Here is a 288,358-nt window from a genome sequence, read left to right on the forward strand (position 1 = left end):
CTCCTCATGCATTGCTCGATATTCACCTTGCAACCCAGGTGTTCGAAATTCAAGGAGGTCAGTACACACTACAGTAACTGGTGGAAAGTGCCTTACTGTTCTAATTACATATCGCAGCTGTTGTGAAAAGAACCAGCACTCACAATCAACGGTTCATAACGCAGCATATCTACTGGGGAAACTCGTCATCCCAAAACACTGCAACGGGAAAGATGGGTGGCAGCTGAGAACTACTGGAATTACAGGAACTCCTACCTGCCCTCATCCTTCCCCTTCCATCACTTGCTTCCTACATCCACCTATGGTGGGGACACAAGCCTTATCAAATGGCCAGCTGCTGATACCATGCATCACACCCTACTTTGCAGCATTGAGCCATTGCCCCAGCAGAAGAGTTTGCGGTCACTGACCACCTAGAAGTGACGATACAAGCATCGGTCCTTTGCCAACACAAAATAATCATGATTGTTTAGTGACACCAGTCAGAACATGCACCTTTCTTTCTAAGCCTGTCAGCCAAGATCACTTTTGTTATTATGTGAATTCATATTTTACAAATATGATTAATAACAGAGACGACAGATGATGTAAGGTGTACTATAAAATGATATTGGTTAGGTGACACTTTAAAAATGAATATAAGAATACCTAATTTATTGGTCTCACTGTGGCATTGTTACATTATAAAGACGGCGCCGACCCTCTTCGTTTAAATATTAAATAGGAGGGAATTTTAATCTATGGTTATCTACAGTTATCAGCCTGCAAGATCTGGGCAATCGCAGAGGGTGGGACTATTGGTAGTTGGAAGCTCCAACGTTAGGCGCAATATGGGGCCCCTTAGGGACTTGGCTGACAAGGAGGGTAAGAAAACCAATGTGCACTCCGTGGGCAAACCGGGTGGAGTCATTCCAGTTGTGGAAAGGGTCCTTCCGGATGCCATGAAGAGCACAGGTTGCTGCCAACTGCAGGTGGCAATGATACCAATGATGTGGCTTTGTACCAATGATGTGTGTTGCTTTGGATCAGAAGAGATTCTCTCTGGTTTCGAGCGGCTAACAGAAGTCGTAAAGGCTGCCAGTTTTGCTTGCAAGATGAAAGCATAGCTGACCATTTGCAGCATAGTCGACAGGACCGATTCGGGACCTCTGGTACAGAGCCGAGTGGAGGGTCTGAATCAGAGGCTCAGACCGTTCTGCGACCATGTAGGCTGCAGATTCCTCGACTTGCGCCAAAGGATGGCTGGGTTTTGGTTTCCGCTGAATACGTCAGGTGTTCACTATATGCAGGAAGCGGCTACATGGGTAGCAGGGGCTGTGTGGCGTGGACTGGGCGGTTTTTTAGGTTAGAGGGTCTTCGGAAAACACAAGAAGGGCTTCAGTCACAAAGGGTGCAGGCTGAACACAGGAAGAACGTAGATACAGGAACCATTGGTATAACAGTTGCAAATTGTCGTAGCTGTGTTGGGAAAGTACCAGAGCTCCAGGCGCTAATAGAAAGCACTGATACTCAAATCGTTATAGGCACTGAAGGCTGGCTAAAGCCGGATATCAGCTCAGCCGAAATTTTTGCGAAGAACCTAACGGTGTTCCGAAAGGATAGGATAAACACAGTTGGCGGTAGCGTGTTTTTTGCTGTTAGAAGTAGTTGTCGCGAAATTGAAGTAGATACTTCCTGTGAGTTACTACGGGCAGAGGACATTGTTGGCAACCAGAATAAAATAATAATTTGATCATGTTACCGACCTCCCAATTCAGATAGTACAGTTGCTGAAAGGTTTAAAGAAAATGTGAGTTTCATTTCAAACGCGTACTCAACTCATACGATTATAGTTGGTGTGACTTTAATTTCCCCTCGATATGTTGGCGACAATACATGTTTAATTCCGGAGGTACGTATAAAATATCATCCGAAATTGTGCTAAACGCATTCTCTGAAAATTATTTCGAGCAGTTAGTTCATGAGTCCACGCGAATAGTAAAAGGGTGTGAAAACACACTTGACCACTTAGCAACAAATTATCCTGAGTTAAAAACCAGCATCAAAACCGATACAGAGATTAGTGAACACAGGGTTGTCGTAGCGAGATTGAATATTATAATATCCAAATCAACGAAAAATAAACGAGAAATATACCTATTCAAAAAAGCAGATAAAAATTCACTTGACGCCTTCCTGAGAGACAATCTACACTCATTCCAAATTAATAATATACGTCTAGACCAGAGTAGTGGGGCAACCTTCATATCACGAAATGCTGCATTGTTGCCAAATTTATTCAAGATGGCGGCGCTGACGTCAACCAAGATGGCGGCATGTAGACTCTGCAACAGCATATGACGTCATCTATGATGGCGGCTTTTGGTGGGAAAATAGGTCAATTGGGCTAAGTCCACTAACATAAGCCTCCAGAAAAAGTGGCGGAAAGTTTGGATTTTGGCGGGAAAATAGGCCAATTGCGCTATGTCCACTAACCTGAGCCTCCAGAAGAAATTGGCTCCAAATTCAAACTCCAACAAGATAATGCATGCAAAACCGTACTTTTCTTTATTATTCATTATCACTTATTATTATTTATTACAATTATTATTATTATTATTTATTATTATTGGCCGACCTCCACTAGGAAAATCGCTCCAAGTTCAAATTCCAGCACGATAATGGCTTCAAAACCGTAATTGTCTTCATTATCATTTATTATTATTCATTATCATTCATCATTTATTAATATTTATTATTATTATTATTGGCCTACCTCCACTAGAAAATTGCGCCAAATTCAAATTCAAACACGATAATGTCTCCAAAACTGTACTTCTGTTTATTGTTATCATTTATTATTTATTCAAGGTGTCCGATTTCGGTCGGAAGAAAGCCATTTGCGTTACATCCATGACAAAACATCTGTCACAAGTTCAAATTCCAACACCATAATCTATCACATGTACGAAATAGCCCACATCCTTCGAACTTTCGCGCTCATTTATCCTTTCACTGCGAAGCTATGAAGATCGCGTCAAATAATAAAGTGCACTTATAGTAACCTACTTGACATCCTTTGATTTTGTGCGTGAAAAGAAGCGCTTATGTCTTTATTTCAAGCAGTACGGTCATCACTTGTTCTCCAACACAATCAGTACACATCTTCGAGATCCTAGTTCAGTCGCCACGACGTCTACGCTACAACTGAATTAGTTGAAATCGTCGCCGCACCTGGCCCCGTCTCCCAGGCGCCAAGGTCGCCGAGCCAGCGGCCGCATAGCCCCGCGCGCCACAGGTAAGGGAGCGGCCGCATCGCCCTACGTCACGGCCGGTCCAGCGCTCTTGTGATCAACATGGTTTCGTGGACAGGGGAGTCTGCCCCCATCGACCAGTTGGCGCCAAAACTGTTCGCTGGACACGTTCAAACGTGTCGATGCCGACCGTTCACCATCCACCACGTGTCTTCGTGCAACTGAGAACGCCATGCTACACTTTTAGCGCCAAAGTTTGCTCGACAGTGGAATCCGCCATGACTGTATAACAGCACGTTTGGTCGCCACGAGAACGCTCGCTAATTTGACTCTCTCTCGCGCGCCTGTTATAACCGGACACTCGCCGCCACGCCGCCCCGCTGACGTCCGACAGCTTACGTCTCGCACTCTCGATCGCCCCCTCTGTACACGCGATGGACATAGTCTTCTGTAAATATGCTAACTTCCTCGTAGCTCATCTAACCTATCAATTAATTAAGTAATTAATTCCATTGCATTTTTAACCATATTAAAAAATTCAATTTACGATTTCATATACGTATGCAAAGGTGTTCAACTACCTACTTTCAACTACTTTTCGAGGACCAGACCGCCACCTCTTCCTAGGAACCCTCGCCGAGTTTGAATTCTGTCACTAGAGAAATGTCACTCGCGCTTTCGCTACCAACCTAAGAAAATTGCACGTAAGGAAAGGGCACTTGTACTAACCTCATCCACCCGACCACCACTGCCTCCTAGGATCAGGCGCCAAGTGTGAAATCTGCCAGTCAACAAAGCTCACTTCCGTCTTCGCTACCAATGTAAGAAAATTGCTGAAAATGAAGTCTACCACCACCACCACTTTCTAGTGGGCGGTTGGTAAAAGGACTCAGCCCGCACTAGGGTGATGGAAGGAGGAAGGAGTGTACTTTATTTATTTGGGAGCAATTTATTTAGGGACGGCGTATATGTATCACAGAACACACGCTCTCACATGCCCCCCACAGCATACAGATATGCAAACTACTCCTACATAACTCACGTATAACGCTCTACACACACGCTTGCTAATTGTAAACCGTCAAAAAGTCACTGTACAGCCTACAGACATGTGAAGCACACCTAAATAATTCAACACATTCACACCCATAGAACCGGACATTCTCAATTTCTCTAAATAATTTTAAACCGTCAAAAAAGTCACTGCACAGCATACAGACAAGTGAAGCACACCTAAATAATTCAAAACATTCACGCTCATAGAACCGAACAAATCTAAATTTCTCTAAATAATAATCCATCTAAAATACCCTGCTCCCTAATTGTCAACTTTTCAAAATCATACACATGTCTTTATTTAAAAAACTAGAGATAGACAGCACCACCACCCTATGTAGTCGCCACTCAGTCCACGGTTCAGCTGACTTAATACACAGGACACCCCCCCCCCCCCCCCCCCGACATCAGAATATGTCAATAGTTCGCATATCTTTTTGAAAGTTTTGCTTCTCGTGGGTTTCGATATGTAAGGCTGACCTAAGGCAGGTTCTGAACTCCAGTAGTTCACTACGCTTGGAAACACAACCACACCCATCAAGATATTCATTCCAATCCAGGCCTCTAACTCCTCTACAGATAAATTTGTCCAATTTATTGTTGACTCACTCACTGTCTGACCAGATTACCGTTTTTGCGCAAAAACCGCTCAGACTGCACTGTGCTGCTGGGGGAAGTAAGGAAGGACTGCACGCTATTTATTTCGAGCCCCTTTATTTAGTCATAAAGTACATTTATCAGAAAACACCCACACTGATCTGACTGTGGACATCTGACACAGGCCACAAACACGTATACAATTCCTAATTTCACCACACAATAGCAAACTGCTCTTAAATAATGCAGTACACAATATCTGCAGAGGAGCGCTGTACTCTTAAACTCTCCAAATAACGCACAGGACAGTGCACAGACTTACTCGCAAAATAGTGCAACAGACGCGACCAAACACCCTTACCCAATACCCTGCCCCTCAGCTGCCAAACCGACCAAAAGTCTCTGCTCGGCCTACCCCAAACATGACCTCCTCACAGTCGCATTCGCGCCTAACACCGGAGAAATATCACCTATGCGCCTTAGATTACGCTCCAAGGCAGGTCGCGCGCGCGTGCGGTCTGCGGGAGGTGGGGTTCCAGATCCTCCACCCAAGTTCAGCTAACGCGCGCTCGTGACGGCCGACCAGAAAGGGCGCTCTCCTCTGACAATGTGAAAGCTGCTGTGTTCTTCTCATGTATACCGCCAGCGTCTCAAGTCTGGACCTGCCTTCACATCTATTGTCAGAATAGCCCATAGCTCGTTTACACACACGATTAACGCCGCCGCGGAAACACTTACTACTCGCCTGCAACCGAGATGGTGACGGAAAACCAATCACTCTGATCTGCGCTGCAGGGTCGTGTAATGATTGACAGCACTCTATTTATTTTTTCAAACAATTCATTTAACCACATACTCTATCTATCACACTATCACAAAACACCCACCCAGATGTGCCCTGGACCATGTTGTACTGCCTACAGACATGCACCCAACTCATAATTTCAGTACACGCAATAACATACTGCTACTAAATAATTCTTCACACTCATGTGTAGATACTGTCAGTACTCGTAAACTTCCCAAATAATGCATAGCAGAGCCTGCAGATCCGCTCGCAAAATAACTCAGCAGACGTGTGCGGGTTGGTTGGTTGGTTTTGGGGAAGGAGAGCAGACAGCGTGGTCATCGGTCTCATAGGATTAGGGAAGTTTGGGGAAGGAAGTCGGCCGTGCCCTTTCAGAGGAACCATCCCGGCATTTGCCTGGAGTGATTTAGGGAAAATCACGGAAAACCTAAATCAGGATGGCCGGACGCGGGATTCAACCGTCGTCCTCCCGAATGCGAGTCCAGTGTCTAACCACTGCGCCACCTCTCTCGGTCCGTGTGCAGGTACTCCGTACCGCAACCTGTTCACAGGATTGTGAAGTCACGCATCCGTCTGATTACAGACCGCCCACAGCCCCTGCTCGGCTTCTGCAAGCGTGAGTTGGCGCGTTCGATGCGCTGTCAAAGCATCCACAGACGTATGTCCAGGACTGCAATCCGTCACAAGCCCGAGCCGCGACCACCGAACACAGGTGAAAGTCAACTTTATGTCAACGTAGCATAATTCCAAAGAACAGCCTCCATACGCTAATCATAGCAGCAGCACATGTCTTTACCTCCTATGACACACTGCACCTTGTTTCTGACACGACATTTCACGGCCCTTTAACTAAACATAACTACACATCCCTGCTCTCGCCTTGTCGCGTGACCAGCCAACTAAATCTTCTCAATATTATTCTTACTTTACAACATTTTTTTAAAAATAAGATCTAATTTACTCCTCCCACCGCACCTAACATCAGACCCATCCCACCGTCAACATACGCAAACGTCCTCAACCCGATCTTGACGCTTATATATCACCCCACAAACCACGTCCATTAATTAATTTACCATTCTCATCCCCTCTTTTCGAATTACAAACTTAGCCTCTATCTAAACACCGATCAACTAATCTTTCTCGCACTTTCAACAGTAAAAGTAACTTTACACACACCCCGAAATACCAAACGCAATTAAAGAGTCAAACGTTTATACAGACCATCAAGCACACACCACACTCACACCAATATTGAAAGCCTGGTCCATATTTACCACCTCCAACTTGAATTAAATTTTATTACCATTAGCCCAACATTCTGCCAGGTGTGCATGTACACAAACATACAGAAAACAGAGCAAGCGGTCTTCGATTGTGGAGGTGGCTGGATACGCCTGGGGTACATTTACACGCAATTTTAGAACACAGAACGATAGGTTACGTCGCGGTCGCATGGATGGATCTGACATAAAATCGAAAGAAATGCGAAAACTGATTAGTGCATATGTATAAACTAACCTAATATACACCGAAATGCAATGACAATGAGGATGTACTTGCTTATCTTCTGGGTCGCAGGAAGCAATTTGTACAGGGTGTTTCAAAAATGACCGGTATATTCGAAACGGCAATAAAAACTAAACGAGCAGCGATAGAAATACACCGTTTGTTGCAATATGCTTGGGACAACAGTACATTTTCAGGCGGACAAACTTTCGAAATTACAGTAGTTACAATTTTCAACAACAGATGGCGCTGCAAGTGATGTGAACTATATAGACGACAACGCAGTCTGTGGGTGCGCCATTCTGTACGTCGTCTTTCTGCTGTAAGCGTGTGCTGTTCACAACGTGCAAGTGTGCTGTGGACAACATGGTTTATTCCTTAGAACAGAGGATTTTTCTGGTGTTGGAATTCCACCGCCTAGAACACAGTGTTGTTGCAACAAGACGAAGTTTTCAACGGAGGTTTAATGTAACCAAAGGACCGAAGAGCGATACAATAAAGGATCTGTTTGAAAAATTTCAACGGACTGGGAACGTGACGGATGAACGTGCTGGAAAGGTAGGGCGACCGCGTACGGCAACCACAGAGGGCAACGCGCAGCTAGTGCAGCAGGTGATCCAACAGCGGCCTCGGGTTTCCGTTCGCCGTGTTGCAGCTGCGGTCCAAATGACGCCAACGTCCACGTATCGTCTCATGCGCCAGAGTTTACACCTCTATCCATACAAAATTCAAACGCGGCAACACCTCAGTGCCGCTACCATTGCTGCACGAGAGACATTCACTAACGATATAGTGCACAGGATTGATGACGGCGATATGCATGTGGGCAGCATTTGGTTTACTGACGAAGCTTATTTTTACCTGGACGGCTTCGTCAATAAACAGAACTGGCACATATGGGGAACCGAAAAGCCCCATGTTGCAGTCCCATCGTCCCTGCATCCTCAAAAAGTACTGGTCTGGGCCGCCATTTCTTCCAAAGGAATCATTGGCCTATTTTTCAGATCCGAAACGATTACTGCATCACGCTATCTGGACATTCTTCGTGAATTTGTGGCGGTACAAACTGCCTTAGACGACACGGCGAACACCTCGTGGTTTATGCAAGATGGTGCCCGGCCACATCGCACGGCCGACGTCTTTAGTTTCCTGAATGAATATTTCGATGATCGTGTGATTGCTTTGGGCTATCCGAAACATACAGGAGGCGGCGTGGATTGGCCTCCCTATTCGCCAGACATGAACCCCTGTGACTTTTTTCTGTGGGGACACTTGAAAGACCAGGTGTACCGCCAGAATCCAGAAACAATTGAACAGCTGAAGCAGTACATCTCATCTGCATGTGAAGCCATTCCGCCAGACACGTTGTCAAAGGTTTCGGGTAATTTCATTCAGAGACTACGCCATATTATTGCTACGCATGGTGGCTATGTGGAAAATATCGTACTATAGAGTTTCCCAGACCGCAGCGCCATCTGTTGTTGACAATTGTAACTACTGTAATTTCGAAAGTTTGTCTGCCTGAAAATGTACTGTTGTCCCAAGCATATTGCAACAAACGGTGTATTTCTATCGCTGCTCGTTTAGTTTGTATTGCCGTTTCAAATATACCGGTCATTTTTGAAACACCCTGTACATGGTGTCAAGTAAGCGGTAACAAGAGAAGTGTAAGAAAACTATGACATGGAGGCGAGTGGAACAGGGAAGGTAGTCCATTTTTTCTCCTTGAGTTCGTATTGCAGTGTATGTCTACTGAGGTAGCAGCGATACACGCGAGTTGATTACTGTATTGGATGCTTTTCAGGAGGACAGAGAAACATTCACGTCTAAACTTACTCCCATCTGTGTTAAAGGATAACAGAGAGTGTATGGGATGATCGATTCAGATAGAGCTGTAACTAGGTACGATTTAAACGTTGACTCATTTATTCTAGAGAAAGACAAGTTGTTGAAGGTCAATTTTTTTCCATTGTTCTATTTGGATGCTTTAGTCACGTGATACGGCCTGAGTTCTATTCATATGCAGCTACAATACTTTACACATGATAAATTGAATGATTTACGTAAAAATGTGTCGAACTAAGTTGCGTATAAATATCACTCCGTTCTTGTTCTTCTTAACTGTATGCTATTAAATTAAGGCACTTTGAGATCTGTTACTATAGATCGATATGGTGTGCTAAGCTACAAGTTTACATCTCGAGAAATGTGGTGCACTTGGACGGGCTAGGACTAGGAAATCTCTATTCAGTCAAGAGAGGTGGAGTGTAGCTGTATTCGTCTGCTCGGTTGAGGGTTAATTGGGTAGCGATGTTGCTGAGTAGGCTGGTCATTGCTGAGGTGAGGATGGTCTTTTAAAGTCAGAGGGCGAGATTGCTCTGTGACTGCCATACGCAGAGAGATTGATCGAGTACTATACGCGAGGTCTTAGAAATATGTATAGCATTGTCTGTTATAGTTTGATCGTTTTTATGTGTTCGAGAATTAAGTTCAAATGGTTCAAATGGCTCTGAGCACTATGGGACCTAACATCTGAGGTCATCAGTCCCCTAAAACTTAGAACTACTTAAACCTAACTAACCTAAGGACATCACACACATCCATGCCCGAGGCAGGATTCGAACCTGCGACCGTAGCGGTCGCGCGGTTCCAAACTGTAGCGCCTAGAACCGCTCGGCAACTCCGGCCGGCCGAGAATTAAGTATGAATGGACATACTGAGCAGTCATCTATGAATTTTCGCAATGATACTTGCAAAGTAGAGGAGGTATGGTTTAGCTATGATACTGAAATTAGGAAAACATGCTGTCACATGATTGGCCAGTTTTGGACTTACTGTAAAATTTTTCGCGATATCAGCTGTGATGGATAATATTACAGTAGATGGATGGTGTCTTATCCATCACACCCGTGCATTGGGTATGACATAATAATTGACTGACAATGCTTGAGTTGGGGAACAAATTTTGGTTGATGAACCGCAACTTCCGGGGTTGCTAGCACCGAATACGGTGATCCCATACTTGTGTGCAAAATGAACAATCACTAGAAATGGAATACAGAGTTATCAACTATTCGGTCACTTCGACATATGAGTTTAAATGTAGAGGCGGTCAATCACTTGCGGGGGGTTGTTTGGAAAGTCGTCACAACGCCACCAGGCTCTTCTAGTTTCCTTGTGTTGTGGCTGTCCTTTATTTAAAATGATTCAATGTTATGCTATCGACTGTAAGAATATGATTTATAAGGTGCAGGGTATAGTTTCCTGTGAGAGGCCGTGCATCAGTCCGTGTCAATGTCTGTTTAGAATAAGACACGGACTTCGTAGTTGCAGCAGAAAGACGAAATGTTCAGCAGCGTGCAAAAGCGTGTTAGAAAACACTGTTTGAACAAGGGTCAAAGGTAGCTTCTCATTCGCTTAGAGTATGGGAGATCTAACTTTAAAGTGGTCTCTGCAGCGTCTGTATATTTAATATGATCTTGTTCATATAGGCAGCTGCAGTTTGAGGTATCGGTGAGCTGTTAGGAATTCTGGGATGGTCGCACTCTGAGTTATTCGGGGAGAGTATTGTGAATTCCGTTTGTCCGTGCTGGAGGTGGATCGCATTGGTGCCTTTGTGATTTGTAAATATGATGAAATTTTATAGCTGGTAATTTTTTTTCATTGTTTGATGGTAGACAATAAAGATGATAGGGTGTTGAGGATCTGTTGTACTTGTATATAGTTTGGCACGTAAAACATTGCGCGCATTTCCGGCGAATGGTCAAAACAAGCTCCTGTTGCAGGAACCGAGACCGAGCGAGGTGGCGCAGTGGTTAGCACACTGGACTCGCATTCGGGAGGACGACGGTTCAATCCCGTCTCCAGCCATCCTGATTTAGGTTTTCCGTGATTTCCCTAAATCGTTTCAGGCAAATGCCGGGATGGTTCCTTTTAAAGGGCACGGCCGATTTCCTTCCCAATCCTTCCCTAACCCGAGCTTGCGCTCCGTCTCTAATGACCTCGTTGTCGACGGGACGTTAAACACTAACCACCACCACCACCACCACCAGTAACTGATGTCCTTCTGTTTCTAGACAGGCTGCAGAAAGTAATGGATATGTCTTTCTCTGACTTAAATTGCAGAGATCAGATGGGCGAAGATAAATGCATACTCATCTATGCTTAGAAAGGGAGAATGCTTTTTTATTATTAAGTGAGTTTTGGCACAAGTGAATATGCTTTTATATATGCGAGTGTTTAAGATTTGTGAGTGAAAATTGTCAGTGAAGGGTGAATGACGTTGACTGCGCTGGCGGGGGGGGGGGGGGGGGGGGAGACACTGTTTACTGTTTACATGTACAGTTGGAGATGCAGGGGGGGATAGAGATCTGCGCTATTCAGGAATCCATTTGTGCACTGTATGTCGTTAGACAATAGCTGGAGAGCAGGTATAGAGAGAGCCCACTTCAGCATGCTGGTCCTGGGGCTGCATGGATGGCTGTTTAGATGGACAGATATGTGGCTTTGACATGCCGCCAGCGGTGCTTGGACGCTTGCATTGTAAGGTGCAATGGGGTTAGTCTGAGCATTTAGTACTTGTTTTGGTGGTTATTTTGATTAAAGAATTATAATATTGAAGGTCATGTCCTCAGCGGGAACACTGTGTAATTGAGTAAGAGTGTTTACGTATTTGAAGATATGTTTCGCGATTGGTGATGTTAAGTTGATGGCGCAATTTAGCTACCACTGTAAAAAATAGCTGTCTCCTGCTGAAAGAAAGAAAGAAAGGGGTGACCTTGCCGCCAGACCTGATGGATGAGTTATTAGATAAGAGCAAGTGATAGTTGTTGAATGATGCTATGTGTTTGGATATAGGAGACTCTAAACGGCGGCGCGAATGAATGTGTACGTTGAATGGATGAAGTGTAATTCATGATGGAAGGAGTGAGACATTAGAACATCGAGGACGAGCGAATTCGCGTTTTTCATTGTTGTTCAATGAAATGTGATTATGATAACAGTACACAAACCTGCGTCGGCGATGTCTTCACAGGCCTTACGCTCGCTGGTCGGGTATTCATTATCAGGGATAGCGACTGAGGCGTGTCGCTGATAAAAGTTGTATAATGACTAGAGAAGATGAGTTTGTAAGCTATTGTGAGAGGGTGCAGCTTGGGGACATAGATAATTGGACGAGATTTCTTTTATATGGAAATTTATGCAATCTATAGATAGTGATATTCGACAGGTAGTGACAACAGTTAAGAGAGGAGAAATAGGTCCAAATCGAGCGCTGGCAGAATGTTGCGGCAATGGTAATAACATTTAATTCAAGTCGGAGGTGGTAAATATGGACCAGGCTTTGAATATTGGTGTGAGTGTGGTGTGTGCTTGATGGTCTGTATAAACGTTTGACTCTTTAATTGCGTTTGGTATTTCTGGGTGTGTGTAAAATTAATTTTACTGTTGAAAGTGCGAGAAAAATTAGTTGATCGGTGTTTAGATAGAGGCTAAGTTTGTAATTCGAAAAGAGGGGATGAGAATGGTAAATTGATTGATGGACATGGTTTGTGGGGTGATATATAAGCGTCAAGATCAGGTTGAGGACGTTTGCGTATGTTGACGGTGGGACAGGGCTGATGTTAGGTGCGGTGGGAGGAGTAAATTAGATCTTATTTTAAAAAATGTTGTAAAGTAAGAATAATATTGAGAAGGTTTTAGATGGCTGGTCACGCGACAAGGCGAGAGCAGGGATGTGTAGTTATGTTTAGTTAAAGGGCCGTGAAATGTTGTGTCAGGAACAATGTGCAGTGTGTCATAGGAGGTAAAGACATGTGCTGCTGCTATGATTAGCGTATGGAGGCTGTTCTTTGGAATTATGCTACGTTGATACAAAGTTGACTTTCACCTGTGTTCGGTGGTCGCGGCTCGGGCTTGTGACGGATTGCAGTCCTGGACATACGTCTGTGGATGCTTTGACAGCGCGTCGAACGCACCAACTCACGCTTGCAGAAGCCGAGCAGGGGCTGTGGGCGGTCTGTAAACATACGGATGAGTGACTTCACAATCCTGTGAACAGGTTGCGGTGGGGAGTACCTGCACACGTCTGCTGAGTTATTTTGCGAGCGGATATGCAGGCTCTGCTATGCATTATTTGGGAAGTTTACGAGTACTGACAGTGTCTACACATCAGTTTGAAGAATTATTTAGTAGCAGTTTGTTATTGGGTGTACTGAAATTATGAGTTGGGTGCGTGTCTGTAGACTCTGCAACATGGTCCAAGGCACATCTGGGTGGGTGATTTGTGATAGTGTGATAGATAAGGTATGTGGTTAAATAAATTGTTTGAAAAAATAAATAGAGTGCTGTCAATCATTACACGACCCTGCAGCGCAGATCAGAGTGATTGGTTTCCCGTCACCATCTCGGTTGCAGGCGATTAGTAAGTGTTTTTGTGGTGGCGTTAATCGCGTGTGTAAACGAGCTATGGGCTATTCTGACAACAGACGTGAAGGCAAGTCCAGACCTGAGACGCTGGCGGTATACATGAGAAGAACAAAGCAGCTTTCACATTGTCAGAGGAGAGCGCCCTTTCTGGTCGGCCGTCACGAGCGCGCGTTAGCTGAACTTGGGTGGAGGATCTGGAACCCCCCCCTCCCGCAGACCGCACGCGCGCGCGACCTGCCTTGGAGCGTAATCTAAGGCGCATAGGTGATACGAATTTCTCCGGTGTTAGGCGCGAATGCGACTGTGAGGAGGTCATGTTTGGGGTAGGCCGAGCAGAGACTTTTGGTCGGTTTGGCAGCTGAGGGGCAGGGTATTGGGTAAGGGTGTTTGGTCGCGTCTGTTGCACTATTTTGCGAGTAAGTCTGTGCACTGTCCTGTGCGTTATTTGGAGAGTTTAAGAGTACAGCGCTCCTCTGCAGATATTGTGTACTGCATTATTTAAGAGCAGTTTGCTATTGTGTGGTGAAATTAGGAATTGTATACGTGTTTGTGGCCTGTGTCAGATGTCCACAGTCAGATCAGTGTGGGTGTTTTCTGATAAATATACTTCATGACTAAATAAAGGGGCTCGAAATAAATAGCGTGCAGTCCTTCCTTACTTCCCCCAGCAGCACAGCGCAGTCTGAGCGGTTTTTGCGCAAAAACGGTAATCTGGTCAGACTGTGAGTGAGTCAACAATAAAATGGACAAATTAATCTGTAGAGGAGTTAGAGGCCTGGATTGTAATGAATATCCTCATGGGTGTGGTTGTGTTGCCAAGTGTAGTGCACTGCTGGAGTTCAGAACCTGCCTTACGTCAGCCTTACATATCGAAACCCATAAGAAACATAAGTCTCAAAAAGATAAGTGAAACTATTGACATATTCTGATGTCAGGAGGGGTGTCCTGTGTACTAAGTCAGCTGGACCGTGGACTGAGTGGCGAATACTTAGGGTGGCGGTGCTGTCTGTCTCTAGCTGTTTAAATAAAGACAGGTGTATGATTTTGAAAAGTTGACAATTACGGAGCAGGGTATTTTAGATGGATTATTATTTAGAGAAATTAAGAGTTGTTCGGTTCTATGGGCGTGAATGTTTTGAATTGGCTCAAATGGTTCAAATGGCTCTGAGCACTATGGGACTCAACATCTTAGGTCGTAAGTCCCCTAGAACTTAGAACTACTTAAACCTAACTAACCTAAGGACATCACACACACCCATGCCCGAGGCAGGATTCGAACCTGCGACCGTAGCGGTCCCGCGGTTCCGGACTGCAGCGCCAGAACCGCACGGCCACCGCGGCCGGCCTGTTTTGAATTATTTAGGTGTGCTTCACATGTCTGTAGGCTGTGCAGTGACTTTTTTTGACGATTTACAATTAGCAAGCGTGAGTGTAGAGCGTTATACATGAGTTATGTAGGAGTAGTTTGCAGATCTGTATGCTGTGGGGGTCATGTGCAAGCGTGTGTTCTGTGATACATATACGCCATCCCTAAATAAATTGCTCCCATATAAATAAAGTACACTCCTTCCTCCTTCCATCACCCTAGTGCGGGCTGAGTCGTTTTACCAACCGCCCACTAGGAAGTGGTGGTGGTGGTAGACTTCGTTTTCAGCAATTTTCTTACATTGGTAGCGAAGACGGAAGTAAGCTTTGTTGACTTTGTTGACATTTCTTTACTGACAGAATTCAAACCCGGCGAGGGTTCCTAGGCGGTCTGGTCCTCGAAAAGTAGTTAAAAGTAGGTAGTTGAACATCTTTGCATACGTATATCAAATTGTAATTTGAATTATTTAATGTGATTAAAACTGAAATGAAATTAAGTACTTAATTAATTGATAGCTTAGATGAGCTACGTGGGAGTTAGCATATTTACAGAAGACTATGTTCATCGCGTGTACAGAGGGGGCGATCGAGAGTGCGAGACGTAAGCTGTCGGACGTCAGCGGGGCGGCGTGGCGGCGAGTGTCCGGTTATAACAGGCGCGCGAGAGAGAGTCAAATTAGCGAGCGTTCTCGTGGCGACCAAACGTGCTGTTATACAGTCATGGCGGATTCCACTGTCGAGCAAACTTTGGCGCTAAAAGTGTAGCATGGCGTTCTCAGTTGCACGAAGACACGTGGTGGATGGTGAACGGTCGGCATCGACACGTTTGAACGTGTCCAGCGAACAGTTTTGGCGCCAACTGGTCGATGGGGGCAGACTCCCCTGTCCACGAAACCATGTTGATCACAAGAGCGCTGGACCGGCCGTGACGTAGGGCGATGCGGCCGCTCCCTTACCTGTGGCGCGCGGGGCTATGCGGCCGCTGGCTCGGCGACCTTGGCGCCTGGGAGACGGGGCCAGGTGCGGCGACGATTTCAACTAATTCAGTTGTAGCGTAGACGTCGTGGCGACTGAACTAGGATCTCGAAGATGTGTACTGATTGTGTTGGAGAACAAGTGATGACCGTACTGCTTGAAATAAAGACATAAGCGCTTCTTTTCACGCACAAAATCAAAGGATGTCAATTAGGTTACTGTAAGTGCACTTTATTATTTGACGCGATTTTCATAGCTTAGCAGAGGAAGGATAAATAAGCGCGTAAGTTCGTAGGATGTGGGCTATTTCGTACATGTGATAGATTATGGTGTTGGAATTTGAACTTGTGACAGATTTTTTGTCATGGATGTAATGCAAATGGCTTTCTTCCGACCGAAATCGGACATCTTGAATAAATAATAAATTATAACAATAAATAGAAGTACACTTTTCGAGACATTATCGTATTTGAATTTGGCGCAATTTTCAAGTGGAGGTAGGCCAATAATAATAATAATTAATAATAATAAATGATGAATGCTAATGAATAATAATAAATAATAATAACCCTCCGCTACAAGCTCGATTTTTTTTACCTCCGCTACATGCGCGTGGACTGAGAGTCTGCATTGCGTTTCATACCATTTTCATGAACAATTCTGACATTACAGTTGGCAAATATAATAAATTCGAGTCTGGATAACATAAATAAAACAAGGAATTCGTAAACACAATGTATTTCAGCATCAGTAGTGTACATAAAATATTTTAACTCATAATTTACCTGTAAACCAATAAGAACATTTATTGTACTCGCTGAATTTACGTTCATTCTGTTTTTTCACTGTTTTTCCAATTGAATATTAACCAACACTTACCTTAAGTAAATTAGTTCAGAACCGTTTTCAGAAAACTATAGTTTACAGCCTCACCGTCAATTCGAGTAAATCACTTGTGGTAGTTGCCAATTTGACTGCACTCATTGCACGGATATGCACCGACATACAAATTTATTGCACACATTGCAGGAAAATCTCGTCGGTCTGTTTTTTTTTCCTATCACAGAAGTTGCATCTTCCTCAAGCTGTTGTTTGTGGAGGTCTAGGAAGAGATTCAGCTGCAGGTAATCCCAAAATTTCCTTGATACGATTGTTGATGTTCACCAGTGTACTTAGATGATTGACCTTCATTGTCATATAATCATGGAACAGTTCTTTGACAAGAACTTTTAGATAGTCTTTTCTGGGAATTGTTGAATCGGAATTGCTCTTGTAAATTATGTATCCATTCATTTGGGCAATATTTAGAAGAGAGGAAAAAATTATAAATGGCCATCTTCTGGTAATTCTTGTCACAGACTATGTACGTTTCATCTCATCAACTTTATCCACACCAGATTTAGTCTCACTGTAAAATGTTATTATTTCTGGCTTGCACTTTTCCGAATCACTATCAAGACTGTCATCATCATGTAAAGTAGACAGTACCAGAACAACCTTGTCTTTCTTAGGTTTATATGAAACCAGTGTCATATTCTTCCTAAATGCAAACATGCTGGATTCCACAGGACGATCTTTTGCTACTGTCATAAATGGAAGAATTTCACGTTTATTTTTTCGAATTTTTCCAACCATTGTCAGCTTGTCATTTTCCAACAAGTCAGCCGCAAGTGGAATTGATGTGAACCAGTTATCACATGTTACATTTCTGCCAGATTTGGATATGCATTTCACCATTCTTTTGACAATAGCATGAGGTGTGTTATCACAGAGATAAGGCCCATCCACTTGCTTTCCACAATATATTTATAAATGGCTGGTATAGGACATCCTTGCATCTGTAAGTGCAAACATTTGTACACCATATTTTGCCGGTTTTGATGGAATGTATTGTATAAATCCACATCTGCCCCTGAATGCATTCAGCATTTCATCTACTGTAACTAGTTCTGATAAACTATAATGTTTCTTGCAGTTTTCATTGAACTGATCTATCAAGAATCGGACAGCAGCTAATTTGTCTGTTTCCTTCCAATGAGCTCTTTTTCTGACATCATCAAATCTCAGACATGTCAGCAAGAAACAGAAACGGTTTATGCCCATTGAAAGTCTGAAGTACTCCACCTCAGTACCATCTGCTGCTCAGAGATCTAATAAATTTGTATGTGATGTTCGCAGCACACCCGCCAAGAAAAGGAGTCCTAAACAAGCTTTGATTTCTGTAATAAATAAATAAAAAAGTTTCTAAATGTAACTGTCTATGTTATTATAAAGGAAGAAACCTCCTTTCCTGAAATATATCGTAAAAGAACTGATGATAGAACCACACCACACGAATGCACACACGCGGACTGACACTCCGCACCTAATGAGACTGCTGCTTCTGGCAATAATGACTAACTTAAATTGTTGCCAATAATTCGTTACAGTAGGAGCGGAAAGTAAAAAAAGCCGGTAATGGAAATCTTGAATTTATAAATGATTGTTGATGGAAAGATAAAACTGCAGACTCACAGTCTGCAGTGCGTGTAATGGAGGGATAAAGACTAGTATGGTTTTGCAGCCGTTATCGTGCTGGGAATTGAATTTAGAGCGCATTTTCTAGTAGTGGTAGGCCAATAATAATAAATAATAATAATAAATAATAATAAATGATAATGAATGATAATGAATAATAATAAAGAAAAGTAAGGTTTTGTATGCATTATCTTGTTGGAATTTGAATTTGGAGCCGATTTCTTCTGGAGGCTTAGGTTAGTGGACATAGCACAATTGACCTATTTTCCCGCAAAAATTCAAACTTCCCGCCATTTTTTCTGGAGGCTTAGGTTAGTGGACGTAGCCCAATTGACCTAGTTTCCCGTCAAAAGCCGCCATCTTGGATGAGGTCATTCGCTGTTGCCAAATCTACATGCCGCCATCTTGGATGACGTCAGCGCCGCCATCTTGAATAAATTTGGCAACAATGCAGTGTGTCGTAACACGTAGGTTGTCTCACTACTGACCAGATGTGGCTTAAATTTAAAGAAATAATATCGTCGGCAACTGAGAGGTTTATACCAAATAAACTAACAAACGACGGAGCTAATCCTCCTTGGTACACAAAATGGGTTAGAATACTATTGCAGAAACAACAAAACAAACATGCCAAATTTAAACAGACGCCAAATCCCCAAGTTGGTGATCCTTTACAGAAGCTCGAAACTTAATGCGGAGTTCCATGCGAGATGCCTATAACAGTTTCCACAACGAAACTTTGTCTCGAAACCTGGCAGAAAATCCAAAGATATTCTGGTCGTATGTGAAGTACGTTAGCGGCAAGAAACAATCAATGCCTTCTCTGCGCGATAACAATGGAGATACTATCGAAGACAGTGCTGCCAAAGCAGATTTACTTAACACAGTCTTCAGAAATGCCTTCACAAAAGAAAACGAAGTAAATATTCTAGAATTCGAATCGAGAACAGCTGCCAACATGAGTAACATAGAAGTAAATAACCTCGGAGTAGTGAAGCAACTCAAATCATTTCATAAAAGCAAGTCTTCTGGTCCAGACTGTATACCAATTAGGTTCCTTTCAGAGTATGCTGATGCGTTAGCTCCATACTTAACTATGATATAAAACCGTTCGCTCGACGAAAGATCCGTACCCAAAGACTAGAAAGTTGCATTGGCGACACCAATATTCAAGAAAGGTGGTAGGAGTAATCTACTAAATTACAGGCCCATATCGTTAACGTCGATATGCAGCAGTATTTTAGAACATATATTGTGTTCAAACATTATGAATTACGTAGAAGGAAACGGTCTATTGAGACACAGTCAACAAGGGTTTAGAAAACATCGTTCCTGTTAAACACAACTAGCTCTTTATTCACATGAAGTGCTGAGTGCTATTGACTAGGGATTTCAGATCGATTCCTTATTCCTGGATTTCCGGAAGACTTTTGACACTGTACCACACAAGCGGCTAGTAGTAAAATTGCGTGCTTATGGAATATCGTCTCAGTTATGTGACTGCATTTGCTATTTCCTGTCAGAGAGGTCACAGCTCGTAGTAACTTATGGGAAGTCATCGAGTAAAACAGAAGTGATTTCAGGCGTACCCCAAGGTAGTATTATAGGCCCTTTGCTGTTCCTTATCTATATAAACGAGATGGGAGACAATCTGAGCAGCCGTCTTCAGTTGTTTGCAGATGACGCTGTCGTTTATCGACTAATAAAGTAATCAGAAGATCAAAACAAACTGCAAAACGATTTATAAAAGATATCTGAATGGCGCGAAAAGTGGCAGTTGATCTTAAATAACGAAAAGTGTGAGGTCATCCACATGAGTACTAAAAAGAAACTTACACGATAAATCAGTCTAATTTAAAAGCCACAAATTCAACTAAATACCTAGCTATTACTATTACGAACGACTTAAATGGGAAAGAACATATAGAAAATGTTGTGGGGAAGGCTAACCAAAGGCTGCGTTTTATTAGCAGTACACATAGAAAATTTAACAGACCTACTAAGGTTTTGGCTCCAACTGGTCGATGGGGGCAGACTCCCCTGTCCACGAAACCATGTTGATCACAAGAGCGCTGGACCGGCCGTGACGTAGGGCGATGCGGCCGCTCCCTTACCTGTGGCGCGCGGGGCTATGCGGCCGCTGGCTCGGCGACCTTGGCGCCTGGGAGACGGGGCCAGGTGCGGCGACGATTTCAACTAATTCAGTTGTAGCGTAGACGTCGTGGCGACTGATCTAGGATCTCGAAGATGTGTACTGATTGTGTTGGAGAACAAGTGATGACCGTACTGCTTGAAATAAAGACATAAGCGCTTCTTTTCACGCACAAAATCAAAGGATGTCAATTAGGTTACTGTAAGTGCACTTTATTATTTGACGCGATTTTCATAGCTTAGCAGAGGAAGGATAAATAAGCGCGAAAGTTCGTAGGATGTGGGCTATTTCGTACATGTGATAGATTATGGTGTTGGAATTTGAACTTGTGACAGATTTTTTGTCATGGATGTAATGCAAATGGCTTTCTTCCGACCGAAATCGGACATCTTGAATAAATAATAAATTATAACAATAAATAGAAGTACACTTTTCGAGACATTATCGTATTTGAATTTGGCGCAATTTTCAAGTGGAGGTAGGCCAATAATAATAATAATTAATAATAATAAATGATGAATGCTAATGAATAATAATAAATAATAATAACCCTCCGCTACAAGCTCGATTTTTTTTACCTCCGCTACATGCGCGTGGACTGAGAGTCTGCATTGCGTTTCATACCATTTTCATGAACAATTCTGACATTACAGTTGGCAAATATAATAAATTCGAGTCTGGATAACATAAATAAAACAAGGAATTCGTAAACACAATGTATTTCAGCATCAGTAGTGTACATAAAATATTTTAACTCATAATTTACCTGTAAACCAATAAGAACATTTATTGTACTCGCTGAATTTACGTTCATTCTGTTTTTTCACTGTTTTTCCAATTGAATATTAACCAACACTTACCTTAAGTAAATTAGTTCAGAACCGTTTTCAGAAAACTATAGTTTACAGCCTCACCGTCAATTCGAGTAAATCACTTGTGGTAGTTGCCAATTTGACTGCACTCATTGCACGGATATGCACCGACATACAAATTTATTGCACACATTGCAGGAAAATCTCGTCGGTCTGTTTTTTTTCCTATCACAGAAGTTGCATCTTCCTCAAGCTGTTGTTTGTGGAGGTCTAGGAAGAGATTCAGCTGCAGGTAATCCCAAAACTTCCTTGATACGATTGTTGATGTTCACCAGTGTACTTAGATGATTGACCTTCATTGTCATATAATCATGGAACAGTTCTTTGACAAGAACTTTTAGATAGTCTTTTCTGGGAATTGTTGAATCCGAATTGCTCTTGTAAATTATGTATCCATTCATTTGGGCAATATTTAGAAGAGAGGAAAAAATTATAAATGGCCATCTTCTGGTAATTCTTGTCACAGACTATGTACGTTTCATCTCATCAACTTTATCCACACCAGATTTAGTCTCACTGTAAAATGTTATTATTTCTGGCTTGCACTTTTCCGAATCACTATCAAGACTGTCATCATCATGTAAAGTAGACAGTACCAGAACAACCTTGTCTTTCTTAGGTTTATATGAAACCAGTGTCATATTCTTCCTAAATGCAAACATGCTGGATTCCACAGGACGATCTTTTGCTACTGTCATAAATGGAAGAATTTCACGTTTATTTTTTCGAATTTTTCCAACCATTGTCAGCTTGTCATTTTCCAACAAGTCAGCCGCAAGTGGAATTGATGTGAACCAGTTATCACATGTTACATTTCTGCCAGATTTGGATATGCATTTCACCATTCTTTTGACAATAGCATGAGGTGTGTTATCACAGAGATAAGGCCCATCCACTTGCTTTCCACAATATATTTATAAATGGCTGGTATAGGACATCCTTGCATCTGTAAGTGCAAACATTTGTACACCATATTTTGCCGGTTTTGATGGAATGTATTGTATAAATCCACATCTGCCCCTGAATGCATTCAGCATTTCATCTACTGTAACTAGTTCTGATAAACTATAATGTTTCTTGCAGTTTTCATTGAACTGATCTATCAAGAATCGGACAGCAGCTAATTTGTCTGTTTCCTTCCAATGAGCTCTTTTTCTGACATCATCAAATCTCAGACATGTCAGCAAGAAACAGAAACGGTTTATGCCCATTGAAAGTCTGAAGTACTCCACCTCAGTACCATCTGCTGCTCAGAGATCTAATAAATTTGTATGTGATGTTCGCAGCACACCCGCCAAGAAAAGGAGTCCTAAACAAGCTTTGATTTCTGTAATAAATAAATAAAAAAGTTTCTAAATGTAACTGTCTATGTTATTATAAAGGAAGAAACCTCCTTTCCTGAAATATATCGTAAAAGAACTGATGATAGAACCACACCACACGAATGCACACACGCGGACTGACACTCCGCACCTAATGAGACTGCTGCTTCTGGCAATAATGACTAACTTAAATTGTTGCCAATAATTCGTTACAGTAGGAGCGGAAAGTAAAAAAAGCCGGTAATGGAAATCTTGAATTTATAAATGATTGTTGATGGAAAGATAAAACTGCAGACTCACAGTCTGCAGTGCGTGTAATGGAGGGATAAAGACTAGTACGGTTTTGCAGCCGTTATCGTGCTGGGAATTGAATTTAGAGCGCATTTTCTAGTAGTGGTAGGCCAATAATAATAAATAATAATAATAAATAATAATAAATGATAATGAATGATAATGAATAATAATAAAGAAAAGTAAGGTTTTGTATGCATTATCTTGTTGGAATTTGAATTTGGAGCCGATTTCTTCTGGAGGCTTAGGTTAGTGGACATAGCACAATTGACCTATTTTCCCGCAAAAATTCAAACTTCCCGCCATTTTTTCTGGAGGCTTAGGTTAGTGGACGTAGCCCAATTGACCTATTTTCCCGTCAAAAGCCGCCATCTTGGATGAGGTCATTCGCTGTTGCCAAATCTACATGCCGCCATCTTGGATGACGTCAGCGCCGCCATCTTGAATAAATTTGGCAACAATGCAGTGTGTCGTAACACGTAGGTTGTCTCACTACTGACCAGATGTGGCTTAAATTTAAAGAAATAATATCGGCGGCAACTGAGAGGTTTATACCAAATAAACTAACAAACGACGGAGCTAATCCTCCTTGGTACACAAAATGGGTTAGAATACTATTGCAGAAACAACAAAACAAACATGCCAAATTTAAACAGACGCCAAATCCCCAAGTTGGTGATCCTTTACAGAAGCTCGAAACTTAATGCGGAGTTCCATGCGAGATGCCTATAACAGTTTCCACAACGAAACTTTGTCTCGAAACCTGGCAGAAAATCCAAAGATATTCTGGTCGTATGTGAAGTACGTTAGCGGCAAGAAACAATCAATGCCTTCTCTGCGCGATAACAATGGAGATACTATCGAAGACAGTGCTGCCAAAGCAGATTTACTTAACACAGTCTTCAGAAATGCCTTCACAAAAGAAAACGAAGTAAACATTCTAGAATTCGAATCGAGAACAGCTGCCAACATGAGTAACATAGAAGTAAATAACCTCGGAGTAGTGAAGCAACTCAAATCATTTCATAAAAGCAAGTCTTCTGGTCCAGACTGTATACCAATTAGGTTCCTTTCAGAGTATGCTGATGCGTTAGCTCCATACTTAACTATGATATAAAACCGTTCGCTCGACGAAAGATCCGTACCCAAAGACTAGAAAGTTGCATTGGCGACACCAATATTCAAGAAAGGTGGTAGGAGTAATCTACTAAATTACAGGCCCATATCGTTAACGTCGATATGCAGCAGTATTTTAGAACATATATTGTGTTCAAACATTATGAATTACGTAGAAGGAAACGGTCTATTGAGACACAGTCAACAAGGGTTTAGAAAACATCGTTCCTGTTAAACACAACTAGCTCTTTATTCACATGAAGTGCTGAGTGCTATTGACTAGGGATTTCAGATCGATTCCTTATTCCTGGATTTCCGGAAGACTTTTGACACTGTACCACACAAGCGGCTAGTAGTAAAATTGCGTGCTTATGGAATATCGTCTCAGTTATGTGACTGCATTTGCTATTTCCTGTCAGAGAGGTCACAGCTCGTAGTAACTTATGGGAAGTCATCGAGTAAAACAGAAGTGATTTCAGGCGTACCCCAAGGTAGTATTATAGGCCCTTTGCTGTTCCTTATCTATATAAACGAGATGGGAGACAATCTGAGCAGCCGTCTTCAGTTGTTTGCAGATGACGCTGTCGTTTATCGACTAATAAAGTAATCAGAAGATCAAAACAAACTGCAAAACGATTTTTAAAAGATATCTGAATGGTGCGAAAAGTGGCAGTTGATCTTAAATAACGAAAAGTGTGAGGTCATCCACATGAGTACTAAAAAGAAACTTACACGATAAATCAGTCTAATTTAAAAGCCACAAATTCAACTAAATACCTAGCTATTACTATTACGAACGACTTAAATGGGAAAGAACATATAGAAAATGTTGTGGGGAAGGCTAACCAAAGGCTGCGTTTTATTAGCAGTACACATAGAAAATTTAACAGACCTACTAAGGAGACTGCCTACACTACGCTTGTTCATCCTCTTTTAGAATACTGCTGGGCGGTGTGCGATCCTTACCAGATAGGACTGATGGAGCACATTCAAAAAGTTCAAGGAAAGGCAGCACGTTTTGTATTATCGCGAAATATGGGTCAGAGTGTCACAGAAATGATACGGTGTTTGGGCTGGAAATTATTAAAAGAAAGGCGTTTTTCGTTGCGACGGAATCTTCTCACGAATTTCCAATCACCAACTTTCTCCTCCGAATGCAAAAATATTTTGTTGACACCGACCTACATCGGGCAGAACGATCACCACGATAAAATAAGGGAAATCAGACCTCGTACGGAAAGATGTAGTGTTCATTCTTTCCACTCGCTATACTAGATTGGAATAATAGAGAATTGTGAAGGTGGTTCAATGAACCCTCTGCCAGGCACTTAAATGTGATTTGCAGAGTATCCATGTAGATGTAGATGTAGCTTACATTTACGAGCACTACACTGAGCTCTTCAGAGAGAGATGTAAGTAACATAGGCAAGACAGGTTATGTTCAACCCTACTCAATCACTGTTATGCTGTATATCGTGACAGATGTGTTGTGTGTGAAGCAGGAAGTTTCTCTCCATGTCCTTCTGTTTTCTACTGCTATCTTCATTTCCACATAGTTTGTACTTTAGCTTACAGGTGTTGTGTACTTCTGGTATAGCCTACCAAGAGCTTCAGTAAGTAGCAGTAGATGGATCTGCTCTTGTTCTGCTTCTGTTTATTCAGTGGTGTAAGTTTTGAGTCGTTTGTTTGTGTATGAGAATAGTTAGTGTTATGGCAAAAATGGCTTTTGCCTTCATCTACAAAAATAAAAACTTTGTGAGGTGGCAAAATGTTCATACACATTGTGATAGGTATCTTATTCCAGGCTGCAGTAATTCCTTTTAATCACTGACTAACGTTAAAGTAACACATTACTATTTACAGTAATGCAACATGTTTAAAATGTGTTGTAATTGACAGGATGCACTTGCTGAGGTGCACAGGGTGATGTTCCAGGGCACCATGCTTGCCATTATAGAGGAGGGTTGTATGCACCTGTGAGCCAAATTTCATACTTCCCTGTCGCACTAGGGGACTGAAAATATTGCAGAGGTATTTTGATTTCAGTATAATGTTACTATAGTTTTAGTTTAGTCACTGAGTGTAAGTATGACAATGAACTGGGAATATTTGCATATACCTTCATTCCCATGTAAATGCAACAGTACATTTATTAACACAATCGTATTGGTGACTGATTCTTTATGTTAATACAAATTTTGATTACAAAACTGAGTAGTGTAACCTAAAAAAATGTTATGCAATGAATTGTGGAAGGTCATGGTCGCAAATTAATTCACTGATGCATTTTGATATATAATCATAAGACATAGAATGAAAATCAAACCACATCAAACTAAGCTGTCTTATGTATCCAGTTTCATGTGGTTTGTTTTTGTATTTCATTCTGTGTCTGATATTGTATCGAAGCACATCAATATTTCAATTGCCAAGCAAGATCTTCCACAATACATTGTGTGCTAACCCTGAATGGTTGCCTTCATTGTAAATAGAAGCGCTTCTCTATCAGGTGAAGAAAAATATAACTATTCTTAGAGTTTTTAAAGTTAATTTTAAAAATGACTGTGTCAAACTACAACAATTGATCAATTTGTTCTCGTGTTTTAATATACCAGCAAAAGTACATGAAGACATTATAGCTTTATAAATGGGTCTGAAGCAATAATTCGAAGTAATTGTTAGCAGGCACAAATTTGAATATGTCAATGAAATCAAAGTTATATTGATCTTAAATATTTAATCTGAGAAGGATCTATTGGTCAATGATAAACACACACAGAGAGAAAAGGCTAATTAATGCTGACAGCAGAAGGATTCATAATAACATTGCAAAAAAGGATTAAGGAGTCACTTTTTCAAAATCTCACTATTTTCCCCTAGCACAACAGGGAAGTATGAAATTTGGCTCACAGATATATTGAACCCTCCTCTATAATAGCAAGCATGGTGCCCTGCAACATCACCCTGCAACTCGACCAAGTTTCAAACAGCAAGACAAACTAAAGAAAAGCCAGAGTTCAGAAGATCAAATGAGGTGTAAGGTGTAATAATGACGTCACATCGGCATGAAATTTCACCACACTTCTACCCAATGCCAGCGTCGACATGTCACTTGATGGATAGAGGCCGTCATACCTCCTCTTACCCATGTCTCACCCTTCCTCTTGAGACCTCTGCGATGGAGGTCAGACCTGCAAAGCTCAGCATTAAAACCCCACCATATTCTTAGGGGTTGTCAAACACATGAGTAATCCAGGGAACAGATAAGTAACAGACATCCAAGGGAGGTAACTAAGTCTGCCAGGGAAACTGAAGCATTGAACAATATGTAAAAATTTACAACAGTTAAAGCAGAAGAAAATTATTATACTACATACAAAGTATGATAATCACTCATACATTAAGAAATATAGTTACAAAATGAAATCATCTTGAGAAGTAATAAAAAGGAAAAGAAATGTCAACTTTATTGTGAAAAGTGAAGGCAAGACTGCTAAAGACCCACTGCTGATAGTCAGGATATCCCACAAACACTTGATTCAAACTAAATCTCATTGTAATTTGAGAGTTAATACCCTACGAATGACAATACGATGTTTCTCCATCCCATAAGTATATTAAATGTATGAAACTTATAGATATATTTAAAAAGTAATTTAGGAATGATGGTATTCCAGACAACCTAATAAAATACAGTGAAAGACACATACCTTCCAACTGTCTCATATCATTAATGCATCATTTAGCACAGGAGCCTTCCAAAAAAACTAAAAAATCAATAATGTCAAGCCAATTTAGAAGAAAGATAACTAATCTGACGATAGTAATAACCGACTATATCAGAGATCCTTGTTTTTAAGAACAAATAGGAAGGTTTATGTATTAAATGATCTCATTTTAAAAAAAAAAACGAATGGTGATTAATGGAAAAGAGGTTTTAAATAGGTCAATTCACACAGTTGTCTATAACTTTTTTAATTTGGTTATTAATTCTTCTTCTTCTTCTTTTGTTTCACCCTCTTTGAGGTACGCTGGATCAATCATTTCTTTGTGCGTTGTTCTTTTCTTAGGACCCAGTATTTCTTCATTCTTTCTGTTCTTCTTTTCCTCTCTTCTTCTGAGATGAAGGGTTTGGACTTTTGTGTAGATTTGTCTTGTAGATTTGTTATTAATTCAGTATACAACAATGAATTAAATTGTGGCCTGTGTCAGATCTGTTGAAGGAGTTTGATGTCACCAACCATAATTAACTGCTCAGAAAGGATATTGCTGTGGGATTCGTGGAGTAGCAGATGACTCATTCACGTACCATCTGTACTGGTACAGCATACACATAGAGTTTCGTTATCAGCATGCTGGAGAGTCTCTAGCTTCATTTTTCCACACATAAGCTATATGTTGTAACATAAATATCCTACAACAGTAATCAATGTAATATATCTTAAGAGATAATAGAGAGCAAAGCACATGTAACTAAACCACAACAAATGATATTTGTTATTGGTCTATAAAAACCGACAGCATTGTTAATGTTGAGCTCTGTCTCACTGACTGCGAAGCCGATTACACTCTTATATTTTCTTGGGTCTCATTCTTTATGTAAGTGATTAATATTATTGAAATAATAATGGAGTTGGTTTAAAAATGTGTCTTGTTACTGAATTAATGTTACTCTTGCTGTCAGTACATTGATTTTTGAATAAATGTAATTGATGTCATCCCTTATAATCGGCATCGATTCGTAATTTTAAACAAGTCATTGCTGACCGCCATTTTGTTAACTTTTCTTAGTACTTCTAAGATACAGCTTGCAAAATTTTGTGAAAGAAAAGTGTGACTGCTTTTCAGGTTCAAATGGCTCTGAGCACTATGCGACCTAACTTCGGAGGTCATCAGTCGCCTAGAACTTAGAACTAATTGAACCTAACTAACCTAAGGACATCACACACATCCATGCTTGAGGCAGGATTCGAACCTGTGACCGAAGCGGTCGCCCGGCTCCAGACTGTAACTCCCAGAACCGCACGGCCACTCCGGCCGGCCTGCTTTACAGGTTAAATTCATTTCTGCAGTTTATCATTTTGCAATTGTATGTTTACACAATTTCAAAACGAATAGATACCACTCAGATGATGACGCTAGCTATGAATATGAATATCACTAAAAGAGAATTTCAAGTAAATAAAGACTTTATTAAAATAATTAATATCATATACAAGCCATTGCACATTGCATTCTAGCAAAAGCTGAATGGAACATTAATTTTTATCTATTTTTGGCTAACTACCTCAACGAGAATAGCATTTAGAAAAGGGTGGGAACTACAGACGTTGTAGCATAGAAGACAAACAACAGAAGTCGTATAGAAGCACATGTAACTAAACCACAACAAATGATATTTGTTATTGGTCTATAAAAACCGACAGCATCAGTCTGTTTGTTAAAGAAATGAACAAAAGTGACTAACAGGAAAGACTCACAGTGGAAACAGCTGACATGAACAGATGATCTTGGAATAAAAGAATGATTATGAACAGTAAAAAACAGTTTTAATAGACTTCAGTCATAAAACGAACTAACTAGGAACCAACCTAATAGTAGAACTTCAACAGCATAAGGTAGAACTAACACCCATACTAACTTTTTAGAAATACAACTGAATTAACGTTTAAGATCGAAGAATCATACAAAATTGTTAAACAAAAAATAAGTCTGTATTGTTATCTTGTAAGTACATTTATAAATTCATGTGATATTGAATCAATGTTATGTGTCTACTTTCGATTCATTCATAGCATATGAAAATATATCAGTGTTTTGGGTGAGACTAGTCTGGCTAAGCTTCCATATATATTTCAAAAGAGAGCAACTAGAATAATGAAAGGGGCGAAACATAGAGAATCATGTAACCATTTTTTCAAACAATTTGGAATAATGACCATTTGCCTGTATTTATGAAAGTACTTTTTCCTGAATGCACACAAGGAATTCTCTGAGTTTAACAGTCAAGTCTACAGATACAAACAGAGACTATTTTTATAGAAAAACAAACACAAAATCCATGAGTAAAAATGTGCTTATTTTCAGGTAAAAATTCTGTTTGATGCATTATTTGATTAAGTAAATAGAATATCGGAACTCCAGATACTTAAAAACGAAGTAAAATTGTTCATTCATATATGATTCTATGGTATTCACGAGTACACATATCATCAGCATCAAATGTGTCTTGTTTCCATCGTTAAAGTGAAATGAAGTGCTTATGTTAAAAAATAAATGTATTTGCACAAACATAATAAAACATAATTTTGTGTGCTTCATGTTATGCACAAGAATAATTTACATATAACTGTGAATTTTTTTATATGTTGTTATCTATAGCAAATGATATATATTTTGGAAGCCTTAATAAATTGGAGTAAACTAATCCTGTAGACTATGATTCCAAAGTTGTTAGCAACTTAATAATTAAAAGTGATAATGTAAACTTTTAATGAAACGTATCCTACACATTACAAGAATGATTGCAAGCAGAAATCCCCTACTAAAACTAAAGATCTATGGAATTGATATAAAGCCCAAATAAATAAGTATCTTGTGCAATGATAGATCATGCAACTGTAGTGCTTATAATGAAATGTACACAACATTAAGAATGCATCGTGAATGGGAAATCAATTTAGCTAACTGGAAAGCAGATTATTAACACATTCTTAATTGACCAAACATATGTAATGCAGTATGAGAGGTCATTAAAACAAAGATAAACTGTCAAAAGAAAACCAGTTCTATTTTGATGCCACAGGATGTATTAAACAGACATTTTTCCATCATCTTCTAAGAAATCAACAGAAGAAGATTTGAACAAATCTGAAGCACAACTGCCAAATATGGACACTTACACAAATGGTAGTTTTAGATGGACTAATGTAAGTCATGGACAAGTCAATGACTCGATAGACAAATAAGTGGTATATAGTTTAAGGCAAATGAACTACAGGTAAATGACACAAAAGTTGAAGACATGTTGTTCAGTCCAATTAAATGTGTTGAAACTGGAAGACAATTCAGTAAAACTTATTGGTTTTCATACTGAGGATACTCATACAAACTATACAACACTCTCTTCGGTAGCATACCTGTTGCACAGATGTAGAGGTCATATTAGTAAAATGCTCTGCTATATACATACATTGTATTTGTCCATTCACTTATGACCCTTGTAATTTTTCTGTAGGGAACTTCCACTGGTGCAAAAATAATATTTAAATTCCAAAAAAATCTGTTACACTTACTACAGGACTTGCACCCAAAGAAAATTGCATGAATTAGTGTAAGGAAATTAATATTATGGCAGTACGAAGTTTACATTTCTACACATCAGCCACCCATCCCAGGTATAGACATGTGGCACTATATCTATGGCTTGATGACTTGTCTCGCATAATGGTCATGAATCATATACTTAAAATTTCCTTGTTAATCAGTCTACCTATTAGTGAAAATTATATCAGGGTATCTTTAGTAATTTTTGAGATTAGCCTTCACATATGGACAGAAAAATGCTGTATGGGGCTTTCATCTGTAAGATTTATTGATACAGTTGTTTGGTCTATTCCAAGAAAAATATCAATTTAATCTCAGGTGGTAGTACGTCAACATGGCACAAGACATGCACACAGAATTGTTGTTGTGAACCACTGGCACGGACCACACACGTCTGAATGTTGAGTTCATGAAGATAAGCAATTAAATTAATATTACACCATAAGGAAGTTAATTATAGCCTATTTCATATTATCTATTGAAGGTTCCCTCGTTTCAAAGTATTTCTCGAAAAAAAAAAACAGGAGAGTAACTTAAGGTCTTGTTTCTGCGTGCTTCAGATGTAGGTTTACATACCAATTTAAGACGTTTGCGTAAATATAAAGTGAAGAATTTAGGTTGTTTTCGTTACACATATATTTATTTGTGCCACATCTACTCAGGGAATTAAAGGCTCTATCTTTTTTTCTTTTCAAAACCTGTGAAGTCCAAGTCGTGCATACACAATGTTAGGCCTAATTTTTTGGGTATACAAGTTTTGTGTATTAACGTTATTTTAAGGATATTAAGTTACTTTAGTAATAGTATATACATACATTAGTGTTCCACAGAACTTTAGTGACTCTTATGATCTGTAGTTAATAGAATATTACTGTTATTGTCTAGCTAATTTTGTAAAAATGTTGTAAACAACCACAAGTGAGAAGTGTTTGAGCTGCCGTAGAGAAGTTAGTTCTGGTGTTCTCTGCAGCTGTTATGACAGATGGTTACACTGGGGGGACAGGTGAACGTAGTGCCATGGGAATTGGGGAAGTAAATGAGTCTCTTCCATGGTACTGCAGAGTATGTTAAGGGATAGGATAACAGCTGAAGAGGACAGGAAGATTAACGCTCTTAATGCTGAACTCGATAGTGCTAGGGAGGAATTGATGAGATTAAGAGGGGAGAAGGATGAAGAAAGAAGAGACGTGGTAGCAAGGAACAGATTTACCTTGCTACTTCAGTTAACTAAGGAAGATGCTCAGGTAAATGTAAGTGTAGTTAACTCTCAACATACAAAAGTAGGAGGACAGTTCTGTTGTTAGGTAGTAACCATGAAAGAGATCTTGCAGAAAAAATTAGGTGAAATGTACCATGTCACAAGTTTTTTCAGGCCCAGTGCCGAATGATAGAGGATGTAGGATTATTGTGCAAAGCAGGGTCATGTTGTTAAAGTGGGTGGAGCAGGAAACAGTATTGATATGGATCAGAGCTACAATATTGAGTGTGACCTGGTAAAATTAGCATCTGCAACGAACATTACAAATATTGGCTTGGTTCCATCTTTCATGCAGTATGATTGGCTCCAATTGAACAGCTCTTTCAGGAGGGTCATAAAAAACCAGTGAAAAATAATTTTAATTGTAGTGGACTGACAAGGCAGCCAGTCCACAGTGACGGGTAGCCGAAAGGGCACACATACACACACGCCGACTGGCGCGAAGTCTGGAACAGGATTCGTAATGAATGTGATAAAGAAAAGGACGTAGCTACTAGAACACTTAACTTTTATATCGTCCTTTGGTATACAGCATTCTTGATGATACAAGTGAGACTCTTAAGATTCATGAAGTAACTAATGGCGCCTTGCTAGGTCGTAGCCATGGACTTAGCTGAAGGCTATTCTAACTGTCTCTCGGCAAATGAGAGAAAGGCTTCGTCAGTGTAGTCGCTAGCAAAGTCGTCGTACAACTGGGGCGAGTGCTAGTACGTCTCTCGAGACCTGCCTTGTGGTGGCACTCGGTCTGCGATCCTGACAGTGGCGACACGCGGGTCCGACATGTACTAATGGACCGCGGCCGATTTAAGCTACGCAAGTGTGGTGTCTGGCGGTGCCACCACATTCCTCCCCCGCAAATCGGCGAACGGTCGTGTGATAAGGCTTCCGCCCGCCGTGGGGAGGTCCCCATGTTGACGTATGCGATGGGGTGGGGAGCCTAACAACAGGCGAGGCTGTGCCACCCGCACCCTGCCATTCGGTCCGAGGGGAGCTAGGAAACGCCTGAAAACCTAGTCCAGGGTGCACGTCAACATGCGGTGTATGCGCCCGTAATGAGACAGGAGGGGCCGAAGGGTCGACTTCCATTGCGTCGGGGGATCCGAATCGCGAGGACGACATCTGGGCCGGAGCTGGCAAGAGTTCCATGGCGGAGGACAGCTGGTCACGGGAAGCGATCGGCGGCGCGTGACCCAGGGAGGCGCTGGGCGGCTGCATCGAAGCGTCCACTGCGGGCGGCGCCGGCGGGAGAACAGGCGGCGGCGGCGGCGGCGGCGGCGGCGGCATGTCGCCATGAGGCAATAGGGAAGGCAGCGTCGGTAACACCTGGGGATGAGGCGAGCCAGTAGATGGGTCCCCAGGGCGCTGACCGGACGGCACCGTCGCTGAAAGCAGACGGGGAGTGGCAGAACCCAGGCGACGACAGAGGCGCAGCTGATTGAGATGCCGACGCACCTCACCAGAGGCCCCCAAAACCAAATACATCGCGCGGCCGAGGCAGCGAAGAATGCGCCCTGCGAGCCAACGCCGTGAACCTCAATAGGTGCGATAGAAGACAACGTCGCCAGGAGCAAAAGCAGGAGTCTGCCGCTGCACAGGAACCTGACGCGGCGGATGCAGCAAAGACATCAAGGTTCGATGAGGACGACCATGGAGCAACTCAGCCGGCGAGCGACCATCGCGGGGCTGAGAGCGATACGAGGACAAAAAGAGCAATAACGCGTCCTCCCGAGAATGCGACTCTTTCAATTTCAACATCTGTGACTTGAAAGTCTGGACCAATCGTTCAGCAGCACCGTTTGACTGTGGCGAAAACGGCGCGGATGTCAGATGTTGAATACCATTGGCCTTGCCGAATGACTGAAATTCGGCAGACATGAATTGTGGGCCATTGTCGGAAACAATAGTCTGTGGAAGACCTTCAATGCAAAAAATAGCAGATAACGCCTGGATGGTGGCAGAAGACGTCGTGGAAGACATCCGGACAACAAAAGGAAAATTACTGAAAGAATCGACCACAACCAACCATCGAGCATACCAGAATGGGCCAGCAAAATCTATGTGTAAGCGTTGCCAAGGGGAAGTGGCTTGTGGCCATGCAAAGAATTTCCGCGGCGGTGTGGATTGGTGTTCGGCACACGCCATGCAACAAGAGCACATATTCGTAATCGCAGCATCGATTCCGAACCAAGTACAGTGCTGACGAGCAAGTTGTTTCGTTCGCACTATACCCCAATGTCCTTGGTGAAGAAGCCGTAAGACAGAGGACTGTAACGAACGTGGGACCACGACTCTGGACTGATCATTATCAGAACGCAACAACAAAACACCACGTCGAACAAAAAGTCTCTCCTTATGAGCAAAAAATCGGCGAACCAACGGATCCTCGATCTGCGACTTTGACAAGGGCCATTGTGTAGCAACAAAACGCAAAACAGTAGCAAGGACAGGGTCAGCAGCTGTGGCTGCAGCTACACGACGAAAATCAATCGGAAACGATTCGACCACGTCATCGGTTTCCGAATCAAGGAACATGCAAGCAAGTTCGGAAGAATCGAATGCTTTATCCTCAGCAACAGGCAAACGGGACAACGCATCAGCGTTGCCGTGCTTAGCAGTGGACCGATACAAGATACCGCAGCGATTGGCGACCTCATAACGCAATGCTTGGGGAACATTGCGCGCTCTGAAAAATTTCGGTTGCGCGTTCACTTTCAGATCCAAAGGTGCGTTATAGTTCGTAGCGCAACCAAGGCGCGGTGCAAAAATGTCTGCAAATTGCTCACATAGACGAGAAACACTGGCGGAAGGCATAGTCTCGTTCACTGATAGGACCTGATTTACGATTGACAAGTTAAACAATTGAAATAAATCTAAACCAAACAAGTTCACTGCCGAAGAAGAACGAAGAACATAAAAAGACACAAGTTTTGTTTGTCCCTTGTATGTTGCAAGAAGGCTGCACTGTCCTAACACAGAGATAGCTTGTCCGGAATAACTAGTGAGCTGAACATTTGCGGCACGCAACGGAGGTTTGCCCAGTTGTTTGTACGTGTCGTGATTGATCAATGAAACCGCAGCTACGGTATCGAGCTGGAATGGTATTACTTTGCCGTCAAAGTCCAAGTCTACAAAAAGTTTATTGTCCTGCTGACGACAAGAGCGACTGTTTTGTGCAACATGAACAGACACTGGTACAGAATCACGTGCGACGTGACGGGAGTTGCGTCGACGGCGACGCACACTTTTTGTGGGACGAACACAGTCACTGTTAGCGAGAGGAACACTGGGCGGAGTGGCACTAACTACATGAATGTCCATGGGCGAAGGGTCCCGAGCCTGTGTGTCCTGGATTCGATTCCGGCGCGAAGCAAAGGGCCTGGAATGGTTGTGATTGTCCGATCTGAGCTTTTTCTGGCAAACACTTTGAACATGCCCTTTCTTATTACAGAAAAAGCAAATAGCTTGGCGTGACGGGCAATTCTCACGCGAATGTCTAGTTGCACACCGCGGGCATGATTTCACTGCATTTGCTTGCTTGCGCGGGACACGTGGCTGTGCGGACGTGCACGAGGGCAGGTTAGCGTTCCGTGCAGCGGGCCTGGCGGGCCGGTTAATGTGACACACGGCTGGCGAAGTTGCAAATGAGTCCTGAGCAAAGTCAAGTGTGTCTTGCCTATCTAAAATGTCTATCACTTGTTGAAGGGAGGGATTGACGAGTTTCAAAATCTGTTCCCGTATGCGAACATCAGAAACGTTCTGTGCTATTGCATCACGCACCATAGTATCTGAATAAGGGAGTCCACAGTCACATTCAAATGCACAATCCCTAGTAAGTCCTTGCAAAGTTGCAACCCACTCCCGATTAGTCTGACCGGCCGTACGTTTTGTACGAAAGAACGTATACCTTTTTGCAACGACATTTACTGTTTCCTTGAAATAGGCATCTAAAGCAGACAAAATTTCTTCGTATGACAGAGTTGCTACGTCGCGCCGGGGAAACAATTTCACTATCACACGGTAGGTGGACACACCTACACACGAAAGCAAAAACGGCTGCCGCTCATTACCTTGAATTCTGTAGGCGGCGAGATGAAATCCAAATTGTCGTGACCATTCCGTCCAAGACTCCATGGCTGCATCAAAACTACGAAACGGGGGTGCAACTGCATGTTGTGGCTGCGGTAGCGGTGAAGCGGCGGCGGCCACATCGGTTGGCAGTGCACGTTGACCCTGGACGAGCTGACCAAGGGCATCCAATAAAGCCTGCGTCTGCTGATTCTGCAAGCGATAAAATTCGGACAGTACATCTGGAAAATGTGGCGAAGCCATGACACAAGCAAATTAGTGCAATACGAACGCTAAGGTCCCTTTTTAGACTCGTCGCCAATGTAGTGGACTGACAAGGCAGCCAGTCCACAGTGACGGGTAGCCGAAAGGGCACACGTACACACACGCCGACTGGCGCGAAGTCTGGAACATGATTCGTAATGAATGTGATAAAGAAAAGGACGTAGCTACTAGAACACTTAACTTTGGTATACAGCATTCTTGATGATACAAGTGAGACTCTTAAGATTTATGAAGTAACTAATGGCGCCTTGCTAGGTCGTAGCCATGGACTTAGCTGAAGGCTATTCTAACTGTCTCTCGGCAAATGAGAGAAAGGCTTCGTCAGTGTAGTCGCTAGCAAAGTCGTCGTACAACTGGGGCGAGTGCTAGTACGTCTCTCGAGACCTGCCTTGTGGTGGCGCTCGGTCTGCGATCCTGACAGTGGCGACACGCGGGTCCGACATGTACTAATGGACCGCGGCCGATTTAAGCTACCACCTAGCAAGTGTGGTGTCTGGCGGTGACACCACATTAATATCTCACAAGATTCTCATAAAAGCACAGCGAAATGTAATGTTACTATATTGCATAAGTATGTCAGGGGATTAAAAAGCAAAGTATATGAGCTTGTTTGTTTAGAAGATTTAGAAACTGAGAGTGGAATGTATGTACACGCCTGTCTGAACATCATGTAGTCACAGATATGGAAAAGGTAAAAATGTAGGTGGATATAAACTTTCAGAACATGAAAGTAGAGACACTACAGACAGAGTAGGAGTTGCCATAATGTTAAAATTTATCATAGTGTGAAAAATTTTAAAACTAAAAAATTTTGTGTAGAGCAACATACAGAAACATGCATGTGAACTTAAACTAAATAATGGTACTTCTACAATTGTAGCTGTGTATATATAGACAGAGGGAAGCAAATTATTGTTTTTGGGGATTTCAATGTGGATTTTCAGAAAGTGTCCGATGGAAAGCTTGACCTTGAAGTATTAATTGGTTCTTTCAATTCTATGTGAGCTATTCATTATCCTACTTTTGCTGTACAGGAAAGCAGCACATTGGTAGATAATGTTTTTATACATCAAGGTAAATATAATCAAATAAAAACTTTTTCTTTTAAGAATGGTCCATCTAGTCATGATGCACAGCTAATTACAGTATATGGCATACAGTAATGCAAAACAGTCCCCCAAAATAATGCATTCAATTAATGATTTAACAATTGCAAATTTTAGGAAAACCTTTCAATAGAAACTTGATGCTGATTTAAAATTTAACCTATTTCATGATATCCCTAAGAAAACAGTGAAACATAGTTGTAAGAAACCATCTAAAACACCATGGCTCACTAAAGGGATAAAAATATCTTGTAAACAAAAAAGGGAAATGTATCTTATAGCTAGAAGAAGCATTGCTGCAGAAACAGTCAAACATTAGAGAAACTACTGCACTATATTAATAAAAGTTATTAAAAAGTCCAGAAGTATGTGCATTATATCTAAGATTAACAGCACTGATAATAAAAAGAAAACAATTCAGAATATTGTTACAAGGGAAACAGGCCTACGAAGAGCACAGGAAGACTGTATTTCTATCAAACCCAATGAAAAGTTAGTTAACGAAAAATTCAGAAGTAGAAAATATTTTTAATAATCATTTTAAGTGTTGTAGAAAAAATAGAATCCAGCTATTCATTAGAAACTGTAAGTCTTTATATGGGAGATGCTATAGCTATACAATTTGACAAAACTGAAATTCAACACACCTCTCTTACTGAAATTAGGAAAATAATAAATTCACTCAAAAGTAAAAGCTTGCATGGAATTGATGGCATCTCCAACAGAGCAGTAAAACTTGTTCCCAATAGATAAGTAGGATTCTCAGCTAATATGTAGTAGGTCACTGAAACAGGGCATTATTCCATGTAGACTGAAATGTACTGCAGTTCAACCATCACATAAAAAAGGGGGTAGGTCTGATGCTAATAACTACAGACCATTCTCGCTTCTGACAGCTTTATCCAAAACTCTTGAAAAAGTGATGTATTCAAGAGTAGCTTCACATTTTTGTAACAATGAAGTACTAACAAAATGTCAAATTGGTTCTCAGAAAGGGTACTCAATAGAAAATTCTACATATGCTATCAATGATCAAATATTAAATACTATGAATAACCGAACATCGCCCATTAACTTATGAAATTTGTTATTAATAACCCAGCCCAATTAAAAAATAATAGCGAAATGCTAGTTACAACACTAGAAGAAATGGCGAATTATACTGCCACAGAAATCTTTCGTCTTTTGCCAAATAGCATTAAAAGTCTAACAGATAGCCAACCAACATTTAAAAACAAACTAAAAGAATTTCTGAATGACAACTCCTACTCAATAGATGAATTTTTAGATATGAAGTAGTAAGTGATTTTATATATATACAATTTAATGAATGCTTATGTTAAACTGACAGGTTCCACATCCTTACGAAATGTTGTATTCATGATCTACGGAACAAGTATTAATACAATGTAATGGCATACACCTGACCAGACTAGCAAAGATCCACCACCCCTATAAACCTCTCGACCTTATATTTTTAAATAAATTGTCACAAAGTGCTTATGCTGTATGTATTAATAAACTGAAAATTAAAAGTAAAGAATAAAAAACTGAAGGCAGCAGAATGGAAGATCTACTTTTATGATAATAAGTACTACAAATATTTAAATGCAGTATTGTATAATATACAATATTACACAATTGAATATGTATTGTAAATCAATGTTTAAAGTCTAGTAAAGAAATATAAAATGTTACTGTAATTGCATTATGCTCGGTTTACACTAGCAAGTTATAGCAGCAACTTACTTGCGCGGAGGAAATTGCCCCGCGATTTGCGAGTGTAAACATATCGCCAAGTCGACTTGCGACCATAGCAATTTATTGCACGTTTTCTGCTACCAGTGTGAACACCTCGCAAGAAGTATCTGCAAGTAACTTACAGCTTTTAGGATGTATTTCTATTTCCTGCAAGTAGGAAGCGCAAGTTATAGTGAGTATGTCGTCTGCATAACACTCATATTTAACATTTTACTTAATGTGGTGACTTAATTTTATACAAACATCTTAAGCTGGGTTTACACTAGCAAGTCGCTTGCAAAAGTTATTGCTGCAAGTTATTGCTAGCCGCTTGCAGCTGTGTTTACACAGCAGTGCAAGAATTAAGCAAGATTCTTCTGCAAGTTCTTTAGCAAGAAACTTGCGTCAACAACTTGCTGATACTGTTTACATATGCTTTCAGTACCACTACGAGTGTCAGCAGAAGTGTAAAATGACAAGTAGGCGGGTGAGATAAGCTGCAGCTCTTGTAATTGTAATGCAAAACGTGAAAAAGAAACAGAAGTATTTAGGTTAGAGAGTAGATAATGAGAAGATCGCAAAATGATGCCTGTAATAACCTTTTTCAAGAACTTAGTATTGAGAGCATGGATACTTTCGAAAACTTTTGCAGAATGTCCTCAAATGATCTGGAGTATTTGTTGATGTTAATAGCGTCCATCATATCAAAACTGCTATTTCAGCAAAGGAACGTTTGCTAGTCACTCTATGATTTATAGCTACCGGTGAGCTACGAATAAAATAGACTTTTCATTTATTTATGTGAAACATACAACCAAAAAAAGTTTGAATTTTGAAATCTTTTCTTTGTAGGAGACTCATACAAGTCCCTAATGCAGTTGTTTCAGCACGATTTCTCTGGTCGTACCTGATGTATGTAGAGCCATTTTTAACGTCTTTAAAAGGGAAAATTATTTGAAGGTATGTGAAAACACAAGAATGAAATTAAATTTTTATTGAAATAAACTGCATTTTACAGAATGATATGCTTATAAAAAATTTTTTTTCTAATGCTCATAAAATGGAAAGTGACAAGCTAGGTAAATAGAACATGTAATAATTACACATCGTCTTTTGCTAGACTCCTAAAACAACAAGCAAGTGGATGCAGGTGGCAAAGGGGTTGTGTCTTCAAGTTATGCTACTTTCTATGTACTTCGTTTATAGATGTGTCGAATATCGACGAGATTTCACTTAATGCGCTCATCTTCTTCACTCTATCCTTAAGGTCTCGGTTATGCACGTTCCGTATTTCTGGGTAGCTCTCCACGGCTTCAATAAGATGTTCTGTATCCTGCTTCATCCATTCCCGTTCCTCCGCCATTTCTGAAATTTGTTTGCATATAATACGTAAGATGGTTGCATAAAATAAAGTCACCACATTAAGTAAAATGTCAAATATGGGTGTTATGCAGATGACATACTTACTATAACTTGCGCTACCTACTTGCAGGAAATAGAATTAAATCCTAAAAGCTGCAAGTTACTTGCAGAAACTTCTTACGTAGTGTTCACACTGGAAGTGGAAAACGTGCACCAAGTCACTTCAGCAATAAATTGCTACTGTCGCAAGTCGACTTGGCGATATGTTTACACTCGCAAATCGCACGGCAAGTTCCTCCGCGCAAGTAAATTGCTGCAATAACTTGCCAGCTATATGCAAACAAATTTCAGAAATGGAGGAGAAACGGGAATGGATGAAGCAAGATACAGAACATTTTATTGAAGCCGTGTAGAGCTACCCCGAAATACGGAACGTGCATAAACGGGACTTCAAGAACAGAGTGAAGAAGGTGAGCGCATTAAATGAAATCTCGTCGATATTCGACACATCTGTGAAAGAATTACAGAGAAATTGCATAACTTGAAGACACAACCCCTTTGCCACCTGTACCCACCACCTTGTTGTTTTAGGAGTCTAGAAAAAGACGATGTGTAATTATTACATGTTCTATTTAATTAGCTTGTCACTTTTCATTTTATGAGCATTAGAAAAAAACATTTTTATAAGTATATCATTCTGCAAAATGCAGTTTATTTCAAAAAAAATTTAATTTCATTCTTGTGTTTTCACATACCTTCAAATAATTTTCCCTTTTCAAGACGTCAAAAGTGGCTCTAAATATCGTGCTGACGGGAATATGAAACAAGTTCATTAGGGACTTGTATGAGTCCCCTACAAAGAAAAGATTTCAAAATTCAACCTTTTCTTGGTTGTATGTTTCACATAAATAGATGAAATGCTATTTTGTTCGTAGTTCACCTGTATCTATAAATAGTAGAGTGATTAGCAAACGTTCCTTTGCTGAAATAGCAGTACGGAAGTTTGTGTCTCCTTTTGATATGATGGGCGCTATTAACGTCAACAAATACTACAGATCATTTGAGGACATTCTGCAAAAGTTTTCAAAAGTATCCATGCTCTCGATACTAAGTCCTTGCAAAAGATTATTATAGGCACAATTATGCGATCTTCTTATTATCCACTCTCTAACCCAAATACTTCTCTTTTTCACGTTTTTTATTACAATTACAATAGCTGCAGCATATATCACCCGCCTACTTGTCATTTTATACTTCGGCTGACACTCGTAGTGGTACTGAAAGCATGTGTAAACAGTATCAGCAAGTTGTTGACGCAAGTTTCTTGCCAAAGTACTTGCGGAAGAATCTTGCTTAATTCTTGCGTTGCTGTGTAAACACAGCTGCAAGCGGCTCGCAGTAACTTGCAGCAATAACTTATGCAAGCAACTTGCTAGTGTAAACCCAGCATTATTTAATTATTGAAAATATATTAATGTAGCCTGTTTAGTCTAATGTATGAACATGAATTAGTTCTATAATTATATTCGTACGTTAACTTTGATGACACCGATTGTATGTAAACGCTCAAAGCTGAATAAATCTGTTTTATTTTGTACATTTTGTAGTTGTATAGGATGAGATGTGAGTATGCTAATAAATTTGAACTGCAGGAAAGGTTATATTTAAGCAACTGATGGCTTTACGGTGTTTACATTTCCGAGTTGGTTACCACAAATTATGGTGAAAACGTGCATGTCAAGTTTTTAACGCCGATGGAAGTTTGGCGTCAGGTGTACCAAACTCTTTTGGTGTTATGGCAACGCAAGCATGTTTGGCAACACTGACTAGTCGTCACGCGTGTGTTTATTTGATTGACATTGCTGTCAGAAGCAAAAACTGTTTGGGTCATAGTACAGGACTGAAAAACATACCATTTGATACATTGTTGGTGAATTAAATATGGTAAGAGTAGTCATATAAAACAATGTCTGTACAATGTGCTGTGTTGGGTGATTGTTAACTACATACATAATAAATTACAATTGTTAAAGCATACACGGTGTTGTGGATTTTAGGAAAAAGGCGAAAAAACTAGAGAAAGTTTTAGGAAGGGGGTAAACCATTACCAAAAAATATTATTCGTCAGAAAAGACGACTTACTGTTGGGACAAACTTTGTATTTGATGTTATGTATATATTCCTTCATCCAAGAATCACCTCGCAATGATAAACTGTAAGGTTTGTCATAACAAAAAATGAAAAGAAATAGCGCCGGTGTGCGTACTCTCAGAATGTATATATATTTTTGTAAAGGACAGGTGATACGTAATGTGTCCATGCATGTATGCCACCTTAGGTAGTTGCCTGAGCTCTCCGAGTCCATTCTGTCGAGCGTGCACAGTGAGGTGCTTATAAAACATCCATTTGTTGTTAATTCCATTCGCGAAAAAAAAAAAAGAAAAAAGGAATCGCTAGTGTGATTGTGTGTGTGTGTTTCAGATAGCGCAAATGAGTGCGTTTCCGGAGGAATGGATGTAAGACTACATGTAATTTATTTGAGTTTCCGTATCATAATATGATGGTTAAACACAAAATAAACTATTCGTTTATAACTACGTGTTGCAGTTTTTATACCGTTTCAGGACCAAAATGAACATCCAAAGCCATGGGAGAAACCTTGGACGCCTGAGGATTTACGACGGAATAGTACATGCTGGTCGTTAGCAGGTGACGCAGGTCTACTCAAATATCTACAAGAATTCTCGCAGGTACTTTGAATCTGTAAATAATACAGCAAGGTACATTCCTAAATGAAAATGTTGCATAAGATTTGAGTAAAAATCTAGTGTGCTCATTGCTATTATTGTGCTTTTCCCTGTGCCTAAGGTTTGCATGTTAGCAGTACCAATAACAAAGTATGGTAGGTCTTAATATTTTTGATAATTACTTTATACGTAGAAGAATGCACAGTACAATTGTTATATGTTTACCTGTAGTGCTGTAGTTGTTTCATTTTTGTGATGTGGATATCATGAATGTATTCAAGGTTTAATTGAGCAATAGCACTTATTTACTCTGTATAAGATTACAAAGGCAATTTTTTTTCATGATGTACTGCTACTGAGCTTTCGAGTTACTGAGTAGGGTAGGGGTTTTCTCTCATTTATCATATAACCAGCAGCTATGTGGTACTGGATATGTGTCTTCTAGAGTATTTATTTCTAAGATTCTGTCGACCATCTCAATTAAAGCTACTTGGTGAACAGCTGAGTCAAACATGCATATCCCGTAATCCAAAGACTGCAGATGAACCAGGAAAAAACAGATTTTTGATAGTATATCCAGATAAATAACAAAATACAACAAAAGTAGCTGAATGAATGTGAATAACTCCTGTGTAGGTTCAGTTTGGATTTGGAACAAATGGGATTTGCGTCTCAGATTTTTCTATGTTGGTAAAGGGTTGTTGACAATGGAACATGCAGACTAGTGCACACCTTCTGTATGGGTTCAACTGGAAAGTGTTTCTTTGCTTAATGTTTGGTGCAACAGTAGACCTATTGCAGTTCCAGTTGAATGAGTGTGTTGATATTGTTAACCACTAATTCCTTGACAAAGCATAGGCCATGTGCAGAGATTTCAAGATTATGCTTCTGAACAATACCTAGCATGAAGTTGAGGAACAGATATTTCAGATAATTCTGATTGTTATTTTGTGTGCCAAGAATATTCTTTGTAATACTTAGTATTGCCTCAAAATATAATACCAGTGGACATAATATGAGAAAATGTGGAAAGTTAATCAGCTTTCCCATTTCAATGTCAGTGACAGGTGATATATTTCTGTAGTGAAGACAGCAGCATTCAGTTTCAGAATAGTTTGGTACTTCCAACAAAACTTTTCTTCGTATGCCTGAAGAATTAAAAATGTTTGAAATATCTGAGTATCTCAACCATCATCATTACCAACTTTTGAATATAGGCCTCCTCAGTGCAGAAACTCAACATGGCATTCATTCAACAAGTCATTGGAAGTCCCCTGTAGAAATATTGAGCCATGCTGCCTCTATAGCCGTCCGTAATTGTGACTGTAGCTGGTGCAGGATTTTGTGCACGAAGTGACCTCTCAATCGTCCCCCATAATTGTTTGATGGAATTCATGTTGGGAGATCTGGGTGGCCAAATCATTCACTCAAATCATCCAGAATGTTCTTGAAACCAATTCGGAATGGTTGTGGGCCAATGACATGGCACTTTGTCATTCATACCATTATGGAGCCACCACCAGCTTGCACAGTGCCGACGACTTGGTCCGTGGCTTCGTTGGTCTCTGCCACACTTGAACCATACAATCTGCTCTTACCAACTAAAATTGGGACTCATCTGTTGTCAGGAACAAATAGAGATCCTGCAGAAGCTGCACACTACAAATCTACTCAAAATTACAAAGAAAAGTTGCTAAAAATCAAGGAATATGCACATAATGTCAGAAATCACTACCTCCGACAACAGACTGAATGGCAGTATGGAAGGTAGTGAAATGAAAGACGGGGCAACTAACCACCTTACATGATAAATTGACTATCAAACTGAATGGAAGGCCTATAAATGATAAGTCACATGTAGAAAATATATTTAATAACAATTTCTTAAATACAGTGAAAAGTTATAGGGACAAACAGTTCAAGAGAAAAATGAACAGCAATCTGTTGAAAAAGCAGGTCCCTTAAAATTAAGTCATATCCATATATCACCAGTTTCTCCTTCAGAACTAAAGAAAACTATATGTTGTTGTTGTTGTGGTCTTCAGTCCTGAGACTGGTTTGATGCAACTCTCCGTGCTACTCTATCCTGTGCAAGCTTCTTCATCTCCCAGTACCTACTGCAACCTACATCCTTCTGAATCTGCTTAGTGTATTCATCTCTTGGTCTCCCTCTACGATTTTTACCCTCCATGCTGCCCTCCAATACTAAATTGGTGATCCCTTGATGCCTCAGAACATGTCCTACCAACCGATCCCGTCTTCTGGTCAAGTTGTGCCACAAACTTCTCTTCTCCCCAATCCTATTCAGTACTTCCTCATTAGTTATGTGATCTACCCATCTAATCTTCAGCATTCTTCTGTAGCACCACATTTCGAAAGCTTCTATTCTCTTCTTGTCCAAACTATTTATCGTCCATGTTTCACTTCCATACATGGCTACACTCCATACAAATACTTTCAGAAATGACTTCCTGACACTTAAATCTATACTCGATGTTAACAAATTTCTCTTCTTCAGAAACGCTTTCCTTGCCATTGCCAGTCTACATTTTATATCCTCTCTACTTCGACCATCATCAGTTATTTTGCTCCCTGAATAGCAAAACTCCTTTACTACTTTAAGTGTCTCATTTCCTAATCTAATTCCCTCAGCATCACCCGACTTAATTCGACTACATTCCATTATCCTCATTTTGCTTTTGTTGATGTTCATCTTATATCCTCCTTTCAAGACACCGTCCATTCCATTCAACTGCTCTTCCAAGTCCTTTGCTGTCTCTGACAGAATTACAATGTCATCGGCGAACCTCAAAGTTTTTACTTCTTCTCCATGAATTTTAATACCTACTCCGAATTTTTCTTTTGTTTCCTTTACTGCTTGCTCAATATACAGATTGAATAACATCGGGGAGAGGCTACAACCCTGTCTCACTCCTTTCCCAACCACTGCTTCCCTTTCATGCCCCTCGACTCTTATAACTGCCATCTGCTTTCTGTACAAATTGTAAATAGCCTTTCGCTCCCTGTATTTTACCCCCGCCACCTTCAGAATTTGAAAGAGAGTATTCCAGTTAACGTTGTCAAAAGCTTTCTCTAAGTCTACAAATGCTAGAAACGTAGGTTTGCCTTTTCTTAATCTTTCTTCTAAGATAAGTCGTAAGGTCAGTATTGCCTCACGTGTTCCAGTGTTTCTACGGAATCCAAACTGATCTTCCCCGAGGTTGGCTTCTATTAGTTTTTCCATTCGTCTGTAAAGAATTCGTGTTAGTATTTTGCAGCTGTGACTTATTAAACTGATAGTTCTGTAATTTTCACATCTGTCAACACCTGCTTTCTTTGGGATTGGAATTATTATATTCTTCTTGAAGTCTGTGGGTATTTCGCCTGTTTCATACATCTTGCTCACCAGATGGTAGAGTTTTGTCAGGACTGGCTCTCCCAAGGCCGTCAGTAGTTCCAATGGAATGTTCTCCACTCCGGGGGCCTTGTTTCGACTCAGGTCTTTCAGTGCTCAGTCAAACTCTTCACGCAGTATCATATCTCCCATTTCATCTACATCCTCTTCCATTTCCATAATATTGTCCTCAAGTACATCGCCCTTGTATAGACCGTCTATATACTCCTTCCACCTTTCTGCTTTCCCTTCCTTGCTTAGAACTGGGTTTCCATCTGAGCTCTTGATATTCATACAAGTTGTTCTCTTATCTCCAACTAGTAAACTATATATTCTCTCAAAAATAAAATCTCATTTGAATCTGGTTCAATAGAGCACTGACATTTTGTTCTCATACTATGAGCCCTTTCTTATCTGAAATATGTAATTTTTGACAAAATAATTTAATTGGATAGATAAAAAAATCTACTCACCAAGTGGCAACAGAATACACATATAAAAGAAGGTTGTAATCAGGTAAGCCTTCGAAGCCAGTGGCTCCTACTTGATGCAGGAGGATTGAAGGGGAAGGAAGAGGTGTGAAGGAAAAGGACTGGAGAGGTCTAGGAGAAGGGGTAGATTTGGGCAAAGTCACTCAGAACCGCGGTTCAGGTCAGACTTACCGCATGAGATGAGATGAGATGAGAAAGAAAGAAAGACTGGTTATTGGGGACTCCATTGGATGAGATTTGAAAACCTGAGGGTTTAAAGTTGGAAGACAAGGTAATATGCAAGACAGAGATTACTGCTTAAACATCGTGTATGACTTAATAAGAGTGAAAAGCTAAGTGCATTGTACATAACAGAGGTGGGAGGAGGGCAGTGAAAAATAGACAGGTGAAACAATGGAAGATGTAGAAAACGAAAACAGACTGAAGAGAAGAATAATTACTGCGCAAAAATGCTAATTCCTTTCTTCACTCCGTTTTGGTTTTAGACATCTTTCTTGTCTTACCCATCTATTTTTCACCACCCTACTCCTACATCTGTTATGCAAAATGCACTTAGCTTTTCACTCTTATTAACTCATCCACAATGTTTAAGCAGTGATCTCTATCTTGCATATTACTCTGTCTTCAACCTTTAAACTCTCAGGTTTTCAAATCTCGTCCAACGCAGTCCCCAACAATCTGTCTTTCCTTCGCATCCTGAGCAGTAACTCTCCCCTGACCTACAGTTCTGGGTGACTTTCCCGACATCTGCTCTTTTTACTAGACGTCTCCAGTCCTTTTCCTTCGCTCTCTTCCTTCTCCTTCACCACTTCTGACTGAAGAAAGCTTGCCTAATTATACCCCTTTTTTATGTGTGTGTTCTGCCACCACTTGGTGAGTAGATTTTTTTAATCTATCCTATTAAATTATTTTGTATGAAATATGTAATGCATCACTAAGTCGAGGCATTTTTCTTGAGAGACTGAAATATGCTGTTGTTAGTTGTTAATACCTTCTTTAAGAAAGGTGATAGGAGAGATGTCAATAACTATTAACCTGTTCCACTACTGACATCATTTTCCAAATTTTTTGAGAAGGTTGTGTATTCGAGAATAGTATCACACTTACACAGCAATAAGCGTTTGGGACTCCTACCAGATAGAACTAACGGGGGATATTGAATGTATACAGAGAAGGGCAAAATGTATGGTCACAAGTTTGTTTAATCCATGGGAGAGTTGTAACACCCTTGGGAGGTAAGGGGGTAGATACGCAGTACTAATAAAAGCTAGCCTTTAGCACTTGAGAATGCACCACACTCCCTAGACGCAGGAACGGGGCTGGATATTTAACAACAGTGTGCCTAAACCCACATTCTTGGACCTTCCCGTGGTGGTTGATCTGCTGCTCTCTGCAGTGCATGCTATGATGTGCCCTGTAATAACTATTGTCTAGCAGGGAGAGGAGCCACTCACACCAACAATACCAAGTTGATCTGTTAAACACTCGCCCAGGGTGGGGCTGCACTGTTCACAATTAACATTATTCTACAATGGACATGATCAGTATTTGTACTCCAGATATGTGTCCGTTGTGACGTATAAGGTTGCTGTCTAAATGATGGCTTCCAATGCAAAAACATGGTGCATATAACACAAAATAATCACTGTTCAGTGGACGTTTTATCAGTGAACGATTGGCACAGTTCTTCCATCAGTACTAAACAATTCAGTAGCTTGCGCGGGACCGAATCATGACACAGATGGTCCATAAAATTTTGGGTACAATACACGAACGAGAAAGTACCTGCACTCATGATAGTCAGCCAGTCAAAATGATATGGTTTCTTTCACTTAGAACTTGCAGTTGGGATCATACCAGTCCACATTATTTTCTGTAACCGTCGCATGCAGTTGATCGTTTTTCTCCCTAGTCAACACACAAAACCTACATAAAACTAAGAAACATCACCTTTTGGATAAACATTGATACTATGTCGTGAACACTGAAATTAAATGCAAAACTTTTTTGGCAAACATTTTCAATTACTTCACCACAACTTGTAAGATACACGTTGCAGCCACAGCATCAAACACAACACTCCACCCACACTCCATGGAAGCTATGCCACGACAACCTACTGTTGCTCTGCACTCGTCAGAGAGATGACTATTGAGAGTCAGTGGTACAATTCTACGATTAGACGTTTCCGCACAGTGGTATTAAATACACCCCTGACACCGTAAGGACAAGATTTTTTTTTCACGTACATGTCAGCACATGGTTGTCGACACACACAGCTCTCAGCCACAGATTACATGACCAGTGACACAGCATTATTGCACTTGAACAACCAGACATCAGATCCCCACCCTTGTGTTGCGGTAATGGTGTACATGAAACAAACGCAACAGTCCCTTTTCAGTGTTGATCAGTTCTTACCCTACGCATTGTATCTTCAGCTTATATCTACCCGTAGTAGCCCTTAAGGTTTGCTTAACTAGCTTTAACAGTAATACATAAATTAAAGTAATGTCTACAAAACTTTAAATGAGCCTGCGCACACTGCAGATACTGTGCCCACTGAAACACGTCAATATTCATGTCAATACAATCAGTAATTCTTCCCGTGCTCCATATGTGAATGGAGGAGGAAGAAACCCTGTTACAGTGGCATGTTCCCTCCACCATGTACCTCAGGGTAGTTTGCAAGTTATGGACGTAGATGTAGATGAAATAATATCCTCAGCAAATCACAGTTTGGATTTCAGAATAATTGCTCAACTGAGAATGCTGTTTACAAGTTCACTCACCAAATTTTACAAGCATTATATAACAAAATAGCACTGGTTGGTAGTTTCTGTGACCTATCTAAGGCATTTGAGGAGCCTTTTTTTAAAAGTCGACATACGCAGCAAGTACAGGTTTTCATAAAATGAGTTTTTGTTTTCACCTACATATATATGTTTGAGCATTTGAATTTTTACATGACTCCTAGATCTCATTGACATTAATAAAGCTTTGTAATGAAATATATTAAAATCTAATAGATGAAGGTGTGATTTTTCCAGTTTTTTTCAAAAGCCGATAAATGATTATAATTATTGCTGGTGTCAGTTACGTTGCCTTCGTAAATTCCATGTATTTTTTTCCACAACTAACTTTTTTATGTGATTTAGTGTTTATTATATACCTAAATTGTTGTGAAATGCATATTTTTGCATATATATTATTATATATAACATTTTTCTTTTAAAGTTTTTTACTTTATTGAGAATACAAAAAATAATAATAGAAACACAGTGGCATAATAAAATAATAGCATTGATAACTGTTTTAATGTAATTGTGTAGCTTATATTATTATTATTATTATTATTATTATTATTATTATCAGTACTTCATGAAATACGAGATGAATAATACAAAAGTTTTGTGTGTTACTATCACATTGTTATTATCAAGTTTTCCCTCCTACATCTGCACAATATTTGTCTAAGTCATCATTGTAAAACTCCTTTGCATTATCTGCAATTTCAGAATACTTTAATAAGGCAGACACATCTTTCTTCTTTTCTTTGTTTTGGTAAAAGGGTGGATGCTAATACTGTTGGATGACATGATTTCTTTCGTCTCAGGATGTCAACTTGTACTGTATCTTTGACTGTCCCCACCTTCTTGTTGCCCAAAGTTGGTTTATTAATGTTTGGAGAACGTTAGTAACTTCGGTGGCCAATCACATTTTCACAGCACTTGCACGCTGAGATAGTGACGCACTGCAGTGAATGACAAAGGCAGTTGAATTTAAATAACTAGTTCTGTTAATAATGAAAACACTTATCTTTTTTGTTGTATATTGATGGCTCCTTGTGCATTTCCTTTTGGTTTATCTTTCTACAGGGTGAGTCATAAATGAGTAAAAATATGTCGAGGACCGCATGCTGCTATGCGTAACACTTGACGCACCATTATTAATTTTGTTCTCCTCGGTGTACTGTGTACATAAAACAAAATCACCTGTTAACCATTGAACGAGATACCAACGAGCCTCACGATCACGACATGTCATTCACCCATAGATACGACACGTGACACACCAATGAGCTGATGTGTATCTGCCATCATTTGAAAGATAAGAGAAAGAACAAATCCCATCGTAATGTATGTGAAATTGTATCAGAACTTGTGAATCCCACGTTGCTCTCGGTGACGGAGTGTACAGTCCCATGTTAGGGAAAGTGTGTCCTATAAGCGGAAAGAGTGGTCATTGGTAGAAGTAAAATGACGGCGTGCATGACGTGTTTACAACACGTCTGCATTGCTCACTTGGCCTGATACTCGCCATGTCGACAGCTGCTAACGACTGTGTCGCAGTGTTACTACAGTACCATGGCAAGTTTCAGAAATGAGGAACACGCCGACATCCAACTCACCAACAGGCTTGCAGATGGAAAAGCTGAAGTTGCAAGGCAACTGAATCACGAGGTTTCCTAGCCGGCGCTTTCCATCCGCAGAAACGTTTTACTCTGTGGACAGGCGCTTGAGGTAGTATGGTGCATGTGTAGCGCCTGCAGGATTTAGTGGTCATGGCTGACGGTCAATGTACAGTGTGGATGACAAAGAAAAAGTGTTAAAAACTGTTGTGGAGGACCGAACAGTAAGCACCAGGTCTCTCGCCGCTGCATTTGGAATGCCACAATCTACTGTTATGCGAGTACTCCATAGAAACCATTACCATCCCTTTTGAATCCAAAGGTACAGGCATTATTGCCGGAAGACTACCAGGGGAGGCTGGACTTCTGCAACTTTATCCTACGGCGTCAGACCCACGACCAGTATTTTTCACGAACAATACTGTTCACCGACGAAGCCTATTTCACAAAGGAGGGTATAGTGAATTCGCATAATTGGCACGAGTGGGTGGAAGAAAACCCCCACAGCACAGTGACATGAGGGTACCCACAATGATGTGGTGTCAATATCTGGTGTGGTATTATTGATCACCATTTCATAGGGCCACATGTGCTATCACAAAGGCTTACAGGAGAGCGGTATCTGTGTTTACTGGATGCTACATTACCGGAATTGTTGGAAGACATTAATTTGGCCTCTCATATGAACCTGTGGTACATGGATAATGGTGCCCCCACTCATTTCAGCGGCACAGTGCAACGCCACCTGGACAGTGCCTTCCCTTCAAAATGGATCGGTCGTGGAGGCCCTGTAGCATGGCCAGCAATATCGCCAGACCTGAATTCACTGTATTTCTTTTCGTGGGGCCATCTGAAATCTGTGATTTATGAAGGAGAGGTTGTTGATGTCAACACCCTTCAACACAGAATACAACATGCCTGTGATATATTATGCAAAGAGATACAGACATGTTGGATCGTGTTCAGCAATCATTCCTGCGAAGAGTTAAACTTTGCCACACACATCGTGGCTGTCATTTCGAACAGTACTTATAAACTGCCACTGCAGCTTCTGGTCACGTGTTTCTATGTTAGTTTCGATTTGTACAGATGTATTGTTTGTTTTAATTAACTGCCACATATCTTTGTAGTTGTATTTTGTATTCTGCATCTATGTACTCGTATCTTAAAACAAAGTCTGGGATAAAAAAAATAAAACAAATTATAAAACATGCATGTACAGTAGTCCAGCCCCTCATCACGTTCCTTTCCCTGTGCCAACTAACCACGACCCCCCCAGGGGGTCCACAACTCTTTTGTGGATACGTGCGTAGCGAGCACGGGACCCCGAGCTAATGTGGCCCTCCTTCCTTTCCGGGCTGCATACCTTCCCTTTCCGCATCCTTCCCCGTCCCCCATCTTCGCGCCACCCCCCCCCCCCCCCCCCCCCCCACCTCTGGCTCTTTCCTTCCCTTTCTCCCCCTCTGGGAGTATGGTTTGTGACTACGTCCGGAGACGGACGCTCGAAACTGTTACAAATTCCTTGCTTTCTACACTTGCAAGTCTTTGTCCTTCCTCTTTCCTTCTCTTTTACTTCCCTCTTCTCTTTGCCCTTTTCTCCGCTGCGGCGTTTGAGACCCCTCTTCTTTCCTTTCCCTTTCTCCTTTTTCCTCCCTGTGTGTGTCTGAAGGCCGACCCACGCACTTCCATGCGTAGCCGGTGACGGGGTAACGCGTAATTCCCCGCCCCGGGTAGACAGGTAGGACAAGTACGTACCCCCTGGTGATGGCCAGGCGCAGGGAGGGGTGATTACCCGAGCTGATACCTTCCGAAAGTGCCGATTGGTCCCTCCGTCCGTTTGTCGGGAGGTGTGACCTGAGGTGTGAACAATCACCTAAGGCGGGAGTGCCCTCAGAGAGGGCCCCCACAAGGGAGGAGCGCGCCATCAGAGACGCCGGTAATAATGGGGGATTCTTCCGCAATGGTTTCCTCACCTTCCACTATGTCTGCTCACAAGCGTAAGTTCACTGAGTCTCAGCCACAGACAGTTCCTCCATCGTTGCCACAGTTCCTTGTTGTTTCTCGGTCTGACGAAGGTCACGACTTCTCCACGGTCAACCCTTTCATTATTCAGAAAGGTGTCGATGCAATTGCAGGTCCTGTAAAGTCTTGTTCCAGATTACGGAATGGCACCCTGTTGTTAGAAACAGTCAGTGCCCTCCAGGCACAAAAATTGCTGCGTACCTCACTACTACATACCTTCCCTGTCCGGGTGGAACCGCACCGTACTTTAAATTCCTCACGTGGAGTCGTTTATACACGCTCCCTCCATGGATTGTCTGACGGCGAAATTCAGCACTACCTGTCTGACCAGGGCGTAACGGCTGTTCATAGAGTTATGAAAAGGGTTGACACGAACATCATTCCAACCCACACTGTCTTCTTGACATTTGACAAAGTTCAACTCCCATCGAAAATCAAAGCAGGCTACGAGATAATTTCCGTTCGCCCTTACGTTCCAAACCCTACGCGTTGCTATCGGTGTCAGCGGTTCAATCACACCAGCCAGTCCTGTTCCAATCCGGCCAAATGTGTTATGTGTGGCAAGGATGCCCATGAGGGTGCTTGTCCACCTCCATCCCCTCGCTGCATCAACTGTATGGGTGACCACGCTGCTTCCTCTCGAGATTGCCCCGTTTTTAAGGACGGAAAGCTCATCCAGGAAATTAGAGTGAAGGAAAAGGTGTCGACCTTTGCTGCTCGAAAATTATTCGCCAGTCGACAGCCCACCGTGCCTCAGACAGGAAAATACAGCACTGTCCTTGCTTCTCCTCGGCCAACAAAGGAGGCGGCCATGCAGACTTGCGACCTCTCCTTTAGAGCCACGGTCGTCAGATCGGCCAGCGCAAAGATCGCCCGTTCAACCTCACCATTTTCGCTTGCCCACTCTCTGGCTCACCCTTCGTCGGGTTCTGCTAAATCTCGAGCCCAAAAGTCAGACACCAAGACTTCGAAAAAAGAGCATACTCGTGAAGAGTTTTTACGTACCACAACTTCCCAACTATCTGTTCCTCCTTCATCTAAACATCATACTTCCAAGAAGGCTACAAAGAAACCCAGTTCCTCTCCTTCTCCGCCAAGGCGTGTCCCATCTACAGCACCACCTGGCGGAAATCGCCCTCGGCCGTCTTCTGTGTCACCGAGGCGCACTGCTGGCGGCCGATCAACCGGCTGATCGCTGGTGGCAGGAGCTGCTCCTGAACAACCTATGGATCAGGATCTTCTGCCTTCGGCTGAATGCCATTCCATGTTGTCGGTCGCAAGCTCTGAGCAGTCGTTGAGTTGACAGCAACCTTGGTCACATTCCTCCATTTTCTGTTCACCCTATGTCCATTATCCACTGGAATATCCGCGGTATTCGAGCCAATCGGGATGAATTGTCGATCCTCTTACGTTCCTACTCGCCGGTCATCTTCTGTCTTCAGGAAACAAAGCTGCGTCCCCATGACCGCTTTGTTCTCCCTCCTTTTCAGTCCGTCCGAGATGATCTCCCCTCTGTTGCGGGCACTCCAGCCCATGGAGGACTCATGCTTCTTCTCCATGAAACTCTCCATTATCACCCAATCCACTTAAACACTTCCTTCCAAGCTGTCGCCGTCCGTCTTTCCCTTTCCGGATACACGTTCTCTCTTTGTACTGTATACATTCCATCGTCCACACCAATGGCACGAGCTGATCTCCTTCATCTTCTTGGTCAGCTTCCACCCCCCTATTTGCTGGTTGGGGACTTCAATGCCCACCACCCGCTTTGGGGATCTCCACATCCTTGTACACGTGGCTCACTATTGCTAGACGTCTTCCACCAAGCGGATCTAGTTTGCCTCAACACTGAGGTCCCTACATTTTTGTCTGCCTCCACGACATACTTCTCTCATTTGGACCTTGCGGTCGGTACTGTTCCGCTAGCTCGGCGCTTCGAATGATTCGCCCTTGATGATACACACTCAAGTGACCACTTTCCATGTGTCCTTAGACTGCAGCCTCAACTGCCATATATGCGCTCGCGACGCTGGAAGTTTGCCCAAGCTGATAGGACACTTTTTTCGTCTCTAGCGACATTCGATGACCGTCCCTTTCCCAGCGTCGACGATGAGGTCACACATATTACCGACGTTAAGGTACGTTTACACTGGGATACATGTATCGCGACATGTATGAGCGACATGTCAATTTGACATGTCGCGATACATCACCTCATACAAAAATTCACGGAACTTGTATGCGGACCCTCCAGCTCATACATGTCGCGTATACATTTTGTATATCGCTTTTTGGCCATATACGCGACATGTATGAGCGACATTTGAAGAACTCGCGCATGCGCAGTACTATCATTTCCTGTCGTCTTGTCGACTGCCGCTTATTTCGACGATTAGTGCATGCGTAGTACCAGGCTCTTTGGCGGCTGTTTGAGTTTTGAAGGTGCCGACTGTCGTTTCGACGTTAATGTATCTGCATAGAATATCAAAAAGTGCCATATGCAACATTATTCTTCGTGTTTGCGAGGCCATTGTGCAAGTTTTATCCCAAGAAGTGAAGGTAAAAGTTTTATATATATATGTAATACATTATATAATATTTTCATGCATCTGGCACGTATATCAATGTTTTGCTATTATTCCGGCGGCCTCGCGTGATAATGTTGACAACGGATGCCGACAATCGTGTGTGAGACGTTGGCATTAGCAATCGCGCGACAATGCAAATGTTTTGTCATGAAATCTTCCTTTTACGAGGAATCGCCAGTGGCTAAAAAACGAAGTGTTACTGCCAACTGATCCTCTGGTGGAATCGCTTCCCGAAAGTTTGTGTTGGTTTTGGACACAAGAGGAGCCACAAGTGATAACAAACCGCGGAAATCCTCCATACTCATCCAAACATAATTTCTAAAATATGCGCCATCCTCTAGCGTTAATTCGCGAGAAACTCTCTGTGCCACCATCTACGCTTCCTCCGCCTTTTCTTCCTATCATCTTCCAAAAGAGCAAGTGTATCAGCACATAAAAATGTGAAATCTTCCAAATCGTCGTAGGAAGCTATCGCACAGTGATACATATCAACCAGTGTAAACGCACGCTCATACATGTATGAGGTTGATACTTGTCAACTCATACAAGTCGCGATACATGTCAAAAAGTCGCATATAAATGTATCTCACACATGTGCCGATACAAATCGCAGTGTAAACGCACCTTTATTCTTACAGCTGCGGAACATTCAATACCACTCACCTCTGAATTGCCCCGGCGCCCCCCAGTTCCTTGGTGGAACGAGGCATGCCGTGCTGCAATACGTGAGCGGCGATGTGCTCTCCGCGTTTTCCGCCACCATCCTACTTCGGCCAACTGTATCCGCTGTAAGCAGTTCCGTGCGCGTTGCCATCGTGTCATCCGCGATAGCAAGAAGGCAAGCTGGAAATTCTTTATTAGCTCATTTAACACCTTCACTCCCTCCTCGGAAGTTTGGAGTCAGCTTCGACGGTTCTCAGGCGCGCCTAGTTTCTCCCCGGTCTCTGGGCTCACTGTCGCGCATGATACATTAGTGGACCCCGTCGCAATTTCTAACTTGTTGGGTCAGCACTTTGCTGAGATTTCGAGCTCTTCAAATTATCCGCCAGCGTTTCTCCCGAAGAAACGTGCAGCGGAAGTGCGGCCTCTTGCTTTCTCCTCTCAAAATCGTGAAAGCTACAATACTGTTTTCTCCATGCGGGAACTCCAACATGCACTCTCTTCTTCTCGCTCCTCCACCCCAGGACCGGATGGTATCCACGTCCAAATGTTGTTGCATTTATCAACCCATAGTCTGCGTTACCTCCTTCGCCTTTATAATTGAATTTGGACCGGCAGTACTTTTCCCAGACGATGGCGGGAAGCTATCGTCGTTCCTGTTCCGAAACCTGGAAAGGACAAACATCTCCCCTCTAGCTATCGCCCCATTTCTCTCACGAGTAGTGTCTGTAAGGTTTTGGAGCGTATGGTGAATTACCGTTTAGCGTGGTGGCTGGAATCCCGCAGTCTTTTAACACCTGCCAAATGCGGATTCCAAAAGCATCGTTCTGCAGTTGACCATCTTGTTGCTCTCTCCACTTAAATCATGAACAATTTTCTCCGGAAACGCCCAACAGTAGCAATATTTTTTGATCTGGAGAGAGCATACGATACCTGTTGGAGGACAGGCATCCTCCGCACACTGTTCTCTTGGGGCTTTCGAGGTCGGCTGCCCCTTTTTCTTCGCGAATTTATGGCAGAGCGCACATTTAGGGTGCGGGTGAACACTACTCTCTCCCGTACTTTCTCCCAAGAAAACGGGGTACCCCAGGGCTCCGTGCTGAGTGTTGTACTGTTTGCCATTGCCATAAATCCAATTATGGATTGTCTCCTTCCTGATGTCTCGGGCTCCCTCTTTGTGAACGATTTTGCGATCTACTACAGCTCTCGACGGACCAGCCTTCTTGAACGACGTCTTCAAGGATGTCTCGATCGCCTCCACTCTTGGAGCATCGAAACCGGCTTCCGTTTTTCTCCCAGTAAGACCGTTTGTGTTAATTTTTGGCGACGTAGTGAGTATCTTCTGCCCTCCTTACATCTAGGTCCTGTCAACCTTCCGTTTTCAGACGTCGCTAAATTCTTGGGTCTCATGTTTGACAGAAAACTGTGCTGGTCCTCCCACGTTTCCTATCTTTCGGCTCGCTGTCTGCGATCCCTCAACACCTTCCGTGTCCTGAATGGTACCTCCTCGGGAGCGGACCGAGTGGTCCTTCTCCGCCTCTATCGCGCCTTAGTGCGCTCGAAATTGGACTATGGAAGTATAGTCTACTGCTCTGCTCGGCCGTCTATTCTTCGGCGTCTCGACTCTGTCCACCACCGTGGATTACGTTTAGTGTCTGGAGCTTTTTACACCAGCCCTGTGGAAAGCCTTTATGCTGAGACTGCTGAACCTCCGCTGTCCAATCGGCGAGCAGTCCTCCTGAGCCGTTATGCTAGCCATCTGTCTTCCATGCCTGCTAATCCAGCCCATGACATTTTTTTCGACGCCTCCTTGGATTTAGGGTATGCAGGCCACCCCTCCTCCCTACTAACACCGGGAGACCGCTTCCGTCAACTGCTCCATTCTCTTTCCTTCCGCTTTCCTAAAACCCTCTTGACAACTTGGGGTACAGCACCGCCTTGCCTCCGTCCCGAGATCTGCTTGCTCCGTGACCTTTGTCGATTTCCCAAGGATGGTACCCCTTCACTTGTTTATCGTCGGGCATTTGCTGCTCTATGTGCACAAATGACGGACGCCACATTTATTTACACCGACAGCTCGAAAACATCGTTAGGTGTAGGGAGTGCCTATATCGTTGGCGACACCCCAAATCACTTTCGGCTTCCCGACCAGTGTTCGGTTTATACTGCGGAGCCTTACGCTGTTCTCCAGGCTGTCCACTACATCCGCCGCCATCAGCGGATACAGTTCGTTATCTGCTCAGATTCTCTCAGCTCTCTCCTCAGTCTCCAAGCTCTTTATCCTGTGCACCCTCTGGTCCACCGGATTCAGGACTGTCTGCGCTTGCTCCACCTGGGGGGCGTCTCGGTGGCGTTCCTCTGGCTCACGGGACACGTTGGTATCTGTGGAAATGAGGCGGCAGATATTGCAGCCAAGGCTGCAGTCTCTCTTCTTCGGCCAGCTATTCAATCGATTCCCTTCGCCGATCTACAGAGCGTTTTATGTCGTCGTGTTGTTCATTTATGACACGCGCATTGGTCGACACTTCCCCATAATAAATTGCGGGACGTGAAAGCTCTTCCTTGTGCTTGGACCTCTTCCTCCCGAACGCGTCGTCGGGAGGAGGTAATTTTAACTAGACTCCGGATAGGGCACTGTCTTTTTAGCCATCGACATCTTTTAAGCGGCGATCCTCCCCCACTCTGTCCCCACTGCTCTCAGCTGTGGACGGTAAGACACCTTTTAATTGAGTGCCCCTATTTTAACCCGTTACGCTCCCGTCTACAGCTATCGCCTAATATATCGTCGATTTTAGCAGATGACACGCGCTCAGCCGACCGCGTTCTCAAGTTTATTAGTGCCAGTGAAATGACGTCAGTCATTTGAAGCTTTTTTGGGGACAACCAACCCCTTTCTGTAGTGGATTTTTAAGCCTTCCTTCTGCTTTTAGTTTCTCCAATTTTATGACTTTCGTTCCCATTGCTGCTGGTTTTCAATTTCGGTTTTTTACTGTTTCCTAAGCCACGGACCGGGCGCTAATGACCATAGCAGTTTTGCGCCCTAAAAAAAAAAAAAAAAAAAAAAAATACTAGCCATGATACATAATACTGGCCAGCGTAAGTGGTACGAGACAGATGTGGGCGCTGTCATTGCTCGCAGTGTCATGCAAACCGTCGTTTGACGCCGTATACCTCGCCTTCTCGGGTGTGGCTAGACTACCTACAACACTTGCATGTTGTGCCCCACTGCAGATCTGTCCCCTTGGTCAATGTCGGTGCACAGCAACACCCAAAAGTCCACTTCATATTTCCAGATTTTTACCATTCACTAGCATTGTCATTTATTCACATAGGAACGTGCGGAAAATGAACTTGTTTGTAGATCAGTGTGTGACAATTTGCACGACATATTTTTTCTCATTTATGACTCACCATGTATAATCATCTACACGATGATTGAGTTGGTGTTTCAATAATAATGTGAATTTTGGTGGACTTTCTGCACAATTACACATATATTTTCAGTCATTTCACTTCGTAATACAAATCAATAAAACACACATAACTCATTCTCCATCCTCGCACTTCAAGCTAGCCCAACCAATTGCAAAAAGAACAAAGATTTACCTCTAACAACATGTAGCAAAGAAATTGCTATTCTATATTGATCTATTTACGCAAAATTATCTTTGGAACATAATTTCATAAATGAAATAAAGTCAATTGTCCATCTTTTGTGAGAAGTCCATAATTATCATTGTAATTAGATTAAGTATTTATAAATGTTGACATTTAAACATTTTTGCATAGCTATGTAGTAGTGGATTTTTGGTTTTTTATGTTTTTGGTGCGGTATCATTCACTTCATATGGTCCAAGATCAGTTAGCACATTTATCTCACCATTATCAGTTTTATTACAATCTCCAGAGTATCTATCACTTACTGACACATTAACAATTTTCTTTGATGACTGTTAATTTTGAATGGTAGCTTGTATTTTAGTACTTTCTGTGCACTATCGTTTAGATTTTTAACAGTCCAGTCTGTGTTTAGAACTCTGAGAGTATCATGCTCTGCTAAAGTATCGTAATATTCTTTAGGAGACAAGATGTTTTCTTTTTTTCTGTAAGACTTTGCAGTTCTACCAAACACGCAGTCTGGAGGCATGTAGCTATTGCCACGAACAGGGAAGAAGTGACTAATATTATTGAATTTTGCACTCTGTTCCAAGAACACTGTAAGTAAATGGCCATCACACAATGTTTTTATTTTGGCCGCTGCAAGAGTCTGGGTATAGATGTATAGTATTGATGCCATTGTTGTTTTTTTATATGTAATTCAGAAAGAAAGTCCAGAAAAGTTGAAGCCACTTGATTGCATCCTCTTGATGATTCTGTCTCCAACCAGGTGTAGAAAACAACACTTTCCCTTTTTTGCTGCCTAGTACGGATCATGATGCACAGATTGTATAACCGTACTTGTCTAGCATAGGAAACCTCACTGGCTAATAGTTTTGGAATAGGCTAGTTTTGCTGTATGTCAAAGCAAATGTTGATGACTGTAGGATTGTCTTCCTTCATTATATCATAAAATCTCTGTGCACCAATTTTATGTAATCTGCGTCTAGTTTGTAATTCATTCTTATTCTGCAGATGTGTTTCTGCCTTTACTTCCATTAAACCAACCTTGTAAGTGCAGCATGTATGGATATATGTTGTTATTGTGGTCTTCAGTTCTGAGACTGGTTTGATGCAGCTCTCCATGCTACTCTATCCTGTGCAAGCTTCATCATCTCCCAGTACCTACTGCAACCTACATCCTTCTGAATCTGCTTAGTGTATTGATCTCTTGGTCTCCCTCTACGATTTTTACCCTTCACGCTGCCCTCCAATGCTAAATTTGTGATCCCTTGATGCCTTAAAACATGTCCTGCCAACCGAACCCTTCTTCTAGTCAAGTTGTGCCACAAACTTCTCTTCTCCCCAATCCTATTCAATACCTCCTCATTAGTTACGTGATCTACCCACCTTATCTTCAGCATTCTTCTGTAGCACCACATTTCGAAAGCTTCTATTCTCTTCTTGTCCAAACTGGTTATCGTCCATGTTTCACTTCCATACATGGCTACACTCCATACAAATACTTTCAGAAACGACTTCCTGTCACTTAAATCTATACTCGATGTTAACAAATTTCTCTTCTTCGGAAACGATGGATATAAGGTGTCCTGAATGATAGATTGAAAAGTTTGTAAAATATATGTTTTTACTATGATAAGGAGCATTGTTTCAATCCAAATTTTTTTCTTTCTTCATGGAATCTCATGAACATTTTATTGAGTATGAGATCTAAATGCAAATAACTTCTCATATACTTCCCCCTTCCATGATGGCTCTCTCTGCCCTTATATATACATTTTTATATCATTTTTAATGGCTACAGTTACCTTCTTTTGATCCTTTTCTGTTCTCTCATTTCCTCTGTTTTCCTCTGACAACTTTTCACCTTCATGGAACCAGCTTGCTAGGTGGGTAACTTATCCTTTGACATGCCAGACATTCCTCGGAAACTGGCAGGACGAACAGGCACTGCTTCACTATTCCTTTTTCTAATGGAAACTTCATTGTCAATTTTGTTCCTTTTTGTATCCTTGGTGTCAGCTATTCTGCGCTGAGCCGAAGAAATATTAAGAAATTTTAACAGAAACTTATTTTGATCCATTTTATTTAATGAATTCACGTGATGGTGAAAGTGCAAAGTATCTTAATAGCAGAGTGCAGCAGCTTTATATTCTTTCATTCCTTTAGCTTTTGAAGTGGAAACCTCAAGTCCATGATTGCATTTAATGATAGGTTCCTCTTTACACTTTTTACTTTGCATTTCAGATCAATGTAAGCTCTTCTTGAATTGGGGTTTTCTCCCATCGGAACATGCTTTGTCGTGTATGCCATTTTCAGAATCATAAGAATCATCATCCATGCTGCTCCCACTTGCACTACTTCTTTGTAGGTGTACATGTGAGTGACAAGTGAATACTTGTCTAACAGTAAGCCGCAGATATTCCAACAACTATGAAACCTGATTGCAACACTATTCCCACCAGTAAATACTGTTACAATAATGAGTAACATCGCTTAAAGCAACCAGTACACACCATTATTGTTAATTGCTTGCTGAGGAAAGAGCACCAAGATTCAAGAGAGTAATTACATTGCATTAGTCGGCTTTTGCTCTAAGCGTAAGAATGCATAAATTGTGTTTTGCTAAAACTTTGTAATTTGGTGTGTTGATACACCCAGCAGTAGTCAGCCTTTGCAACCCCATAGTATCTTATGTTACCCTTGGTTATTTATGTATGTATTTATTTGTTTGTTTATTTGCTTGTTTCGAAAAAATTTGACAATCTGCAATTCGCACTTTAGTAAAATGGGGTCATCAAATGCAGAGTAATAGAAGAAAATAGTGTTTCAAAGGTCTTTGTAGATGAAATAGAGGTGTCATTATGTCTTATTTCAAACCTAATGATACTGTTTTTTGTTGAACAACACTTTTCAAATCTAAAATTTTTTATGAGATGAAAGTCACAAGAAAAATTCGGAACATGAAGACAGTTGAAATTGTTTTACTTTAAGTAGCTGTTGAATTTTTGGTTTGATACTAATTATAGCACATTTGAGGCCACTCTCCATGTTTTCTCCTTAGCTCTCTGCCTGCACAGCCTAAATCTGTTGCCCCTCCACTCCTCCTCCTGGTTGGGAAACACTGTCCTAGATAAAATGAAGTTTCATGGGATTGATGGGATAGCCAATCAATGGATAATTTCATATTTAACCAACATAATCTAGAAAGTAATTCAGTAAATATAATCCGGGACATAATTCTTTCTGAGAAGGAATCACACATGGCATTCCCCAAAGCTCAATCTTAGATCTGCTATTGTCCCTCATATTTTAAATGATCTTCTGTCTAATGTACAAGAAGCCGAATTACTTCTTTCTCCAGAAGACATTCATATTGTTATCAATCCAGGCATACATGTAGCAACAGAAGAAATAGTAAACAAGATTCTTTAAAGTATCATTAACTGGTTTTCTGTGAGTGGTGTAATCCACAGAAATAGGACACACAATTCATTTTTGTGCATCTAGGGAGACTACGCCAGTGATGAGTGCAACACATAGCGAGGAAATAATAAATCTTGTGGAAACTTCAAAATTCTTGTGTGTCCATATCAATGAGAAGTTAAATTGGAAAAAAGCACATGTTGGAACTCCTAAAACTATTTAGTTCAGCCTCATTTGCACTTGAAATCACTGCAGATCTTGGGAAAAGACAAATAAGTAAGCTGACATATTTTGTGTAATTTTGTTCATGATGTCATATGGAATAAAGTTCAGGGGTAGCTCATCTTTAAGTAAAAAAGTCTTCATTTCTCAAGAATGTGGTGCTCACCAATGATCATCTTGTAGATATCTGTTTAAGGAATTTGGCATCCTGACTACTTCTTCACAATATATTCATACCCTCATTTAGTTTGTTGTAAATAATCCATTGGAGTTCGAAAGGAACAATGATGTACATAATTACAATACCAGAAGAAAAAATGACATTCATTACTCCTCATTAAGGTCCTCTTTAGCATGTCAAGAGCTGCACAGTGCTGCGACTACATTTTTTAGTAACTTACTCAGTGATATAAAATGTGTGCCAGATAGCAAAGTAAAATTTGAAAACGAACTAAAACAGTATCTCCTTGACAACTCCTTCTATTGTGTAGAAGAGTTTCTGTTATGGTAATGTGTAAAAGGTGGTGGGTAGGAATAACTAACTACATCTCTGCATAAAATAATAATAGTAGTAATAATAAAATTTGTAAAAGTTTAACATGTAGCCATATTAACAAATTAATTTTCATTGTGAATGTAAAATGACTCGTTCCACACCATTACGATATATTGTGCAAATGATCCCTGGAACATGACACAAACCAACTAACATCAGAAAAGATAATAATAAATAAAATAAAATTTTGCATTAAACCTATGCAGATGATTTGCTGGTGAGTATAACATACGTATTGTTTCTCAGTGGTGTATGTTTGTCATTTCACCATATCTACCGTATTACTTAATCAAAATTAATGATTGATACATCATTTTCAAGATTTTGTCCACCACGAATGAAGAAAAGTACACAAATAGTTAAAGTTATTGGTTTTGTCAAAAAACTGTATTTCGATAACATTATGGCTTTTTGCCCTTAATGTGTATTCTGCTTTCCTGCCAGTATACCTGAGTTGTGGACAATGTGTCAGGATGCACTTTCAGAAGATTTTCAGAGACAGCACACTTCATTGAAGCCTACAACCTAGTACTGCTAGAATTGGAGAATTTTGTAAAAATATCATGGCAGATCTTGCCAACAATTCAGCCTGCTGTTGTGATTGTTGCGTACTACACAACAGAAGCCTTGAACTAGAAGAAAATACAGACATAAGACAGCTCATGGGAAGTTAAGCGAAGAGCAGAAGGCAATAGCTGAGGAAATAGTATTTTCAATAAAAAACGAGATTCCCAGTTATTACCTCAAGACTGAACCGGGAGACTACGGTGAAACGTTTGTGTACAAAACTTTGTGTCGCATTCTACGAAGTGAAAACAACATTATTTTAACAGTAGCAGAGATAGGGCATTGCTGCCAGTCTCTTACCAGGGGTATGCACATTGCATTTGATTTCTCTTTTCATTAACTCTGATCTCATCATTTGGAATGAGATTTCAGTTGCTCTCAAAAACACGCGCCAAGCATTGTTGATCAAATTTTAAGGACATCATGAAGAATATTCTCCTTATAGAGAGAAAACAATTCAGTTTGGTGGAGATTTCCATCAAGTATACCCGTCGTTAGATGTGCTAATAGAACAGCCATTGTCGAAGCTACTATTAAATGATCTCTCTTAACGGTCTCATCTTAAATTCCAGAAGTTGACTCAAAATATGAGGGGAATTTGTGATCCCATTTTCACTGAATGGTTGGGTAACAGTGTCTTAGGCCACTTCAGTGAAGTACTCAAAATTCCTAAACATTGTTATTGTACAATACTTGCAATAATTTTATTGCTGCTGTATTCAATGCCACAGAAATTAATGAACAAAATGTTTCAAAATCCTATTTAATGATGATTGTGTGTCCAAAAAAGATGATTGTATTAATGTATATGTCATTTCTAATTTGTTACCTGGAGAAGCAAAGGTTTACCTCAGTTCTGATTCTGTCCAACTTGAGTAAATAAACAACGTTCTGTTGTACCCCATAGAATTCTCGAACTCTTTAAATCTGCCTGGTTTAATGCTACATTAATTCCTTTTAAAAATGCTATTATTATGTTAATTAGAAATCTTCATGTAAATCGGAGATTAATTAGTGGTGCAAGATTAATGGTAACTCACTTATGCGAGTACACTGTCACTGCTAAATCGCTGTGGCTCTTATAAGATTGTGCTCATTCCCAGTAATACCTTCTGATCCAACCATGCCTTTCCAAATGATGATAAAACAATCCCCAGTAAAAGTAGCCTTCATTATGCCCATTAATAAACAACAAATATAGATGCTTCAGAGGGCAAGATTTCATTTGGCAGAACCTGTTATTTCGCTTAGACAGTTATATGTGACTTTTTCACGTGTTCACAAATTCAATAATTTTTATGTTTGTGCTAAGGACACATATAGCCAAAAAGCAAACTATGATCATATTATAATGGCTAACTTTATTTTCAAAGAAGTTTTGTAATATAAAGAATTTTTAAAAAATAAAATTAACATGCTTTTTATGTTTTCCTGTTAACTGCATTTTATATAATGATATTGATTTTTTTATCATGAGACTAAATTTGTTACAATTTTTTATGATGAGACTAATATTTGTTACTACTATTAAAAATATAATAGCTTTTATTAACAAATACTTTCATTTACATATTTCTCAATTACTATGCTGCTTATTGGTAACTGATCACTGATAGGGATAAGTACAAATTATTGGCATGGGTGTCCGCCCCTGGTAGCTGAGAGGCCAGCGTGATAGAATGTCATGCCTTACGGCCCGGGTTCGATTCATGTCTGGGTCGGAGATTTTCACCGCTCAGGGACTGGGTGTTGTGTTGTCCTTATCATCATCATTTCATCCCCATTGACACGCAAGTCACCAAAGTGGCATCAACTCGAAAGACTTGCACCAGGCGAATGGTCTACCCGACTGGGGGCCCTAGGCACACGGCATTTCCATTTCCAATGGCATGTTTAAACTGCTACTAGTATAATCAACAAAATAATTTAAGAATTTTCTTAAAGTTTTTCGAGGACTCCCTGGCAAAATAATAGTTGTGTGTCATGAGCAAATGAAAAGTGTGTTAAAGAAAATATAAGTTGAGAGTTCAGTATAAGAATTCCTGGAAACCTGAACAGGGGTTTACAAGAGGTCCAAGAACTTAACCCACATATTGTTCTGACTGCTTATTTCTTAATCAAAAATACTGTTTGTGAATGGGAACATTATCCTGAAATATAATGCCATGTGTTACAACTGAGTGAAAATAAGCAAAACAGACTAGTTTTCGTGTTTAACTAACACTTATTGCCGATACTGTTCTTATAACAAAGGTAGCAACATTCAGTTTGTGAACAAGATCCTGATCATGAGGCTTTTCATGACAGCTGACAATCTATTTGAACATGTAGGAATTTGGATTTTTCGGGCTCACTAATCATATGCCCATTCTGTGTGATCAAAATGTTGGTTTTAGCTGAATAATTGTGTGTTAGAAACCACAAAAACTGAGACTTACTATGATTTAGCATCAATTTGTTTTCTACAAGCCATGAACTTATAACATGTCTTGAACTGTGTGCATGCGCGTGTGTGCATGCACATGCACACGCGCACACACACATGCTTACCATGTATGTTGAGGGTTTGAGAATTTTATGACTGGTCAGGGTTTTTTAAATATATGTCTCAGGGGAATGTATTTGTGTTTTTCTCATGTGTGAAGTAATTCGTCTACACTTTTTGATCATTTTTTCTTTACTCATTTTCTCTCTTTTTGGTTACAGTGGGCAAAAAAAGTGCTGTTCAATTTTAATCTGCAATGCGAATACTATTTTTTTGAAATTGTTTAATGACAGTAACAGTGGACTCATTTATTTCACATTACATGCTGGAGAATTTTCTGCTACACATAAAGGAAAACACACATAGGAGAGCTACACATAGGAGAGCTACTGCTTCACCAAACATATGAGATTTTTTAAAACCAAAGAGGAAATTGTGATCTGGAGTGTGGTGCTAAAGAGGCTACATTTTCGTACCATACTGCTAGACACAATCTTAGGTTCAAGACATCACACCACACATCTGAACTGGTTAAAAAGTTACATGACCCAAATTTTTCATCTGCTAAACCAAAACCGAGACAATTATATTTGATAATATATTTTGTTCCTTGTAAAACATAATTTTGTAACAGTAATAATGGATACCTCAAACAGAAGTGAAGTAAACTTGTTGGGATTGTGAGATATTTAAGTCTGTAGGAGGGAATTCAAGTTACACTGTTAAATTTAGGTGAAGTGTCGAGTGAAACTGTTCAAATTTTGACGCACCATTTTTTGCAGTGTGTGAAAGAATACAAACATGATGAAAAATTAGTTTCTTGTACAGCTGCTAACACAGTAGTAATTAAGAGTGAAAAGAAAGAGGAATGAAAATGTGTTCAGAGAAGTTCAAAGTGGTTTTGAAAGACCTATTTAGGAACTTATTGTTCAGCCCATATTATGCACAAACCACCAATGAAAAAAAATTCATGTATGGTGAAAAGTGCAACTGAATGGTTGAAGTTTAATGTTTTCAGTGAACTGTTAAGACTTTTAAGTAATTTCAGAAATAAGTCCTGGGTTGGATCAAAAAAATATGGCAATATGTCCTGGGTCATGTCCAAAAAAAAAAAAAAATGGTAAGTGTGTAGTGGTTCCAGCATTGACCCCTTTGGCACCCCTACTTAGCCAAGTTCCAGTCAGATGCCACCTCGCATCTGTTTTTATTACTGTGAGGAATGTTTTATTACTGTGAGGAATGACCATTTACTGTCTGTTTTTAAAGTATGAGAGGATCCAATTGTGAGTTGCTAATCTTATTGCATAATGAAACTTCCTGGCAGATTAAAACTGTGTGCCCTTATTGCATAATGTCCCAACTTCTGCCTTTAATATTTTGTGTGTGTGTGTGTGTGTGTGTGTGTGTGTGTGTGTGTGTGATCAGTTGCCCTAGTTAAATCATAGAAGACACTTAGTGTTGCCAACTTTCTGTATAATTGTGTATAATTGGTCGTAACTTGTGCAGACACTGATGGCATAGAAATAGGTCTAGAATTGCGTACTTTATCCCTTTCTCCTTTTTTATACAGCAGTTTCACTACTGAGTGTTTTAATTGTTCGGTAAACTGATCATTCCTGAAGAAACGATTACAAATTAAATGTGGCTAAGTACAGGGCTAACATATGGAGCACAGTGCTTTGGTATCTTGCTAGATACCCCATCGTATCCATGAGAATCCTTAGTTAGTCTTCAGTGATTTAATTACTGACTTGATCTCCCCCTGTTAATACCACAGAGGTGTATTTCAGATAGCAATCTTGGAAAGCTATTTTCCAAGAGTGTTATAAGATTCCCTGTGGAAAGTAAGATTTTATTTAATTCACCTGCTCTATTCAGAAAGTGAAACATACATGTATCTGACTTGTCAATAACAAAAACATTTTACCAGATATTGACTTTATATCCTCCACGTTGTGCTGTGTGCCAGACACTTCATTTATGATCGACCATATTGTTTTAATTTTGTTCTAACAAGGGAACCTCCCCATCGCACCCCCCTCAGATTTAGTTATAAGTTGGGACAGTGGATAGGCCTTGAAAAACTGAACACAGATCAATTGAGAAAACAAGAAGAAGTTGTGTGGAACTGTGAAAAAATAAGCAAAATATACAAACTAAGTAGTTCGTGGGAAGATAGGCAACATCAAGGACACTGGAAACGCAGGAGTGCTGTGGTCTTGTGGTAACGTGAGCAGCTGCGGAATGAAAGATCCTTGGTTCAAATCTTCCATCGAGTGAAAAGTTTAATTTTTTATTTTCAATTTATGTGACAAACTCTTATGTTTTCATCACTTTTTTGGGAGTGATTGTCACATCCACAAGAAAACATAAATCGGGCAAGGTAGAAGAATCTTTTTACCCATTTGCCAAGTGTACAAGTTAGGTGGGTCGACAACATATTCCTGTCATGTGACGCACATGCCGTCACCAGTGTCGTATAGAATATATCAGATGTGTTTTCCTGTGGAGGAATCGGTTGACCTATGACCTTGCGATCAAATGTTTTCGGTTCCCATTGGAGAGGCACGGTTTTGCGATGCGGTCGCAAAACACAGACACTAAACTTATTACAGTGAACAGAGACGTCAATGAACGAACGGACAGATAATAACTATGCAAAAATAAAGAAAGTAAAATTTTCACTGGACGGAAGACTTGAACCAAGGACCTCTCGTTCTGCAGCTGCTCACTCTACCACGGGACCACGGCACTCCTGTGCTCACATAGTCCATGATGTTGCCTATGTGGCTCATGGACTACTCAGTTTGTATATTTTGCTTATTTTTTCACAGTTCCACACAACTTCTTCCTGTTTTCTCAATTGATCTGTGTTCAGTTTTTCAAGGCCTATCCACTGTGGCAACTTGTAACTAAATCTGAGGGGGGTGCGATGGGGAGGTTCCCTTGTAAGAATTATCTATTCTGTTTGCATAGTGCATGCTTTTTGCCAAAGCACCTTACATTACTGTTTGTAAAGGGCTACTGAAGCTTGATTGTGACTTGTTTCTAACAGTTCAGGAAAGCGACTTTCATAGAGCATGAATGTTGATACATCATCGCTATATACTGCATCATCATGATTAACAGAAATAAAAGAGCCATTTCAAGTCATTGCATTGACAAGTTTGTGCCAACCATAAAGACTCACTCATTTCATCAAGCAATTCATTGTTGAAGTGAGGTCAGTGCAAGACTGGTTGGGAAGTACTCCTGTCAGTGTAACCTGACCATATTACAACAACAAATATATAATTAAAGCCTACATTCCTCAGCTTATCATAGCTTTAGTTGTCAGTATCATATTGGTGTATAATGGCACCAGATATTATGGAGTTGCTACGGTCGCAGGTTCGAATCCTGCCTCGGGCATGGATGTTTGTGATGTCCTTAGGTTAGTTAGGTTTAACTAGTTCTAAGTTCTAGGGGACTAATGACCTCAGCAGTTGAGTCCCATAGTGCTCAGAGCCATTTGAACCATATTATGGAGTTTCGAACAGAGAAGCCATTTGACTGTGATTTTCATCTCTTCAAGTCTCTCTCAAATTCTAGAACAGTCGTCCAATGTGTAAAAAACACTTGCTGTTGTTCTACAAGGGAAAGTATCCAGGTGATGAAATAACATTCTGACAGGCCTTAGGCTGAAACGTGCTAAGGTTTATAGCTGACAGTGTGTACCTAGTTAGTGCAGCATCATTTTTCTAGGTCTACTGCATGTGAGAATTTAGGAAATGAGACACTCTTAGGGAACTGGCCGTTGAAGCTAAAGAAAGAGTGACTGTAGTTAAGATACAATGAGTTGTTATCAGTGAAATTTATCACTGACCTATGTCACACTTATTTGTGTGTTCCTGTTCAAGGTGATTGTGGCTTTGTTCATTGGTACTGATTTGAGGTCGTGTTCCTTCAGTCGTAACATTGGCTCTGTTTTGTGCCTTTGGCCATTGACTAAGTGTCATTCGTGGTTTCCCTTACCTTATAAATGACTGTCTGTACAGTACTTGAGAGTTATTTATTTTCCTGTCTCTTCCCCAGTGTATTCTATATCTTGACAAAATAATTATAGGTCTAAAAAGCTCGACAGCTGATACACTTTTTCCTTTAATTTTTTCTGAAGGCCCCACTTCAGTTGCTCCTATTTTGACATGTTGCAAGAAGGTCTTTCCGGTAAATTGTATACATTATGTTAGCTAAAAATTATTCCATTCCATTGTGGCAGATCACTACAGCAACCAATTTCAAATTATTCAAGAATAAAAATTATCTTGGTTGCAAAATTATTTAATATTAATGATGTGTTTAACCCTTTTGGGGCATCATCAGATTGTGTAAAAGTAGCTGGATATGTCTCGTCCATCATGAACCCATATAAAATGGAAAATGGACACAACAATAACTGGGTATGTAACCCATACACCATTGAAACATTTAAAATTCAAGTTGGCTGTGAGCACACCAGCTAACTCCACCATACCAGGACAAAATAAGACTACACTTACAAAAATGTGGTACGAGGTGCATACACTGCCTTGCATTTTATATGTTTTTATGACGTATGGGCTACATATCCAGCTACTGTTGCATCTCTTTTCCATTTTATATGGCTTCGTGACAGATAGGTTGCATATTCATCTACTTTTACACAATCTGATGACACCTGAGAAGGGTGAAATGCATCATTGATGTTAAACAGTTTTGCAACCAAGACGTTTTATTCTGGATTATTTTAAGTATTTTCTCTATCTCAGTATCACCTGCTATAAATGCAATATTATGGTCTTGCAGAACCTGGTAGCCAAAACACACACCACTCAGAAAATGCTGGATGAACTTGTTGAAGACTTAAATACGACATCATCTGCTGTTAACAATGTAACAAATTCCTTCCTTTCACTGGCAAACACGCAGTTTGTTGAGAACAGAGTAGATGATGATGATGAAGAGACACAAGTTACAGCTGACTCAACAGTTCCCTTGCAGAAGGTGAGTATTATTTTTCTTTAATTTTGGTATTGTTAACTTAAATATGATTTGTTCTTATGTATGTAGCAAAACCTTTGTAATAAGGGCTTGCAAGCTTTAAAGATACCTACACAGTGAAGCAACTGGACTGTTAAGGAGCTTTAAACTCTAGGGCTCCAAACTTAAGATCCATTTTCAACATTATCTGAGAGAGAGGGTTAGTGTACACTTTCTAAGATAGGAACAACTGAAACAGTGCTGACACAGACGTAAATGAGAGAGGAGGGGGCAAAAAAGTGGTTTTCTACCATGAAGTTTTAGCAATTTATAAGAATTTTCAGGAGAAGGAGGCAGATAGGAAGAGGTAAAGGGAATGTAAAGTTGTAGGTGACAGAAGAATTTAAGTTGAGAAGTAAAGAAAGAGAAAGCTCAGTAAATTTTATCGACAGTTCTAGTGATTATTTTTGTGAACATTTAAATGTGGTGCTGTGTTTTGTTCTTGTGAGTGTGTTCTTGAAATAGTCACTATATCTAGAATATTATTTCTTTGGTTGATTCAAATTAAAGAAACATAAGCTGATACTGTGGCTGTAGACTATGGCAACTGATCTCTCTTTGCAGTTGCCCCCTTACTCCTTCGCTACATTATGCTATGGGCTCCTTTGTTCCTTCTGCCATTCCAATTATCAGACACAGTGATGCATTGTAGTCTTGAGTGATATGTATCAATGCCATTACGGCATTTTCTGATGTCTTATACTGACCTATGTAGTCTTCATTTTGATCTTTTATTATTTATTTCATTTTCATTATGAGATAATTAATGTCCTATTCCAGTCTGTTCTCCGATCTATATGCTGATTTTAGCCTTGTCTCTTGTAGAAATTCCTGTAATGTATCTCTCTCTGTTGTTAGCTGAGTAGCTCCAGGTTTTCACAATAAAAATGAATTTTTCAGTGCTGTAAGTCAAAACTGGTAGTGCACACTGGTTGTACACTTTTGTTTCAGACATTTTTAAAGTTTAATGTGAGTTTCTCCTGGCACATAAAATGTTGAAATAACTTATGGGAATGCAGCCGGGTGGCATATTTGGCAACCGTCGATATTATGACAGGTGCACACCCTGTCATTTTCAAGGCATAAATGCTGCATTTGTGCCTTTAAAATGACAGGACATGCACCTGTTGTCATATCAGTGGTTGTCAGAGGTGTCACCTTGCTGCATTCCTGTAAGTTATTTGAACATTTGAAATTTGGTTCTGAAATAATTTAGCAAAAGATCTGAGCTCTTTTTAACATCTGTTTATTTCTATTGCTGTGTATAAAGTTGTCTTCGTCCACTGCCAAAGAAGCTTAACTCAATGCAGTGGTGGGAAATACACAGGACATACCAGAGTCTCACTGACAAACTTCCAGAGACTGTTAAGTGATACCTTCTGAGTAGTTTGGTATAAGGGATACACAGTCTCCAGCAGCTTGTTATGGAGTTAATGCTTGCTTGATCTGTTTTGCTCCAATTTCCACTGCCTCTGTATTGCACTGAAAATAGTGCACAAATGTGCAAATATCGTCAGTACATGGTGTCTATCTTGTTTGGAGACAAACTTTTTCCATTCACTCACTATGCTTCATACTGACAACAGTAATGCTCATTATACTGTTCATTCTCAAGTTTGCATTCAGTATGGCTTGGTTTGTCGCAGGTTTGTTTTTCTGGCAGTGTTGATTATATGTTAACAATGATAGACAACAGTATGGATAGAATTACTGATAAAGGGCTAGCTAGGTTCACTGAACGCAATGGAAGAGTGGCATGGTGATGCTAAACTGAGCTATTCCTGGAACAGTGGCAGCCACATCACAGTACTTTTGCATCTGAGGGTTGTTGTGTTCCTCTTTGTTTTGTGTTGTAAGCTTTGGCAATTTCATATTACCTGCTTCTTCATTTTCAAAGAAACAAAGACAACTGAGGTAACAAATCTATTGAATCATTATTACTCTGTACTGGATACCACGAATCCCTTATTACAAAGTTATCACAAGCTACTCCTGAGCAACCTCTGAATGTTTGTTGTGGATTTCTGGTTCACCCTGTACATGCTTCAGGCACATTTTCTCAGCATTTGGCCAATATTTTCAATTTCATTTTTGCAATGTGTAGCTAGAGTCAACCCAAACAAATACTGCTCATCACATCTTTCATGCGACATCCAGTGTCAATGGAAAGCATCGACCCCTTTCTACCCCTCTGTTCCAAACAGAATGTTTTTTAAACTGAAAATTTATGTTCTGCTTCAGTAGAGTGGTCCCAAATTAGTTTAGTGTGTATTCATTTTATTAATATGTATTAACAGGGATAGTAAAATACAAATAATAATCAGTACTCCAGAAGCAGCTGAGTAGTGCTGCTGCATGGTGGCAGCAGTGAGCATGGGCCAGTGCTGTGCAGTCACTGCTGGATTACTAGTTATTTTTCTTGTCTTCCTGCTTGTGTTAATCCATATCTATAAAATTAATAGGTACTGGACTAATTTGGGATCACTCTATCAAATGGGTACATCACATTTTGCTTTAAAAACAGTTTTGTTTACGACAGGAAACAGATTGACAGTTTACTTTGAAACTGGGCGAAAGATGTGATGAGCAGTCTGTCTCTGAGCTGACTCCAGCTGCACAGTACAAAAACAAGTTCTTCCGTTCATTGTTGAAGATTATTCCCACTATAAGATAAACACTGCAAATAAATCATCATAGGAACATTGGTTGAATCATTGCCTTGTTTCCAGATGGTGTTAGTACAGATTTTGTTCATACTGAGTCAAAAGGTTTGTCAGAATCATAAAGCATGATATCCTCATCAAGTTGATTGGGCAGCACACTGGCTTATCATGTAAGGGCGTGAATTGAACGAAAAATTAATTCACAAATCAGATTATCGACTGGTTGTCTGCTGCACTGGCCAGTCTTTGCCTGGTTTTTAGTTGCTTTACCACACATGCTAATATGCAAATACCATTTGATTCCCCATCTTCTCCACTTCTGAAACAAAACAGCCATGTAGTTAAAATGTGAATACATGTAGAACAAAGTTTGTGATTGACAGACCAATGGCGGAAGACTTTCTTCCCATAAAGTAAGTGACAGTCATGATGAGCAGGGTATCTGCCCACAGAAATAAAATTAAAATAATTGTTGAATCATGGTTTTGCAATTGCACATCATTTGTGTAATACCACAGGCTGGAAAAATTTTAAGAAGGTGGATGTACATCATTAGGCACATGAAGGTGATTTGAATACGTCTTCAATCTTTGTCATTTAACATTTTCCTCTTTTTTTCTGCTGTACAGACTCCATCTAAAGCTGAAGTTGAAGCTGAAACAGTTGATATGGTGCGTGAGGCACTTACTATTGGTATGAGCATCATGGATACTATGTTTGAGACCATTGAGGTCCCAGCAGTGAGTGACAGTGAAGAAGATGAGAGTTCAGCAAGGTGAACTACTTTCTTAAATGTGCAATACTTCATCAAAGGCAACAGAAACCATGAAAGCATTATTCTTAAAATTGTTTAATAATAATCGTATATACAGTCATCAAATAATTGCTACAAAAATCAGATTAGTCTTGTAGATTTATTACTTTTATGTTATCATATTGTTTTAAATATGATAAAAATGTGTAATTGCAGAGCAGCAACTTGTGTTAATCAGAAAAACAGCCAAAGTTGTAAATTTCACTTTTCTCTACTTGATGACTAGTTTTGGGTCAGGATACTTTTTCAAATCATCCTGCAGAGCAGAAAACCAAAATTGCAATGAAGTAAAACACAGCTATTGCCAAATTATTAAATGCATGTCAGTAATACGAAAATATCGTTTCAGGATATACGTACGTATGTAAGAAACATGTCATGATAACAAACATATACATATACAAAGTGCGCTGTACGTGGTGGTGATGTGCTTTACTGTTTGATGAGTTTAAGTATTTTACTGTGTTTGGTAGAAGTTTTAAAAATATTAATTTATTGATGATTTGTGTTGTTGTTATATTAATTACTGTATTTTTGGCGATTGGAGAGTGTTTTAATAAATAAAAAAGATATTTCATATATCCTGTAGGACTGTAGCTTCCTGAGGTTTTGAGGTTTCCGTACAGCAGTGAGAGAAGTAGACTGCCAGTTATTTGTATGCTCTATTACTGCTTGTTTGCAGTTTATTATATGTATATGTTTGTTATCTTGACATGGTTCTTATATTTTGGGAAATACCATTTTGAATATCTGGTACATCTGTACTGTCTGTCTTTTTGATGTGCAATTAATAATCTGATAACAGTTTTATGGTACATGATTGTAATTTTGGTTTTCTTTCCTGTCGGATGATTTTTTTTTTAATGGGACCCAACCCGAAACTAGTCGTGAAGTAAATGGAAGTGAAATTTGCAACTTTGGCCATTTTCTGTTGTGTGATAAAATTATTGGAACATTTTCTTTTCTTTTTATAATTCTTGGAGGTGATGAAATTTTGTATTGAAGTACCAAAGATTTATTAATTTCATTACCTTCTGTGAAGTATTTATTTTTTTTGATGCCATAGAGCATTACTCTGTTTGCTATTTATGCATTGTTTTCAACAAATCAGAGTGTCCTTGGATACGGACAGTCAATCAGTATAACATATTTTTGTGACTCAAATCATGTGGGCAGACATAAAGAACTAAAAATACCTAACAAAATAATTTTATCCAAAATACCTCTTTCTCAATTTACCTGAGGAAAATTAATATTATTATTGCTCTTTATTGTATTGGTAAGATTACGAAAAGTAGTAATGGTTAAAACTGCCACCGACCACATAAGGGAGGCACTGAGAAAACTGTTAATGTCAAATACTTCTGGAACCATTTCAGGTACTGTAATTTTGTTTTCTCTGAGATGAAATATAAAAATGTCCTCATTAACAACATATAGTCTCTCTTGTAACCTTGCTGGACAAGGAAATGGGAGTCCAGGAATATCGATATCCATGACATTGTCATCCACGCCCTATGAGGGAAGCCCCTGATATAGCCACTTGGCCCCATAAATTTCTGTAGTGGGCCAGTATAAGGCAGCCTGCTGGCTTGCTTTCTCTCAGTTTTTGCTTTGTTAGGTGCTATTATCTGACACTACTTCCATGAGTGGACTATGACTGCCACTGCTGTTTACCTGTAATGGATTGAACTTTGTTTGGATAGCAACTGTTGTGTGTTCCAATTTACTCTATGACTAGAGTGATGGGCCTGTTAACTGCACTTCACGAACTGGCATATTTCCATATAGTGCTTCTACTTGATGATCTCATAAGTATTACCACCGTAAAACAAAGTAGCTGTGCTTCGACTTACATAGCTTTCAATCAGGTACTATTATTGTTTGGTTTTGTTTGCTAATGGAGAGTACAATCTGTGATTACAGATTACTAATTTTGTATTCAGTAAATTGTTGTTTACCTTAAAGTGAGGGTTACCATAGTCTTGTTGTTAATTGCAGGGATATCAATGGCAGCTTTACCTTTTCAAATAGAAGTTCAGTATAGTAGTATCTGCTACTAGTAACATAGGTCTCAGAGGAAACTTCATCTGGTTGACTTCTCAGAATATAACTGGTTTAAGAAAAAGGAAATATTTATAACTTGCTGTATATGTTTTAGTACTAAACTGGCTATCTTATGTGTAAGTTCGTGTTGTCATGTGGAACTGTTACATCCAGCTGCACATGGGCCTACGTACATTGTACATCAGAGGCAACACAATGTTAGTGATTGGTGTTGGATTACTCAAGAATATATAGTAGATCCTTATTTCACGGAGCAGGTAACATGTGCACTATTTCTTACAACAGTGCTAGCGGATTTCCTAAAAAAGGAATATATATATATATATATATATATATATATATATATATATATAAAAAACACAGATGATGTGACTTACCGAACGAAAGTGCTACACACAAAATTCAAGCTTTCGCAACAAACTGTTGCCTCATCAGGAAAGAGGGAAGGAGAGGGAAAGACGAAAGGATGTGGGTTTTAAGGGAGAGGGTAAGGAGTCATTCCAATCCTGGGAGCGGAAAGACTTACCTTAGGGGGAAAAAAGGACGGGTATACACTCGCACACACACATATCCATCCACACATATACAGACACAAGCAGACATATTTAAAGACAAAGAGTTTGGGCAGAGATGTCAGTGGAGGCAGAAGTGCAGAGGCAAAGATGTTGAATGACAGGTGAGGTATGAGTGGCGGCAACTTGAAATTAGCGGAGATTGAGGCCTGGTGGATAACGGGAAGAGAGGATATATTGAAGAGCAAGTTCCCATCTCCGGAGTTCGGATAGGTTGGTGTTAGTGGGAAGTATCCAGATAACCCGGACGGTGTAGCACTGTGCCAAGATGTGCTGGCCGTGCACCAAGGCATGTTTAGCCACAGGGTGATCCTCATTACCAACAAACACTGTCTGCCTGTGTCCATTCATGCGAATGGACAGTTTGTTGCTGGTCATTCCCACATAGAATGCGTCACAGTGTAGGCAGGTCAGTTGGTAGATCACGTGGGTGCTTTCACACGTGGCTCTGCCTTTGATTGTGTACACCTTCCAGGTTACAGGACTGGAGTAGGTGGTGGTGGGAGGGTGCATGGGACAGGTTTTACACCGGGGGCGGTTACAAGGGTAGGAGCCAGAGGGTAGGGAAGGTGGTTTGGGGATTTCATAGGGATGAACTAAGAGGTTACGAAGGTTAGGTGGACGGCGGAAAGACACTCTTGGTGGAGTGAGGAGGATTTCATGAAGGATGGATCTCATTTCAGGGCAGGATTTGAGGAAGTCGTATCCCTGCTGGAGAGCCACATTCAGAGTCTGATCCAGTCCCGGAAAGTATCCTGTCACAAGTGGGGCACTTTTGTGGTTCTTCTGTGGGAGGTTCTGGGTTTGAGAGGATGATGAAGTGGCTCTGGTTATTTGCTTCTGTACCAGGTCTGGAGGGTAGTTGCGGGATGCGAAAGCTGTTGTCAGGTTGTTGGTGTAATGCTTCAGGGATTCCGGACTGGAGCAGATTCGTTTGCCACGAAGACCTAGGCTGTAGGGAAGGGACCGTTTGATGTGGAATGGGTGGCAGCTGTCGTAATGGAGGGACTGTTGTTTGTTGGTGGGTTTGATGTGGACGGATGTGTGAAGCTGGCCATTGGCAGGTGGAGGTCAACATCAAGGAAAGTGGCATGGGATTTGGAGTAGGACCAGGTGAATCTGATGGAACCAAAGAAGTTGAGGTTGGAGAGGAAATTCTGGAGTTCTTCTTCACTGTGAGTCCAGATCATGAAGATGTCATCAATAAATCTGTACCAAACTTTGGGTTGGCAGGCCTGGGTAACCAAGAAGGCTTCCTCTAAGCAACCCATGAATAGGTTGGTGTACGAGGGGGCCATCCTGGTACCCATGGCTGTTCCCTTTAATTGTAGGTATGTCTGGCCTTCAAAAGTGATGAAGTTGTGGGTCAGGATGAAGCTGGCTAAGGTAATGAGAAAAGAGGTTTTAGGTAGGGTGGCAGGTGATCGGCGTGAAAGGAAGTGCTCCATCGCAGCGAGGCCCTGGACGTGCGGAATATTTGTGTATAAGGAAGTGGCATCAATGGTTACAAGGATGGTTTCCGGGGGTAACAGATTGGGTAAGGATTCCAGGTGTTCGAGAAAGTGGTTGGTGTCTTTGATGAAGGATGGGAGACTGCATGTAATGGGTTGAAGGTGTTGATCTACGTAGGCAGAGATACGCTCTGTGGGTGCTTGGTAACCAGCTACAATGGGGCGGCCGGGATGGTTCGTTTTATGAATTTTAGGAAGAAGGTAGAAGGTAGGGGTGTGGGGTGTCGGTGGGGTCAGGAGGTTGATGGAGTCAGGTGAAAGGTTTTGTAGGGGGCCTAAGGTTCTGAGGATTCCTTGAAGCTCCGCCTGGACATCAGGAATGGGATTACCTTCAATATATCCTCTCTTCCTGTTGTCCACCAGGCCTCAATCTCTGCTAATTTCAAGTTGCCGCCACTCATACCTCACCTGTCACTCAACAACATCTTTGCCTCTGCACTTCCGCCTCGACTGACATCTCTGGCCAAACTCTTTGCGTTTCAAGATGTCTGCTTGTGTCTGTATATGTGTGGATGGGGATGTGTGTGTGTGCGAGTGTATACCCGTCCTTTTTTCCCCCTAAGGTAAGTCTCTCCGCTCCCGGGATTGGAATGACTCCTTAACCTCTCCCTTAAAACCCACATCCTTTCGTCTTTCCCTCTCCTTCCCTCTTTGCTGATGAGGCAACAGTTTGTTGCGAAAGCTTGAATTTTGTGTGTATGTTTGTGTTTGTTTGTGTGTCTATCGACGTGCCAGCGCTTTCGTTTGGTAAGGCACATCATCTTTGTTTTTAGATATATTTTTCCCACGTGGAATGTTTCCCTCTGTTAGACTACCTTCTCCACCCAGCGGTTCCTACCCCTGTAACCGACCCTGCTGCAAAACCTGCCCCATGCATCCCCCCACAACCACCTACTCCAGCCCCGCTACTGGTAAAACATACACAATTCAAGGCAGGGCCATGTGTGAAACTACACATGTCATTTATCAGCTGACATGCCTGCACTGCACAGCCTTTTACATCGCTATGACAACAACTAAACTGGCTGAGCGCATGAACGAACTCAGACGAACTGTCCGCCTAGGAGATGTCCAATACCCAGTAGTGGAGCATGCCCTCCAGCATAAATCTAGGGACCTAGGAACCTGCTGCACCGTATGTGCCATTTGGCTTCTCCCACCCAACAGCAGTCCCTCTGAACTGCGGAGATGGGAACTTGCACTCCAACACATCCTTTCATCCCGCCATCCCCCTGGACTGAACCTATGTTAAACAACCTCACTCCCATTTACTCTCCAGTCTTCTCCTCTTTCCCTTTCCTCTTTAGCCATTCACGCATCTTTTCATCCTACATAGTTTTGTTTATCTTTATACTGTATACCTCTTTACTTCTGTATGCATCCTCTTTGGTTTGAAGCTGGCACAGTACTTACAGTAGAATATCTTTGGCTTCCCTCTGACAACCATGCCTCCATCCTTGCTACCCTCCCTGTTTTCCTTTCCCTGTTGCTTCATGACCTGGATTATGAGTAACTGAATCCACTTTCCCTTCTTCCCTTTCTTTCCCCTCTCTCCTCCCTGATGAAGGAACATTTGTTCCGAAAGCTAGGAACGTAAATGTTCGGTTCTGTTTTTTTGTATCTATCGGCTGTACTGAGCTGAGGTAAGTACTGGCCAGCCCCTCTATCGCTTTGTTAGTATTTGTTTCACACACACACACACACACACACACACACACATATCCATCCACACTTATACAGACACAAGCAGACTGGTTTGATGCAGCTCTCCATGCTACTCTATCCTGTGCAAGCTTCTTCATCTCCCAGTACCTACTGCAACCTACATCCTTCTGAATCTGCTTAGTGTATTGATCTCTTGGTCTCCCTCTACGATTTTTACCCTCCACGCTGCCCTCCAATGCTAAATTTGTGATCCCTTGATGCCTCAAAACATGTCATACCAAACGATCCCTTCTTCTAGTCAAGTTGTGCCACAAACTTCTCTTCTCCCCAATCCTATTCAATACCTCCTCATTAGTTACGTGATCTACCCACCTTATCTTCAGCATTCTTCAGTAGCACCACATTTCGAAAGCTTCTATTCTCTTCTTGTCCAAACTGGTTATCATCCATGTTTCACTTCCATACATGGCTACACTCCATACAAATACTTTCAGAAACAACTTCCTGTCACTTAAATCTATACTCAATGTTAACAAATTTCTCTTCTTCAGAAACGATTTCCTTGCCATTGCCAGTCTACATTTTATATCCTCTCTACTTCGACCATCATCAGTTATTTTACTCCCTAGATAGCAAAACTCCTTTACTACTTTAAGTGTCTCATTTCCTAATCTAATCCCCTCAGCATCACCCGATTTAATTTGACTACATTCCATTATCCTCGTTTTGCTTTTGTTGATGTTCATCTTATATCCTCCTTTCAAGACACTGTCCATTCCGTTCAACTGCTCTTCCAAGTCCTTTGCTGTCTCGGACAGAATTACAATGTCATCGGCGAACCTCAAAGTTTTTACTTCTTCTCCATTAATTTTAATACCTACTACGAATTTTTCTTTTGTTTCCTTTACTGCTTGCTCAATATACAGATTGAATAACATCGGGGAGAGGCTACAACCCTGTCGCACTCCTTTCCCAACCACTGCTTCCCTTTCATGCCCCTCGACTCTTATAACTGCCATCTGGTTTCTGTACAAATTGTAAATAGCCTTTCGCTCCCTGTATTTTAGCCCTGCCACCTTCAGAATTTGAAAGAGAGTATTCCAGTTAACTTTGTCAAAAGCTTTCTCTAAGTCTACAAATGCTAGAAACGTAGGTTTGCCTTTTCTTAATCTTTCTTCTAAGATAAGTCATAGGGTTAGTATTGCCTCACGTGTTCCAACATTTCTACGGAATCCAAACTGATCTTCCCCGAGGTCGGCTTCTACCAGTTTTTCCATTCATCTGTAAAGAATTCGCGTTAGTATTTTGCAGCTGTGACTTATTAAACTGATAGTTCGGTAATTTTCACATCTGTCAACACCTGCTTTCTTTGGTATTGGAATTATTATATTCTTCTTGAAGTCTGAGGGTATTTCGCCTGTCTCATACATCTTGCTCACCAGATGGTAGAGTTTTGTCATGACTGGCTCTCCCAAGGCCATCAGTAGTTCTAATGGAATGTTGTCTACTCCCGGGGCCTTGTTTCGACTCAGGTCTTTCAGTGCTCTGTCAAACTCTTCACCCAGTATCTTATCTCCCATTTCATCTTCATCTACATCCTCTTCCATTTCCATAATATTGTCCTCAAGTACATCGCCCTTGTATAAACCCTCTATATACTCCTTCCACCTTTCTGCCTTCCCTTCTTTGCTTAGAACTGGGTTGCCATCTGAGCTCTTGATATTCATACAAGTGGTTTTCTTCTCTCCAAAGGTCTCTTTAATTTTCCTGTAGGCAGTATCTATCTTACCCCTAGTGAGACTAGCCTCTACATTCTTACATTTGTCCTCTAGCCATCCCTGCTTAGCCATTTTGCACTTTCTGTCGATCTCATTTTTGAGACGTTTGTACTCCCTTTTGCCTGTTTCATTTACTGCATTTTTATATTTTCTCCTTTCATCAATTAAATTCAATATTTCTTCTGTTACCCAAGGATTTCTATTAGCCCTCGTCTTTTTACCTACTTGATCCTCTTCTGCCTTCACTACTTCATCCCTCAGAGCTACCCATTCTTCTTCTACTGTATTTCTTTCCCCCATTCCTGTCAATTGTTCCCTTATGCTCTCCCTGAAACTCTCTACAACCTCTGGTTCTTTCAGTTTATCCAGGTCCCATCTCCCACCTTTTTGCAGTTTCTTCAGTTTCAATCTACAGTTCATAACCAATAGATTGTGGTCAGAATCCACATCTGCCCCTGGAAATGTCTTACAATTTAAAACCTGGTTCCTAAATCTCTGTCTTACCATTATATAATCTATCTCCAGGATTCTTCCAGGTATACAACCTTCTTTCATGATTCTTGAACCAACTGTTAGCTATGATTAAGTTATGCTCTGCACAAAATTCTACCAGGCGGCTTCCTCTTTCATTTCTTACCCCCAATCCATATTCACCCACTATGTTTCCTTCTCTCCCTTTTCTTACTACCGAATTCCAGTCACCCATGACTATTAAATTTTCGTCTTCCTTCACTACCTGAATAATTTCTTTTATCTCGTCATACATTTCATCAATTTCTTCATCATCTGCAGAGCTAGTTGGCATATAAACTTGTACTACTGTAGTAGGCATGGGCTTTGTGTCTATCTTGGCCACAATAATGCGTTCACTATGCTGTTTGTAGTAGCTAACCCGCACTCCTATTTTTTTATTCATTATTAAACCTACTCCTGCATTACCCCTATTTGATTTTGTATTTATAACCCTGTAATCACCTGACCAAAAGTCTTGTCCTCCTGCCACCGAACTTCACTAATTCCCACTATATCGAACTTTAACCTATCCATTTCCCTTTTTAAATTTTCTAACCTACCTGCCCAATTAAGGGATCTGACATTCCACGCTCCGATCCGTAGAATGCCAGTTTTCTTTCTCCTGATAACGACGTCCTCTTGAGTAGTTCCCGCCCGGAGATCCGAATGGGGGACTATTTTACCTCCGGAATATTTTACCCAAGAGGACGCCATCATCATTTAATCATACAGTAAAGCTGCATGTCCTCGGGAAAAATTATGGCTGTAGTTTCCCCTTGCTTTCAGCTGTTCGCAGTACCAGCACAGCAAAGCCGTTTTGGTTAATGTTACAAGGCCAGATCAGTCAATCATCCAGACTGTTGCCCCTGCAACTACTGAAAAGTCTGCTGCCCCTCTTCAGGAACCACATGTTTGTCTGGCCTCTCAACAGATACCCCTCCGTTGTGGTTGCATCTACGGTACGGCCATCTGTATCGCTGAGGCACACAAGCCTCCCCACCAACGGCAAGGTCCATGGTTCATGGGGAGGTGTATATATATATATATATATATAGAGGGAAACATTCCACATAGGAAAAATATATCTAAAAACAAAGATGATGTGACTTACCAAATGAAAGTGCTGGCAGGTCGACAGACACACAAACGAACACAAACATACACACAAAATTCAAGCTTTCGCAACAAACTGTTGCCTGATCAGGAAAGAGGGAAGGAGAGGGAAAGACGAAAGGATGTGGGTTTTAAGGGAGAGGGTAAGGAGTCATTCCAATCCCGGGAGCGGAAAGACTTACCTTAGGGGGAAAAAAGGACAGGTATACACTCGCGCGCACACACACACATATCCATCCACATATATATATATATATATATATATATATATAAAAACAAAGATGATGTGACTTACCAAATGAAAGTGCTGGCAGGTTGACAGACACACAAACAAGCACAAACATACACACAAAATTCAAGCTTTCGCAACAAACTGTTGCCTCATCAGGAAAGAGGGAAGGAGAGGGAAAGACGAAAGGATGAGGGTTTTAAGGGAGAGGGTAAGGAGTCATTCCAATCCCGGGAGCGGAAAGACTTACCTTAGGGGGAAAAAAAAGGACGGGTATACACTCGCACACACACACATATCCATCCACACATATACCATATCCACACATATATATGTGTGGATGGATATGTGTGTGTGTGTGTGTGTGTGTGTGTGTGTGTGTGTGTGTGTGTGTGTGTGTGTGTGTGTGTGTGTGTGTGCGAGTGTATACCCGTCCTTTTTTTTTCCCCCTAAGGTAAGTCTTTCCGCTCCCGGGATTGGAATGACTCCTTACCCTCTCCCTTAAAACCCTCATCCTTTCGTCTTTCCCTCTCCTTCCCTCTTTCCTGATGAGGCAACAGTTTATTGCGAAAGCTTGAATTTTGTGTGTATGTTTGTGTTTGTTTGTGTGTCTGTCGACCTGCCAGCACTTTCATTTGGTAAGTCACATCGTCATATATATATATATATATATATATATATATATATATATATAACAGAGGGAAACATTCCACGTGGAAAAAAATATATCTAAAAAGAAAGATGATGAGACTTACCAAACAAAAGCGCTGGCAGGTCGATAGACACACAAACAAACACAAATATACACACAAAATTCAAGCTTTCGCAACAAACTGTTGCCTCATCAGGAAAGAGGGAAGGAGAGGGAAAGACGAAAGGATGTGGGTTTTAAGGGAGAGGGTGAGGAGTCATTCCAATCCCGGGAGCGGAAAGACTTACCTTAGGGGGAAAAAAGGACAGGTATACACTCGCACACACACACATATCCATCCACACATACAGACACAAGCAGACATATTTAAAGACCTACAGAAGGAGGAAATAAGACGACAGAAAAGACTTCGAAATGTAACAGTGACAATAACAAACGTCATTGTTGGGTTCAAATTAATGATATGAATATAACAGAGGGAAACATTCCACGTGGAAAAAATATATGTAAAAACAAAGATGCTGTGACTTACCGAACGAAAGCGCTGGCAGGTCGATAGACACACAAACAAACACAAACACACACACAAAATTCAAGCTTTCGCAACAAACTGTTGCCTCATCAGGAAAGAGGGGAAGGAGAGGGAAAGACAAAAGGATGTGGGTTTTAAGGGAGAGGGTAAGGAGTCATTCCAATCCCGGGAGCGGAAAGACTTACCTTAGGGGGAATAAAGGACGGGTATACACTCGCGCGCACACACACACACATATCCATCCACACATATACAGACACAAGCAGACATATTTAAAGACAAAGAGTTTGGGCAGAGATGTCAGTGGAGGCAGAAGTGCAGAGGCAAAGATGTTGAATGACAGGTGAGGTATGAGTGGCGGCAACTTGAAATTAGCGGAGATTGAGGCCTGGTGGATAACGGGAAGAGAGGATATATTGAAGAGCAAGTTCCCATCTCCGGAGTTCGGATAGGTTGGTGTTAGTGGGAAGTATCCAGATAACCCGGACGGTGTAGCACTGTGCCAAGATGTGCTGGCCGTGCACCAAGGCATGTTTAGCCACAGGGTGATCCTCATTACCAACAAACACTGTCTGCCTGTGTCCATTCATGCGAATGGACAGTTTGTTGCTGGTCATTCCCACATAGAATGCGTCACAGTGTAGGCAGGTCAGTTGGTAGATCACGTGGGTGCTTTCACACGTGGCTCTGCCTTTGATCGTGTACACCTTCCAGGTTACAGGACTGGAGTAGGTGGCGGTGGGAGGGTGCATGGGACAGGTTTTACACCGGGGGCGGTTACAAGGGTAGGAGCCAGAGGGTAGGGAAGGTGGTTTGGGGATTTCATAGGGATGAACCTAAGAGGTTACGAAGGTTAGGTGGACGGCGGAAAGACACTCTTGGTGGACTGAGGAGGATTTCATGAAGGATGGATCTCATTTCAGGGCAGGATTTGAGGAAGTCGTATCCCTGCTGGAGAGCTATAATCAGAATCTGATCCAGTCCCGGAAAGTATCCTGTCACAAGTGGGGCACTTTTGTGGTTCTTCTGTGGGAGGTTCTGGGTTTGAGAGAATGAGGAAGTGGCTCTGGTTATTTGCTTCTGTACCAGGTCTGGAGGGTAGTTGCGGGATGCGAAAGCTGTTGTCAGGTTGTTGGTGTAATGCTTCAGGGATTCCGGACTGGAGCAGATTCGTTTGCCACGAAGACCTAGGCTGTAGGGAAGGGACCGTTTGATGTGGAATGGGTGGCAGCTGTCGTAATGGAGGGACTGTTGTTTGTTGGTGGGTTTGATGTGGACGGACGTGTGAAGCTGGCCATTGGCAGGTGGAGGTCAACATCAAGGAAAGTGGCATGGGATTTGGAGGACCAGGTGAATCTGATGGAACCAAAGGAGTTGAGGTTGGAGAGGAAATTCTGGAGTTCTTCTTCACTGTGAGTCCAGATCATGAAGATGTCATCAATAAATCTGTACCAAACTTTGGGTTGGCAGGCCTGGGTAACCAAGAAGGCTTCCTCTAAGCGACCCATGAATAGGTTGGCGTATGAAGGGGAAAAAAGGGCAGGTATACACTCGCACAAACACACACAAATTCTTTGTGGTGTCCAACTTGACGTTCATCTAGAAAGCAATCAGTCATGTGGATATCTAGAACCCAATTATAACCATGTTTATGTTAATACATTAGGATAGGAAATCCATCCTACCTCATAAGTACATTGAGAAATGTCTTTACACTGGTACACTCAGATATCTTTAGTAAATACACTGTATTACACAGTATACACTCGCGCACACACACACAGGATATGTGTGTGTGTGTGCGAGTGCACACCCCCTCCCCCCCTCCCCCTGTACTCTGAACATATAAATGAGTCCTAAGTTCTAAATATTGTACTTCCTCTGGAACTACTTACCAGAATTTAGAGAGTGTAATGTAGTTAAAATGGTCTTGTTGAGGTCTGTGATACTAGCAACAGAAATACTATACTTATATTTGAAAATCAAAATTGGTAAGAGTATGTCTAGTTAATGTATCTACGAAAAGAGAGAAATTGTTGTTTATTGAGGATGTCCTTACAATTCATCTACATGAAAATGGAATTGTGATAACGCAAAGTATTCTATAAATATATGAAGTGAATAACTTGGCTTGTATTATCTCAAGTCATGTTGACTCTTCTTTGGTTAAATATTATTTTGCAAAAGTTTAATGTATGTACCATGCTTACTGCTTGCATGACAGTATACTACTGATTGTTCTATCTGAGTAATATTCATGGACTCTTAATCTTTCTGTTCTTTGCAATGTATACACTGTGTTGATTGTAAACGACAGTTGAAAAATTTTTGCTGGACTATGTACTTAATTCAGAGTAGAACATTCAGATTTCAGCAACCACCCCATGGTTGTGGTAAAGCTAATCTCATGTTGTATCCATTCTTGTGGAAATGGTAGTATTACAGCATAATTTGAAAGTGTCTGTGCTGTGTGGGAGAAGACTCTAGCAAGATGAAGCTTGGTCTACGAGGCTTGCACATGTAGTGCACGTGAGCTGCACATCATCACTAGAAGAATTGTCTCCAGATTTGAATGCCAGTTCAGCATACAGTTTTAATGTGTCACGTGTAATCATCACAACTCTACAAAAAATACATTATTTCAGTTTTGATATACAGTTTTTTTTTACATTTTTGTGTGTACTAGAAACCAATTGCAGTGTATAAGCTTTCATAATCCAAAGTAGGTGATACATTTCTTCAGGTTTCAGATTTAAAACTTTCATTTAGAACATGGAAGCAGTGTAAAATAGCAAAGAATTGTATGGTAGTTTGGTCTTCTAGTGATAGAAGAAGGCCTGCCTTGTGCCCTCTGTGGAGACAAAAGTAAAACTTGTATTCCATCATGTGTTCCACAGCATGGGGCGTATTATACTGCGGCCAGTGAATCCTTATGCAAACCGCCCATTGCCATTTCTCATCGGTTCACGTGAATTTTACGAAGATGATCGAGTGGGGCTGGCTGATGTGTTCAGTGATGAAGAAGAAAGTGGTGTTCCTGGTGCTACTGAAATACCATCTAGTGAGAGTGCCAGTGATGTTGAGGCTGATTACGCCATATCTGACAGGATGAAACGACGAAGGGTATGTAAATGACTGTTACTGTCAATTATGAACAAATTAAATTAACATATTTTACCTTACTGCATGTGTTATTATGGACTTATAAATACTTGCCTTCAGATATCAATATATCCATATTAACATATGTAGGTGGTAAGGTGAAAGAGACAGGTAAAAAGGTGATCTTTCAGCGTCTTACCTTTTTGATATTTCATTTTCCCCTGTTGTGTTATGTTCTTCCCACTTCTGTTTTATGTGTACTCTTTGATATACAAGTTTAGTTTTCATTTTTGACCTACCACGCACTAGCAGCTCTTTAATATTGTGTGATGCTTATTCCAAAACGAAGGGCCATTTTAAATGTTGACAGTTCAGTATAAAGTTGCATGAATGCAATGATATTGATTGCTTGTGAAGTCACAGAAGTCATTGATTTCATGCAGTAGTTGTATGACTGTTGGCGAAAACAAATGAAAAAGGCTTCAAAAATCTTTGTGTGCTGTGATTCAGTTTTTGTGTTTGAAAGGATCCAAAGGTGCTCAAATTCATCAAGAGTTGTGCCTAGTTCATGGGCCTACACTAATGAGTAAAAGAACACTCCTGTCAACTGGTTTAGTTTTCAGGCTAAGAATTATGCAGATAGGTAGAGGCAGCTAGCGCAACATTATGAAAAGTGCTTAGACTGAACAGTGATTACGTTTGTGAATTAGATTTCTAGGAAACTAAAACTGACAAAAATTTTGTAATGAAGATTTTTTTTATAAGGAACCCTTACCTTTTAAATAAACTTTTTAATCATTTGTTAGTTCTGTCTTATATAACTATTCAAAAAAGCAGATAAAAATTCGTTTGATACCTTCCTGAGAGCAGCCTCCATTCCTTCCAAATTAACAATGTAACTATAGACCAGATGCGACTCGAATTCAAAGAAATAATAATGACAGCAATTGAAAGATTTATACCAAATAAATTAACAAATGATGGAGCTGATCCACCTTGGCACACAAAATGGGTAAGAACACTGTTGCGGAAACAACAAAAAAGCATGCCAGTTTTAAACAAATTCAAAGTCCCCAAGATTGGCGATCCTTACAGAAGCTCGAAACTTAGCACTCACTTCAATATTAGATGCTTATAATAGTTACCACAATGAAACTTTGTCTTGAAACATGGCAGAAAATCCAGAGAGACTCTGGTCATATTTAAAGTACGTTATCAGAAAGACTCATTAAATGACTTCTCTGTGCAATAGCAGTGGAAACACTATCAATGACAGTATTGCAAAAGTAGAGTTATTAAACCCAGCATTTCGAAGTTCCTTCACCAAACAAGATGAAGTAAATATTCCAGAATTTGAATCAAGAACAGCTCTCAACTTGAGCAACTTAGAAGTAGATAACCTCAGAGTAGTGAAGCAACTTAAATCACTCAATAAAAGCAAGTCTTCTAGTCCAGACTGTATTCCGGTTATGTTCCTTTCAGAGTATGCTATTGCAATAGCTCCATACTTCACAATCATATACAACCACCCGCTCGATGAAAGATCCGTGTCCAAAGACTGGAAATTTGCACAGGGCACATCAATATTCAAAATAGACAATATGAGTAATCCACTAAATTACAGTTCCATATCATTAATTGTGTTCAAACATTATGAATTACATTGAAGAGAATGGTCTATTGATACACAAACAGCATGCATTTAGAAAACCTCACTCTTATGAAATACAACTAGCTCTTCACTTACGTGAAATGTTGAATACTATTGACAAGAGATTTAAAATTTATTCTGTATTTCTAGATTTCTAGACTGCTTTTGACACTGTACCTCACAAGCATGCTTGTGGAATATCATCTCAGTTATGCAACTGGATTTTTGATTTCCTGTCAGAGGGGTCACATTTTGTAGTAATTGATGCAATGTCATTGAGTACAACAGAAGTGATTTCTGGCTTTCTCCATGGTAGTGTAATAGACCCTCTGCTGTTCGTTATTTACATAAACAATTTAGGAGACAATCTGAATAGTTGTCGTTGATTGTTTGCAGTTGATGCTTTTGTTTATAATCGAGAAAAATCAGAAGATCAAAACAAATAGCAAAATGATTTAGAAAAGATACCAGTCTTGGCAAAAATTGGCAATTAACCTTAAAAAATGAAAAGTGTGAGGTCATCCACATGAGTGCTGAAAGGAATCTGTTTAACTTTGGTTACATGATAAATCAATCATATCTAAAGGTCATAAATGCAACTAATACCTAAGAATTACAATTATTAACAATTTAAATTGGAGAAAATACACAAAAATGTCGTGTGGAAGGCAATCGAAGACTGTGATTTATTGTCAGAACGCTTAGTAGATGCAACATATCTACTGAAGAGACAGTATGCTTGTCTGTCCTCTTTTGAGTACTGCTTCACGGTAGGATTAATGGAATACATCGAGAAAGTTCAAAGAAGAGTAGTAGGTTTTGTATTGTTGAGAAACAGAGGGGAGAGTGTCATGGATATGATACAGGATTAGGGATGGACAGCTTTAAAATAAAGGTGTTTCTTGTTGCGGCGGGATCTTCTCATGAAATTTCAGTCACCAACCATTTCCTCTGAATGCAAAAATATTTTGTTGACATCGACCTACAAAGGGAGAAATGATCATAATAATAAAATAAGGGAAATCAGAGTTTGTACGGAAAGATAGAGGTATTTGTTTTTCTGCGTGCTGTTCGAGAGGGGGAGAATAGATAATCATTGTGAAGGTTTTTCGCTGAACTATCTGCCAGGCACTTAAGTAGATGTAGCTTGCACTTTCAGTCTCTCCAAAGGTTTGGGTTGACTTTCCTTGCACTGGATATTTATCCATTAGCTTTCCAATTTCCTTATGCAGGATTTTTTTTTTATATAATTGTGGGCTTTCAATTAAAATATGTTACTGTAACAGCTTTTGCTAATCCTCCTTCACTTGTTGAATGCTGAATAAACTTTAAAGACATAGTAACCTTGGACATAAAATGTGAATGAAATAATCATATTAAAAGCATAAAGCATGATGAGTAGGCACTCCTCTAATGTTGAAGTGGGAGAAAATATGAATTTAAACATTGTTTACTTCTTGTAGATTTTGTTGTGGAATTGTTTTCAGTGACTATTTTGGTTTGAATTTATTGCTGTCCCTCCTCCCACCTAACACAAATTTAAAAATTTGAATAGAATTTCTAAAGAATTGTGAAGTATTTGCAAAATTTGACCTTACATAGTGCCAAACATGAAGCAGGCATCATTGTTTGTATTATAAAAGTAGACTACTCTGTTAAATTTGAGTGTCTATAATTTATAACACCAAAAATAAATTTCAAAAATAACTTGCAATGTATGAATGATGTTCTGAATTAATTTCAAATTCTGTGGGTGCTGGTATTTTTTATTACTACTTCTACTTTTGTTGGGACAGACTGCAAAGAAACACCAAGTATCTTATGAATCACAGAAGATGCTGTATTTCTTCCCTTATATTATATTTATTCAGAATTATGGTAATCTTGCTTCGTATTTTGTGGATATTTCTAATATAGATATGTCCTGGAGACAAGTGACATTTATGTTAGCTGGTTTTTTTTATTTTTGTACTTACCATGTTTCCCTTCTTTATTGTAATGAGTCTTCTTCTGCTATAGCTTAGATTTCATAATCTTTCCGCCTGTACTTATACCACCATCAGTACCTCCCTCTTCTATTCATGCCTGGTAATGCTGGTGTGCATTTGTATCTAAAATTATATTTGTTACTCTTTTCTTGAATAATTTATTGTTATGATCTGGCTTTTTTCCTCTAGTTCGAATAGATGGGAATGATGCAGTATTACGAAGGTATAACTAGAAAAACGTAAAATATATGCCACATTTTGTAATTGTGATACAAATAATCCATTTCAATATCATACTATTAAAACAACATTACACTTAGAAAATTGACTTCATTGGCACTTTCATGCAAAGACCTTGGTTACATCTGGTAAATTTAGAATGATGTAGATATTTGTCCATAAATATTTTTAAGTACTGAAGAATTCTTTGAATAAGGGTAAAATGACTTTGAGCTTCAGTGTGTCAGTAAGGAAGAATATTGGCATGTAATTTAACATGTCTTCTCATGTGTGGCACTAAAGGGAAAAATTTGTCCTGAAGTCTTGTATGGATCGTCCTCTTGTTCTACATCATGGTTAAAAATCGAAGCTACATAGATAAAATGGAAATGAATATATTTGAGTGAAAATGAAAGGAAAAGAGAGAATTTATGTTTCAGTAGCATCTTTGTTTGTGTCTACCATCTCTGTTGCAGACTCTGAATCTCTGAGATGACATAATTAACTTCTCTATCCTCATCCCTCTGATTCCAGATACCTAGTGTCAGTGGAAGTGAAAATTCTGAGCCTGAAAGTGAACAGCTGAACCCACCTATGAGCCATCACCCAAAGCAGCAGCATGTGGCACCTCCACCATCAAACATGTTTGGAGAAGACAATTCTCATAAAGTACCAGATGAGCAGCCTCCTGCAGGTGTGGTGAGTGGAATGATTAGTGTTGAATTCAAACTGATAATATTTATTTGAAAAGCAAGCCTCAGGCCTCTACTTATCATTTTATAATGTGGACTGAAGTCCCATGAGATTTAGAGACAGAGGTGGTAATAAGGGAAAACTTAGATGTCTGACAAATGTCATAACCTTACATTATAGCAACAGTCAGGAAATGGATTTAATTGAATTGTTCGAAAAGTCTAACAAATGTCATAACCTTACAGTATAGCAACAGTCAGGAAATGGATTTAATTGAATTGTTCGAAAACACTATCACTTTAAACAAAGATGTATCTCATTGAATAAATGTAAAAGTGTTTGGTTTTTTAGTACTTTGTTTCCCTAAAAATGTAATGTAGTATCCCCTCTTTGCAGTTATATTTCTTGTTACACTCTATTGCTATTGTAACATGGAAAAATTTCAAAAGCAAAATGCCCTAGGTAGGAATATTTATTTATTTGCTAACTTTGAAATGTAATTCTGTGTGATAGAAGCTGTGAAGTTTCCTCAGAGTTGGTGTCTGCTTACAGCCTTCATAGACAGACATAAGTTGATGTATAATAGAACATTTATGTGCTTTGTACATGGCATGTTTACTGTTACTTTTTGTTTAAGGTAGATTATTGAATCTTACTCGCTCAAATTTGTGTTCCTCCTCACCGTAATCAGCACACCGTTAAGTTAATGAAATCGATTCTTTCGCAGCTGTCTGCAAAGATGTTTTCCTCTGTCGCTTTCCGGGCAACTATGTGCACTACTTTGAAATGGGACAGGTTTTCCTTATTTGAATGCCACTACTTTTTGATACCCACTGTTCAACTATTCTTCATCTTTTTCAAATCACTAGACTTTCAAGAGTGCTCCTTGCAGTACCAGATTAATTACAACAGTATGCAACTGTAAATATGCTCTTTACTTAGCATATGATCCTGTGTGTATCATCTATAAACAACAAGAAAATGACCTGTATATTACCTTTGTGTAAGTGGTGTCTGTAATTATGTTGATCATGAAAGTCTCTGTAGGTAAATCTTTAACTGGGATTCCAGTTGTATTTAGTGTGAATCAGTTATTGCGGATGTTGTTCATTATATTCTGATTTGCGTTGACCGCAGCTGAATGAAACTACGAAACATTGCTGTAAACCACATGATGGATCCATGTAGAATTGTTCCAAGTTCAGCTATAGGAACCCCATAGTCATGCCAAACCAGCATACTCACTGCTGCCCATGAAAAGCTATGTCTGTAACTCTAGCAGTTTATTTTTTATATTAATAACCTGGCTGACACACTAACCACAGACTTGTTGCAGGTGATGCAGTTATACATAATGAAGCACCAGATGAAAAAGATGTACAAATTTCTTGTCAGATATTGATAAGATTTCAGTTTGCTTTAAAAGTACAGAAATGTAGAATTGTACACATCATAAGACACTCAAAAGTCATGTCCTATGATTACAATATCAGTCACAATTGGAATTGGACGACACCTACAAATACCTGAGTGTAGCAGTTTGTATGGATATAAAATGTAATTATCACATAGGGTCAAATGTAGGTAAAAGTGTAGGTGACAAACTTCAGTTCATTAGCAGGGTACTGGAAAAATGCAGTTGATCTACAAAGGAGACTGCTTGCAAAACATTTGTACATCCCATTTTAGAACAATATTCCAGTATTGCATAACCATGTCCGCCTCCATGGCTGAGCAATCAACATGGTTCAATGCCATTTGGAGGACCCAGGTTTGATGCCTAGTACTGCCAGAGATTTTTTGTTGGTGGCAAGACTGGAATGGGGTGCACTCTAAGCTTCATGATGCCAGTTGAGAAGCTACTTGACTGAGTAGTAGTGAATCCAAGTCACAAAAACTGCTTACAGTCAGGAGAGTGGTGTGCTGACTTTACCCTCCTCCATATCACATCCATTATGCTACTGGCAGAGGGTGACATGGTTGTTGGTCAGTGCTGGTGGGCCTGCCATGGCCTGTGGATGGAGTTAATTTCAGAACCATATCTTATAGGACTAACAGGGGATACTAAATATATTGAATGAAGGGCAGCACAAATGTCGATATATTTATTTGACTCATGGAGGAGAGTCACAGAAATGCTGAAAACCTGAATTTACAGACACCAGCTCACTGTGTATTGCTCCTGTACAGACCACAGGAACAAGATTAGATTAATTACTGCCTGCACAGAGGCATTTTAACAGTCGTTCATCTTGTGCTCCATATGCGATTGGATGGAAAGAAACTGTAACATGGTAGAGTGCAAAACATCATCTGCCACGCACTTCACTGTGGTTTACAGAATATGTGTATAGATTCTCATTAGCTTAAAAATTAGTGCCAGTTGAAACTTGACACTATCCTCTGCTTAAGTTCAGTAACAGCTCCTGAGGTGCAGACCGCTACATCCTCTAGCACCTTTACAATGCCTGCATCCTATTGCAACTAGATTACAGGAATCTGGCCTGTAGTTTGGCTGTTCTGATTGACATTGCAGCTCCTGGACTGTGTGCACCATTGTGACAGGTATCTTTTGGATGAGCCCTGTGGGCAGCCTCCCGACATATGTCTCCCTTACAAATCAGATGCTACTGATTACTAATGAATTATACAGTACATGTTTGCAGCTAACCTGGACACCTGACTCACTGTATCCATTTCTGCAGCGGGAAGTTTCACCTCACTCAAAGGTGACACCACGTTTGGTGTCCTAACAGCAGTTTGTCTGTGTTGTGACTCACCGATCATTCAAAGCGCCGCTGCGCAATTACGCGCGTCCTCTACGTGCGGCACTGTTTGCCAGCCATGTAGCAGCTGCGCCACCTAAGCGGCCAGCCGAGCAGCGGCCGCTAGACTGGGACTCAGTGCTCATTCGAATGCTAACGTGTACACATGTCTTGCTTGTCAACTTACTCTGTGACTTATATGTGTTGTGTCGTTCTGAAATATATTTGTTAAACTTGACATTACAACAATTGGCGACGAGGTAGTGGATTTTTCCTTTTCACCGTTGACCCACAGGGTTCCATGGCTACTGTCAAGCAACTATTGCAAAATCTCCTTGAACAGCAAACGCTTCTAACAGTGGCGATTCGCGATTTCGTCGCAGTGTCAAAAGCGGGGCGTTTCTCGTCGTGGCTGTATCTCCTTTTCCTCCTTACGATGAGACGGCGGAAGACTGGTCTGATTATGAAAAATGTCTTCGACAGCACTTCTTGGCATTTCATGTCACGGACGAACAACCATGTAAGTCTCTGTTCCTTTCCTGGATTTCACCTCAAATGTATCGGTTGTTGTCGCAATTGGCTCCTTTGAAGGATCCTGCATCTTTGTCCTTTGCTGAAATGTGCTCACTTCTGTCTGTCTATTTTCAAAAGCAAACACATGTGGTAGCCTCTCGTGTTGCCTTTTATCGTTGTCAAAAACAGCCACATCAATCTTATCGCGCTTGGGCTGCTGAACTTCACGGCCTCAGTCGAAAGTGTCAATTTGTTGCTGACGTTCACAAAGAATCCTATGCCGATTCCATGGTACAGGATGCTATTATCCGGTCGGCGCCCGACAAAGAAGTTTGGCAACATGCCCTTCAGTTGGCGAATCCGACTCTAGATGAAGTTTTCTCCATTGCGCAGTCTTTTGAAATTTCTCGCACTGCTGGGGCCCAAATAGAGGCGTGGGGTGATGTCGGGGAAATACAACCTCTGTGCGCTGTTGACGACGCGTGCGGCGCATCCCCGCCGGCCGACGTGGTCGCAGTGTGCTCCCACGCGCAACCTCGGCCTAGCCGTAAACAACCCACTAAGAAACTGCAGCAAAACCCCCGGCAACTTCCTTCATGTCCACGGTGTTTTACGAAACATTCACGCGAGGATTGTCCCCAACGTTGGGCTGTGTGTCACAATTGCAAAAAGAAAGGTCATGTGTCTTCCGTTTGCAAATCCGAACGCATACATGATATTCATGAACGTGACGCTGATTCTGATTCAGTGTTGTCTGTCAATTGCACTTCTTCCCTTTCAGGGAAGTTATTCCTCACTGTCCAAATCCTTGGTCGAGATGTTCGCATGCAAGTGGATACCGGTTCTGCTGCCACTATAGTTAATTCTCAGACGTATCTTCAGTTGGGTTCTCCACTCCTGTCACCTGTCACTCGGCAATTACGGGCGTACAATAAACAGAAGATTTCTCTCTTGGGACAGTTTAATTCTGAAGTATCTTACAAATCCGTCGTTCTCACTGTTCCCATATTTGTGGTCGACCAGAGCAACGCAGAAAATCTTTTTGGTTTCGATACCTTTCGTGTTTTTGGGTTCTCCATAGATGACTCTGTCAATATTGTCTCTGATGCTATTCCTTATGCTCAACTGGATTCCTTGTCGATGACATTTTCGTCCCTTTTTTCTCCTGGGTTAGGCCATGCAAACGACTTTGAAGCTCATATCATGCTCAAACCCACTGCTCGGTCTAAGTTTTTTCGGGCTCGGCCCATTCCTGTGGCCCTTTGTGATCGGGTAAAATGGGAGTTGGATCGTCTCACTACTTCAGAGGTCTTGCTTCCTGTCACTTCCAGTGAGTGGTCCTCTCCTGTTGTTGTCGTTGCTAAGCCAAATGCTGATATTCATCTCTGTGGCGATTTCAAAGCCACTGTAAATGCTCAATGCCTCATCAACACTTACCCTATGCCCCGTCCTGAAGAACTGTTCACTAAACTTGCTGGAGGCCAAGTATTTTTCTAAAATTGACCTGTCAGAAGCTTATCATCAACTTCCTCTCGACGCTGCTTCCCGGCAGTTTCTGGTCCTTATCACGCCTTTCGGCTTCTATCAATACCAACGCTTGCCATTCGGGGTTGCTAGCGCCCCTGCTCTCTTTCAGCGATTCTTGGAACAATTATTGCTCCCTGTCCCTGGGTGTATCAATTACATGGACGACATTGTTGTCACTGGCTCCACCACTGAAGAACATCTTCAAAATCTCCGCACACTTTTTCATGTCTTACAGACTGCCGGTCTTAAGTGTAATCTTCAGAAATCACAATTTTTTCAGGCATCTATCACGTACTTGTGGTTTCAACTCTCTCGGGATGGTATTCGTCCGCTTCAGCAAACTGTCGCTGCGATCGATGCCCTTCCTTGCCCTCATCTGTTAAGGAACTGCAGGCCTTCTTGGGGAAAATAGCATACTATCACAAGTTTTTACCGTCTGTGGCTTCGGTGGCTCAGCCGTTGCATCGCCTTTTGCATAAAAACGTGCCTTTTCACTGGTCCGCGTCATGCGATGCGGCTTTCCAGAAATTGAAGACTATGCTGAAACAGGCCCCGTGCCTGGCTACTTATCAACCTGGTCAACATCTTGTTCTTGCCACAGACGCCTCTCAATACAGGGTCGGTGCAGCCCTGCGCACCGTTTTTCTGACGGTTCGGAGCAACCCATTGCTTATGCCTCCAAAACGCTCACGGATGCCCAACAAAAGTATTCTCAAATTGAAAAAGAAGCTTTGGCCATTATTTATGCTCTTCATAAGTTTGGTGTTTTTCTCTATGGCTCAAAATTTCATCTTGTTACGGATCACAAACCACTTGTTTCCTTGTTTCATCCATCAACGTCACTTCCCGACAAGGCTGCACACCACCTCCAGCGTTGGGCTCTTTACTTGTCTCATTTCAATTATGAGATTCATTTCCGGCCAACGGCTCAACATGCAAATGCTGATGCTCTGTCTCGCCTTCCCATGGGTCCTGATCAGGCATTCGATAGGGTCGAACTTTTGTGTTTCCACCTGGATGTTGCCGAGCAGCGGGTTGTGGACGGGTTCCCCATCACTGGAGACAGGCTGGCGGCTGCTACGTGTTCTGACCCTACCCTCTCCCGGGTTTTACACTGTATTCAGAAGGGTTGACCAGATCGCCCGTCCGCTAAGACTTCTGATCCGTTGCGGAACTACTAAGCTTTGCACTACCGCCTCACGGCTAGGGATGGTGTTATCCTCCTCTCCACTGACAATGCTTCGCCGCGTGTCGTGGTACCTGCATCTTTGCGTGCTTCGGTCTTGCGCCTCCTTCACCAAGGGCACTAGGGTGTATCTTGCACAAAATCTCTGGCGCACCGTCATGTGTACTGGCCTGGCATCGACTCTGAAATAGCACACATGGTCGCTGCCTGCAGCCCTTGTGCGTCACAGGCCGCTGCCCCGAAGTCATCTTTGTCACCGTAGCCTTTGCCTGAGAAGCCCTGGGAGCACATTCATGCTGACTTTGCGGGACCCTTTTTAGGTACTTATTGGCTCCTCGTAATTGACGCCTACTCTAACTTTCCTTTCATTGTCCGTTGCACGTCGCCTACCACCGCGGCAACCACCAGTGCTCTCGCCCGCATTTTTTCTTTGGAAGGCCTCCCCTCTACTCTTGTTACTGATAATGGTCCGCAATTTGCCTCTTCCGAATTTGTGGATTTTTGTGCTTGTTACGGCGTTATGCATGTCATGGCCCCGCCGTTCCATCCACAATCCAACGTTGTGGCTGAACGACTGGTCCGCACATTTAAAGCTCAGATGCGGAAACTTCTGACTTCTTCTGCTGATGATGCGCTTCTCCAGTTTCTGGCGTCTTACCGTTTCACCCCCATGGGCGACCACAGCCCGGCTGAGCTTTTACATGGCCGACAGCCCCGCACACTACTTCATCGTCTGCGGCCTCCCACCTCACGGCCGTGGGTGCCTTCCCTTGGCCGGTTCACCGCCGCCGACCTCGTCTGGGTACGGGGATATGGCAGGCAGCCAAAATGGAGCCCGGGCTGCATCTTAAGACACCGTGGCAGACGCCTGTATGAAATCCAGACGGACACAGGTGTTGCAGTGCGTCATTTGGACCAGCTTCGGCCTCGTGTGCCAGCAACGCCTGTTCCAAATGCCGCTACACCACTTTTGGCCCTACCTGACGCTCGGGATCTTGGCATCTCTCAATACTCACAACGCAGCCCTCTCACCGTCATCGCGATGCCAGCACAAGAACGGTCGCCACCAGGAGACATGCCCATGCAGGGACCGGATGACCATCCTCTGTCAGAGCAAATCTACTCGCCTCCTCCTCCAACAGACGCCGACACATCGCCCATGTCTCCTGTCATATCAACTGGACTTGACGCAATGGGCAGATTGGTGCAGGGGGCCCCAGCAGATTCGACCCCTACGTCTCCTGTCATCTCGACCCATTATCATCGGGGACACTTCCGTCCGTACTGGAAGCCTCCTCCTCGAGACTTTACAGCGAGTCAAACAACGCCTATGGACGTTAGCCATCTCCAGGACACCTCCATCAAGACCAGTGCAACAATTTCAAAGGGGGGAAAAGTGTTGTGACTCGCCTATCATTCAAAGTGCCGCCGCGCGATTACGCGCGTCCTCTACGTGCGGCGCTGTCTGCCAGCCATGCAGCAGCTGCGCCACCTAAGCGGCCAGCCGAGCAGCGGCCGCTAGACTGGGACTCAGTGCTCATTCGAATGCTAACGTGTACACATGTCTTGCTTGTCAACTTACTCTGTGACTTATATGTGTTGTCTATCTATCTATCTATCTATCTATATCCGAATCCCGCTCCAGCTACTGCCGGGTCTGGGTGCTGACGAGTCCTCTCCATTTGGCTCGGTCCTCCTACCGCTTTTCTTCCTCCACTTGCTGCCAGGTCACACCTCTCCTTTCAACAGATATTCTCACTCCCATTTTCCACAGTGTTCTTGGGCGCCCTCTAGGTCTTTTCCCATCCATCTTTAGTTCTTCCATAATTTTGGGGAGTCTCTGCCCATGCATCCTCTTAACATGCCCATACCATCTTAATCTCTTTCTTTCAATTTCTTCTCTCATACTTTTTTGTTTGAGGTCCTTTCTAATCTCTACATTCCTTACTCTGTCCATTCTTGTTTTTCCCTTAACTGCTCTGAGAAATTTCATTTCCCCTGCTTGCAGTCTGCTCCAGTCCTTTTCTGTCATTGTCCATGTTTCTCCACCATAGGTGACAATAGGGAAGTAATAATTCTTATACATCAGGAGTTTTGCTCTTTCTGAAACTTCATTATTCCAAATCAGATGTTTTATTGTTTGGTAGAAATTGCCTCCCTTCTGTAACCTCCTATTAATTAATAGGAGGTTATATGTGTTGTGTCGTTCTGAAATATATTTGTTAAACTTGACGTTATAACAGTCTGAAGTGTCTTCGGCCAGAAATCAACTTTCCACTATTTAATCTCTTGGCAGATCATTTTAGCAACACCCTGCCACCGCCTCCCCCTCCAATGGTTCACACCTCAACCATATCCATGTAGACCTACTATTTGGTCCAAATAAATAGTAGGTCCCTGTGCATTTCGGTATTTGTTCCTCTCCGTTCTTGATGAGTTTTCTGTTTCAAAAGTCATCTACACTGATGGTATGAGGGTAGAGGATCACACCACCAAGCCTTCACATATTCCATGGGTCAAGAACAAAATGTCATACCATAAGGATGCTCTGTTTTTATGACAGAATTACGAGCTATTCTTCAACCGCTTTGTTATATTTACAATGAAACTTGAGAGAATTTCCTAATCGGCAGTGTGTGTCTAAGTAGTCTCCAGGCTGTAAATCAATGTTATTCTTAGAGCCCGTTGGTTTTGACCATACACAATCATCTTTCTGACCTACATGATACTAAGAGCTTCATTGTATTCCTCTGGATATTGTGTCTGATTGGGATTCTGGGGAACAAACTTGTTGATGTATTAGCATAGGAAGAAACCTTGTAGGTGGGCTTACTGTGATCTGACCAGGAGTCAACATTACATCTTCAGCAGTTGTTTGGGGCCTGGAACAAAATAGCACACAGTGGCCACTGTGGACAAGCTCTGAACAATAAAAGGCTTCATGACTGCAAGGTGAAATTCCCTTCGCCCTTCCTGAGGAAAATTTACTATACTTTTCTGGACCCATATTAGCCACACCTGGCAGGCTCATAGTAACATCCTCAGGTGAAAGAATGCACTCCATTGTGATATTCCTGTATCAGTGGGTTCTCAATTAAGCAGACATATTCCCTCAGAAGTTGCTTGAAATAGAGCTATTGTGCTAGTGCAGTCAAAAGGTTTGAATTTTTTTACTTCTGTAGTGTTGTCAGTATAACTGTGTCGTTTTTTATTTGGGTGGTGAAACCCAGAGAAACAGATGAAGTTGTCGTGCCCATCTCTCAAATATTCAGAATGGAGCAAGGCTAAATGTGTAGTAAAACCAGTTACAGGTGGTGGCCCAAATGTAGGTTCCCAATGCAGGTAGCAGAATTAGGTGACAATAAAGCCGCACTCGGCATGGAACACATCTGTCACAGTCAAAGTGTTAGGAAAGTATGGCCTCATTGTCTCATTTTTTAGTTCCTTTTAACTGTTTTAATCAATCAACTCTGACTGTTACTTAACTACAGAGATAAATAGGGGATTCAGAATGTCACTTTTGACAGTTTTATGAATTATACTAACTTTGAGTTCTAAGTAACTACAGCAGCTGGAAGAGATGTCATGTGTTGTACAGAGAGTTGTGTGTATGTTTTCTACCTTTGTACATATATTCATGCATCTTCACAACTTGTGTAACTGTTCTCTTGGAACAATCATGATTGTAAATGTCATTAATCATAATACATCAAAATAATGTAACTTACTGAGTTTCAATTTTGAAAGTTACATGTGATTACTTAAGCGAAAGTATAGATAAAAAACTGGCAAAAATATCTTCAAGGAATTTTATTATTAGTTGAAGATGTTGAGCTGTTCTTCGTCCTTTTGTTCTGATAAGGCATGTAGATATAATGGTTGGCTGAATTTTGGTTTTGGCCTTGCATTATTACATTAACTGTGACTTGAAACATGGACATAAATGAGGACACTTAATAATACTTGATATCTTGTTGCAGGGTAGACTACCAAACAACTTTGCTGCAGAACTTGCAGCTAGGCTGGGTGTCGTTCCAGAGACTGAGCAGCAGACAGCACCACAAAAGGCAACTTTGATCCAAGAACAGCAGAAAGATGTTGGTTAGCATACATTACTTTTTTAGTTTTTAACATAGTTATATAAGTAGATGCTGACAACTGTTTAAGTAAACAGAATTTGGTTCATCCATAAAAGGTTTTGAAATTGTGTCAGAGTTTAATGTAATACACGTGTGATTCAAATTGGTTCACTCTAGAAAGGGCCTAATCTCACTGTCTGCATCTGTAATCTTCATAAAGTTGTGCACCCAACCCGGATTATTCAAAAGGGTCGACATAATAGAGACCTTAAAAAGCCCAGGCTGAGCACAGCTTTGGTGAACCTAGAATTCCTTAGCTGAGGGCTAATTTATTGCAGCAGTCCTCTAATACTGTGAACCCTACCGTATTTACTCGAATCTAAGCCGCACTCGAATCTAAGCCGCACCTGAAAAATGAGACTCGAAATCAAGGAAAAAAAATTTTCCCGAATCTAAGCCGCACCTGAAATTTGAGACTCGAAATTCAAGGGGAGAGAAAAGTTTTAGGTCCCACCTCCAAATCGAAACAAAGTTCGTCTAATTGTAATATGAGACACAATTTAGGTCGAATGAATGACGATACAGCTGCAGTAGTTTGGTTCGAGTCGTAAGCTTAGCAGTTAAGCTTTACCAGGTAGACATTGCTATGCGTCAGGAGCTCCGTCCGTATTTATACGGGTACCCTTCCTTTTCACGTGCTTCGTCTGGTTTGAATTGATTGCTTATTTTTCTTTGATCTGATAAGCGCCGTTTTCTTTGTTATAGGTGTTTACGTCACTCTAAGCTGAAAATGCATTACTGTACTGTGTCATGCATTGTTTGTCGCATTCTGATTGTGCGTGTTTACGGCTTGTCGCTGCTCACGGCATGGCCTGCTTTGGTGCGCGCTACCGCCGCTTACAAATAAAAAAGAGAGAGGAATCGTCTCATTAGCGAAACACTTGTTGTTACTTACACTACTGCTTTCTTTGATAATGATCAACAAGAACCAAATAATAGACTGCGTATGATAGATGATGTTCTGAACGAAATTTTAACGAAAATTTTTCTCTGTTTGAAAATCTTTGCAGGCGGCTTTTTAGTTCATTACATTCTGCACAGAAATTAGTCATCTTAGATTTAAAAATCTAGTCAATTGCCGTGCTTCATTTCTGACTGTATCACTATTAGGCATAAGAATAATACGAATATAAACATTACATGATATGTATATTCTTCCGGGTTTGCTGTTGTCTCACTCTAGTTTCGTAGTTTATTAGGCAGACAGGATTTAAATGAGGTAGTAGCAAACACTAAACAATACATGGCAAAATGTTTATATTCGTATTATTCTTATGGTGAAGAGAATACTGCATGTGATTCACAATTCATAAAAGTTCCTATTAGCAACCATCTCTTCTCACAGGTAGGAAAAAATTCAGAACGCAGAGTTGGCCATATTGACAAACATCCCAAACAGTCTTGCCAGTCGCATTTTTGTAGTACATTGAAATGCAGCTACATTCGAAGATGAACAATACGGAATTTGTATTTACTTCGTTGGATAATGTACCAAAATGCAGTGGTCGAAACTCGGGGCGGAGGAAAAAGGCTCGTCTTCAACCTTCTTTTTTTTTTTTAAATTTATTTACTGACGCAGAGGTTTTGGTGCCAGTATTTATCTTTGTGCCTACAAATCATGCCTTTGTGGCGCTACATATATTCGACGGCAGAAGTTAGTTGTGGCGGCACCCACCAACATTTTTCAGAACTCCCGCTTGCTTTGCACTCGATTCTAAGCCGCAGGCGGTATTTTGGATTACAAAAACTGGAAAAAAAGTGCGGCTTAGATTCGAGTAAATACGGTAAGTACTCTTCAGCAATGACTGTGAGTGTCGTAGTGTAATGCTTTGATTCCTGGAGAAATGGGATGACGATTTAGCTGTCTGGATTGCAAGAATGGTACAAAATTCTGTAAAAACTCATCAACATTAAAGTATACCTCTGATGCATTGAGTGGTTGTTAAAAGTTACGTCATTAGGGGGGAGTCTGTGGGGCTGCTGTTGCATCTTAATGATGATCATCCTTCTCTGTGTCTGTTCAGTGTGGGTTTATATGCTGTGTTTGATCTTTTTGTCAACAAGACATTACTCCAAAATCTCCCTTCATTTCAAAGCAAACTATAGATAACAACAAAGAAATAGAAAAAATTTCACCCTTGTACCAAAATATGTTCTTAATAATGAAAAGAGAAGCAAAATGTGAAAAGTTGACACCACTGTATGTTCAAAAAGCCTCATAGAAAATAACAAGCAAAGTGTTGCCACAAGAAAGGCTTTGAAGTGAAACGTCAGTGAAGGTCTTTTCAGTGTTGAGTAAGGTTGTAATCTTCGAAGGGTACAACAAACATAATTTCAGTAAAAGTGGTGATGTGACCTGTTGCAATTTCTTCTGTGTGATAGCTTTGGTTCATCACGATACAAAGGTGTGATAAAATACCTCACATATTTTGGGATACATTATGGAGACTGCAAATCCCCAGAAAGAGACTGAGATATGGTATATTTTTCCAGTTTATGGGTCAGGAGAATACCAATATGTCTTTTGAAACTACAGTAGGATCTTACTTGTCCAGCTCACTGTTAAAGGTATTGAATTTAGAATCTGTAATATCTTAAGAGTGCTTTGACTATATGTAACTTCACACTTATTGGACATAGACCAAGAACTGGTTTTCAGTAAAGAATCTTAATTTCCAACCCAAATTTTACACTTACCACATTGTTGGTATAGATAATTTTAGAATATTAAAAGCACACACATCACATGAAAAGCCATTCTTCCGTTGCTTTATCTGTGAATGAAAGTGAAGAAATCTTAATGTGTAATACAATAGAGTACTGCTGAATGATATGTCATTGCATTTCTTTTGTGCCTCCTTTTCCTGTTTTGCTGTGGAGTTGGCATATTATCTGGGTTTTGGCAATTTTAGTAACAGTTTGTGACCAGTGCCCTTCCTGATGCCCTCCTTCCACCCCTCCCCAGATGGAATCTGCATACCCCATCTGTGTTTAGAGAATACCTCATGTTTAAGTGTGAGAACATTTTCTAAATATTTCTGTAGTGTTTATGGGGTGGGACATGAGTACCATCTCATCAGCCCTCATTGTTAATCCCTAAGGAAGATTCAATTTTTGTCAAGCTCACTTCCCTGAATCCTGGAAGTAGCACGTTGGGTAGGCCATACATCATTGCATTTGACACGTCAATAGGGCATTAAGTACTTATGAAAAGTATTCTCTGCAACCTACTTTACAGTGATTTGCTGAGTACATGTGTAGATGCTATTACTGTTCAGCATTTTATTTTGGTGAAACTACCAACCAGTTGCCTGAATAGATGAAAAAGCACTAATGTTTGTAGCTATTTCACTGAATGGTGTAACTACTTTAAACTGTTCCTCAGCTTCTCCTACTTTCCCACAACTCTTTTGTCTCCATCCACTTGAGGTTACTGAATCTAAAATAGTATATATCTCACAGACTTTTAGAAGTACAAACCTTTTGTGCACTTGGAGCAGAGGTGCTCAATATATATTTCTGCAATCTATAGTTATGCCATTTAGACATTTAGGATCATTCATTTATTCATCTATCCATTGTGACCTGTAGATTTGATCAAAAAGGGGAACCTTCAGGAGAGTGTAAAGAATCAGGGTATACATTACAAAAGACAAGAAAACCATAGAAACTTGAGCTGCGTATGGTACTAATAATAAACCATTACTGTAATGCTTAATGCTATTCATACTTATGTCAGCTAAATTCCATGAAGGAAATTAGAAAGAAAGCTGCTACTTTAGGAAAAACGATTTGTGGCTCTTTAGGTGCACTAAGTAACTGCTGTTTACCTCCTACTGATAGCTTGATAATTACTTGATTATATTAGTATTTCTTAAAGGAAATAGTTACCTAAATCAGTAATACATTCCTACTTATGATGCAGCTTTACAATGAACACAGGTACTTTCTATGAAGCTAACAGAGCTTTTAAATTCCTGAATCTAGTTGTTAGGGATATTTGTAGAAAGAGAGCCTGCCTGCTTAGCTGAGTGGTAATGTGATTGCCTACCATGCAGTGGGTCTGAGTTTGATTCTCGGCCGTGTTGGAGATTTTCTCCACTCATGGACTGGGTGTTGTGTTGTCCTCCTCATTATCTCATCATCATTACCTACAGGCAAGTCACCAATTTGGCGTCACCTGAAATAAGACTTGCAACCCTGTGGCTGAACTCCACTGGTTGGGGCCTCCCAGCCAACAATGCCACTTGATAATTTTTTTGTAGAAAAAGAGAGAAATCAGATATGTTTTTAATTTTCGTCTGAATTGATAGGGATTCCAAAATTAAAGCTTTATCTTATATAGAAGCTTGCTGAATACATTTACAGCAGAGTATGCAATTCTATTCTTTACTGTAGACAAGGAAGCAAAACCTACCATCAAATGCCAACTCCTGTTGCCAGTTGGCAGTTGATGGTTGGAGTGCTGACACATTATCTGCATATCCAGTTATGCTGATAACTGATGTGATATATATAGGTATCATATCAACCCGTACCACATCAACAACAGCCTGGAGATGGCGCAATGAAGCATTGAAACTGGTTGCAACAAAATAAAATCAAATCATAAGGATGGCTGTAGGTGTTTTATTTTGTCACAACAGACTTGTATTGTCTGGGGCTCTTATAATCCTGCTGGATGTATCAGTGGATCACTCAATATAGTTATGCACATGTCTGGTGAGGTTGCCAGGTGCAGCAGAATATATCTGCCAGCACCAGGTCACATGGCAAAGTATACATGACAGATTAAAGGGCTGCTGCAGCCTCGCTTGTCAACCAGCCGACATTTACAGCAGGCCATCTAATTTATCTATTGAGGACAACCCGGTGCTACATGGTTTTCTCCTCAACTGTGATTTGGACTTCGTTGTTACCTAGTGACGAAACATGGCTAGTTCATGGATTTATCTGTCAGCCTAATGCAGGACTGTCTTTATGTACCATTCAACCAATCGTTGTGTTTTCAGTGAACGAACTGAATGTATATAGGTGCACTGAGAGCATGGTTTGTATCCCAGTTTTCCAGTAGAACCTGTGGGCAGTGTTCTCTAGCTCTGGTGTGTGCATTCTTCAAGAAATATTCAGAATACTGTATTGCCCACATGGTATCCATCTCCAGATTTCTTTCGTTTTGTGTATTTCCAGAAGAGTCTGGGACTATTACTTTCTGTGATTTAATTGTAAGTAAGTTGCGCTAAATAAAATTGGTGTTGTTGAAGAAGTAGACTCATAACAGCAACAAATACTGTCAAGCAGTGAATATATTGGGGAGTGATAGTTAGAATGAGTAACTATTTATTACTTGAATAGACCCTGAATTGGCAGCATGATGCTGAGTGCACCCTGTTCCAGTCCTCTCACCAAGGAATAATCCCTGGAAGTACTGGGAAATGAACCTGCATCATAGTCAGACATGCTGAACACTTTGCTACGGAGATGAGTCAGCAAATATTAGTCTTTTGATAGTCCTTTAAAGGCATTGGAACACCATTTATGTAGGTTAAGAACAAGAGTGAGCCCAATACTCATGCTTGTGGGACCCACATGCTATAGTCTCCTATCTAACATATGGCTACAGTCTGTCTGAGAGACCCTCTGCTTTCTGTTATGAAGGTAATACTCCACTCATGCAAAAGGGAGGACATTATTGCCATAAGGATGTCATACCATGATGTACCAACTCACTGATTTGTTCATACTGCTTCTCTGTGAGAAAATTAACTGTATTTTTTAAAATGAGAATGGTTTATCTTGGTCCTGACCAAATAGTTTAAAATTCTAAGACATGTGAAGTTAATATCAATTCATACCTCTTTTTAGCTAGTGGTGGTTCCCTCTCATCATGGGTCTGAGTGACCGGCCCTTCCTTCTTGATATTTCCCAACATATGCGTCTCTCCTCCTCGAGGAAGGAACTGATAGTTCTACAAGCTAGAATTCCGTTATCACTTTTATTTTTATATGTGTCTTTCAAGAGTACTAAACATTTTGTCTCCTGTAGTTAAATGATGACCAGCAATTTTGTCTCTTAATTTATTATGAGTAAATAATAAAGAGTTTTCTTCTCATAGTGGCCAATCATAGTTCACTCATGTGGACTCGTAAGGAGTGCTGCACTATCCTTGAAGTCAAGATAGATGGAGAACCCTTCAGAAGTTTCATTTCCTTCATTTTTGTCAAAAAATTGGGAAAACTTTTAGATTAATAGAATCATTCACACAGTGCTGTTTATTGGTTATTCAGTTTTTCTTTTGGTGTTGTGTGACACTGTTAATTCAGCTAAAATTGTGATCTGTACTAAAATAATATTAGTTTTACTTGCCAGGTAATATGTTCCTTCCCCCGCTTGAAGATAATGATGATGATGATGATAGTGAAAATGATGTGCTGTTTGGCAAGAATGCAAAATATTCTGCTGGGAGTGGCCTTTTTGATGATTTAGGTGACTGGAACCAAAAGAGCACTGAACCTGAATCATTATGGGATGAACCTGAAAGTAAGAAAAATCAAAAAACAAATGCAGGCAAGTACCTTATCAGTCTGTAAATTATCTAGTATCTTTTGTGACCTAATGAAAATAAGAAAAACCCAGAGCTGTTTTATTAATTTAGGCGACTGTGGAAGTACAACATAGAGCTTTGTTTAGTGGATAATAACACTGATAGTCTAGTTTTTGATTGATGGAAAAAATGGATTTACTTTGCAGTGCAGAGCTGAAATGAAGTGACTTTTGAATTTTAAAGGAAGATAAAAATACAGCGAAAGGAAGGAATAACTTCTACAGATGATACAGCATGTTTTTCCCTTCCCTTAGTCATTGGTTCTTAGCTCAGCCTGCTGAAACTTGCTTACATTACTGATTGTTTAATTTACACTCGGTAAATCATGCCAGTACCCTGTGCAGTATTTCAATATCAGTTTGTAAGGACTCTTTGGTTTGGCTATATGCCATGTTTTTAACAGTTTAAAAAAATTTGCCACTGAAAACTAACAACACTCTGTAATTCAGATACAAAATACAAGCGTGATATTCATTATTAAATCTGTTTTTCCCATGTATGCTATTAATATCATAGCTCTCTTGTAAATTGTCTGTTCTGGAGGTATATATTAAGGTGAAGACTGGGTAGTTATGTCTCATATGTACTTCCAATCCTGCAAATTGATATGGAAGTAGAGGGAAAGTAATTAAAATTGTGAGGAATACGTATAGTATGGTTGCTGTATGGGGTCATAATTTTAAGTTTTATCACATCTGCTAACAAACTGTGAGGGTTGGATGAAAAGTAATGCCTCTGAATTTAATTGAAAACTCGTAAAGCTTTTTAAATAAAACATATGTTATTAATATTTTACATCTTTATTCTTAATGTCTACATTTTTACAGCCCTCTGCCGATAGAGGGCTTCGAATTGTAGCGTCTGATGTGGAGCTGTGTAATATAACTACTTTGGTGAGTGAGAAACTGTGTGCTGTAATGGAGTTTTGAATTCGAAGAGTTTGTCCATGCATGGAGCACCCTCTCCTTCAGAATGACAATACCAGACCACACACGAGCATTGCGGCACACTGCACTCCGTCTTCAGGCCACAAGTGGCCCATTGGGACCATCCGACCGCCATGTCATCCTCAGCTGAGGATGCGGATAGGAGGGGCGTGTGGTCAGCACACCGCTCTCCCGGTCGTAATGATGGTTTTCTTTGACCGGAGCCGCTACTATTCGGTCGAGTAGCTCCTCAGTTTGCATCACGAGGCTGAGTGCACCCAGAAAAATGGCAACAGCTCATGGCGGCCCGGATGGTGACCCATCCAAGTGCCAGCCACGCCAAACAGCGCTTAACTTTGGTGATCTGATGGGAACCGGTGTATCCACTGCGGCAAGGCCGTACGAGTATTGCGACATCTGCAACAATTGCCGTGGGTTCTCTGTCATCAGTCGTCCTCCATACAGTCCCAATTTGGCCCCATCCAGTTTTCATCTGTTTTCAAAACTTAAGGAAACCTTTGAGAACTTCACTTTGATAGTGATGAAGCATTGCAAGCAGAATTGAAGGTGTGGCTCCGTCAACAAAGTCAAACATTCGAAAGTGATGGTATCAACAACCTGGTCTCTCGGGAATAATGTGTTTATCGCCAGGGTGACTATGTTGAGAAATAAATGAGTAGACACAAAGAATAAAACATGTAGAGTGTTAATAACTTTTTAAATAAGATAAAGATTTAAGAGGATATGAAATTTAATGTGGATAACCCTCCCCCCTACCCACCATTTCCGCCTAATGCACATGGATGGTTTTATACCATCACTACATGACAATGGGACAGACTTTCTCTGTAATCAGCTCGTGAGTTGTGTGCATGATTGGTGTCTGGACATGACAAATGTCAGCTTTATACTAAGATAAAGGTGTTCCAACAATGAGTAATTATGCCCATTCATAACTGAGTTTATGGGCATTCTGTACCATAAATGACCTTCTTCATTAATTCATTATTTTTTGTGTATCTACAGAATCGGATTTTAAACCGACTGCTAAAGGAGAGGAAGCTACTTTTGCACAAAGTAAAGCAGATGATTTATTTGGTAATGATTTAGAAGAAGACCTTTTCTCAACTAAACCATCACCCACAGTGAATAAGCCATCAGCGTAAGTACATAACTTTTTCTTGCACTTAAATCATTAACAATTTTATGTTGACTGGAAACATTGTGTTTGTCAGTCAATAATGAGCCATATGTTCCTTGCACATTGCTGTCATTGTTTATTTCAATTTCATTAGTTAATAACTGTGCTGTAATCAGAGTGAATTTTTCACTCTGCAGCAGAATGTACGCTGATTTGAAACTTCCTGACAGATTAAAAGTGTGTGCCATACAGGGATTCAAACATAGGAGCTATTTCAAATTCTGACAGTTGAGTCACGATCTGGAATACTTTATTAATCTGCCAGGAAGTTTCATTTATGTTGTAAGATGACTTGTTTCGTGAGAAGTGTTCTCATACGATCTTTGTGAACTCAAATTGGAGTTCCTGGAGGGAAGATAATATTCCTTTTGTGAAACACTATTGAGAAAATTTAGAGAACTGGCATTTGCAGCAGACCACAGATAGATTATACTGACACCTACATATATTTCACATAAGAACAACAAAGACAAGATGGGAGAAACTGGAGCTTATACAAAGGCATATAGACAGTCTTTTCCTGTCGCTCCATTTTCGAGTGGAACAGAAAGGAAATGACTACTAAGGCATGAAGTACCCTCCGCCATGCTCAGTATGGTGGCTTGTGGAGTATTTATGTAGACGTAGATGTAGACCCACTAGTTTTTGCAATGCCACAAGAGCATGATTAACAGCAGTGAATTTGTGTATTATAAACATTTTTCACACCAGTTACACTCGCATGAATGTGAAGTTTCTTGTTTATTCCTTTTCCAAACATTATATCAGTATTATTTATAAGCTCAACCACAATATAAATACCTGGAGGGAATAAAATACCCTCACCAGGTCCTTCTCAGTTCAACAATCCACTATCTTAGATGTCAGTCTCTGCCTCTCAGATGGCTCCATAAATACCGGGTGATCAAAAAGTCAGTATAAATTTGAAAACTGAATAAATCACAGAATAATGTAGAGAGAGAGGTACAAGTTGACACACATGCTTGGAATGACATGGGGTTTTATTAGAATAAAAAAAAAAAAAAAAAATACAAAAGTTCAAAAAATGTCCGACAGATGGCGCTTCATCTGATCAGAATAGCAATAATTAGCATAACAAAGTAAGACAAAGCAAAGATGATGATGTTTACAGGAAATGCTCAATATGTCCACCATCATTCCTCAACATTAGCTGTAGTCGAGGAATAATGTTGTGAACAGCACTGTAAAGCATGTCCGGAGTTCTGGTGAGGCATTGGTGTCGGATGTTGTCTTTCAGCATCCTTAGAGATGTTGGTCGATCATGATACACTTGCGACTTCAGGTAACCACAAAGCCAATAATCGCACGGACTAAGGTCTGGGGACCTGGGAGGCCAAGCATGACGAAAGTGGCGGCTGAGCACACGATCATCACCAAACGACGCGTCTAACAATATGGGGTGGAGTGCCATCCTGCATAAACATCGTAAGTTCCAGCAGGTGTTTATCAGCCTGGCTGTAACTTATCGGTGTACCTCTCACCCGTCACGGTAGCAGTTACAAAACCAGAATCACGCATTTTCTCGAAGAAAAAAGCCCAATAATGGTAGATGTGGTAAATCCAACCCATACCATGACTTTCTTGTTGTGCAATGTAGTTTCCACGACAGTTCTAGGATTTTGGGTAGCCCAAATTCTGCAGTTGTGGGCATTGACAGACCCTCGGAGCGTGAAATGAGCTTCATCGGTCCACAACATGTTACTCAACCAATCGTCATCTTCCGCCATCTTTTGAAACTCCCACACCGCAAATGCCCTCCGCTTCACTAAATCGCCAGGTAACAGTTCATGATGCCAATGGATTTTGTACGGATAGCATCAGAGGGTATACCTAAGTGCCAACCACACAGTAGTGTATGGAATGCCGGTGCGACGTGTGACTGTACGAGTGCTGACTTTCCCGTGCATAGACGAACCCGCTACAGTCTCCATTTCTTCCTGAACTGTCTCAGCAGCATTACGCCTTGTGCTCGGTCAGCCACTATGGGGTCTATCGTCTAAACAACCCATGGCTCCGAACTTCGAAATCATTCTCGTCATAGCTGCATTTGTCAATGGACCTGTACCTGTTCGAATCCTCTTCCTATGGCGATAGGATCGTAACGCTGAACTAGCACATTCCCCAGTCTGATAATACAGCTTCACTAAAAGCGCCTTTTCAGGTAATGTCAACATGCTGGTGCATCTGATTCTCTCTCTAATTACAGTTCCTTTTATACACAATTATCATGCGCAGTCAATGACGTTTTGCTGTCCAGCACAATCTGTCGGACATTTTGTGAACTTTGTTCTTTTTTTTTGGTTCTATTAAAACCCCATGTCATTCCAAGCGTGTGTTTCAATTTTTACCCCCCTAACCACATTATTCCGTGGTTTATTAAGTTTTCAAATTTATACTGACTTTTTGATCACCCGGTACATCTACATTGAGTATGCCAGCCAATAACAATACTTCCACTTTGACAACTGTCACCCATTCCACGTCAAAAAATGTCTTTCTTTACAGCCTCTCCAACCCTGGATGCTTTATGTGCAGTGGAAAGTAGGAGCTGTTGCAATATATCAATAATCTTCCTAAAGCCTTTATTAACATACAGTATCCTATCCAGCTCATCCATAAACAGATCTCCTGTGATGTCTCCTCCTCTGACACCAGTAAACTTGTTAACTAGCGACCAAGCAGGATTCCTTTGATCACCCAGTATCATCCTGGCCTTAAAAAGCTCACCTACATCTGTTTCCAGGGCTTTGACTACTTCTTGTTGTGCATTGAGATGAGGAATATCCTACCACAATCCTTGTGATTGACACAGGTGTAATAACAGTCCCATGCACTCGTCCACCCATCCTACCGCAGTCCAGTCACAGGCATTTCCTATCTTATAAAAGACAGGGCCATGTATGAAAGCAGCCATGTTATTATATCAGCTATGATGCGATTACTGTGCAGCATCCTATGTGGGAGTGACAAGTAACTAACTGCCTACTCGCATGAGTGGACACTGCCAAACTTGATGATGCAGTTGACGAAAATGCTGAACACCACAATAGAAATTACTTCAACAGCTGCTACCCTACAAGAGCCATTTGGATGTTTCCTTCCAGCGCTAGTTTTACCGAACTGTGCAGACAGAGATTCTCTCTCCAGCGTATCCTGTACTCTCGAAATGCCTCTTCCAAGAACGTCTCCTAATCCCTTCTCTCTTTCTCTCCCCTCTGCTCCCCTCCCCTCATCCACCCTCTCCTCCCTGCACCTACCCTCTCCTCCCCTCATCTACCCCCTACTCCCCTACCTTCCCCTCAACTCGACTCCTCCCTCCCCCTCACGTCTTCTCCCATCCCATCCCCTCATGTCTGCCCCCGCCCCCTCCCCTCATGTCTGACCCCGCCCCCTCCCTCACGCCCATGTCTGCCCCCGCCCCTTACCTCACGCCCATGTCTGTGCCCGTCCCTCTGGAATGGGGAAAGGTTAGTGCATTTCTGACCAAATCTCAAGGTGCTGTTGTTAATGACACAAACCTTTCCATTCTGGAAAGCTATAGGATCCTCTCAGAAACCTCCTAGATTTATTAAGTGTCTATTTCAACAGCAACTTTTTGTGGAAATTTCAGATGCATGTGTAAGAAATTGGAATTTAATGTCAGAATTTTTGTGAATTCTGCCAGTATTTTTCTGTAAGCTAAGTGAGAAGGTAATACATCCACCATGTCCCCAATTTGATTAATCTGTAAGGTAGAGCTGCTTGTAATGTGTTACTCATTAGTTTCTCAAAGAGGTGACTTGCTTGTGCGAATGGATGGTATCACTTTTGCCTGGACGAGCTAAACTATTAGATCTGTGTATTGCCTCAGTCTGAAATTCCATTAAAGACAACCTCATTACGTTCCTGAATTAATAGTTTTGTTGGCCTCATCCAGTCATATATTTGATTTTCAGGGCTGTGTGTTTCTTCCTTATGCAGTATATTTCTTCAGGTAAGCTGTGGGGTGTAATGGAAGCCACAGTTAGTGTGATTGATTTGCTTTTGCAGTGCAGTTCTGTGTGTCTTATATTCCAGTGCCATAACAGACTACTTTTCCCCCATGCTTGCTGTTTGTATATGACGACAGTTTTATGTTGTGACAGTCTTTCTGTTCATGATTATTGTCTCTAGTGAGCACAAATTGACTTGTCTGCAGTACAGCGGTTTTTTTTACCTGTCTCAAGTGGAACTTAATAAATGTTGTTATGGATAAATAATTTTAATGACCATGGCATTGTATCCTACTTACATCCTGTTGTTACTGACTAGCTGTTTCCTCAATACTGGCACTATGTCTACAATCTGGTGCAATGTTGTCCCATCCTATTGATGTGCTCTATATCTCAGTTTGATGGTTTACAAGTATTGCTGTTTGCAAGTGCTCACTAAACTGTACTCCCTGCTCATGGGTACAAAACAGCAATTCTTGTTCTTTTTTACTGCTTGCCTTGGATTTGAATACTTGTTGAAAGCGTGTGTAATTTTTTGATGTCCACATCATGGTTCCATGTTGCATATACTTACCATTAGTTGTATCCCAAATTGTAAATGCACTGGAAAGTGTTTTTATCCTCTAATAATATTGATGAATTACTGTAATCAGCATCTGTGTTCAGTTCCACTTGAACAGCTATTACTGCAAGTAGTTGAGTGTCCTTTACGTTCAGGATGAGAACTGCTATTTTTTCCAAAAATGTTTCTTAACTGAACCAAAGAGCAGGAAAAGACATTATGCGGGAGTGGGATCTTCCTACTTGATGTTAGAGACCCCTTCCTCACGCCATTCTCCATCTATTATGTGGTTGATGAACATATTGTAAGGCATTAGCATGAACACTATAAGGAACAGATCCAAAGGTTGAAAAATTGTAGATGTGCATAGGGGAGTAAATAAGCGAAATCCTACATACTTTCCTTGGGAATGAAAGAAGTGAAAGTTTGGGAATAATGTTGAAAAACATATTCAAGATGTACATTAAATAATGCTGGTTGATTTATCACTTGATAATGTTTAAACTATAGCAATGAATGTACCTACCTTGTTTTTTAATTATGAAGTTGCCCTCTTGCAGTGCAAATATGCCAGCTGGAGGTCAGAAATCAGTGCCAGTAGTTGACACTCGGAATGTGCAGCCTAAAGTTGAGAAAAGTGCTCCACTACTTTCTGAAACTTCAGGGCTCTTTGATGATCTGTGGGATGCATCAGGTAAAAGAAAAAAGAACTTTACTTTCAGTGTACATTAAACATATGCATTTCTCTGTTGTAACACAAATTACTTTGAAAATATGTTTTCTCAACATCATAACTGTTCTGAAAATTGTAATCAGCATAATGCAATGAAGGCTGTATGCCACCATCTGATGGAAGAATCCCATCTGAAGTCAGTTGTGCTAGTGCACGTCATTGTATCAAAGATGTCACAGTTGTTTCCATCTGTATTCAAAATTTTGTTTCAGGACTAGTCATGAATAATACAAGGACCTGAAAATGTGGCATCTATTTTTGTCAAAATTTGCATCTATTTTGTGGAAATGTGCATTTTTTATGTAAAAATTTAAAATATTGTCACAATACATTTGTACAAAGCTACAGTGCTCTGAAACTGACTCTCAGAGAGAGAGAGAGAGAGAGAGAGAGAGAGAGAGAGAGAGAGAGATGGTAGTTGGGCAGCTTTTTGACAGGAATGTTTGCTTTTGCAAAAACTTCAGCAATTTTTTTTCTCAAATGGTTTTCATTTGTTTTCATCTTTTGCCTGCGATTGTAGGTTCCTTTTGATATTTCAAGGATGGTCACTGAATTCCTTGATGAAACAGGATTACTCTCTTCACTCATTAAAAAAAAGAAGGGGAAAAAAAACAGCTGCACACAGCACAAGGCATTCAGTAACAGTGCAATTGCTTGCTTGTGGGAGTGTCGTAGTCCAGGTAATTCAGGCCTCATCTGACTGGCATTTAATGCAACCACAGTTTAAAACACCCACCACCTAAAACTAAGTGTCCGCATTTTACCAACTTTTGAACTTTATCTAACAGACAAATGTGTTTCTTTACTCAAAGATGCTAGGTCCCACGACTGACTTCTGTGTTGTGTTACACAGGATGTATCTTATACAGGTCATTCTACCTCTCACAGTTGTGATGAAGCCATAGAATCAAGTGCACTGGTAAGTTAATATGTTTGTGCAGTTTTTATTTTGCAAACATGCTCTTACACATGTTGTCCTTTCAAATTGGGCTTTGCCAGATGATGTGCAATAACTGAAAAGTGGTTACATTTTTGATGTTTCTATGAAGAAAATAAGGCTGCTTCACAGGGATAAAATTTATTGTGAAATAGCACCTGTTAGGTAATTTCACATTTTCAAATTTTGGGGCGGAAATCACATCTATATTTGCATTTATTGCAATATGTGAATTTTTCAAGTCTATAGATACAACAGTGTCTTTCTTGAAACTTCCTGGCAGGTTAAAACTGTGTGCTGGACCGAGACTCAAACTCGGGACCTTTGTCTTTCGCAGGCAAGTGCTCTACCATATGAGCTACTCAAGCATGACTCACGCTCCGTCCTCACAGCTCAGATGGTAGAGCACTGGTAGAGCACTTGCCCGCAAAAGGCAAAGGTCCTGAGTTCGAGTTTCAGTCTGGCACACAGTTTTAATCTGCCAGGAAGTTTCATATCAGCGCACACTCTGCTGCAGAGCGAAAATTTCATTCTGGAAACATCCCCCAGGCTGTGGCTAAGCTATGTCTCTACAATATCCTTTCTTCCAGGAGTGCTAGTTCTGCAAGATCTGCAGGAGAGCTTCTGTGAATTTTGGAAGGTAGGAGATGAGGTACTGGCAGAAGTAAAGCTGTGAGGATGGGTCGTGAGTCGTGCTTGGGTATCTCAGATGGCAGAGCACTTACCCACGAATGGCAAAGGTCCTGAGTTCGAGTCTCGGTCCGGCACAAAGTTTTAATATGCGAGGAAGTTTCATATCAGCGTGCACTCCAGTCCAGAGTGAAAATTTAGTTCTAGTGTCTTTCTTGTCAGAAGTGAGCCCTTAAACATTCAGTCTATTCAGTTCTCAGCAGGACTCATCAGCAGAAGCAGCATTTTCCTGAAGATGGCAAACAGTTGGATCGCCGAAATATCGAGTCAAGTTGATTTTAGGATCCGGCAGCAAACCCGAAGAGACTTTCAAGACTTATTACGCCGGGAAAGCCTACATAATCACTATTTAAGGGTAGTTAAACTTTTTTTAAGTAGGTCCATAAAGTAATTAAGTGTTCAAACCTTAAACTCCCATTGGGTTGGAAGTATTCCAAACAAAATTGAAAAATCCTTCTGTATTCACAAAATAGTTAAATGTCTTATACTGTAATGTTTTCTCTTCTACAGGTTTGGCTAGGATAGTTTTCTTGGGGACAGTTAATATTAGAGATCAATCAAGTTTGGTATTTCAGGAATGCTTTAACATCTCATTCATCAGTTCAGCAAATATCTATAAAGATGTATTGTTAAAAGCTTTTCCAAAAATTGTATACAGGGTGAAAAGTATTTAAACCGACACACTCTGGGAGGTTTTAGGGGACATCAAAACAAATATTTTTCCCTATGAGGAGTATTTAAACTGGTAGAGGAAGATTTCTCTGGCGGCAAAGTAATTAAAGCGACTAACACTTTTCCATTTTTTATGACCAAAAGACAACACATTAACACAACCCAATTTCAATTACAGTAGATTTTCAAAAATGCCTCCATTGACACATAAACAAAGGTTACACATGCGGATCATGTTCTCAGAATGAGAACATGAATTAGAGTCTCGGTCCGGCACACAGTTTTAATCTGCCAGGAAGTTTCGGATCATGTTCTGTCTGACATGGGCAAAAACCCCAGGAGTATCCTGAATTGTTCCTGCTGCTGCTGTTACTATCCGGGCAACCAGATCCTCTTCTGATGCAACAGGAGTTGCGCAAACAAAATTGTGCATCTCTCCCCACACAAAAAAGTCCAGAGGGGACATATCTGGGGATCGAGCAGGCCATGGTATGGGACCACATCTGCCAGTCCATGTTCCTGGGAACTGTCGGTCCATGAATCGATGCACACGACGCCTGAAATGTGCCGGCACTCCATCATGTTGGAACCACATGCGTTGTCTTGTAGGGAGTGGGACGTCTTCCAGCAATTCTGGCAATGCTCTGGCGAGAAAATTGTAATAGTGTCTGTCATTTAATGGCCTAGGTAGCAGATACGACCCAATTAATCAGTCCCCAACAACACCGACACACACATTAACGAAGAACCGCACTTGATGAGTGCTAGTAACTGTGGCATGTGGGTTATCCTTACACCAAACATGCGAATTGTGCATGTTGAAGACTCCATCACGCCCGAATGTTGCTTCATTGGTAAGCAACACAGAGGATGGAAATGTAGGATGTATTTCACACCGTTCCAGGTACCATAGTGAAAACTGTGCTGTGGGTGGATAATCAACTGGTTCCAGGTTGTGGACATGATGCAAGTGAAATGGACGTAAGAATTGCTCTCGAAGGACTGTTCTTACATTTGTCTGATTCTTCCCCATGTTACGTGCAATTGTATGAGTGCTGATTGAAGGATCCTGCTCCACATGCTGCAAGACAGCTTCCTCAAATTGCAGCGTTCTTACCGTGCGACGACGTCCCTGTCCAGGTAATCTGCTAAATGACCCAGTCTCACGCAGACGTTGGTACACAGCAGCAAAGGTCATATGCTGCGTGATACGGCAATTAGGATATTGTTGTTGATAAACCCACTGTGCAGCACGTCTGTTGTGGTGCACTTCATAGTACGCACCAACCATATCAGTGTACTCACTCCAGGTGTATCACTCCATTAGTAAACAGAAAAAATGGCTCTGAGCACTATGGGACGCACCAGCTGTGGTCATAAGTCCCCTAGAACTTAGAACTACTTAAACCTAACTAACCTAAGGACATCACACACATCCATGCCCGAGGCAGGATTCGAACCTGTGACCGTAGCAGTCACGTGGTTCCTGACTGAGCGCCTAGAACCGCTAGACCACCGCGGCCGGCTAGTAAACAGAGACAGTGCACTACTACACTGGTGGACAGCAGTTGCCTACAACTGAAGAGTGTAATACACCCTCTAACAACTGAAGAGCATAATACGGTCTCCACTGTTTTAAATAATCCTCATAGGAAAAAATGACATTAGGGAAAAATATTTGTTTTTATGTCCCCCTACAACCTCCCAGAGTTTGTCGGTTTAAATACTTTTCACCCTTATGTTGCTGGGGCTCTCAAACGTAGTGTCTGATATTGTCCATGTAACAATTTAATATTGTGACAGACCATAGCCTGAAGATGATGAATAAGCACCCCACTTAAATGATTATAGGTTTCAATGCAAAAACTGAAGAAATTTCTGTGACCCTTGGCAAGACATAATAAATTTTCTGTAATGTGGATTGTTGTCATTCATGCAGGTAGACAACTACTTAGTTGTTGTTATTACCACATCGAATGAAGTGACACAGTGGTTAACATACTGGACTCATATTTGGGAGGACGACTGTTTAAATCTGTTTGTGGCCATCCAGATTAAGTTGTCTGTGAGTTTCTGAAGTTGCTCAAGGCAATGCCGAGATGGTTCCTTTGAGAGATCACAGATGATTTTTTCCCCCCTCCTTCTCTAATCTGCTCTGTCTCTAATGACCTCACTGTTGAAGGGATACTGAATACTAATCTTCCTTTTGTTATTCTCACATAGAATGCTGCACAGTAATTGCAGCATAGCTGGTAAATAAAATGGTTACTTTTACACATGGACCTTACTTTTATAAGATTGAAAATGCCCATGCAGTTTGTTTTGTCAAGGTCTGTGTGACAAAATAAGAATTGGTTGGTGACTGGTCAACAGCAGTGACACATTTTTTGATGCTACTGTTAAAGGTGGTATAGGAAACGTGTTGTTGGACTAGCCCTCGGCGAACCTCGCCGCCCCCGGCTGCCTTCCCTCGTATTTTCGCTTGGTGCAAGAGTGTGGTGTTTGTGACATCACACTCAGTCTCCGTGACAATGACACATGCTTGAATAACCCCACATGTTGCTCACCAGTCTTTGGTGACTTCAAGCTTGGTTTTCATAGCCCCAGCCTCACACCACCTGTTCTTCCATTCTGCCCTCCATTGGGGAACTTGGGTGGAATGTGTTTGGGTATGTGTTCTGAATTTTCAGTAGTCTGGGGTCCAAACAGTCTCTCCACTGTTTTTTCTTCCTTCTTTTCCTCTTTCATTCTCCTATCCTCCCTTTGCATTGGTGTTTTAGGTTCTTCTGTTTCTTTTTCCTCCCTGTGTGCTCCTGAAGGCCAGTCCACATGTCTGGTGCATAACAGGTGACTGGGTAATGCATAATTTGTGGTTTAACAGGCAATGTTCACATTGTTCTGCCTGGTACAAGCCAGGCCCAGGGAAGGCTGATTGGCTGAGCTGTTACCTTCCCAAATTGTCCATTGGTCCCTCTAAGTTCGGGAGGTGTGACCTGAGGTGTCAACAATCACATAAGGGGAGTGAGCTCCTCTCTGGGGTGGCCCTCAGTTAGTAGTAGTATGCCATCGAAGGTGCTTGCAATCATGGGGCATTATCTCACAATGAGCCAGTCATATTCATCTCAGTCTACATCTACAAAATGTAAACAGCATGAGGTTAATAATTCCAACACTGTCCTGGGAGCACTCCGTTCTTTGTGGTTTCATCTACTGAAGACGGTCAGTCCTTTGCTTTGATTAATCTTTATATTATTCAGAAACGTTTGGATGCAATTGCAGGGCCTATGAAATCCTACTCTCGCTTATGCAATGGTACTTTGGTTTTGAAGACTAATTGTGATTCAGAGGCACAACTACTGCTTGTAGCTTTGCTTCTCCATGACTTTCCTGTTCGTATGGAGGCCCATCGAACACTGAATTCTCTGCATGGTTTTATGTGCACAAGGCTGCTCGATGGTATTGCTGAGAGAGAAATCTAGACTTACCTCTCTGATCAGGGCATCACTGCAGTCCATCGGGTGGTGAAAAAGGTTGATGCATCCTTAGTGCGTGCATGCACTCTCTTTTGTACATTTGGTTGAGTAGTGCTACCATAAAAGATCAAAGCAGGCTATGAAGCCATCAAGGTCCAACTGCACATTGCAAACCCAGTGCACTACTACTAATGTCAACATTTCAACCACACTCAGATGTTGTGTTGAAACCCAGCCAATGTGTTACTAGTGATAGGGATGCTCACAAGGGCGATTTCCCACCTCCTTTGCTCCACTGTATCAATTGCAGTGGCAACCATGTAGGCTCATATCGAGAAGGTCTTGTGTATCTCGATGAGTGGGCCATCCAGGAGACCTGGGTGAAGAAAAAAAGTGCCTTACCGTGTCGCTCACAAGTTGTTGGCTAATTGAAAGCCCTGCGTTCTACCATTTGGCACTTACAGTATCATTCTTGCTACACAAAGGACATGGCCACACAAACTTGCAACCTCAAATTCGACACCGTGGCTTTAAAATCACCCTGTATCACTGTAGCATCCTCATCTTCTTTTCCTCCTCCAGCCATCCAACAAGCCACCAAATTTTCACCTCTAGCTGCGAAATCACCTGCTACACAATAGGCAGGAATACTCCCGTAAAGACTTTTTAGGTCCCTCCGGCCAACAAACATCTGAGCCTTCCTCTGCCAACTGCAAAGGCTCCCAGAAATCAAACAAAAGCAAACAGTCTTCTCCTTTGCTGACTCGGCGATCCTCGTCAACAGTGCCGTTGCGTGATAGCCTCATCTGGATGACTTCCGTTTCGCTGGTGCGCACCACCAACCAATTTTTTGTTATGGAATCTGCAGACTGACTGAGGAAGAATGCCAACACCTCTGTAGATCTTATGGAGCAGGATATCCTCGGTCTCTATGCCCTGTAGCAGTGAGTCTTTGAAGGCTCTCACTCGGCAGCTGCTGAGGTGACAACCTTTCATTTTTTCCATCCTCCCTTTCGCCCATCATGACTCTCCTCGAATGGAATGTTCACAGCATTAGATCCAACAAGAAGGAATTACGGCTGCTCTTGGAATCATCCATTTGTTTTCTGCTCCCAGGAAACAAAATTGCTTCCACGTGACTGCTTTGACCTCTCGCATTTCTTTCCGGTCAGCTTTGACCTTCCCCCTAAGGATGGTGTTCAATCTCATGGGGGAGTCATGCTGCTCTTGTGGGATGATGTTCATAGTCAAATCAAATCGCTGAACATCCGGCTGCAAGCTCTTGTGGTCTGCATTTTTCTTCCTCACTTCGACTTTTCTCTTTGTACCATCTACATTCCTCTGTCATTCAGTGTCACCAGGGCAGACTTTCTCCAGCTTATTGGGCAATTCCCTTTTTGGTGCTCTGTGACTTTAATGTGCACCATCCCCTTTGGGGCTCTCACAGAACCTGTCAGAGAGGTATCCTCTCGGCTGACCTCAATCAACTCTCCTTCTCATTGGCCTTAACGCTGGAGCACCCAGACTCCATTCACACCTATTCCAATTTGGATCTCTTGTTCTGAATTGCCCAGATTGCCCATTGTCTCGAGTGGTCCGTTCTCTCTGACACATGCTTGAGCAACCATTTCCCATGTGCTGTCTTTTTGCCGACTCATACCCCACCTACTTGTAAATCCAATTGGCAACTTTCTAAGGCCAAATGGAGGCTTTACCCCTACATAGCGACCTTCATTGAAAAACATTTCTCCAGTTGTGATGACCAGGTCGAATACCTTACAAACATTATCCTTATCACTGCAGAACATTTCATTCCTCACACTTCACCATTACCGTGTGGTGTTCCTGTCCGTTGGTGGACTGAGGCGTGTGCAGAGACATGCTCTCCGCATTTTTAACTGTCATCCTATAATGGTGAACTGCATTTGTTATTAACAGTTTGTGAGTAGTGTTGTTGCATTCTTGGGGATAGCAAAAATACTAGCTACATTTCATTTAGTAGTTCTTTAAACAGTTCCATTCCTCTTTCCATCGTTTGGTCAATCTTTGAGGCTCTCTGGGACCAAGCTTCATTCCCCACTTTGCGGCTTGACTATAGCATATGATGTCATCTCCAACACCTTGGGTCAGTATTTGGCAGAGATTTCGAACTCCAACCTCTATCTCCCTGCCTTCCACCATTGGATACAAGTGGAGCAGGCTTGAGTGATAGCCTTCTCCTCTCAGAATCGTGAATGCTACAGTGCTGCCTTTACTAAGCGTGAGCTAGATCACACTCTGACGTCCTCCCGGTCTTCTGCCCCAGGGCTGAACCATGTTCACGTTCAGATGTTGCAGCCCCTTTCCCTTGTGGGCAAGCACTTTGTCCTTCCTTTGTACAATTGCACCTGGGTGGATGGCTTATTTCCCAGATGCTGGCATGAAGCCACTGTCATACCCACACCCTAAGCCTGGTAAGGACAAACACCTACCTTCTAGCTACCACCCCATTTCTCTCACAAGCTGTGTTTGCAAGGTGATGGAATGTATGAGTCATGCCCAGCTGTTATGGTGGCTCAAGTCTCACAATCTATTAACCACTGCACAACTGTTCTATAGTAGACCATCTCGTTACTTTGTCAACCCATGTCGTGAACTGTTTTCTGCAGAAATTCCAGACTGTGGCTGTGTTTTTTGATTTGGAGAAAGCCTACGACACCTGCTGGAGGACTGGTATCCTCCGTACTCTCTACATTTCCTTCAGGAATTTTGAAAAGATACGGGTTTCAAGGTATTTGTGGGTTTGCCTTGTCGGACACCTTTATCCAGGAAAACAGGATGCCTCGGGGCTCTGTCCTGAGCATCGTCTTTGCTGTTGCCATTTACCCTATTATGGCCTGTCTCCTGCCAAGCATCTCTGGCTCCCTTTTCGTTGATGATTTTGTGATCTTTTGCAGTTCACCGTAGACTTGTCTCTTTGAGCTGCGTCTTCAGCAATAGCTTGATCATCTTTACACATGAGCATTGACAAAATCCTTTGTATGATTTGCTGGTTGTGCAGTGGGTTTATTCGACGTGTTTTTACATCTTGGGCTTGTTGCTCTTCCATTCGTTGAAACTATGAAATTCCTGGGACTCATGTGTGATAGGAAACTTTCTTGGTCCCCTGACGTGTCATAAATAGCTGTCCGCTGTACATTGTCTGTCAGTGTCCTCCTCTGTTTGTACTGATCCCTTGTCTGTTCAAAACTAGACTATTAGTGTTCTGTTTATGCATCTGCACATCCATCTATCTTATGCTGTCTAAATACAATCCTCCATCATGGCATCCGTCTGGCCACTGGCACCTTTCACACTAACCTGGTTGAGAATCTCTGTGCAGAAGCTGCTGAACTACCATTGTGATACTGATGTAATGTTCTCCTCAGTGGATACCATGCCTGGCCACCCATCCTATGCCTCCTCCTTCAATGACTCCTTTGTCCGCCAGTATGGGGCACATCCCTCTTCTCTGTTGGCTCCTAGAGTGTGCTTTGAGCTATTGCTCCAGCAGATTAACTTCACACTGCTTGCCACTTTCCCGATGCGAAAAATGTTTCTTTCATTCCATGATGAGAGGTTAGTGACAATGTTGAGTACATTCTTTGGTTCTCAGGCCCAATTGATTACTGGTTATAGGAAGAAAGAGCTTGTGGATTTCCTGAAACCCACTGTTATTTTGGTACACCTGAAGTTTACAGGAGGAGTGGATGAGGCTGATGAGTACTGTGATTGCTATGGTGTTACAGTATGATCGCACAGGAGGTGGAAAACATTCTTCTTCTGACTGATTGAAGTTGCTGAAGGTAATAGTTATATTCTTCACTCAGTAGGCAAGAACTGATGTGGAGAGCAACTGCAGATCCATCTTTCCCATAGAAAAAAATCTAATCAGACAGCTAGTGTGCCAGATGAGAAATATAAATTCAAAGAAGAGAAGAAGACCATCATTGTCTGTATTCAAGGAGAGACTAAATGACAAGGTGCATTTTATAGTGCAAAATTTAAAAAAAGAAAAAAAAAATCAGCAAAGGATTTCTAACAAATGCAAGGAAAAAGGAGGAAGAAGAGAAACAATATTCTGCTGCAAAACACGCAAGAGGAATCGTGGACTTCCTCCGGGAGAATATTTTAAAAAGTACCATACAGAAAAAAGATGTAAACAGTCATAAACAAAAATACCTTATGTAGTTTCAAAAGCTAGTGTAAAAGAAAATAGTTGTCAAGTGCCCTGCTATTACATTTTATTAAAAAAAGAAAGAGAGAGAGAGAGAGAGAGAGAGAGAGAGAGAGAGAGAGAGAGAGAGGAGAGGAGAGAATGCAGTGAGTAGAAAAATTGGACTGGAAAGTTATAAGCCACCTTATAAGTCACATGAGCTTCTTAGCTCTGATCTTTTTCCTGCATATGTCAACACCTCACTGTGTGAAGCATTCCTGAGCCCGAGGGTGATGTCATAGGGCACCACGCTTTTGGACTATTACAGAGGAAATTTGTAGGCACCTTTGTACAAACTTCTATTTTGCAGTGAGAGACAGTTACAGCATTTGGAAAAAATAACTGTTTAATTTGTTTCTCAGTGTAGTTAGCCATCCCACATCTTCCACATATTATGTCTGTTTAACTTTTTGCTGCTCATAATTTTGGGTAAATGTTTGAAAGAAATTTTCATCTGTTGAAGGTGAGCTTCAATGTAATTGAGCATTATATACATATGAGAATAAATATTTAAGAGAATAAAAATGTAAGTCTTGATTAACTAATTACATTGAACTCGATGGAGATTATGGAAAGAAATAAAGGTTCCACAACTAATGAAATGTTATGGGCTATTATGCCATGGCCAAATGGCTTTCACATTAAAACGTGGGATCATAGCTTTGAGTGTTGAATTCTCACCCTGACTCGCCACTGATTGCAGCAAAATTCCATTTATGTATGCTTCTGTGGAATTTTAATGCAGTCAGTAGCAAGCCAGGGTAAGAATCGACACTCGAGAAGCTACGCTTCCCCTTGAAAATGTTCTCTGCAGATGGAGAGAAAAGTTGCGTTTTTATTTGAAATCCATTCCACCACATTGTAACAGGTCAGAACATTTTATTAATTGTGACATTTCCAACCATGAAAGTTTACAATTTACAAATAAAGGCTTTTTGTGAATAAAATTTATTTATAATTTTTAATGGAATTTATCAATCCATCTTCCTATTACAGATCTTAAATTGCAATTAGTATGTATGCCCAATAATTGTGAACACACCATTTCACTTATTGATTATACTCTTTTGTCCAATTGTTTCATTGTGTCCCACATAATGTGAGAAACAGATAAGACTACTCAAATTACTAAGCAACTTTTTGATATGGCATTGTACACCTGACTGCAACCCCCTTTCACTCTGCCTCCATTGCAGAGGCTAAGTGGATCATCTGTACATTCAAGACACAGATGCAGCAGGACCTGCAGACAATGTTTACCAATGCAGCCTTGCACATCTCCTGCACAACATATCGGCCGATACCTGTGTATGGGAATAGACTAGTCGAAATATTGCATGGGTGCCAACATCGCACCCCGTTACACCACCTGCATTCCATGCAACTTGCCCAGGTTGCATATACACCCACCTACATACAAGATGCCTGAGTCAGGACACGCAAGTTCAGCCAGCAACTGGGGAGGACACACAGTGATTTTGTCGGTCACGGACGAGGGGTGGGTGGGTTTATCAGTTGCTTGATGTCGCAGCCAGGCCCATCTATCTCATTTGTCATCACAGTCAGCTCCTGCCACGAACACAGATACAAATGGCACCACCATCCCGTTGCCATCTCCAGCACCTGTCTCAGGCACCAGACTCGCCACCAGCCATGACTCTCATCTTCACCCCGTGCCCCAGTATGACCCCTGCCCCCACTCAACAGTTCGTTGCTGACAGGAGGATGGTGTGCGATCTTGTGGAGGCAGAAATGGTTCCTCCACTCCTACCTTTGCTCATCCCTATTTTATCTGTGTTGTCTGCTGCCTCTGGCATGCCATCTGTCACTTTCATCACCCCTGCAGACCTCGGATGGTCTGCTTGGATTGTTTTAGTTTTCAGTTAAATTTTTGTAATTATGACTGGTGAGAGCCGATACTCTAACAAAGGAAATTACTGTATCTGGCTACTGCGGAATAATACTGCAGCACTAAAACATGAATGAGAGAAAAAAAAAATGAAAATAAAACTTAAATTGCAAAGGAAATGCGCCATATACAACAACAAAACGCAGTGCTTATACAGGTACAAGCATCTGCCAACAGCAAAATGTGTAATTGGCTTTAGGAAGACTATGCAATGCTACATGACAAAAAAATTGCCTCCGATGAGCACGACGTCACAACTGTTTACATTAGATTCATTTCAGCACTTACGAGTGGGCTCATGCACAGTTAAGTCGCATATGTGTAGTACCTTCTCCTGCTTCTGGCCACAGAAATGTAGCTGTTGGCTGTGTAAGCAGCCGCAGCAAGCAGCAGCTAGATGCTGCTGAGAAAATTTTTACTGACGTGCCCAAGCTACCAGATTTACGCATGCTCAGCTTCCTGGATGTAGGAAAGGGGGGGGGGGGGTGGCAAACTGAGATATCTGACCCAGCTGGCAAGCATCCAGCGCATGTTCGTCTATCAATTATTCATATGATTTTCAAACACATCCCTGTTGGTTTCTGAACATTTTTGAACACACTACAAGTTTCTTTCTGAATGAATCATAAGTTGATTTTTTGAGTGATGCATAGTGTATGTGATGTCTTTGTAAGGGGAATCCTCATTGCAGCTAGAAATAAACTTTCCTGCAGACAAAAGGGGATGGGGCTATACGAGCTGAGTGTAGTAAAGTGAATGGATGAATGCCAATTACTGTCTGATTATGTGGTTGATTGGGTTTGTGAATGATCAGCATTGTTATAATTACTATCAAAATCCATAGATTCAGACTACCAGAGTGGAAATAAATGACTAACAGGAATAACAGGTAAGGAAGATTACATATTATCTTCTTGGTGTGTCGAAGAAAATGAAATTTTGGCAGATAATTTTTGGCCATATCGCTACACTAGTAAGGGCCAGTTTTACAGTCCTGGCTAGCAGCCGCTTAAGTTCTATTCTGAAAGTAGTGCGGAAAATGCGTCGCACGAACATGTAACCGTGCCTAATTGGAGAATAATTGTGAGATAACCAAACCAGTGATTCTGGCAGGGTTAGTGAAGTTACTGGCGATTAAGTTTTAACAATGGCAAAGTAGTTACAGAATTACTGACGGCAAGATTGTTTGCTAGAACAAGGAAGGAAAAGAAGTGGGGAAATCACACAAATTATGGAAGAAAATGACAATTCCAAATTTATATAAAAATTTCGTACAACTACTTTTCGATCTCGTGCTTGAGAAACTGGAGCGTATGAATTAAATGTGAAACTATTTCCTAACATAAAGCTTTTTGCTTGTAGTTGGCCTAATAGGTATTTGATATTGGTTTTTTGTGAGTTACGTTCTGTCATGTTATAAAAACGACCATTTGTGCCAAAACAGTCTCGTTTATTTGGTGTCTGTTATAATTGCTGCAATATTAGAAAGGCCTATTTTGTTTTATCTGGTAGACAGTGACAGAATAGATGTAATCAGATCAAGAAACCATATCAGTCAGTATTCGACAGTGACATTTCCATTTTTTGTGTACCAAAACGTTTGATGAACTTTGATGAGGTTATAGACTCTTTCGCAGAAAGGAAAGCACACCATGTAAAGCTGTAGGAAGATTAGAGAGAAAAAAATTGCTAAGAGCTAAGTATTGAAGAAATGTGTATTGTCTTGCTTGTCTCCTGTCTTTACTGGTTTTATGTATCCTATATCTAATTTTGTGTCGCACAAAACAGCAAGTTATTAGCTAATAGGCAGTAAAGAGAGCAAATTTTCTTATTAACCGTAGAGACCAATATTATAAGTGAAAGCTTTGCTTTTCTTGTAGCAACACTATGTATATTAATTTAAAGCATTAACTTTTCCTGTTTGTGTGTTGGTGTATTCACGCTACTTAAGTGATGTTGCTATTGGCTGATTACATCACGTGTCCTATGCTCTAAATATCCGCTGTCATCAGTTGGCAAGATCACATGACATGTTGTATGACTGGCTTACAAAAGCCCAACACAATCTCGATTTCAATGCTTTGGAAAGTAACACGCGGTGTTTGGTGGATTCGAATTTATACTTTCGTAATATGAAAATATGCAGCGTACATGTTTCTGCACATCAGAGATTTTTCCAAAAGTGTTTTTTTCCCAAGTTTCGTTTTCCAAAGTGCCAGGAAATTCTACTCCCTTATATAAACCATAACCATTCAAAGGATTGATAAATTTTACAGTTCTGAGGGAAAATATACTGTCACTTAACATGGAAAAAGTGTGTTTTCACACGGAGGAAAATGTATTTTTAACCAGAAAATCTAGGAATTTTTTTTCCTTGTCCACATATACACCCTGTCATGACATCATCATTTATGGGCATAAGTTGACTCGATATTTGATGTGCTGCTTCAACACTGCATTCACTGGATCCCATGCCATGCTGGGATGCATGCTGCCAGCACTATTAAGGGTGTTGTTGGCTATTTTTATTTTGATGGCTTTTTTAATTACACAGTCCCAGAAGCCATTAGTGCAAGTCATGACAAACGTTTCCTCATATTTGATGTAGTAATTGTTTTGTAAAGCATGCCCATACAAATCAAATTTCTTGGCCAGCTTAGGGGATAAAACCTCTCACACTCCTTCTTGAGTTGTTCTACAGTGTGTATTGTTTATCCAATGTAAGGCTGACCAGACTCACAAGGCATCTTGTAGACCCCTAGGTGTTCTGAGATGTTCTGCATCTTTAACTGGTCTCAGTAATTGTTGGATTTGTGTCTTGAGATCTGGAGATCAAGTTTATCTTGTGTCTTTTCAGTAGGCAGATTATCGTACCCAGTACTGGGCCTCAGAACAGCACGAAAGCAAAGTTTTTTCCTGCTCCTCGTCAGTGGTCTTATTGTGAATATTGCTTGAGATCACATCATTTATTTGATGAACATTGTAGCTGTTGTTCTCAACACGATGTATAGGTGGCTCAGCTCATTGGGAAGGTTATCGGTATGTTATATTGTTCTTGCATGATGCATCAAAGGTTGTAACATAGTGTACTTCTGTGCTAGGGGATGATGGCTGATGGCATGCAAGTACAGATGGTGTGGCCAAGGCATCCACTTCCTTTGCGGAAGACGATGATGTTGAGGGTAGGCAATCCACTGTTATTTTCTACCTCCATAATGAACTGGATGTTACTATTAATGCTGTTGAGATATTTCAAGAACTCGTCAAGTTTCTCAAATTTATATGACTCACTGATGGCATGTTTGTCATTTGACCCAATGATTTCAACCTGGGCCTGAGCGCCGCCGAAACTTAGAGTGTTAGATCAACACAACCAGTTCATATACTCATCATATGACAGCAGATTCCTCAAGTTTCTAATCACTAGCATCATTTAGCAATCCGTGTTTGTATCACATGTTGTGCATTCATATGTGGTGTAGAGGGTTCCACCTCAGTTTTATTTAGAAGCAGATAATCATGTTCGCAGTAATTCACGATATCAAACATCTGTTTTTTTTTTTTTTGTTTTTTTTTTTAGAAATGTAATGTGTTTTCAATTTTTTGTGTGGGTACATGCTGACAAATTGTGACATTTTGTTAACACATTTAGTTCTAGACCCTTTGCAGCATGCATTCAACAGAATCATAGTTATCTTCGACATCTCTTTAAATATCTACCTTTTCATTCTCATAACATTATGTACAAAAATAAAAACCAATTTAGGAAGTAGAAGGGTTCTTTTTTAATTTAGTTAGAAAATAAAATAAACTTACTAAAAACTTAGCACATAAACATTATTAAGTTTAAATGCATTGTAGTGAAAGTAGAAAATTTGTCAAATACAACCTTTGTCTTGATTATACCTTTTTGCTTTATGTAGGATGAAAGCATTATTGGCTGTCATAAAAAAAGTTGGCTCCATCATATCAGATTCATTATCTAAAAATTGTGGTAGGATATGAAATGACCATTACATCTGCAGCAGTCCTGTTGAGATCTTATCCTGGAATGGTATCAGATATTATTTTTATAGTCATCCGTATTTTGCTGTGAACCTCTACGTGATGGTTCAAATCCCTGTCTGACCATCCAGATTTAGATTTTCTGTGATTTCCACAAAGTTCCTCAGGGAAATTCAGAGGTGGTTCCTTTGGAAAAGGCATGGCTGATTTCCTTCCCCATTCTTTTGTCATCTCAATTTGTGCTCCGTCTGTAATGACCAACCTACCAACAGGCCATTAAACTCTGATCTTCCTTCCTTTCCATCTCCTGGTGCACAATTTCACTCTTCAGAATAGAGAATGAAGTCACCTTCACAATACACCAGCAGATAATTAAGCACGTTTATGGATTCATAATTCTCAAGCAGTATCTATTTTATATTATAGTGAACAGACATTGAAACTCACTTCAGAGTGAATCAAGTAGAGGTTTGATTGAAGGTGACACTAACAAAGAGACATGTCGCCACCATTAAATACGATGTTGAGGTCGTTTATGATAAAATAATGCTAAAAAATCCTTTAAGAATTTATAATTTGCTTTTATTGAGTTTTTTGGCATTGACTTACAAATCACCACTTTGCTGACACTTGTTTTAGATTTTGACTATAACTCAACTGCGAACACAGTGCAAAATACTGTTCCGAAGGAGGCTGGTCTCTTTGCACCAGCTGATGAAAAGAAGAATGTCAAAGAAAATGCTATTGCTAAAGAATCCATTGCGCAGGTGGCACCTGTAAAGGTACGTTATTGGGAAAAAAGAAGACTTGGTAGCAATTTTTTTCTTTAACATTCTGAAAAAAAGGTATAAAGAGTGTTCGGTCCTGCAACATGATACTAAGTAGATGTTACAGTTAGCATTCTGATGGTTTTATTATTTTTTAAAAAGTTTTCATGTTGTATTTTTATTTTATAAGTTGAAGATAGGAACATACCATACAGAAAAATGTGCTCACCAAGAAAATATCTGGTTAACATTATATACTGTTTTTTTAAAAAAGCTGTCAAATTAAATCTCTTTTGTGTGTGGTATTGGTTTACTGTATTTTTATTATAACTTTTGACACAGTACACATTAAAAAACAGAAATTGTGCCCTGTACTCATGAACATATGATTATTAAAATGCAACTTGTAATCTGCTCCTCTTGTCAGTGTGTACTGCTAGAAAGGTGTAAAACTGAGGGATCATTCGGCAAGTGCGGATACAAATAAGCAAGTGAAAGATCTATATAGGCACATACTAGTATTTTCATTATATTTATTTATTTTTATGAAATCATCTTTTACAAAAATGAGAACTTTCATGCATCATTATCCTAACCAAAAATGTGAGTAATGTGGTAATGTGTTCCTTTGGTACTGCTATCAGTGTTGCTTCTATCTTTCATTTCTGTAGAATGCAAGAAGATAGTGATGGATCTTGTTTTAAAACATATTAATCAGGCTGAAGGCTATAGTGATTGATTGTTTTCAAAATAATTTATTGCAGCATCACACCAATTTCAAACAAAACTACCATTTTCAGCTGGCTTCGGCACTCATGAAACGCATACTGTGGTTCAATCCCATCACTGTGAAAACATGACAATGTGGTTTCCCCAGTGGTAGGATTGAACCACAGCATGTAATTTATGATATGCGGATGGCCATTGTCAGCCAAAATTGCTAATTATGTTCGGCAATAAACTAGTTTCAGTGACTGATCAGTTGCTGAGTTACTGTATGCCATTTGTGTCTAACAGTGGTGTGACTAATGAAGAGGCATGCTGAGTGATATTGGTGTATATTGTATTGTGAAGAAAGATTCAGCATTATGGGCTTTGTGTGGGAAATGTTTCTTTTTTTGGAGCATAATACTGGCAGTGTGTTGACGGAAGGCTGTGTGAGTATAAGCCTTTCTCTGTGCAGTTTTACTAAGTGATCATTGCTGTTGGAGGTATGAGCAGTGTGCAGCAGCCAGAATGAAAAGAAAGTATTCAGAACTGCCCCATCACTCATGGCTACTTTAATTCTATTATAATCCTACGGAATGTATGCTGGACATAATTATTATCATAATTGCTATCCAAGCTAAAATGGGAGCCCATCAAAAAGTGTCCTGTTGTTAATATGTTCACAACTGTGCACATTCAAATGCAAATTTATAAAATTATCTCTTATTAAACTATCAGCAAATCAGTACTCCTAATTCTACATATGACAGATGCTGTTAAGCCATGAAACATTTGGTACTGCACTTGTAATGTTCCGCTGTAATGTTAATAGTCCAAAAGATGCTGGGTTTTTAGTTCGTAAGCAGCATGCAGATGAATACCACATGTATGGAACACTGCTCAATTGTGATTGATTCAGTTCTTTACCAATTTTAAAATGTGTACCACGTTTGAGACGACATGTCTTATATGAACAATAGTGCTATCTTATGAAGATAATGCTTCATGCTGGTATATATTCTAGGATAAACATTAATGGCCATTTGACGCAGATGTTGTATTCTAAATAATGTGACATCTGTAAAAGACAAGCCTTCAGTAAAACAAAATTAGATAAAATAGAAAGTATACTGGCATTTACAAAATATTTTGATGCCTGCCTTGTTGTGTGAGTGCAGCATTTAACAAGACAACCATAAATCCCATCCACAAAGCAGCCAAAAAATCATTGTTCATCAGTGTTCCTGTTTTGAAGCTTTCCAAATTCTACAACTTTCTGAAACCAGGGACTGTTGGAAACATGGACTAAATTCCTCATTGCTTTAAAACTGCTTTGACTGTGAGTGTGTATCAGGATGCCAGATGCCACGGGGGAAGTGAAAGGGTATCCTGCTTTTTTTCTGCTCTAGATCCACTCCAGTATTGTTTTGCCTGAAATGACACTTGATGCACCCCATGTTAATTGTGCAGGGAGTATATTGGAGCCTAACAACTGATGGGAAACACAAATGGTGAATGCCCTGTCGAAATTATATTTAAAAAAAAACTGTTAGGGTGTAAAAGAATCACCAGCTAATTTGGAGGAAGTAAGAAAGTTTAATGAGCTCCAGTGGCTTCCATAACTGGCAGAATGACGTAAACTACTCAACAAAAGTTTTTCACTCTTCACAGATATGTGAAAGTATGTGGGTGTACGTTCAAGGGGAGTGGGGAATGAAAAAATAAGGCATATGAAACTAAAGAAATAATTGAACGATGCATGAAAATCAAAACAATAACAAAAATTAAAGGTGGTCTTTTCGAAAGTACTCATCTGTGAAATCAAAAGCTGCTGCTAGGTAACTTGTACCTTCCAGCTACACTGCATTGCAATGTGCTTCTATCCTTATTGACATACAGGGTGTTTCAAAAAGAACTTTACAACTTTAAATATTCAAATAAATTTATTGAAAGAAGATACAGAGCTGGGCTTAGTTTTATTTTGTAGGGAAATGCATCAAGCTTTTTTACCTTAAATTAAAGATGTTGTTTGTGGATTCCGTTGGTTATCCTGCATACATCTCATCGGAAGTCAATTTCTTGCCAAACTCACTGTAGCATTGCAGGTGTAACTTGCGCAGTGGTGGTATAAATTCTTGCTCTAAGTTCAGGTAGAAAAGCTGGCACATGAGGTACAAACATGATATCCTTGATAAATCCCCATTAAAAAAAAAAAGAGTGGTATGAAGTCTGGGGAACGTGGAGGCTACACAATTGGCGCACCACTGCCAGTCCATTGACCTGGAAAGCGGTCACTGAGAAATACTCCTCACATCAGCCAGATAATGGGGTGGTGCATCATCTTGCATGAAGCAAACATTTCGTTCTCGGTCATCTTCATCGATCTGTGATATCAAAAATTGTTGTAATATATCCAGGTACACTATGCCATTGATGGTTCTCTCAGGGGGAAATAAAAAAAAGGGGGCCATACGCTTTGTTCTTGCTCAGTGCACAAAAAATGATGAGTTTAGGGCTATCACAAACATGTTGCAATGTTTGATTTTGGTTTTCACTGCCAGAAATCCTACAGTTGTGTGTGGTAACCTTGCCACTTAACTGAAAAGTCGACTCATCAGAAAAGATGATTTGTCCAAGAAATGTTCATCCTCATGTAATTGATTTAACATATTCACACACAAGTTATTGCGAGCAATTTTATCACTGTCTTTTTATTGCTTGTATGATTGTCAGTGTGTACTGTTTCAAATGCGAACGGTTTCTCAATGCACACCAAACAATTGTATGTGGGATTTGCAGTTTGCGAGATGCGCGCTGGGTCGATTTTGTAGGGCTGTTGACAAAACGTTATCTCACTTGCTCAACAATGTAATCAGATGTGCTTGGATGACTTGATGATTTCCCACGTTTTACTGAGCACCCTGTTTCTACAAAACATTTATGCCACTCATAAATTGTAGGCCTTCTAGGAGGACCTTTAATGCACTTGGTACGGAAATTACGCTGAACTGTTGTTGCCGACTTTGATTCTTCAAGCCGAAACACAGAGCTAGCTCACTCGGGTCCTGTCCTTTAATGCAATTGCCACTAATGCTCCTTACAGTGCAGTTCAGCACTAACGAACTACACAAGTCAAAACTTGATGTATTTCCCTACAAATTGACACTACAACCACCTCTGTCGGTACTAAGAATTAATTTATATGAATTTTCAAAGTTATAAAGTCCTTTTTGAAACACCCTGTATTGTCCATAAGTTGTTAGAGATGTTATTGCTCTGTCCTGTCCCACTCTTAGACAGCTGCCCTCCAGAGGTCATGCAGAGTTTGGGGAGGGCTCCTGCAGCAATGCACTGCAAGTGTCAGGTGGTATGAAGTGCCCTTAATTGGTTTCGTGTCAGCAGGTACAACATTCCATTCTATTCATTTGTCTATAAGAAGGCATTCATGAAGAGGATATACTATGCTCCGTGCATTATTGTCTTGAAATACAAACCCATGACTAAAATGTTGTACTCTTCATATTGGTAGAGCCTATACATCTAGATATGATACCAGCCCAAAACATGTCTGAACCACCTGTGTGCTGAGTCTTTGGTATCACATGGCTGAGAAGTGCACTGGTACCTGCTACCTCCACAATCTTCTGTGAGAAAGATCCTCGTCTCATCAGTGAATATCTGTCTCCATTGATCCTGTCTCCATTGTAGGTGTTCTTGTAACCATGGTGCTGTATTGCACCACAGCTGAGATTTGATAAGGTTGTAACAATTCTTTTTGGTACCCAGTGTGCCTGACTAGCTCCATCAACAAAACTGTATTAATAGAACTAGACAATATTCATTATAATTTTAATATATTATTTACAATAAAGTTGTTAAAGGTATGTTTGACAATGAAAGTGGAATGTGATTTAACTTTTCAAAATATTCCACACAGCCAAAATAGTACTGCATCAAAGTGATATGACAAAAAAATCAATTTTTTTGTAAATTTTTCGTAATTAATATTTACAAAACTGCCAGGAAAGTGAAATCAGTTTGCAAAGGAGATTGCTTACAAAACACTTGGGCGATTGGTTCTAGAATATTACTCAAATTTATAGGATCCTTACCAAATAGCGCTAACGGGATATTGAATGAATACAGAGAAGGGAAGCATGAATGGTCACAGGTTTGTTTGATCCATAGGAAACTGTCACAGAGATACTGAAGAAACTGAATTGGCAGAATCTTGACTGAGAAAGCCTACTAACTAAAGTTTAAGGAACCGGCTTTAAATGATGACTCTAGGAGTGTACTACAACCCCCTACATATCGCTCATATAGGGATTGTGAAGATAACATTAGAATCATTACAGCATGCACAGAGGCATTTGATCATTCTTCCCACACTCCGTATGTGAATGGAATAGGAAGAAACCCTGATAACTGAGACAAAGGGATGTACCCTCTGTCATGCAGTTCACAGTGGTTTGCAGAATGTAGGTCTACATCATGTACATGTAGATGCCTTGTACTTCATCTTCTTTGGTTATGGAGGACTCCTCAGTACTTAAAGACAAAAAAATGTATAAAGTTTCAGTTACTTGTACCACTATATTAATAGAGATTAATGCATCTTTACACCTTTATTTATAATTAGAATGACAGAACAATACATTGTTTTCATTTAAGTGAAGAAAATTACCTAAGATCCATAAATTCTCTGTTTCACTTTAAACTTAGTCATCCCATTGTACAGAATTCTTTGATATTTAAAATTACCAATTCATTGTTTTTTCATTCCCATAATTCTGTCTAAATGTCCATCAGAATCCAAAGTTCAAAAACATATATATTCAGTAATAATCTAGACACAACTAATATTACAATAAATTTATTTTCTCAAACAACCGTTTCAGTATAACTTTCATGAATAAGTGGATGCTCTGCAAAGAGTTTGAATTTTCCAACTACACATCATAATTTTCACTGTTTCTGGTACTATCCATACCGTCATTTGTTTCATGATATTATTCATAGAACACGCTTCCATCGACCTGCCAATACTTCTCTTGGAACTCTTACATACAAAGAAAAGGGAAAGGAAAATTTCAGTTGACTTCCGATCCCATCCCGTACTCTTATTTAAGGTAACTTTATTTTGACATTGTCATCATCTTTATAATATTCCAGGACATTTATTCAGGACTTTTTCCCATTTGTGTCTAAATGCGCTGTAGGAAAGAAAGAAAGAATAAGTTGTACTTGCTATACTTGTCATACCATGTTAAGGAAGATGCAAATTGATTGTGTGGAGATGCTTGCATTTCTCTGGTCAACACAGCCCTCTTAGTATCTTCCAAAGAAAAAGGCAGCACATAGTTCTGCTCTCGGGATACCAATGACCCAGTGTAACTGGTGAATTGACAGAGGGTGACGACAGTGAGGCAAATCTTCAGTGTTTTGCATTGTTGCCTAACTATGCGTGACAATGATGTGGAAAGGACAGCATGCTACTCATCAGATGTGAACAGCAGTCTAATAGCTTGGGGTGGGTAATCTGTGTAAGAATTACGATTAGGCATGGATTGGGTAAGGAAGGAGAGGAATAGCAGTTTAGGCATGGTGGAAGATGCTAGTGCTGCTGGGGAAGCGTGAAGAGATGATGTAAGGAAAGGATAGGGTTGTTAGGTGCAGCGTTGGGAGGATGAATTGGTTTTGTGTGTGTGTGTGTGTGTGTGTGTGTAAGGGGGGAGGGGGGGGGGAGCACTTGATAGAAGCAGAGAGCTGCAAAGGATACACATAAGTGTATTGGTGAGGTAAAAGGTTTGTGTAGCATTTGAGAGGGAGCAGGAAGGTGGAAAGGCAGATGGTTGACAGGGCATAGTGTGCTTTGGGGCTGAGGGAGGGGGAGGGGAAAGGGAAGGAGGGCTTACAGGAATGATGTGTTGTAGGGAGAATTCTCAGAAAAACTGGTGTTGCTGGAAAGAGACTGTGAAACAGTCATTAAAGTGAAGCACATCATGTTGCGTGGAATGTTCAGCAACTGGATGGTTCATATGTATCTTGTCCACAGTTTGGCAGTGTCTGGTCCATTCATGAGAACAGACAGCTTGTTAATTGTCATGCCCATATATGGGTGACTCAACAACTTTTCTATGTTGTGAGAAGCAATCTGTCCTTTCCAGATTATTGAAGTTTCATTCTGGACTTTCCATTGTTTGATTTAGACCAACTTTGTAAGAGCTTGAAGTGCATCATAGATTTAAACAGAATTGTCTCAGTATGAGTGTAAAGCTGATTTAGAAGAAATGATTGGGGAGAATTTTGATAACTGCACTACAGTTTTTTCTGAAAATGTGAGAATGAAGTGCAGGACATAAGAAGGATTATGGCTTTTAAAATTATGGGGAATTAACTGGACATGTGCAGATTGTAAGTTACCAAACTTCCATGATTATTCTATAACATTCAAAGTTTGAATGTGTCTTTTAAAAACACTTTTGGCATAAACTGTTGTTGATATTAACTTTAATAAAAGCTTGGTATCAAAATGGGAGAACTAACAAGATCATTTTCAAAAGAAGTTTCTTCAGCCCTGGAGGATGTTGGGTAATGGAATCCTCCTTGGATGCTAGTTAAAATGTGTCAACAAAACTGATTCCTCCCTCCCTCCCAAATGTGCTTAACACTTACGTGTCTAATATGTAGTATCTTGTATGTAATGGAACAGAGTTGGCGACAGTACTATGCAAAATATAGATTACTACTCACCTTATAGAGGAGACATTGTGTTGCCCACAGACACAAGGCAAAGATTGATATATGGACAAGCTTTCGGCCAAAACTGTTCTGGAATAGAAGAAGGGAAGAAGGAGAGAACGCGCACATGCACATGCACACATGCATGCACGACCAATGTGTCTGGCCGCTGTAGCTGGAGTGCAGGTATTACAACTGCACCTGATGGGCAGTGTAGCCACAGTGGCCAGAGACATTGCTTGTGTGTGTATGTTCTAGTTGAGAAGGAGGCCTTTTCACCAAAAGCTTATGTGTAAAGCAGTCTTTAGATTCTTTGATGGAACAAAGTTGTGTTGTCTGAAACTAGTGCTGTGAATGCGCCAGTGTCGAAGCAGGTAAACTGTTGTCTCAGAGACTGTGAGTATTCCCCTAAGCAGGAATTTTTTGTGCCGCTGATGGATTAGTCTGGTCAGTCTTTCTGTATTCTTGTATGCTCATTTTATATGGGGTGTTCAAAAAGTCTCTCCGCAGTGCCGTATGATTGTTAGCCACGCATGCCATATGCCACAGTGAATATACCGAAATGAAACTCGGTGAAATACAAGTTATTAATTTATTGAATATTCATCTTTACTTACAAATTTTCACATTAAATGTTGAAAGTTCAGTTCGTCTAATCATGTTTCCAAACACAAGCTGTAACATTTCTTCAGTAACAGAAGCAGTGAAAGTGGATATTGCAGTTTTCCATTCATCGATGGATTTTGGATGGTTTTTATAGGCAGTTGCATTCGCTGCACCCCAAAAGAAGAAGTCAGGTGGTGTTAGGTCAGGCGATCGTGGAGGCCAAAGGCCCTGTGGAATTATGCAAGCAGTGACATTGAAACGTGAACTGTATAAGCGGTTGCACCATCTTGTTGAAAATAACCATTAAGCATTTCACTTAACACAAGTTCTCCTATGAATGGGTACAGAATATCACTGCAGTATCATTGTGCATTTATTGTTTTTGTTGAAAAATATGGGACCCACAATCCGATGTCTAGAAATTGCAACCCAAATTCCTATTTTCACAGAATGAAGTGGTTCCGCATGAATACACAATGGATTTGCAGTACTCCACGTACAAGAATTTTGCAAGTTCATATACCCGGATAAATGAAACCATGCCTCATCAGTGAAAAATGATCAGTATTTTTTAGTTTTTGCGCGAGTCACTTTGTACGGGAAAAGTTCTAATTTTTTCCTTACAGCTGTGTGGGCCATTCCAACACTAACATCAATTTCCTGGGCAAGTTTTCTTACTGACTTGGTTGGACTCTTGCACATTTTATCGGAAATATCGAGTAGTTTATCCTCAGACAAAACGCTAGGACGACCACCTCTCGCTACATCTGTCACTGAACCCGTACTTCGAAATTTGTTAATCAAATCTCGCACAGTATCGCGATGTGGGAGTGTTGTCTCTGGGAAAATTGAATTAAATGTTTGACGAACTGAAACTGTGTATTTACCTCCAGCTTTAAACACTTGTTCGACTAAAAACACACATTCTTCAATATTTCTGATTTTAACAGTGACAAAAACGAAACAAACGAACAAAGGAACTAAACTTAAATGTTCATGTTGACACTTAACAACACTCACCAACGATACTACTGATGCTAGCTGAGATAAATGAAACAGTGGAATGTTGGGAGAGTCCACTTGAAGGGAAGTAACCCAGGCAGGCGAACAATCATACGACACTGCGGAGAGACTTTTTGAACACCCCATATTACTTCATCGTAGTCCAGAATACATTTACTATTTTGTTTAATCTTAAATTTATATTCTGTGGATGCTGTTATCTAGATTTGTGTATTACACAGTTCAATAGTCTAGAATTATTACATGCAGTTTGTTTGGTCTCTTAGTTAGAATTTAACATAATGCTCCAATTTTGTATTCTCAGAAACCTGTTGGTGGTGTGTCAGTGCTGGGAAATATGAGTGTAACTGCCTCACAGCTTATAAGCAGATTGCCATCAAGTGTTAAAGAATCTGGGAACAATGACACAGTTGCTAAAAAAATAATGGAAAATAAACCAGAGACAAACCATATCACCCACCCAAGAGAGAGATCAGAGTGAGTATTATATAGAAATGAACCCTGTCTTTTTTGTCTATCTCTTTTTATTGTCTACACACCTATTATGTGGTATCCGATTGTCAATATGCTGTGAGAGGTGAATGAATTATAAATGAAAAAATACGTGAAAATATTGGTATACAGTGTAAAGTACTGAATGAGAAACTAATTCCAGCAAAATGATACAATTAATATTACCCAATACAGCTACTGAAAATAGATGTTTGTTATGTTTTCACCAACTATTGCAACTGGTGTTTTAATGTGTAGTTATAACTTATTACTGTTAACAAGAAATCACAACAGCTGTTGTGTTACACATTTATTATGTCCTGACTGATTTCATTCAAAAGATCATCATCTATATAGGTAACGTTACAGGTGAATTCTGGAACATAACAATCATATTAACACTCTGTCAACCACCTGGTAGAAGCACGATGTGGCCCCCTGCGGGTTTGGGGGTAAGAATAGGCCTGTGGTATTCCTGCCTGTCGTAAGAGGTGACTAAAAGGAGTCTCAAACGTTTCGGCCTTTATGTGATGGTCCCCTGTCGGGTTTGACCTCCATATCTCAAAATTCTTCTGAAGAACGAGCCAATTGGGGAAGGGCGCCTTACATGGTGCATTTTGTCCATTGTGCATTGAGACCTCTAGCCAGCTCTACCGTCGTCGCATTGCCGTCCTGCTCGTTCTCCATCTCTTGGGCGAGGATGCATTCCTGGGTGCAATTTCCACTTTGCACAGTGCAGTGTTGCTTTTTGCGGAGGCACCGACCAAGGACTTTATTGCACCTGATATCCAGCACGGTAGCCAGTCCGTTGTGGTGGGGCCGCCATGTACCTTGTTGGTTGTAGCCCCCTGATAACACAGGGATCGCTCTGCTGATGCCTGTGCCGTTAACTCCCCATGTATGCCAAGGAGTAGATGCCTATCCTCCTGGGGAATCGGGACTCCCGGCAATGGTCATTCTGCCAGGTGGCCCTTGCTGAGGCTGGATGGCGCCCGTGGGGAGGGCCCTTGGTCGGAGTAGGTGGCATCAGGGTGGATGACACGCAATGAAGCGTGGCACATCATCTCTTGCTGGTGGCCATCCACCAGCAGTCTCTAAGCGTTCGAGGGTTCATTTTAAAGCTAACGTGTATGACCCCAAATCGTTCCCCTCCCTAGCCACACCATGGGAGGAACGCAAGGCTATGAATGACAGTGAAACGTATTTGCTCCATTATCTTGTCTGTATCAGAGCTGATTGGGAATCCTTTGTATCCGTGAAGCCTCAGTTCTTTGTAGAGCATTTAGAGGACAAGTTTGCTGAGGGGGAGGGCTTGTCCAAAATGCGCTCTGGGTCAGTACTGATAAAAATGGCATCCGCTGCCCAGTCACGACGGTTACTTGCTTGTGACAAGTTGGGGGATGTTGCCGTTACGATCACATGCCATAAGAGTTTAAATATGGTCTAGGATATTATTTACCATAGGGACCTTCTTTTGCAGTCTGACGACGAATTGCGCGCCAATTTAGAGTGCCGAGGTGTACATTTCGTCTGGCACGTTCATCGTGGTCCGAAGGTTAATCAGATTGCTACCGGTGCATTCATCTTGGCCTTCAAGGGTGATACATTACCGGAGAAGGTGAAGGTGATGGTCTACCGATGTGACATCAAGCCCTATATCCCTACCCAGATGCGGTGCTTTAAGTGCTGGAAGTTTGGCCACAAGTCTTCCCGCTGCACTTCCAGCCTCATGTGTCAAGATTGCGGACACCCATCACATCCCGATACTCCATGTGCCCCACCTCCCATCTGTGTCAACTGCGGAGACCACCATTCACCTTGCTCACCAGACTGCAGGGTCTTACAGAAAGAGCGCAAAATCATGGCATATAAGACCCTGGACCGACTGAACTATATTGAGGACAAGCGGAAATATGAACGACTATATCCGGTGCGAATGACTTCCTCCTATGCTGCTGCAATGACAACCGTGTTAGCCCCATCAGTTCAGCATATTCCACCCAAATCACAGAGCCGTACAACTCTACATGCCCCCCGCCCATGGGGGGCACTATTCCCCCTGTTGCTCCTGCGCCACCTACCTCAGGAGCAACACCCCCTCCCCCACACATTGGGGACATCCGTCCCCGCTTCTAAGCCGGAGAAGTGTCCAACCTCTTTGGCTTCTCACGCTCGCAAGGGGTCCCTTGGGTCCCTCCCTTCCCAGGTTTCCACAAGCGGGAAGGCTGACGACCGACAGTGGCATAAGTGCCCACAACCAGCTGGTCATAGGGCTTCGTGATCCTCCGTTCCGGAGACTGAATCGGTGAAGCCCTCCCAGCCAGTGAAACCCAAGGAGCAGCATGAGAAATCCAAGAAGAAAGCTCTAAGCCCAAGGAACTCGTGGTGGCACCCACCCCACCGCAACCTTCCAGCTCTGCATCTGAGGACGAGGTGGAGATTCTGGCGTCCGCTGAGGACCTCGATGTCGCCGGTCCCTCAGCACTAGCACAGGTGCTCCATTAGAGGCAGCAGGTGACCCAGCCGCGTAATCTGCCTTCCCAGTCCCTTCATGCCTTTCTCAGCCATGGACAATATTATCCTCCAGTGGAACTACGGCGGTTTCTTCCACCATCTTACTGAGCTCCACCAACTTCTCAGCCTTCACCCTTTCTCCTGCATTGCTCTACAAGAAACTTGGTTTCCAGCTATGCGGAACCCCGCCCTCCATGGCTATCGGGGTTATTATAAGAACCGGACAGCTTATGAAAGGGTATCTGGTGGCGTCTGCATCTATGTCCTGCACTCTCTTCACAGCGAGTCTGTCCCTCTACAAACACCTTTAGAGGCTGTTGCTGTTCGGGTGTGGACGCCGCAGGCTGTTGCTGTCTGCAGTCTGTATCTTCCACCAGATGGTGATGTCCCACAGCATGTCCTGGCTGCGCTGATAGCCCAATTGCCACCACCTTTCCTGTTACTGGGCGACTTCAACGCCCGTAACCCTCTGTGGGGTGGGTCAGTGGTGACAGGTCGAGGCGCCACCGTTGAGCATGTATTGGCACAGCTCGACCTCTCCCTTTTAAATGATGGTGCCTTCACACATTTCAGTGTGTGCCATTGACCTTTCGATCTGCAGCCCTAGCCTCTTACCGTCTGTCCAATGGAGTTTGCATGACGACCTGTGTGGTAGTGACCACTTTCCAATCTTTCTGTCACTGCCACAGCGTCACTCTTCTGGGCACCCTTGCAGATGGGCTATGACTAAGGCTGACTGGGACTTGTTCTCCTCCATGGCCACTATTGCGCCTCTTTCTAATGAAGCCATTGATGTGGTGGTTCACTTGGTCACCACCGGCATCATTACTGCCACAGAATCTGCCATTCCCCATTCTTCTGGGTCACCTCGGCAGAGGACTGTGCCTTGGTGGTCGCCGGAGATCGCTGAGGCGATTAAAGATCGCCGGCGGGTGCTCCAGCGTCACTAGCGGCATCCATCTTTAGAACACCTTATCGCCTTTAAACGGCTCTGTGCATGGGCCCGCCGCATCATTCGCCAACACAAGCATGAGTGCTGGAAATGGTATGTCTCCACCATTGGCCTCCATAACTCTCCATCGCAGGGCTGGGCCAAGATTAGACGCCTCTGTGGCTATCGGACCCCTGTCAGCGTCCCTGCGCTGTCACTGAATGGAACAGTTTGTACTGCTCCGACATCATTGCAAACCCCTTAGCAGACCATTTTGCTCCCAGTTCTGCTTCTGTGAATTACATGCTGGCCTTCCGCTCCATTAAAGAGCGGGTGGAACGTCAGCGCCTTTCATTTCACACACGCCATCCTGAATCCTACAATGTTCCATTCAGTGAGTGGGAATTTCACAGTGCCCTAACCGCTTGCCCTGATACAGCTCCTGGGCCAGATCGCATCCACTGTCAGATGCTGAAACACCTCTCAGTGGACTGCCAGCGATGCCTCCTCAACCTTTACCACTATATTTGGGTCAAGGGTGAGTTTCTGTCGCAATGGCGGGAAAGCATTGTTATCCCTGTTTTGAAACCTGGCAAGAACCCATTGGAGGCGGACAGCTACCACCCCATTAGCCTCACCAACTTTCTTTGCAAGTTGCTCGAACGCGTGGTGAGCCGGCAGTTGAGTTGGGTACTCGAGTCTCGGGGCCTTCTGGCTCCGTCTCAGGGTGGTTTCCGTAAAGGCCGCTCTGCCGCGGACAATCTGGTGATCCTGGAGTCAGCCATCCGTACGGCCTTTGCCCGCCGTCGGCACCTCGTTGCCGTATTTTTTGACGTGCGGAAGGCGTATGATACGACATGGCGCCATCACATCCTCTCTGCGTTTCATGGTTGGGGTCTTCGGGTCCACTGCCGATTTTCTTAACGAAATATTCTGTCTCATTGTACCTTCCGCGTGCAAGTCTCGGCCTCCCATAGTTCCTCCCGAGTTCAGGAGAATGGAGTACCACAGGGATCAGTCCTAAGTGTCTTCCTGTTTTTAATTGCAGTTAATGGGCTCGCTGCGGTGATGGGAATGTCTGTCCCAGCTTCCTTATATGCTGACGACTCCTGCCTCTACTATAGCTCCATTGGCATTGCAGCTGCTGAACGTCAGCTGCAGGGCGCTATCCGCAAGGCGCAGTCTTGGGCTGTAGTGCATGGCTTCCAGTTTTCGGCTGCCAAGACCTGTGTTATGCATTTCTGCCGGCGACGAACAGTTCACCCTGAGCCGCGGCTTTACCTTGCCGGCGAACTTTTTGATGTGGTGGAGACACACCGGTTTTTGGGTGTGGTTTTTGATGCCCAGTTGTCGTGGCTCCCACATATTCGGCAGCTTAAACAGATGTGTTGGCGGCATCTTAACGCTCTGCGATGCTTGAGCCACACCAGCTGGGGCACCGACCGATCTACGCTCTTACGGCTCTACCAGGCGTTAATCCCGTCCCGTTTGGATTATGGGAGCCTGGCTTATGGTTCAGCATCCCCATCTACGTGGCGGGTGCTGGACCCAAACCTTCACAGTGGGATCCGACTTGCCACTGGTGCTTTCTGTACCAGCCCTGTGGACAGCATACTTGTGGTGGGAGGAGTCCCTCCACTGCGGTTACGGCACCAACATTTACTGGCCGCTTATGCTACGCATGTTTGTAGCTTGTCCGGGCATACTAGTTATCATCTCCTGTTCCCGCAGTCGGTCGTCTGTCTCCCGGAGCGTCAGCCCCGGTCGGGTTGTACGATCGCGGTCCGCGTCAGAGAGCTTCTCTCCGGGCCCTCTGTGTACACCCCCATGGTGTGTGCCCCGCCCTTGCCTTCGGCTCGAATTGGCACAGGGCCTGAAGGACTCAGTCCCTCCGGAGGCCTTCCACCGCCGCTTTTATTCCATCCTTGCCACGTATCAGGGCTCTGGCATTGTTTACAATGATGGTTCGATGGTTGTTGGTCATGTTGGTTATGCTCTAACTCTAGTGGACCATTACGAACAACGTTCCTTGCCGGCTGGCTGCAGCGTTTTCACTGCTGAGCTGGTCGCCATTTTTCGTGCCCTAGAGTATATCCGCTCCTGCTCAGGTGAGTCCTTTGTTATCTGTAGCGACTCCCTGAGCAGTTTACGAGCTATCGACCAGTGCTTCCCTTGCTCTCGTCTGGTGCTGGCTGTCGAGTCCCTCCATACTCTTGCCCGTTGCGGCCGCTCTGTGGTCTTTGTGTGTACTCCAGGCCATGTTGGGATACCCGGCAATGAACATGTTGACAGCCTGGCCAAACAGGCCACCAGTAAACCATCTATGGAAATTGGCCTCCCGGAGACTGATTTGCAAGCGATCTTACGCCGCCAACTTTTCCAACTTTGGGACACTGAATGGCGCAACCTGACCACGCCAAACAAACTCCGTCCTATCAAGGAGACGACTACTGTGTGGCGGTCATCCTTGCGGTGTTCTTGCAAGGAGTCTGTTGTCCTCTGCCGGCTGCGCATTGGGCACACACGGATGACACATGGCCACTTATTGCACCGTGAAGAACCGTCTCTATGTCGCTGCAGATCCGTTTTGACGGTGGTCCACATTTTGTTGGAGTGCCCCCTTTTAGCTGTGCTCAGCAGACGTTAGTTCTGCCTGACGCGCTCCCTGTCCTTTTAACAAATGACACTGCCATGGCAGGCTTAGTTTTGCGTTTTATTCGGGCAGGGTTTTTTCTATCACGTAATCTGAGTGGTTTTTTTCCCCCTTTTTTATCTCTATGGTTGGCTGACCACTGTCACACTCTGTGTGATTTTAATTCGTTTTGTCTGATCTCTGTCTAAGTCTTTCTTGTCCTGTGTCGTCTGTTGTCTTTTCCATTGTTCGTTTTTACTCTGTGTGGGTGTTTTAAAGTCTTGGAACAAGGGACCGATGACCATAGTAGTCTGGTCCCTTTAATCCCCCAAATCAACCAACCAGCCAAGCACAGTGTGCATGAATGCAGGAAACTTGGCTTCTTCGATCAAATTACTTGACTGAAATCAATTTTCATCATAGTTGTTTGAGATTGGCTCTCAAAAAAGCTTATCATTTGTGCAGCAGCCTGTAGTGTAATGTTGGCAGAGGGGACATGGATTGAATGATAGAAAGAGAAACAAAAGAGATTGTGGGTGAAACCATGAGTAGTGAGAAGAGAAGCTCGAAGCTTAGTTAGCAACAGTGCAAGGACATATAAGGACTATGAAAATTATTTCAGAATGGACCCACACTCTCTCTCTCTCTCTCTCTCTCTCTCTCTCTCTCTCACTTATCACTCTGTGCTTTATGAAAGAAGCCCCTGATATTTGAAAGCAATGTGTCCAATTAAGAAATGACAATTCTACTAAATATTGTCTCATAGTTTTGCTAAGAATTTTAGTGTCAGGTGAAAGATATTTACTGATAAAATGTGTTTATATCCCATAAAAAGCCTGTGCAAGAAAATTACTTTTCTCAGGAAATTTATAGTTGTTGTGGACCTATGCAGGAGAAACAAGAAGTATTGATGGTATCTGACATTTGTTCAGGTAAACGCTGTGCCCCAAATAAAAAGCTGCACTCTTACCTCAAAATTTGGCCTTGAAATATTAGAGTCTCTGTTAACAGTGTAACTTAACAAATGTTTCTGTTGATATGATGTCTGCAACTGTTGTTTGCATTATTCATCGTTGATAAGATCCGTTTACAGTTGCATAAATTTTATTTTCTAAAGAAATGAGAGCACAACTATGTTTCAGACCGATGACCATCGCAGTCTGGTCCCTTTAAATCCCACAACCCCCCCCCCCCCCCCCCCACAACTATGTTTCATGAAAACAGTTCAATCTTTAGTTACATCGAGAAAATTATAACTATATATGATGACTACCGTATTTACTCGAATCTAAGCCGCACTCGAATCTTAGCCGCACCTGAAAAATGAGACTCGAAATCAAGGAAAAAAAATTTTCCCGAATCTAAGCTGCACCTGAAATTTGAGCTCGAAATTCAAGGGGAGAGAGAAGTTTTAGGCCGCATCTCCAAATCGAAACAAAATTGGTCCATTGTAATATGAGACACAATTTAGGTCAAATGAATGACGATACAGCTAGAGTAGTTTGGTTCGAGTCGTAAGCTTAGCAGTTAACATTTACCAGGTAGCCATTGCTATGCGTCAGGCGCTCCGTCCGTATTTATACGGGTACCCTTCCTTTTTCACCTGCTTCATCTGGTTTGAATTGATTGCTTATTTTTCTTTGATCTGATAAGCGCCTTTTTCTTTGTTATAGGTGTTTATGTCACTCTAAGCTGAAAATGTCCTGCCCACTGTCCTTCCCAATCCTCCCACAGTGATATTCTGCCATCCACCGAATCTACACAATATACTCATCCATCCCTATACAACCACTGCTCCTAACCCCTTACCGCATGGCTCATACCCCTGTAATAGACCTCGATGCAAGACTTGTCCTATACATCTTTCCATCAATACCTACACCAGTCCCATCACAAACATCACCTATCCTATCTTTGGCAGGGCTACCTGTGAAACCAGTCATGGGATCTACAAGCTAAGCTGCAACCACTGTACTGCATTTTATGTGGGCATGACAACCAAGAAGCTGTCTGTCTGCATGAATGGTCATCGACAAACTGTGGCCAAGGAACAAGTGGACCACCCTGTTGCTGATGTTGCGTTCTCCGATGCGTTGCGTCGTTCTGCATTTAGATCACTCTAAGTCCTGGAGCGTTGGCTGCGTTGTGGAGGAGTCAGCGCCCCACGTCATCTCTGCACTCGTCGTTGAGAAGAAACGTCAGACGGTGTGACGTCCGGCATCGTTGAGTTCAGTTCTGTGAACAAACAATGTTTAGCTGTTGCCCACAGATATCACGTTGTCTTATCAAAGATTCAACTAGCGTCGTTTTCTCAATGAGGTGTCGACTGGTGTCATTAGGCGCTACGTTGTCTCCCAGATGAGGCGGCAGCTGGCGTCGTCGAGCCCCGCGTTGGGCGCCAAAATGGTGTGTGGCGTCCCCACACTCCAACCGCGTGCTGATATTGTCGACGCCATAGAGCTGCTACTGCCACAGCTCTCGCAGTGGAGTTGAGACACGATGCACGATGACGTAGGTCCCCGTTGGTGAACGGGAGACAGAAATGCGAACTCGTATGGTGGATGTTTCTCCTGATTAAAGATTGAATGATTCATTGCCTGGATATGCAGTAGTTGTTAAATCTTATCTCATCCGCATCGTACACACCACCAATTGCAAGGAAACATTGTAATTTTCAGTCTTCTCGTACGTTGTTGACTTGTTGCTATGGAGTTGTTGAACCTCTATGAAGCGAGATCCACAGCTCCTAGTTCAAAAGTTCTCTTTTCAATTAATGAAGTAGGTATTTTGATATTCAGATTAAATTTTCTCTGCTGAACAGTCGTTGGTTAACTATCATTGATTAAATCACTTAATAATGTAGTCCACGCTTGATATTTCACTCGGAACGAACAGTTTATTGTTCCTTGACCACTAAATACTTTATAACTTTTGCACCACACGCAGTTGGTTGGTAAAGTCAGTTCTATTAAAATTAAGTTTCTTGATAATTACGACAACTTGACCCTTCAGCGTAATTGTATTATCTTCTTGAAGTCGTGTAATTGTGTCCTACTTGAGACTAATTGAGTGGTCCTTTGACATACTATCCACTCTTCTTTTAGTTCCAACAATTTGAAAGTCAAGTGCAATATTCACTAGTTTCGTCAATAAATTTCAATGAACCCGTTATGCACGGTTAAACGCTTCTATCAGTTCCTGTCTCTGCTTAGAAAATGTTTCCGAAGTTCGTGAATCATGTCATGCAAGAAACACTTCTGAACGCAAAACAATCTCTCGCATTCCGTACTCTCAATAACCAAGACAAGAATTGTTCTCGCACGTCTTTACAGGACGAGAGCCAGCAAGCGACTTCTTCTGTGAAAGAGTATTGTAGGTGCATTGAATTTCTTCATTGCGCTTACAACTCTCTTCCACATAAAAGTTATCTCTGACTAACATCACCTTGGACTTAGCTTTCAAGATATTAATTGCAATTATCACTTGGATATTTGTCCGTTAATTAAATCTGAGGGTTCGTCCTCCTCTTTTCATAACAAAAACTCTCAGTGATGTATAATGTTGTTGTTATCAAAACTTCTTGGTGTTAGCTTATTGGCAAAGATGTCGTATTTGCCAAGATAACTCTTCCCTACTTCATATTATGATATTCTGTCTTAATTTACTTAAAGGGGGTCGTTGGGGTGTTATACTGAGCACGCTGCCAAACATGACATCATTCATTTAAATGAGTGCTTCACAGCCTGTGCCATATGTATCCTTCCCACCAACACCAGCTTTTCTGAATTGTGCAGGGGGGAAATTTCCCTGCAATGTATTCTACGTTCCTGTAATCCTCCTGGCCTCAACATTTGTTAGTCGTTGTCCTGTCCCATGCAGCCCATTCTCTGTTCCCATTCCAGCACTACACAGCCCTCATTCCTCCATCACACCCAGTATTTTTACTTATGTCCTTTTCCGCTGCCCTCCGTCTAACCTCTCGACTGCACATAGCTGCCCTACTCTCTTGCCACCTCGTTCCTGCATGCTCCCCGACAGCATGTCACTGTCCGCCACCCCACCCAACTATCCTTTCTTCCCCCACCCCAGCCTCCTCATTACTCCCACCCAGTCGCCACTCTCATCATGCACAGGTGCTGCTGCTCGCAATGTAGCCTCGGTTGCCTGAGACTGCAGTCATGTGTGTACGAGTTGCATTTGCATGAGTGTGTATGTGTGTGTTTGTCATCTGATTTTGACGAAGGCCTTACTGGCTGAAAGCTATATTTGTGACCATCTTTTTGTTGTGCCTATCTGTGACTCAGCATCTCCGTTTTACACCGAGTAGCAACTTTCCTTTTCACAGTATTGTAAATTGATACGTGCCCATTGAGTGACATACCAAACCCACAGTGATATTAAAATGCCAGGTGATGTGCTGTGTTGCTATCACACAAGCAAGTGCACTGCGGGCATGATCTCACGACGAAACTATCCCTGCTGTCGTCATGTCTAAAATATCATGAATTAGCACTGCTACCATCGTGCTAACTTTGTCCATGTATGAAAGACACTATCACTGTGAATAATAACTGTAGTATATGGATTGCAACATTGACAGGTGTAACCAAAATTATACCTCATAGAGAGGTATTAATTTACCAAAAGCTCAGAATGGGTACAATTTAGTGACAGTTTTTGTGTATGCCGTCAGATGGTGGTACCTGAATTTTTGAAATTAGAGTGAATGAGTTTTGAAAAATAAAAAATGTAACAGTGCATAACTGTGTTGATTGAATGTGATTGTAAGGCAAAAGCTTCCTGATTGTACAAGAGAATATATTGCTTGCACCAAATCACTATTCTTTCAAAGTGCACTGTTTTAGTTGACAACTCCAACTTATTGCATACTCTCATCTTTCTGTAAGTATTCTCTTAGTATCTTCTACATGTTAAACTACTTCTCAAAGAGTCAAGTACTAGTTAAGGTACATAGAGTAGAAAGGTAGACCACTCCAGATAGTGCACTCATTATTGGTCAGCATCATGCTTTTTATGTCCTCAGGCAGCCAGCTTGGCAGCCACCTCAGCATCAAGATGTGACAGTAACTAAATTTTCAATGTCTTCCTCCTATTTAATTCAGAGCATTCCAGTGATAGGATGAAGTAATATGTGGTGTAATCAAAAGAATAAGATCAAGCAATAATAGCAATGCTTGGAAAGCTTGTCATCATACAGAACTAACTATTGATATCAGTCATTTATCCTTGTGGTTTAAGCACATAACTCATATGAACACTTTACAATTTTGTGTACTTCCATATACCAACCACAGTCAACAAATAAAATGAGAGTAATCTGCAAACATACATTATAATACTGAAGCAGAAAAGTTCACTCCAAGTTATAGGCCCTGGTGTAGTTGAGAGCAAATTCCTTTTGAAACTTCCTAACACACGAAAATGACATGCCAGACCGGACCATGAACCTGTGACCTATGCCTTTGTTGGACAAGCACAATTGCCAACCTGCCCTCACAGCTTTATTTCCACCAGTACCTTATCTCCTACCTTCAAAATTTCTCAGAAGAGTCTTAGATAACTTGTGGGACTAGCTCTTCTGGAAGAAAGGATATTGCAGAGACCTAACTTGCGACAGCCTAGGGGATTGTTTCTAGAATGAATTTTCATTTCACTGTAGAATGTGTGCTGATTTGAAACTTTCTGGCTGATTACAACTGTGTGCAAGATTGAGACTCAAACTTGGGACATAAGCCTTTCACAGGCAAGTACTCTGCTGAATGAGCTGTCCACATACAACTCACATCCCTCTCTCACAGCTTTACTCCTGCCAGCACCTCATCTGTGTGCTAAACTAGGAATATGAACACGTGTTCTTTGGCTAAACCATGTTTCCACTGTATTCTTTCTTTCAGGAATGTTAGTCTCACAAAGATATGCAAGAAAACTTCTGAGGAGCTTAGAAGGCAAGAGGTCAGATACTGATGGAAGTAAAGCTGTGAGGGCTGTTTGTGTGTCATGTTGGATAGCTCAATTAGTGGAGTACTTCCCAATGAAAGACAGAGGTCCTAGATTCAAGTCCCAGTATGACACACAAGATATTTCAAATCGTCCCTCACTGTGGTGCAGGGTGAAAATTCATTCTGGAAATAGCCAGTGTTCTTTGTCCATAAAAACAGCACAATATGACATGCTTAGATGCACTAAACCATCTAAAATTTTGTTTATTGAAGCGATTTTGCAGCAGTTATGCAGTGTCTGCACAGAGGTGTCATGCTTTGCTCCCTCACCTCATTTTGGATACTGGAAGCCTCCCTATTGCGAAAGTCTGAATTAGATTTAAAATCAGTAACATAGTTAGAGGATAACACTTTTGTTTCATGTTGAGTGGAGAGAACATAGACAGCACTAACACATGTAGATATTTTGCTCCTTGGGCACCAGTAGCAATGTGAACAATGCTGTAGTTGTTTTAAGAGTAAAATTTTATATGTGAAAGAGATATTGTTCTCAAAAGTAGTAAAAAACTTTGTGAGGAAAGCAATTATGAAGTTCAAGGAAAAGACAGCACTGACCTATAAAATATATGCTGTTTTCTGTTTGGTTATGCTCATGTAGATTAGCCCGCTGTAGATAACAAGATAAATTTTTCAATGGCTGAAGATAATATGTAATGGAAACTGGAACTCAGTATTATGCCATGAAAGAGAATTTCCTTTGACTGCAAGTGTGGTGCATACAGAGATAAGGCAGTAGTGAAGTTACAGTAGAATCTCTGTTGGTGACTAGCTAGCATCAATCAATGTGCTAGGGTCCTTCTGCAGATCTGGTTGTAAATTTACAATGCAAATGAGGGAGATTTTGAGGTTGTAGGTAGATATTGGTTATTTTGATATTGCGTATGTCTAGTTTTAGCAGGTTTGTTTAGATGGTTATTACAAGGAACTTTATGTCAAAAAAAAACTTTCATTCAAAAAATGGAGAGAAGGCCTTACTTGTAACATATAATTCTTTGTACAGAGCATATGGCATAAAGGCTGTGCAAAAGATACAGAAGAGCTGGTATTTGGTGCAACTCTTTTCAAAAATGGCCCTCCTTCTGATGGTGTCAGATATGCTTGTTGTTTTTCACAGACTTTTATGTGAGCAGTAACACCAACTGACAGTTCGTCTGAATAAGTGTTCACTTCCAAACCGTATCCAAGATTACAGTTAACCTCCTGGTTGCAGAGCACTTGAAGTTGCTTCACAACCTATGCCACGTGCCCAGTGCAAGTGTATCTGAATTATGTAGATGGAAACTGTCCTTAAAATACATCTTTTGATCCCTTGATCCTCCTGATGTCAATCTTTGCCAGCCCATGTTTCTGTGCACCAACCACCTGTTTTACTAAATCTGCTCTCATTTCTTCCTCTCTGCAGTCTCCCACTTCCTATCATTTGTCTCTCTTTTACCTCCCCTTTACACCCCACTCCTGTACTTCAGGTGCCCCACACTCAATTCCCCTCACCTGTGCAGTGGTGCCACATTCCTATCCTATCCCCGGCTACCTTCCCCTCTTCGCCTCTTACCCACTCCAGCGACACATGATCCCATTCAAGCTACAACACAAGGACATTGTAGTTGGACAAAACAAAGTATCTCTTCTGTCTCCGTCTCCTTTCTTCCCCCTCTGACTGTAAATATTTTTTTGAGGGATCTCTTCCCAAACCTTTGCACCAATTTCAGTGAAATTTGGCACCAAAACTTTGTGAGTATCAGCATGATGGGGTATATAATTACCTGGCCCATACAGGAGCAGAGATACAAGAACATGTTTATTCAGCCTCTGCTCTATAGGATGCCTGCAGGACGGACATGTTGTGTGGAAACAGTATGGGCCTGCCTTATCTGAGGTGGTATTGACCTGTTTTATCAACATATTTTGCAGAGGCTACATTTGCAGAGAGTCACAGCTAAAGGAAGGTTGAGGAAGGCAAGAGGTGGTGGGTTGGGGGAGAGTGGATAGTAGGAGGTGGTGGGAAGGGTGAGAGGAGGGCAGGGGGGGGGGGGGCTAAAGGGAATGTACAGAGATAGGTATGCAGGAGAGTATGGATAGGGAGAAAAGTGGTAAGGAGTTAATGACTGGAGAGGGGGCAGAAGGGTATCGAAAGGGAGAGGGAGGAGGAGCAGATGGACAGTGAGGGGTGGGGAGAGGAGAAGAAGGGCAGATAGGGAGTGAAGAGGAGATGGATAGAGAGAAAAATGGGAGGAGGAGTAGATGGACAGAAAGAGGAGGGAAGATGGGGTGATCACAGGGGGGGAGGAGGTGATGGACAAGGAGAGGGTGGAGGAGGGGCTGGACAGAGAGAGGTTGGAAGAGATGATTTGGGGGAGAGGGGGAGGGAGGATACACGTGCAGGTAATATTGGCATGCCTGAGCTACAGGTGTGGGTGGGTATGGCTGAGGAGAGTGTGGGAGGAAGGTGATGTACAAAGAGAAGTGGCGGAGGAAATGGGGAATGCGGAGGGAAAGGTGGACAAATTGAAGTGGGAGGACGAGGTGAACAGAGAGACGGGAGAAGGGTTCGATGAGAGAGGGGAGGAGGAGATGTGTGCAGTATATGTGCTGAATTCATATGTGAACAAAGCTGTGGGAAAGAGGCTAGAACTGCAATATTTTTTGTTTGTTGCTAAGTTAAATTTCATTTTGATACTTACATTTTCTTTTTCAGTTCACCTTTCAATCCTCCAAGTGTGTCAAAATTAATCCAGCAGAAGAAACCACAGTCTTTATTTGATGATGATAATGATTCAGATGAAGACAATTTGCTTTTCTCTTCTGCAAGTTCAACTGGATCAAGATCTCGCCGAAGCATTGATGTCCTGTCATCTGAAAAGAAAATAGACTATTCCTCAGAAGAACCACCTAAAAAGACTAGTCTCTTTGGTAATGGTAGTAGCATACTGATTCCTCCTCCTGATGATACAAACACTGATTTATTCAGTGTGAAGAACAGTGGTTTAGCATTGGGAGCTAGTGATGGTCAAAATTCTTCAGTTTCACATGAAAATGTGCCTACTGGTGGTTTGTTTGATGACTGGGAGGATGATATCCAAAGCACTGAGTCCAGAAAAGGTGATTCTCCAGCATTAATTACTGTGGATCAGTCAGATAATAAAGGTATGGCAAAAGAAATAAATCATGTTTCCAAAAGTGACAGTCACAGCAAGGGATCCTCATTGTTTGATAAAGAATCGGATAATATCTCCATTTTCTCTGGGGATGTAACTGATAATTTTGTAATTTCTGGTAATGCTTCGAAAAATGACATATTTTCTGAAATTGGAAATGAAACGAAACCCTATGTTACTCAAAGGCAAAATAGCAAAGTGAACTTATTTTCTGGTGATGATTTTGATGAGGAAGTTGATATATTTGGTGAGAAACTGAGATCAGATAAGTCAGAGAATGTGGTAAGTGAGAAAGTAACATCATTGCCAGATAATAAAACAGACCCAGTTCTTTTCATGACAGCAGAACCACCAGTTTTCCCAGATGACTCCTCTGATAGTATATTTTCAGTTCCAGTTGGCAGAACACCAAGCAAAGAAAAATCAGTAGTAAAGGACACTACTGAAACAGAAAATACAGAAGCTGCACCAGCCACAAGCAGAAATACATATGACACTAAGAAACCAGCAGTAACTAAAAAACCTGTTGTTTCAGTGGGCAAGCCACAAACAGCAATACGTCCTGTAGATAAGGATGTAGAGGAAAGTACATCAGAAATTTCAGTACAGTCAGCTGCAGGTGTTAGTCAGCTAACACCAGATGTGAATGGAATGCATAATCTTAAAAAGCAGACAGAGATAGGGAAAGAACATGTATATAGTGAGATATATTTAAAGAAGTCTGACAAAAAAGATGAGGTAATAGCACCAGTCACCAAACCAAAACCACCGAAGACACTAGACATCAGAAAAACTACTGCTCTGCAACAAGACAGCTCAACGGGAGAAGACACCTTTGGAGAGAGTTCACCTGGTATAGGTGAGGAGTCATTTGGTGACTCCCAAAAGACAGAACGTCTCTCTTCAACAGCTTTTGGAGAGTTGTTGAAAGGTTACTCTCCACCTGATGATAAAATAGATGGATTGGTATTCAGCAGGGAGAAGCAGCTGAGTGAAACTAAAAGAGAACCAGCAGAAGAGGCTATTACATCACCCAAATCTGGTGAGATAATTGACTATGTTGAATCTACTTCTTAATAACTCTTACATAAGTGACAGTGCTTGCCATGTTGCTATTCCTTTAAACATCTTGCAGAATTATTGCTCTCTCCTGGCTTTTGTTTCTAACTGTATGGAATAATTTGTGCTGTTGTAACTTTTGTTTTCAGTTACGGAATTAGGACCCTGACAAGACATAATTAACAATTAATAATAGTGTGCATGAAGCATTGTTTGATTTATTGTTCTTCATCAGTAATGGTGGGGGAGTTTTGTTTGTAAACCACTTTCGTGATAGTCTAGTGCTTGTCAATGCATAAGGAGGAGAACCAATTTCCAGATCGGTGACATACAATGAAAAATAGTGTTCCCTTCACAGTTATATGGTTGGCATCGCCAAACTGTCACTGACAATAAATTCGTACTGATGTGCATACCCGAATAATGGACAAAAACTGTGTGCTATATTGGGATTGACACTTGTGTGCCTTACATTATTGGCTGCAGTCAGCATCTGGCATCCATACAGGTGGTCTCAGTTTGAGCACCACAGGTCTTTACTAGGTATATGCTGTTGGGGTCAGTATATCCTTGTTGTCTTTTGACGTTATCCAGGCAGCATTAGTGGTTCCACAGTTAAGCATGGGCTCAGATCCTTGGTGCAAGTTTACTGATCGCTTCATAAAGAAAAATCATTGTTAGAGATTCAAGTAATTGCTGGAAAAATTATCACAGAACTAAGATTTGAGCCCCAGACCATAGAATTTGCAGTCTCAAATTTACCTACACTACCTCTAATATAATGCAGAATTGGACCACTAGATGTCATGAGAGGCGGACCGGCCAGTATAAAAGGATGTGGGGAATATTGTGTTGTCAGTAGAAAACAGTAACAGCTGACTGGGTTGATCAGGAGAGCGCAGTGACTTTGAACGTGGACTAATTATTGGATGTCACCTGAGTAACAAATCCATAAGGGACATTTCAGCCCTTCTAAAGCTGCCCAAGTCAGCTGTTGATGATGTGATTGTTAAGTGTAAATACAAAGGAACAACCACATCTAAACCAAGACCAGGCAGACCTCATGTATGGACAGACAGGGACTGTTGTGCGTTGGGGATGGTAGTTGTAAGAAATTGCATGCAATGATTGGAAGGTTCACTTGCGAGTTCCAAAGTGCTACCAACACACCAGCTTGACTGTATACAGGGAGTTAAAAGAATGGGGTACTGTGGCCAGGCAGCTCCTCATAAGTAACATATTTCTGTACCCAATTGTAAGGGATGCTTGAGGTGATGTAAAGAGCAGTGTAACTGGATGGTGGATGACTGGAGACAAGTAATGAACCCTGTGGCAATGTAATGAAAAAGATTGGGTTTGACGGATGCCTGGAGAATTAACAAGTGCCATATACATAGGGCGAGCAGTGAAGTACGGAGGACGAGGTGGTGTTAGACCATGGGAGTGTTTTTCATGGTTATGGTGGTGGTCCTCTTATTACGCTGAAGAAAACATTAAATGTGGAAGAATATGAACACATCTTACAGCATTTTGACTTCTTACAGTAGAGGAATAGTTTGGATATAATGATTGTTTTTGTCAGCATGACAATGCACCCTTTCATGAGGCAGCATCTGTGATGCAATGGTTTGTGGACTGCTGGCCTGCCCAGAGCCCCAACCTGAGTCCAAGAAAACAACTTTGAGAGAAATTCCACTCCAGACCCCAGTGTCAAACACCACAACTTTCTCTGTTTCAGTTCCTGAGGAAGAATGGGCTGTCATTCTTCTAGACATTCAGACACTTCATTGACATTGTTCCCAGCAGAGTTCAAACTGTCATAAACTTGGAGGGTGGACTCATGCCATATTAATGACCACCAATAGGTGTTCGGATACTACACACACACACACACACACACACACACACACACACACACACGACCCCAGTCTCTGGGTGCTGAGGCAAGTCTGGCTTCAGCAGCCAGAGACTGTTGTTGTTGTTGGTGGTGTGTGTGTGTGTGTGTGTGTGTGTGTGTGTGTGATTTTTTGCCTATTTCTGATGAAGACCTTGTTGGCCAAAAGATTACTTTCTAATGGTCTTTTTGTTGTGCCTGTCTGCAACTACCGTTTTCTTAATATTGTCATATTCTATCCTGAATATTCCATTGTGTAGTAGAAAAATAGTTAAACAATATTAAATCATCTGAAAAATTGATTACCTGCATCCAATGGAGATGTAGTCCATGCTTGATAAATATTTTTGTAAGTTTAGCAGTTAGATGTTCTGGAGTTCTCTTTGAGTTACCAAGAGATGTGGTTAGCACACTGTACTCATATTCGGGAGGACAATGGCTCAAACCCGTGTTGAGCCATTCTGATTTAGGTTTTCCGTGATTTTCCTAAATTGCTTCAGGTAAATACCAAGATGGTTCCTTTGAAAGGGCACAGCTGACTTCCTTTCTCATCCTTCCCTAATCCAATGGGACTGATGACCTCGCTGTTTATCTTTGTCCCCCCCCCCCCCCCCCCACCTCCAAGTCAACCAACCACCCGTCAGCTTGAGTTACTGATAATTTAAATTAAATTCAGTTACCGGAATATGGTACTTGATTTTTTTTCTCTGCTACTTTTTAATATTCCTTGAATGTATGTGCCAATGTTTATTTGCAGGTGAGAAGCTTCCAGGAAAAATTCAGCGTCCAAACCTTAATATTGATCCACTCGCTCTGTTACCTGGAGCAAAACCACCTCGCAAAGGTTTTCAGTCTGAGGAAGGTATTGGATTTGACCAGCCTGCAGCTGACATAACTGCACCACTCCATAGTGCTGGAAAGGTAATACACAGTGCCAAATAAATTTTACTGATGTGTTATGATAAGGAAAAGTCTTGGATGGCATATAAAGAAGACTGCAAATGTGGTTAAGCTTTTAGATTATGTCCGCCTTCAGAGCTAAGTGACACACACACACACACACACACACACACACACACACACAGAGCTACATTTTCTGGGCGGCTACATTGCACCAATGCCACAGCATGTCTGCTTTCAGGGGTTGTGATGTTGTGCTGGAGGAAGTTGGTGAGAGGAGGAAAGAGGGAGGGAAGGTGTGGAGGCATGGATGAGTTATGGCTGAGAAGGAGAAGTGACAAGGAGACATGATAGCAATGTGGCATCAGTATTGGGATAGAACAGAGGGAGAGGGAAACTGTGGAAAAGAGAGAGAGAGAGAGAGAGAGAGAGAGAGAGAGAGAGAGAGAGTGTGAGTGTGTGTGTGTGTGTGTGTGTGTGTAAATGTTGTCATGGAGGTTGGTAAGGCGACAGATCTGCATATGGATATTAATGTGGAACAGTGACAGGAGGATTGTGTGCTCAGTGAATGTGTCCTTACGTTACATGCTTCCATGTCCCGGGAGTTCATGTAAGTGCTCGTGTTTTTTGTGTGTGTTCAGTCATTTCCCACAGAACGGATTTTCCACATATTGTGCAATGGCTTTTAACTGTGGCGTTGAAGGCCCATTCAGTAGGGAGTAGAATTTGCCCTTCTGACTTACATGATAGTGTGGCATTGACATCACCCTATTCACACTGTGGCTGCTCAGGGAAAACATTGTTTAGTGACACTTCTGGAGTGCTAGGTATGCTTTGTTGGTTTTTCATATGACATCTCTTCTAGTCTGTCTGTCCCACTACTACTGCTTTGCAGATCAATGACTGTTCCATCATGGCTTGGATTTTAAAGATTTGAACTTAAGAACACTGGCATTTAGGATTGCAGATACTATTTTATTTGTCCATTTTTCATCCTGCATCCAACAAAGATTCATAGAAAGCACGCTATACTGTGCTGCACGAGGTACCACTAAAACTTTTCTCTCTGTAGTTCTAGACCACTTTTCTGTTTCTGATGCAGGTGCGTGACTTCATTTTTGGAATCAGGTTCTCTAATCTTCTATTCAGATTTGAATCAAATCATTGGATCTGTATAACAGTTCAAAATGGCTCTGAGCACTATGGGACTTAACATCTCTGGTCATCAGTCCCCTAGAACTTAGAACTACTTCAACCTAACTAACCTAAGGACATCACACACATCCATGCCCGAGGCAGGATTCGAACCTGCGACCGTAGCAGCATTGCAGCTCACAATAAAGTACTATGAATGCAACCCTTAGACACTTCTTAGAAACTATTATTTCAACAGCTGGTATTCATCCATCTTATATTGTGTACCTGGCATTGATAACCAGCTAGACTCCATGTGAAAGACTAAAAATACAAAAATTAATAACATCACATGCAAATATTACATGTAAGTGTACACAACCCATATTTGTAACTGTGCAGATGTGCTTTCTGCTCTCCTCAAAATTTTGTGTTTTTATTATCTAGCCATACTCTCTGTCTGGCTGTCTGGTAACTCTTCACCCCTTGTTAAAAAGTTACTAATTTTTATTTGCCAAAAGAAATTATTTTGATGTTCTGTGAACAAAGACTGTGATTTTTTTTTTTACTTGGAAGGAGAGTGTTATTTCCACAAAACGGTGTGGCTTCAAAACCAGTTCAAAGTCCAAAACGACCCCTCCTATTTGTCCTCATTCATCACCTACAAAAGAAGATGAAATTAGACAGTTCATACATTCACTAAAGAACAACAAGGAATGAGGAGATGACTCGATCATTGCCAAAATGTGGAAGAACACCAGAAACAGTGCTATTAATAAACAGACTAAGACAGTCCTTAACATCTTGGAAACAGAGGAACTTGGATGTGGCTAGTCCCCTCCCCACCGATCCACCCACTTCTTAACCCAGGTGGCAGAGTGGACATAAACAATTAACTATGTACCGTTTCTTTTTTTTTATGGCCTAGAACATTCTCTTCAAAGCACTACAGAGTATGACAGAAAAATGATTGGACTCACAGTTGGATGAAAACCAAAGAGGCTTCATGAAGAAAAAAATTTCATGTGTCTCATGGAACATGAATTTATAATGTATTTTCTCTCATGTGGAACATATAAGTAAGAAATTTGTAGTTCAGAAAGACATAGGAATCCACTGACTGAACAATTCTTCTCAAAATTATGAAAACTTGGCTTGGATGACAAAATAAGGACTGTTACCTAACAAACTCTTACACACACACACTTTCAAACTCAAATTTATGGGAGATATTTCAGATGCTTTTGAAATTGGGATGAGTTTCAGGCAAGCAGCTGGGCTCTCATTTCTACTTTTCTACTGTATACCCATGAAAATTATCTCCTAGAGGCAAAGGTGTTTGAAATGTGATCAGGCTGGTATTAGAAACATGAATTTGAGTTAACTGCATAGCTTTTGCAGATGACCTCACATTTTTTTCTGACTCATTACACACAGTTTCAGTACAAATCAACAAACTAAAGACACAAGCATCAATGGGACTTCAGGTCTCCTTCAGGAAACATGAATGTATAACAAACGTCATGTCTATGCCTAAGAGTACTTCAGGCACAAGAAAGTTAGATCAAATGCACAGAGAAATTTATAAGTACCTATGACAGTTGACAGGATCCAACATGCATAATAGATCAAGAAAATGAAAACTGCATATCTACTAACTATAAATATCTAAAGGAAGAAATCACCCTTGCTAAAGTAGCAGCAGCCAGTTAATATTTCTCTCACCTGTGTCTAATATACTAGTTATAACTGTTCCATACCTATGTTCCATAGACTCCTTTCTCCTCTCTGCCTCCCCCCCCCCTTTTTTTTCTGGCCTGCTCATCACATTCAGCAGTTTGTCCACATAACATAGTAACCTAAAAATGGAAACCCCAGGTTGGAATATCAACAATATATAGATTGCTTCTCACTGGAAAGATGACATATTGAATTGCAGACAGGCATAACTAAAAGACTGTTACACATTACAGCTTTTGGCCAAAGCCTTCTTCACCAAAGAACGCTTGTCAGCTCTGACCAAGTTGCGGCTCACGTGAATAGCAGTCTGGAGTGAGGCAGTGTAGGAGGAGGGGTAGTAGAGACTGCCAGGTACAGCGTTGGGAGGTGGGGCGTGGGAGGGTGGGGGGTGGAAGAGGGGAGGATTGGAAAAGGAGAGGAGCTGGGGAGGAGAAGGGGTTGGCAAGTACATTGGCAGAGAGTGATACAACCTCAACACCTTCCCTTCTATCCACGTCACATGGCCCTCCTCAACCCAGTGTGCCACCTTCCGAGACATTGACCTCCTTTCCTCTGATGGCCTCATCCACACTTCTGTCCACATCAAATTCACCAACCACCAACAGGACCTACATTTTGACAGGTGCTATCCCTTCCACATCAAAAGATCCCTCCCCTACAGCCTTGCCACTTGTAAACAGTGTATCTGCAGTTCAAAGAACTCCCTTTCCCAGTATGCTGAAGATTTCACCAAGGCCTTCACGGATAGGCTTTATCCCCCGGGCCTAGCCTTCAAACAAAATTCCCGTGCCATTTCCCCCACACACGTCCAATCCTCCCATCTTCTCCAAGAGCCAGCTGCAAAAGAGTGCCCCCTTCATCACCCAATACGCCCCGGAATGGAACAACTGAACCACACCCTTTGTCAGGACTTTACCTATCATCATGTCCTGAAATGAGGGACATTTTACCCAACTTCCACAGCATTCTACTGCATCCCTATGCCACTCCCAATCCCAACCCTTTGCCATAGGTATCATATTCCTGTAGAAGACACAGGTGCAACACCTACCCAATACAGCCATCTAGCACTTCCTCTTCCATTCTTGACACAGGCATATTGTACTCAATCAAAGGCTGGGTCACCTCTGAACACAGCCATGTTCTCTGCTGCATCCATTGTACAGCTTTTTATAATGCCATGACTACCAACCAGAAGTCCACCAGGATGAACTGCCACTACCAAACAGTGACCAAGAGCAATGTACACCACACTGTGGCACAACATGCAGCTGAACACAACAAATTTGATTTCAGTGGCTGTTTAACAACCAGGGCCATTTGGATCCTCCCTTGCACTAACAGTTTTTTATGAACTGCACAGATGGGAGTTATCCTTACAAGACATTCTTTGCTCCTAAAATTATCCCAGCCTCATCCTATGATAAGCTGCTGTCCCACACCCCCACCCAACAGTTTCTGCTTCTTCATCCAGACACCATGTCCTGTTTCACATTTCCTCATCCTTTTTGTGTGCCACCTTCTGCCTATGTACATGCCTGTTCTTTCCCGTCACCTGCTCCCCTCCTTTTCTGTGCCTTTCCTTTTCCATGCCCCATTTTTTTCTCCACCCTTTCCCCCCGCCCACCCCTATGCCCTATCTCCTTACACTGCACCTGGCAGTCTCTATCCTCTGTATACCCCACCCATACACTGTTATCTATTCCTCCACCTTCTCTGCCCCACTCCAGATTGCTGTTTGCATGGCAGTTGCATTCTGATCAGAGCTGGTGGTGGTATAGCTGCCATGTATGCATGAGGTGTGCTTGCTTGTGTGAATGTATGTGTGTTTTCTTTGCTGAAGAAGATTCTGGCCAAAAGCTACCATGTGTAACAGTCTTTTCATTTTGCCTATCTGCAACTCCTCTTTATAGTGAGTAGCAATCTATCCTGTTCCTTATATTGTTGGTGTAGTAGTCTGTGCCATTACTCACTTGTAAAACATATTTGACTTATACATTGCTATACTTTTAATCTCTTTGAAATTATGATGGTACCAGGGAAAGAAGGTAAAAGGTTATATCTAACTTGTACAGAAAACAGGTAGCAGTTATTACAGTTGGGGGCCATGGAAGGAAGCAGTAGTTGAAGAGGGAGCGAGACAATGTTGTAGCATATCCCCAGTGTTATTCAGTGTGTACATTGCTTGCAATAAAGGAAACCAAAGAAAAATTTGGAGAAGGAATTAAAGTTCAGGGTGAATAAAGAGAGAGAGACTGTGAGGTTTGCTGATGACATTGTAATTCTGTCAGAGACAGCAAAGTAGTTTGAAGAGCATTTGAAGAGAATGCACGTTGACTTATAGGAGGATATAAGATGAACATTAAAAGAAGTAAAACGAGGGTAATGGAATGTCATAGAATTAAATCAGGTGGTGTGGAGGAAATTAGTAGGAAATGAAATGCTTAAAGTAGACAAGTTTTGCTATTTGAGCTGTAAAATAACTAATGATGGCCGAAGTAGAGAGGACCTAAAATGTAGACTGACAATGTAAAGAAAAGTGTTTCCAAAGAAGAGAAATTTGCTAATATCGAATCTAGATTTAAGTATTATGGAGTCTTTTTCAAAAGATATTTGTCTGGAGTGTAGCTTTGTATGGAAGTGAAACGTGGCTTATAAACAGTTCAGACAAGAAGAATGCTGAAAATTAGATGGGTAGATCATGTAACTAATGAGGAAATAATAAATAGAATTGGGCAGAGAAGAAAGTTCAGTCATAACTTGACTAAAAGAAGGGATCAGTTGGTAGGACACATTCTGAAACCTCAAGGGATCAACAATTTAGTACTGGAGGGAATTTTGGTGACAAAAATTTTAGATAGAGACCCAAGAGGTCAGTACAGTAAGCAGGTCCAAAAGATGTAGTTTGCAGTATTTATTCAGAGATGAAGAGGCTTGCACAGGATAGGGTAGTGTGGAGAGCTGCATGAAACCAGTTTTCATACTGAAGACGATGACAACAATAACAATTAAGTTTCTTTCAGGTGATGGCCTCGGAAGCTGAACGCCAGTTCATAACGAGCTATTAAATAAATATTATCGTAGAACGTTAATACTTTTTATTCAAATTTTTAATATGTCTGTGTTTCTCCAAGTACAGAAGCAATATTCCATAAATAAAATCGGTATCTATAAGTGTCAAGAAAATGGCCAGAAAATGACACAGCCGTAAATTATATGCATGTAGAAAAGACCATAAACACCACTTGTGGAAAGAAGATTGAATTCTGTGGGCATATTGCATGTATGAGTCCTGGAAGGTTGACAGGTGGGATCTTATGCTACTTTCTCAACAAGTAAATGAAAGCTGCATGCCTCATTGAGATAGGAAACGAATGGGCAAAAGATAGTAGATTTAACAATACATTCAGTGTTTTATTTAATTTTTATTTTAACACTGCTCACACAGTATCTTGGGTCCTAAGAAAACCCCAAATTAAAAATATTAAAAAGTGTACTGAAGTGAAGGAAGAAAAGCATAGAAAAAATGTGAGGATACTAGGCTGAAGTAAAAGTTGAGTTGCAATTAAAATAGAAAGTGCTGTTGAAATAGCATGTTCCACAAATGGCCAAAATGATGATGACAAGAATTTTGATTCTTGTGGTCATTTTCAAATGAGTAGCTCATCTGAAGCTAATAAGATAATCTTTTGAATACTTAAAACATCAGAGGCCACTTTTTGACATCTCCACTCCACAACGAACTGTATAGTTTTTGTTAAAATTTTCTCAAGGTACTGCTTTCATTTCCAACGATATTTGCTCCCAAATTAAGTGACATAGTAGACTCTCTTTGCTAGAAAGTTTTCAAACCAGTTGCACAACTGTTCTGATATTCCATAAGTGCAATATTTATTTATCAAAATATGGTGTGGAACCAAGTGTAACACATGGTCATGAAGCTGCTGCGTGTTTTTGTTACTTACCCTGGCAACAGCGAAATGAGCAGCGAAATAAACTGTCAAATTTGGCAGCTGGTGAACATGCAGCATACTGTTTATTTTTGCTTGTTTAATGTTTGTCACTTTTCAAAATTCTTAGGGAACCTGGAGGTCATCAGGATTGAGAAATCTAAATGAAACTTTGATAAAGAATAAACCATCATTAATATGAAGGGAAGAAAAACTGTAAATAGTTGATTAGCACTGAAGCCATGAAATCAAATTTTCTGTTCATAAAAAACAAGAATTATATGACAGTCAAACAATGGAAAATCCAGGATTGAATGTATCAATATTGGAGAAGGAAAGTTGCTACTCACTATATAGTGGAGATGCTGAGTCGCGATAGGCACAACAAAAAGATTCACACAATTAAAGCTTTCGGAAATTAAGGCCTTTGTCATCAATAAAAGCACATACACACACACACTTGCGTGCCCGCGTGCGCGCGCATACACACACACACACACACACACACACACACACACACACACATACACACGCGCAAGAATTATACGACATATTTTTAACAATATGCCCAACCAAAATATTGTTTTGGCTTGTGCAGCTAAACAGACATACCTTTGTTCCAGATGACTACTAAATATATAACAAACAAAACAGTGATTACAACGGAGCTTTTGTTATTGTGTCAATAATCTGGCGTTATTCGTTGTATATTTTTGTGTCTCAGTTCTCCTTATATCTACTGGAAGGTCATCTGGTCATGGAGCCTTTCCATTTTTCACCATTTCTCATGCTACGAATGGCAGCTTTGACTGCCTCTATTGTGATACATTAAACTGGTCCACTTGGGTTGTTGTCTTTTAGTATTGGTGGGTGAGAGAATTCATTATTGTATATTTCACTGAAATATTCTCACCATCGTCCTAGAATCATCTCGCTGAATGAGGAGGAATTGTTAAATATGTGAAGACAGATCAGAAGTTCAAAAACATTGAGCCAAGTCGGTTTTGTAGTGATCAGCATACAGAAGTGTGTGCTTGTGAATTAATACTGAAAAATAGTTCACTTTTAATTGTGTTTGTAGATCCCCACTGGGAAATTGTGAAATTTTCATGAGAAATCTGGATTCCTTACTGTGCTATCTGTCAGGCAGTAGCAAGCAGTTAATAAATAGACTGTGGTGACTTCAGTTTAGATTTTCTAGGGAATCCTGATAGAAAAATTACCTTGAAACCTTATTTGGATCCTACAATTTGATCTCACCAATTAACTTCCCAATATGGATGCGTAAAGACAGTAGCACCCTAATTGATAATGTTTCTTTGATGTAGCTCAAAGCAAGAAAATGACTATTCACCCAGTAACAAATGCTCTCTCTGATCATGCTGCACAGTTAGTTAGGATAAATAACATAGCATCTTACTGTATGGATACTCCTCAGTGGAAACCAGTCAGAATATTAATGAGTCCAGGACAAATGTTTTTAAGAACAGTTTACAGGAGATGACATGGGATGTAATTTATAATGAACCAAATGTTAACATGACATTTAATCTATTCTTTGATATATTCCCATCATTGTTTGAAAATAGCTTTCCGTGTAATCTAATCAGAAAGGAGATTAAACAGTAATGTAAAAAACTGTGGGTCACTAGAGGGAGTAAAGTAGCTTCTGAAAGGAAAAGGGAAATATATCTTTTGGCAAGAACAAGTAAGGTTCCTGCAGTAGTTGCACACAGCAAAAATTACCAAGAAGGGTTGTTAAAAATCAAGGGACAATGTCAGAAGTCAGTATTTCCAACAACAGACCTAAGGCCATATGGAATGTAGTGAAATGAGAGACAGGACAACCAGCCCCAGAACAGAACATCATCACTATTGAACTGAATGGCAGGGTTATAAATGATGAGACACAGTTAGCAAATGCATTTGATAATTATTTCTTAAATATAGTAGAAAGCACAGGCATAAACAGTTCAAGACAAAGTCACAGCAGCATATTGAAAATTTAACGTTCATAAAATTCAGTCGTTTGAATGTATCACCAACTTCTCCTTCTGAAATTAAATTATACATTCTGTCAAAAATAAAAACTCGTTTGGTTTCATTGGTGTTTCCAATAGAGTACTAAAAATTTGTTCCCATGTAATACAAGGGCTATTCAGAAAAAAAGGGAACGTTGTGGCACTGTTCCCATGTAATACAAGGGCTATTCAGAAAAAAGGGAACGTTGTGGCACTAAAAAACTAAGTACAAGAAATACATTTTATTCTATACATCTGAAAGAGCGACTGACATACTACTTTTCCACATAGTCACCAAACACATTGAGGCACTTATCATAGCAGTGGACAAGCTTTGAAAGACCTTCGTCGTAAAATTCTGACGCCTGAGACTTCAGCCAGTGAGTCACGCCCACCTGGAGTTCCATGTCGTCATCAAAGTGCTGCATTGCAAGCACACAATCTTGAGAAACAAATGGAAGTCGCTTGGTGCAAGATCGGGGCTGTAGGGCGGATGAGGGAAAATTTCCCATAAGGAGTTCTATAGTGCGGTTTGCCATGTCAGGTCAGGCAATGTCGTGCAAAAACAAAATTTTGGACATCAGATCTCCTCAGTGTTTGTTTTGAACTGCTCTTCTAAGGCTGTGAAAAATTTGACAGTACCCTGAGCATAATTTATGGTTGCTCCATGTTCGAGAAAATCAGTAAGAAGCACACCTTGCCTATCCCAAAACACTGTCACCGTCAACTTCCTTGCCGACAAGGTTTGCAATAATTTTCTTGGTTTTTGGGATGGCCTTGTGTGGCCCCACTCCATGGACTGTAATTTTGTCTTGCATTTTGTGTATTTCACCCAACTCTCATCACCAGTTACCATTCAATCCAGTAATGAATCACCATGTTTGTGGTAGGCCTCCAGAAATGTCAACATTGCCCCCATTTGCTGTTCTTTATGGTGCTCTGTAAGCATTTTCGGCACCCATCGTGCACAAAATTTGTGGTAGTCTAGCTTTTGAGTGGCAATTTCAAACAACAACGTCCGTGAAACTTGTGCGAAACAAAGTGAAAGCTCTGTTATTGTGAAGTGACGAGTTTCACGAATCGTTTCATCAGCTTTAGTGACAAGATCATAAGTCACAATGCTCGGGCATCCACTCTTCTCTTCATCGTGAACATTGGTTCAGCCATTTGTAAACCAAATGTGCCATTTCCGGACAGATCATTCACTCATTTCGTTGTTTCCGTACACTTTGCACAATTCACGATAAATTTCTATGGGTTTTAGGTTTTTTGCCAAGAAAAACTGTATCACAGACTGCATCTCACAACTGCTGGGAATTTTGATTGCAGCGCACATTTCAAATTCAAATATCGAAAAAACCAGATGCCCGGAGATGTTCCCACTGTCACGGATGGATGCCGACTGAGCTGCTGAGCAGACACATACCAAAATATATGCGATCGGCGCGCACCTAGCGGCGTCAGACGGAAACATTCCCTACTTTCTGAATAGCCCTCGTAAGCCCCATCTTATCTGGAATATGCCACTAACTTAAGGCATTTTTCCAAAGAGACAGAAAGATGCCATTGTTAAACTATTGATAAGAGAGATGTCAGTAACTACTGACATGCTTCACTGCTGATATCATTCTCCAAAATTTTTGAGATGGTAATGTATTCTAGAATAGTATCTCACCTTAGCAACAATAGTACCCTCAGCGAATCACAGTTTGGGTTTCAGAAGGATTACTCTACTGGGAATGTCATTTACTTTCCAGATTTTACAAGCATTAATTTATAAAATAGCACTGGGGGTATTCTCTGCGACCTCTCGAGGGCATTTGACTGTGTGAATTACAGTGCTCTCCTAGATAAATTGAACATTTTATAGGATTAATGGTATAGTCAACCAATGAACAATGTCATATCTAACCAGAAGAATGTACTTACTAATTCAAGCAATATAGTCCAGGGACGTCATTATAGCTGGGGAGGAATCATGTAGTGTTCCCCAAGGTTCAATCTTAGTTCCAGTAATGTTTCTCATATATATATAAACGATTTTCTATCTAGTATACAACAAGCAGCATTGGTTCTTTTGGCAGATGACACTAGTATAGTAATGAATAATCCAAGCATACATACAGAAATGGAAGAAATAGTACACAAAGTTCCTAAAAGTATCTTTGCCTGGTTTTCTGTGAATGGTTTCACCCTCAATTTCAAAAAGACACAACATATTCAGTTCTGCACATCTAGAGGTACTATTCCAATAAGTGCAACACATGATGAGGAAATAATAAATAGAGTGGATACTTCAGTTCTTCAGGATCAATGTTGATGAGAATTTAAATTGGAAAAAGTGCTTTTTGGAACTCCTAGAACAATTTAGTTCAGTCCATCTGTATTTAGAATCATTGCAACTCTTTCGGGGGGGGGGGGGGGGGGACAATTCAGTGAGTTGACATATTTTCATTCGCTAATGTCATATGGAATAACTCAACTTTAAGATGAAAGTCTTCATTACAACAAAAAAATGCTGTCTGTAATAATAATATATTGTACTCACCCATGATCATCCTGTAGATATATGTTTAAGGAGTTGGGAATTAAGACAACTGCTTCACCGTATGAAACTTCCTGACAGATTAAAACTGTGTGCCGCCCCGAGACTCAAACTTGGGACCTTTGCCTTTCGCGGGAAAGTGCTCTACCAACTGAGCTACCCAAGCACGACTAACGCCCCATCCTCACAGCTTTACTTCTGCCAGTACCTTGTCTCCTACCTTCCAAACTTAACTGGTAGAGCACATGCCCGCAAAAGGCAAAGGTCCTGAGTTCGAGTCTTGGTCCGGCACACAGTTTTAATCTGCCAGGAAGTTTCATATCAGCGCACACTCCGCTGCAGAGTGAAAATCTCATTCTGCTTCACTGTATATTTATTCTCTCATGAAGTTTGTTATAAATAATCCACTGCAGTTCGAAAGGAACTATGAGATAAATAATTATAATACCAGAAGGAAAAATGACATTCATTACTCCACATTAAGGTTGTATTTAGCACAAAATGGGGTTTCAATGCTACAACTAAAATTTTTGGTCACTTACCCAGGGATATAAAATGACAGGCAGCAAAGTAAAATTTGATAATAAACTGAGAAAGTTTCTCCTTGACAACTACTTCAATTCTGTAGAAGAATTTCTGTTACTGTAATGTGTAAAAGTTGGTGGGAGGAATTATTGACTCACTTCTGTAAACAATTAATTTGTGATGTGAATGTAAAATGACTCATTCCACATCATTACAATCTATCACGCAAAATGATCCATGGAACATGCAACTAATTAATTAACTAACTTAACTAGCTAGCTAGCTAGCGAGCTAGCTAGCTGTTGTGGAACCTCTGACCATTCTTATCTTTTATACACCTGTAATGTTTTGTATCTTGACTTGCTCTGCACTGCACTTGGATCATTTGGTCGATGATTTTGTACTCAACTTTAATTGTTAGTTGGTTATATAAGTATTCATGGTGATTTGCTTTGGCCTCTGCTGCCACTTGTCTTGGCTACTTGGTGGCTTTGTTGTTCTGAAGGTTCTTCTCGTTCTGGAAAGCTTGTAACTGTTTGAAAGCTGCTTTTTTATTTTTAGATGCACTTCTTTTTCTTTTGCTTTGTCTGACCAAAGCTGCATCTGTTTATCAATTCTACACATACCTGGCTGTGTTACACCAAACTCAGCTTGAGCTACACTCGTTAAAATGGGAGGGAATGCAGGATTCTCACTGATGGCCACTTTATGCTCTTGTAGCTTCCGCCATTTGGTTTTGACTTGACTTTTCACATAGAGCATTCTTATGTAACCTTTCATTTGGATGTCAGTAACTAGCAGTTTATGTTGAGGGGGTAGGCATTTAGATGTCTACAGAGTAATATGCATTCAGTATGAGTGTTGTGCCCACTACTTGTGTAGGTGATCAGGTGTGATGTGCTTTTCTTAAGGAATGTATTTGTGATAATTAGGTCATTTGCTTTAATGAATTCTAGGATTCTGTGCCATCTCCAGGATTTCCATGGCACATATACCTATCACTGGTATTGCCAATATGAGGTGCGACAATAAAGTAATGAGACTGATTTTCTTTGCAACCCTGCAGGCTTGCATAGGCACAATATCTTTGACCTTTGTCTATAAGCTGCTTCTAGTCCAAGCGGCACATCAATGCAACTGCTCAGTCATGAGTTATGCAGTAATAAGTTAACACGTGTTTGTGTATCCCATCACTGAAATGGAACCACGTAATATTGCGCAACGGTATGCCATTTATTTTTGTGTTAAATTGGGTCAAAATGTGACGACAACTTATGGTAAGCTTCAGAATGCTTTTGGAGATGAGGTTATGTCAAGAGCGCAAGTTTTTCGTTGGCATAAAATGTTTAGTGAAGGCAGAATGAATGTTGACGATGAAGACCACAGTGGACGACCATCGACCTCACGTACAGGTGTCAACTTGGCTAGGGTGCATGAACTCGTACGATCTGATCGCAGATTATCTAGGAAAATGATTGCAGAACAACTGTACATCAATTGAGAAATGGTTCGTATAATAATAACTGAAGATCTTGGTAGGAGAAAGATTTGTGCAAAAATGGTCTCACCACAACAGCGAGAAACACGGAAAAATGTGGCAGCCGATCTGTTAGAGCAAATGGAAATCAATCCAGAATTGTTGAACTGTGTTATCACTGGTGATGAAAGTTGGTTTTTTCAGTATGATCCAGAGACAAAACGCCAAAGTTCGCAATGGTGCTCAAAGGGACCACCCAGACAAAAAAAAAGCTTGCATGTCTAATTCAAAAGTGAAATGCATGCTTGTGTGCTTCTTTGATTCCAAGGGAATTGTTCATAAAGAGTGGATGCTTCCTGGACAAACAGTTAACCAATATTACTACAAAGAAATTTTAGAAAGCCTTCATAAAAGAGTTCTTCGTGTCCATGCCAACATTGCTGATAATTGGATTCTGCATCACGATAATGCACCATCCCATACTGCTGTGTCAGTACAGCGATTGTTAACCTCAAATTTCGGTACTACCACAGCCACCTTATTCTCCAGATATTGCTCTGTGCGACTTTTTTCTATTTCCAAGAGTCAAAACGACAGTCAAGGGACACCATTTTCAAACAACACAAGATGTCCAAAAAGCTGTGATGAGGGTATTGGAGGATATTACAGAAGATGAGTTCCAGAAATGTTACCATCAATGGCAGAAGTGCTGGAAAAAGTGTGTGCAATCAGAAGGGAACTACTTTGAAGGAGACAACATTAAACTTGGCTGAAATGGTAAGCAACATTTTTTTTTTTAACATCAGTGTCATTACTTTATTGTCACACCTCATATGACCGTTAGGAACTCGTGCCTGTGTGTGTGTGTGTGTGTGTGTGTGTGTGTGTGTCTGTCGGGGCTCACGGGCACTTAACACTGAGGTTATCAGCGCCCTGACACACATTAAAAGAAATGCATATCAGAACAGTATCTTGTAGCTCATTCCACAATATGTCTTTAGTTGTCTCATTGTAGCCTGTCTGTGGGACATCGCAGAAAACATACAAATTTGACAATGACTACTGACATTGCATCTTTTGTAGGTAGGCTAACTCAACATGATAAGATTTTAGGATTTCTACCAGTTAGTGGCTATGACCTGTCAATGTTCTATTGCTCCATGAAGCAATACGGAACGAATTACTTCGGACGTACTTCTTTAGCCAACCTTGCCCTCTTCCCTGCATTGGCCGGATGAGATCATCATGCGTCACGTATGGGGTGGTGCTCTAGCGTTTTCCGATAGTTTAACGTTTGCCACTAACTCATGAATTGTGGTGACGATTGAGTGGTGGGCCTGTTGCCAGGTCCTGTTGTTGGGAATTTTATACTTTCTGCCAGGTGCGTTAGGCTGCCCATAACATAGAATCAGGTGCCTTTTGTAGTTGGTCATCTGGAGTACAGATGCTATGGTTTTGCCTCTTCTGCCACCAATGCCATGGTGATGTCCACCTTCTGTGCTGCAGGTCCTGTTGAGGCCACTGTAACCCTGGAAAAGTGCCCTATGATAGGATGTTACCACATGGAGCCATATGAGCCCCAGTTTTTAATGAGCTTTGTACTCTGCCCATCCTCCTTGCTCCTCATTTGTGAGATGAGACCTGAGGCTTATGACTAGTGTGTCAGACTCTGTATTTTAACTAATGTATTGCAATAAAGTTTTCAAAATATTTCTGCCTTTTTTGTAATTATTTTAATAAAGGTGAAAGCTATACTATGCAGTGGGTGTCATTCACTGCTAAACACTGCCTTTTTTCCCCAATGGTTTTTAAGTGCTTTTAGGAACATTTTGTGTTGCTGAATGTGAATATGGCCTCAGATTTGCTAAATTGGCTCCTGTTTTGTGGCAATTAAAATTTATTGAAGAATATAAACATACAGCAATGTAATGTCAGAGTAGGCACATCCTGATCACGAGTCACATGATTACTGTCTCAGATAATACCAAAATGAGACATTAAGGACTGTAATTAACTAATTATGTAGCATTACTTCATGACAGACAAACTGTATGCCTATATTCAGTGCGACTGTGGAGTTACTCCATCATGAAATGATATTTTCTTCTGTATTGCTCTTCAGGACAATCATTTTGGAGGCACCAACAGTAGTCGGCCATCATAGGCATCTCCCACCTGCCTTGATATCTGCCTTCCACCATCTTAATTTCTTGGTGGAACCTCTCCCCATGCTCCTCACTGTAATTGCCTACATTATACGGATATATAGACAAGTGTCTGTGAACGAAATGCACTTTGGTACCCATATTAAAATCCAACTTCTTAAAGGCTGTCAACACGTTCTACACAGTTTCTTTGTAATTGTCTGCCTTATGATTATCTAAGAAGTTTTTCACAACTAAGATATAATTTCAACAGTCCAATGGTTCTAATCATTCGTGAAATTTGTCACTTTGGGATTATTGATGAGTTTGCGAATCTGGGACCCATCAAATATTTCTCCTTTCAATTGTTAAATACTTAATTGAGGGGAGTGGGGGGGGGGGGGCAGAATCTACGTATGTACGAGGGTAATCCCAAAAGTAAGGTTTCCTATTTTTTTTTATAAGTACAGATCTCTGTTTTTGTGGCAGTCGGTCACATTGTTATGAAGAGTGCTTCATGCGCTGTGTGTAAACATGCGCACGCCACACTGAGGTGCTCAATCTTGGCTTGGCAGCCGTTGAGAATGGAGCTCCCGTTGGATGTTACCGCCAAGTGCAAATTGCGCGCAGTTATTCGGTTTTTGAATGCAAAGGGCACTGCACCGATTGAAATCCATCGCCAGTTGATGGAAGTCTATGGCGAGTTGTGCATGGATGTCAAAAATGTTCGTAAGTGGTGTAGAGAGTTTGCAGCTGGTGGGACCGAAATTGACGACGAAGAAAGGAGTGGGAGACCATCAGTTTCTAGGAGACAATGTTGAAGGTTGAGCAAAGCATGCGTGAAGATCGGCGGATCACCCTGGATGATCTCTACATGTTGGTTCCTGAAGTTTCCTGAAGCACCGCTCACAGAATTTTAATGGAAACTTTGAACTACTGGAAGGTGTGCGCAAGATGGGTGCCACGCATGCTGAGGACCACATCCAGCAACAAGTTGCTTCCTGCACAATTCTTCACTGCCTTGCAGCCGAACAGGACAACTTTCTGGACTCAATTGTCATGGTTGATGAAAGTGGGGCATACCACTTTACACTTGAGACCAAGAAACAGTCACACCAGAGGCAGCATCCTTCTTAAAGCCGTGGAGCTGGCGGCAAGATGGTATGACATGGGCATGCAAAAACTGCCACAGCATCTACAAAAATGCATCGACAGAAATTGTTATTACGTCAAAAAATAACTAAATGTTCAAGCTGTAAACTGATGTAAACCATTGTAGAAATAAACAGGTCTATGTACTTATAAAAATGTAGGAGACCTTACTTGTGGGAGTACCCTCGTATTTGAAGCTGTTGCCTTCTTTATCTAGGACCCTAACAAACTACTTAGTCAGTCCTAGCTTTATATGGAATGGAGGCAGAATTATTTTCTCTCTCTTAAGCAATGGCTTCCGAATGATGCTGGCTACACCTACAGTAAGACTTTCCCTTAAAGACCATGCCACTTTTCTTCAATGATCTTGGTCTGCTCTGCTGTTCCATAAGCATACAAAACAAGTGTACTTCGTATACCCAGACTGCTGCCCAAGCAAGGTGTTTACCATCTTCAGATCACAACAAATAGACCATTTATGTTCATGAGACATATTTCAGTCTTCTGGTGCAGCTTCCTTTTGGTTGATGTTCCTGAATTAGTAGACTGGGAATGTTATTGCACTATACAAATTCTTCATCTTGGCTGAGTATTGCAGAGGACCTGCTTCTCTTGTACGGTATACTGAAATTTTCGCTTCTGGACTAAGACAATTGATTTCCTTTAGCCTGGATGCTAGAAGTTTCACTCCATTCTGATCTTGTACCAGGTCATTTAGTTTATCTTGAGTGAACAATTTAAGTGTAAAAATTTCTTCTTCATATTATCTTCTACTGCTGATGCTGCTTTTGCACTCCAAATCCTGTATTCCTCCAGGTTCTGACGTTACAGGTTCAGGTAATTTAGTAAACGCTGGTATAGGAACTTCTTTACTGTGTGCCACAGGTCTCCTGGCTGATTGCAAATTTGGAAGCTCTCATTTACATTTTTTGAATAAATTGAAACCTTTTACATCTGCAGCACAAAAGTAATGTTTGTCGTGGTGATTTTTTTGGCTCTCGCCAGACCATCAGTACATCAAAATTGAAACATTCTCTTTTTTCCTTTTTCCACTGTTGAAGGCACTGTACATAGTGTTTAGAAACAGTGTGAGGAATCGAAGTACTATCTTGGTCTCAAAACTGTATTCAAACATATGCAAGATATGCCTTCTTTACAAAGTCTGTGATGTTCTGTATCTGTTTCTATAGGCAGTATTCACCACAAATATAACGAATGCATCGGGATTGTTTATGCGTCCTCTTCATGAAGAACTCATATTTTTCTGAAACAGATCAAATAAAAATACAAACTAAATTTTAAAGAATTTAATAGATTGATTAATTGTAAAATATTAAAGAGTGTAAAAGTTAGATGAAAATAAAGACTGATGGAAAATCAGCATCTATGGCAACATTTAGTTAAAATAAAAAAAACATAAATATTTTCAGAAGTAGAGCCAATTTGGAAAAAGTAAAGCCATACTTGGATTCAGGACCTCTGAAATGTAATAAATGTGTTCAAGTACCTTTGACAATAAAAAAAGTAGAGTTGAAAAAACTCAGACTGAAGAAAGTAGTAGTCTGCAACTCCTTTGTCACACATGGGTGTACATTTCTTTCTTACACTTGGAGTAATAATTTTATATTCTATTGATTTCAATAGGGATACTGAAATTGCATTTAACTTTGTATTTCCTCATGAATATGTAGTAGGTTATGTCAATTTGATAATTAGTTGAAGCTCTATTTATACATATTTCAGGATCACTGATGTCTCCTTTATATAAAGTAGGCCTGATATTTATGGGGCAACAAAGTAAGATAACTATTTTGTGAATTATATAGAAAATTATATATGTAGAAGACCTCCCATGAACCATGGTCCTTGCCATTGGTGGGGAGGTTTGCGTGCCTCAGCGATGGCAATGACAACGGAGGGGTATCTGCTGAGAGGCCAGACAAATGTGTGGTTCCTGAAGAGGGGCAGCAGCCTTCTCAATAGTTGCAGGGGCAACAGTTTGGATGATTGACTGAACTGGCCTTGTAACATTAACCAAAACAGCCTTGCTGTGCTGGTACTGCGAACGGCTGAAAGCAAGGGGAAACTACAGCCATAATTTTTCCCAAGGGCATGCAGCTTTACTGTATGGTTAAATGATGATGGTATCCTTTTGGGTGAAATATTCCCGAGGTAAAATAGTCCCCCATTTGGATCTCCGGGCAGGGGATACTCAGGAGGATGTTGTTATCAGGAGGAAGAAAACTGGCGTTCTACTGATCAGAGCGTAGAAAGTCAGATCTCTTGATCACGCAGATAGGGTAGAAAATTTAAAAAGGGAAATGAATAGGTTAAAGTTACATATAGTGGGAATTAGTGAAGTTCGATGGCAGGACGAACAAGACTCCAGCCAGGTGAACAAAGGGTTATAATTACAAAATCAAGTAGGGATAATGCAGGAGGAGATTTAACAGTGAATAAAAATAGGAGCGGGGTAAGCTACTTTGAACAGCACAGTGAATCCATTATTGTAGCCAGTATAGATACGAAGCCCACATGTACCACAGTAGTAATAGTTTATATGCCAAATAGCTCGGCAGGTGATGAAGAGATTGAAGAAATCTATGATGCGATAAAAGAAATTATTCAGATAGTGAAGGAAGATGAAAATATAATAGTCATGAGGGAGTGGAATTTGATAGTAGGAAAAGGAAGAGAAGGAAAAGTAGTAGATGAATACGGAATGGGGGTAAAATTTTGCACAGAGTGTAACTTAATCATAGCTAACACTTGGTTTAAGAATCATGACAGAATGTTGTATTCGTGGAAGAGGCTTGGAGAATTTGCAAGATTTCACATGGATTATATAATGGGTAGACAGAGATTTAGGAACCAGGTTTTAAATTGTAAGACATTTCCAGGGGCAGATGTGGACTCTGACCACAATCTGTTGGTTATGAACTTTAGATTAAAACTGAAGAAACTGGAAAAAGGTAGAATTTAAGGAGATTGGACCTGGATAAACTGACTAAACCAGAGGTTGTACAGAGTTTCAGGGAGAGCATAACTGAACAATTGACAAGAATGGGGGAAAGAAATACAGTAGAAGAAGAATGGGTAGCTTTGAGGGATGAAGTAGTGAAGGCAGCAGAGGATCAAGTAGGTAAAAAGACGAGGGCTAGTAGAAATCCTTGGGTGACGGAAGAAATATTGAATTTAATTGCTCACTAGAGGAAAGATAGATACTGCCTACAGGAACATTAAAGAGACCTTAGGAGAAAAGAGAACCACTTGTATGAATATCAAGAGCTCAGATGGAAACCCAGTTCTAAACAAAGAAGAGAAAGCAGAATGGTGGAAGGAGTATATAGAGGGTCTATACAAGGGCGATGTACTTGAGGACAATATTATGGAAACTGAAGAGGATGTAGATCAAGATGAAATGGGAGATATGATACTGCGTGAGGAGTTTGACACAGCACTGAAAGACCTAAGTCGAAACAAGGCCCCGGGAGTAGACAACATTCCATTAGCACTACTGACAGCCTTGGGAGAGCCAGCTATCACAAAAATCTACCATCTGGTAAGCAAGATATATGAGACAGGCGAAATACCCCCAGACTTCAAGAAGAATATAATAATTCCAATCCCAAAGAAAGCAGGTGTTAACAGATGTGAAATTTACCAAACTATCAGTTTAATAAGTCAGGGCTGCAAAATACAGGCACGAATTCTGTACAGACGAATGGAAAAACTGGTAGAGGCCGACCTCGGGGAACATCAGTTTGGATTCCGTCGAAATGTTGGAACATGCAAGACAATATTTCCCCTATGACTTAACCCTAGAAGATAGATTAAGGAAAGGCAAACCTAAGTTTCTAGTGTTTGTAGACTTAGAGAAAGCTTTTGACATTGTTGTCTGAAATACTCTCTTTCAAATTCTGAAGAAGATGGCAGGGGTCAAATACATGGAGTGAAAGGCTATTTACAATTTGTACAGAAACCAGATGGCAGTTATAAGAGTTGAGGGGCATGAAAGGGAAGCAGTGATTGGGAAGGTAGTGAGACAGTTGTAGCCTATCCCTGGTGTTCTTCAGTCTGTATATTGAGCAAGCAATGAAGGAAACAAAAGAAAAATTCAGAGTAGGAATTAAAATTCATGGAGAAGAAATAAAAACTTTGAGGTTTGCCGATGACATTGTAATTCTGTCAGATCAGCAAAGGACCTGGAAGAGCAGTTGAACGGAATGGACAGTGTCTTGAAACGAGGATATAAGATGAACATCAACTAAAGCAAAACGAGGATAATGGAATGTAGTCAAATTAAGTCGGGTGATGTTGACGGTATTAGATTAGGAAATGAGACACTTAAAGTAGTAAAGGAGTTTTGCTATTTGGGGAGCAAAATAACTGATGATGGTCGAAGTACAGAGGATATAAAATGTAGACTGGTAATGGCAAGGAAAGTGTTTCTGAAAAAGAGAAATTTGTTAACATCAAGTATAGATTTAAGTGTCAGGAAGACATTTCTGAAAGTATTTGTATGGAGTGTAGCCATGTATGGAAGTGAAACATGGCACGATAAATAGTTTAGACAAGAAGAGAATAGAAATGTGGTGCTACAGAAGAATGCTGAAGATTAGATGGGTAGATCACATAACTAATGAGGAGGTACTGAATAGAACTGGGGAGAAGAGGAATTTGTGGCACAACTTGATTAGAAGAAGGGATCGGTTGGTAGGACATGTTCTGAGGCATCAAGGGATCACCAAATTAGTATTGGAGGGAAGCATGGAGGGTCAAAGTCGTAGAGGGAGAGCAAAGTTTTTGTTCGACATTAATAACTGCTACTTTTGATCAATCATTGACAGTTATCTCAGTGAGATTATCTTGTATTCTGAATGCGTGTGCATCAGATAGCAATAAATATGTTGCCAGCAATTATGTCCAGCCAATCTTTCTGGTATGTTTACTGAAACTTTGCACATAATAATTCTGCAGTTAACTAATACTAACTTCACATCTTTACGTGGCAAACACAGATATTTTTTTCCCCCTCCAAAGCCATCACAGATTATACATTTTTGCCCAATGGCGTACTACACGTCACTGCTTTTTGGTCCTAATGAGAAGCTTTTCCAAGATAAAATCTCTTGTATGCTTTCACATGTACTTGGCTGGCTAAATGACTGCTTCTTCAGTTTCGTAGAGGTTATCTTCAAACTTTTCCATACATTGCAGTCTTTGGCTACGTGAGTTCATATTGCCTTTCACATTTTTCAATCTTAATGTCATCTGCCCACCTTCCATGAGGTGTTGTAATCTTTCTCTTTTCTTACCTTATCTCTGGGAATCTAACAAAACTTCATTGGTCTACCTATCATTCATATGTCAGGTTTGTAAATAATGATTGTAGTTAATTGATGTGCCTTGACATTTAATCTTATGTGTCAGTTATTTGAATAAACTCTCATCTAGAAGAAATAGTGTTGCATGTGATTTCTCATGTTAATTGCAGGAACGAGTGAAGATCCAAGTTAAACGCAGACCACAGAGTCGGCATGCCAGACATGAGGCTTTACGTGCCTCAGCTGTAATAAGTCAAGATAATATGGCAGAGGAGACTGTACCGTCACCAGCATCAGCAATTCAGCAGCCAGACAAACACGGTGTGCAGGCATCATCAGAGGAACCAAAGAGCAAGAATATTGAAGCAGACCAATATGAGGCACCAACGAAAATATCTGCAATGCCAAATCCTCCAGCAGCTGGAAGCAGCCTCCTGTCTCCTTCCACGGATGAGGAAGATATGTTTGGAGTTCCCAGTGACTTGCCATCTGACTACAGCGACGGAAATGATCTGTTTAGAGCAGCACCAATACTTTCACCCACAGAAGTGCCACAATTTTCTCAAAAGGCTGATTTGCCAGTGGAGTCAGTTGTTAGTGATTCTTCTCAGTCCACAAGTGGGCTTCTGGCTGACCTTTTCATTTCCAGTTCAGTAGACAGAGAAGAAAGTTTTTTCCCAGCCTCTACTCCAAAGAGCGTTTCTGGAAAGAGCACACTTACTGAAAATCATGACACACATAGTGAAATAATACAATCCACAGTAGTTGACACTGGAGAAAATGACTTGTTTCAAGCGACTAATGCAGAAGCTCCTCCTAGGACGTTATTCCCAGATGCACAAAAGGGAACTGCTGCTGAGAAAGATGTGGGAAAGAGTATGAAAATTAATAAATTAGAAGATTTATTCAGCAGTGTGGAAGAGGATTTGTTCCCTTCAGCCAAATCAGATAACTATTCAGATGCTGCCCAAACTGATTTGTTTGGAAACAACAGTGTCCCAGTACTGTCGTCAGATGGTGGACTCTTTTCAAGTTCCTTATGGACGTCAGAGGAAACAGGAAGAATGTCATCAACAGTAAAAATTACAGAAAATGTGAGGAAAGACCGTATAGGCACACAATTAACCACAGAGGGTGATTCAATCAATGATTCACAGAGTGATCACATTGCGGTATCGAGTGAGAAGATAAGTTCAGAAAAAAGCATAGACTCGGTTCCAAAAATTCCTGCTGGGGGGTTGTCAGTGTTAAATGATGATGGAAGTGATCATTTGTTTTCTGCAAGTAGTAAAAAAGATGCTAGGACATCCCATAAACACTCTAATGGTAAAGTGAAAGAGAAAAGTATCAAAATCAGAACAGGTGAAAATTCTAGTTTATTTGGTGATGATAGTCCAGAAACTGATGACCTTTTCTCATCAATGCCTCATTCTTTGGAGAAGAAGACTGTCAGTTCAAAGACCACTGCATCTGTTACTGAGAGTAAAGGCAGTGGAACGAAGCAGGCTTTGTCTAAAGGAAGCAAGTCATTGTTTGAAGACGATGAGGAAGAAGATCTTTTTGGAAGGACAACAGCTAAACCAAGTGTTTCTTCCTCTTCAAGGGTACTGCCATCGCTAGATCCACTCGGGAGAGGTAAGTCTGTATGTTCATTGCATAGTTTTATTGTGAATGAAAACACATGCGACACTGGTGTAATATTCTACAATATTTATTATTTATTTTACAAACTGGTTTTCAGCTTTTCCAGGTACAAAGGTAAAGGTGTGGCATTGAAATGTTTGTAGGATCAGAGACTTTATAGTGGATCTACAGAGTATCTCAGTTTCTGAAGATGACAGTTGTCAATGTTTGATATAGGACTAAAACAAAAGGAATTATTTCAGTGAAAATGCAACGTAAGATTACCCTGTTCTCAACACACCACTTCAAGACTGCAATAAATAGTGCACAAATCCATGTTTAGGAAAAGTCTCTCTTAATGTTGCCAGAAAGCTTAAATCCAGGAACTTCAAAACATAATTTCTGCACACAGCACTGATGTCCAATTTTGTGCAATAGTGAAGAGTGCACTTCAGCACCAGAAAGGAGTGGAATATACAAAATCATTTGTACTTGCGACAAATTCTATACAGGTCAGTCTGCCAGGACAATGTGCACCTGCCTGAAGGAAAACTGTAGAAGTTGGAAACTGTAGAAAAAGAGACTATCTATTTTCACAAGCCACCTGCTTAAAGAAGACCATAGTAACGAGGTGCAACATGAGCTCTTATGTCACATCCATAAAGGAAGGAAGATAAACTACCTTGAAGTAATGGAAATTAATAAACATATACCCATTTGTCAAAGATTGGTACTGAATGACCAGACACAGCTCCCTTACTTGCCACCTCTAACTGCAGATACTACTTGTAATCCCATCCAGACCATGTTGTAAATGACTCTTTGTATTCACATTTCCCATTTTTGTTTCCATTATTTTAGTTACTATAATTTCACTCACCCTGCTGAATTATTTTTGTTTTATTTGTACAATCACAGCTGCTTCCCTTACCTGCAGACTAGCATATCTTATGTATTTGTGATATAGGACCTATTGTTGTTCAGTGTATGTTCTTTTCAGAAAAATTGTTTTAATTTGTTATGTATTTCAATATTTAATGTGTCACATGTTATCTAAGTTAAATAACCTTACATTTCATTTTCTCAGAATTAATTCCTCTTGTTTTAGTCCCAAACCAAACATTGACAATTGTCATCTTTTGAAACCAAGATATTCAGTTGATCCACTAGTTTAAAATCTTTGAGCTTAACAAAAATTTTAGTGTGCATGTTTATCTTTGTACCTAATGATGGTGTAACAGTAAAAAACCAGTTTGTAAAATAAATAATATATATTGTAAAATATTACACATGTCTCGTGTGTGTTTCCATTCATAATGTATAAAATATTTCACCAAGAATAGACAGAAGAAGCACAATTTCATGTTTAGACAAACATCTCATATTTATGTCCTCTTGTTTATTAGCAAATTTATGTTTTATTCTACCAAATTTATTATACCTTATTTCGTATTGTTTATGAATATATATTTCTTCAGTTATAATAAAAGGAATTGAGTTTGGTGTGCATAATAAAAGCCACCCGTCTGAATTTTGGTGTACAATGACTTCTGTTACTTTTGGCTTAGCTTTTGTCTGCCTGTAGCTCCTTATTACTCTACTATTGAAAGCTCTGTACCATATTCTTCATCTGCTGTAACATAAACCCATATTTGTGGTACAACAACATTGGCTGCGACATTATCCTTGTAAAACTTTTTTTCAATTTATATTTTTGTGAAAACTGGCATTTCCATTTATTATCAATGTTAACATCTGCACCAATCCCACAGTACTTGCAAACTGTTCAGCGGCTCACTTTGCTGAAGTGTCTGCTTGCAGTAATTATCATCCTCATTTCCTGACTTCGAAACACCTTACTGAGTGCCACCTGCTGTCTTTCCATGCACACGGCTTTCTATTATACAATGCCCCTTTTAGTGGATAAGAATTTCGCATTGCTTTGGCAGTGTGTCGAGGTATGGCTCTGGACGTGACAAATGCCACAACCAAATGCTCAAATGTCTTCTTGCAAACAGTCTGAAAAATATCCTAGAAATTGTTAATTGTATATGGCAGAAATAAGAATTTTCCTCTCATTGGTGGGAAGGTATTATTATTCCTGTCCTGCAACTGAGAAAAGACCCACATATTTTAACTAAATACTGGCCAACCTTATTGACGAAATGGCTGTATAAACCATTCAAATAAATATATGAATACGAAGATGGTTCTTTCGAATGTGTCTGAAAGAACAGTTAGCATTGGTGACCTTGCTTCTCTTGAAGATTGAAATTACAATGAAATCCAGACCATTAGCTGCTTACAGGTGTTGATAAATATCAACGGAGACAGTTGAAAATGTGTGCCCCATCCGGGACTCGAACCCGGGATTTCCTGCTTACATGGCAGACACACTATCTGACTGAGCCACTGAGGACACAGATGATAGTGCAGGGACTTATCTCTGGCACACTCCCCGTGAGACCCACATTTCCATCTTACTGTCCACACACTATGTTTGTAGTGCCCCTGCCCACTATACTCATCATTCGCTGCAGTCTATCTACCTATTCACGTAAGAGTTAGAGTAATGTGAGTGTACCTACACTGAAGAAGATCATTGGCTGGTAAGCCTTATCTGTATGAAGATGGTATCTGTTCTTTTGGACATGTCAGAAAGAACAGATACCATCTTCATATAGATTCCAGCCAGTGATCTTCTTCAGTGTAGGTACACTCATATTACTCAAACTTTTACGGGAATCGGTAGAATGACTGCTGTGAGTAATGAGTGGTGGGCAGGGGCACTACAGATGTAGTGTGTGTGGACAGTAAGTTGGAAGTGTGGTCTCATAGGAGAGCATGCCAGAGATGACCCTGCAGTCGCATTGCCATCTGTGTCCGTGGTGGCTCAGTCGGGTAGAATGCGTGCCATGTAACTAGGAGATCACAGGTTCGAGTCCCAGTCAGGGCACACATTTTCCACTGTCCATGTTGATATTTATCAATGCCTGTAATCAGCTAATGGTCTGGATTTCATTGTAATTTCATTCAAATAAATGGTCAACTGCCACCTTTGTTGCTGCCTTGAAGCTGGAGGGCATATATCACGATTCCATAGCGGATTTCGGGCTTTCTGGTCCACCACAAATCACCTGGTTCATCTGAAATCTGCATCGCACAATGTTTTCGTGCATTGCCAACAGCTGATTACTGTGTTCTTTGATCTACAGAATGCATACCACACAACATGGCAACATCACTTTCTGTCTACACTGCATGGGTGGCGTTTATGGGGCAATTTACCCATTTTTGTCCAGAATTTCCTTTCTTTCCGACTATTTTGGGTCCATATACATTCAGTTCCCAGCAACCAATATCTACAGGAATGTGGAGTACCTCTGGATCAGCTCTGAGCGTAATGCTGTTCCCTGTCACCATCAATATCGTCGTAAAAAGCAGTGAACGCCAGTCTCTTTGTCATTGTATGTGGATGATCTCTGCCTGTAATACGCCTCTGCATAACTGCACATCGCTGAGTGCCAACTTCGGTGGGCTGCCCGCAAAATCATGAGTTGTGAATTTTTGCTGACTCCAGACTGTGCATCCACATCCAGAAATTTATCTTAGTGACCAATTACTTGAAGTCACTGAAACTTTTTAAGTCATACATATTTTATTTGATAACAAGCTAACTTGGCTGCCACATATCTATTGGCTCAAGGCAACTTGCACGAAGAAGCTAAATGCTCTCAGTTTTCTTAGTAGCTCATTGTGGGGTGCGGACTGCATAGTTCTTTTGAGATTTTACAAAGTACTGGTTTTATCGTGTTTGCACTGTGGATGTGTTTGCCTATGTGTCAGCAGCACAATCCATACTGAGCTTGATCAACCCTGTTCACCACACTGGCATACTCTTGGCAACAGAGGACTTCCGTATGGTGTCCCACTGCTGTGGGCTAGATGACAGCAGCTTTTGACTAATAACACTGTCACAGTCTGTCAGATGCATACTTACCTATGTCACCCAATTCTGTTCCACAGCCAACAGTTCAGTGTGTTTGCACATCACCCTAAACTGGGTAGGACTGCTGGGATCCAAGTTGATACTCTTTTGAAGGGCCTCCAACAGCCTCCTTTAGTCTGTGTTCCTAGGGTTCCCTCTCAACCCCCCACTCCCCCCCCCACTCCCCCCCCCCCCCACTCCCCCTCCCATTGTCTGTATCCTGTCTTGTGATACAGATGGACCTCTGATCCTACCCTTCTCCAACATCTGTCTTGTTCGATCTTCCACAATTATTCTCATTCGGTATGCATCTACACAGATGGAGTGAAAATCAATGACCTGGTTGGTTACACTTTCGCACATGTAAGGGGACCTGAGAACTACTCTGTACAGATTGTTTTGCAGTCTATACACTGCAGAGTTGGTTGCGATATCTCGGGCTTTGCGGTACTTTAAATCCCTTGCCACTTTCTAGTCTGTAGTGACTTCATGAGCTGCTTAAAAGGCATATCATTGTGCTACGCCAAAAATCATGTGCTCGCCAACATCCATGACCTATTGGTTGAACTCTGAAGCTCTGGAAAGACAGTGACCTTCATCCGGACGCCAAGCCACATAGGCATTCCAGGAAATGAACTTGCCCACCATCTCTCTAAAGACGCTACTACAGGAGATCAACTTGACATCAGAATACCAGGCCCAGACTTATGATTACACTGCGATATTTTGAGGCTATGGGAATTGGAATGACAGGATACTATGACCCAAAACAAGTTAAGAGTGATTAAGGGGTCCACTAAGGCGTGGCACACATCTTTCCAGGCCTCACGGAAAGATGCCATTGTGTTGTGCCATCTATGCATTGGCCACATGAGACTCACCCATAAGTTGCTCCTCACTGCAGCTGTGTGGTAGTCTACTGGTGATACCACACGTTCTTGGTAAGTGTGCCCTGCTGGTCGATCTGTGGCACTCTCTCAGGTTGTCTACCTCACTATCCCAAGTGCTTACGGATAATTAGCCAGCCACTATCAAAGTACTGAATTTTCAGGTTTAACACTTAACTATAATACTCTACAACTTCAGTGTTAGAGTTGTTGTGGGAGGTAGAGCCCCCCTGCAGCTAGTGAAGCAACATTGGCTGCCACATCATCCACAATGTTAAACTTTTTTCAAGTTTATATTTTTGTGAAAAGTGGTATTTACATTATATTAGTGTGCTGGTTGTCCAAAGTATCACTTCACATTGAGCAAAGAAGGGAAAAAATCATAAGTTTAATTATAAATAGGCAGTTTATCTCTTACATTTCTTTTTTGACTTTTTTTATTTTAGTGTTTACCATGATTATTAAAACTGTAACAAACATACAACCGTTAATATTCACATCTAAGCTGTTGGAAGGCTCCATAGTGCTTGTATTATGTATTCACCAGTTTATGGTTTCTTCTTGGACCTCTCATATTTGGTACATAATTGTAAATATTTTGGAGATGAGCAATAGTGCCATTGTTGAAAGTAGAGTTATTCATTATTGGCAGCATGCACCATAATTCCTGTTATCACTTCCCTATGTGAATAAAATTATGGTTTTCAATATGTGGACGTATTTGGACTCTGTATTACAGGAAGGCAAATATACAGCTTCTCGGTGGTATGTTTTAATTTCCAGCCATATTCTATTTTTGCTCATAATCTTTTGGCAACTAGAAATCACCTTCAGGTGCTGCATATGGTGGTTTTCCGTGTGCTCACTGTAAGATTGTGAAGCATTGTCAATGATGTATCTATGTTGTTGTGGTCTTCAGTCCTGAGACTGGTTTGATGCAGCTCTCCATGCTACTCTATTCTGTGCAAGCTTCTTCATCTCCCAGTACCTGCTGCAGCCTACATCCTTCTGAATCTTCTTAGTGTATTCATCTCTTGGTCTCCCTCTACGATTTTTACCCTGTACGCTGCCCTCCAATACTAAACTGGTGATCCCTTGATGCCTCAGAACATGTCCTACCAAGCGATCCCTTCTTCTTGTCAAGTTGTGCCACAAACTCCCCTTCTCCCCAATTCTGTTCAATACCTCGTCATTAGTTATGTGATCTACCCATCTAATATTCAGTATTCTTCTGTAGCACCATGTTTCGAAAGCTTCTATTCTCTTCTTGTTCAAACTATTTATAGTCCATGTTTCACTTCATACATGGCTACACTCCATACAAATACTTTCAGAAACGACTTCCTTACCCTTAAATCTATACTCGATGTTAACAAATTTCTCTTCTTCAGAAACTCTTTCCTTGCCATTGCCAGTTTACATTTTATATCCTCTCTACTTCAACCATCATGTTATTTTGCTCCCCAAATAGCAAAACTCCTTTACTACTTCAAGTGTCTCATTTCCTAATCTAATTCCCTCAGCATCAGCCGACTTAATTTGACTACATTCCATTATCCTCATTTTGCTTTTGTTGATGATCATCTTATATCCTCGTTTCAAGACACTGTCCATTCCATTCAACTGCTCTTCCTAGTCTTTCTGTCTCTGACAGAATTACAATGTCATCGGCAAACCTCAAAGTTTTTAATTCTTCTCCATGGATTTTAACACCTACTCCGAATTTTTCTTTTGTTTCCTTTACTGCTTGCTCAATATACAGATTGAATAACATAGAGGAGAGGCTACAACCCTGTCTCACTCCCTTCCCAACCACTGCTTCCCTTTCATGTTCCTCGACTCTTATAACTGCCACATGGTTTCTGTACAAATTGTAAATAGCCTTTCTTTCCCTGTATTTTACCACCGCCACCTTCAGAATTTGAGAGTATTCCAGTCAACATTGTCAAGAGCTTTCTCTAAGTCTACAAACACTAGAAACGTAGGTTTGCCTTTCCTTAAGCTATCTTCTAAGGTTAAGTCAACATTTTGTCGGAATCCAAACTAATATTCCCCGAGGTTGGCTTCTACCGGTTTTTCCATATGACTGAACAGAATTCATGTCTGTATTTTGCAGCTGTGACTTATAAGCTGATAGTTCAGTAAATTTCACACCTGTTAACACCTGCTTTCTTTGGGATTGGAATTATTGTATTCTTCTTGAAGTCTGAGGGTATTTCGCCTGTCTCATATATCTTGCTTACCAGATGGTAGATTTTTGTGATAGCTGGCTCTCCCAAGGCTGTCAGTAGTTCTAATGGAATGTTGTCTGCTCCCGGGGCCTTGTTTCGACTTAGGTCTTTCAGTGCTGTGTCAAACTCTTCACGCAGTATCATATCTCCCATTTCATCTTGATCTACATCCTCTTCAATTTCCATAATATTGTCCTCAAGTACATCGCCCTTGTATAGACCCTCTATATACTCCTTCCACCATTCTGCTTTCCCTTCTTTATGTAGAACTGGGTTTCCATCTGTGTTCTTGATATTCATACAAGTGGTTCTCTTTTCTCCAAAGGTCTCTTCAATGTTCCTGTAGGCAGTATCTATCTTACCCCAATGAGATAAGCCACAACAGCCTTACATTTGTCCTCTTGCCATCCCTGCTGAGCCATTTTTCACTTCCTGTCAGTCTCATTTTTGAGACGTTTGTATTCCTTTTTGCCTGCTTCATTTACTGCATTTTTATATTTTCTCCTTTCGTCAATTAAATTCAATATTTCTTCCAGAATGAGATTTTCACTCTGCAGCAGAGTGTGCGCTGATATGAAACTTCATATCAGCGCACACTCCGCTGCAGAGTGAAAATCTCATTCTGGAAACATCCCCCAGGCTGTGGCTAAGCCATGTCTCCGCAATATCCTTTCTTTCAGGAGTGCTAGTTCTGCATGGTTCGCAGGAGAGCTTCTGTAAAGTTTGGAAGGTAGGAGACGAGGTACTGGCAGAAGTAAAGCTGTGAGTACCGGGCGTGAGTCGTGCTTCGGTAGCTCGGTTAGAGCACTTGCCCGCGAAAGGCAAAGGTCCCGAGTTCGAGTCTCGATCAGGCACACAGTTTTAATCTGCCAGGAAGTTTTAATATTTCTTCCGTCACCCAAGGATTTCTACTAGCCCTCGTCTTTTTACCTACTTGATCCTCTGCTGCCTTCACTACTACATCCCTCAAAGCTACCCATTCTTCTTCTACTGTATTTCTTTCCCCCATTCGTGTCAATTGTTCAGTTATGCTCTCCCTGAAACTCTGTACAACCTCTGGTTTAGTCAGTTTATCCAGGTCTCATCTCCTTAAATTCCCACCTTTTTGCAGCTTTTTCAGAGGCAGTTATAAGAGTTGAGGGGCATGAAAGGGAAGCAGTGGTTGGGAAGGGAGTGAGACAGGGTTGTAGCCTCTCCCCGATGTAATTCAATCAGTATATTGAGGAAGCAGTAAATAAAATAAAAGAAAAATTCGGAGTAGTTATAAAAATCCATGGAGAAGAAATAAAAACTTTGAGGTTCGCCGATGACATTGTAATTCTGTCAGAGACAGCAAAGGACTTGGAAGAGCAGTTGAACGGAATGGACAGTGTCATGAAACGAGGATATAAGATGAACATCAACAAAAGCAAAATGAGGATAATGGAATGTAGTCGAATTAAGTCGGGTAATGCTGAGGGAATTAGATTAGGAAATGAGACACTTAAAGTAGTAAATGAGTTTTGCTATTTGGGGAGCTAAATAACTGATGATGGTCGAAGTAGAGAAGATATAAAATGTAGACTGGCAATGGCAAGGGAAGTGTTTCTGAAGAAGAGAAATTTGTTAACATCGAGTATCGATTTAAGTGTCAGGAAGTCGTTTCTGAAAGTATTTGTATGGAGTGTAGCCATGTATGGAAGTGAAATGTGGACGATAAATAGTTTGGACAGGAAGAGAATAGAAGCTTTCGAAACATGGTGCTACAGAAGAATGCTGAAGATTAGATGGGTAGATTACGTAACTAATGAGGAGGTATTGAATAGAATTGGGGAGAAGTGGAGTTTGTGGCACATATCGACAAGAAGAAGGGACCAGTTGGTAGGGCATCTTCTGAGGCATCAAGGGATCACAAATTTAGCATTGGAGGGCAGCGTGGAGGGTAAAAATCGTATAGGGAGACCAAGAGATGAATACGTTAAGCAGATTCAGAAGGATGTAGGTTGCAATAGGTACTGGGAGATGAAGAAGCTTGCACAGGACAGAGTAGCATGGAGAGCTGCATCAAACCAGTCTCAGGACTGAAGACCACAACAACAACAACTGGTAATTTGAATTGCATAGAAAAGTAAAAGTATAGAAAAACAAATGCACATCATAGGGCATTTTGGATGTGATATTCAAAGTGTAAGTAAGAGTCAGACAAAACTGCACATTACAGTTTTAAATGACGTCCAGTCAATGAGTACACAAATATCGTCTCTTGCAGTACTTCAGGGACACAAATACACACATCAAAAAAAGTTTTGCATCACCCCGGTTCCCAGAACTCCTGAAGATAGGTGTTGACTATGGATATTGTATCACAGACATAGTCCTTTTGACTGTTAAGAGATGTCACTAAACCGGCCCAAAGATGTCAACAACCATGTATGAGCAGCACCTATTAGACAGAGGGGGGTCCGACAGCTGATCCGTTCCATTCATTCCATCAGGAAGGAGGTACATAGCTCCTGTTGTCTGCAGTTCAGCCATGCCTAGACTTTCAATACTGCGGTTTGATCGTGTCCACATTGTTACTGTGTGCCAGGAAGGGCTCTCAACAAAAGAAGTGTCCAGATATCTCGGACTGGACCTAAGCGATGTTGTTCAGACATGGAGGAGATACAGAGAGACAGGAACTGTCTGTGACATGCCTCGCTCAGGCTGCCCAAGGGTTACTACTGCAGTGGATGACCGCTACCTATGGATTCAATGCCATCCTCCGACCAATAGTGCAACCATATTGGTAGCATATTGGTGAGGCATTTGTCTTCATGGACGACAATTTCTGCCCCCATTGTCCACATCTTGTGATTGACTTTCTTCAGGATAACGACATCACTCGACTAGAGTGGCTAGCATGTTTTCCACACATGAACCCTTTCAAACATGCCTGGGATAGACTGAAAAGGGCTGTTTATGGATGACGTGACCCACCAACCATTCTGAGGGATCTACGCCAAATTGCCGTTGAGGAGTGGGACAATCTGGACCAACAGTGCCTTGATGAACTTGTGAATAGTATGCCACAACGAATACAGGCGTGCATCAGTGCAAGAGGACGTACTACTGGGTATTAGAGGTATCGGTGTGAACAGCAATCTGGATCACCACCTCTGAAGGTCTCGCTGTGCGGTGGTACAACATGCAATGTATGGTTTTCATAAACAATAAAAAGGGTGGATTTGACAGTTTTCTGTACAGGTTCCGGAACTCTCAGAACCGAGGTGATGCGAAACTGTTTTTGATATGTGTATATTAGTTGACAGAACACTGTTTGTGAACATCAGATTTTCATTTAGAGTGGAAACCCAAAAACATATGCTCAGTCATGCCAAAAAAACAAAAAAAAGTAAAAGTTAATGGTCCTTGTTACTTATCGTTATCGGTCACTTATGAGATTAAATATTGATATTACTGTCTGTAGCTTCAGATACTGGTGTTACTGTTATTATTATTATTATTATTATTATTATTATTATTAACATTATAATACCATATCACAGAAAACAATAGATGAGGTTAAAGATGATATTAAATGCCTTTACTTGACACTGAATAGAACTTTCAGTACTTTTGTAACTTGTTAATGAAAAAGTAGGATCTGCACCAGAAGACACAGTTCTGATGCCAAATTGTTCACTTATGTATACCTGAGGCACTAACCTAAATGCTAGATATTTTAGGAAATGGATAATCTGTGGGAGATTGGTTGTATTGCCTTAGAGTCTTTTGGTTCATTTTGGGTTTCTCTTTAATTACCTTTATTCCCTTCATTTTTTTCTCCTCAAGAAACAGTTGCAGTCTTTACTTTATTAAAGTTTGTGAAACAGGGGATGCTACATGTGTTTGCTTACAGGCAACTCTGTTCTATGATGCTGATACTCTTCTGTTGAAGGCTGTAACTTCCATTGGAAAGACAAAACTTACTTACAGCATGCAAAGGGGTAGGGTTGCTGTGCTGTTTGAATAACTTCTTCAGTATGCCCAGTGTGAAATAATCAGTAACGGTAAAATGTAATCTTAATGAGAGGTACACATTTACCTATCAAGATGCAAAACAATCACACCATCTTTAAAAAACTAAACATTGGATTAAATATATCAACAACCCCAACATATTTGGTGGAAAGATATCTCTCCATCCCACTGTGGTGTTGGGGGCTAGAATTGACCCACACTCCATCCTTGCCTACCATAAAAGATGACTAATAGGAGTATTTTTATTTGGTTGTATTTTTATCATGGTATTCTGGCCATATGTTGGACTTCCAAAGGTTTTTGCTACCTTACCTTTTTTTATAATGCTTTTTCCATCACCTTTTTCGGCTTTTTAAGTTCTGGTCCCCATTATAGGTTTGACCTTCACTTTCCCAATTTTACAGAAGTGCAGGCCATTTGGGGAAGGACATCTTAATGTGGTGCATTAACTCTCCACCATGCACTGTTATCTTTTGCACCTACCAATCAAGTGGATGAAGCAGAAGCCTGTCCGTCGTGATGGGGTTGTTATGTACCCTCCCAGTGGTAGCCCCCTAACAATACAGGGATTGCAGTGTAGTTGCCTGAGCTGTAACCTCCCTGTGACAGCGAAGGAGCAGGTGCCTATCAACTTCCCAGGGCTTCAGGCAACTGGTACGGTACCAGGTGGCCTTTGCTTTGATGGGGTGGTGTTCAGGGGAAGAGCCTGTGATCGGAATGAGTGCTATCAGGGCGGTTGATTCGCATTGAAATGGATCAAACTTAATGGTGTCTGTGCTGACATGGCTGTCTCAACACTCAGGAACAGTGATTTTAATGCAGGGGCTTACAATCCTATGGCATTTCCATCCATCGTGTGGCAAGGATGCCAATGAGGGTGCTTGTCCATCTCCATCCCCTTGTTGCATCAACTGTATGGGTGACCACACTGCTTCCTCTAGAGATTGCCCTATTTTCAAAGATGAATGGCTTATTCAGGAAATCAGAGTGAAGGAAAAGATGTGTACATTTGCTGCTCATAGGTTATTCGCCAGTCGAAAGCCCACTGTGCCTCCAGCAAGTAAATATAGCACTGTCCTTGCATCTGCTCGGCCTACTAAGGAGGCAGCCATGCAGAGTTGTGATCTCACCTTTAGTGCCATGGTCGTCAGATCGGCCAGTGCAAAGATCATCCGTTCAACCTCCCCACTATCACCTGCTCACTCTATGGCTCACCCTTCATCGGCTCCTGCTAAATCAGGAGCCCCAAAATCAGACACAACAACCATCGATTCCTCCCTCATCTCAATGTCCTGTTTCCAAGAAGGCTCATAAGAAACCAAGTTCCTCTCCTTCTCTGCCATGGCATGTCTCATCTACAGTGCCACCTGGTGGTAACCTCTCTCGACCGTCTTCTGTGTTGCCAAGGCACACTGCTGGTGGCCGATCAACTGGCTGATCACTGGTGGCAGGAGCTGCCCCTGAACAACGTATGGATCAGGATCTTCTGCCTTTTGCTGAATGCTGTTCCACACTGTCGGCCGCTGGCTCTCAGCAGTCGTTGAGTTGAGAGCAACTGTAGTAAGATTCTTCCCTTTTTCTGTCCACCCTATGTCAATTATCCATTGGAGTATCCACAGCATTAGAGCCAATTGGGATGAATTGCTGATCCTCTTACGATCCTACTCGCCAGTCATCTTCTGTCTTCAGGAAACAAAGCTGCGTCCCCATGATTGCTTTGTTTTCACTTATTTCCAGTCAGTCCGGTATGATCCCCCCTCTGTTGATGGCACTCCAGCACACGGGGGACTTATGATTCTTCTCCATGATACTGTCCATTATCATCCAATCCCCTTAAACAGTTCCTTCCAAGCTGTTGCTGTCAGTCTTTCCCTTTCTGGATACACCATCTCATTTTATTGTTCACACCGATAGCAAGAGCTGATCTGTTTCATCTCCTTGGTCAGCTCCTGCCCGCCTATTTGCTGGTTGGGGACTTCAATGCCCACTACCCACTTTGGGGATCTCCGCATCCTAGTATGCGAGGCTCACTATTGATTGACCTCTTTCACCAAGTGGATCTTGTTTGCCTCAACACTGGGGAGCCTACATTTTTGTCAGTCTCCATGACAAATTTCTCTAGCTGTTCAGCTAGCTTGGCGCTTTGAATGGTTTTCTCATGCTGATACACACTCGAGTGACCATTTTCCATGTGTCCTTCGATTGCAACCACAACTGCCATCTATGTGCCCAAGACACTATAAGTTTGCACAAGCCAATTGGACACTTTTTTTGTCTTTAGCGACATTCGATGACCGTCACTTTCCTAGCGTCGACGATCAGGTCACTCACGTTACAAAAGTTATTCTTACAGCCCCGGAACGTTCAATACCTCGCGCCTGCGATTTGGCCCGGTACCCCCCAGTTCCTTGGTGGAATGAGGCATGCTGTGATGCAATACGCGAGCAGAGACATGCCCTTCGCGTTTTCCGCCACTATCCTACTTTGGCCAACTGTATCCGCTATAAGCAGTTACGTGTGCGATGCAGTCGCTTCATCCGTGATAGCAAGAAGACAAGCTGGGACTTCTTTACTAGCTCTTTTAACACCTTCACTCCCTCCTCAGAAGTTTGGAGTCGAATTCGACAGTTATCTGGCACATCTAGTTTCTCCCCGATCTCTGTGCTCACTCTCGTGCATGATACCTTAGTGGACCCAGTCGCAATTTCTAACTCATTGGGTCAACACTTTCCTAAGATTTCGAGCTCTTCGAATTACCCACCAGCCTTTCTCCCAAAGAAATGTGCAGCAGCAGTGCGACCTCTTGCTTTCTCCTCTCAAAATAGCGAAAGCTATAATACTGTTTTCTTCGTGCGAGAACTCTAACACGCACTCTCTTCTTCTCGCTCTTCTGCCCCAGGATTGAATGGTGTCCACGTCCAAGTGTTGCTGCATTTATCATACCATAGTCTGCATTCCGTCCTTCGCCTTTATAATCGAATTTGGACCGACAGTACTTTACCCAGGAGATGGCGGGAAGCTATTGTCGTTCCTGTTCCGAAACCTGGAAAGGACCAACATCTCCCCTCTAGCTATCGTTCCATTTCTATCAGGAGTAGTGTATGTAAGGTTTTGGAGTGTATGGTGAATTGCCGTTTAGCCTGGTGGCTGGATTCCTGAAGCCTTTAACACTTGCCCAATGCAGTTCCCGAAAGCATCGTTCTGCAGTTGACCATCTTGTTGCTCTCCCCACTTATATCATGAACAATTTTCTCAGGTAACGCCAAATGGTAGCAATATTTTTTGATCTGGAGAGAGCATACGATACCTGTTGGACAGGCATCCTCCGCACACTGTTCTCCGAAGTCGGCTACGCCTTTTTATTCGTGAATTTATGACAGAGTGCACATTTAAAGTGCGGGTGAACACTACTCTCTACCGTACTTTCTCCCAAGAAAACGGGGTGCCCCAGGGCTCCGTGCGAAGTGTTGTACTGTTTGCCATCGCCATAAATCCAGTTATGGATTGTCTCCTTTCCAATGTATCGGGCTCCCTCTTTGTGGACGATTTTGTGATCTACTACAGCTCTCAGCAGACCAGCCTTCTTGAATGACGTCTTCAAGGATATCTCGATTGCCTTCACTCTTGGAGCATCAAAACCAGCTTCCGCTTTCTTTCAGTAAGACCATTTGTGTCAGTTTTTGGGTCTTATGGAGTTTCTTCTGCCTTCCCTTCATCTAGGCCCTGGCGACCTTCCGTTCGCGGATGTCACTAAATTCTTGGGACTTACGTTTGACAGAAAACTGTGCTGGTCCTCCCATGTTTCCTATCTTTCGGCTTGCTATCTGTGATCCATCAACACCCTCCATGTTCTGAATGGTACCTCCTGGGGAGCGGACCAAGTGGTCCTTCTCCACCTTTATCGCGCCTTAGTGCGCTCGACGTTGGACTATGGAAGCATAGTTTAATCCTCTGCTCGGCCGTCTATTGTTCGGTGTCTCGACTTGTCCACCACTGTGGATTGTGTTTAGTATGTGGAGCTTTTTACACCAGCCCTGTGGAAAGCCTTTATGCTGAGACTGCTGAACCTCTGTTGTCCAATCGATGAGCTGTCCTTCTGAGTCGTTATGCTATCCATCTGTCTTCCATGCCTGCTAATCCGGCCCATGACCTATTTTTAGACGCCTCCTTGTATTTAGGGTATGCAGGCTGCCTTTCCTCTCTACTGCCACTGGGAGTCCACTTCTGTCAACTGCTACGTTCTCTTTCTTTCCACTTTCCTAAAACGTTCTTGACAACTGGGGGAACAGCACTGCTTTTGGCTCCGCCCCCGGACCTGCCTGCTCAGTGACCTTTCTCAGCTTACCAAGGATGGTACTCCTTCTCTCGTTTATCTTCGGGCATTTGCTGCTCTATGCACGCAAATGAAGGATGTCACATTTATTTACACTGACGGCTCCAAAACATCGTTTGGCGTTGGGAGTGCGTATATTGTTGGCGACACCCCTGATAGGTTTCGGCTTCCCGACCAGTGTTCGGTCTTTACTGCGGAGCTTTGCGCTGTTCTTCAGGCTGTCCAATACATCAGCGGATACAGTATACTATATGCTCAGATTCTCTCAGCTCTCTCTTCAGTCTCCAAGCTCTTTACCCTGTCCACCCTCTGGTCCACCGGATTCTGGACTGCCTCCATTTGCTCAACTTGGGGGGTGTCTGTGGCGTTCCTCTGGATCCCAGGACACGTTGATATCCATGGAAACGAGGTGGCCAATATGGTGGCCAAGGCTGCAGTCTCTCTTCCTCAGCCTGCTGTTCGCATGGTTCCCTTCACCGATCTACGGAGTGTTTTATGTCATTGTGTTTCTCTTTTATGGCATGCACACTGGTATACACTTCCCAATAATAAATTGCAAGATGTGAAAGCTCTTCCCTGTGCTTGGACCTCTTCCTCCCGAACTCGCTGTTGGGAGGAGATAATTTTCACTAGACTCCAGGTAGGGCACTGTCTTTTTAGCCATCAACATCTTTTAAGTGGTGATCCTCCCCCGCTTTGTCCCCACTGCTCTAAACTGTGGACGGTGAGACACCCTTTACTCCAATGCCCCTATTTTACTCCGCTACATGCCCGTTTACAGCTGTTGCCTGATATATCTTCCCTTTCAGCAGATGACACACGCTCAGCCGATCGCATCCTCGAGTTTATCAGTGTCAGTGAGATGACGTCGGTCATTTCGCACATAATTGGCTTTTTTTAAAATCAAAAGTAGGTGCTTGACAGAAAAGGTATTCAGCCAGGTAACCTGTGAAGTGTTCAGTGCAAAGCAGTGAAATTTATAATCTGTTCATCACAAATATTCAGCTACTGCGATTTAAGCTGTGCTCTGAGGATTCTGCCTAACTACTCCTTTGAGAAAAACAGAAAAAAACTTTCTGATGATAAGTATTATATGTGAATGCTTTGATTTCTTTGTACCTATGTGTGTGCATATTAATTAAACTACTTCGCACTATAAATATTACATGTGAATGCTTTGATTTCTTTGTATCTATGTGTGTGCATATTAATTAAACTACTTCGCACTACTTAACAGTGATGTTGCTATTGGCTGACTACATCATATGTCCTGTAGCTCTGAATATTTGCTGTCATTTGCTGGTGAGATCACGTGATATGAGCTATAATTGGCTGACACAATTGCATCGCTACCTATATTTCAGAGCTTCGGAAGTTATTTGCTGTATTAGATGGAATTTGCATTATACTTCAGTAATACAAAAATATGCTTTGTAAACATTGCTGTGCATCAAAGATCTCCACAAAAAGTGTTTTTTGTTTTGTTTTTTTGTTTCCTAAAATACAGGAAGTTCTATGCGGTGTAGAATGCCTTCACTATTCAAAGGATTGATACGTTTTGCAACTCTGAGGGAAAGCATATTGTCATTTGACATAGAAAAAATTAATTTTCAGCTGGGAAAAAGCGTGTTTTTAACTGGGAATTCTGGGAATTTTTTTTCTTGCTTGCTCTTCTATCGGGACCTAACGTTATAAATCGGATAAAGAGCTGCATATGTAGAGTCCACTATGTTCGCTTGGTCCATAAAGGATCCAAAGTTAATTCAGTGGACACTGGTGTTTTTTTCCTGGCCTTCAACAGCAACATTTTGCTTGAGAAGGTTAAAGTCATGGTTTATAGGTGTGATGTCAGGTCTTATTTTCCTCCTCCAATGAGATGTTTTAGGTGCCAGAGGTTGAGACACATGTTCTTCCCTTGTTCTAATGAGGCTGTGTGTTGGGCATGTGGATGGACATCCCATGAGGGCAGGCATTGTGATCAACCCCCTCAGTGTGTCAATTGTCCAGAACTATACACTCCTCGTTCACCACAGTGTTCAGTGTTTAAGAGGGAGATGAAAATTCAAGAGTATAAAACACTTTGACAGCTTGTCTTGTCAAGATGTAAAGAAAAAGTTTGAAAGCCTTAATCTGACTGATACATACTCAAATTTTGAGACTGTTGTGTCACAGTCCACAACGCGCATGATGAGATTTTGCACTACACCCCATGGCCCTGATAGTATTTCAGGGCCAGCCCTACATTTGGGGGAGGGAATATCAGCTCCAATGCCCTCTACCCCTGCGGCACCAGTGGTTCCCACACCATCGGTGCAGCCAGAGATGCCTAGTCATGTTCTGGCGTTGTCTGGGATGAGGACACCTGTCAGGGTGCCCCACTCTCAAGACAAAGACCAGCAACAACAGGCTGTAGACTGAAGAAAAGTACAGTTCTCTTTGCTCCAGAAGATAAAATGGGGAAATCTTCACAGAAATCGGAGTCTCACAAGGGTAAGAAGGATTAGCAGAAAGACAAACTACTTTCTGAGGCTTCAGATGTTCCGCTCCTTGCCCCAGCAAAGGTTGAGTGTATGCACCTTGACAATGTATAACACGATCAGGTGGACTGCAACCTGGTAGTGAAGTAACCACATCCATCTTTTCCATTTGCTACTTTCTCAGACCTCACTTTGATGTTCCTTCAGTGGAACTGTAATGGCTATTATTGCCATCTTACCAATCTCTGTCATTTACTGACTACTTATTCTGTAATTGGCAGAGCAATTCAGGAAGCCCAATTTATGGCAGCACATTCTCTGCTCTGAAAAACTACAAACCCGAGTATACCAATCATGTTAGTGTCAAGAGGGATTCCGATGGGATTTATACCCCATACACTGATATTTTCTGTGGGCAAGTGCGCTTTAACACTGAACTAGAAGCTGTTGCTGTTAGTGTCTACCTGTCAGTACAGACGACAATCTGTAATGTTTATCTACCCCCAGACAGATCTTTCAGTTATCATGAGCTGTTAGAGTTGGTGGAACAGGTACCTCACCCCCATCCACTCTTGGGGGGACTTTAATGCCCATAATTCTCTGTGGGGGCAGTGACACTGTCTGATAGAGGCTGGGTACTAGAAAACTTTCTTTCAGAACTGGATGTCTGCCTGCTCATTTCAGTGCAGCTCATGGAACATACTCAGCTGTTGATCTCACAATTTGCAGCATGAGTTTCTTACCCATCATTCAGTTGCGTGTTCATGGCGATCACTGTGACAATGGCCATGTTTCTATCGTTCTCTCCCTCTCCACTCAAAGACATTTCGAACATCTTCATGTTGCTTGCTTCAGAAACCTGACTGGCAGGCTTTCTCTTTACAGCCACTTTTGCAGCCAGTTGTGCAGCAGATATCGATGAAGTGTTACAAGATAATGTCGGTACTCTTACTCATACTGTGGCAGGAACAATCCCCTACTCCTCTGCCTCATCCCAATGACCGCCAGTGCCATGGTGGTCTGAAGATATAGCCACAGGTATCGGGCAATGCCACAGGGTGCTTCAATGGCACAAGTGCCACCCATCAGTGGATTATTTAATAGCATTCAAGAGACTCCAGGTGAAAGAGCAATTTTTAAAGCGGGATTGTTCAGAGCAATAAGAGTCATCTATGCGAACCTAAACCCCATCTCTCCCTGCGGGTCCAGCGATTTGAATAGGCCCGAGGTATTCCTGCCTGTCATAAGAGGCAATTAAAAGGAGTCTCTCACATTTTGGCCCTATGTGATGGTCCTCTGTAGAGTTTGACTTCCATTCTTCAAAATTTTCCCGAAGAGCGAGCCAATTTGGGGAGGATGCTGTACATGGGGCATTGAGATCTTTAGCTCACTTTCTCGTCGTCGCATTGCAATCCCGCCCATTCTCCATCTCTTGGGCGAGAACACCTTCCTGGGTGCGTTTTCCACCAAGCACTATGCAGTGTCGCTTTCTGCATAGACGATGACCATGGACTTCTTTGCACCTGATATCCAGCACGGAAGCCAGTCTGTTGTGGTTGGGTAGGCCATGTACCCTGTTGGTTGTAGCCCCCTGGCCACACAAGGATCGCTCTGCTGATGCTTGCGCTGTTAACTCCCCACGTATGCCAGGGGGTAGATGCCCATCCCCCTGGGGCATCGGGACTCCTGGCAGTGGCCATCCTGCCAGGTGGCCTTTGTTGCGGCTAGGTGGTGCCCATGGGGAGGGCCCCTGGTCAGAGTGGGTGGCATCAGGGCGGATGACACATGATGAAGCGTAGTCCATCACATCTTGCTGGTGGTGATACACCAGCAGTCTCTAAGCGATCACGAGCTCAATTCAGCTCACAGAAGCACAATCCCTAATCGTTCCCCTCCCTGACCACACAATGGGAGGAATGTCAGGCTAAGGATGGCTGTGGATATTTTTTGCCCTGGTACGTTGTATGTTTGAGAGCTGATGGGGAATCTTTCATGACAACGAAGCCTCAGTTTTTTTGTTGAGCATTTAAAGTACAAGTTTGGGGAGGTGGAGGGCTTGTCCAAAATGAGATCTGGGTCAGTCTTGATCAAAACAGCATCCTCTGCCCAGTCACAGGAGTTACTCGCCTTGACAAGCTGGGGGATGTTTCTGTAACCATCATGCCCCATAAGAGCTTAAATATGGTCCAGGGTTTCATATTTGACAGGGGCCATCTTTTGCAGTCTGACGATGAGCTGTGCGCCAATTTAGAGTGGCGAGGTGTACATTTCGTCTGGTGTGTCCACCAGGGTCCAAGGGATAATCAGGTTGCCACCAGTGCCTTCATCTTGGCCTGTGAGGGTGATACATTGCCCGAGAAGGTCAATGTGATGGTCTACTGCTGTGATGTAAGCCCTATATCCCTCCCACGATGCAGTGCTTTAAGTGCTGGAAGTTCGGCCATATGTCTTCCCGCTGTACTTCCAGCATCACATGTCGAGATAATGGACGCCCATCACATCCCAATACTCGCCTCCCGTCTGTGTCAACTTCAGAGAGCACCATTCGCCTTGCCCGCCAGACTGCAGGTTTCACCAGAAAGAAAGGAAAGTCATGGAGCACAAGACCCTGAACCGACTGACGTACACTGAGGCTAAGAGAAAATTTGAACCCCTGCATCCTATGCGTATGACATCGTCTTATGCCGCCGCTACAACAGTTCTGGCACCATCAGCTCCGCCAACCCACGTCACCTCTCAGAGCTGGAAGATTACACCTGCCCCCTTGATGGTGGGGGCATTTCCCTCCCTGTTGCTCCTGCACCTCCTACTTCGGGAGCAGTCCCCCCCAACCATCGCAGATGTCAGTCCCCACTTCTATGTCGGAGGAGCGTAAGTCTTCTTTGGCTTCTCTCGCTACGAAGGGTCCTTTGGGTCACTAACTTCCCATGTAGTGGGAAAAATGACACCCGCCAGTGGCTGGAGAGCCCAAAAGCAGCTGGTCATAGGGCTTCATGCTTGTCATCAGTCCTGGAGACTGAGCCAGTGAAGTCCTCCCAGTCTAACAATGACGTCATCCTCCAGTGGAATTGCGGAGGTTTTTTCACTGCCTGACTGAGCTACGGTAACTGTTAAACTGTACATCTGCTATCTGCGTTGCCCTCCAGGAAACCTGGTTCCCGGCAGTGCGGACCCATGCCCTCCGTGGCCATAAGGGATATTACAGGAACCGTAGCGACTATAATGGAGTGTCTTGTGGAGTTTGTGTTATGTCCTAAACTTAGTCTAGACTGACACTGTGCCCCTTGAAACCCCTCTCTAAGCTGTGGCTGTCAGAACAAGGATGACACAGGAAATAACTATGTATATCTTTCTCCATATGGTGCAGTACCCCTGAATGTATTAGCTGCACCGATTGATCAACTCCCTAAAACTTTCCTACTTTTGGGAGATTTTAATGCCCATAACGCTTTGTGGGATGACACTTTGCTTACCGGCTGAGAAAGAGATGTTAAAACTTTACTGTCTTATTTCGACCTTTGCCTCTTAAATACTGGGACCGCCACGCATTTCACTGTGGCTCATGGTAGTTACTCGGCCATTGATTTATCAATTTGCAGCCTAGGACTTCTCCCATCTATCCACTGGAGAGCACATGATGACCTGTGTGGTAGTGACCACTTCCCCATATTCCTGTCACTACCCTGACGTCAGGCCCATGGACACCTGCCCAGATGGGCTTTAAACAAGACCGACTGGGAAACTTTCACCTCTGCTGTCACCGTTGAATCTCCCACACACAGTAACATCGATGTGATGGTTGAGCAGGTGACCACAACAATTGTTTCTGCGGCAGAAAACGCGACCCCTCGCTCTTTAGGGTGCCCGAGGCATAAGGCACTCCCTTGGTGGTCACCAGAAGTCGCTGAAGCAATTAAGGAACGTCAGCGAGCTCTACAATGGCATAAGCGGCACCCTTCCCTGGAGCACCTCGTAGCCTTTAAACGGCTCTGTGCCCGTGTTTGCCAACTTATCAAACGACAGAAGCAGGAGTGTTGGGAGAGATACATCTTGACTGTTATGTGTCATACGTCACCTTCCCACGTCGGGGCAAAGATCACACGTCCTTTTGGGTACCAGACCCTGACAGGTGTTCCTGGTGTTACCATAAATGGCATGTTATCTAACGATGCAAACGCGATTGCTGAGCACTTTGCTCGAGCCTCTACGTCGGAGAATTACCCCCCAGCTTTTCGCACTCTCGAACAGCACGCCACAGTGGATCCTATAACGCCCCATTTACAGAGTGGGAGCTCCTTAGTGTCCTTTCACATTGCCTCGATACAGCTCCTGGGCCTGATCGGATCCACAGCCAGATGATTAAACATCTCTCATCTGACTACAACCGACGCCTCCTTGTCGTTTTCAACCGGATCTGGTGTGATGGCGTTTTTCCATTGGAATGGCGGGAGAGCATCATCATTCTGGTGCTCAAACCTGGTAAAACCCTGCTTGATGTGGATAGTTATCAGCCCATCAGCCTCACCAATGTTCTTTGTAAGCTGCTGGAATGTAGAGTATGTTGTCGTTTGGGTTGGGTCGGATCCTGGAGTCACGTGGCCTGCTGGCTCCATGTCAGGGCGGCTTCCGCCAAGGTCGCTCTACCACTGATAATCTTGTGTCCATTGAGTCTGCCATCTGAACAGCCATTTCCAGATGGCAGCACCTGGTTGCCGTAGTTTTTGACTTGCGTAAAGCATACGACACGACCTGGTGTCATCATATCCTTGCCACATTGTATGAGTGGGGTCTCCGGGGTCTGCTCCCATTTCTTTTCGAAACTTCCTGTCGCAGCGTACTTTCTGTGTCCAAGTTGGTGCCTCCCATAGTTCCTTCCATATCCAGGAGAATGGAGACCCGCAGGGCTCTGTATTGAGCGCCTCTCTATTTTTAGTGGCCATTAATGGTCTAGCAGCAGCTGTCGGTCCCTCCGTCTCACCTTCTCTGTATGCAGACGACTTCTGCATTTCGTATTGCTGCTACAGTACTGGTGTGGCTGAGAGTCGCCTACAGGGAGCCATCCGCAATGTGCAGTCGTGGTCTCCAGCCCACGGCTTCCAGTTTTCATCTGCAAAGTCATGTGTCACGCACTTCTGTTGCATCGAACCGTTCATCCAGACCCAGATGATCCACTCATTGTAATGGAGATATATCGATTCTTAGGACACTTAGTGTTTTCGACACTCAATTGACTTGGCTTCCTCATCTCCCGCATCAGCGGCCCAGGTCGGGCCTGATGATTGATGTTTGCGTGCGGTCCCTTCTCTCCGAACTGGAGTCCTTCCCTTTATCACCTCTACTTGCAGTCCGATCAGGTATGCCTCCATGGTGTACACCACAGCCGCAGCTTCCTGATCCTTTCACGTGGCCCTAAGGACTCCATTAAGCCTGCGGCTCTCCGCTGTCACTTCATCTCTATTTTTGATGTGTTCTGGGGCTCTGAAGTGATTTACACCGATGGCTCGATGGCTGATGGTCACATAGGCTTTGTGTATGTTCGTGGAGGACATATTGAACAGCACTCCTTGCCAGATGGCTGCAGTGTTTTCACTGCAGAGCTGGCGGCCATATCTCGTGCTCTTGAGCTCATCCGCTCATGTGCTGGCACATGATTTCTGCTGTGTACTGACTCATTCTACAGCCTAAAAGCTATTGACCAGTGCTCCCCTGCCATCGTCTGGTAGCATCCGTCCAGGAGTCCATCTATGCCCTGGAATGGTCCCGTCGTTCAGTGGTGTTTGTGTGGACCCCTGGGCACGTCAAAATCACAGGCAACAAACTTGCCAACAGGCTGGCCAAACAGGCAATGCGGAAACTGCTTCTGGAGATGGGGATCTCCAAAGTTGCCCTGCGTTCTGTCTTACACCACAGGGTTTGCAGGGTTTGGAGGACAGAATGGCATAACAGTACGCACAACAAATTGCGTATCATTAAGGAGGCGATGAATGTGTGGAAGTCTTCCATGTGGTCCTCTCGCAGGGAATCTGTTGTCCTCTACTGCCTTCGCGTAGGCCATACGTGGTTAACGCATGGTCACCTACTCTGTCACGAGGACACACCTCTGTGTCGCTGTGACTCCGAAATGACAGTTGTCCACCTCTTGCTGGACTCCCCACTTTTAGCCACTCTTCGGCGGTCTTTTAACTTTCCCAGCTCCCTACCTTCAGTGTTGGGTGACAATGCCTCAACAGCAGCTTTAGTTACAGTTTTATCCGTGAGGCTGGGTTTTATATTTCTATGTAGGTTTTAGCGCATGTCCTTTGTCCCTCTGTGTCCTCCAACCTAGTGCTTTTAGGGTGGAAGTTTTAATGTGTTGCAGAGTGGCTGGCTTCTCCATTTTATTCTCGTGGTCGGCCAGCCACTATAATCTGCTTTGTTGTTTTGCTCTCTTCTGTTTCTAGCATCTCAGTTGTTTTCATGTCCTCTTTTGTTCCTTTTCGGGTTTGTTGCCTTTCCTTCGTTCTTGTGGTTTTTCCTTTCTTCCCATTTTGTGTTACATGTCTCGTCCATTTTATTCTCACACTTGTGGCATTGTTTTATTAGGAACAAGGGACCGATGACCTCGTAGTTTGGCCCCTTCCCCCCCTCTTTTAAACAAACCAATCTAAACCCCATCATCCCAAGTATAGACTAAACTCAAACACATTTGCAGCCATCCAGCACCCATGGGGTACTTGGCATACTTGTAAGCAGTAAAATCTGCACTGATCCTGCAGTACATGCCAACTGTTTTGCGGCTCACTTCGCTGAAGTGTCCACTTGTAGTAGTTACCATCCTCATTTCATGACCCAGAAACACTTTACTGAGTACCGCCTGCTATCCTTCTGTGCACATGGTTTTCTGTTATACAGTGCCCCTTTTACTGAATGGCAGCTCTGAATTGCTTTGGCAGTGTGTTGAGATACAGCCCCTGGAACCGACAAAATACATAACGAAATGCTCAAACGTCTTTGTGCCAAGAGCATGAAACATATCCTCGAAATTGTTAATCGTATATGGCAGAAAGAATAATTTCTCTCTCAATGGTGGGAAGGTATTTATTCCTGCCCTGCAACTGGGACAGGCCCCACATAATTAAACTAACTACCGGCCAATCTTTCTGACAAATGGGCTGTGTAAGCTACTCAAGTGAGCGGTCAGCTGCCATCTTTGTTGGTGCCTTGAAGTGGAGAGCATATACCATGATTCCAAAGTGGCTTTTGGGCTTTCTGGTCCACCACAGATCACCTGGTTTATCTGAAATCTGCAGTACACAAAGCTTTTGTGTACTAATTGCTGTGTTCTTTGACCGGCAGCAGTTATACGATACCACCGGACGACATCATATTCAGTCTACACTGAGTGAAAGGGGTTTCAGGGGCAGTTTACCCATTTTTATCCAGAATTTCTTATTTCTCACACTATTTCAGATCCAGATAGATTCAACTCTCAGCAACCAATATGTATAGGAAACAGGAGTACATCTGGGGTTGGTTCAGAGCGTAATGTTATTCGCTGTTGCCATCAGTGGTGTCATAAATACAGTGTCCTCTCCACAGTCTCTCTGTCACTGTATGTGGATGATCTTTGACTGTAGTATACCTCTGTATCACTGTGCACCACTGAGCGCAAGTTTCAGGGGACTGTCTCGAGAGTACATGACTGGACTTTGAATCACGGCTATCAACTTTCTCATTCAAAATCACAAGTTGTGCATTTTTGCCGACTCCAGACTGTGCATCCACATCCAGAAATTTATCTTGGTGATCAATTACTTGGAATCATTGAAACTTTTCAATTCTTATGTATTTTATTTGACAAGAAGCTAACTTGGCTTCCACGTGTCCGCCAGCTCAAGGCAGCTTGTATGAAGAAACTAAATTCTCTCCGTTTTCTTAGTAACTGTTTGTGGGAGTTTAGAATGCAGTTCTTCTGAGGTGTTACAATGGAATGGATATGTTGCCTATGTGTCGGCAGCACGATCCATACTGAACTTGCTGAACCCTGTTTACCACACTGGCATGCACTTGGCAACAGAGGACTTCTGTATGGTGTACCACCGCTGCGGGTTAGATGACAGCAGCTTTTGGCTAATTATGCTGTCACTATCTGCTAGATGAATACTCACCCACGTCACTCAATTCTGCCATAACCAACTGTTCAAACTGTTTGTGCACCACTGAAAACTGGGTAGATATGCTGGGATCTGACTTGGTACTTTATTGAAGGACCTTCAACACCTCCGCTCCCCTGGTCCTGTGATATAGATTTACTTTTTTTGTCGGCCCAAGAAGATTGCTGATCTTACCCAACACCAGTTTCGTTTGATCATCCACAATTATTCTAACTCAGTATTCATCTACACAGATGAATTGAAAGTCAACGGCAGAGTTGGTTACGCTTTTGCACATGTAAGGGGGGACAAGAAGGACTCTATACTGAGTGCCTGCAGTGTATACACTGCAGAGTTGGTTGCCATATCTCAGGGTTTGCGGTAAATCAGATCCTTTCCCATGATGAACTTTCTGGTCTAGTGACTTCAGGTGTTGCTTAAAAGGCATATCCTTGTACTGTCTCAAATATTTTGGTCACCAACATCCAGGACCTATTGGTTGACCTCTGCAGCTCCAGAAAGACGTGACCTTCATCTGGACACTGAGCCACATAGGCATTCTAGGAAATGAACTAGCTGACCATCTTGCTAAAGATGCCACTGGAGGAGATCATCTTGATGTCGGAATACTGGGGCCAGAATACCGGGCCCAGATTTAAGATTACAACTTTGACTCAATATTTTGAGGCACTGATAATTGGAATGGCAGGCTACTATGACCCAAATCAAGTTACAAGTGATTAAGGGGTCCACTAAGGTGTGGTGTACATCTCTCCAGGCCTCTAAGAAAGAAGCCATTATGTTGTCCCAACTATGCATTGGCTACATAAGACTCACCCACAAGTTTCTTCTGAGTTGGGAGGCTCTTCCTCACTGCAGTTGTGGTAGTCTACTGGTGATAGCACATGTTCTTGTGGAGTGCACCGTACTGGCCGATCTGAGGCACGCTCTCAGCTTGCGTCCCTCGCTACCTCAGATGCTTGTGGATAATGAGACAGCCACTACCAGCTACTACTACAGGAAATGTGAGGAGAAACAACTCTTATCAGTGATAAGAGCTTTGGGTATGTATCTTCAGAAGATACATTTTATAGTTTCTGCCACACCTTGGTTAATAATTCAGTCTGCTGAAAAAGGATGGCCATAGTAGTGATGGTGCTAGAAAAAGGGTCGCAAATCCTATACACAATGCATACCATCCCTTGCCTTCTTCGTCTTGCCACCAGCCAACAAGGGGTTTTATCAATGCATGTGTAATGTAACCATATGTTCCCTATATCGGTGCCCATACAGCATTGCAGCAGGATTATTGACCACTGTAGATTCTCAGTACACACCTCAGCCCTCATGTGCACTGCTTGGTGGGGAAATGGTTGGTGATTTATCCTCCAGCAACCAATTCCATTGGGAGTTTTTCTGCCAGGCAGTGGATTACCTCAAAGTAAGGAATATTCCAGATAGGTGAACACTGTCACTTCTTCCATTACTCTGTAGTACCAATTTTGATATTTAAAATGTTAGTATTCTCCTTTGTACTACTCCTCATCACCTTCATCATTGCTCTGTTTATCCTTAATCCATGTTCCATGCTAAATCTGTTACCCTTTACTTTCAACATTCAGGATACCAATTTTTCTGGTCTTTCTTTGAAATGTCCGTGGCCAATGGCTGGCATGGAGCATGGGAATTCAGGCGACATTCTCATGCTCTCTCCTGTTCTGACACCTCCCACTTGTTTGTGGCCAGTTCACTAGTGTCTTACACTGGATTCTGCAGAGAAAACTACTGAGAATGCCACCAGGGGTTCCTCTGTTTCCCTGAGTTACCAAGGAGGCTGCAGCTCAACACAGGCCTGTTTGTTCATAATGGGAAGGCCTTCAAGTCTCCCAGTTCAATCACCTCGTGTCCTTGGAACTAGGCAGCATCCCTCAGCTGCCAGTCAGTCTTCCAACAAGACACCACTTTCAGAACAAGGCACAAACCATGAAAATCATACATGTGGCTTTCAGAAAAGTCTTACGGTAACTAGATGAAACTTAACTGGAACCGTTTTGTCCCCAGGTCCCATTTTGTCCCCAGGTCCCACTGTGAAATATTACAAAACGTACAAGAAGTAGCCATACAATTTTAATTATCACCACAAAAAATAAAGTTTTTTGATTAATTTATTGTTTGTTTCCAGGTGCATGTCTGCAGCTCTGATACACATTGAAATCCCCACACCATAGTACTGTAGCATGATGCTAGAGCAGCCAAAAGAGACTTACAGTGTTTCTTCCTCTTGAACTTTCTTCCACGAGCTAGTTCAGTCAGTTTAGGGGGAAGGCAGTGAATTCGTAGATTCGTATATAAATGTGATTTCAATTCTGATCTATTCTTGAAACTGATTTGTAAAGAATACAGTCCTCTTTTTCTATTAATATGAATGTATTTTCTTCATAAAAACTACATACTGCTCAATGGAGCTAACTGAATATTTTACAGTGTATCTGAAGAGAACTGAGGACAATTAAGAGATTGTTAATGTGAATGGGGGATCTATACAGGGTGAACATTAATAAAGCCAACAAAGAGTGGGGATGAACTCCTGACTGAAAATGGTAGGAAAAAGGTCCTGTGAACATGTGGCTTGTGTGTGTGTGTGTGTGTGTGTGTGTGTGTGTGTGTGTGTGTGTGTGTGTGGGCGCGCGCGCGCAGCGACAACAACATTGCTCTCTGCCGGGCACTTGAGTGTGATTTGCAGAATGCCATGTACATTTAGATGTGGTTGCTACTCATGCCAGTGGAAAGAAGTGGACATCATGAGATTAAAAACAGGACATGGCCCACTGCCATAGTTCCTCATCTGGTGTGATTACCATTGGCCTATGAACCTAACAGAATACCACTTGTTACAGCTTATTTTAACAAGATGTGTTGTATGGAAGGCAGCATGCACCACCTCAGCTTATCTTGGGATCTATTCTTTACATCTTATGACAGTGGGATATGTGTAACATGTGTTGTAAAACTGTGTCAGGCAAAGGATATTTGAGTGTATTTACAGAATGTTTTTGCATCACGTTTTACCAACGTTCACATAGTTGTGCACATCTGTTAAAGAGCTTTGTTAAATATTTTATGAGACTACATGTGTACGCATGTAAGGTGGGTAAGGCACATAAAATTTCATATGTTTTGATAGTGAGAAAGTTTGGATAGGTGATCCATTTCGAAATTTTTTTCACAAATTTGTTTTAAATTAGCTTAGTATGGTATGATAACTATGCTGTTGGACATCCTTAATTAAAATAATAATCTTACATGTCTGAATATTTCTAATAAACGGAGTTTTATATGGCTGTTTATACTCGGAGAACAAATGAACAACACATGTACCAAAGATATGTTGATACATAATCATTGTAGAAGGTCATGTTTATTAAATGGATAGTTGCATTATGCCAGAAGCAGACTCAGTGCCAGGAAAGACACAATTAAGTCATTTTGAGATTAACTACTAAATATCAGAATTACTTATAAATTGGTCTCTGTAAAGACAGCATTTTTATTTTCATTCAAGAGGGGATTATAAACCTTAATAAATCATGTGAACAAAGGGATTGATGCCAATTTACTAAATAGAAGAGGATCTGATCAGTTGACAGCGAGTCAGTTGAAACAGGTGCTGTGGGTGTGTGTCGACACACTGATGAAGCACTTTATCCCAGAGCTAAGCATTTTCTGTTGTTTTTCCATGGCAGCACAATACCCTGCAGCTCATCTGTTTGATGAAATGTGATCTCTGCTCTTGATATGTATTACTTTTCATCCTGGAATTTCTGTTACCCGAAATTGTCCAATTTTACTTTATAGCTGCTCATTTTTCTGTTAAAAAGGATCAGTCACTTTGCTCTCTGGTTTCCTGGCATTATTACTTTAATTTAGGTAAGATAATTTGCTGTCCACAGTCAGTGCAGGAACTAGACCTGTGTTTAGAAAGTGCAAAATTCAAATTACCGTCTCAGCATCTTGATTGTAATGTCTACAGTTCCCCTGACTTGCTTCAGGTAAATAAATGAAGTGTTTTTCTGAAAGCGACAGCCAATTCCATGACCCATCCTTGTTCAATTGAGTTAAAGCTTTATTATCTAACATCCTGACTGTCCGTCAGCCATGAAACTCATATCTTCTCTGGGTTCTCTTCTTTTTTATTTTATTGTGATAAAACATATATAATGTTACATTTTTATATGCAATTAATTTGCACTTAAATGAATTTCCATGGAATTACTGTGATGTATTGTTATTTCTCAGATGAACTCTTTGGCACGACGAGTGTAGTTCCAAATAAGACGCAAGGAATGCCAGCAGAAGGACCTGGTGGAAGGAAGAAGGAGAAAACTGTAGTATTCGATGATCCACTAATGGCACTTTCTAAGTCTGGGGATACGTCACCTTAGGAAAAAGGAATGTGAGTGTACTCATACCACAGATTTATTTCAAGGCTTTTTTAAAAAATTTTTCAGCAAGCAGTCATCCACAACTGTTAAATAATCAAAGGAGTTTATGTTATAAATACAATAGGTGTTTTATTTGCAAACAGGTGTCCTCAGGCACAGAAACCATCACGTGTGTGAAAATGATAATGATATCAGAAATAATCCTACAGTGTTGAATTAGTTATTGTAAGGTCAGATATGCATAAAAATGCATACTAATGTTTGTAATCAAACACAAGTTCAGATTTTTGTTCACATCATCAATTTATGCTTTATTGCAAAAGGTAAAATGTCAGATGTTTTCGTCATTAGCAAGTAGCAGTTCTTTTCAAAATATTAATAAATGGTAGAATATGATTTATAGTAGTAAATAAGAAGCTTCAAACAAGTTACATGAAATCTGATTCAGTCCTTAATTTTATTTCTTCACCATACAGACATATTATGTTATTTTGAAATTTTGTATTTGCCCTTAATGAGCTATGGTTGAGAATGTTTACAGCATTTTACATGACAGCAGCAACAACCCTCCCCCTTTCCCCTACCCTACCCTACCATCCCCATCCCATCCCTTTTCCCCTCATGAAGTGTTAGCCTTCCTGATTTGAGGTGGCTCGTGTGCCTCATTAAAGATTGTGCACTTCCAAGATACACACAGCTGTATTGGAGATGGACATACATTGGAAGGATATGTATGGAGAAGCCAGACCAACATATGGTTCCTGTAGATGGGCAGCAGCTTTTTCATATGAATTCACTCTGCAGCAGAGTCTGCAGTTATTTGAAACTGGCAGATTAAAACTCTGTTCCAGACTGGGGATCAAACCTGGACCTTTGCATTTTGTGGATAAGTGCTCCACTGACTGAGCTATTGAAGCACAACTCACAACAAGCTTTACTTCTGCCAGTACCTCATCATTTACCTTCCCAGGTTTGTGTCATGGCCTGGCGCACAGTTTTAATCTGTCATGGAGTTATAAATCAGCCCATTCTCTGCTGCAGAGGGAATATTCATTCTGGAAGCACTCCCCCCACTGTTATCGCTAAACCTTTTCTCTGGAGTATTTGTTCTTCCAGGAATATTAGTTTCCCAAGGTATACAGGAGAACTTCCATGAAGTTTGGAAAGTATTAAATGAGGCACTGGTGGAAATTAAGCTGAGGGTGGGTCGTGAGTCATGCTCGGACAGCTCAGTCAGTGGATCCACAAAAGGCAGTCGTCCCAAGTTGGAATCCCAGTCCGGCACCCAGTTTTAATCTTCCAGGAAGTTTCTATTTTTCAATAGGTTCAGCGGTTCAGCAGTAACAGTATGAGTAATTTACTGCTCTGGCTTTGTAAAATTAGCCGACATGGTCGTGCTCTATTGGTGCTGTGACCGGCTGAAAGTTGGAACTACAGCCATTGTATTTTCCAAGGGGACATCCTGCTCTACTGTGTGGATTAATGACCCTTTTGGATTAAATTCTCCAAGGATAAAATAATCCTCACTAACAACTTTGGGTGTATTCAATCTATGAATACATGTGAGAGTTCTTCACTTTTGGGAGCTTTTGCGAGTAATACGTGTCATGTAAACAGTACAGAGTTCCAGCTTCTCAGCAGTGTCAAAGTGTGGGGCAGGATATAAGGTAGTTACGCACTGCAAATTAAGATCTCTTGTCTAAATGGCAACCTCTGTCTTTCAAGAGCTGCTCGTTGTAGTTCTCGGACAAGAAAAATATACTGGTATTCTTGGGAGAGTTGAGAGTACTCAGAGAGTGCGGAGCTGCCATTATTGTGTCCAGGATATGTGGTGTATTTCACAAATTAAATGAAAGTATCCATTGAATTGCATGTTTTGAGCAGTAATTAGTGGCCATAGTGTGTTCCTGAGTGGAGAAATCACATGTTTTACCTCCTATATGAACAGCACAATCAGTTGGTCTATTTCAAAAGTTCTAGACTTAAATAATGTGCTGCAGAAAATGACTTATAAAAACATCATAGACATGTTATATAGAATTAATATGTGACTTGGCTGCTATGCGCATTAAGATAATTCAACAGTTGTACTTGAGAATTTGTGTCCGGACTAGTACTCGGTTAAAAAAAAAATAAAATAAAATAAAAAATAAATAAATAAATAAAAAACACAAAAAAATAAAAAAGTTGTTATATTAACTTAAGTGTGTTGTTAAATTAACTTAATTATGTCATGTATTGGAAAATTTGACTCGTTCCACATCATTACGAAATATCGTATTCATGATCCATGGAACTAGTATTAATCTAATCTAATCTAATCTGGATTCTTCACTTCTCCCGAATGGTTGCCTTTACCACTTCAGCCATCTAGAGCCTCCCATCTGACTTAAATACTCAGTTCCCACTCACCACCGATGTTGTGACCCCATTCATTTTGCCATTTACTTGTAGCTCCACTGTACTCCCTCAAGCTTTTTTTAAAACACTCCAGCCTGCCTGGAGCAAGTATCAATTTTGCCTGATATGGGTGGTAGGGAAGTGGAATTTTTGTGGGTGTGGGTTGGGGTGAGAGAGAAACACAATGTGATCACAGAATATAGGGAGAGACCTCCAGGGAAGAAATGTACAGAAGGAAGGCGCATTTGGCTGTTAATTTGACCTGTATCTAGATGTATGCCACGCAGACTGCTATCAATATATGGGTGGAGAGTACTAAATACCAAGACGTTAATAACTTGCCTTACTCCATTGGTATTTGAAGCGGAGGAAAAATGACTGAGCAGTGCATCCTAATTTTTCTTTTTTTCTTCTCTCATTCTTCCTATGCTGTGTATTGGAAGCAGCAGAATTGTTGCGCAGTCATCCTCAAATATTGTATTTTGAAATTTATCTAATGGAGTTTCATACGAACAATGTTACCTTACTTCCATAGTTTCCCCATTTTGGTTCCTGAATGTCTGTTATGCTTTGTTATTACCCTATACCAACTTCTTACAATCTGAGCAGTGGATCCTTAAAGTTTTTCAATGTTTGATATCATGCTTCACAAACACTTTGCTATTGTAATATGGGTGACATTGTTGTGTTGTACACAGGTTTCTTTACAGATGGAACACACTTTTCCAGAACCCAACCAACAGATCAAAGCATACTTACATAAACCTTCCTATTGTTGCAGCTGGATTATACAGTGATCTTGGCAGTGTCTTTATTGTTCCATTTGGCCACTATTCTGAGGTTTGAATGCTGTTTACTAAATCTCACCAGAACTGATTCCCACGATGAATGGTGTCACTTCTGTATACCCACAGAGAAACAGCAGCAGTTGCAACAGAGATGGTTGGTGTTGGTCTGTAACACAAAGTGGAGGTACTACAGAGCACCAGTGGTAAAAGCTGGGAGAAGTGATGATTCACTACAGAATATGTGCTCTGCCACCAGAGTCAAAGGCCATTGTATCTTTTGATACAGGATTCCACATTCTACTTAAAGGATAGCCTTGTCTGTATTGATCTGCCACTCTAATTTAAATCTACTACTTCAAGATACAGTCCCAATAGTCAGATGCAGGAGCAACTATCTGTGTACCTCAGATAGAATGTTCTCTGCCACTGTAGATTTCTCAGGTTACAGTAGCTGTTTATGGCGATGGTACTCAACACATCTGTTGTCAGTAGTGTGAACCGCCTGGCCAGTATATGTTTCCCACAATGTTAAGGGATTGTGTGAACACGAGATTTCCTCAGCTCTAGATCATCTTGAACTGAGCCAAGGAGAACTCTAATCTCGGCTGGTGTACGAAGCACACTTTTGATATTGCAGTTTTTCCAGTCCTTCCTATCTTTGAGGATGTGCTACCAGCATACAGAAAGAAAGAAACCAATCTACATATCTGATTCTGGTGAAGGTCCTAACTTAAAATTGCAACAGCTCTGTCTGTTAGTGTAGCAATTCTATTCAGACAAAAGCTTAAGATGTTCTAGTCCATTTCTCAGTATTTTTGCTTCTGAGGTGGTGTGTACCCTCCTAACCAACATCTTCAGGACTTCCGTGAATTGATAAAGTGGATGACAACTCATTGCTTTATAAACACTGTGCCCCAGCATCCAAGCATGCTTCCAGTAGACCAGAACGCCCAGAAATGAAAGCCTTCCATTCCTTTAGACTTCTATTGCGAACATGATTTTGGTGTGAATGAATGCTATTACGATAATCTACATCTACATCCATACTCCGCAAGCCACCTGACGGTGTGTGGCGGAGGGAATCGGTTGAGAGTCTCTAGTCCATGAGGCCACACCATACTTAAATGTATCACCAGTGTTCCTCCAGAAATGGTAGGGTTTTAAAAAAACTGTCCTCAGCATCCTGTCTTCAAAATATTCCAAAATAAAATGCTGACTGTGGAGGATAATGGATTTCTCGTAGCCACTCTTGTCAGTTTGTTCAAAATACTTAGCTCTGAATAATGAATAAGTTGACACCAGCACATGATGGCAAAGTGTCATTTCTATATTTAGTTTTTCACTGATTCAGATCATGGACTCTTCAAGAGGAACCAGGGTAAAAAGAGACAATAAATGGAAGTTCACAAGCAAATGTGAGAGACCGAGTTGTAAAGGACTTCAATCTCTGGGTAAAAAACCATTTTCTGATGTGAATGTTAAGAACAGACTCTAGATACTTTGCAAATTGCAGGTGGGGCATCGAAATTACTCCCTGTAGGCAGTAGTACTATACTAATCTTTGAGAATTTTTAACTGGGTAATCTCAGCAGAATGGCAGCAAAAGGTTGAAGTTTTTGAAGCACATCTTCCATTTTATTCATTCAGTAGGCTCATTGTGCAATGTTCAGGGAAGAGATGGTTGAACTTCTATGGAAGTTGGATAAACTTCATAAGGATAAGGGGAAACTGCTGAGTGTCTTCAATTTTTTCCTGAGATGCCATAATGAAGATAATATATCTAAATGTGCAAGATTTTTTGATTATAGTAATACCAAAATGGTCAATAGTGTTATCCCATTGCACACCTTAATGCAGACACAGGGTGTGTCTGTGCACTCTTGTTTATTTCGCTGCTGCTGGGTGGCGAGCGCATCATAAAGGATTGCTCAAGTTTCTTTTTGTAAACAGTGAGGTCACTGACCAACAGTTCGGGTATACATTAAAACAAAAGTGCATTTTCTTCCAAATATATTTACATAAGCATTATAAAATGTAAAACTTTTCAATGTGTGATATTTTTTGAAGCACTCATCAGGGTGGATCATTATCATCATCATTTCATTTGAACTGTTTTCAAATAGTCACTGTCATTGCCACAAATCTTTGTCATTCTCATTTTCACTTAGTGTGTCCTCTAAAAGCTGTACAATCTCTTCCTGAGGAAGAACTGTGTACAAAGAACTAGCCATTTCACGCCTACTACCTTGAACATGATAATTACAACTTTTCTTGCAACACAGTTGCTATAGCTCGACATAGAGTTAACACAGGTTTCCCTAGCTGACAGTACTTTGCTGCATTGATCCATTTGAGAATGGAGCATGTAAGAGCTACAAAAAATCTCATTTGGCTCGACATTGAAGTGGAAAACAAAATTCTCAATGTGAAGTGCCACTCGCCATTGGAGTGGAAAGGGTTAAGAAGTGTGCTAGTTTTGCTCTATTATGGGAGCACATTTGGTTTACTTGCAGACAACTGGATGTTACAGCTGTAGGCACTTTCATGACAGATGTGTTGATCACTGCCACACTGTTACTACAACATGAGGAATCCGCAGTGACAGAGCAATGTCTAACTCAGAGACACAGATAGTTGCTGCCCTGTGTTACTACTAGGACTTTGTCTTAAAGTACTGTTGTAGACTGAAATTGGCATGGATAATATTGTAAATGGTTAAAAGGCCTATCCTAATGTAAATGTGGAATCGTGTTTTGTCTTACATCACAAAGAACAGTCTTGGACTCGGGTGGTAGAGGCACATAATCTATAAGGTTTCATTGCTTCTATCAGCTTGTACCACTTGCGTTTGTGTTACAGGCCAACACCAAAGATTCCTCTCACAGGTGTTCTTGGTTCTCTGTGATGTATAAAAGGGCCACTGTTAATGGCTGTAGTCAGTTGTGGCAAAATTTTGCGAACAGCTCTCTCACCTGTTCAGACGGAGCACTGAAACATTGTGTCAAGATGATTGTATGATCCAAGTGCAGACACTACAGGATGTTGTTATTAAAATCAAAGTGTTCCATTCATTATGGATACATGTAAGACTTCATTTTCAAAGGTCTTGTTTTCAAATGCTAGTCAGTCCTAGAAATTTTTGTATATCTTGTCAATTCTTTCACACCTGGCTATGATTTCTCTATGTGAAAAATACGGGGTTGCACCATGATGCAGAGTCCCAGTCAAACTGTGGCTGTAACTGACTGGGTGAGTCAGTTTGAAAGTCAGCAGAATGAAAGGGCATACCACAGTCTCCATTTGTAGGTGCCAAGTCTAGTAACGCCAGTCTTCAAACAAACATTTGGATTGAAGATAATTTTACCGCCTTTTTTTTTTTTAATTGAATTGCTGTTTTAGCTGAAGATATTAAACTGATGTGACAAGCTTCAGAAATTGGCCACTCAGTAATCATATAATCAGATTTATCTTGTTCTATGTTTTATGCACCTTATGTAGCATTTAGCCATATTTAGAGCAGCTACCAGTTGCAAACGCTATTTAAGTTGCTGTACATTTCCTTACAATCGTCCAGTGACAATAATTTCCTGTGAACAGTGAAAAAATCAGCAAAAATGAGAAAATACTGCTTGTAAAACATTTCTCTTGAATCCACTGTTCTTTCAAAGATGGAATCAACTGATCAGATACTCATCAAGTACTTGTTACCCAGCTGGAAGTTCTTTGTTTCTGGAAGCTAAGTTTTCACACTTCCGTGGTACACAATGTACCCTCTGCCATGTGTCATAATGTGGCTTGTGAAGAATAGATGCAGATAATGATAATAGGAAAGACTAGTTTGGAAAGCTACATCAAACCATTCTTTGAACTAAAAACAACTACTACAACAACAACAACAACTACTACTACTACTACTACTGCTACGACTATTGCTACGACTACTACTACTACTACTACTACTACTACTAGATGCGCCACCACCACCACTACCATCAGGAAGTGCTTCTCCATCACCACAGTTACCCACATCTCTTGCTTCCTTTTGAGGTTTCCTTTAATTTGGTCCAGTCACTTCTTTCTTGGGCACCCAACTAGTCTTCCTCATATCACATTCCTTTCCAAGTACTGGGTAGGAATTCACTTAGGTTGCATCCATTTCAAATGACAAAAACACTTCATTCTCAATATGATTCCAGATTCATATTTCCTAGATCAAATACTACTGGTTGATATGCCTAAGTTTAATGTTCTGTTCGGTTTTTATTTTGACAGTATTGTGGTAATTAAAAAAAAAAAAAGTTTTAGCACTTTCATCCTCATATCAACAAAGTTAAGTCAACACATCATGAAGGGGGTGTTGAGTTACAGACAGGTACAGTGAAAAGATTACGAGGTGCATTCAAGTTCTAAGGCCTCCGATTTTTTTTCTCCGGACTGGAAAGAGATAGAAACATGCGCATTGTTTTAAAATGAGGCCGCGTTCATTGTCAATACGTCCCAGAGATGGCAGCACCGTACGGCAGATGGAATTTTACCGCCAGCCGCGAGAATGAGAACTGTTTTAAATACTTAAAATGGCGACGTTTTCCTTACTTGAACAGCGTGCAATCATTCGTTTTCTGAAATTGCGTGGTGTGAAACCAATTGAAATTCATCGACAGTTGAAGGAGACATGTGGTGATGGAGTTATGGATGTGTCGAAAGTGCATTCGTGGGTGCGACAGTTTAATGAAGGCAGAACATCGTGTGACAAAAACCGAAACAACCTCGGGCTCGCACAAGCCGGTCTGATGACATGATCGAGAAAGTGGAGAGAATTGTTTTGGTGGATCGCCGAATGACTGTTGAACAGATCGCCTCCAGAGTTGGCATTTCTGTGGGTTCTGTGCACACAATCCTGCATGACGACCTGGAAATGCGAAAAGTGTCATCCAGGTGGGTGCCACGAATGCTGACGGACGACCACATGGCTGCCCGTGTGGCATGTTGCCAAGCAATGTTGACGCGCAACGACAGTATGAATGGGACTTTCTTTTCGTCGGTTGTGACAATGGATGAGACGTGGATGCCATTTTTCAATCCAGAAACAAAGCGCCAATCAGCTCAATGGAAGCACACAGATTCACCGCCACCAAAAAAATTTTGGGTAACCGCCAGTGCTGAAAAAATGATGGTGTCCATGTTCTGGGACAGCGAGGGTGTAATCCTTACCCATTGCGTTCCAAAGGGCACTACGGTAACAGGTGCATCCTACGAAAATGTTTTGAAGAACAAATTCCTTCCTGCACTGCAACAAAAACGTCCGGGAAGGGCTGCGCGTGTACTGTTTCACCAAGACAACGCACCCGCACATCGAGCTAACGTTACGCAACAGTTACTTCGTGATAACAACTTTGAAGTGATTCCTCATGCTCCCTACTCACCTGACCTGGCTCCTAGTGACTTTTGGCTTTTTCCAACAATGAAAGACACTCTCCGTGGCCGCACATTCACCAGCCTTGCTGCTATTGCCTCAGCGATTTTCCAGTGGTCAAAACAGACTCCTAAAGAAAATGTGTACGTCTGCAGGGCGATTACGTCGAGAAGTAACGCCAGTTTCATCGATTTCGGGTGAGTAGTTAATTAGAAAAAAAATCGGAGGCCTTAGAACTTGAATGCACCTCGTACTAAACATTTTAACTTTTTGACAAAAGGTCTTCTTCGGAAATAGAAAGTGCGCACACATGCACGTGCGCGCGCGCGCACACACACACACACACACACACACACACACACACACACACACACACATTCTTCACAACTTGCACACACATGAGCACTGCCTCCAGCCACTGTGACATAGTCAGTGACCGTGTGTGTGTTGTGCTTCTGTGTGCGCGTGCTTCTGTGCACGCGCCTTCTACTAACAAAGAAGGCCTTTTGGCCAAATGCTTAAATATTTAGCAGTGTTTATCACTGTGCCTGTCTGTGACTCACTGCCTCCTGCATGTGGTGAGTAGCAATCCATCCTTTCCAATATTGTTGTTATTCCATTCTGAACTTTCCAGAGCTTAATATATCATTAACTGTTTTTTTCTGTGGCTACAGAGCCAGCATTCTTCAAGAGTCTCCTGTTTCTATTATGATGCGCTGAACCATGTCGAAATATTAACATTCTGTTTAAATTAACAATGTGTATTGACATGTTGTCATTATGGCTTGTGGTTTACTTAACACTGTGACAATGACATCTTGAGCCACTGTGTTAATAGATGGTGCCTCAGCTGCAGTGTGTGGCAGAAGCACACCATATGTGGCCCACTCGACACTTGTGTAAATAACAGTGTATTTGTGTGACAGATATTACGTTCCAGACACTGTTTATTGTAATTGAGGAATAAAGAAATATTATGTAAAAGACATCATTTTTTGGGAATTGTGCTGTAGTACATTGATTCACATTTTAAAGCACTTTATTGTAGAATATCAACTACGTACTTCTACATTGCCTGTGAGGAAGTCTCCACAGTAGGAGATGAATGTCGGCCAGAAATATTTGACATCAAATGAGACAAGGAGTTCATTGTTACCAGTCACTATATATTTATCTCCATAACATGTTTCAAAGGTTTTGAACCTCCATCATCAGGTGGATTTACATTTGTTAGTATGACGTATGTGCGCGTTGTGTTACAGTTTCTGGAAGAACTTGTGGCACTGTCTTGTGGAGAAAGAAAACACATTTAGAACATGGTTTTAGGGTTCTTTTTTGACAAAAAACTAAACGTATATCTTACTACACAAATAAAATAAGTAAAATAGAATACATTTAGTGGTTACATGTTCCTTTCATTGTCATAACACATCACATGTATACTGTCGTATTTTGTAAACAAAGATAGTGTCTGGAAACTATTAGGTGCAAGTATCATGTAGCAAAAGAGAAACATTATCGCAAAGTACAAAGAATATACATCATAACCTTAATACAGAATAAGTTTTAAAGGATTTTGGAGATCTTTGTTTTCAGGTGTTGAATACATGCATTGGGATAAATATTTCAGGTTGTATATAAATATGATTCTGTCAAGTTTATATAGCTTAAGTTTCATACTTGTTTATATAATCAGTGATATGTTGCAAACATTAAGTACAATAATTATGCTGACTACAGTGGTAAAATTATACATGAATAACAATTTTGGCTGGGATTCAGTGATAGGGCTGAAAGGCTGGAGGCAGAGGGAGAGTCAGGGAAAGAGAGGAGAAGAGAATGGGAAGAGTGATTCGATGAGGAAATTTTCCAAAGCAGTGGTAATAACTAAAGGTTGGGGTAATACATTGGTTAATGCTTTAAAATATGCAGATAGAGCGACTGCTATGGTCGCAGGTTCGAATCCTGCCTCGGGCATGAATGTGTGTGATGTCCTTAGGTTAGTTAGGTTTAAGTAGTTCTAAGTTCTAGGGGACTGATGACTACAGATGTTAAGTCCCATAGTGCTCAGAGCCATTTTTTATGCAGATAGATGTACAGTTAGTGCCATTAGTTGATGTACAAAGGGTGTTCAAAAAGTTTTGCTCAGTTGTCTCTAATTTTTTTTTTAATTTTTTGCAGGAGGAGAATGAAATTTTTTGTGAACACACTTGGAACATTTAGCTATACGTTGAGCTGACTCAATGTAGCCTACATCAGCTGTGACACATTGGGCCCACTGTTCTTTCCATGATGTAAATGCCCTTTGGTAAAATTCTGGGGATTGAAGTTTACACCATCACTTGGCACAGGAAATAAGGTCTTTCTCACTATCAAATGTTTCACTGCACAGGTGGGCCTTCAGACAACCAAAGAAATAAAAATCTGACGGAGCCAAGTCTGGACTGTAGGGAGGATGAGGAACAATTTTCCAACCCATTTTCCTGATTTTCTCCTGTATCATAAGGGCTGTATGGGGTTTGGCATTGTCATGGTGTAGTCTGATGAGCTGACCCTGAAGCTTTGGGTCTTGATGGCACGTTGCAGCTTGTCCAATGACAAACAGTAACGGTCCCGGCTAATTGTGGGGCCAGGTTCCAAAAAGTCAATGAATATGACACCACTCTGATCCCAGAAGAAGGAGGCCGTCACATTTCAGCCTGCTGTTCTTCGTGGAAGTCTTCTTCCGATCGGAACCCAGATGACACCACTCCATGGATTGGGTTTTGCTCTCAGTTTCAGACAAAACCAACCATATTTCATCCTGGGTAATGATGCCATCAAAACACTGTTTACACTCCTCAGTAAAGGTCTTCATGAGACCCTCGCACACATTCTTCCTCATTGTTTTCATTTCTCTTGTCAATAATCTAGGCACCCAACTTGCACAGATTTTTCTGTACCCTAGTTACTGTACCAGTGATACCACACTACCCAATGACAAAAAGCAAGCTGTCATGTCGTCACACATCTTGTCATTTTGGTTAATTTGATCAATTGTCTCCTTTATTCAAATCATTCACTGCCGTCGATGGTCTACCGCAGGGCTTAACAACTGGCCGGTTTTGAGCGCGAGTACTCGCGTCTGCTCAGGCACGTGCTCGCGAGCAGCTGCAAGGTCGCGGAGTAGGGAGGGTGGGGAGGGAGGGGAAATGCACGCGCACGTTTGAATAGGGCCGCAGCGTGCCTATTGAATTCGCGCCGACTGTGTAACGTTTAAAGTACTACGATCAGCTCTTAACAGTCACTTCGCTGGTTAAGAATCGTGAAGTCGCCGTTGTGTAACCCCAACCATGCTTTCGCAGTTCAACCCCCATTGGGGGGAATTGTATCTGTTTACAGAAAAAGATGGTGTTGCAAAATGTTTAGTATGTCACAAAACGCTGAATTCTTTTACGAAATTTAATTTGCAGCGACATTATATGTCGTACCATGCAAAAGACTACGGACATGGAAAATGTGATTGACCAATCGTGCACAGGAAGTTATTAAACTTAAAAGGAAGCTATCCGAAGAAGATCTGGACGACGAAGAAAAATCAACCGAGGCAGCTCTCAGAGTGGGTTACAAAATTGCTTTGCTTTTAGCAAAATACCTGCGCCCCTTAACTGATGGCGATTTAATAAAGGAATGTTTGGTAGTTGCAGCGGAACATTTGTGTCCGTCTCAAGTTGAACAGTTTCGGATTGTGCCATTATCTAACATGACCATTATGCGTCGCATACAGGACATGGCAGACGACGTCCAGAGCCAGCTTGCAAATATCTGTAAAGATTTTATGGCGTATTCTCTAGCTCTGGACGAAAGTGTTGATATCACTGGAACAGCGCAGCTTGCCATATTTATTAGAGGTGTTAATAGAGATCTTCAGGTGAGGGAGGAGCTCCTCGATGTAGTAGCCATGAAGAACACTACAACCGGAGGTGATATTTTAAGTAGTGTTGAAGAAAGTGTTGAAAATATAGGATTGTCGTGGAATTCTTTAGTTTCAGTATCTGCAGATGGTAGAGGCATACACTAAGCAAATTATGTGGCACGTGTACATTCTCCTTTATTTGTTTCATTTGTCGCAGTAATAATTCGTGAGTGATATCCCTGCAGGTGGCCGCGGATTTACATCGACTGGCGGCAGCTGTTGTGTACCCCACGTGACTCTCCCCACTCTCCGCTCTTGTCCGGTAGTGGGGGTAGCGTGCTCGCGCTGCTCCGTGCCCGCGCCTTGCTACTCACAGCTTGCTCCGCGAGCACGTATGTTGTGAAGCCCTGGTCTACCGCATTGTGGATTGTCCAGTACAGAGAAATCACCTTCTTTAAACCTCTGCAACTACCGCTGGATACTGCTGCGATCCGCTGTGTCCTCCCCATAAACAGGGAGGAACTTCCTGTGAATCAACGTAACAATGTGGCATAGTCATCGCCGATCTTGAAGAGGAATGCCATCACCGAATGTTGACACAACCTGACATATACTTCCCGGTCCATTATGGCTCACCTGTAAATAAAAGAAAATACTTCTGTATACCAACTTATAGCTAAATGTTCTGAGTATGTTCACAAAATATTTCATTCTCCTACTGCAAAAAAAAAAAAAGGCGAGGGGGGGGGGGGAGAGAGAGAGAGAGAGAGAGAGAGAGAGAGAGAGATGACTGTGCAAAACTTTTTGAACACCCTTTGCACATATAGTTTCAAGCTGACAGAGATTTTTTCTATAGATAAGTCTAATTCCCAAAAAACCGATGCCACTAAGACTAAACCCTGGCCACGAAAGTCTGGCTCTGCAATGTTTTTCTTTTTAAGTTTTACATTGTAAACATAAAACAAAATTTCCTCAAAACCATGTGAGAATTAGTGGATCTGCATGTTTATATTCATGAGATCTCGTATACTTTGCAAATAAGGCATACATAGTTTGCATGCTGACCCCACCCAATACATTTTTTTGTGTGCTGGAAACATTAGCAGTCCTGTAACATTTCATTATGGCTCACTCAATGTTATTTTTGTTTCTGTTGAACATTCACCATCCAGAACAAAGTATCAGTTCTTACAGCTCAAAAATGCTTTGAGTTTGTCATATTTGTGGATGAAATCCATGTGGTTATAAGTTGGTTAACAATCAACAGTGTGATCTAGTGTCAAATGCCTTTCAGAAATTCAGGAAGATTGTTTCCCTGTTCACCTGCAACTACCATTTAAAAATGTATGAAATTAAACATGTGTATTTAATGAAAACCTTTTGCTTAGTCAGTCCATATAATAGCTTAACCCTTACAACCTCCCTGATTATGCAAATAAGTGATGTTTTTTGGCTCAGTGAACTTTGTCCTTGAATTCCACGAATACACACAGTTCATGAAGCCTAATTCGAGTTGGTCTGCCACAAATTACTTCAGAAGTTGGAGTAGGTGGAAGTTAGAATGAAATAGATCTTATGTTCCAACATTCTCAGTTTCCCGAGTATCAAAAGCACCACTTGTTACCCTTGTGAAATATGGCTTTTTATTATTATTTTTATTACTATTATTGTTAAAGTCCATACCTCATTTCAAGTATTGCAGCCACCTGGTCTTCAAAACTATTTACCAGTTCGTGTTCTTACCCTTTACAAAGACCACTAGCCTCTGTCCATGATTTTGGTTTGCTGATTAAAACAAACCTAGTACCATTTTCACATTTTTCTTCAACATTCGGCAAATGCAGCAGACAACTTAAATAGACCGGTGCCATTGGCATTTCTTCATGCCAAATATACTTCACTCTTCCTTGTTGATATACTTGTGTTTGTAGCTATTTCATGTATCTTTAATTTTTGATAATGTAATAGCATATTGTGCAATTTTCGGATGTTTTCATTTATCTCTGCAGTTCTGGGATATAATTTGTATAAATCATATCAATGAGAAGTGTCACATCTGAATTCAGCTGCCCTGTTTTAACTTGTTGAAAGTGAAGAAACATATTCCTTGTAAATGATCTGCAGCTGGAGTTATGTGCGTTTGGATATCCTTCATGGCTGTACACGAGACTGTGTATTGAGATCTATTACCTATATTTTGTTGTTTTATTTGTAGAAGACAATCCCATCATACATTCTAAAATTCAAAACTCCCATGGATTTGCTTATACTTATCGTGTGGTCAGTTTTTCCAAGGTTACAGATCCATGGTTTCATTATATGTAGGAGGGGATTTAAAATTTATAAATGTGTGATGTTTGTTTATTATGGTTCAGTGCAAAACAAAGACATATTACTCCACTTCCACTTGATTAGTTAGTGTTGCCATTATACTACACTATTTATTAGAACTGAATGATCAGAAGCACTCTGCTAATGAATGTACACAACAGCTCACCTTCGGCGAATGTAGATTCTTTATTATGATGGCTTGTGAATTAAATGAATATTTCTGCAATGCAATGGATCAAAATCGTATTCAAGAATCTTCGGAGAGTGCCACTTCTGTTTACGTGCAAATCATGTTTACAGTATATCACTGAACTTGGTTTGCATGGACATGGACATGGACAAAAATGAAAATCACTACAAAACTTTTGAAATCAAAACCAAACAGAATGCTGTTCATATGCATGTTAATAGACTGGATTTTAATCATAGATTGCAAACCTGGACTTTGATTTTTCCAAGCTATGTTATCTTGTAAGTTATTGATTTATTTGTATCACCATTTTAATCAACTATTATTAATAAATGTATTAGAATATAATGATTTGGCTCAAACAAATTACCTTTATTGAGAAATTTCCTCCTAGTATACTAACTGTGATACTACAGTTATTTCAAAAGGCTTTTCGAAGAAATTGTTGGAAAATAAGTTGTGCAGTGCCATGTTTTGCAGGATTATTTCATGGGAGTTATCCCCTGCAGAATCTATATGTCACTGTGAATAAGAGATGGTTCAGACTTCCAGTACATAATATTAATGCTGGGTGTCACTTGTAAAAGAGAAACCAAATACTAAAACTAGAAACATATGAAGAAAACTGATAAAGCAGATACAAATAAAAAGATCAATATGCAAAGAGATGTATGATTTCAATGTGCTGTATGTAGTAATGAAATTTGTTTGTTATCTTACATCAGAATAACCATTTACTACATAAAAATTTATGTGATGAAGAAAGAGCCTTCAGTCTGAAGCAGTCAATTAGGAACGGACTGAGTGGTTGCAATCGATCTTTGTTGTGAAAGAAATGGACAGTTCAGTAGTATTGCAGTATACACGGGCTAGAAAAAAAATGGTAGTTTGAAAACTAGTTAAATCTTTGTAGCATTACATGTTTCTGTAAGCCACACATCGGTCTGATATTCAGTTAACATCCTTGAACAACACATTCAAGTTTTAGAATCCTTCTTCGTAAATTGATAACTGAAAACTACAAGCAGTTGCATGCAGCCGTTCAAATTTCTTAAAATTTTGCTAACTGTTGCCTTACTTATGATCATGTTATGCTGAAAATCTTAATGTTTTTCTTCCCATAATTTAATGAATGTCCTGTTGTTTGTCTAGGTGAACATGTTGCCATCAGCAGTGGAAGCAGGTGCTGTGCAAAAGTAGTTGCCTTAAAAACAATCATTTAACTGAACAGATGTTAATGATTTGTAGCTTTTTCACAATTCTTCCATGGTCAATGATTGTGTGAACATGTTGTTGCCAAGTTGTCTGTGTTCGGTGCTAAAATTGTACTATATATTTGTGTATGCATTGAACCATTTGCTAAGCAGTTGTTGTAACCCGTGGATGATTAGTTAAGCTAGAGTGCTGAGATAATGCTGAAATACTCATGCATCCTGTTTTTTAGATTTATCTAAAAGAAAGTAAAACATAACAACATTTTTATGTTGTTCCCATAAAATTGTGCCTAAAATTTTGGTAAATTTGATCATTACATGAGATACAAAGGAAGTTAATGTCCATATTTGTATTTGCTGGACTGGTGGAAAATGGTTTATTATTATTGTTGTTCTTGTTGTTGTACTATGAGTTATAGTTGAAGTCAGTTTGTGTGTTCAAAGGGAAGTAATTAGTTGTTTATGTAACCGTATAAAGTGAGAAAAATGTGTCAAATACTTTTGAGTCAACCATTATTTGAAATTATGACTGGAATGTGAAAGAATGGTCAGTATATGATATATCTTGAAATTAGATATCTAGATATTATGGATTTAGTTAATTACTGACAGTATTGTTATTGTTAGCAACTTACTATTAATACCATTGTCATCCTGAACCATAAGTACAATATATCTTTATGTTCAGATTCGTCTGTCTTGTATATGATGAAGAACAATATTTGCTTAGTATTCAAAAGACACTATAACCATCTTTAAAAATATCTATCTATTTATAAAGTTTGAAGTGACTAAGTTATATTTAAATCTGAGCTACTGTAAGAATTGTTATTGCGGTCACACAAACAAATGTATCATAAGAATTGTTTTCCTTAGAAGTGTGAATTGGTGATTCCATATGTATTACTTTGTCAGGTTTGTTTCTTGTTGCTAACTTTTTAGATTATTTTCTTTTTGTTGATTTTTATTTGCTGCATTATTTCATAGGATTGCATTTTCAATATTATGGCCAGTTATTATTTTATGTTAGTATTTGCATGTTGAGAAACTTAATATTAGTACTACCTTCCATACAGAAGAGTTCATCTTTGTGTTTTATTTATTCCGTAACTAATACCATCTCATTTATTTTATTTTATTTTATGTAAAACTTATATTAGCTGTTGCATCAGCATCCACTATGCCTTGTGAATTGTCAGTAGATACATTGGCTCTTGTCATTTTCACCTTGTTTCTTCGATTAAATACCTGCTCAAAAACTAAATACTTGCTCAAAAACATCTTTCAATCAGTGTCACACAACTCATAGGTTCGATAATGTGGGATCTGTTTCACAAATGCAAAAACTTTGAGGGTAGCTATATGTTTATTTTTTCTGATTAATTCAGTTCAGTATCTGTTCTGTCATTTCTTATTTACATCTCACCTTTAGTTGTTGTTGTAATGGTATGTTTTCTTTCAGAATACTTGAGCATGTCCTGATCATATTTTGTGGGCATTTTTTCCTTCAGATGAATACAGATTATTCCTACAATTTCTTTTATTTTCAGTTATTTAACTACATAGGTAGGTTTGATACCAATGTTCTGATGCAACAATCCTGCTGTAGAATGTAAAGTTGTTATATCACTCTTGAAAGAATTAATCCGTCACAATCTACAAATTATCTAACATCACAGAAAAGATCTGATTGTCACTGGGAGAATATACACTTCAGGCCACCAGTGTTCGCCTAAAAACTTTGATATTTTATGAACTATGCCCACTCAGCCTTAGGTAACTGAGATATGTGAATTATCCTTTGATTTTGTTAATTGAAAGCTGCAATCTTGAATAAGTTTTAAGTTTATTTCATAGCTCTGTACTAGGGATAAACATTGTATTTTCTCCCATTGGTTTCACCAATATATAACTTGTAATTACAGGAGATCATCTTGAAAACATGTGGCATAGTCACTCAGATATGTGCTTTATCTGCAGCATATGAAGAGTTGCTTTTGTTAGATTGAGTTACAATTGTTTATTTAATTAATTATTGGATTTTTTTTGCATTTTTGTGTAATTTTTTTTACAGTTTATCAGCTCACAGACTTAGTCATGCTCTTGCATTTGTTTTTATATCTTCATAAAAAATTCTTGTGCTTTTAAGCAGTGACGATTAATATATTGGTTTTCAGATCATGATATTTTGCATTAAAAGATGTCCTGCTTTGTGTTGAAATCTCCTGCACATTGTCAAGAATAGCTTCTCTCTCTCTCTCTCTCTCTCTCTCTCTCTCTCTCTCTCTCTCTTCCTCCCTCCCTCCCTCCCCCCCTCTCTCCCCCCTCTCCCTCCCCCTCTCCCTCCCCCTCTCCCTGTCCCCCCTCTCTCCCCCCCCTCTACCCCTCTCTCCCCCCTCTCCCTCTCCCCTCCAATCCTTTTCTTCTGCACCTGCCCCCCTCCAAAACTACAAACTGAATGAGTAAGCTACACTGGACTAGCCTTGATGAGGATTGGGGTTTAAATCTCTGTCTGGCCATACAAACTTTGGCTGTTTTTATTTTCCATACATTGCCAGAGCCAAATCCCTGGATGGTTAAGTTGGGAAAAAAAAATTTCCTTCCCTAACAAGAACTCTTTCAAACTTGACATCTGACTCTAGTTTTGTCATCATCAGAAAGATATTAAACCGCAGTCTTCTTTCATTTCTTCTTTATCTAGATTACTTCTATTCTCTTAGTGCGATTGCCTTCAGTTATTGATTTGTCTGTATCTGCAGCATATTGTTACTGAATTATCATGAGGATGTGTTCTCTGTTAGCTGCATGAAAATAAAAATGAAGATCATAACTGGCCTGGTAGTTGCAGTGAAGTAAATAAAACTGAGAACCAGAAATTTTTTGATTTAGAGAGGGAGAGATAGATAGATAGAGAGAGAGAGAGAGAGAGAGAGAGAGAGAGAGAGGACGGGGACATCTATCCCCTACCCTACAACCTAATAACCTAATAGATATACCTTGCATTTGCTATGTTTTGCAGATATCTTCTGTCACAACTATGTAAAAAGTTAAAGGGGTCTATATGTGATTTCCTTTAAATTGTATTTGTAGTTCAGTGTTAATTTGCAGAATGAGAAGTGTCAGTCTGTGCTGGTAAATGAATAAGTACCTGTTCCAATTTTTATATGGAAGTTCGAGGATTGGTGTACCCCTCACAATGTTACAGACCCCTAAATAACTGCTGTATCTATGTAAATATATGTATATTGTAATAATGATGTACATAAATAATTGTGAAAATTTTTTTACGAAGTAAAGTGTTTATATCATCAGTTAGTTTATTGCAGTTGGATCTAAGGTGTTTTATGTGTTTGTAATATAAATGTTTTTGATTAGTATGTTAGACATTGTTTGACAGGAATTCATGATGGAGAGTGGATGCTTTAATAGGCACGGATGAGGTAAAATACTCTGCATACTTCCAGATAATATCTTTTCTTTCAGTATATAAAATTGAAAAACAGTGAAATGTTGCTCAGCATCCACTGGATTAATGTCCGCAAGATGTAGCCACTTATATAGGTGAAAATACTCTTGAGTGGTCTCTTGCTGGGTGTGTATGACTCCGTGAAGCAGTTCCTCAGCTTTAGAATTTTTGCAGTATGTAATGCCACTAGTTGTCCCAATTATTTTTATGCACTTTAATTATGACCTTTGCAGGATTTCTGTCAGAAGATACAACATAAATGATTAAAATCAAAACCATATTTATGATACACTCTCTACTTAAATTGTAATGTTGATCTTAGGAATTCAGTTGTGTATTTGGTTTCTACTATTACTCTTTCTTTAACTGACTTATTTCTGTTGACTAGTTCATTTCTTTCCCAAAGACTTGTTTCTGGAGATCATTTATTGTCTCAAATCTTGTTTAATATCTGTTGATGTCATTTCTGCTCCTCCCCATTACTGCTTTATTATTATATCTTGTATGGTTTTCCTGCATGTACAGCACTTACATAAATTATGGCATCAGTATCCATATCATGTTGTACTATAACATCTGCCTGCCATATTGTTTTGGCTTTACACACAAGATTCAGTCTGTAGCTCGTGGTCTAGTGGTCAGCATTGCTACCTGTGGAACACAGGGTCCCGGGTGCGATTCCTGGCCGGGTTGGAGATTTTCTCTGCCTGGGGACTGGGTGTTTGTGTTGTCCTCATCATTCCATCATTATTCATGAAAGTGGCGAGATTAAACTGTGTTCAGTCTGAGAATACGTACAGTCACTGATGACTACGCAGTTGAATGCGCCCCACGAACCAAACATCATCATCATTAACACAAGAGTCATTTTCTGTGAGCAGTTTTGTGTGTGTCCATCTTTCACAGCACCGGAAACCTCTCGGCATGTGAAGGACATTGTATGAATTTCATTGAGTCCCATAATCCTTTGTGTGGAATTTATTGCCCGGTGTACTTTGTGGATACATGTATTTTCCTGTATACATGTATTTTCCTGTATACATGTATTTTCCTAATGTGACTTAGTTGGCAGTCCTGTCAGAGGCATTTAATAGTATCTATTCTGTAGTACATATGCTGGAATTAATGGATTTTCAATGTTACTTTCTCTACAGAATGTTTTATTTCCTTCCTTCTGACCTCAGCTGGCTGAAATATATTGGGTCATGTAGAGAAATAGGAGTGTTTCAGCCTCCTGAAGTTTTAAGGTTGTGTTTTTCATATTATGAGACACTTGATATTATTTGTTCACATTTTCTGTAGCCACATCTGATAGATTATAGAAGGAGTGTCAGACTACTGTGGATGAAGAAAGCAGGAGATTTCCTATGCCCTATGCCATACTGCCACAGGGAGTAGTAAAATAGTGTAGTTAACTGATGACTTAATATGCTAGTATCAATAAACTGGAAATTACTGCCGACACTGTTGGGAATATTTCTCCTTTTGGCTGAGGCTTTTGATGATGTGAAGCGTGATATACTCAGACAAAAGTTTAAAAAACGGATGTAATAGGTGCAACAGGTATATGGCTTAAATCTTATCTTAATGAATCAATTTCATGTTGATCATATAACAATAAGCAACCAGAATTTGAAACAGTCTCGGTGCACCATGAGGTTTTAGTTTTGGTCCTCTGATTTTTCTGAAACAGTTTTAGAAGATGCAAACATTGTCCTTTTTTTGCAGATAATGCAAGCACAGGAATAAAAATTAGTACACATCCCCCTATAAAAAGGCGGGTAATGAAATATTTAAAAATGTCTAACCAGGGTTCAAGACAAATGAAAAATGAAATATTAAATTTTTGGGATTGCAGGCAGATCATTAATTTAGTTGGAAATACCATTGCCTAGAATTAACAAAGTATCGTAATTCATTTACATTTGTGGGGCACATGATCACTGTTATATGTGATTTAAAAATAAAGCAACTGGTTTGTTCCATATACTCATATTTCCATTCCCTAATGACTAATGGGCAAGCCTGTAGTAAGCAAATAAGGTGGAAGAAATATGGAGTTGGACTATACAAGGGGAATGAACTTGAAGACTAAGTTGTCAAAAGAGAAGACAAAATAGATGAAGATGAGATGGGAGATACAATACTGTGAGAAGAGTTTGACAGAACACAAAGACCTTAGTTGAAACAAGGCACCTGGAGTCGACAACACTGGGACAGCCAGGCATAACAAACTGTTTCACAGGTGAAATACCCCCAAACTTCAAGGAGAATCTAATACTTAAAAAAAAAAAAAAAAAAAAACAACAACCCACCACGTGCTGACTGATATAAATATTCCAAAGCCAATATTTTAGCAAGGTTGCTTGCAAAATACTGACAAAATGTATTTAGAAGTAAAGGGAAAAAATGGTAGATGCCAATCTTGGGGATGATCATTTTGGGTTTTGGGGAAATGCAGGAACATATGAGATCATATTGATGGTATGACTTATCCTAGAAGAAAGGTTAAACAGAAATGAATCTACATTTGTAGCATTTTTAAAGAAAGCTTTTTGACAGTGTTGATGGAAGACACTGAAATTTAGAAGGTAGCAGGGATAAAATACAGGTAGTGACACATCATTTATGTCTTGTGCAGAACTAGACTCCAGTTATGGATCAATGGACAGTACAGGGAAGCTGTGCTTGAGAAGGGAGTGAGACAGTATTGTAGCCTATCTCCAGTGTTATTCAATCTGTAAATTGGGCAAGCAGTAAAGGAAACCAAGGAGAGATTGGAGAGAGACTTGTAGTTTAGGGAGTAGTAATAAAAACTCTTAGGTTTTCCTACGACATCACAAATCTGTTGGTGACAGCACAGGACTTGGAGGAAACAGTTTAATGGAATGGATAATGTGCTGAAAAGAGATTATGAGATGAACATCAACAAAAATGAAACAAGGGTGATGGAATGCAGTCAAATTAAATCAGGATATGTCGAATGTGGTAGATTAGAAAATAGGACAATGAAAGTAATATATGAGCTTTGCTGTTTGTGCAGTAATCTAACATAAGATTGCCAAATTAGAGAGGATACTGAATACAGTGACGACAAAAGTATTTCTGAAGAAGAGAATATAAATTTAAGTGTTAGGAAGTCTTTTTCTGAAGATATTTGTGAGGAGTGTGGCATTGTACGGAAGTGAAACATGGACAGTCAGACTGAGACATGGACAATCAGCAGTTCAGACAAGAAGAGAATATGAGCTTTTGAAATACACTAAGCGAGAGTGCTGAGATTAGATGGATAGACTGCATATCTAATGAAGAGATACTGAAACAAATTGGGGAAAAAATTTATGGCACAAATTGGCTAACTGAGGAATTGGTTGATGGGACACATCCTGAGGTATCAGTTTGGTAATGAAGGGAAGTGTGAAGGGTGTAAATTGTTGAGGTAGACCAAGAGACAAATTCAGTAAGTATGTTCAAATGGATGTAGGTCGCAACAATATAGTGAAAAGGATAGTTACTACTCACCATAAAGCGGAGATGCTTAGTTCTGGAAAGGCACAATACTGTCGCATTCCATCCAGGATTTTCCATTGCTAGATGTAGGTTGCATTTGGACATGAAAGAGACTTGCACAGTCCAGTCTAGTGTGGAGAGATGCATCAAGCTAGTTTTTGGACTGAAAACTGCAACAACAACGAGTTAAGGAATAAGTTTTTGCGGAAATTCAACTTCAAGGGACAGTTTTTTCACAATATGAAAGAGTTTTACAATAATTATATCTAATGTTTTAGAACATTCTGCAGAGAACTCGTAAAAGAATTTTTTTTGGACAGCTACTTCACAGCTTCAGAGAGATCATGTATACCTACTTGTGTGTGTGTGTGTGTGTGTGTGTGTGTGTGTGTGTGTGTGCGCGTGCGTGTGCGTGCATGCACGCGTGCTTGGTTCAAAAAGGAGGCAAATACATGGGTACACATTTATATTCAACAACCTGCTAGAGGAACAGGATTTTCAGTGTTGTGTAGATAACATGGTGGATTTTAAAAACAAATAAAGAACATTGTTGTGCAGTTCCTCCCATACCATTGAAAAGTATCTTACTAAAGCTTAAAATTTTTAAGTTATTTTATAATTATCATTCGCACTATAGTACAATAGTTTTTCATCATGTTAAGTCTTTTCATCCTGTTGCACTTTCGTTAAATGTATGTGTTTGACTTCTTTCACATCCCAAAGACCCCGCCATGGGCATATGACTAATGTAATGTCTTCTTCTGTCCAGTTTCTGTGGTTACCTTTTGTGCCAGGCCTGTCAATCAGTATGTTGCAAAAATCTGGTTTAACTTAGTTAAAGATTGCCTGTGTGGCTTATTGATGAGGTTCTAGTGAAGGACCTTCACTGGTGCCTTCCTCTTGAAATGAAATTTCAAGTGTGTGTCTTAAGTGTCTGAATTACTCTGGGGAGTGGTTGTGCTGTGCATTTAGGACAGAGAATAAAATCTGTTGCTGGCACATAGCCTTCTCTCAAATAGCATACAAGGTCAGTAAATTCAGACGTTTAGCTAACAGTTGAGGTGAGGTCTATTGTGAATACTGTCATCCTTAGAACAGGAAATTTTACTTTTAACACCCATAGTCAGCTTTTGGAGTTAGTGTTGATGCGTATATTGTTCTCTGTATTTGTTCACTGCAGAAATCCTGTTGTCATTACTTCTGGCATTTCTGTATCATTTTTGCAATTCATGGAGGGTAACTTTTTTGAAATGAAAAAAAAAAAAAAATAGACACCACTTAATTGATAACTTTTTCATTTATTCAGTTCAGCTTCCTGCCCATAAAAAACTGTATCGAACAGCGTTCTTTGAGGGAATAACATTAACAGCTATCAACAGTCCTGTGGTCACTTATATAAAGCCTCAGTAACACAGTCAATTTAAGGTATTATTACAAACAGTATTTTATGTAGTTTACAATAGAGAAAACTTGCACAAAATTATTAGTACATTACAGCACATTCAATGGGAAATGTAAACACATTCTTCATATATAATTTTGTAAAATTCACAGTTTTGCAACGCTAAATTTTGTAAAATATTAACTGTGAGTAATTAGTTCTAAAGACTCTACTAAAAAACAGTTGTTTTCATCACTAACATTTACACACATTTTCGGCCAAGCATTACATTCTTTAGTTCTACAAGTTACTTTGTATGTTATGTTTATAATACTAAACAGTCTTGATATTTCTATACCAATATTTTGGAACTTTAAGAAGTATTTCACATTAAATTAACTGCATTACAATATTGGGTCAATTTTTCTTTACATTTGAAATTTTTGTTTCAGCTAATTACAAAAATCATGAAAACATTATTAGGAATTACTAAAACTTGTGGTTTTGTTGCTAACAAGGTGTGTTTAGTACCAGTAGGCATATAATATGCAATGATTTCATACATATTAAATACTGACAGATAAAATGTGAAATGTCGCCATAAGATAGTACAATATTCAATACTGCATATTGAGTAATACATAAAGCTGTGTATCATATACTCCGATATGAGATCAAGGATGCTATATTACACACAACAAGAACTCTCCATCAAACACAAAAAGGAAGAAAAAGTGTATTCAAATTGTGTTAACACAGGCTTAACTGAGCCAGCACAGGTCTTGATTTGTTACAGGCAGTCCTGTAAAACATAAATATTTACAATTTTTTACAAACAAAGCTAATTGTGTAAGTCTCTGTGTCATATGTAACACGCTGAAATGGAAACGAAAATTTTAATGAGTATTCATCTGTTTTCTTATCTCTTAGTGTGTCCATTTTCATCTTCTCCGCTTGAATTTTTGATGAAGTCCATAGAAGATATTTTTTTTCCCCTGTGAATCATACCCAGGGCACAAAAGATACAATGTGCATGACAAAACAGTAAACATCAGTTGGATAGATAATGTGATACACCTATTGGTAATCAGATATGTGCTCAGAATCAAAATTGCTATGTGTATTACTAGACATAAGCACAGTGTGAGCACAGTGAGTGGAGTGTAACAATCAAGAAATTTTATTTTTGTTAAAAAGTCTTGTCATTAGTATTAATGTAATGTAGTTACATGATTACTTAATGTAAAATTAGTCAAGTGCGAGTAGGACATGCACACTGAGGGTTCCATACAAACTGTAAATAACTTGTGCATCCCAGGAATTGAGAATCTCAATGATGTTAGTCTCGGGAATTCAAAGTTCATATCAAAATCTCTACAGTAGTTCACGAGACTAACACAGACATAAAAAAAGGAAACAAGCAAGGGACTTAACTATGTATATGTAGAGGAGGAAGATTTAATAAATTATTTTTATTTACTTACTAAAACATGATTACATCTTACATTTTATGTTTGAATGCAGTAATATTTTTCTATTATACTTTCTGATGGATGATGAACGCAGTGTAAGTTATAATGGCAAAACTATATTTTTTTATATGATGTAATTACAAGGTAACAATTTTTGACTTTTTTTCCTTCACTTGTACCATGAAACCTTGCATCTTCCCAAATTTGATGATTCTAGGTCAACAAGAAGTACTCTACATGGTTTGATGAGTGTATTCATGAGTGTCAAAATATGACATGATTGCATTTACGTGGACACTTAAATTTTTTACACTACCAAGGAACCGCTGACCTTAGTATGTGCCTTTAGCTTCAACTTGATATGACAGATGGACAACAAAGCGATACTATCAGGGTTACAAATACGTTTGTGTCAACTTTAAGTGATATGTGTTAGAAAGTGGCAATTTCAGTAAATGTGCTATATTACGAGTATTTAAGAGATATAAGCATGTTGCAGTTTTAGTTCTTCGAATACTTTATAACTACAATTATAACATACACGTGAGAATGTGAACAGAGAGTCAAACAAGAGAACATCAAAAGCAATATATAAGTATGAGGCAAAAGAATAAACAGGAGTCAGTGATAACACTGCAGCTTATAATGTACTTGCTTATTTATCACACTTCGTAACTCAACCAAGGGTTCTAATGGTATATCCCACTGAAATGGATGTGGTGTCTAGGATGCATGATGATGGGCAGAGGGATAGGGGGTTCTGCCAAAACTGCTCTAGATTTATTAGGCATTTTGTCTGGCATCTATTGCGGCTTGTCTGGTTTGTTGATACCAGCATAAGAGGTGCAGAAAGCTGTTTTAACATGATCGATGGAAATCACACTTGAAGTATTAGTAACATCCACTCTAAATGTATTATCATCTCAGTTAAGGACCGTATATGATCCACCCTATGTTGGCCGCAGGGGCTTGTGCACATCATTATATCTAACAAAATTTTGTTACATTTCCAAGGTCAACAAAAATTAAATTACAGCGAGTGTGCTGCTCTCTCAGTGCAACTAGACATAGTTAGCAAGTGTGTGAGCGCAATTTTTGAGTAAACTCTGTTGCCCCAGTCAGAGCATTAGGGACATTGCCAGACATTTCTAAGGGCAATCAAATTGATGACAGTAAACGAGTTCTGTTGCAGTTGCATGAAGATCTTCCCTGTTGGAAGCACAGAGACTCAGTAGGGCAATCGGCAGAGTTTCTGTCCAGTGTTGTGACATTAGTTCAATGCCAACCTAAGTCACTTACTGCCAGATGATAATCTGTAATTTGAATATGCTGCATGCGTAACAAAACAGTGTGTGACTTGTTGGTACAGGATTGCCAAAACAACTGATCCATCCTGAAAGACTGGTTGTGACAGTGTAAGTTGCGGTGTTGACCATAGGAACAAGTTCAGGCCAATGGGTGGAGTGGTCAGTTGCAGTTAACCAACAGGTGTGTCCTTCAGATAACAGTCCAACAATATCTGTGTGCGCATATTCAAATCGTTGGTTGGATTGGGGGAAAAAATAATAATATGTCAGTTGGTGCACTAACTTGCCAGGTGATACTGTGCCGATAGGACGCAGCACAAAACCGTTGCACTCGCTGTCCTTATCTGGGCACACAACAACTTGCTTAACCAGCTTTGTCGTACTCTGGAGCTGGACAAATCGTGCAGTGGTGAGATTTCCTACTGATGAAATTTTGCTGTCAAACGGATGTGAATTTGACGTAGGAACAGCACAGTACAATGCTACATCTGAAGACGGTACTGCAGGTTGCTATCAAGTTGCTATGCCAAACGTATGCTTGATAGTTAACTTTGCCCGTAATTGCATTACACGGGAAATGGCATCTGCTGGCTAATTCAGGTCCCCATCAACACCAATGATAGGTGTTGTGAACTTCACTATGTAATCCAAGTATGCAGTGAATGCTTTGTCTGGCCTCTGACGAAATGCTCAAATAAGCGGCTTGTGATCACTGACTAGGTTAAGCAATTGGTCTTCAATCATATGGGGAATTTCTTTATTTAAGCACCATCTGAATATAACTAGCAGCTGTATGTTGACCACATCTGCTTCATGGTCCGATCCTACCCAGACATTTTACTCACAGGAAGAATACTAAAAACACATTCACTGTCAAAATTTTAGCTACTAAGGCGCACTGCAAGTATTTAAAATACAGTAGAGTCCTGTTAATCCAAACCCCGGTAATCTGAACATTCTGTTAATCCAAACATGAAAAATGTTAGTCTAAGTATGGAAAACTGTGCGGTAAACTGCTGTACATATACACTATTTTAATTTACCAGTACAGTAAACATGTATTAGAAAAATTGGCAAGAAAACATTAGGTTTAAACAACGCATAACAATGAAAGAAAAGCTGTCAAACTTACTACAATACTGCGAACACTTTATCCCTACTTTTTAGATGACAAAAACTCATTGTTTTTTGGCGCAATGAAGACAGACTGTTGTACGATGCTTAGTTGCGCCATCGTCTCATAAACATCAAATCAGCAGGTGTAGTGTCCGCCCCAGGAAGCTGAGTGGTCAGCGCAACAGAATGTCAGTCCTAAAGGCCCAGATTCGATTCCCAGGTGGGTTGGATATTTTCTCTGCTAAGGGACTGGGTGTTGTGATGTCCTCCTCCTCCTCCTCCTCCTCCTCCTCTTCTTCCTCCTCATCATCGTCGTCATTATTTCATCCCAATCGACACACGAGTTGTCGAAGTGGTGTCAAATCGAAAGACTTGCACCTGGCGAACGGTCTACCCGATGGGAGGCCCTAGTCACACGACATTTACATTTAGCGGATGTAGCAGTGGGCTGTTACTCCAAATAACGTAGCGCAAGGTCAAGGGCTTCTGCTGCGCCACTGTGTGGCACCAACTCTCCTTTGTTGCGTTCAGGCTCATTGCCACTTTCGTCGCAGCAGTCCACTTCTTCTTGGTCTTGAGTCACAGCAGCAACTGAATCAGCATCAGTAAAGTTCTCCACACATGCCCCATCCCCTGCCATCCACTCATCTACGTCTCCTTCACTAGCTTCTTCACAGCCAGGGATTGTCTGTATCATTTGTAGATTTTCCTCTTCATTTTATATTAGGTTGTCCTGAAATTCAAGAGATGTACACAGTTTTCTCCACGATTTTCTCAGAGTGATTTCTGAAATATTCTGCCATGCTTCAGCAGCCCAATAAACAAAACCCTTCACATTAGTCTTTTTCATTTTGTCCACTAAAGAAATGCTATCATCATGGATTAGCATTCTTAAAAATTGTTTTCTGTAAATCAGTTTCAATTCTCCATCGGCTGCAGAAGTGGTGTAACATTTGGTGGCAAAAACTTTTATCAATCAGAAGGATTGCACAGGGAGACAAATGATTTTCCTTAGAAAACCGTCGAATAGAGGGAACAAACTGGCCGTGAAACTTTTCTTTGAACAGCTTACCATTCATCCACGCTTTTTTCTGGTTGCGAGAATATACAGGCAGGGACTTCACGGTGCAGTTTTTAAAAGCTCTGGGCCTAGAAGACTCGCCGATCAGCATTAAAGGCTGCTTGTGATTACCAGCATCATTGGCGCACGCTAATAGTCACACGATCTTTGCATATTTTAAAACCAGGAGCATGGTGTTCTGCTTTTGATGCCAGACTTTTTGTTGGCAATATCCTACAATTAAGGCCAGTATAGTCAGCGTTATAGATTTGTTGGGGAGAATACCTCCCCCCTCTTATCATTTTTTCAAACTCACCCAGTTTCAAACTTCAAGTTTCACTCGGTTCCTCTTCCAGTCACAAATGGTTGCTTTACCAACACCCAGTTCCGTTGCCAGTTTAGATACATTCTCACCAATGAAGCGGTTCAAACCATTCAGTTTTTCTTTGAGAGTTAACGTTGTACGTTTCCGTTTACTCATGACGAAAATACTTACACCACTACACCTGAACGAATACAGTAAAACTGTTACGCGTGCCAGCGATCGATAACTAACATAACCAAGTGCTTTGAGAGCCAATTGGTAGTGCACTGACCCCAAGACAGTACGAGGGTCACTCCAAAAGAAATGCGCACTATTTTTGTAAAAATACAGTTTTCATTCTGCATGTGTGAGAGTTTTAAGTGTGTAGATACTTCCTCCCCGCTTGTTTTTAAACTTAGTTCAACCTTTTCTCATGAGTGGCGCCGTCGCAGCATGTCTTCAAGATGGCTGCTACACTTGACTTTCGTCAGAAGCAACGTGCTGTCATAGAATTCTTGTGCTGTGAAAACGAGACAGTGGGAAACATCCACAAGAGGTTGAAAAAGGTGTATGGAGATGCTGCTGTCGATCGCAGTAAAGTTAGTCGGTGGGCAAGCAGGTTACATGATGAAAGAGGGCACGGAAATATTGAGGATTGTCCTAACAGTGGCAGGCCTCGTACTGCACACACTCCAGACAATGTGCAGAGAGATAACGAATTGGTGACTGCTGACAAACGCATCACAGTGAACGAATTGTCACGCTACGTTGGGATAGGGGAAGGAAGTGTTCGCGGAATACTGATAGTGTTGACAAAAAAGGTTTGTACCATGTGGGTTCCCAGGATGTTGACAGTGGCTCACCATGAAACAAGAAAAACGGTATGCAGCGAACTTTTGGAATAGTACGAGAATGGTGGAGATGAATTTCTTGGAAGAATTATGACAGGTGATCAAACGTGGCTCCATCATTTTTCACTAGAAACGAAAAGGCAATCAATGGGGTGGCATCATGCTAATTCACCCAAGGGGGGAAAAAAAAATTCAAAACCACACGTTCTGCTGGAGAAGTTATGGCTATCGTGTTTTTCGATTCTGAAGGACTCTTGCTTGTGGACATCATGCCAAGTGGAACCACCATAAATTCTGATGCGTATGTGACGACACTGAAGAAACTTCAAGCTCGACTGAGTCATGTTCGACCACATCGGCAAAAGCAGAATTTTTTGCTGTTGCACGACAATGCACGGCCACATATCCGTCAAAATACCGTGGAGGCGATCACAAAACTCGAGTAGACAACACTGAAACACTCACCTTACAGTCCTGACCTGGCTCCATGTGGCTATCTTCTCTTTGGGAAACTGGAAGACACTCTTCGTGGAACAAGGTTTGATGATGATGACTCCCTTGTGCACGCTGCCAAACAGTGGCTCCAACAGGTTGGTCCAGAATTTTACCGTGCGGGTGTGCAGGTGCTGGTTCCAAGATGGCGTAAGGCAGTTGAGAGGGATGGAAATTATGTGGAGAAATGAAAATATTGTTCCTAAAGGATGTATCTACACACTGTAAAACTTTCAAACATGTAGAATAAAAGATGAATTAAAAAAAAAACAGAGTGCATTTCTTTTGGAGTGACCCTCGTACAAGGGTCTCAACAATGCACAATAACAAGGGCGGGGAGTGAAAGTGAGCCATTGTTCTCAGACTTGTTCTCATTTGTTACCATGGTGTACCTACTTATCTGCTTGGTATACTTCATTCTATAAACTCGTCATCGTAGTTCCGGCTAATCCGAACAAATTGGTAATCCGAACAAGGTCCGGTCCCAATTAGTTCGGATTAACGGGACTCTAATGTTGAACCGCCAATTTATTAACTCGTAATGTGGTCGGAGAATTGTACACCCTGCCGTGGCTGTACCAGACAGTTGCGCTTTTGTAACTTATTTAATATCCATAATGATTTGCAGTTGCCTCTGTGGTACTGTCAAGCGTTAAGAATAGAGGTAAAACGGAATTATTCTTTGATTTGCTTCCGGTATGTTTACTCATAGCATCTGTCTTCGTGCGGGTTCCAGAGCTTCACAGTAATGTGGTACCCAATTAGTGTTTTCTAATTTGCAGAGAGAAAATATGAAGAAAGTGCTATGCAATCGACATCATCTACTTCTTCTGTAAAAAACATACCTGTTATTTATGACCGGTAGTCAAATTCTCGAACATTCGTTCGACTGATGTCGACATTTCGTTAGAAATTGTGGAAACACGAGAAGAAAGAAGAAATGACTTGAGTATTCCACGAATTGTGGTTCGTACGATGACTGGTGTGCTAATTAAAGTCCAGAGGAGAAATACAGTATCTTTCTAATGCAAAGAAAACATGGAGAGCATAACTTTCGGTGTCAAAGGAAAGCCTGTAACTTTTTCTAGAATGAAGAAGGAAGAAAATGCTTCAAGTTAGCCGCGTGCAAAGGTGGTTTTGCTTGAACTACTTCTATTTATGAACGATTTACATGCAGGAAATATGCGCCAAAATGGAACTCGCCAAAGCTTGAAAGAAAAACTGTTCAGAAGATTAGAACTGCTGGTGAGAGTCGATGCACTGTTACCGAAGGAGATATACAAGATGAGGCACTCTGAAATATAAGTGAGATGAACATTACCAATTTCCAGCCTTCTTCGACCTCGTTAACAGATTCAGAAAATTATATGGAAAAGAAAGTCACAAAATTACTAAGTTCAATCCCAAGTAAATGTGTAGAGAGGATATCATTAATGATTAATACTATAGAGAAATACGTAGCAGACGTGAATACCAAGCTTCTTGTTATTCTCTGAAAGATACGTGTAAAGCCAGTCAGTCAGGTTTCGTGCAAACCGTACTTAATCACTTCGAGCGCAAAGAAGACGGAGTTGCATATGTAGTCGATGAATGCTATGGCACATTCGTATACAACAACGCCAGTGGTATGTCTGAGCGGAATAACGTTTCCGCAGCTTTATATCTGTCTTCGGCAACCTCAAGGCGGGCTAACAATTAGAAAAAAAGGGACTGTTTGGTTGCAAAACTCTTGTAATCGACTCTGTAAAAGTAGGAGAGAATCATTTTCCATCTTATCTCCGAAACGCCCTCTTACTAGTTGCTGAAAATTATTCATTACTTTTGTTGGACTCTTGGCCTGGACTTAATAGCTCTGTCCTTAGGACGACGACAACAAGACTGTTAATATAATTCAGAGTCAGCCCGGAACTAATAGTATGGTTCAGTCTCTCGATAAAGTAATGTTTTTATAGTATAGAACTTTGTCATTTCCAGTTTATCAGCGGAACAGTACTGTTAAACTTAAATCATTTGAACATTGTTAGTTTGCATCATCATACTAAAACTAAAGGGCTTGAAAGGTCAAAGGTACCGACATAATCCCGTTAAAAAAATTTTGTCAAATATGCCTTATATGCAACACATTATGTAGAACAACTGCCAAAACTATTTCTGTCTCCATTCTACTACTGTCTAAATAGATGCACTAATTTTTCTTTTATCGGGTATGCCTTGTGCAAGGAAAATTTTTGTTTTCGTCGTTCAGCAAACGCTTCGCATTTTTGTGACTAGTATAGGGAATAAATAAGGAACTGTTTCATTGTTAATAAAATGAACATTATTAAAAAATTATCATAACAACAGTGCTACAGGAATTGTCACAAAATATTTCACATCAACCAATTAAAGTCCCGATTGCTGAAAGTAGTCTTAATGAAACATCAGTGATTCTGTTTCCTCTGCTAGTCGCTTATGTAACGGTTACGTCTGCAACAATTTAGCTGTCAATATGAACTGTAACATATTAACAAAATAATAATTTGAGACATTTTTAGGTGCGGTTTTAAGTGCTTGAAATTTGCGCGTGTTCAGTTTGGATTTCGCGCTATGGCACGTTGCCTTGTCACGGCTGTGTCTGTTTATTCGCTGATCAGCGCGCGGGCATGAAGGGTCAACTCGAGTTATCAAACCAGGCTAACTCTGGCTGAGGGGATTTCGAGTTAACCCTAGTTAGATTGTTAGTAACTCGAGCTGTGGCCATGCGGTGCGGGGCAGCCGCGCTACCTATTACGGTTTCACGCAAGGCTATAGTTCGCTGCCGTCGCGCCGATCTCACCAGAGTTGAACCCAGCTGAGTTTATGCCTACAGAACGTCACGTCACTCACTGTGATCTATTAAAGTGCAATAACTTATTACGATTTGCTTTGTTTGATCGTAATTCGTGAAGCATTTGACAACTGTTATTGACAAGTGGGTGTATGCAGAACATTAGCATCATGGCCACTCGGAAAATTTTGAGTACAAAATGGCAGAGGAAAACGATGACAAAGCGATAAAACCTTACACCACTCATGCTCGAGTCGTGGTATTTGGCTACATTAATATTGCCTGACTCGTCAAAATCCTTACAGCAAATATCGCGTTCTTACAAGTTTATTTTCGAAATACGGCCAATAGTACTGCAACCATTCATGCAAATGACGAGATATTCGGCTACCTTAAGACCATCCGATCACCGCCAAAATCTTACAGAAAATTCAAAGTGTGTCAAAAGTGTATTTTCAAATTTCAGTCTAGTGTGGCAGCAATTAATGAGCGTGATGGGGCATTTGGCTACCTTAAGATCATTAGACCGCCGAAAAAGCATTGCAGCGAATTCCGCGTGTGCCATTGTCTTCAAAATTTCGTGCCAAAAGTGTCGAAACTGCAGCCTGCATCACGGTAGCCGTTAATGCACGTGCCGAGGCATATGGCTTCTAGATCACCGATTATGAATTGCTCTCAAGAAGAAATTGACGGATATGTAATGACGTTTATATACACTCATGCTCAAAAATTAAGGATAATGCTGATACATGGTGAATCAACGCTCTGGTGGGCGGTTTGCGGCTTTAAATCACCTTGGGGTATGACCACGCAGTGCATTTGACCTGCAGTCGTTACACTTTGGCGCTGGCAACAGTCCACATAGGCACAGGCTTGTTAATGCATGTCAGAGTACGGTGCAGCGATTAAGTGTGCAGACGTTTTCAGACATGATAATGGTGACTGTGTGTTGAAAATGGCTCAAAGAACATATTGATGACGTTATGGGGGGGGGGGGGGGGGGTAGAATACTAGGCTCGTCAAACACAGGAGGTCGAACACTGACCCTCCATGTGCCACAAAGTGTGATCTCAGGATTATGGCAACGATTCCAGCAGTCAGGAAATATGTCCAGGCGCTACAGTACGGGACGACCACAGTGTACGACACCACAACAAGACCGATATCTCACCATCAGTACCTGCAGACGGCCACGGAGTACTGCAGGTAGACTTGCTTGGGACCTTACCACAGCCACTGGTACAGTTGTCTCCAGACGCACAGTCTACAGACGACTGAACAGACTTGGTTTACTCGCCTGGAGACCTGCAAGGTGTATTCCACTGACCCCTCGTCACAGGAGAGCCCGTAAAGCCTGGTGTCAAGAACACAGTACATGGTCATTGGAACAGTGGTCCCAGGCTATGTTCACGGACGAGTCCAGGTATAGTCTGAACAGTGATTCTCGCCCGGTTTTCATCTGGTGTGAACCAGGAACCAGATACCAACCCCTTAATGTCCTTGAAAGGGACCTGTATGGAGGTCGTGGTTTGATGGTGTGGGATGGGATTATGATTGGTGCACGTACACCCCTGCATATCTTTGACAGGGGAACTGTAACAGGTCAGGTGTATCGGGACATATTTTGCAATAGTACGTCCGCCTTTTCAGGGGTGCAGTGGGTCCCACCTTCCTCCTGATGGATGATAATGCATGGCCCCACTGAGCTGCCATCTTGGAGGAGTACCTCGAAACAGAAGATATCATGCAAATGGAGCGGCCTGCCTGTGCTCCAGACCTAAACCCCGTCGAGTACGTCTGGGATGCTCTCGGTCGACATATCGCTGCATGTCTTCAAACCCTTACGACACTTCAGGAGCTCCGACAGGCACTGGTGCAAGAATGGGAGGCTATACCCCAGCAGCTGCTCGACCGCTTGATCAACCCATTGTGCGGCCTGTGTATGTGTGCATGCTGATGATATCCCATATTGATGTCGCGGTACATGCACAGGAAACAGTGGCGTTTTGTAGCACATGTGTTTCGGGACAACTTATCACTAATACCGTGGAGATCTGTGTCCTGTGTGTTCCCTATGTGCCTATCCTATTAGCTCCAGTTTTGTGTAGTGCCACGTTGTGTGGCACCACATTCTGCAATTATCCTTAATTTATGGGCATGAGTATAGTATGGAGTATACAGCTTGTAAGAAAAATATTACTTTGACACCAGATATTTGCATGTTAGACAATAAAGAAAACAGTGTTTTCCGTTTGATCGCCGATTTCCTAAGAAAAAAAATTGCAATCAAAATGGTTCGCTAACCACGCAGACGATAAGGAGAGAAATGAATGCTATTATAATTTTCTCACCGATTTGGTTTGGTACCGTACCTTAAGAAAAGTTACAACCGGAGTAGATGTGAACTTGGCAGACGATACCAAAAGTTAATGGAGCGTTTCCAGCCAGTTCGATTTGAACGAGCTTAGGGTCAACTCGGTTTATGAAACCATCTGGCGTGGGTTGAGATTATTACGAACTTGGGTTGAACGCGTTGCACGACTGGCGGCACTGAGTTTGTTTCGCGCTAGTTCGGAGCTCACCGCCACTTTCGCACCAACCGAACTCGAATTTATCCCAGTCAGATGTCTACAGCTTCAGTAAGCGCTCATGAACTGAACATCACTGATTATATTTTTCAAATTGCAGTAACTTCTGATGAGATGTTTTATTTCTCTAAGTTCGTGAAGTGTTTTATGAGCGTTATTTATTACACTGAATTAATTTTATTGTGTGTGACAATGCCAGGGCCCATAAAAAGACTATCCCAGTGTGGGAAATTTTTGATTCATTCATGAATCATCTCTTTCAAAAAGCGTCTTATTTGATATTGTCGTCTCTTAGAGTTAAGACAGTAATACTTTGGTGTATAAAAGTACCGCAATCCTTCCTCGATCATCTTCATCTGTTGGTGTGAAACCTTCAGCAAAACTACTCAGACAAAATCTTTTGACTGTGCCACAAGTCTTTTGCAGAAATATTTACATGTGTGTTGATTTGTATGATAGTTAAGGATTATCAGCCATTGCAGATTGTCAAGAATGAAGTTTTTCGCAAATACACCAAAATATTAAATGTTGATAACGTAAGAAAAAAACTGTATCAGTTATAAGAAAAGTATAATACTGAGCAGCCTATAAGAAAAAATGCAGAAGGTTGAACATATTACTTTAACATCTGATATCTGGGTTTCAGAAAGTAAGAAATGTTTTATTAATGTGAGCGCCCATTTTATAAAAGAAACAAAATTGCAATCAACGTTGATTTTTACTTCGTAAATGTTGAATGTTATCTCTGTTTTTTTCGTCCTAACTCGGTTTACGCAAACTTTCTACTCGGTTTAGCACAAACATGAGTTGTCCCATCGCTATGAAGGGCTATATAAACCACTATTATAAGCGGTTCTTCGTGCGGCAGAACTGAATAACTTTTTTTAAAAAAAATACTTGAAGTGAACATTGGCAGTGCATTTCTTTCAGCGTATTATTCTTATGTGAAAAATTTCAGGGTAGGTTTCGACATGTTGTATTAGACCATTCCCTTCCTAGTTTCTGACTGAACAACGCCAATGACTGCGAACGTTGGTCTCTTTGTTGTCAAAGCGCAGTACCTGTTGCAGTTACAGACTCATCAACTATTGAAGCTAGAGATGCTTGCGGAAAATGTGTGCTGGAAGTGCGGCCTCAGTGTTAGCAGTCTTCAAGTTGTTAAAGGCATTTTCTGACCTGCTTTTGGACGGTAATTTATCACTTGGTTTCAGCGAAACTCTTAAGATGTGATTCAGTGGAGTGGCCAGTAGTGCGTGGTTGTCTGTAACACAGCGACAATTGTTTGGAAGACTGAGAAATCTCCACAACTCGCGGACTGTCACATGCAGTGTGAAGTTGTTTATGGTTTCTACTCTCTCCTGAGATGGCCGAATCAGTTGGTCATTGATTATATGACCAGGCAATTGAATTTCTGATGCTCCAAACACGCACTTCGGTGGACTGATGAGTAGATCATGTGAACTGGGGCAAATAAAGATTTGCCATTACTGTTTCAGATGTTCCGTTTCGATGCTGTACACCACCAAAACATCGTCAGTTTAGATGTAGCAGAAGTCGAGATCATGTGTTACTTTATCCATAAAACGCTCGAGGATTTTCACAGCATTGCATTTAATCCAAAAGGCGTTCTAATGAACTCGTGTAGGGTGAATCGAGTACAAACACCAGTCCCAGGTATGTCTCCCAGAACAATGAGTATATGGTAGGAAGCACTTACAAAGTCTATTGTTGAGAGGATGTTTCATCGTGGATACAAAGTAAGAAATATGCAGCGTTCGTTAAAATACTGATCGGGAATTGTTCCGGCAGTAAGTTTCTGGGAAGCAAGGGTGCCATCCATTGGTCTTCTTTGGAACTACGTGGAGATGCAAGGCCCAGCTGCTGTTTGACGAACTGCAGATCTCATGGGCGAGCATAAAAGAAAATTCTTGCTTTGCTACCTTCAATTTCACGTGTGGTATTCGACGAGTTTGAGCATGAATCGGCTGTCCTGGCAATGTTAGAATATAATGCATAGGTGCTAACGCGGGTAGACACTGAGTGATCTCTGGGAACTACTAAAGAGTTCTACAAATGGAAAATCGTCAGTGATCACATATACAGCACTATTGTCCACATAGCTTAAGCACACAATCCCTAGCTAAATTAAGGACTGTGTCAAGAAGGCGGTGGTGGCGAATGTCTAGTAGCAGACCGTAAAATGATAAAAAGTCCGCTCGAAGGATGGGGTGTATAACGTTTCCCACATTGCATTGCCACAAAACTCAAGGCTGAGGTTTAAGTCGTGAAAGTGTTGGATGACCATATGTCTTGATTGTGGGATCATTGGCTGCACAGAGGTAATAGTCACCACTGCTGCGCCGATTTAATCAAGAAGATGGGCACATCGATATGTCAGCCCTGTATCCACTAGAAACTGCAATTGTTGTGTGATGTTCAATCACAAACAGTCGACAGCTGCTATCTGCAAAGCCACTTGCCATCATTACTAACTTGTGGGCAAATTTTCTATTTCTCAGGGGTAACGAAGTTTCTGAGCTATGGAGCCAAATCGTGTATTGTATCAGCATAACCTGTCAGTTGCAGGCAAATGGCAGCATTTATTCAGTGAGAGTTGGTTGTGGGACAGGCGACTGGAATGTTGCATTTGAAGGGCAGTGAGTTATACAGTACGTTCAGCAGTATGAGACCAGGGAATTCTCTGATTGTGGGCATACAGCTGCAACACACCTGGGTGGATACATCATGACAATGCAGTAGGCGTTCAGCACGACAGACATATTTTGTAGAATAGCCATCATTAACAGCACTGCTAGCCAGCATCCATAGGTGACAGCAGTTGCGAAGAGGTGTAAACATTTAACTCTTCTGTGTGGAGAAACTTTTCTAACTGTTTTGTTGTGTCCTGCCCACTCTTGCAATATAGGGTGCCTAGGGAACCTGCTTTCTCGGATCGCTAGACAATAATTCAAGCAAATCGTATTAATGAAGTTTATTACAGTAAGATAAATGACAAAACTTTGAGAAATGTGCAGTGAGATGTTGCAAGCAAAAGGCGACGTGAAACATAGGCAATCTCATCAGTATATACAATTCGTAACACAAGTGAAACAATACAGTTCATAAATCACTGCTGTAGTGTTCGTAGAACGGCTCTTCTTCAACTGGCCTGCGGCCAGGCGGCGCGGTGCTTATGTCATCTTCGTGTAGATGGAGTTACAGTCATACAGCCCTCTAGAGAGCCTGTACGATATACAGGCTCTCTAACAGCCCTCTCTGCTCTCTCTCGTCATTCCGGCGCTTGACTTTATGCCAGAACATGTTTGGATTCAGGTACAGACAAGCACCTGGTTGGAGCAATTTTAATGGCAGGATATTTATAAGGGCTTGAGGCCAAAATATCCTGGACTTACGTGGGCATGCTCTCATTGAGAGCAGCAGTGATGTAAATATATTTATATTTTTCTGAATTTATGTTGCCTAACACAAACTGGCTTTTGTATTTTGCAAGCCAAAGAACATGACTTTCTTACGAGAATGGTTGTGGTTCAACTGCTACATGGATTACGAGTGCATTTGTAGGCATGTTGACTCTCGGCATTTGATTCTGCATTGTAGACAATTAAGATATGGTACGTGAAAGATGTGTGGCACGGCTCGACGCATAGGTGGTCGTCAAAAAGTTGCGATTTTAATATGAATATCTTTTGACATGTGAACAGTTCAAGAACAAAAGGAAACAGAACAGCAAAAGCAATGAACAAAGGAGAGATCAAAGGATAAACAGAATTCATCGTCAACTCTGGGGCACAAAATGACACCAGGTCTTTGTCACACTTCAAGCATCATTAAGTAAGAAAGCACCTTTGCAATACATAGGCATTATCATTATAGTGCTGGAATAGTCATGATTAGTACAAAAAAAGTTACAAAGTGCCTTTATGTACATATTATCCAACTGAAAAGAAATAAATTACTATTTTACTCATAACACATAAAATTCGTTGATACCTCTGTCTACTCTATACATTTTTTTCGGAACCATTCCCAAATTTGTTTTCTATGACTAATTGGAACAAAATCTCCATGTTCTTCTTGAATACACACAACAGCAATAAAACTGAGTCACTATAGTCAAAACTGCAGAAAAATCGGATCATTTGGGAATAGTAGCATAAAAATTGGGCTAGTATGTGATGTCAGACAGAAGAAGAGAATAATTGATTCAGGAAAAGCGAGATATCCGATGCTTACACTAAATTCACCAGTGCCCCATGTACTAAGGATTACTTACTTTACAACACAGATTATGGACCCAACTAAAAGCCAATCGAAGCAATAGCATTTAGATTCCAACAAATATTAGGCACGAAAGGATACCCTCATAAGGGCTCACTGCCTACCGTTCACACTTATCTAAGAATGAAAGACCAATTTTACTAAACTTTTTCTTTCTAAATTCGCTCATACTTGTCTTTTGCGACTTGAAACTTTAACTTGGCACGTTTTAGAATTAAGATAAATGCCATAGAATAACTTCCTATGAGCGTATGGACTAGAGTGTTCAAGGAGATTGATATTACATCTGTCTAGTAGGATAATGGCTGGAAGATTGGAGCATTCTTTAAATCGTTTATCTGAGGTTTTACCGTTTTCTCATTCTTGTGAATTCGTACAATATTTTTGCAGATTACAGAATCGACTCAGAGTAATGCAGTTGGTGACCTTACTGCATATTGATTTCATGGTAATTTAAATATGTTGCTTCAAGTAGCTAAAGTCGCCTTATGACAGAGAAATATCTAACCACAAAAACAGTTTTTGGAGAGATATTCTCAAAAGGCAGAACTGAAAATGAAATCATTATTGCTAAAAATACGTCCAGCTTTGCATAACTGTTTCACCCCTAAGTGATCAGACGCATCGATTATATTTTACCTGTAAATAAACGACAGAATACTTTGCTCAACGAGTAAGGATGTAACGAGTATTTGTGCATCTACAAACAGCCCTTAAAGCTCTCAGAGGCAGTATTATCAAATTACATAACGTGATTGGATCACTATTTGTCAGAAAATAAAATTTAATGCACATAGTTTATTAGGAAGTTCTAGAAATTAATTATGCCAACAATTCCAAGCCTTACAGAGCAGTCTGAGCTCAGATGTTTGTATCTTGAGTAATTAGGAAAGTGCAGTTAATGGGCTTTTAGTTCAGCATAGTTTGGTAAATACAAACGAAATGTCATGGTGAAAGAATGAAAACAGCAAAAATCGTGATTTAGTGTTGATGTCGTGAACGTGAATGTCGTTTGGATATGCTTGAAATGATTTACAAACAAATTAACAACGGACTAACTGCCCCTAAAAGGAAGAAGAAAAAAAAAGAGAAGGGGAAAACGAGGAAGAAAATGGCGAGGTGAGCTCCAATCACGTGTTGAACCATCATTTCAGCAATAGCACGAGACGCAGAGAGAGGCCTTTCAACAGTAGCAGACACTAACTGCTAATAGTAAACTTAACAAACACAAACATAAACCAATAAACGGACTCACTACTGGATGCATTCCTCATGCCCTGAGTTTAACTCGATCAGTTTACCTCCAGTTAACAGTATTATGCTAATATGTTATGCTAATAGTGTTGTTTAAGAATGGATGATTGTAACTGAGGTGTTCTCAAAGTGGTTTATATCTTTATTTCAAACGTAGCATATTGTTGTAACATGTGTTTATTTCTCTTGTCCTGCTGATGATGTCGAATTTTAAAGCAGTTTCCTGCTACCACACACACACACACACACACACACACACGGCTTGTCCTTTAATGTGAACATTGCTACAACTGCACAGTATTCAGCAAACACCTAAAGTATACAGGTAAAGTGTTTTACTAATTATCATCCACACTCATCACATATCTGCACATTTTTGAGTTTTTAGGTATCCTACTTCCACACTACAGTGGTTAAGTAACGCTAAAATTTATTGTCAAAGGCTAAACATGTCCACTGCAAGGATGATTATGGGAATGGAAGCTGCCTGTGAATTGGGAACTGTGTGTTAAATGTTCACCTGTGCAATGACTGGAATCTTGGAATATCAAGTGTGTAGTCCTTGATTTGAGCTCTGCACCCAAAAAATGCGTGTCATTTAGGACAATCCAACAACATCCTGAAATAAATTATATATATATATCTGTTGTAGAAACTTCTTGTGTATGTGATTCTTTTTCCTTTTGTTTAAGAATTTGACATTGGATATACCCATATATGGTGTTAATTAATTAATTAATTATTAAATCCATACGAATAAAACTAAAAATTTGTTTCATAAATCTGTTTACACTGGAATGTGTATACTTCATTTATCAAAAGAAATAAGGCATAATGTTGTGAAAGAAAAATATGGAGAAAATGTTCAACTTTGTAATCAAGATACTGATAGTTATTTCAGTACTTTACAAACAGAATATATCTATGAAAACTGTAATCAATGACTCATAAATTTGATTCTAGTAACTATACAGAAGAAATAATGGAAGATTTTTTTGGTTTAAGAGCAAAAATATGTACTTATAAAGTTGTTAACAAGAAACAGAAAATATCAAAAGGAGTAAAGAAATGTGTTATTAAAAATAAAATAAGTTTGCAAAGATATAAAGATAGTTAATTTAACAATAAAGAACTATGAATGTAATACAAAACTTTAAACAAGAATTTATTTTATTGACATGGATAAAAACTGTAAGTCTTCATGATAAGGAAAAATGTGTTTTATAAACTAAAATACATACATTGTAAGAACATTGTAAGATAATTAGTCACTGATTAAAGTGTCATTTAATTTTTAACAATAAAATGAAAAATTAAAATTAGAAATTGTTATAACTTTTATTATTGTTGTTGCATTCTTGAACACATCTTTTAATAATAAACAGAAAACTGAAGAATTTTTGAAAATTTTCTTATTTTTGTTATATTCTAGAACACATTTTTTACAATTACATGAGTATTTGTCCTTAGAAGTCGGATTCTTACAAAAAAATTAAAATATTTAAATTCTTGGTAATTTATACATTTTTTGGAATTTATGTTTCTTTGTTTTTGAATTTATATATTCATCATTTTAAATGATATTAATATGTTTGAGTGCTGCTCTGTCAGAGTTCAATTTAAATGTTCTTTGTAATAATACTTATCTGCATTCACAAAACTGTGATTTTTACTATGTAGTTTGTATAATATTCTTTTAAACAAGGTTTACACATTGTACTATAACCATACTGTATATATTTCTGTCAAATATATTATCAATTGATTTTGAAATCCCACAATTTTTACGAATTTTAGTGTCCATTTATTTAGAAAGAAAATTGGTATAAACAGAAAAAGACAATTTTGAAACACAGAATATTAAAAAAGATGAATTTGAAAGAAAGTAATCTAATAAAAACTTTTGCTAATGAATGAACAATCAAATCAAAAGCAACAAACTTGTATTTAATAGTAGTGAAGTATTTACTTTAACTTACAAAAGTATTAATCCTTGATTTAAAGCAAAAGATGTAACTGAAATATTAGATTATAAAAATACAGCTCAAGAGATTAGAAAAAATGTCAATGAAGATGATAAGATTAAAAATTTAAAGATTTCTGCCAGAGAATATTAATACACAATGAAAAAATACGATGTCTATAAATCAATCTGCTTATATTCTTTAATTTTATCTGGGGGTGGGGGGGGGGCGGGGGTACCAACAAGTGTCTGAATGCACTCAGGGGTAATAGTCTAAGAAAGGTTGTCAACCATTGCCGTAGAGAATGTCTCCAATTATCAATGATACAATGGTGTGAGAATTGCGAACTGCTCAGGCAGTCCTGTCAAATGCATATGCGGTGGAGGGCAGCGATATTTAGCGAAAAATGAATTATATCGGATGATGGCTACTGTTTGAAAGCTAGAGGTTATGTGAGAATTTCAATGTCAGTTTCAAATTAATAGGAACCAAGTTAAAACCACTTAATTTCCATAATATTCCATGGTTTTCTGATGATACCAGCATTTTGATTACAGGATTAGGCCTTCAGTCTTCAGCAGTGTCATCTTTGATGATGATGATGATACCTTTTAAAGACCATTGCTATGAACTATTTTACCAAAAACAATAAAATTGCCAATTGTGGCAAGAAATAACATAAACATAATATTATTCACGATGTAAGATTCCTAATACTGTATATCTGCTGGAAAACCTAAAAGAGAAATACATGTTCAAGTTCTTACACCTGAACTGTCTGCTAACTAATACACGACACAGTCTCAGGGTATAAACTGTACCAGAGAGACAGTGTTATGTCCATATCGTGCATACTTTTCAGTTTACAATCAAGTAATGAATAACCTTGTGGAAAATGCATTCTGAAACCATACAGTGTGTTAAAAGAGCCATCACAATAATTTTCAACAACAAGACACAGGAGCTGTGTCGTCTGTTATTCCATACCCTAGAAATACTGAACCTAGCATGTCTATGCACATAGAACAGTTGTTTGTGTAAGAAAACAACTTTAAACCTGCAAACCTGCAACACTCGTTCACAAAATACAGGGTGGTTATGATTAAACGTTCCCTGTTTAACACATTATAACACGGAAACTAATTACTGTATGAGTACCAGACTTGGTAGCATTAATGTCCAGAGTATCGGGTGGATGATTTCCATGCGTCACAGCGCCACCATCCAGTTCCAACTGTGGCCAGCAAGTGCCGTGATCCGTCATCGTGATTCATAGTCTCACAGTCGCAACGTAATTGTTGACTTGTCAACATGAGGTTGGACAAAAGGAGCAGGGTGTTATTAGTGAAGTTCTATTATCAAAACAACAGTAACGTTGCAGCTGCACCCGAGATTGTCGCCAGGTGGAAGGATTACGGAAGGGTTCTCTTTCTCCACCTGCTGTGTGGAGCATGATGAAGTTCGAATCAACTGGAGAACTGAGCGTCGCTCCGGGAAGAGGCCGACGACCGGTTGCACCACAGGTGGTTGATGAAATCGCTGTTGCTATGGCAGACAACGCTACGCGCAAATCCAGATCGTCAGGCTGTGCGCGTGCCGTATCACGACAGTTGAACATCCCGTGGTCCACTGTACGGACCGTGCTTCGAACCATTCTCAAATGGTATACGTACAAGATTCATATCGTACAGCAGCTTGCACACAGGACGCACAACGACGTGTTCACTTCGCTCTCCACTTTCTTGCAAGGACTGAAGTTGACAAGGGCTGGCCCTGGACCACCCTATGGACAGACAAAGCTCATTTTTACCTGAATGGTGAGATGAGAATAGCCGAGTGTGGGGATCTTCACCTCCAGATACTGTGCAAGAAGTTTCTCTATATGGTGAACTTGTCCCCGTATGGTGTGGCTTCACGACTACAGGCATCATTGGCCCCTTTTTTTTTTGAGCAGGTTGGCGCTTAAGGACCAAAGACATGCAGTGTAACTGGCCAGCATTACTGCGCCATGCTTCGCCAGCATGTGATATCCGCTCTACAGGAGACAGACTTATAGAACTAGACAGTTTTCATGCAAGCTGGGGCCCCACTGCACATCGCTCGTGAATGCTTCGTTTTGATGTGCAGAATGCGATCTTGCGCTTTCAGACTCTTCTGGACACTAATGGCCGCATATTGAGCCCATTTTGTAGCAGCAATGGTACCGGTTTATAATGGTATGATGTACCGTAGCAGCACATTAAAAGTGTTTCGATAGAAGTGATTCTGCATTATTTCTCTTCCCCATGTCCTTCGCATTAAAACTACCAAGTTGGGCCTCGTGCAGTAATTAGTTTCCGTCTTATAACGTGTTAAACAGGAAAGTTTAATTATAGGTACCCGGTACGTTCGTGGAAAAGCGTGGGTCCAGTAGCAGTCAGAACTTACATTTCTCTGAAGTGACAACATTTGACTGCAAAAATAGTGCAATATAATTTAACCACGGAATGAGTTCTTTGATGAAGTGTAAACTCATGATTGTACCTTACATAGTCCATACCAACATTATAAATGCGAAAGAAACTCTGTCTGTTACGCTCACGACAAAGACGCTGGACCGATTTGATGAAATTTGTTATGGAGATAGCTTGAACGCTGGGGAAGAATACAGGCTACTTTAGAAAGTGTTTATTAAAAGATATTTATTGGTTTGAAGAATGTAACGTGAAAAATGGAACAATAATTACTCATTAAAAAGCTGTTTACTTTTTGACTTTTGAACTTTATCAAATTTATGAATATGTTTTAATTGTTTGATTTGTTCAATGTAAGACGTTCAACTGAAACGGTTCAACTAGGGAATAGGGAAACAATAGGAAGGACTGGAACCCTTTTGTTGTCACTCGTTTTATTTAACAATCAAATCAACAAATTCTATTAAAACAACAGTATCTTAATCCTGATTCTTTAGGTAATAAGAATAGTAAGTCACAAGAATTTAGTGAATCTGTTACCAATGTCTTTTTATGAAACAAAGCCTATGTCATTTATAAGAAAATTTTAAAACAATTGACAATTATGCGCCTGACGGCTTAAATTAAGACACAATATTTCTGACTAGTCTTCGGACACTGAGAACTGATCTTCTCAAAAACATTTACCTAAATAATAACCTACCAGAGATGCACCCAATAAATAGCACGATGAAGTTAACACAAAGGCACTTGTTTCACACTCAAGAGTCAATCAATATCACTAAGGCTTACTAAGGTTTCAAACTTCGGCTCCAAGGCCCAGTAACACAATTAGTCAGCGCAAAGTCTTACTAAGAGAGTGGCACAGCAACAACCTTTCACAGTTGTATGTTGCTCTTGAGACAAGGTTTAATAAATATAATAAATACCCAAGTAAATATAATTAGCGCCAGAATTAATTAGTGAGGAGTGACGCCAGGTCGCTCGAAGGCAGAACAAAAAGTTAACCTGCAGAAGCCAAGGCGGAAGGTGGAAGGCGGCAGTTCGTACAAGACCCAGTTCTCGAGCTTCAACCCGGAGTCACCTCCCGCTACTCAGGATTTCACAGCCCCGGTACCCATAGGTGGAAAGGTAGCGCCTACTCCAAAACACCAGCCAGCCAGCTGTAACATTTAACAAGCGCACAGAGCAGGTCCGCAGGGACAATGTAAACAACCACCAAAAGATATTTAATAAAATGGTTCAAATGGCTCTGAGCACTATGGGACTCAACTGCTGAGGTCATTAGTCCCCTAGAACTTAGAACTAGTTAAACCTAACTAACCTAAGGACATCACAAACATCCATGCCCCAGGCAGGATTCGAACCTGCGACCGTAGCGGTCTTGCGGTTCCAGACTGCAGCGCCTTTAACCGCACGGCCACTTCGGCCGGCGATATTTAATAACAGATTAAATTATTCACTAATAAAACGGCACACTGCCTTTGCCCCACTACAAATGAACTACACAGTCAAGGTACAACCAACAACGCAAGTCTTATCAATAACCTTAAGGAGAACTGCCTGCTATTAAGATATTAAAAAAAAAAACTTACAATTACTAGCAAGGCCAGTGGGCACTCCAATCTTAGTCACTATTAAATTACGTGAACTCTTATGAAAACCCTAACGTGGACAATGCTGAAAATTTCATTATAAGCTTTACTGGGGCTCGCTGCGCTAAGGCTACCAAACACTCTAATGCAGTATATTTGATAAACAGTTTACGGCGTTGCAGCTGATTACGTATTACATCAAACACCAAATTCCCACGAGCTTGGAAGAGGCACGCTCGCGTATTATATTAATATTTAACACCTGTCCTAAACACTATGAACTCTTCATAGGGACACCTTTACTTCCATCGTAACACCCATGCGCTTACAGTTACCAGAAGTGAGGTAGCAGCCCTCAACACCCTCACACACATGCCCTAAGTACAATCTCACTTAACTTTTCGCTGGACGTCCGATATGGCTTGCGTCGGGTACAGCAGGCGCCAATAAGGCAGCGGACGACCGTAGACAGCCGTGTCCGGAACTAACAGTATGCAACCCAAGGCGGCAACAAGCCTCCCCACGGGCGACAGGAAAGCCTCTCCACCAGGCTGCCCCATACACGAGGTCGGTTCCCGCTCCACTACAAGCGCACTCCGGCCTCAGGTAACATCGAACGACAACTGTTCCCGTCCTTGGCGAGAGCCTCCAGTTAACTCCTCCGGCAAGGATAAAGCAGACATAACTCAGTACGCGCCATAAGCTAGGTGAGGTACCTGCAAATACGCTGGCGCGCCAGCATCGCCACGGCTCATCAACGTGATGAATATAATATTTACATAATTCTCAACGCTTTTGATACATACTTCTTTACTAATTTCAGACCCAAGTCCATCACATTTTAGCCGCTGAGCGTCACGCGTCTTTTATAGCTTCTGAGACGCTTGAGGACTCACAGCAACTACGTCCTTTATATGCTGTAGGACAGCCGGCCGCGGTGGCCGAGCGGTTCTAGGCGCTACAGTCTGGAACCGCGAGACCGCTACGGTCGCAGGTTCGAATCCCGCCTCGGGATGTGTGTGATGTCCTTAGGTTAGTTAGGTTTAAGTAGTTCTAAGTTCTAGGGGACTGATGACCTCAGAAGTTAAGTTCCGTAGTGCTCAGAGCCATTTGAACCATTTTGTTCCAGGACAAACAGAGTGACGTTGTGCTTTTACATGTAGAACATAGGCTTTCAATGAAACTGCACTCTATTATTATATGCAAGCACCGCAGGAAGCCGCGCGGGGTAGCCGCGCGGTTTGAGGCGTCTTGTGACGGTCCGCGCGGCTCCCCTCGTCGGAGGTTCGAGTCCTCCCTCGGGGATGGGTGTGTGTGTCGTCCTTAGCGTAAGTTAAAGTTAGATTAAGTAGTATGTAAGCTTAGTGACCGATGCCCTCAGCAGTGTGTTCCCGTAAGACCTTACCGCAATTACCGCTGCAGAGACTTGAGGACTTCTGACGTTAATGCACGTACAAATGTTATAAATCATTTGTTTGTGTGACCATCTTCCGCAGCAGCTGATAACATGTTAATTAGATGCAGTGAGCTCAAGACGGACAATAATAACAAATGCTATAAAATTTTGCGCTGCCCTGAACTGTAAATTATTTTTTTCTTCGTCAGTTTAACGCTATTTAATAATTTTAGTAAGTCCTCAAAAATTTTAGTACAGGATCACAGGATCAAATTTTAGTACCGTCACCATCACTCATCGTAAGAATACTAGTAAGCGTGAACAATTCGTGGTCTTTTTGTTAGCTTTGCTGATCTTGATCGCAGGGTCCCGGCTTCGATTCCCAGTCGTGTCGGATTTTCTGCGCTCGGGACTGTGTGTGTGTGTGTGTGTGTGTGTGTGTGTGTGTGTGTGTGTGTGTGTGTTGTCCTTATTATCATTTTATCTAAGATGTACAAGTCGTCGAATTGGCGTCAAATATAAAGACTTGCACCAAGCAGCCGAACATTCCGGATGGGGTCTCCTAGGCAGTATGGCTACAAGCACATTTCATATCATTTTACTTACATGCGAGCGCAGCTGCAGGTAACAGCTAGTAATGAATAATTAGGTGTACATTATATACAAAATTATTGTGAGGGTAAAACAGACCTATTTATCTTGGTAAATGACGTAAAATACTTATACTTTATATAATGTTTGATTATGTATAACTAATACATATGTGTAAAATAAACATATATAATAGTTATGTCTAATTCAGTGTTATAATTGACTTCACCTAAAATTGTTGAATATGTCACAGGATCAAGTATAAATAAGTAAGTAAAATACAAATAAATATGTGGACTTGGAACTTGCTATAGATGTAAGAGCTAATAACAGAAAGAACATATGATGTAACTAAAAATGTCTAGAAAATGACATGCAGATCTAGCAAAAGAAAACAAAATCACCGCATTTTAGTGGTGCAATATGATATTTATAAGTATGTGCATGCTTAATGGTTCAAATGGCTCTGAGCACTATGGGACTTAATATCTTAGGTCAGCAGTCCCCTGGAACTACTTAAACCCAACTAACCTAAGGACATCACACACATCCATGCCCGAGGCAGGATTCGAAGCTGCGACCGTAGCGGTCGCGCGGTTCCAGACTGCAGCGCCTAGAACCGCTCGGCCACCGCGGCCGGCCATGCTTAATGAATAACTATTAGTTAGATAGAATCGACATGCTTGAACTACAGATGGTTGGAATATAAGAAGTAATGAGGAAATTTGCCAACATATACAGAAAATATCAGAAATAATGATAAAGAGGAGATTAATATTCTTTTGAACCTCTTCCATATTAATAAAAACAGGCTAACGAAATAAATGTTACTGTGTTTTTTTTGTAAAAAGAAGTTGACAGTGTCATTGATTATACGAATAATAAAAGAACTAGAAATAAAAAAATCACAGAATCGAAATAAACATATATAAACATTTTTAAGAAATAATGAACGTCGAAAGTTTTTAAGACAGAATAAATAATAAATTGGGGACAACACGGGTAGAGGAAAGGAAAAGACAACATGGGGAGAAGATGAAAGAATATTGTAGAAATGAGAACGAACAATGAAAGAGGAGGAACTGAAGTTGTTGATCCTGGGAGGTCAGTACGGAAACAGAGCTGCACATATTCGATACTATAACCTGTTATGCAGTCGTTCATTCGCTATGCTCCCATTTGTGAAACCTGGTTAGGCTTTGCCATAACACTTCAACCCTCAGAGAAGGTGATACACCATAAAATAAATAACAGGCTAATGTGGTAGAGTCGTACAGTGTCGTTGAGGCCCCACGTCCTCCAGTTTGGGGACTTAATTCGTTACAACAAATATGCAAAGCTACAAATGACGCTCATCAGAGTTCACTGTGGCTTCAGGACAGAAGCTAATTCCGACTGACATTACCAAAATAGTGACTACCTTATAAAATTACAATGACACTGCTACTGCCACACGGTACTTAGAAACGAAACTTCGGGAAGGTTGTGGGTCTCCTGGGCAGTAAGTCACATGATGTTCTCCAAGACACAAGATAATCTGCCACTGCAGTCGTGACTAGAAGGCCATCATCGATGATCTAATTACAACATTGACAACTAGATAATAAGCATCGTCAAACTTAACCGATAGTAAGCCGAGTGATGATGGTGATGTTCGGTTTGTGGGGCGCTCAACTGCGCGGTTATCAGCGCCCGTACAAATTCCCACCTTTGCTCAGTCCAATCTCATCACTTCATTGAATGATGATAAAATGATTAGGACAACACAAACACCCAGTCATCTCGATGTTGTAACTGATAATTTGAAAGTTTTTACAACACAACTTTTATTTACGTGAGTCTACACGAAAATGACTGAATAAGAACGAAAAGTCACAATCATAAAGCCAGTAAGAGTTTCCTACAACAGGCAACAAAAGATAACTTCTCTGTTTCCCACAAGAGTCCGTGGAAACACACATACACTTAATTCCAAGTGCTATTCTGATGGCGAAGACATAGCCTTCTGTGGAGACGTCCTTGTCGGTATTCGGCGTGAACTGACGTCAGGAGCTGGTTCTTTAAGTAGTACTGGCCAGCCAATCAGATGTTGGTGTAATAATACTTCCTGCAGGCCATCTCGAACTCCCTCTGCAGGAAGTAGTACGTGGAATGTCTGTTTCCAAAACAGCCGATGTTTACCATTGCTTACGCCTCGGGCATAGACAGCCACGGTCCTGTGTGGTGTTAGATGTGTTGCCGGCCCGCAGGGGCTACCTTGGCGACGACATAACACTCGAGGCAGCTGAAAATCCCTGACCCCACCGAGAATCGAACCCGGTAGTAGGCTGAGTGATGGCGCTTTACGCGACATAAGCTTTGTTCATTTAAACTACTTCCGTCTAAGACTGTAGAAATTGCAACACCAAGAAGGAGTTTTGCGACATTGACGAAAGTAGGTAGGCGTGTTTCTACACCTGAAAAACGATGTACATCAAATTTCGCGCCGGTCACGTAACAGTGGCGCTAGTAGAGTCACTATGAGGATGCAAATCAGGTTTGCTTTAAATACACACTGTAACGGTAGTGAGCGTTAGTTACATTTGAGACTGGACGGTGAGCTGGTGTTAATCAGGAATGCCTTTAGGGCGACAGAGTAACCATTATCAACACCTAATGGAGTTTGTACGAGGTCGTGTAATAAGGATGTGAGAAGCTGGATGTTTCTTCTGCGTATTGCAGGAAGAATTGGCAGAAGTGTAACCACAGTGACGATTGCTGGGAGCTGTGTTCACGAGAACGTACGGTCACAAGAAGACCGGCACTGGGCTCTGGACTTCCACGTGAGACTACCGAGACGGAAGGCCATCGCGTTTGGCGTATCGCTCTGGCGCATCGTAACTGCATCTGCATCTGCAGCAGCAATCTGAGCAGCAGTTACGTAGTTACAAATCGGTTGCTTCAACGACAGCCAGATGCCCTGTAGTGCGCATGCCACTGACGTCAAAGCACCGCCATTTGCGACTTCATTGGTGTCAAACGAAAGTTCAGTGGAGGGCGGGATGAAGGTCTGTTGTGTTTTCTAATGAAAGCAGGTTCTGCCTCGGTGCCAGTGAGGGCCATGTGTCGCTTAGAAGGAAACCAATTGAGGCCCTGCAACCAACCTGTCTGCGTGCTAGTAACGTTGGGCATACATTTGGAGTTTTGATCTCAGGTGCGACATCGTATGACAGCAGGAGCACTCTCGTGGTTAGCCCACGCACCTTGACGGCAAATCTGTTGTGCAATCTGGTGATTCGACCTGTTGTGCTGACATTCATGGACAGCATTGCGGGGGGCATTTTCTCGCTGTTGTAACCAAACATGCTCTAATGTGTCGACATGTTGCCTCGGTCTGCTCGATCACCAGGTCTGTCTCCAATCGAGCGCATGCGGGACGTCATCGGATGACAACTCCAGCGTCACCCACAACCAGCATTAACCGCCCCTGTGTTGATCGACCAAATGCAACAGGCATGGAACACTATACAACAAAATGACATCCTACACCTGAACAACACAACGCATGCTCGTTTACATGCCTGAATTCAACATTCTGACAGTTATTAATGTAGCAGCGTTTCATATTTGCAAAGTATTATCTCGCTCATACATTAGTCTGTGATCTTACAATGTTAATCACTTAAATATGTTACCTAGACAAATATATTTTCAAAATTTCATTTCTCTACATGAATTATTTTTTGGTGCTGCAATTTTTTCTGTCAGTGTATAACTTTACTCTGACTTTTTTTTTTGTGGTTTTAGGGCGCACAACTTCAACGGTCATTAGCGCCCAGACTACGTTAGGAATGCACCGCGAGTCACAAGTTTAAAACAGCAACAAAACGGAAAACACGATAAAAGACAGACAGGCATAGGATTAAAAAAAAAGAAAACAGCATAGTCAAATGTCCTTAGAGAGGGTTGTCAAATTGATAAAATGAAGAACGCGAGCAGCTGCTCGTGGGTCATCCGCTAAAATGGCTTCTAGAGTACATGGCAGGCCAAGATCAAGACGCAGCAATTGCCCACATGGGCAGAACGGCGCCGGCGCAGCCGTCAGCAGATGGCGATGGCTGAACCGGCAGTGTCCAATTCGTAACCGGGCCAAAACTACCTCCTCCCGCCGAGAAGGGCGTGAGGAGGACGTCCAAGCCACGGGAAGAGGTTTCAAGGCCCGAAGCTTGTTGTCTGTAAGTGCAGCCCAATCGGCATGCCACAGCGATAAAATGCGCCGACAAATGACCCTGCTACAATCTGACGAAGGGACACAACAAGAAGCTGTCCAAGGCTGGAGGACCGCAGCCTTGGCCGCGGCATCTGCAGCTTCGTTCCCAGGGATACCGACATGGCCAGGAACCCACATAAAGCTAACCGGAGAACCGACGTCCACCAGCTGCTGAAGAGAGCGTTGGATCCGGTGCACGAAAGGGTGAACCGGGTACGGATCACTGAGGCTCTGGATAGCGCTCAGGGAATCGGAGCAGATGACATATGCAGAATGTCGGTGGCGGCAGATGTAAAGAACAGCCTGGTAGAGGGCAAAGAGCTCAGCTGTGAAGACCGAACAATGGACATGGAGCCGGTATTTGAAACTTTGTGCCCCGACAATAAAAGAACACCCGACCCCGTCATTGGTCTGAGAGCCATCTGTATAAATGAAGGTCATATTAATGAACTTCGAACGAAGTTCGACAAAACGGGAGTGGTAGACTGAACCGGGGGTAAACTCCTTCGGGAGCGAGCAGAGGTCAAGGTGGACGCGAATCTGAGCCTGGAGCCAAGGTGGCGTGTGGCTCTCGCCCACTCGAAAGGTTGCAGGGAGTGAAAAATTAAGGTGTTGAAGGAGGCGACGAAAGCGAACTCCAGGGGGTAGCAGGGCAGAGACATACAACCCGTATTGACGGTCGAGAGAGTCATCAAAAAAGGAACGATAAGACGGGTGGTCGGGCATTGCCAGTAACCGACAGGCATACCGACAAAGCAGTATATCGCGCCGGTAGGTGAGTGGCAACTCACCAGCGTCAGCATGAAGACTCTCAACGGGACTAGTATAAAACGCTCCGATCGCAAGTCGTAAACCCCGATGTTGTATGGAGTTGAGGCGGCGTAAGATGGATGGCCGTGCAGAGGAGTATACGAAGCTCCCATAATCCAGCTTGGAGCGGACGATCGACCGATATAGGCGAAGTAGGACGGTTCGATCCGCTCCCCACGACATACCACTAAGAACACGGAGGACATTTAGAGAACGGGTGCAACGGGCAGCCAAATATGACACATGTGGAGACCAACTAAGTTTCCTGTCAAATGTAAGACCTAAAAATTTTGTTGTCTCCACGAATGGGAGAGCAACGGGACCGAGTCGTAAGGACGGTGGGAGAATTTGTAGCGCCAGAAGTTAATACAGACCGTCTTCTCGGCAGAAAAACGGAAGCCATTGGCGACACTCCAGGAGTAAAGACGGTCAAGAGAACGCTGAAGACAGCGCTCCAGGAAACACGTACGCTGCGCGCTGCAATAGATGGTAAAATCGTCCACGAAAAGGGAGCCTGATACATCAGCTGGGAGGCAATCCATTATTGGATTGAACGCTATGGCGAAGAGAGCGACGCTCAAAACTGAGCCCTGTGGCACCCCATTCTCCTGGCGAAAGGTGTCTGACAGGACAGAACCCACACGTACCCTGAACTGTCGATCCATTAAAAAGGAACGAATAAAAAGAGGGAGGCGACCGCGAAGGCCCCATGTATGCATGGTGCGGAGAATGCCCGCCCTCCAACAGGTGTCTTAAGCCTTCTCCAAATCAAAGAACACAGCCGCGGTCGGGCGATTCCGCAAGAAGTTATTCATAATGAAGGTCGACAAGGTAACCAGATGGTCAACAGCAGAGCGGCGCCTACGAAATCCACATTGTACATTGGCAAGTAGGCGTCGAGACTCGAGCAGCCAAACCAATCGAGAGTAAACCATTCGCTCCATCACTTTACAGACACAGCTGGTAAGCGAGATGGGTCGATAACTGGAAGGCAAGTGCTTGTCCTTCCCCGGCTTAGGAATCAGGACAACAATAGACTCGCGCCAGCAGGCGGGAACATGTCCCTCAATCCAGATGCGATTGTAAGTACGAAGAAGGAAACCTTTACCCGCAGGAGAAAGGTTCTTCAGCATCAGAATATGAATAGAATCAGGCCCTGGAGCGGAGGACCGTGACCGGGCAAGTGCATTTTCGAGTTCCCGCATGGTGAAAGGGGTATTATAACTTTCACGATTCGAGGAGCAGAAGTTAGGTGGCCTAGCCTCCTCTGCCTGTTTTTGGGGGAGGAAGGCAGGGTGGTAATGAGCGGAGCTCGAAACCTCTGCGAAAAAGCGGCCGAAGGCATTGGAGACAGCCTCAGGGGCCACAAGGACGTCATTCGCGACCGTCAAGCCAGAAACTGGTGAGTGGACCTTAGTGCCAGATAGCCGGCGCAGGCTACCCCAGACAACAGAAGGAGGAGTAAAACTGTTGAAGGTGCTTGTGAAAGCAGCCCAGCTGGCTTTCTTGCTTTCTTTAATAATACGACGACACTGTGCACGTAATCGTTTATAATTGATACAATTCGCCACTGTAGGCTGGCGTTTAAAGGTGCGTAAAGCACGTCGACGAGCACGTAAAGCGTCTCTACATGCTGCGGTCCACCAGGGGACCGGTACGCGACGTGGAGAAGAAGTAGTGTGAGGGATGGAATATTTAGCAGCAGTGAGAATGACTTCCGTGAGGTGTGCGACCTGGCTATCGCAGCTTGTGAAGGTTTGATCCTGAAAGGTCGTCCTGGAAGAGAAGAGCCCCCAGTCTGCTTTGGAGATGGTCCAACTATATGAGCACGGAGAGGGGGTATGCTGCAGGAGATGGATAACACACGGGAAGTGGTCGCTCGAATATGTATCAGAAAGTGCATACCACTCAAACCGGCGTGCAAGCTGGGGAGTACATATAGAGAGGTCTAAATGGGAATAGGTGTGAGATGTGTCCGAAAGAAAAGTAGGGGCGCCAGTATTGAGGCAGACAAGATTGAGCTGGTTGAAAAGGTCTGCTAACAGGGAGCCCCTCGGGCAGGATGCTGGAGAGCCCCAAAGGGGATGGTGGGCATTGAAGTCTCCAGTTAACAAAAATGGTGCAGGTAGCTGAGCAATAAGTTGCATCATGTCTGCCCTGGTAACAGCAGACGACGATGGAGTGTAAACGGTACAAATGGAAAATGTAAAAGTGGGGAGAGTAATGCGGATGGCAACTGCCTGGAGGCCGGTGTGCAACGTGATGGGATCGTAGTAAATAACTTCCCGGACCAGCAACATAACCCCCCCCCCCCCCCATGAGCCGGGATACCTACCACAGGGGGTAGGTCAAAACGCACAGAGGTGTAGTGTGCCAAGGCAATTTGATCGCATGGGTGTAGCTTCGTTTCCTGGAGGGCTACGACGAGCGGACGGTGCAAGCGGAGCAGCAACTTCAAGTCCTCTCGGTTGGAGCGAATGCTGCGAATATTCCAGTGAAAAAGTGCCATCGTAAGAAAAAAAGGAAGATGAAAGAAGGGGTCACCTCGAAGGCCGCTGAGGGCCTGGCTTCGAGCGAGCACTGCCGCCGCTATCAGTAGGCGGACAGTCATCGTCCATTGGGTCTATAGGTTCATCGGCCATCTTGGGAAGATGGCCGGGAGGGGGAGCTTCCTCCGCCGGTGAACGGCCAGATGTTCGGCTACCAGCGGTGCGGCCAGGCGAAACGGATGACGGCCTGGGGCGGCAACCGCTGTGTGGCGCAGGAGAAGAAATGCGCCGTGGCGGAGAAGGAGAACTGTGCTTCCTATGACCCTTCTTGGAAGGTCGTTTGGTGGAAGTACCGGTCGAAGGCTGGGAGGTCGAGGTACGTAGGAAGTCTGCACGGGACGGTTCCTTCTTGAAGGCCCGTGCATCTGACTTCGGGGTCTTCGTCTTAGCAGAAGCTGATGAAGGGGCTGGTGTCTGTGGGGTGATGGGAGGAAGAGGAGACGTCGACCGCGCGATCTTAGCACTGGCTGAACGGACGACCGTGGTGCTGAAGGTCAGATCGCATGTCTGTGTTGCCACCTCCCTGGTAGTCCGAGGAGAGGCGAGGACAGTACTGTATTTCCCCGCTGGGAGCAGCGTGGGCTTCCTACTAGCCAATAGCTTGCGAGCAGCCGAGGTGGACACTTTCTCTTTGACCCGAATTTCTTGGATACAGCGTTCTTCCTTATAGACAGGACAGTCGCGGGAGGATGCGGAATGGTCACCCTGACTGTTCACACAACGAGGAGACGGAGGTGGACAGTCACCCTCATGGGCATCCCTGCCACAAGTGACACATTTAGCCGCATTGGAACAAGACTGTCGAGTGTGATTGAAACGCTGACACTGGTAGCAGCGCGTAGGTGTCGGGACATAGGGGCGAACAGAAATAACCTCGTAGCCCGCCTTGATGCGCGATGGCAGCTTAACACTATCAAAGGTCAAGAAAAGTGTCCGGGTCGGTACAAGGTCATTGTTGACCTTTTTCATGACCCTATGGACAGCCGTCACGCCCTGCTCAGCGAGGAAAGATTGAATCTCCTCGTCAGTCAATCCGTCGAGGGATCTAGTATAGACCACACCACGAGACGAATTCAAAGTTCGGTGAGCCTCCACCCGGACAGGGAACGTGTACAGGAGTGTGGCCCAAAGCAGTTTTTGTGCCTGAAAGGCGCTCTCAGTTTCTAGTAATAAGGTACCGTTACGCAACCTGGTACAAGATTTGACAGATCCGGCTATGGCATCTACGCCCTTCTGGATAACGAAAGGGTTGACAGAGGAAAAATCCTTTCCGTCCTCAGATCGAGAAACGACGAGGAACTGTGGGGCAGGCGGTAGTACTTTTGTCACTGGTGGCTGGTCAAGTTTCCGTTTTTGGGTAGAAGTCGAGAGAGATGGAGTGAAATCCATTGCGGAGGAATCCCCCATGATTGCTAGCGTCTCCGATGGCGCGCTCCTTCCTTGTGGGGACCCTCTCAGAGGGCACTCCCGCCTTAGGTAAATGTTTACACCTCAGGTCACACCTCCCGAGAAACAGACGGAGGGACCAATCGGCATGGTCAGAAGGTATCAGCTCAGGCAATCACCCCTCCCTGGGCCTGGCCTTTACCAGGGGGTACGTGCGTGCCTTACATGTCTACCCAGGGCGGGGAATGACGCGTTACCCCGTCACCGGCTACGCGTGCGAACGCGTGGGTCGGCCTTCAGGCGCGCACAGGGAGGAAGGAAGAAGAGGAAAAAGAAGAGAGAGGGAGAGAGAGGACAGACTGTCTCAAACGCCGAGGCGGAGACCAGAGAAGGCAAGGAGAAGAAGGCAATGAGAAGGCAAGGAGAAGAAGGCAATGAGAAGGCAAGGAGAAGAAGGCAATGAGAAGGCAAGGAGAAGAAGACAAGGGAAAGAGTAAGGAAGACAGTGAGGTGGAGAAGAGCAAAGAAAGGAACCAACCAAAGGAAGGAAGAAACGAGAAGTGAAAAAAAATGACCGCAAATAGAGGTCGTAGAATCGTCCGTCTTCGGACGCAGGCGCTAACTACCCCCTTGAGGGGGAGGGACTCCTTTTAGTCGCCTCTTACGACAGGCAGGAATACCTCGGGCCTATTCTAATCCCCGGACCCACAGGGGGGACTCTGTTAGCATAAAATCAACATTACACAACTGAGGTGGGCACTTTGACATAGATCCTGCCTCATCCATCACCGATGCGTTCTCCCCTACACAATGGTCTGTCGACACTATCTATAGCTTTTCGGACTGCTATGACGTCAGACAAGCAACTTTACTAATTTTTTAACTTTGAATATTTAGTGCCGTTCATTGACTCCTTCAGGGGGACGATTTTGAATCACTACCTGAAATAGAGAGGGGTCCACTGTTTAAAAGTCCATAACTTGCAAACTAATTGACGGAGTTCTCATTTTTGGTGAAAGAGTAGCTTAAAGTAAAACTTAAAGATATCACTGTAGGTGTTGGAAATGGTCACCATTAACATCCACACACAAACGATGCCACCGAACTGCAGCACCAACTACTGACGGCAACGTGTTCAGCTGGGTATTTGCACATGAATGTACGATGGATTCTCGAAGTTCATCCAATGTGCGTGGCTTTTGTCAATAAACGACGTCCTTTAGTGTTCCCCACAGGTAAAAGTCCAGAGGAGTTACATCTGGGGAACGTGGTGGATACTCCACAGCACCTCTACGGCGTATCTATCTTCCTGGTAGATTTTCATCGAGATACGCCCTAACACGATTTTGGTAGTGGGCTGGGGCACCATCTTGTTGAAAGTAAACTCTTCCGTCTCCATACAAGTCTCACATGGCAGGTAAAATGGATGTCGGATGCTTATGAAGGTACACCTCGCCGGTAACTGTGCCGTCAAAGAAGAATGGCCCAATCAAGCCCCGGTAAGACAACCCACACTACACATTTACTCCTGGCAAAAATGGTTCAAACGGCTCTGAGCACTATGGGACTTAACTTCTAAGGTCATCAGTCCCCTAGAACTTAGAACTACTTAAACCTAACTAACCTAAGGACATCACATCCATGCCCGAGGCAGGATTCGAACCTGCGACCGTAGCGGTCCCGCGGTTCCAGACTGTAGCGCCTAGAACTGCTCGGCCAACTCCTGACAAATTCATGGCTTTGTCTACATGGACGTTCGGATTTTCGGTGGCCTATTAGATGCAATTGTGGCGATTTACTGTACCATTGAGTTTGAACTGTGACTCATCAGACCACACAATCATCTTTGCAAACGCTTCACCATGTTAGTAAACCACTCGCAGTACTCCATTCTACGATCTGGGTCGTCCTCGTTCATTGCGTGTAGCAATCGTGGGATGTAGCACTTCCACTTTGCTGTCTTCAAAATTCGACGAACACTTGAGCGACTCACTCCAGTTTCACAGGCACACTGTCTCACAGACGTCTGTGGTGAGCGATTGAATTGTTGTAACACACGACGGGAGTTAGTTGGACTTGTTACTGTTACAGGTCGTCAAGATCGTTGTTTGTGTACATCTTTAACACAGCCGTCGGCTTCGGATTTGGCTCGAATGCGACGAATCGTTAAACGTGTCGGTGTTTCTGTTTGATACTCATTTCGCCATTGCCATTGAACCTCATTAATGTTTTCGTACTTAAAATACCACTTCAAAACTGACTTCCTTTCATCGAATGTAAGCCTTGCGCCAGTCATATTTACTCGAGTAACTAGGTGCAACTAAGAACAAAACACTATCTGGCGACTGTCATCTGACAAAACGAAACAACGCAATACAATGCTCGTGTGGCGATTGCCGGAACTTCAAACTATTACACTACCAATGATGAGACAACCCCGTCAATTAGTTTGCCAGTTATGGATACAGTGGATACATTTTTTGGACCCCTCTGTATTTTACTCTCACGCTAACTCTTGAAAAACGTCATTTTCGGCTGGAACTTTTTTCTTTTCATTGGCTTCAGAGCTTGGGTCAGGTTCAACTGCTTGTTGCTTAGAGTTTCCTGCCCCCTGCAAACTGTGTCTAACTTTTACTTCTGCCCCATCGTAACCTTACACGAACGTTCCGTCCCAGGCTCTCAACAACAACACCCCCCCCCCCCCCCCCCCCCCGCCACGATGACCAGCAAGTTCTCGGATGCTCAGCCGCCCACAACGCAATAATGATTGCATTTCGCGGTCGTCTGCTACAGCAAATTCTGACTCCAGAATTTAAGCAAAACTGAAATATCTCTTGAGCCATAGATCGGATCACGATGCAATTTGCACCAATCAAACATAAATAAAAGACCACAGCTATACACATTATACTCCCCCCTTCTTCCTTATCTTAATTAATGATCATGATTCCAGAGCATAAGAAATAGGAAAGGAGTAAGATTATTGATATGTTATGTTACTGTTACATCTCCCAGATTTCGAACTATTACCAAGTCTTCGCCAGACGATATGTTTAAAAAGATAGAAAAGAGGGATAGTAATATGCTAGCAACCAAACTCGTGAACCAAATAAACTTTTATACACAACACGACTATACGTTACAAAATAATTCTAAAATGAAGAGGCGCGGGGCGGCGTTCACAAAGTAAACTTATCTGGACTCTGGTTGTTGGAATCGAGGCCTACAGTTGACTGCGTTAGGATATGACTTTGGTAGCTCTTAAAGCGAAAATTTATGTTTAAGAACGTACACAACGTAAAATTTATTCTGAGAGGTAGCTTTCTCGAAGTGAAAACGGATAAAAAATTGCCTAAATACTCGTGGACATAAGTCAGACGTGTACTAGAAGCAGGATATTTATGACGGCCATCTGCAGACGCGATTCGCGAGGAACAAACTACGCTACGCAACAAAATTAAAGAGTCACTTTTTTTTCGAAACCCTGTAAGTATTTTCCATTGCGAGGCATAAGTTTGATATCTGCCTCACGGGCGTCTACAACCTTTCTCTATAACGGCGCAACAGTGTGGCGCCCTGCTGCATCACCTTCGGGCTCGAAGAAGTTTCAAACGGCAAAACGTCGACACATCCGAAAAACAAAAAGGCCAGAGTTTAGAAGTTCATGTGAAGTGTAAGGTGTATTAATGGTGTCACATTGGTACCGTAACTCACCACAATTCTGCTCAATAACACTGTGGACATGCCTTACGATGAGAAGGTCATCACACCCTCTCCTACCCACATTTCACCCCTTCTTTTGATGCCTCCGCGATGTGGTCAGGATCGCGACGTACATCGTTGAAATAACGCAGTTTTCTTATGGGCGGACGAGGAAAATTTCAGATACGCCTCTGCTCAGTACTGGCACAAAATGGCCTCGGGAGGTGGCATAAACGGCGTCAGTGGAACCACTCGTTCCCTTGGGGCGCTGATTCCTGCACATTTTACTGTCAAAAACGACAGTTCGCAGTGCGATGAGCGACATGATGACGTTCTTGAGAACCTTTGACACTGTCGACATCCCACGGACGATTCAACGTTTCTGTAAGGGCATCGTGAGCCTGCAGCCGTATTGAACGTGGTCGCACCCTTTTGTAGTTAGTGCGACCGAAGTTTTTGCTGTGATATACAAGATGTGACCAAGAGGAACTGCTCAAAATTGTTCGACCAAATATGAACGTGCTCAGAAGCAGAAAAAGGTGTTTACGCTTTTTGAGCTGTCCTGTCGCACGCCTTCCTGTGGAGTGATAATGACGTGTGCAGTATTCGTGCTTGCGTGAATAAAACGCAAATCCTTCTAAAATCCGCCAGTTCGGCAACATCCTTAGTGGTATCCGCAGACCTTTATTGAGAGTTTTAAAAATGAACGCGTACAGAGACAACCTGTAATGTGGTTCAAGGCGCGTGCGGGTAGGCAACGTTTTGATACCCATGCGGTTCCATTGTCTGCCTGCAAGCGCCTCGGAATATTTTGCAGGTTGTCTCCGTACGTGTTAATTTATAAAACTGTCAATAATGGTGGGCCTTTGCCACCGAGTGTTTCGCCGAACTGGGGGGGGGGGGGGGGTCTTAGGATGATCGTATGCCGTTTTAATCATGCCTGTGTCAATGTCGTTGCCCCCCACCCCCTTCCCGCCGCCACTAACGTTTTGCTGCGTCTGATCACGTTCCAAATTTGATGAACGGTTTTGAACGGTCCCTGTTGGATCCAGCCTGTACAGATGAGCAAAAATTGAGGTCACGCTGCGCTCCAAAAGGGTGCGATCACTTTTAATGGGGATGCAGCCCCATTATGTCTTTGGAGAAGGGTTAGAACCTCTGAGGTTGTCAGCAATCTTAAAGGTTGCCAAGGGCGTAGCCCTTCTGCTCATCGCATTGCGAACTGTCGTTACCGACCACGAATTGTGTGGGAATCGACGCCCTAAGGAAATGGGTGGTTTCATTAACGCCTTTTATGACACTCTCTGGCGCATTTTAGTGCTAATTCTGAGCGGCGGTGTGTCTGGAATGTTTTCCTCGGCCAGTCATAAGAAAACCACGTGGTTTTCCAACGTTGGCGTCGCTTTCCTGACCTCCATCGCAAAGGCGTCAAAAGAAGGGATGACATGTGGGTAAGAGGGGCTATGACGACTGAATCATCATGTGAGACGTCAACAGTGACATTGGGCAGAACCGTGGTGAAATTTGGTGCCAATGTGACATCATTAACCCACCTTACACACCTCACATTACCGTCTGAGGTTTGGCTTTTTTTTCGCATGTGGCGACACGTTAGTGGGTGATGCCGTAGGGCGCTGTAGCACCATTACGAAAAAAAGGTTATAGGCACCTGTGACTCAAATTTCAAACTTATGCGTCGCAATGGGAGACGATTACGTGGATTCGAATAAGTGCTTCTTTAATTCTGTTGCGTAGTGTAGTATCTGGCAATCACACTGAACAACCAGTACGAAATAACCGATAAATCAGACTAGTAAACAAGTACATGCTGCCAGCAAAAGGAACATCAACAAAGGAAGGAGACACAAAACAGGGAGAAGAGAAGAGACGCCACAGCATATCAGAAAACACTTCAAAAATTCTCTTAATGAAATTTAACAAACGATGGTATTTTTTCAGTAAAAATTTCAAGTTCTTCAAGTCTCTCCAGTCGGTGTCCTCTAGGACAGTAATGACATATTTCAATATTTTCAACTCTTAAGTCTTATTCTACCGCTAAGCCCACATTTTTGAAAGTGAAACTTAGTGCCTACGGTACATTATTGAATAAAGCGAACGTAAAAATACCTCCCAGTTTGGCCTGCGTAAAATTTAGGACATACGTACATATTATTTTGTACAGAGCTGAGTTTGAGTATTTATTATAAATTACTACTTCTTTATGCCGTATTTTATGTCGAAGCTGAGTGTCAGTATGAAAGACTACCTCCGTTTTATTTTTAAGGCAGGAACAAACAATCCGTTGAGATGTTTTTCCTCTGTAAATAAATACAACGAATCTCCGTTTTTTCGGTTATCTCATTTATCATCTATACCGATCGTCCCCTTCTTAACGAATATCTTATGGAATTAATGACATCCTTCGCAAGTCACGGCTACTTGTTTTAATCTACCAAGTTTATGATTGCACTCATCCTAATTTAGAGGCATACTGTGCGATATGTGCACCATAGGCCAAAAATACAACCACTAAAACTGCGAGGGATGCATTAGCTTCTGGTTAATGATATCATCTGAGTAGGTCAGCTTGCAGTAGAGTGGAGAATGTGTTTATTATTTTATTTGCATGTGATAAGATGTAAGAAAAACTATTGAAGCTGTGAGAGTACATCAAGTAAGCAGTCTGTTCAAAAATGGTTCAAATGGCTCTCAGCACTATGGAACTTAACTTCTGAGGTCATCAGTCCCCTAGAACTTAGAACTACTTAAACCTAACCTAAGGACATCACACACATCCATGCCCGAGGCAGGATTCGAACCTGCGACCGTAGCGGTCGCGCGGTTCCAGACTGTAGCGCCTAGAACCGCTCGGCCACTCCAAGCAGTCTGTACTTATGGACACGCCACTGAGTCCATCAACCTACATTGTTAAGCAGGCAAACAGGATGTGTCCTCACCGGAAGCGGCCCTGACCTTCGGCAAGACGCAGTGCCTTGACAGAACTCGTGACTGGCAGAATGCAGCTGGGGTCAGAGACTTTTGTGGCGCCAGGGCCAAACACACGGTTACTTTGTTTGTCGCCTTTCAAACGAACACACGTTACTGTTATCTTCATCCACATCTACATAATAACTCTGCAATTGACACTTACACTGAAGAGCCAAAGAAACTCTTACAACTGCCTAATATCGTGTAGGGCCCCTGCGAGCACGCAGAAGTGCCGCAACACGAAATGACAGAGTCAACTAATGTCTGAAGTAGTGCTCTAGGGAATTGACACCATCAATCCTGCACGGCTGTCCGTAAACTCGCAAGAGTACGAGGGCGTGGAGATCTCTTCTGAACAGCACGTTACAAGGTATCCCAGACAGGCTCAATAATATTATTGTCTGGGGAGGTTGGTGGCCTGCGGAAGTGTTTAAACTCAGAAGAGTGTTCCTGGAGCCACTCTGTTGCAATTCTTGACGTGTGGTATTTCGCATTGCCCTGCTGGAATTGCCCAAGCCCGTCGAAATGAATGGATTCAGGTGATCAGACAGTATGCTTACTTACATGTCACTTGTCAGAGTCGTATCTACATGTACCAAGGGTCCCATATCATTCCAGCTGCATACGCCCCACACCATTACAGTGCCTTCACCAGCTTCAACAGTCCCCTGCTGACATACAGGGTCCAGGGATTTACGAGGTTGTCTCCGTACCCGTACACATCCATTCGCTCGATACAATTTGAAGCGAGACTCGTCCGACCAAGCAACATGTTTCCAGTCATCAACTGTCCAATATTGGTGTCCATGGGCCCAGGCGAGGCGTAAAGCTTTATGTCTTGCAGTAATCAAGAGTATACGTGTGGGTCTTCGGCTCTGAAAGTCCATATCGATGATGGTTCGTTGAATGGTTGCTGACACTTGTTAATAGCTCAGCATTTAAATCTGCAGCAATTTGTGCAAAGGTTGCACTTCAGTCACTTTGAACGAGTCTCTTCAGTCATCGTTGGTCCCTTCTTGGAGTATCTTTTTCCGGCCGCAGCGATGTCGGAGATTTGATGTTTCAGATATTCACGGTACACTCGTGAAATGACCGTTCAGGAAAATCGCCATCGCTACCTCGGAGATGCTGTGTCCCATCGCTCGTGCGCCGACTATAAGACCACGTTCAAACAAACATAAATCTTGATAACCTGTCATTGTAGCAGCAGTAACCGATCTAACAACTACGCCAGACACTTGTCTTATATAGGTGTTGCCGAAGACGGTGTCGTATTCTGCCTATTTACATATTTCAGTGTTCGAATACGCATCCCTATACCGGTTTCTTTGGCGCTTCAGTGTAAGTGTTTGGGAGACGGTGCGTAGAAATACTTTCAGACTATTCCTTTACCATTTCACTCTCGAAAAGCACTTAGGAAAGAATGAACACCCCAATATTAGTGATTTCACCCGATGATGGCGTGAGTTAACAAAATATTTTGGCTTTCTGAGGAATTCGCATGTAGAAAAATATAAATTAATGCAGGTGAAACGTAAAAACAATTCACTTATATTAGAATCCAGTCCAGGGTGATTCTCTGATGATGTTACAAACTTTCAGGGGTGACGGAAAAGGGTAAATATATCAATCTGAGGTAAGGAATCTCGGTCCGGAAACGACCGAGTCTAAAGTTATAAGCGAAAATCGTTCTGATACCTCTGCCTGTGTCGGCCGGGGTGGCCGAGCGGTTCTAGGCGCTTCAGTCTGGAACCGCGCGACCGCTATGGTCACAGATTCGAATCCTGCCTCGGGCATGGGTGTGTGTGATGTCCTTAGGTTAGTTAGGTTTAAGTAGTTCTAAATTCTAGGGGACTGATGACCTCAGATGTTAAGTCCCATAGTGCTCAGAGCCATTTGAACCTGTGGTATACACGTTCCGGTTCTGTTGCTGCTAACATTATAGAATAGGCAGCTTTCAGACGTGATAGTACGGACCAAAATAAGAACAAAATCCAATAAATATGAGCTCTAAAATTTCTACCTTAAGAGCTATAGTGTATCACTGCCAGTGCGGGCAGGAATTTCGCTGATGTCAGCATCACCGCTTTCTTAGCTGTGGCGTCATACTAGGAGCGTTCAATATGTAAAGGAACACATTGTTTCTGAAAGAAGGTTGTGTTTATTCAGGATTACATTATACCATATTATTCCCTACCTTTTTTTGCTACAGAGCACTGTTTTTCAAGGTAATCTCCGTTCAATGCGATGGTCTTAAGTCGGCTGTGTGCCTGCATCGCACGTCTGCGCCAACGTCTTGCTGCAGCAACAATCTCTCCATTATGCAGATACTGATTCCTGCACAGTGCACCATTCATTGGGGCAAAAAGATAGATATCTGGGGTATAAGTAGGGTGGATGAGCAAAAACAGACCAAAGAAGTTTCGTGAACTCCTCCCAGGTGTACAAACTTGTGTGAGGACAAGGAGAAGTTAGCACAGTACACTGCGGAATTGATCGTTGCCCTATCAGGGAGGACATAACATAGAACAGTCCCTTCAGTCCCAAAGGATATCCGTGCCATTCTATGGTTTGGCGTTTTGTTTTAAGTTCGATATGATGAACCCATGTTTCACTGCCTGTGACAATGTTCGACAAAAAATTGTCACGATCAGCCTTGTAACGCTCAAGAAATTCCGCACAGATGGTCCTTTATTCGTCCTTTGTTAGACTGCGGGGAACTCAATGGGCACACACCTTTCAGTATCTCGACCAGTAGACGAGTGTGTCAGCACTACCAACAGAGACGTCCAGTTGTGCATCGAAGTGTTTGATGGTGATCCGTCAGTCACCTTAAATGAGAGTGTCCTCACGTTCGAACATTTCAGAGTCACAGCTGTGAGCACCCAGTGATATGTCAGTCACCTTGAATGGGAGTGTCCACACGTTCGAACAATTCAGAGTAACAGCTGTGAGCACCTGGTGATCCGTCGCTCACCTTGAATGAGTGTGTCCACACATTCGAACATTTCAGTCACATCTGTGAGCACCCAGTGATCCGTCACTCACCTTTAATGAGAGTGTCCACACGGTCAAACATTTCAGAGTCACAGCTGTGAGCACCCAGTGATCCGTCAGTCACCTTGAATGAGAGTGGCCACATGTTCGAACATTTCAGAGACACAGCTGTGAGCACCCAGTGATCCGTCAGTCACCTTGAATGAGAGTATCCACACTTTCGAACATCTCAGAGTAACAGCTGTGAGCACACAGTGGTCCGTCTGTCACCTTGAATGGGAGTATTCACCCTTTCTAACATTTGAGAGTCACAGCTGTGAGCGCCTGGTGATCCGTCACTCACCTTGAAAGAGAGTGTCCACACGTTCGAACATTTGAGAGTCACAGCTGTGAGCACCCAGTGATCCGTCAGTCACCTTTAATGAGAGTGTCCACACGGTCAAACATTTCAGAGTCACAGATGTGAGCACCCAGTGATCCGTCAGTCACTTTGAATGAGTGTCCACACGT

At 41.4% G+C, this 288,358-nt stretch overlaps 1 protein-coding gene across 1 annotated transcript; it reads left to right on the top strand.

Moving 5' to 3' along the window:
• Positions 1-43,243: 43,243 nt before the first annotated feature.
• On the top strand, positions 43,244-237,555 carry LOC126203691 (WASH complex subunit 2). Its single transcript, XM_049938060.1, has 17 exons — positions 43,244-43,328; positions 44,009-44,134; positions 73,393-73,590; positions 76,919-77,064; positions 90,633-90,858; positions 95,230-95,394; positions 105,360-105,480; positions 111,888-112,085; positions 114,075-114,210; positions 119,364-119,497; positions 136,096-136,238; positions 145,609-145,781; positions 160,589-162,090; positions 164,759-164,922; positions 187,087-188,551; positions 218,886-219,042; positions 235,201-237,555. The coding sequence occupies exons 1-16, from the start codon at positions 43,326-43,328 to the stop codon at positions 219,029-219,031; spliced, it is 5,046 nt and encodes a 1,681-aa protein (XP_049794017.1). The 5' UTR covers positions 43,244-43,325; the 3' UTR covers positions 219,032-219,042; positions 235,201-237,555.
• The last annotated feature ends 50,803 nt before the right edge of the window (positions 237,556-288,358 follow it).

Source organism: Schistocerca nitens, chromosome 9, assembly GCF_023898315.1.
Source record: "Schistocerca nitens isolate TAMUIC-IGC-003100 chromosome 9, iqSchNite1.1, whole genome shotgun sequence".
Lineage (NCBI taxonomy): Eukaryota > Metazoa > Arthropoda > Insecta > Orthoptera > Acrididae > Schistocerca > Schistocerca nitens.

What these genes read in the sequence shown, in the direction of transcription:
- LOC126203691 (XM_049938060.1), top strand. An exon ending in AGCAGCCTCCTGCAGGTGTG is followed by an intron (nt 95,395 to 105,359) that starts GTGAGTGGAATG and finishes ATCTTGTTGCAG; the next exon opens with GGTAGACTACCAAACAACTT. An exon ending in AGAACAGCAGAAAGATGTTG is followed by an intron (nt 105,481 to 111,887) that starts GTTAGCATACAT and finishes TTTACTTGCCAG; the next exon opens with GTAATATGTTCCTTCCCCCG.